Source organism: Scophthalmus maximus, chromosome 13, assembly GCF_022379125.1.
Source record: "Scophthalmus maximus strain ysfricsl-2021 chromosome 13, ASM2237912v1, whole genome shotgun sequence".
NCBI classification, from domain to species: domain Eukaryota; kingdom Metazoa; phylum Chordata; class Actinopteri; order Pleuronectiformes; family Scophthalmidae; genus Scophthalmus; species Scophthalmus maximus.
This window is the reverse complement of record NC_061527.1, coordinates 23,613,952-23,902,309: the sequence shown is the minus strand read 5'-3', so window position 1 is coordinate 23,902,309 and position 288,358 is coordinate 23,613,952. Positions and strand designations below refer to the sequence as shown.

Genomic DNA, 288,358 nt, shown 5'->3' with positions numbered 1-288,358 from the left:
TTATGTCACCATAACAACAGCAGTACAGAAATATTCATGTGACCAAGGAAGTAATAGGTAGAATATCAGTTGAAAGTGAGTAACTAACAGAAACACGTTCCCCATGTTGATTATTTGTAAATGCGTTTCTGTGAGAAGACAATTCTAATGTACAAAGTTTACAGAGAACCACGTGTTAGACTTGATGTTGTCGTGATCAATGACGTCACTTTCAGCAGAGTCCCAGCCTGAATATTCCCCACTGCACTTCTTTCATCTCCCTGCAACGCACCTGAACAGTTTTCCAGAAAGGCAAATTACATACAGACAGGCAGACAGATTCCTAACATTGTAATAGTTGGATGTTTGGTTATCTAAGCCTGGCTTATGCACATGGTGTATTGAAGCCTCAGTGTCGCACCACAGTGTGGTGGGTATATTTCCCTCTGATGACAAAGCAGCATTGATTTTGGAAGTTGTGTCGACAAGTTGGGCAGAGAGTCTTGGGCTCCTCCCCCAGAAAATGTAGGAATTTTTCTATAATAAAGTCAACAAATGAACGATGGCAGAATCAGGTTTAAAACGATGTTCAGATCAGAAGGACGTGTTTGTATAGTTCATACCCGTTCACTGCCTGGTCTGGGATATGTCCCGCTCCTCTTCTGTCTCTCCCATGTCGGTATTAACAACAAAGCTTTGTGGAAATGGATAGAATTCCTTATTTGCTCACTGCTGTAATATGAAAATGAAGGGATGTTCTGATTTGCAGAACAACATTAGATATTAACTCACAAACATGTGCTTGTATACATGTGCTCATTGTCTATCAACTCTGTGTTACCTGAAGTCAGAGACTTTTCTCTACTGATATCAACAGTTACTACTTAACAGCAGCTGTGTCTTCTTTATGTCCCACTGGCATGTCGTGACAACGGTCCTCGTGACGGGTTTTTACAGTGCATCTTTCATAATGTATTTATGTTTATACTGAGGAAATGAGTCACATAATTAGCCATGTACAATATTATGAAAATGCAGTATGATATTATGGCAAAAGAAAGTAGGCCATAGTGCTGATTACAGTTGACACCAGATAAGTGATAATTGAAACATGAAGAGTTTCAGTCCCTGTATGTGCTCCCTGACCTTTCATCTGCTCTGCTCTGCAGGACTTCCCCCTTCAGGTGGAACACTGGTACAAAGGAGCGAATGCTGATCAAGGTGACCGACAGAGAGCCCAGTTTCTTGGCCCACCAGGGAAATGGTTACTCCCCTTGTGACCCCCCAACCCCTGGTGCACCTTCTGGAGGGGGCACCACCTCACGAACCCGGCGCTCCTCTGGAGGAAACCCGCCCACAGAGCCTGACGGCTCCCCCGTTCTCTACGCTGACCGCCGTCAGTCTCCCTTCCTGAAGCGGGCGGAACTCGGCGGAGCTGGCACCCACCGCCGCTCCTCGGCTGACTCCCAGCCTCCCTCGCCGCGCTATGCCTATGAACCCCCACTGTATGAGGAGCCGCCGTCAGAGTACCAGCCCCCTCCCATCTACGAGGAGCCTCCCACTGACATGCAGTTCTCTGACTCCTCTTCCTTCTATGGCACTGGCAAGTCACCAGCTCGCAAGTCTCCCGCCCCTCTCTATCACTCCCCCAAACAGGGCCAGTCGCCCTATGGCCAGCTGGTTCTGACCAGGCAGAAGTGTCCAGAAAAGACCCAAAGTCTGGAGTACAGTCCTGTGGGAAAGGAGTACGTCAAACAGTTGGTGTACGTAGAGCAGTCGTCTTCAAGCCCTCGCTTTAAGACTGCTGACCGCCTGCTGCGTTATGGCACTACGGGGGGCTACGGTGGCTCGTATGGGGGGTCTTATACTCTGCAGCACAGCCAGTCTCTGATCAGGGACCCCCGCCTACTGCTGGACTATAGTGGAGAGGGTGGAGAGGGAGGCCAGAGGTTGCTTTATGAGGACTCAATATCGTGGACGTCCAGCCAGACACACTCCCTCTCCTCTGGTGGTCCTGGCGCTTTCTCTCCTGGAGGAAACCGCAAACGCAAGAGTCGCAAACCATCCCTCCCTCAGGAGCTGGCATACTGTGGGGGCCCGGAGGGGGAGCTGACAGGCACAGCATCCGAAGCAATGCTGGCTCAGGCCAGGCTGGCGTGGGAGGCCCAGCAGGTAATGAAACAGAGAAGCAGTTGGGACTCAGGCCAGGGAGGTGGGGTGGCCCAGAGTGGCAGCTCCAAAGATGGCTACGAGAGCGACGGGGCGTTGCCTCTACCGCTACCAGGGCCAGTGGTGAGGGCGTTCAGCGAGGACGAGGCGCTGGCACAGAGCGACAGCCACCACTGGAAACGCAGCACCTTTGATCGGCTGGGCTTCCCTCAGGCCCTGCTGGAGAAAAGCCTCTCTGTCCAGACCAGCCTGGCCTCTCCTGAGCCTTTCCTCCACCCATCACAGGTACTGCTGCATGACGGGTCTTTTTAAATTCTGTTTGGTCTCATTTTCATCCCTGGTTGTTGTTTATGTGGGTTTACCTCAGCAGTTACTTTGATGAGCACAGTGTTATTATAACTGATAGACTTTAAAAATAGGACCCAAGCAGTTATCATGTTCAATATCCATCACATATGCATCTCTTTTTATGTAAGAAATACACTTTACTATAGCTTATATCATTAACAAAGAATACACTTCAAAAAGAGTATCAATTATGGTAAAGATCAAATCAGAGTCATGTCTGACACTGTGCCGTGTTACAGCCCCACCCTGGTGGAAAGCCATGGCTGCTTCATTTAACGCTGCTGTGCCTCAGATCATCTTATATAACAGTCACTGCAGTCTGGTCCAGTGAGACACTGCACATACAGTGGTCACATTCTCGGGGAACAAACACACGCACACATGCACGCAAGCACACACACGTACAAAGACACACCGATAAGAGAACAAAGGATTCATAATTGTGATTATTGCAACTGCTCAGCTCACTAAAGAGCGGATTAGCAAAATCTACATTTTGCCCTGAATGAATGAATATAGTTCTCTTACATAGAACATCCCAGTGCAGAGTATACACATACACATGTATTCAATACATAAAACATCCAGGGCTGGGAACATTTTAAATTCTTTTGAAGATTGTCCCTCTTAGAGCACTTTCCCACCTACCTTGTTTGGTCCGGACCTTTGGGACTTTTCAGTTGGGTCCGAACCAGAATTGCAGGTGTGACAGTTGCCTAGACCAAAAGAGGTGTGGATCAAACTGTAAAGTAGAGCAGTGTGAAAACAATTTTTTGGGATGGTAAGTTGTAAGTAGTAAAATAATGCTGATTAAGGAGTGAAAGTTGAGTACAAGATCTGTAACTACCAGAGATTCAGCTTGAAGGAGCCGAGCACGGTGAGATGTGCTCCCCACCAGTCATCAGCACAGACACACATATCTAATCAAATCAAATCAATTTTATTTGTGTCAACATACATTATCTCAAGGCTCTTTACATAGTGAGGTCGAGACCTCACAATATTACAGAGAAAACCCAACAGTTCCCACAATGAGCAGCTCTGAGACTGTGGAGAGAAGAAACTCTTTTAACAGGACGAAATCTCAAACAGAACCAGAACATCTGCTGAGGCCGGTTGGTGAGAGGGGAGAAAGAGAACAGTTGTTTAACTGTTGCTTTAATCTCTGTCAGAATAATTCTTATGATTACAATAATGTTACTAATACTTGCACAGATGCAATGATATTGTTATTATTATTATTATTATTATTATTTATAATGCAGCTCTGGGGTCAGAGATACACTAGGAGAGAGAGAAAACACAGAGTTAGTGACATGTGATGTAAATACATGGGGCAGAGAGAGAGAGAGAGAGAGAGAGAGAGAAGGAGAGATGCATGATGGGAGTTCCCCCAGCAGTCTAGGCCTGTAGCAGCATCACCAAGAGATGTTCAGTAAACAACTGAGCAGCTCGAACTATAATCTTTATCAAAGAGGAAGGTTTTAGAGAGGTCGTCTGCCTCCTGGTTCCAGAGGAGAGGAGCCTGGTGGCTGAAGGCTCTGCCTCGCCTTCCGCTCTTACAGCCTCTGGGAACCACAAGTAGTCCTGAGTTTACTGAGACAAGTCATCTGTTGGGATAATATGGAACTATGAGCTCTGTAGGATATGATGGAGCCTGATTATTAAGAGCTCTGTAGGTGAGGAGCAGGATTTTGAATTCTATTCTGAATGTTACAGGAAGCCAATGCAGAGATGCTAACACTGGAGCTATGTGATCTCTTTTTCTAGTTGCTCTCACTGGTTGTAGGTCTGATGGAGAGAGACGGGAGGCATTTTGGTCTGGGTCCGTTGGTAATTTCGCTTGTAAATCGAAAATAATCCCAGGCTATTACACATTTGAGTATAAGTCTGGCTACGACAAGCTAGTCTGACAGAGGTTTTTATTATATTTTCAATTTCTATGCCGTTTGTCAGAATGAGGTCGAGGGTGTGATTAAAACAGTGAGTGGGTTTATTCACATGTTAAATAAAACCTTTGTGTCTATTAGTGAAATAAAAGCAGAACTAGGACTGTTGTAGGCAACATCCACATGAATGTTGAAATCCTCCACTATAATAACTTTATCTGGGCTAGGCACCAACTCAGATAAAAAGTCTGATAATTCAGATACAAATTCAGAGTAGGGTCCTGGTGGTCGATATACAACGACTAGAATAACTGTTTTTTGACATTTCCATCTTGGGTGAAAGAGGCTAAGAGCTACGCTTTCAAATCAGTTAAAACTATGTTTAGGTCGAGGGTTGAGCAATAAGTCTGATTGGAAAATTCTTGCTACTCCTCCTCCTCGGCCTGTGGTCCGAGGAATATGAGTATTATTATAAGAAGGAGGTGTCCATTCATTTAAACTAACATATTCTTAATTTCAATCATGTAGAATAAATCAAAGTGATGATCAGATATCAGATCATTCACTAACAGAGATTAAGATGGGAGTGACCTAATATTTACTAATACACATTTTATTGTTCTATTTTTATAGGCTTCGTGTTGATATGTATGAGGATTGTATGAATCACACCTCTTTTATTTACTTTTTGTTTAGATAGTTGAAGTTGTCGGGGGGCAGGGACAGTTCTATGGGGTATTGTGGGGGCGACTGCTTTAGTAGAAAGGACTGCAACTCTGCTTCCTGGTCCCAACTCTGAAATGTCACGGGTTTGACCTCTAAGTAACTGAATCAGGTTTCTACAAATGAGAACTGCACCCTCCAAAGTTGGATGAATGCCGTCTCTCCGCATAAGACCAGGAATTCTCCAAAAGGTGCGGACACCACAACAACCAGTGGTTTAGTGAGGACGTGCGGCTATACATGTCATCACTGTTGAAGTTGGGCAAGGCCCAGAGACAACTATAGCCAGATATTGGTTTTGCATAAGTACACACCGAATCAATATCCACTTTCGTGTCCTCCCATTAGTGTAATCCGTTTGCCTTACTGCCAAAGTGAATAACAATTTTACCATATGGACGTTATGTTGAGTCAAAGACACTGCCAGGCACAGTTTGTACCCCAACATGTTGTATATGCGTGAAAGGAAATGCTGCTGGCTCATTCACCTTTTGTTTAGTTTCTCTCTGAAAGTGTCTATGAATCCACTTTTAAATCATATAAAAGATTATCACATAAAATATGATATTTTCATTATTTAAAGTTATGTTTCAGAAGTCTAAACAGGAAGTACTATCAGCTAAGAGCATAACTGTTCCTGTGAGATTCTACCATGTTTATATTCCATACTCATCATAAAAGATTCTTATAATTGTTATGGTCATGGCCATCTTTGAATTAACACTTTTTTGTCGTTGATCTTATAACCTTAGCTTGTTGAGACACTGAGGAATAAATGGGCTCTTTGTTGCACTGAAATTACCTTGTGGATATTGACGTATCAACGCGTCAGTATTAATCCTGGTCAGCTGAAGAAACGTTCAGCTCTCTGCTTCCTCTCTCCCTCTCCGTCTTTCTTCCTCCTCCATGTTGGTTCACCTGTCAGTCGGAGGACCTCGGAGCCTGTGCCCAGTTCGAGGCCAGTCGGAATGCCAGGAATATGATGCCGAGCGCCAGCTGTGGCATTTTCCCAGAATTCACCCTGAGGAAGCCCTCCTCGGAGACTGACATCGAGAACTGGGCATCTAAGCACTTCAACAAACACACACAGGTACTGGGGGGGGGTTGTCTATCTGAGATAGCGATAGTGATATTGTATGTTTGCATGACATCATACACATCACTCTGCAGCTGTCTCTTCGTCCATTAGTGATGTCACCCCCATATTTCTGTCCCCACCATGTGCACTTTATCAGCTTCAGCTCATTTGTCCCACACTGTGGCATAGTTTACTTCCACGTGCAATGGCAGGCATAAGAAAAACACGTTGTCCCATTGAAACATGTCACTGTTGCTGTCGTACGTTGGGCAATACTGTTTGTGAGAAACCTGGATCAGATGATCACTAATCAGGTTTACTGGAGCTCCTCAAACAATACATGAGCTCTTTCAAAACAGAAACTCTTCAGATGCCAAGGCTGGCTGATTTTGTTCAGGTTTTAACAACAGTTTTGATCATGCAGGCTGAAAGACAGTGGGGTGAACACTAACGGGTTGGTCATCCACTAACCAGAATGTCGGTGGCTCGATCCCTGTTCCCCCAGTATGCATGCACAAGTGTCCTTGGGCAAGACACTTAACCTCTGACGGCTGTGCAGGCAGTGTATGAATCTGACAGAAAGAGCGTGGTCAATACTGTAGCAGCGCTGTGTGTGAATGGTTGAATGTTACCTGTACTGTAAAAGTGCTTTGAGTGGTCGATAAGACTGGAAAAAGTGCTAAATAAATACAGTCTTTTAGTCCTTTCAAGGAAAAACCTGAATAAATGAGTGGATTTACCTAAATACTACACGTATTGAGATGTCCCTTTAAAAATATACATCAAATGTCTCTTCATTTCAGGCCCTTGATCCAGTTCATCTACAGTGTATCCAAAGCCATCAAGAGATGCATGTGTTTGCGTCTCCTATTGGCTTTGAATATCTAGTTCTGTGCGCTGTCCATTAAAATAACAGGCTGTAGATGAATTTCTTCTTTTGTTTTCCTTTTCACTTTACTATGATTTGCTGACATGGTGTCATGCAATTCTAATCATGCACTGTACGTTCCCTCTGTTGCTCTTCTCTCTTCTTTCTCTATTCCTTGCCTTGTTCCTCAGGGTCTGTTTAGAAGAAAGGTGTCCATTGCCAACATGCTGGCCTGGAGTAGTGAGCCCATCAAGAAGCCGATGATCGTGACCTCGGACCGCACGGTGAAGAAGGAGGCGGTGGACATCTTTAAGCTCATTCAGACCTACATGGGAGACCGTCGCTCCAAGGTGGACCCCCTCTCGGTGGCTCTGGAGGTGCGTGGACTGCCTCAGCGACTCCTCACAGCCTAACCTGGAGGTCTCCCTCCTCAGATCACGGTCACATTAGAACTGCAGGCTAAGAAGTGTTCTGCAGTGGCCGCACATTACAAACAAAAGCACGATGACATGATGGTTCCCGCCTCTCTGCAGTGCTTCTCAAGTGTGTAGTGAGGCTTCAAGCTGTGAAGCCGTGTGTCCTTGTTCACAGCGTGTCTTTGAGAAGAAACTTTGAAACATCAGGGGCCTCATTTATAAAACTGTGCGTAGCATCCACACCAAAAGTTGTGCATGTGCAACCCAAAAAAAACCAAATAGTGATGGGTGTGTCTTTTTATTAATCCCAGTCATCCTGAATATGTTTGCATGTAGATGAGCCTCATGTTCTAGCCCCTGCGCTCCCACAATCAGCCAGAAATTGTCAACATCAAAATCCTTCTTGGCAGCATTGTTAGAGACAAAAGATCTTCAGAGAGGCCGATCTAAATGCAGTCAGTGCAACACCCAGAGTCATTCCTAAAAGCTGATGACTGATGGAGGCACAGCGACACTGATCTCACTGCTTAGTAGTTGTTAACCACTCATATAGACACACACACACACACATGTACAGATGAAGGTTCCACCAGGTTTAGGAGTGCGGTGATGAAGCACACAACTGACGTTTGACAAATGATCAAAGGTCTGATTCAGGATCTATTGGCAGAAATGTAATAAAGTATTTATCATGATGTTTTCATGAGTATATAATTACTTCAATCTAAGAACCATTGTGTTTTTGTTCCCTTAAGATGAGCCTTTATATCTACATCAGAAGCTCCTCCTCCAGAGAAAAATGTGTGTTATGATGACCAAATGTAGAGGAAGTAAAAAGTGTTGACACAAGCTTGCATAGTCAAAGCAGCACACTAGCAGAGCAACAGCAGTTTCAACACACAATCACTGTGTTGAATATTAGAAAAGTTAGAGTCGACAAGTACAGTCATCATTTTTCATTCATGAAGAGACAGTTATGAACAGATGTCTTTCTGAACTGTCTCTGTCAGGTGGTGGTGCGCGGGTGGAGTCACCAGGGCCTGCGCGACGAGCTCTACATCCAGCTCTGTCGTCAAACCACGGAGAACTTCCGCTATGACAGCCTGGAGAGAGGCTGGGAGCTGATGGCCATCTGCCTGGCTTTCTTCCCCCCCACACCGCGTTTCCACAACTACCTGGATGGCTACATCTACCGACACATGGACCCGCTCAACGACACCAAGGGTGAGGGAGCACCACACTGACACGGCAACTGCTAAATTCATGGCAGTGCTACATTTGTCTGTCCATCGGCTTATTTTTCAAATCCTGCTGCTGTGATTGATGTGAACCTTATTTTAGATGTTCATGGTCTCAAGAGGATGATCCCTAACCAAACTTCCCTCTGGTCCTTAAAAGAGGTGTGATTTTGTAGAACCCCTGACCTGAGAATGAAACTTTCCTTTTGTACAACCAACCAAAATGTCGTCAAACCAAGGGCAGTTGTGACATATGTTGAACACATTCACGCTCCCATGGGAATTGATTGACCCCATACACTTTCTTGTAGCGCTACCATCAGGGCAAAGGTTACATTTTTAATGCCACAAGCCATAAAATCATCAGCATGCTCCTCCTTTAAAAGTATGAAAAAAAGTGCTGCCATGTTAACACAACACAGTTAGCCTGCAGGGACCCCAGTCTCATGAGCTTAGGTTTGATTGGTTAAGGTGAGTAAAAGTCAGGTCTGACTCTTTCAAACAGTACCACCATATTCTGTAAACATTTAGCTCATGCAACTGGACCATAAAAATGTTAATGCTGAATCGTCCTCCAAATATAAATGAAATAAACTGCTGTTGAACCTTTTGCTGATACATTCAATATAAAGATTTAAATCTTTAGCCTTAGACTGTCATTAAAAATGTTCTCCTTTTATAAACTCATCAGGAATCAACAGTAAGCAGAACAGTTCAGACAGTAGTCACTTTAAATACGATCCTAACAACAGCTCTTTTACATGATAAAGCATGTATCAATGCCTATTTATTATTATTTTATTCTTCTATCATACTATTTATCACATTTATTGAACTTATTAACTTACTAGCTGTCCTACACTGCCCTCTGTGTGTCTGTTTTTACTGATTGCGTTTGTGTGTTCTTGATGGGGTAAGCTGCAAATGAATTGCCCTTCTTGGGATCAATAATGTTGTCTGAATATGAAAACATTCGCTGTTCTGGATCCTATCACGTTATTCATTAGCAGATGTTGTTCAGTTTGTCCTCCTTTGTTTTCCCTTTTGGGTCTAATTATCTGTAAATAGAAAAAAAAACAATTTCGCATCACATTGACTCAACTTTGAACTCTTACACTGCACGTTCTTCATTAGTAAATTGAGTTTGTTCAGTTTGTCCTCCTTTGTCTTCCCTTTTGGGTCTTATTATCTGTAAATAGAAAAAAAAACAATACCGCATAACATTGACTCAACTTTGAACGGACGGTGTGACATCCGCTGAACTGAGATCAGATCTCAATATGGACACTGGGGATTACACTATCTGGATGCGAAAACACATTTTATTACCCAGTGTAAATGGAGTCATAGATATTATAGGATTTCATATGCAGATGTGTTTCAGTTGGCAGATGATCTCGTGGACAGTCCAGACCTCTGGATATATGATGAAGCTTGGTGCCTGACCACAGATGGTCTTTACATTTAAATATTATTCTTGGTTTCAGTGAAAAGTTTTAGTGTCACGGTCTCAATGCAAGTGACTATGATATTTCAGATCAAAATGACATTTCCTGGGAACAACTGAACAACACAAGTTCACCTATGCAGTTTTGACAGATTATGCATTTTGAAAATTGTTTATAAAGGAAAAGATTTCTATAATGTGAAGAATATTGATCTGCATGCACTCACCATAGTCTTTGGGGAACTCCAGAATGAAACATCAGATAGGAGGGAAACTGATACAGATACACAAGCCAAGAAACATCTCCAGAGCAGTTACCAATCTGATTCTAAATAAATATCAATAACCGGCAAACGTAGATCCTATGTAGAATGTGAGGTGCTGTAGCAAAATGGCATCAGTGATGGCAGTCTTAAAATAAGGCACCTTTCTGTGGTTTCTGTTCTGCCCCCAAATGTCAGGTAAAATAAAGCTGTACTGGTGCTCTGCTTCCCCCTGGAGTAGGACTGCATGAATAACAGGTGGCCCAGTGTTGATGTAGGGGAAAAGGCTTGTTAGTTTGCCCTTGACAGATACTGAGGGAGCCAACCAGTGTAGGCACAGACGCAATCAGAATTCAGACGGATCTGTTTTCCTGTGCTCGGCTGCTTTTAGAATGAAAGTTTAAGAACATCATTTTTGGGGGAATATCTTAATGGTCAAATGCTCTTATGGAAAGGCACTTTGGACAGAAGTTGTTGATAAAACAAATGTATGTAAATCTCCATTCACTCCATTTGCTGATGTAGCTCTGAAAAAAGCTAGTAAACTGACTGTTGAAGGTCAAGGTCATGAATTATTAGCTTTGAGAAATTGAATCAATCCCATTCAAAATGCACAGATAGATTTTGATCCAGAAATGTAATTTATTATTCAAATTTCAACCAAAGATTATCAACAAAAAACAGCAGAGTAAAAGAACTGAACAGTGATGCACCATTTACAGATCACACGGCATTTCACTCCTCTTTGCCATCTGTGGTGACTTTCCCAGTCGAGGAGCTACACCCAAAATGTAAACTATCCAATCAGGACTAGTCCAGAGTCTGACAAATGAGCAATAAAGACAAATACAACCATTCAGGTTTAAAATGGGAGTTGCTGAAACAATAACATGAGTTATAATTATATTATATAATTGAAATACAAATTATAATAAATATATAATAAAATATTATTAAAAACATATTTTCTTTTTCATTAATTTCATAAAAGACAAACCTTCTAAAGGTTTTTTGACGTCGGGGGTAACTTCCCGGTTAACCGGTACTATGTAAGGTGGATAGGTTTAACCTGAGCCATGTTTCCATGGTCATTTGCCCCGGATCTCAAAACAGCGCCAAGCTGTTTAGTTCGTGGTTAACTGTTTACCTGTATAAACCCCGCCCATGTACACAAGAACCCAATCGGTGTCGGCGTAAGGAATGTGAGGGGCTCACTCCACAGGGGAGGGAGTTAGAGACTGTCAGAATCCACCGGGACAAACCGATGATGTTCTTTATGAAACATATATTCATTATCTTTGATAACTTCTTAGTCCGGGTCTCTAATGCTACTCTAATGCTCACACTGTGTCCTGCTTTTTGCTATTTTACCACTGGACACTTTCATGTTTTCCATCTGTGATACTGATCTGATGAATATAGTAAAATAATGTTTCATTGATGTGGTTGTAGTCTGCAGGTCTTTATGTGACATGTAAAGCCTACAGTAGCATCTAGACTAAAAATGTGTACATTCAATGTGGTTCAGCTTCTGTGCTGCATCACTGTTTCGCGGACGTTCTCCTTACTTTCCTTCAGCTTTTTTCATTGATGTTCACATAGAGCAACTCAGAGGTGGAACCTTTTTATAGTTGGATAAAGATTGAAGCTGAATGAAGATTTGATCAAAGCAGCTTCACACAGGTGCATTAGAGATTCAGACTTATACAATTCTTTTCTAACAGCTGTGAAAAGATGTTTCCCGAGACTTTCATTCAAGTATCCTAATTGTTTTCACATATTGTAGTCCGCGTGTCCTTACATCTCATATTAGCTATCAATTAAGTTGAGTCAGAGTAGGTTAAACGCGCTTCAGGCCTCTGTACTTGGGGAGAGAGAAAACACAAAGTGTTTGACATAGGCAGATAGAGAGAAAAATGGTGCAATAACATTACGTAATAAGGATTTTTCTTTCAAATTTCTTTAGTTATTTCACAAACTGTTGGTTCATCTATATTTTTTTAAACAGTTTATTCAAATGATTATTTTTTAGAATATCCTGAAAATCTGTTTTTCTAATGAAATACATCTGGATTACTTTATAATCTGATTTTATGGGGGGATCATCCACTCCACTCTATCGCAATGTGCCTCTGACCCTGTCACTATAAATCCAACCTTCTGAACTGAATGTAATCATATTTAACAAATGATAAGATAGGGATTCTCCCAATAGTGTAAATATGTTTTCTTGTCTCTTTTGCTCCAGGAGTGGCCATCAGCAGCTACGCTAAATACTGTCACAGGAAACTGACTAAAGCTGCACTGACTGGAGCCAAGAAGGTAAGAAACTGTTTTCATGTCTTCAATCAACAAAAGTCTCTAAAAGTCCCACAAAATCTGTCTGCTAACTTTTATGTTTTATTATTGTCAACAGAAGAACAGCTGTGTATCTCTCAGGATTTCCTGACTAAGTGTCTATTTACACAGGAATAGTTTGCTTTAAGATTTTCAATCAGGGTTTAGAAAAAATCATAGTACAGAAACAGCACCGCTGAAGGTTATCAACGACCTTCTCATGGCTTCAGACAGTGGATATGTTTCTATTCTCGTCCTATTAGATCCTAGTGCTGCATTTGACACCATTGATCACAACATTCTATTACAGAGACTAGAACACATAATTGGGATTAAAGGAACAGCACTAGAATGGTTTAGGTCTTCCTTCTCAGATAGATTTCAGTTTCAGTAAACACACACAAAAGTTAGTCATGGAGTTCCACAAGGTCCTGTGTTTGAACTTTTCACCATATATATGCTTCTTTTAGGCAAATCCTCAAAAAGCACCAAATAAATTTGTCGTTTAATGATTTGGTGCTATAAAAAACATAATAATTGAATTGATTATGTCCTGATCTAAGTTTTAATTGTTGATGATGTGACTTTGTGTCCATCCATCCATTATCTATACAGCTTTATCCCTTTAGGGCCGACTTACACAGCACCTAAGCTGAACGGACAGAACGCTGTGCTGGGCGTTCTCTGCCACTAGGGAGATAAAAGGATGACATAATGACCCAATATAAGACAATATTATTTTTCTGAAAGTTAGGTTCAAAAAAGTGCAGGTCTTTCTATACTGCAGGTTGGGACAGTTAAGGTCAGATATTCTTTTTGAATGGAGAGAGTACATGTAACAAGAGTGATGCATTATGGGTGTCTGTAGCCTTAAAGTTAGGGTAGCGAGTGTTTTTTTAAGTCCATCTGTATAATAATAGTAATGATGATGATGATAATGATAATAAAGGCTACTTGTCTTGAAAACTTGTATTGTAACAAAGGGACAAAGTGCCCACAACAGCAATTAGAACAAGTGATAATAAAACAGAGGGTAATAAAACAAAGTTATACGAGAAAATAAAACTCAACGCATATGAAACATTCATAAAGGCTCTCCCATTAAGAATTGACTGTTCTAACAGCCAAGGCCCGACCAGTCCCTAGCTGTGACAGGTATAACCAGCAGTAGAGAGACTTTTACAGTTGATCAGCGTAAAAAGGGTTATAACTGAAAATGACTTAGAAAGAAATAAACCAGTGAGAAAAATCACAGTCAAGATTTTCTCGCAGATGAAAATTGTCCGTCAGAGAAAATACAGCATTATACAGTAAGTCTTGTTTTAGCATCAGAAACCTTGACAACCCTGGACATGAAATCATTATGCAGACTCATTGTGAGTCTTAGGACACTGCAAATAAGGCTGCACATTGAAGAGCCACAACTCTGGGGGTCTGGGTATTTCCTGTACCTGCTCTGTCTCATGACAGTTCCCGAGCAGACCTTCAGCTGGTGTTCCCAGTTTGTTGTGGAAGAGCTGGACTGGCCTGTACAGAGCCCTGACATCCAGCTGACTGTGTGGTTGACCCCACCGATGCTCTCGTGGCTGAATGGGAACAAATGGCTGCAGTCTAGTGCAAAGCCTGGAACTAGAGGAGTGGAGGATGATGGAGCAGCAGATTAATACCCATGGTTCTGGTATAACATGTCACGTGTGTGTGCGTGCGTGCGTGTGTGTGTTGGCAGGCAGGCAGGCAGCAGCTTGGCTCAGAGCCTGCGTACCATGTGGTGCCAGAGTGTCAGCAGGTCACTAACAGGAATCATTTGTCACTTTTAGGACTCCAAGGTTTGATTGGTGTTAATCTGCTTACAGGACATAGACTGACCGTCCTCTTCTCCCACTTCTGTCTCACCCACACCCTCCTGAGTCCTCAAGCTGCCCTTCATCTTCCTGCTGTATTAACTGCTGTGTGTGTGTGTCCTCAGGGCCTGCAAAAACCCTGTCCGGAGGAGATCCACCACGCCAGGAATGCCATCTTCAGCCCCTCCATGTTTGGCTCCTCTCTGGAGGAGGTCATGGTGCTGCAGAAGGAGCGGTATCCGGACAGCCAGCTGCCCTGGGTGCAGACTCGCCTGTCTGAGGAGGTTCTGGGTCTCAACGGAGACCAGACAGAAGGAATCTTCAGGTGAGAGGGAGACGGGAGCAGGGGCCTGAGAATGGAACACACATCATATCTCAAGAGCTGCTTGTGGGAATTTCGTTTTCAGTTCACTTGAACTCTGAGATGAGTTTGGATTTTGGGGGGTCCAAGGTCAAAGATCAAGGTTGCTCCAACCTCACAACATGTGAGTTTTTAGCTGAACCTGGAGAATGAATATGCAAAATACCGTGAGGTGGTAATCTTGGCTCTGTGCTGTCCCTGGCCTGTCTGCTGGTAGCCAACAGAAAGCTGCTGCCTGCTGCAGCTGATATTGATGCTATATGGGTGACACGGTCACACTGTTTTCACATTGTCATTTGATCATTTGTTCTCATAAAAACACCAAATATAGCCTCTAAAAAGATATTGAATATTGGACTCAATACTGGAATAACAGCTTTCCAAAAACTTAAATCTGACCAGTTGTTATCACAGCTGTGAGGAATGTTGGACATAAGGAAATACAGAGAAGATGAAAAGTGTAGAAGTGTAACCATCTTGTGACCTTTGACCTCCAGGGTACCAGGGGACATAGATGAAGTCAATGCCCTTAAGCTGCAAGTAGATCAGTGGAAAATCCCCACAGGACTGGAAGACCCGCACATCCCAGGTATACGCATATGCACACACACACACGGACCAGATGGTGCTCCTGCAGTAACAGCAGACGTTCAGATGACTTAATGTCAATGCTGAAGTCTCACCCTGTCTCTGTGTGTGTGTGTGTGTGTGTGTGTGTGTGTGTGTGTGTGTGTGTGTGTTTGTGTGTGCATGTGTGTGTGTGTGTGTGTGTGTGTGTGTGTGTGTGTGTCCTCCCATGCGTCCGTAGCGTCCCTGCTGAAGCTCTGGTACCGGGAGCTGGAGGAGCCGCTAATCCCTCACGAGTTTTATGACGAGTGTATCAGTCACTATGACAACCCAGAGGCAGCCGTGAACGTGGTGCTGGGTCTGCCACACATCAACAAACTGGTGCTCTGCTACCTCATCCGCTTCCTACAGGTAACACATACACACATACACACACTTAATATATACACATATTCACACATACACACATACACACACTTAATATATACACATATTCATTTATAATTTCTACACATATTCAATTCTGTTACTCAGTGTTGGTGCCTAGTTACTACAGTTTGCTTTCAGAAGCTCCACACAGGTGAGAGAATGAGGCGGTGGTCACAGGCGCTGGGTGCTGCCCCCTGCAGGCTCCCAGATGTCTGACCAACTAGGAAAAATTGGGATTTTAAGGAGGCCTGAGATAATATTGTCTGTTTCGTCCAGGCGCTCAACTGAGCAACTGCAGTTTGGGATAAATAAGGAGTGAATCATGCAAAGCGCAGGATATAAACAGAGAAATATGCATAAGAAATAAAAAGGGTTGGACTTCTGTCAGGCAGACAGATTTGCTCGGTCTGATTTTACTGAAACATTTTCTTGATGTAAACTGCCTCTGAGACATGTTAGCAGAAGTAGAACTATTGAAATGTGTTGAAAACAGCTACTTGTGGCCATCAGAAGAACTACCTGAGTTAGTCGTTATGTTGCCTGTGAAACATGACATTTACAATATCCAACAGGAACTCTACGATCCCCAGAAGCCACAGTGGATCGGTTTCAATAAATCCGAGAAACCCTGTGTAGTTTCAGCTGTGGCCTTACGTCACACCTGCAGCAGGTGTTCTTAAAGAGTATCTACTATCTAGTATTCACATACTGTCAGCAAAACCATATCTTTTTAAAGGCTGGCACATTACCAAAGATCACGACTGAATCCTTCAGTCTGTCCTCAGGCAACCTACTGTGTGTTGTGTTCACAGGTGTTTGCCCAGTCTGCCAATGTGACCATCACCAAGATGGATGTGAACAACCTGGCCATGGTCATGGCTCCCAACTGTCTGCGCTGCCAGTCTGACGACCCCAGGGTCATCTTTGAGAATACCCGAAAGGAGATGTCCTTCATCCGCGTGCTCATCCAGCGGCTGGACACCAGCTTCATGGATGGAATCCTATAGCCCACTCCCACCCCCCTCAACACACACATACACACTTCACCCCAGCCTCTACACTCCCTTTAACCCCCTCCATGACAGGCCTCCACACTCTGCCCCAGCACAGGAACATCATACATACATTGCTGCTGGGTGAATACCTCACATCTCCAACAAGTTTACTTTCCTGGAACTAACTAAACTGATACGACTCTGTCCACTGTACAAACCAGCTGTTTTTCTTTTTCTATTGCTCTAGACGTAAACTTTTAACTGACATTTACAGAAGAGAAACACCAGTATTGGAGTTACAAGGTTTTCATTTAGTACTGTGTGTGCCTTCACATACACTAATCAACTGTACACATAGAGTATGAAGAAATGAGCAGGGATCTCATCCTGTCACTGGAGTCATGTGTTAGTGTCACCGGTTCATTTTACATCCAACATTAGTTTGAAATGAACTGGGGATTTTGTTTGTTTTCCCCTGCTCTCTCTCTCTCTCTCTCTCTCTCTCTCTCTCACTCTCACTCTCACTCTCTCTCACACACACACACACACACACACAACCTTGTACTTCTATCTAAGTGAGGATACTCCATTTCTGATACAACATCAGGACATCTGACGACAGTGACTGCCCTTAACTGGCTATCGCGTCAAATATCTCAACTCGAGCGACTGACGCTAATCGCTCCATTCACATCGCCCATCGTCAGTGACACGATATTCTTGTCTAGTCGCGTCTTTGCATTGACTTTGTATGGAATCTACTCACGTGAATAAATGGTGTCCAGTCTGAACAAACCATTAAGGTATTGTCCCAGAAATGGTCCTCACAAAGAGTTAAGTACAAGTTCACACACACACACACACACACATCTTGCACCAGGATTCCACCCTCTGCCACATAAAACACCATCAGATACAATCATGTGTTGAGGTGTCACACACATCCACAGGGTTCAGCAGCAGATTCTCACAACACGTGAAGCCTAAGTGAACCATCCCGTCACCGTATCACCACATCAGATTGATCAGGCTGAGAACTGACACTGTGTCCAACAGTGTGTGTTCACTGGCAGCAGAGAATTTCAAACTGCCACAAGTTGTTGGAGCTAAAAACTCCTCCACTGTGGCCCTGACGCTGTGACCACAGGACAGACAGGGAGTTGAGAGAGAGTGAAAGCATCGCTTCGTTCTGTTAAATGAGTGTGAGTCTGGCGGAAGGGGCTAATACTGTGAAGGCTTTGTTAGCCTCTTAGCCCACAAGTGAGGAGAACATGGACACCTGAATCACCCGGGTTTGTGTGTTGACTTATCCACAGTGTCTGACAGACACATTATCATAGACTGTGTTGGAGTTGTTTGTACTGTACACTGTACACATGTCTAAGTATGAAGTGAACACAACTTATTGAGCAATGGCTTTTCAGTCACGGTGCTTCCTGGCTCACAAGCCCTACAAGTTACTTAACACAGGCTTTCTGCAGGTATACAAAAGCACGGGACTCAGTTTCCTCACTTTTAGACTAATGACTCAAATTACATCTAAAAACAACGTTTTCTCTGCTGTGGGCACTAATGTCAGGTATAAAATGTTCCTGTATTGTTTTCCTTAGGCTGTTACCTATAAAAACTAAAAGTGGGACTGCACACAGCTAAGAAGCTCATGTTATCACAACTGGCAAACGTAAAGGAACTTGAATAAACTAATCATTTTTAATTATATATTGGGAAATGATAAATAATTCATCATCAGTGATAGAACTTAAGTACGTTATTTAAGAGAAAAACATTACCTTTATGAGTCCTGCTCCGCGCTTGTTCACACTTGTGTATACTGTTTATTGTGTGCATACTAATGCCTTTCACATTCCACCTACATTGCATGTAGCAGAGTCCATAATATTAGCACATGCATGTATCAAATCGAATGTCCAGTGTTAGCAAGTGCATTGCTCCCACTTTATCATATTGTATGTTGTTCAACTACATTACCACTTTAAAGACTAGCACTGGGGCCAACCGCGTTACATGCTATTGCTGTTTTTTCCCATTCAGCCGGTCGGACAATGGCATGCAATGTCACTATGCCAACACTCGAATAGCCACCGCTGACATTCACACAAGAAACACAAGTAGAGAGGAGTCATGAAGTCATCACAGTGATGTGTGGTTATGTAGTTATGTAGCACGCAGCAGGGACATCAGTAGCACACGCTGCAGGTGGTTTTTGGTGTCCATGTTCTAATCACCTAACACAGTGGTGGGCCGTCATGTGACCTGGACATACAGCCAGGCCCCACAGTGTTGAGTTCCTCCTCCAGACCTGCGCCTGGGCCGACAGAGAAACAGCCAGTGACTCTGGCCTCGGCTCCATGATGACAGGTGACTGGGGCAGCACTGCCAGTGAGGATGCTCATACTCCCAGAGGAGGGATTGTGAAGATGTGCCAGTTTACCCCCCCACCCGCCCATCCGCCGGTCAGCCCCATCCCTCCCACTTCACCCGAACCCTGACAGCAGAGAGTCAGTCCACCGTCATCACTGAGCGACAGGCCTTTTGGCTCACCAACGCTCCGTGATTATGTGTCCCTGTGTGCGTGCTCGTCCGTCCTCGGGTCTCATTGTTTTGTGCTCGTCTCACATCCACACTTGTCCGTGTCTATGAGCAGCAGCTGCTGCATGTTGAATTCAATTGAGATTTGTGCTGTATTTAACAGAATTTCTATGTTTTTAACCCATTCTTTTGATATGATTTAATTTATTTGTATTTATTTGAGATTTCCTTAATGCCTTGTCCATATATCTTGTTGTAGGCTCCTCTTTGTGTGTGTGTGAGTGTTTCAACACAAGAGCATTTGTATGTGTATGAATGTGCGGATTTGTGATTGAGTGTGTAGTTTTCTGTATGGTCGGTCACCTGTATATTAATGTATGACTGTGTGAATCTTGCTGTAACATTTGGATTCATTAGGGGTTTTTATTGCAACAAAACTGAAAGGATGACTGTGAATGCCTTACAGACACACACATACAGAGACAGATGCACATACACACAGACCATCCTGAGAGTCTCTCTCTGTGTGTGTGTGTGTGTGTGTGTGTGTGTGTGTGTGTGTGTGTGTGTGTGTGTGTGTGTGCGTGCGTGCGTGCGTGTGTGTTTGTGTGTGTGTGTGTGTGATGTGCAGCTCACTCACTCTGACATACACAATCCAGATGGATAACGTGTATATTAACACTGTACAGACTATGTAAAAATAAGTATATACAGAAACAAAAGAGGTGTGACAGTGGAACTTGCTGTGAAAGTTAATGTAACAAAGTAGGGGTGTGTTGAATTTTTCTTTTTGGTTTTTAAGTCTTGTTAAAGTGTAAACTTCCCTCACACTGATAGAGGTCTGCAGGTCGCAGTTTAACTCTCTCTGAACACTTATCTGTGGACACAGGTCTCCACCCTTTGCACACTTCTCCAGTGTCCGAGTTTATCCATTATTCCTCCAGAAACAAGTCTGAGACTGAGTCCTTCTTGTGTCATAGAGATTATGGTAAATGGACTGTATTTATATTGCGCTTTTCTAGTCTTATCAACCACCCAAAGCGCTTTACAGTACGAGTCAAATTCACCCATTCACAAATACATTCATACAGTGCTTCTATACACAGCGCTTTTTCTATCACATCGTACCTACACAGCCGTCAGAGGCAATTTTAGTGTTAATTGTCTTTCATAAGGACACCTTGGCATGTGGACTGGAGGAGCCAGGGATCGAACCATCAGCTTTCGGGTTTCTGGACGATGCTCTCTAACTCCTGAGCCACAGCCTCCCAATGTGCTGCAGAAATTAGCTCTTTGTATCCAGTAGTTGCATCAGTGTGTTACTGAACCATGCTGCTAACATCCTGAACATCGACCGACTGCCACCTCCTCGGTGGACCACCACCGTTCTCATAATCCACCCAGCTGCTAAATAAAAACTAAGTCCTTACCGGAGTAGGGATGAATGTTTTGGTCAACAACACACAAGAGCTCACACAAGAGTCGACAACAGGACAGTGTGGAAATACAACAGATGTATTCATGTAATCCTCTACCAGGGTGAGCTACACAAGGAGACAAATGTTGGACAGCTGTGAGTAAACCTCAGTGTGAAGAGGGTTCAGGCAGGTGAGAGGTGCTGGATGTCGAGGTCCAAGTGGACTGGAAACAAACATGTTCAAACCATGCATAACGCTGTGTTCACACCGAACGCATCACAAATTTGGTTTGGCCGCAGGATCCTTTGTGATTATTCGCACAAATATTTCCCATTCTTCCACCTCTGAGCAAACAGACATGGGTAAACATGAACTGTTGAATGTAAAAAAGTCAGACAGGAATGTGGATGGGAAAGCCACACAAAGCGGTTGTGCTAACTGGGGCTAGAGCTAGTGTCAAACTTCCTTACTTACTTCCTGCCAAGCCCTCCTTCTTCACCCGGTCATGACACAAAAAGCTTGGGCTGCCCACACACGACGACAACAGTTTTATCCTCCATTTCTGATGCAACTTCAGGACGTCTGACGACGGTGATGCAGGGAGGATCTCAAAGCTTAATGACAACCGCGACAACGCGTCTCACGAATATTTTGCTCGATTTTAAATATTTCAACTCGAACGGGTGAAGCGAATGTTATGAATTTCGTGTCTTTCACGTCTACTCGCGTCTTCGTATTAACTTTGCATGTAATCTACTCAGATGAATGACTTTCGTCATGTTCCAAGTGGCATGAACTTTGATTAAAGCATCCTTTAACAATTTTGTGTTGCGTTTGCTGAGAACGCAGCAGGATGGTTTGAGCAGCAGTTTGTAGGAGCTACTTATTGACAACTAGTGGATGCCAGGTTTGAACGGGGTCAGCCATATGTTCCCACAGCCCAATGGTCCCACAGCCCTATGGTCCCACAGCCCAATGGTCCCACAGCCCTATGTTCCCACAGCCGAATGGTCCCACAACTGGTCCCACAGCCATATGGTCCCACAGCCCTATGGTCCCACAGCCCTATGTTCCCACAGCCCAATGGTCCCACAGCCCTATGTTCCCACAGCCCAATGGTCCCACAGCCCTATGTTCCCACAGCCCAATGGTCCCACAGCCCTATGTTCCCACAGCCCAATGGTCCCACAGCCCAATGGTCCCACAGCCCTATGTTCCCACAGCCCTATGTTCCCACAGCCCAATGGTCCCACAGCCCTATGGTCCCACAGCCCAATGGTCCCACAGCCCAATGTTCCTAAATTTCTAGGACATTTTCAAAATTAGGGTTAGGGTAGGGTTAGGGTTAGGGCTACTGTATAATAGGTTGGGTGTAATTGGCTACCAAATTGGGAGAAAGGGGGATCAAATCTGATACAAATTCATGAAAAAGTAAATTTGGAAACATAGGGCCTAATTTTGGAAAAAAATCTTAGAAATGTGGGAACATAGGGCTGTGGGACCCATTGGCACGCTCCCGTTTGAACACTGCCCCCACCTACTAACCGGCATTCTTACTAACAACACCATGAGTCAACTACACTTTACTAATTCGCCTCCCACCGTCTGAGATGTGGAATATGATTTCCTGTTGCTCCCTGCCATCTACAGCCATTGGATTATCCAATAAGGGTCAGCTCATCTGTTTTGAGTTAATCTTTTCACTATTAAAATCACAAATAAAAGAGCAAACTGGTTTTTTTTATGGGGTATGAATTAAGAAATGTTTCAATTTTAGTTTCAGTCCAACCACTTAGTGATTGTGAAGCCTCGGAGGCAGCCCGGTGTGTTTGTGAGTCTTTGTTTTATGTACAGTGAGTGATGGTTGTAGATGGACCCAGCAAATCAACCAATTAGCATGCAAACATCAGGGCCTTCACTCTCTTCAACTTGAATTTACTCAAACATGATAATATACAAAAACAAACTGAACTTAAACAAGTGTTACATTATTTGGCGTATTTTTTATCCACTTGAAGCTCTTCTTAATCCCTTTTCTCCGATTGTTTTTTTCTACTTGGTTCCTACTAATGATGGATTGGTGGTCAGTGTTGATGCTGTTCGTCTAATGTAAAGTCAAAGACAGTGTGAGATGGCTGCTGTGAAATTGCTCTTCATCTGAACATCCACTGTCACTCACATTCTGTCCGAGAAGAGTCTCTGAAGTGTAATGGACTCTGGTTTAATAAAAGATTCAAATGTCAAACTAACACAACATGCTGTTCTTTTCACTCCATGCACACATTACACACAAACATTCAATAATTATACATCAAAAACAAGGAATATGTCAACCAATTACAAAGGAACAACACTTATGTTCTTACATAACTGTACTAGCTAGACTAGACCTGGGCATTGCACAGCCCCATCAGCTGTCCCTGACCGGCCCACGTGCAGTCAATGGGAAATTAGGAATCAAATGTAAATAAGTGTACACCTGCACGCAATACAACTGCATTGCTTTTATTTTGAAGGCGACAGCTATTTACGTGTTGTCACACTGTTGGGAGTTTAGGAGAGCTGAAAAGTTAGCTGTCAGCCCTCAAACATGTCAGCTCACGTTAAAAAAACAAAGATTGATACAGTATGTAGAGTTTTTAACAAGACATGGACTTCTAAGTGTTTATTGAAGTCAAAGGTAAAGCCGTGTGCCTAGTTTGTGGAGAAAAGATTACTGTGTTAAAGGATTACAATTGGAACCACCATTACGAGAGTAAACATTTGGAGAAGTACTTGACTGATGCCAAGCGGGCACAGACATCTGAAGCTTTGCTAGCTAAAAAGGTCTTCTTACCAAGCTTTGCACATCCAGGGATGGAACACTCAAGACACTCAAGAAAATGTAAGCCAATCTCTGATTTTTTTATTTTGCCTTTATTGTACCAGAAATAATCCCATTGAGAAACAGAATCTCTTTTGCAAGGGAGTCCTTGATCAGTGCATTAAACAAAACACCAACTTAAAACAAACAACATGAAAATTGTACATAAAAGAACCAAGCGGACATACAGCAAACTTAGGACATGTGCAAAATAGGACATCTGCATTCAGTCGTCAGATAGTCCTTGATCTTATTCTTGTAGTCATCCATGCTGATCAGATAGGCCAGTTTAAAGGATCTCTGCAGCTCACACCAAGAAGAAGGTGCAATAATCTAAAAAGTGCTTTCACCAAAGACAGTACGGGACCGAAAGGTTGCAGCTACTGATTGTTTGTCTGTTGTCGATAGAGTGCACAATTAAGGAGGACATTCATGTTATATGGCCTTATACAGAAAAATGTACCAATTTTCCAATCTACGATACGATGACTCTGGTTTTCCAGTGAACTGATTGGCCAGTAGTTCAGCCGTTGACAGGTTTTGATCCGTTACCAAGAACTTAACCTGCTCCGCATCATGTTAGTGGTTCAGCATAAGTTATCATGGTGATTTACCCCAGTAAGAAGAGAACCAGCTTCATTGGACTGAAAACCAGAGTTAACCTAAAGTTACCTTGATTATTGCAAATCCTGCTTTGTAGCAAAGGCCCTGGTCTCTGTTTTAACCTGATAGGATACTTGTGATTCTAAACTTTATATTAAATCTCTTAAATTGAACCTTGGGGATTGAGATGATATAGTGAAAATAAGTAAACATATGGAGTCACTACAAAAACTGCATTCAAATAAGAACTTTTTTCCCCCAAACGAGCAGTCAAGTAAGTGTTTCCACAGAGTATTATTGTGGATGTGTTGAAGGTGTACACAGTCAGAGCCTGTCATCTGCAACATCTTAAGGTTTTATGGATGCAGAAGACTTCAGACATAGTAGAAAACAAGATGGCTTCCTCAAGAGAAGGAGGGGAGGAGCTGCTTTGTTTGTCATATGAGCTGAGCAAGAGACGAATTACAAAGATGTAGACAGCAATGGATCTCTGCACAGCCTTTTGTCACAACAGTGAAAATGACTACCTTTCCATCACGCTGATCCTAAAGTCCATGAAGGCAATATGTACTTTGTACTATTCTCTGCAATATCTAAAACTGTATGTTCTGGACACACAGAGCCATCTCTCTGACCATCGGCACAGACACATGGTGAGCAGCAAAGGAGCCAATCATACGTCCTTTCTTTTTCTCACCTTCCAGCTTGCAGTCTCTCGGTAGATTAAGGATCTCAGGGAGACAATCAGACAGCTTCATGTATTCCAGGTTGAGACTCCTCAGACAGGTATTGGACTCTTCTAGTAGAAAAAATGTAATTACTGACAGCTCTTCATGATACATTTGTGTCGGAGCTACACTGATAAATCATCCAGGCTGCTGTCAGGGCTGGGCATAGTGATGCTACCAGGGACACCAAAGCTTCGAGGTGTGTGCCAAAAAGTAAGATGATTTTCAGTGAAGCTTTGATTCATTCTGTCAAAATCCCATGACCAATGACGTCCAAAGCTTTGTTTCACACGCACACCTACGTTACTGCTTCTGAATCTGATTCAAAGGTTTAAAAATGTATGAAACAAGGTGGCCTTCCTGGGTTTGTTGAAATGGACTACATTGCGCTGATTGTTTGTTGTATTGCAAGAGTTAGGAGAGTTTATTATTGCGAGTGGTGAGAGTTAAGAGAGCTTGTCATGGATAGGGTGTCCCATTTCTATCGAAGATCAAGGGGTAGGGGTTATCTACCCCTTCAAACAGCCCTTCCAACATAGGGTGATCAGATGATGACTTCAGGGGGAGTGGAAGATTGGAGGGGCCGGGCCAAGTGAGGGGAAATTGGACAGACCTAAAGTCTAACATCAGATGACATGTGCCAGCAATTTACAAGTGAAGCATTATATTTGCATTGCCCATGCTCTCAATCTTGTAACTAATAAAGCTATTGATTTCACAGGGCTTGATGATATAAGGGGCAAGGCACTGTATTTTAGCACTGTGGAAAAAAAGAGGCTTGTGACATTCCAAAAGCAGATGGGAAAGCCTGCTCATAAGTTAGTGGTGGACACATTACAAAACATTCATTAAGCAGACGCTTCTGTCCAAAGTGATTTAAATTAAGTGTATTCAACCATGAAGTGGTTGGGGAAAACAGTGTTAAGTGTCAAACAATTTTAGATTTAAAAAAAAAGAAAGGTGAATGAGGTGCAGTCTCAACAGCTACGTTTTCAGTCTGCGATGGAAGCATTTAAGTGTTTCTGCTGTCCTGCCCTGGTGAAACATTAATATACTTTATTGTATTTTAACAATACATCTTACCATGTTAAGGCAAAAGACAAAGACAAAAAGGCATTCCTAAAAAGTACAGGTTCACACAAGAAATTATAAGTCTTCAGCTGAACAGTAACTAAGACAGAACAATAACTTTGAAGTTCACTTACTGTATTAACACATCGCAATAAGAATCAGTGTTCACAAAATTGAAAAATTTCATGTCTTAATGCATATATACTGAAAAACATTAACTGGAAAATGTGTGTACAGATAAAGATGTTGTTGACAGCACTTCAAGTACATACATGTGAAAGCTGGTTTAGCATCAACATCTGAAAAGCTAAAAGTAGCTCCCAGTATTTAGTTTTTAGTCCCCTTCAACATTGTTTGGAAGTGGAATGACATACATTTTATCCTTGGACCTAACCATTACACAATTACGCTGGAGTGATTGAGGATGCACGGCAAATACATTATTGGTGTGAGACACTTCAGTTATAAGTGTGGAGGATATATTTAGCTGAACATCTCTACAAACCTGTCCACCTCTCTTAGCAAGTTCTTTCACTAAAACACAGTAGCTATTTGTGGTGGATGCAGAAGAGACCCCATCCTTAGATCTAAAATTCACCAGGGGCATAATTTCACAGAATGTTCCATCATTTAACTGTACCACTGAATTGTACCACTGATTAGTGTTGTTATATTAATGATAAAGAACACTGCCACAAATTAACTGTTACTCCAGAAGTGCTACCTTTCTTAGGGCAGCCAAAACCTCTGACATTGTTTTGAAAGTCCTTTGACTTAGTCTTTAGGCTTATGCTACGTTGGAGTTTTGCAAACAATTTTTTTTGTGCTGTCATTTGCATTTGTCATCTTAGTCCCTGCTTTTGTTGAAAGATTCCTCCACCTAAGGAATTCCTTTACCATTTGAGTTGGCACGTGTTGTTCCATTGAAATGTGTTAAGCAAAGTCCCATTAAATGATTCAAATGGAAATGTGGATGTTGCCCATCGTGGTCCCCAGTTGCACACACTCGCTGCCAAGTGGATCAACAAATGCACCTTGAAAGAAACAGCAGCAGCACCATAAAGTTTCTCAAAGTTAAGCACAAACTTGCAGAGAGCTTGTTCTGCCTTATCCAAATGACTCCCATTGATGGAATCCAGAAGAAGAGTGTGCATTGCAAAAACAAATAAAAAAGAAGATTCCAGTACTTCTTTTTGAAGATGCCACTCAAAACTGGCAATGAATAAAACAACAAAAATTACCTCCAATCTGATGCTATTTGAATAAAATACTGATGCATTTCCTTCACTGATCTTGGTGCCCTTGTGACCGCCACAGGTGGGTTAATGGCCAGCATTTCCTGGTCTATGTCACTGACCTTGGTGCCCAGGTACCAGTCTTCATTATGATGCTTACTTTCTAGCCACAGAGATGTAATCTGCTTAGTACACCCAGGCAGACACTGTGTTGGTACTCAGGAATGAATCCAGTGATCATGTTGAAGCTCTCAAGTTCCATCAAAGGGGATGGTCCTTTTACACCCCCTACAGGATTAGCAGGTATTGCTAGCATGGCATGCCTGAAATTATCTGCCTCTGTCGTTAACAGTGGTTCTGGGGTTTCCCAGACATATGGGCAACAACCAGTATGGAGGCAGAAGTCAAACCCGTATTTGCCATTGAACTGTATCATATTTCTCAGGAGGAGGCGGGCAAATGACTCTGCAGAGCAGAGAAGTGAATGAGCTTTGGTTGTATGTTCCAATGTAATTCCAATCTCCTTCAATTCTTTCAGCTGTGACACAAATGCGGTTAAATATGTGATCATATTTGGCTTACTGTTGCAAAACCACAAGCATGGTATACATATCTTCCCTTGACGATCTTTTGGTGAAATCTCTATGATTTGACATTGAATTGGCCATATCTGAACTTGTTACTTTTGAAAACTGGAATTCCATCACAATTCCACATTATTGATACGTCATCAGCTCCTAATTCTCCACTCTGCTTCCGGCTTTTCATATTCTGCCCCACACTGTATATCTGAAACAACGCCTGGAATTGATTCTCTGTTATGTAGTTGTATCTCTGGTTTTTATAAAAACGTCCACTAGTTGGTTTGCTAGACTCGGTAAAAGAAAGTAAGACCCAGCCATTAGGTTTTGGTCAATGTCAAATTTAGCTTTACAAGAAGAGCAGTATTTTGGAGCTGTCTGACTGGGTCCTAAGTAGCTCTCGCAGTCAATACAATAAAAATGGGGCACATCATCATGGCAGCTCTGTAATAAAAAAGACATCATCGTTAACATCCACACCTAAAATATAAAATATACACAGAAATATTAATAACAATGTTCTATTAAGACAGATGGCTCACACATAATCTAATCCAATCTAAACCATAATCTCATGGCAATTATAAACTTCATCCGTTGTTCCTCCAGTTTACAGCACCACCTTTTCTGCAAGCTGTTTACTGACCTGTCTGCTGAATATAAATTTTTGCTCATTCACAATGACATTAGATGTCTTAACAAAGGAATCGCTTTGAAATGTTTTTGTGAACTAAGAGAGGAGATTCTGGTGTTTCTCCGGTCTACAAAATTGAAAAAAGGTGGAAAGTTTCTGTCTCTGATGGAAAATTATGAAATTAATGCCGCCGTTTGCTTTTTGAGTGACGTTTTCCATCATTTGAACCAACTCAACATGGAGTTGCAGGGCAGAGATAAAACAGTCGCAGAACTTGTGGAGAAACTTTATGCTTTTCAAAGAAAGCGCTCACTCACTCTGCTGATCTTTGACATGGCAAGATGCTCCACTTCCCCACATTGAGGAAATCTGGCCTGCAAATTACTGAGGTGATATCAGGTTTTATTGACTCACTGAAAAATAACTTTGCCACTAGGTTTGAGGATTTCAGCATCTCCAGTGAAGTGATGAGATTTGTGAAGGATCCTTTCTGTGTGAATGTTGAGGCAGACTTTGCATTGAAAGGAAAGGAGCTGGTATCATCATTGGATGAGGGGTCTTTACAACTGGAACTCAATGACATTCAGTCGTCAGATGACTTGCGACAGTCATTGCAGCAGGCAGGCTTTGAAAATTCTGGACCCATGAAATCAGCCAAGAGGAATTTCCACATTCAAGGGGTCTTGCACTTTTTCTTCTGACAATGTTTGGCTCAACATACACTTGTGAGTCGTCATTCTCACACATGAATGCCATTAAAACTCAAAATCACATATCCCTCACTGACCAGCATCTGCAACACTGCTTGCGCATTGCCCTAACAACATATACACCTGACTTGATGCAATTAACATGTTATTCACCTCATATTATGCACTTAATGTTTTTCTTGATGTGGTATTATTGTTGAATGCAGTTTGAAATGTTTTGCCTTGATAAAGTGCCATGCACTGTTATGTTGTTTTAATTCTATTCTTTACCATATTACACTTTGGTTTATTTTTGTTGGTGGATATACATTTGATGTTGCCTGTCACTCAAATGAGTGTAATCTTAAATATCTGTGATATGGCTGACCTAGATTGATTGTTAAGGTGTCTGATTTATGTTCAAAATGGACAAAAGTGAGTACAGTAGTAGTCCATGTGTGGATTTATGGGGCAGTCTATTTTATTTTTTTTGAAGGAAAAAAAGTGTGAGTTGTATTCAGTTACCAATTAGCTGCATTTCTGTTTTTAGCCAGTGGAGAAGGGGGACAGTTTGATGTTTCTGAGAATTATTCCCCTCTTTACTTGCAACACTGAAATTTATCTCCTCATTGTCAATTGAAGATAACGAGCTGTAAAGTTGTCTTGCTACAGTTATGTGCAATTAAGTGGATGTTTTCTGTTAGTTAATTGCATTTCTCTAATTGTCGGTGTCTCTGATTTTTCCACATTGTATTGCCATTTGAATGTAACAGTGCCTTGGGCCTATGTGTCTTAGTGCATCACAATGTGCATATGTTGTTCTGCATTCACAAAATAGAATATATTGACTACTTCAGTATGTTGTTGTAATTTCTTTATTTGTTACCATAATTACTCATATTCCCCGGCCCCTTATTTTGCCTCAGTTTCACGAACTGGCCCCAATTCCAAATTAATTGAATAGCCCTGGTATAGCACATTCAGGCCCCGAGACTTTGCTCAGCCTTGAAGCAAAAAAGACTTGCTTGGCCACTCGTGGTACTGCAGTGGAAAAATCCAATGCGCCCGCGGTGCGAGCTGGGTAAGCGCGGTCATGTAGCGTCCCTGGAACTAGGATTGTTGCTCGGTTACGGTAAAAGTAGAATGGTGTACAAAAACTAGAGATTAAACTGAATCAATGACACAAATCTTTCACACATCAACATATTTACATGTTGTGGTTTTGCATCGCAGTAATTATTGGTCACTTGTTCGCTTTTTTCTCGATCTTAACCGTTTTTTATCGACATGTTAACCCCCGTAATGACTGGCTTCACTGACGTGACACTGCGACAAACTACAGCAGGTTCTTAAGGGTTTTTTAAGTTTGTAAGTCAATAACTTCTGTGTGTTAGTTTATCAGCAAAGTCTCATCCTTTGGCAATGATAAATGAAGTTCACCATATCAGTTCACACCACATTTATTTGAACTTATTAAACTGTCCCTGTCCTGCAGAATTATACTCTTCACAAAAACTCAATCTAGCTTTACTATGTTCATATCAGTTTGATCAAAGCCGTTGCCAGCTCAAACACCATTCATTTCAAATTTTGATTAACATGTCTAATTAATTAACCTTTTAGAGAATGTAAATTCCAGTTAATTATTGTGTAGCCTTTAACAAACAAACACACATGCACACACACACACACACACACACAAAGGCCTGTCTTAGTTTAAAGTCCACTCAACACTGCAACGTGGCAGGCCAAGAGTGGGAACACAAGACCAAACAAGGACAAGACGAAACCTGACAAAACAACGATTAGACATTTAAAAGGCAAAAACAAAACCCAGTAGAACCTCAACTTTATTATGCTCAAGTGTTCGATAACAAAGCACAACTTTTAATCAGATCACAAATGTATCAATTGAACAACAACCCTTTGGTCTTTAAGCAGTCAATATACCTACAAATGTATTCTGTCAAAATGTCTAATTTATATAACCTTATACATTCATTTTAATCATTTCCTATCAACACTTAGTCTTAAATAAAGTGCATTTTTGGAACACACACTGTTTCATAACAGTACAATTTTTATTTGAATATCGCAGTGAACTCTAACAACATTTTACAATACTACTATAAAATCTTACAAAATATTTTTTTGGCCCTGCCTTAACACATGAGCAGATAGATGCGAATTTATCAAAGGCACTTTATCTGACTTAAAATCAGCATTTAATACCTGAACTTTTGACATCGATATTACAGTATTTCCTAACAACAAACAGGTAGACTATTTTTTAAAACAACAGGCTTTTATTAAAGACTTAACGGAATAGGAAGATTTGCTTTGTGTGTGTGTGTGTGTGTGTGTTTGTAAAATCTATAAAAAGACAAATGTACTTATGTTTAGTTGATAACTTGTGCTCCGTCATGCAAGTTACAAGTTTCACTTTGAACACAGCATTTTTGTATTTTTATAACGGTCAAAGTTGAGTCACATATTAGCCGCTAACAGGTACACTTTGAGTATGGAGGCATGTATTGCGGGATATTGACGTTGCTTTACACCACTGAGTAGACTTGGTTGCTCAAACAAAACACGCACACTCTTAAACACACACACTGCAAACTCAGTATGAAATATATATAGAAAAATAACAGAAAGGAAAGGAAAGAACAGACCAGACGGAGTAGTGTTTATGTTTATAACAGTACATTGCACACACACACACACACACACACACACACACACACACACACACACACACACACACACAGACTGCACAATCAGCATAAAACTTAAATATAAACACAAAAAAACAGACAAGAAAGAGAGAGACCAGACCATAGAGTAGTTTGTGATAAACTCCTTCATCAAACAGTACATTGCACGCGCACGCACACGCAGGCGCACACTGAGCAGTCCAAAATTCATGTTAGTTAGTTAGTTAGTGTACATGGTTGTCTTCAACAGTGGTTGTGCAGCCCAGGGAACAGAGATTTATCAGCGCTGTAGCTTAGCACTTTGTTTGTAACAGCTGATGCCAAGCCTGATCCCTGGGGAAGCTTGCTAGAAGTTGTTTTCAAAATCCTTTGTACACACGGCAATAATCCCTGCCGATGGCTTCTGCAAACCTCCGCGATCCTTCAAGAGAATGAAGGGATGGATGGTTGAGTCAGAGGTTAGTGCATCAGTGCAAGGGATACAGTTGTGTTTCTCCTTGATCTTCTTCACCACAAACCAGCAATGTAACTGATGACAGCCTCTATGTATTCAGAGACATTTTCAACACACGCAAGGTGTTTACTGATGCAGGTGTTGCCCCAATAGACTTTATTTAAACACGGACGTAGCTTCCGTGACGTCACCCATTGGTTTCTGCAGGCCGGTTTTGAAGCCCAAAGTGGGCGGTTCCACAGCAGCTCAGCCGCAGGGATCGACTCCCTTACCTGGCTAATCCAAATATGGACATAGAGGTGGGACGAATGCAGACCGGTCGCTAAAACGTCATCACCTACGTTACCTAAGCTACCCAGTTTGCTGAGGCTAAGGAGCTAAGTTAATAAGCTAGGCTAAGTGCGAGCCGGCTAGCCGCGGCCCCGAGGCTGCACCGGGTCCAATGACTGCGGTAACGTGCGCTCCGGTACCGGTTGTCCCAGCCAATGTTACATGTGGTAAGTAACACTGGAACGTTTGAAATAAATATTTGTTGCTGAAATTATAAGTCTTAAAAATTATGTTTTTTATTATTTGTATTAGTGGTAGTTTGCACCACTATATTTTGATTATAATAAATGAAATCAAATAAACGTTAACTAAACAGAAGTTACATGTGATGGTTAGTGTTCTTGGCATACAGTTAATGTTTTATTGACACTGGCTTGTAGTCTTAGTTATTATTATTTATTTATTTAGTTTGGCCTTAAGGGACATACACATACACCAAACAGAAAAACTATAATTCCCCACTCCACAGTTGTAAACAGTGCACAGATTAAGTTTTCACACTGACATTAGTCCATTGTAGTCCTCCTTACCTGTACTGATGTAGACATTACTGTACCAGATTATCACTTTGAATACGACTGTAAGAAATCACTTTTATATTTGTTACAAGATGTTTATTACTTCCAGCACATTGGTTGTTGTTCAGTTCACCTGTGATGCTTCCTCTTGCTGCACAAAACAAACCAGTACCAGTTGTGGCTGCTTGACTTTACAGTTCTATAGTCTGTCTAAAAATAAAGTATTAGAGACTGTCATCAATATTCTAAGATGTAGCTCTTTAGTTCCATTTTATCCTACAGATGTGACATAGCAGTGATGTCAACATAAAAATGTGAGCTACACTCTTTAGTGGACTTCGCATTTTTCATTATCTGAAGCATTTATCACACTCATTTATTAATTTTAATCCTACAGTCACTATGTGGACGTGGTGATGAGTTTGTCCATCGAGGTGTCCAGAGAGCTGCTTGGCGTGCTGTGTTTGGCTGGTGGACTGGGGTGGAAAAGTCTTCTTCCACTCTGTTTCCACTCAGTGAGGAAGAGCAGCAGCTGACATCCTCATCATCCACTGTGTTGACGACAACCTGAGGGAGATCAGTAGCATCAGGCTGGTCAACATGAAGCCGACCTGCAGCAGACTCACCTCCAATACCTTGTGAAGGGGACCTGTAACTGCTAAAGTTGGCAGTGTCACTCCTGTTCAATTTGGCCTTCAGAACACACTTTGTTAGTCTAAACATGTCCCTGACTTTCTTAGACAATGTTGAGTTTATTTTATGTTCATCAATGTTGATAAAAAATACCAACTATAGCTACAACACGTATTACCTCTGCTCTTCCCCTCCCCCCACCCTAGGGAAGCGGGCTCCGGAAACCGTCCAGCGGCAGGAAGCGGGCCATGTCGCCGAGTGGACGCCACTCGACCCCCCCTTGCCCGGCGCCCCGGGGGTCCTAAAAATAGGCGGCGGGCGCCCACGCGCTCGGGGGGGCCCCGGCCTCGACGCGGGCTGGTCGGTCGACCCCCGGGGCCCCCGGGAAAAAAAAGGAGAAAACAGCCTCCCGCGGCCGCGGCACCGCGCCGGTCCACAGGGAGGCTCCCTCCCGCGCCAGGGTATTGCCATTGGCCCGGGGAGGGCCCAGGCCCGCTGGAGGTCCCGGGGGTCGCTGCCATTGGACGCTTTCCCTTACTGGGGTATTTCAATTGGACACTGGGGCCGCCGGGGGTATTACAAGTGTACGCTTTCCCTTGCCGGGGTATTTCAATTGTACGCTTTCCCCCCCGGGGTATTTCAATCGGACCCTTTCCCTTGCTGGGGTATTTCAATTGTACGCTTTCTCTCGGTGGGGTATTTCAATCGGACCCTTTCCCTTGCTGGGGTATTTCAATTGTACGCTTTCCCCCCCGGGGTATTTCAATCGGACGCTTTCCCTTGCTGGGGTATTTCAATTGTACGCTTTCCCTCGGTGGGGTATTTCAATCGTACGCTTTCCCTTGCCGGGGTATTTCAATTGTACGCTATTCAATCGGAATACCCTGACCTCAGGCATCGTATCTTGGCCAAAAAAGCCACAAATGGAGAGAAATTTCTACGGGCGCACCACACCTCCGCTATAATCCATGATCCCCAGCCCCGTGGCTAGTTCCTCTCAGGGGCACCGTAGCTGCGTAGCACCGATGTCTACCAACGCAGTATCTCGCGGGCATCGCCCTGTGTGACTGAGGAGGCTGAATTCTTCATGGCAATGGAGATATGGCCATAATTTGCCTTAATTGGCAAGAGGGCAGCGGAAGGCAGCAGGGGTGTCCACTTCAAATACCTTTGCATTGCAGCCGAGGTATTTGAATTGGACGATGTCAAGGTATTGCCATTGGACATGTTTCCCCCCCGAGGAGGACTTTGCTGGGTGGGTGGCTCGAGTTGAAGAGACCAACTGGACATTGTCCAATTGGAATACCCTGACCTCAGCTCTAAGGTATTTGAATCGGGACGTACACTTCAAATACCTTAGAGCTGAGGTCAGGGTATTCCAACTGGACAATGGCAAGGTATTGAGGCCCCGAAGTCGGCAAGTGAGTTCTGGGCTAATTGGACTTTTGGCCCCCGGGGGCCCCTGGTACCCCGCCCCAGAGTCGGCAAGCGAGTTTTGGGCAAAAAGGGGCCATTTACCCAGAGTGGACAAAAATTCCTCGAATTGGACATATTTACTGTACCGTACTGTACTACCATGACAAGTTCTGCGGTGTTGACAAATGTACCACGAAGCGGACACCAAAGAAATTACAAAGTGAATGAAGTGGACAAAAAGGTCCATCAGTTGGACAGGTGTACGAGTTAGGGAAGTGGTCGGGGCCCCTGTGTCCAACGGCAATATCCGGGGGGCCCCCCCCAACCCAGAAAGGAGTGATAGCGCCACCGACAGGCGCAGTGGCTCCGGCACACTTTGCGTCCAATTCGTGATCTTAGTCACAGCCATATGACACCCTAACTGGGACGCAAGTCCATTGTGACGACCTTTGCCCAATGGCAGGAAAATGCCCATTCATTCTCAGCCACGAAGTGGAAAATTCCCTTACCACAGTCTCTACCCTGATCATGACCCTAAGTTTGGGCTGATCCAATGGGTTTGGAGATTATGGGGTTAACGGAATTCATGAAGAAACTAATTAGAGTTAAAAGGAGGCGCTCAGCAGAGAGTATAAAGGGAGGAGCCCCAGTTAGGGAGCCCATTTGACAAACGCACATCGAGCTGACAGGATCGCTCACGCTGTACTATTTAATCCCATGAATTTACTCGGAATACTATGATAATGTGTCCCGCTGGCCTGATGAAGACCAAGTCGGTCGAAACGTTGCCAAAGAGCCGGACACCAATTCTTTTTAAAATAATTTTATTTTCGTAAGGCACAGTCTTGCCTACTTTTCGTAAAGTACAGTTATACTTACCTCTATTTGAATGCAATTTGCTCCGTCCTGGGACCGGAGTGATGGGACTGGGTGGGTGGAGAGTGCCGTTCCCTTCTCCTCCGGGAGATGGGCTCAGTCCCCTTCACCTATCCCGGCCAGGTCCTCCACCCAGAACCCCCGTCACTTTGGTCCCCAATCCACAGACCTAACCCTAATTTTGGGATCCTAACCCTAACCACAGTCTCTACCCTGATCATGACCCTAAGTTTGGGCTGATCCAATGGGTTTGGGGATTATGGGGTTAACGGAATTCATGAAGAAACTAATTAGAGTTAAAAGGAGGAGCTCAGCAGAGAGTATAAAGGGAGGAGCCCCAGTTAGGGAGCCCATTTGACAAACGCACATCGAGCTGACAGGATCGCTCACGCTGTACTATTTAATCCCATGAATTTACTCAGAATACTATGATATTAATGTGTCCCGCTGGCCTGATGAAGACCAAGTCGGTCGAAACGTTGCCAAAGAGCCAGACACCAATTCTTTTTAAAATAATTTTATTTTCGTAAGGCACAGTCTTGCCTACTTTTCGTAAAGTACAGTTATACTCACCTCTATTTGAATGCAATTTGCTCCGTCCTGGGACCGGAGTGATGGGACTGGGTGGGTGGAGAGTGCCATTGCCATCTCCTCCGGGAGATGGGCTCAGTCCCCTTCACCTAACCCTAACCCTAACCCTAGCCCTCTACTGGCCCTAACCCTAACCACTCCACCCTGACCTAACCCTAAGATCATGTGAGCAGGCCAAGTCATCCTTCTGACCTCAACCTAAGCCCAAATATTCCACGGGCCTTATTCTTCAACCCTCATTTATCCATCATTATTTTCTTTCTCGCCTAACCCTAACCAGGGAGACGACACAATTCTCCTGCCCCAGGAAATTGTTTTCTTCTTATTTTTATTTTTTCCATTTTATTTATTCATTTATTTATTTTATTTTTTTCTATATATTCTTTATTATTTACTATTCTTTATTATTTTATCAAATTTCTTTTATTTATTTTTTATTTTTGATAGGCATGTGTGTGTGTAGGCTGCACGGTGGTGTAGTGGTTAGCACCTTCGCCTCACAGCAAGAAGGTTCTGGGTTCGAATCCCGGTTCAACCAGGGCCTTTCTGTGTGGAGTTTGCATGTTCTCCCCGTGTATGCGTGGGTTCTCTCCGGGTTCTCCGGCTTCTTCCCACACTCCAAAGACATGCAGAATGGGGTTAGGTTCATTGGAGACTCTAAATTGACCGTAGGTGTGAATGTGAGAGTGAATGATTGTCCGTATCTGTATGTGGCCCTGCGATAGACTGGCGACCTGTCCAGGGTGAACCCCGCCTCTCGCCCAATGTTAGCTGGGATTGGCTCCAGCGACCCCCCGCGACCCTTAAATGGATAAAGCGGTAGACGATGAATGAATGAATGAATGTGTGTGTGTGTATATATGTATATATATATATATATATTTATTTATTTTTTAATTTTTTTGTGTGTATGTGTATATATAGATATAAAGTTTTATTATTGTATATCCAATTTATATATATTTTTTATAATCTAGGACCAGCCATTATCCCCATGCAGCGGAAATGATTGTGGAAACATGGACACAGGACCTTTTTTCTTTTCTTTTATTTATTTCTTTATTATTATTATTATTATTAACATTTTTTCTAAAATTGACATATCAAACCAGACACATCGACATAGGACTGAAGACAAACCGTGACTCAGACCCCCATATGACTAACTGATATTTAGTTTTGAGGTGCAGACACTCTTTCTCCCTCCCCCCCAACTGCCGACACGGGGACTTGTAACCCTACCACTGACCACCAGGAGGGGGAGCTCCCACCAACTCACCGGACCCCCTACCTGTCAAACACCACAGAAGTAGAGATTGAAATCCGCACTTCTCCGCAGATTCAGCTAATTAGTCCGACGCAAACCGACCGACTCCTACAGTACACGTGAGTACCCAAGTCGGACCATTGAACGCCACGATGACCAGACACGACCGGAATGAGGTTTGGACGGTGGTAAATTACCGTCGCGGCCGACAAGTAAAATGCTATGAACAACCGCCACGCCATGACTATTCCAACGACCATGACTCTTCCCGCCGCCACCGGCCATCTTACGCTTCGGTTACCAGAGCCGACCGTAGAGTTTACCGGGATGAATATCCCCGACGCTACAACAGACACAACGGTAATAAACCGCAATTTTTTGACCGTCGGACCCGATATCAGGCCGACTACCACAAACCCCAAACAGGGACTGAGGCCCACGACCGCTTCGCCCCACGCTACCGCGACCGCTTTGCCCCACGCTACCATGACCGCGGCACTGACGGACCGGAGCAGCGGCCGAGACGGCCCCCGCGTGTCCCTGACAGTCAACGGGACAGACCCTTGTCTGATGACCCAGACTTCACCGTCAAAGCAGTATCCTACATAGGATCATTAAGACAGTCCACCACCTAAAGAATGTCTCGGGAGAAGAGCCCCCCACCACGATTGAACGTATGACCAAGACTCTCTCGACGTTCATTAAACCGGCCTCACCTAGCCCCGCCACCACCCAATTAATTGACGGCAACGCCAGACACTGGGCCCACACCACCCTGCTGATCCTCAGAGACCATTACGACCGATCCTTGGACGCAGAGGGGGAAAGACTGGCAGCACTGACCACCCCTGACTTCGAGGAGCCCTTTCAGGTGGCCACGATTTGGGCTAGACACAACTTGGGTCGACGCCTTCTCCCAGAGACCCTCGAGCAGTCTGAGGCTGTCATCATAGCCAAGCTGAGTGACCTAATGGCCACAGAGACGACAGACCATCCACCGGCCACGACAGACCGCTCACCAGCAATGACCGCGGTCACACGGGCCATCAAGTTGACAAGAAGCAGCGGGACCAGACCAGGGACAACGCATGACCACGTGGCACCGCCCAATTCGGCAGCGACCACACAACCCAGGCCCTCCTATACGGCAGCCCAGGTGCACACAATGCCTCAGTCTCTCCCTGATCTGACCTCCCAGCCCCAGATCACTGCCCCACGAACCCTCCAGGGGACGACCACTACCAGTCCGACCACACCAACAGAGCCCAATAGGGACTGGACCCCCCAGCCAAGCAAAGAGCACGAGAACGAAGACCAGGAGATCCCTCCTGTCCCCCCATTGAATCAGAGACTCCCTCGGCCTGTTGAGGCTACACCTTGCATGCCACCACAGAGCAGCAATAAAAAGACTCCCCCCCTCCCCCAGCGCCTCTCCTCCAGCACCAACCCGTGTGTCGCACTGCAGAGGACGGACATCTCGACACTCCCAGACCTGCAGAGCCTGACACAAAGAGAGCCCACGCTTGCGGAAAAGAGCACAACGCCCCGTTCATCACCAGAACGGCAGGAAGAAGATGAAGACGAGGAGGGAGGATCCGAGCCAGCTGACTCCGAGAACGGATCGCCAACCAGAGCGGCAGCCTACTCTCTGAAGCCCGACCATGCCACATCAGAGCCAGACTGCTCCGAGGACACACAACCTGAGTCCCCCACCGCGGCCTCTCAGACACTGCTCCCTTACAACAGACTCACCCGCTTAGGCACCATGAGACTGGACAGAGCGGCACAGACCAGACTCAGCTTGCACACAGCAGAACGATCGTCCTCACCCCAAACTCCTTTATACAAGCCCACAAGACATCCCCAAACAGAACACAAGTCACGTGATTGGAGCCTTCACATTGTCAAGAAATGGGTTGTGTTAGGTGACTCAAACATCTCCAGAATCCCATCGTTTACTAGTCCAGATCTGCAGATGGACAGCTACCCGGGGGCCTCCTTCCCACATGCTGAGGCGATCCTCTCCACTGCCACCAATGCTGTCATGGTGGAAAAGATCGTTCTGTCATTCGGACTCCTCCACAAGGGCCAAAACAATCCTGGGACAGCAGTCAAGGAACTGCAGAAGCTCCTGAGGACGGCCAAAAATAGGTTTCCCCATGCAGAAATCCTGGTCCCTGAGATCAACTTCTCCAAGTCCCTCCCACTCATGGAGCAGAAAAACCTCACACACCTCAACCACTACATATTTGAGCATTGTAACTCCCTTTTACCTCTACCGCAGACGCAGTTTCACACTGACAGAGACAAAGTTCACTGGACTGCCACGACGGCTCTCGCCATCTTTAAACTCTGGTCTGAGTCCTTAAACTGATTTCCCCCATAAGCCTGTGTACACAGGAGGGGACTAGCACAGACAAAACTGTAGTGATCTTAGCTAAGAGTGTCCAACTCTCACGTCCACAGTTCACGCTGCTTAGCAGGGGCCTTAACTTCATCCCCACTAAGGGAAGCAATAAACACATTGTTGACCAGAGCAGATTTGATTTACAGGAGTATCACAGAAAACTCAAACTTGCGGCCTACTTCCAAGATGGCCCAGACTCCAGTCCTCCACCCTTTACTCCGAAGTCCAACTGGACACCACCGGGGGGTAAGATCCCGGCAGCCATTGCTGACCTCATTGAGACAGACACGACACATTTCAACAATTCGTTTGTAGTCACTCCTCTTAAACCAAACCTCCTTCCCAGTGAGACACAAGCGCTTAAACAGCTGTGTCAAAACAAACACATCGTGATCAAACCAGCCGATAAAGGCAGCTCAGTCGTCATTATGGACAGAACACAATACCTGGAGGAAGGTTACAGGCAACTTTTAGACACTAAATACTATACTAAATTAGATAAACCCATATTTCTGGACACGGTCCCCCTGGTGACCAAAATTATAACTTCATTATTAGATAAAAAATTTATTAACTATAAACAAAAACACTATTTATTAGGGAGCTCTACTCCCAGGGCCAGAATTTTTTATATGTTGCCCAAAATCCACAAGGACCCTGATAAGTGGAGTGTACCACACTTGATGGCACCGGGCAGACCGATCGTCTCTGACTGCGACAGTGAAACTTATTATACAGCTGAATACCACGACTTCTTCCTCACTCCTCTCTCGACCAGACACCCCAGCTATGTCAAGGACACGTATGATTTTATCCAAAAGGTCAGACAACTCCACATTCCAGATCAATCCCTTCTCTTTACCATGGACATTGATAGTCTATATACTAATATTGATATTAAAGAAGGCATTCAAGCCGTTAAAGATTATTTCCACAAATACCCAGATAAAAATAGATCAGACAAAGAATTATTACTATTATTACATATCAACCTAACCAGAAATGACTTTGAATTTGATGGGAATTTTTTCCTTCAAATCAAAGGAACTGCCATGGGCAAGAAATTTGCCCCCGCATATGCCAACATATTTATGGCACAATGGGAAACCTCAGCATTGGAATCATGCAGCAAAAAAACTGCCCACTATTTCAGGTATTTGGATGACATTTGGGGTGTCTGGACACATTCGAGGGACGACTTTGAGGTATTTTTGACCACTCTTAACAACCACAACAGCTCCATTAAGTTAAAATCATCAGTGAGCGACACCTCTGTGGATTTCCTGGACACGACGACTTTTAAACACAGCGACTTCCAGGAAACCGACAGACTCGAGATCAAGGTCTTTTTCAAGGAGACAGACACTCATGCTCTTCTTCACAAGACAAGCCACCATCCCAAACACACTTTTGCAGGGTTGGTTAAATCACAGCTGCTCAGGTTTCACAGAATCTGCACTCTGCGCTCTGATTTCACACAAGCCACAAAGGTGCTGTTCTCGGTTTTGACCAGAAGGGGGTACCAGAGGTCTTTTCTCAGAAAATGCCTCAGGTCTTATACTGTGACCAAACCCATTGTTGTAGAGTCTCCTCTGCCGTTCATCACCACGTTTTCTCCTTCCACAAGGAAATTAGTGGGTGTTATTAAACACAATTTTCAGGCCTTTACACAGGCATCTCAGCTCCTACAAGGGCATAGGATCATTGCAGCCTTTAGAAGGAACAAGAATCTGGACGAACACCTTGTGTCAGCCATATTAAAGGCATTACACATCCCCAAGCCCAGGGGTCTTGGGCAATTTTTTCAACACCGAACGTGGATTTATAACTATAATAACCAAAGCGTTTTCAAATCCCTTTACCATGGGGATCCAAAATCCAAGAATTGTATCTACATTATTTGGTGTACACAGTGCAACTTGCAATATGTGGGCGAAACGTCAAACACACTTTTAACCAGGTTCACCCAGCACAGGTACAATGTCCTTAGAAAAAAGAACACCCACACTCATCTGGTTAAGCACTTCCTGCTACACGGTTGGCAATCAGTTCGTGCCACGGTAGCGGAATGCAATTTAAGATGGAATAGGGCCCAGAGACTCAGGGCTGAAAGAGTCTGGATTCACAAATTAAACACCAGACATCCGAGAGGCCTCAATGAGGTGTAGATGCCATTTGGGGATCGTTTTTGATGGACAGTGCATCACTGCTTCGCAGCGACACTGTTTAAACCTTCTCAACCCTTAACCATGATCCCAACCCTATCTGACCCTAAGTATGGGCTGTTTTAATGGATTTGAGGATCATGGGGTTAATGGAAAAAACAAGTAGAGTTGAGAGGAGGAGCTCAATGGAGAGTATAAAAGGAGGACACCATCTTTTGAAAAAGATCTTTTTATTCGCAGAGACGATTTTTCGTAAGGCACAGTCTTGCCTATTTTTCATATGGTACATTTACTTTTATACTTACCTCAATTTCAACGCACTTTGCTCCGTCCTGGGACCAAGGTGATGGGACTGGGTGGGTGGAGAGTGCCATTCCCTTCTCCTCATCATACTTGGATCCCTCAGGAGGTCCCAAGTCTTGAGACTTACCATTACTCATTTTCCTTTAAATGGGCGGAATATTCCTTTTACTCAAAGAGCGTCCTCTTTGAGACCTTTACCTTATATTGTCACCTTTTTGACAATATGTATACGTTCCCTTTGAACGTATTATCCTTTTCTTATACTGTCACCTTTTGACAATATGTATACGTTCCCTTTGAACGTTTTCCTTAATACCCTCCTTTAGGGTATTTTACCTTAGTCTCTTTGACTATGAAACCTCCCGGGGAACCAAGATTCCGAAAGACCAAATTATTATTCTTACCCCCTCAGGTCTATCCACCCGTTCACAGATCCCAGCGCTGATGTCCAGAGACGGACCGGTCAGTCTCCGAAAACCTTGGAGGTATGAGGCTTGAACTTTCTACTTCAGTCCAGGCTGATCAGGCGCTGCTGGTCCCGTCCGGTCAATCAGTCGTGGGATCCTGTTCGTGACGCCAAATTGTGGTGGAAAAAAATAATATTACCAAGAGATTGTGAGGGAGCAAGTTTATTTTACCCTTGCAAGGGAGAACAGCTCAAGTACAAGTACAGAGAAACTGTTCTGCAGTATGGACAGGGCGGTCTATTCTTTTAGGCTGCCTCGGCGATGCTTCGGAATGTTCTAGTAACACATTTACGTGACATTCATATGCCTATACCTTCATACAGAAAATAAGCACGTACTGTTTGGTACGCTCAGGGTACGTTTGCACTTAAAACTGTTACTGATTCACTGACACACCGCGTGAGTGGAACACAAACCCCCGACGTTTATTTCACCCTTTGTGTGTCCTTTATGCAACCTAAACTATAGATTAAAATTTTCCATTACACATAGACATCTTAATTTATAAACCATTTACTGTTACAGAGCTGAATCGATCTCTGAGGAAAACAAAGATGTCAGCACCAGGAAAGGATCAAATTAATTATATCATCTTGGTGAATCAGCAAAAGAAAAAATTCTGGAGTTGTACAACAAAGTGGGAATTAGGTAAGTTACCCCAAAGCTGGAAAGAAGCAGTTATAATACCAAAAATGGAGAAAAATCGCTCAGATCCAAAAAATTACAGACCAATCTCATTAACGTCAAACATTTGTAAAATAATGGAAAAATGGTAAATGAAAGGTTAATATATCACATTGAAAAGGAAGGATATTTGTCTAGGTATCAGAGTGGGTTCAGGCAAGGGAGAAATACTCTGGAACCAGCACTATGCTTATAGAATTAAATAAGGAAAGCTCAGGTTAACAGAGAGAGTGTAGTTGTGCTCTTTGATATAGAAAAAGCATATGATATGATGTGGAGAGAATGATTGCTAATAAAACTTAAGCAATAAGGAATCAAAGGACGAATATTTAGATGGGTTAAAGACTTTTTAAGCAGAAGAATAATTCAAGTAAGAGTAGGAAAGAGAGAATCCGAAAAATTTGAAATAGAAAATGGAACAGCACAAGGGAGCATAGTGAGCCTACTAACATTTTCCATAATGATAAATTATATATTTGTGGGGGTAGAGAATGGAATGTGGGTGTCATTATTTGCAGACGATGGAGCAATTTGGAAAAGGGGTAGAAATGTAGAGTTTGTGGTAAAGAAAATGCGGGAATCAATTAAGAACGTGGAAGAATGGTCACAAATGGGGTTTTCAATTTGCTGTTCAAAAGACTAAAGTAATGTGTTTTACAAATAAAATAATTAATAATGAAATAAATTAAAAGTATACAACCAGGAAATAGAGAGAGTGAAACAGTTTAGGTTTTTGGGGATATGGTATGATGAGAAATTAAGATGGAAGGTGGATATTCAAAAAGTAATAGATAAATGCAAAAAGGTACTGATTGTGATGAGGTGTATGGTTGGACAGGAATGGAGGGCTGACAGAGCAGCGATGAAGGCCATCTACACTGGTTTGATCAGGTCAGTTCTAGATTATTAGTGCATATTATATGGGTCAGCAGCAAAAACAACATTACAAAGGTTAGAAACGATTCAATATCAGACACTAATATTGTGCACAGGAGCATTTAAATCAACACCATCAGCAGTGTTACAAGTAGAGATGGGGGAAATGTCCCTTGAAATGAGGAGAATACAATTAGAAATAAATTAATGGGGACGTTTACAAGGGCACAAATAGGATCATCCAGCACAGGACATTCTTAAACTCTGTTTGGAGAAGGAGAAGAGGAGAATGAGAAGTTTTGGATAGCAAGTTCAAAGGAAATGTGAGAAACTACAAGTACATAAGTTGAATGTCAGTCCAACAGCACCATTGTCGGTAATTCCACCTTGGATACTCCCAGATGCCATAGTGGATTTAACACTTTTAGAAAAAAATAGACAAAAGATTAACTGGATCAGTGTACAGAAATGAATTGATAGTTATTATGGTTATGTACAGATATACACAGACGCATCAAAAAGCTCTGATGGCAAAGTAGCAACAGCAGTATCAGTACCAGAGTTTAATGTCTCAAGCGGGAAACGAATCAGTGATGGGTTATCAATATACACCGGGGAGATGTTGGCAATTCCTTTAGCAGTGCAATGGGTGGAAGAAATAAGACCACGGAAAATAATATGTTCTGACTCACGTTCATCATTACTCAGTATTAGTAGCAGCCACACAGACAGTAGGAAAGACATTTTAATAGAAATACAACAAACACTGTACAAAATCAATATGATGGATCTCACAGTACATTTTCTTTGGGTTCCAGCACATTTGGGTGTAATAGGAAATGAAATTGCAGACAAAATTGCAAAGCAGGCGACCAGGAAAACACAAATTTACATCACAGTGAACATTAGCACAACAGAAATCAGGGGAATGATAAAACAGAAATTGAGAAGCATTTGGCAAAAACAGTGGGAGAAGGAAAGGAAAGGGAGATGGTATTACAGAGTGTAAAAGAAATTGGGAGAGATGAGAAGTACAAGAAGAAGTAGAAAAGAGGAGACAATCATTACAAGACTCAAATTTGGAAATAGAGAACACAAGTCTGACAGCAGTGGTCGAACAAGCGAAGGACAAAGAAACAGCAGCATTAGTAGATAATATTATTCTGTTCGTCACTTACGTTATTAATTGCACGGATCAGGTCAAACACAAAACAGAGAAAATAAAAATTATAGCAAAGGGAGCAGAAAGATTTTTGGGGATCAAGAATTTGACATGGGAGCACATCAACAAGAGACTTGAAGCGGAAGGGAAACCAGGCAGTCAAGCTGAGGGGACATAATGAAAATTTTGCAATGGAACGCACGTAGCCTTTTAGAAATAAGACCACTGAAAATAATATGTTCTGACTCAAGTTCATCATTACTCAGTATTAGTAGCAGCCACACAGACAGTAGGAAAGACATTTTAATAGAAATACAACAAACACTACAAAATCAATGTGATGGGTCTCACAGTACATTTTCTTTGGGTTCCAGCACATTTGGGTGTAGTAGGAAATTAAATTGCAGACAAAATTGCAACGCAGGCGACCAGGAAAACACAAATTGACATCACGGTGAACATTAGCACAACAGAAATTAGGGGAATGATAAAACAGAAATTGAGAAGCATTTGGCAAAAACAGTGGGAGAAGGAAAGGAAAGGGAGATGTTATTACAGAGTGCAAAAGGAAGTGGGAGAGATGAGAAGTACAAGAAGAAGTAGAAAAGAGGAGACAATCATTACAAGACTCAGATTTGGGCATACTGGACTTAATAGTACACTATTCAAGATAGGAAAACATAACTCAGGAAACTGTCAAAATTGCGGACAAGAGGAAACAATAGAACACATCATAGTACACTGTCAAAAATGTGGGACAGAGAGAACACGACTCAGACAGAACCTGAGAAAGCTCAAGATGAGACTGAATAGTTTGGACATTTTACAGCAAGATTCATATAACGAATGTTATAGTCATTTTATACAGTATCTCAGGGAAATAAAGGTGTTAGGGAGAATCTAATCATATTGTACGTTTTGTTTTGTTTTGTTTGGATTTCTTTTTAGTGATTCCGATCCACACTCCTTACCAGTTGGTGGCGGTAATGCACCATTTCCTTGATTGCCAACCGCCATATAACAATAAGAGAAGAAGCAGCAGCAGCGGCGGCGAGCGAGCGAACGGACGGACAGACGACGAACCTGGCTCGGAGCTGTGTTAAACAGCTCCTGTAGTCTCTGAAGGTTTGTGCGCTGCTGCTCTGTACACCGTCGTGTGTTGGTTTATGTGAATTGCGTTGTGTAAATGTGGGGAATGTTTAGCTGGAGTTAGGTGAGGGTTTAAGCGAGGAAGCTAACAGTTAGCTTCAGTCGCGTCGGCGTTTTGTAACTACACAGCTGGTACCGTAACGACACCCTGCTGCTTGAAACGTGGCCGGGAGGCCTGTTATGTGACCGGAGCAGTGTGGGACTAAGGGTGAGGTCAAATTGTCGAATCGGCTCAGTTTCTTAAATCGTTCTGTCACCCCGAAGTATTTGATCAGCAGCCATGATAAGAGCCGCTCGGATTCTCTAAATGCATAGGAACGAAGCTTCAGTGCTTCCTTTAATATCTCCTTTAGCATAGGGTACACTGGACCTTCCTATGCGAAAGAAAAGGACATAAAGACGCCTCACAATTAATTGCGGCAACGATATTTAACGTGATGTGCCATGCACGTGCGTAAACGATTCAATCCGAAGTAGAAGAAGAATGAGTAGCAGAGAATGAATATGACCCACAAGAGACGCACGGCATCATGTAAGGTACCATTACATATGAAAATATTTCATCTGATGCTACACAGTGGTAAAACACTCAAACATGCTTATGGAGCCGCTGCGTTTCTGTAGTGCATCTACGGAAATTTGTAGTTTCACCACGGCAGGCGCACTTTATTTTCTAACGAGTTAACAGCAGGCTATACATTTTAGAGCTTAATGCTGCCCTCCACAGTCTAAAAATGCCTGAACACCTAACAGGGCTGTAGAAAAGAATAAACTTAGCACCGCTGTATAAAAGAACTGGTCTGTATACAGGGCTGTATAAAGGAAGAAAACTTAGGACCGCCAGCAAGTTGACCATTAGTTTCAGATGAGAATATTGCCTTAAAAAAGAACGATGAGAAACCCAGATCTGACAACTCTCTGAATAAGTTGTCTTTTACAACTGTATTTATTACATGCAAATCCATGTGCTGGACTGATTCCAAGTCTCCACATTGACAGACTGTGTGTTGTGTGTGAGAGTCCAACAACTCTCAAATATTTGGCTTGACCAGTGTCCCAGTCTTAGCCTAGTTAGAACTAGGGATAGGACGATACCACTTTTTCATATCCAATCAGATACCGAACCTGCATCCTTGAGTATCTGCTGATACAGATACTAATCTGATACAATCTTTTCCCCACTTGTAAAATAATATATTGAAAATGCATTGTTCAGGATGCACATTGCTTAACACAGCCATCTAAAACATCATACTCAACTGTGAAACAAATCATCAACTCCCCTAAAGTTATATAATACTGCTGTTTATTTCTCGCAACTTTTGGCTTTTATGGTCAGCACCATTCAAACAAGCCAAAAAACAAATTGAACTGTATACTGTTAATTAAATAATAATAAATAAACAAAAAAAAATAACGTGAAAATTATCATTAGAATGAATATAAAATTCAACTATAAGATAAGTACAATGTAAACAAAAATATTTGGTTCAAGTTTTGCACTAACATAAGACACCAATAGCTGTCTGGCTTTAAAATTCTCATTGAATAAACTGCCTCATGTTAATCAAACTGTAACAACTTGAATTGAACTATATCACTGACACTGATGCATTTTTACAGTCCTTATGTGACAGTAACTCTGTTCAATTAAATATGTTCACTCTGCTTCTGTGTTCCTGATCAGCACCTCTCCCATCTTACTCACCTCCACCATCAGTGTGTCCTTGGCATATCTGGCAGTTTCTGCAGTTGTGAAGTATCTGGAACAATATAAATAAATTGATAGACATATTTGTATTTTGTAACATTTAAAATTAGCATAGACTGACTTCAGTGAGTAATCCCATTCTACAGGCTGCTGCTTGATATGAAATACTTTCATTAGATGTACAAAAGTAAAAAAAAATCCACACTAAAGGTGTGGGATTTGTGTTTATAGTAAAACTGTCTCTCTCTCTCCCTCACACACACACACACACACACACACAAAACTACCTCTCTCTCTCACCCTCTCTCACACACACACACACACACACACACCCACACGCATACCTACATGTTTAGTACAACTTGAATGTCCTCAAAGTGTGAGAAAGTGAGTGGCGAGTGCTTAAAGTGTCCAACAACTTTTCTTCCGATAGCCACAGCATCAGATACACTGTGCTGTGACAGCACCCCCTTATTCACGATAAGTTGCAGTGTATGGGCGAGGGCATCCCAAACTGACAACTCCAAGGCGATCCATTTCTTATATAACATTACTAGGATTTCTTCCATTGTTGTAGCTATTGACAATTGAATTTTTATTGACTCAAGGTGCTTTCACCGGTCTTGTCATATTATGCACAACATTACGGCAGCGTTGTAAAACTGTTGTTGAAATATATCAGATTTTACTTCTTATTTCTTCAGATATCCGATCCAGTCATTTTTGGCCAATACCGATATGGAATATCGGATCGGGACAACCCTAGTTTAACCATGTCATCCCTTCTTCTAGAGTTTAACAGCAGTCTCTTTCTCCCAACAGATGGCAGCAGAGAGTAGTAATGCCTGCCCCTTTGCTCTTTTTTTCCCATTCTTTTTGCCACTGAAGTTCTAAACTTTCTATGCAAATGCTAAAGCATTCACCCTTTCCTAATTTGACTTTTAGATCTACATTTTGCTTGAGTGACCCGGTATCCAAACAAATTCAACATGACAGTTCAAGTAAACTGCACAAAATTCCCTTGAGCAGGTAAGGGCGGGCCCCTGATGTCCCCTCTCTCAAAGTTACCAATGGGGTTGACATGCTCAATCCACCACATGGCCCACCTAATTGCCAGTCTGCTCAGAAGAAAAAACTGACAAATTATCAGAAATTCGGATGCTCTGCTGAACCTGGAGATTAGCTACATACATACGAAATCCAGCTTTCCCATAAACTGGATACTTCTTCTTCTTCCATATACTCATCAATCTATCACTATTAACTTCCCCTAAAGCTTCTGTTGTTCTTTCTTACCTACTTGTCCCACTTAGCTCAGGCAAAATCAAATCTTTTCTTCCCATCTCTGGACTCCACAACAAGTGATCTTCTAAATTGACTGAAGACAGGAAAGTGGTCACTACCCATTGGATCTTTTTCCAAAACATTCCATTCCCCAATTCTTGCTAAGACTGGAAACACAATCTTCAAATCCAAACAAGACATTTTACATGTGCTGATTTCAAATCTAGTTGGCCTACTGTCTCGTCTGCCTCTCTGTTTGAGAGGGTTGGGAGGGAGGTGGAGTGTAAGGGTGCTTATTGCTGTCAGGTCATGTTTATGTTGTCTTGTGTGCTTGTGTGAAACGTATCCAAGTAGAAGCATGTTTATATACATGTTTGCTGTCCACATCTGGTTCTAACACAAACAGCTGTCTGCCTTCCTGTGTAGCAGTATGACCAATGTGGACCAGGTGGCAGCAGTGGGACAGGTTCTGGTGGACCCAGGACTCGACCTGACCCGGCGGTTCAGAGCATTATTTACCCTGAGGAACCTGGGAGGTAAATGTCCACAAAACATCTACACATTCATTACAGTTTTTAAATAAGAGATCATATGAACAGCAAATACACTTGAGTACAAGTCACATCAAGCTGAATACCCAATTCGCTAAATCTGTGCTCACTATTGACAAAGGGACCTTCAGGTCTAAGAGTAGCCAGATTCTAAAAATCTTTAGTATTTTAAAATTGTTCTACTCAACCTGACGTTGAGTGTCAGCCTGTCCCTAGAGGAGGAACTTGCATGCTTTTGTTCATTCTTGAAAATATTGAAAAATTGTTTTAAATTTAATAATTTGGCTTCTTGGTTGTTAAGAAATCTCTAAACAAAAGACTGACCTTAAATAAAACAGAATGTTTAATACCAGATTTTATTCAATGTCTATAATCATTTTCTTTTAAATAACTACTTATAAAATTACAATGTGAGAGCACGTAGTTGGTACTCTGCATCCTCTTGTGATATGCTACTTTTCTTTGGCATGTCTTGAGCTCAACTTCTTTTGGGGGCATCTTCACAAATTTGAAAGTTATTTCAGATGCTTTTCTACATTTTGTCAGCATTGTTGTGAAGCTTTGAAGCATTTGGATCAGTCCTATTAAGAAGTGATTTAAAACAAACTAATTCACAGTTCACATGTAGCCAGATGTAACACGTTTGGCACATTCAAAACACTGACACAAAGTTAGACTCTCTTCAGACTTAGTGATCAGGTGTGAACACACCAAGACGCATTGAAGAAAGTGGTCTGAGACGCTTGTGACCACATTCTTATAGCAGTGGGAACACAAATGTGTCCTGGGCCACATTGAAGGACCGCCTACTCAGCTGACATCCTCTGATCTGCTACAGTGTCATAATAAACCAAAGTATAAACTTTTCAATTTTTCACATACATTGACCACCACACATTGACTTGCTTTTTTCTTAAAACAGATCCTGTTTTATTGTCATTTATATAAATATTTTTTCAATCTGGACCAAATAAGTCAACTTCTTGCTGCTCTAGTGTGTGATGTATATATGATATGCCGGGTCAACCTTTAGTAAATCATTTTCTTTATTTGGCCCTGTGACTATCTCCGCTGCAGACATAAAGGTGGAACCAGCGAGGCAGAATATAGGCATGACTCCTGCCTTGAACAGGCTGTGTAAAATGGTCTTTAGACTGTGTTCAACTCAATCAAAAATCTACATTTGCCTCAGAAAAACAAAACAAAATATGAGGCCTACAGCACACTTACAGTATGTTCTCTGTATCTTTCACAGTAACCTCGTATTGCATATTAGGTGTCACTCTCTGGTCCCAACCTGGACACAGGTCTGACACTACTTTACAAAATAATATATGGGTGAAGATGCGTTTACCCACTCTGGTCCAGCTTACATTTCAGTGGTAATTTTGGATATATCCCTCTGTAGTGCCTGTGTTTACAATTTGAGACATTTCAGTTCGGGCACAAAGCAGATATATAGCGAATATGTTGATAACACAGTAATAATGTGTAAGAATGACAACACAGCGTATACGTCTTTCACCAGGCATTTGTGGTTGTGGACCCTTTGAGATGTATTCAGCCATAAAAGCAAACGGACAGAAGCAGCTTTTCTTTTTGCATGTTGCTGTCTCAACGGGAGTTTGCTGGTTTTGAAATTGTCATGATTGAAAATGGTCAAGTTTTAGGATGATACATTTGCTAAGGCTCATAGTGATGACGTAGTAAAATCCACCAAACACATCAGTCTCCAGGATGAACATTTCAAATGTGCACAAAGATTTTTTGTGAACTTATTAAAACTGTATCCTGTGTACCAGGCACTGAAGCTATAAAATGGATCAGTAAGGCTTTCACTGATGAGTCTGCCCTGCTGAAGCATGAGCTGGCCTACTGCCTGGGACAGATGCAGGACAGACAGGCCATACCCACTTTGAGTGCTGTTCTCAAAGATGCACAGCAGGAGCCGATGGTTCGACATGAAGCAGGTAAATATGTACAAACACACATTTTGAGGGGGTTTGTGTAGAAAAATGATGTTTTGTACATTTATGTGTATTAAAAATGAACATGCAGGTATATGACTTCCTGTGTTTTTAGGGGAGGCTCTGGGAGCAATTGGTGATCCTGTGGTTCTGGACCTACTGAAAGAATACAGTCAGGACCGTGTCATTGAGGTTAGAACATAACCAGTAACTACCAATGCAGTGACCGTAGGCCAATAAATACCTCTAACACTGGACCAGATTCTTATTTGAAGTGGATTAGGTAAATATGCAAAGCAAGACTGTTATCTTGGTTGGTGGTTTTGTTTTTCATGTGAAAGGTATTCACCCAAAGATCACCAAAGATCCATGTTTTGTGTGTGTGTGTGTGTGTGTGTGTGTGTGTGTGTGTGTGTGTGTGTGTGTGTGTGTGTGTGTGTGTGTGTGTGTGTGTGTGTGTGTGTGTGTGTGTGTGTGTGTGTGTGTGTGTGTGTGTGTGTGTGTGTGTGTGTGTGTGTGTGTGTGTGTGTGATCGATCTCATCTCATCTCCCTCATCCCGCAGGTTGCAGAAACGTGCCAGTTGGCTGTCCGTCGCTTAGAGTGGCTTTACAGTAGAGAAGACAAACAGTTGGAGGATGGAAATACAGACAACAACCCCTACTTCTCTGTAGACCCGGCGCCTCCAGCAGTGAACAGGACTGTGTCAGAGCTGCGCTCCGTGCTGCTGGATGAGAGTCTGCCACTCTTTGAGCGCTACCGCGCTATGTTTGCCCTGCGTAACCTGAGCAACGAGGAGGCTGTCCTGGCGTTGGGAGATGGTAGGATACAACACTGGCTCACAGTTTTATCTGTGTATCGCTGCGCTCATTACAAAACAACACATTATGTAAATTTGGACCTCATAAGCTTGTTTCATTTTCATGTTTTTACCTCAGTTATAAGCGTAGAACTTTGCACAATCATCAATCTGTGAAGTTGTTTCAGTGGAAAATGGAAATTGTGTTTTTTTCCACACAACAGTGACAATTGCATAATACTAAAAAACTATTACCTAGATCACACAAATTAGGTGATTGTTTTGATACGTGAAACATCAAAATGAAAAGCAGAGGAAATTAAATGTTCACTGTAAAACAAACAAGATATACCAAAGTTCAATATGATTCATTTTGATTTCACGATTCATGATTGGGTTTAGATAATGACCAATAAGTCAGTTAGACTTAACATAATGTCAATATTATCTTAATGCAGATATAGCGTACTGGTTTACAGTGTTTCTCATAGGATTTTGAAATATTTTGGTGGGTGGACGTCAGACACTGTATGGGGGCCTGGGGGGCATTTTAAAGTTAAATCCATCGATCTGGTGATCTTGATACCAATTTAGGAGGCTGGATCTATGAAGATCTGGTCCTGTAAGCAATTGTATGCTGTCTTAAAGAATGAAATCATAAACACATAGGTTGTATAGATATGAATGATGATCACCACCATTAATATCCTTACAACCTATGTGTTATATAGACACTGACTCTCACCCACATACAATTACAAAAAGTTGGGAAAGTAGCTTCTTTTGAAAATGCCATTCTTTTCATAAAAAACTATAACAGCACAGAACAATTAACTGTACAATGAACATAAACGGTTAACTTGATTCCTGCAGGAATTTTTAGTAGAAGTAGGAATTTCTATGAACAGATTGTTTCCTAGGGATATTTCAATGTATCAGATGAGTTTCCCTCATAATTTTTCAGACCATAATTCTGTCTGTATTATGATTTTCATTTATTTTCCGCTATCATATATATGTTTTGTGTTCTTCAAAGAATTTAAGTTAATATTCAGATATATGGACAGTAGAGAGGCTACTCTCCACTGCTAGAGACATCTTCTTACTTATATTGCTAATTATTCAAGAAATCTGTCTGTCAGTCAGTCATATCTCGAGAACAGTCACATCAGTTTGTTAATGTAGTTTGTTCACCAGAGAGCAGCCGACAAGCCAATTAAAAAAAATATATCAAAGGAATTCATTATGTCATCAGATTTTATTGATATCTGTATTGGCTCCAAAACTCCAGTATTGGTCAGTCTGTGATTAGTTTGAGGCTCTGACATGTTACATAGTGAACTCAGGGCCCTGAGGAATCAAGGTTTTGTGACATTCAAAGGGACTGGATGTCAATGTTCCATCAAAAACCAAAGTACTAGGGTGTTTTCGTATTTAAAAGTAGGATTTTTTTTTAGGATTTAAAGTAGTTGTGTTTGATCTTAGCATCCATTTACATGCATACTAGTAGGCTATCCCAGCTATGAGTATATGTGTGATGATGGTAATTCATTCCCCATCAATACTAAACTGACCCTGTGTGTTATATAAAATCTCCTTGGGAGCTGAACTTCGATGGCTTTTGAATAATGATGGCATAGATGTAAGTCGTACCTCCTGCTCTGTGTCTCAGAGAAGTAGCCCTATAATGATAAGACCTGTGTTTATCTTGCTATGTCCTCTGCATAAACAACAACTCTTGTGACATCTTCACACTCAGGCCTGCAGTGCTCTAGTACTCTGTTCCGTCATGAGATCGGTTACGTCCTGGGTCAGATGCAGCACCCAGCGGCAGTCCCGGCCCTGTGTGCAGCCCTTGAGTGTCCCGGTGAGAACCCCATGGTCCGACACGAGGCGGCAGAGGCCCTCGGCTCCATCGGCAAAGAGGACTGTCTGGCTGTGCTTCAGCGTTATCGTGGGGACAGAGAACGCATCGTTAAGGAGAGTTGTGAAGTTGCTCTGGATATGCTGGAATATGAGAACAGTGACCACTTCCAGTATGCAGATGAACTGGTCAGGTTACAGGGTTAAAGTCAGTGTGAAAGGTACTGTGTAGGGGGGACGGGGGAGGAGCAGTCCTTTTCTCCACAAAGATACCGCTGCATTCAATACAGCAAAGTTACTGCAATAGTGGGGATTTTTGCATTGTCTTATTTGCTTTTTTCGTGAAACAGACAATGGCATTAGACAGTAATACATACCATCTATGCACTTGTGTGTAACAACTCGAGGCTAATTACACAACTCATCGCTTTCAATTGTTTGCTTCCAGACAATATACTTCTTCTCTACTCCTCTGTCTTATTCATACTTATACTTATCTGTCTTAGTATGTGATAAAACTGTCTGAAGAACTGTAGATGACAAGCCAAAGACCTTTCTGCTTCTCATTTGTGGATGAACAGTATGTTGGGAAGTACACCGCTGCCATTGCAGGAAGAGTTCATTCCAAACTATTCTGCTACTAAAGTTGTCAGTCTCTCATCCTCAATTGGTTGCTTTGTTACCAGAATGTTGTGGAACAAAGGTTAATTTGTATCTCGTGTCATTTACAGGCAACCAGCACCTTGTAAATTAAAATTATTCTGTCTTTTCGTTGTTGTCTGTTTCATAGTTTCAGCCTTTTAAATCCTTCAGATGCAATGAAGAAAGGTGGGGGTGAAGAAACTTAAAAGGATACGAATGCTTCCTTATGGCTCACTATGGTTTTAGAAATAAGAAAAGGATCTGAATCACATTCTCAATCATCATGGTAACCAGAGTGCAACGGTTGAGAACGCCAGTGGGACATTTCGGAGCCATGGCCACTATCACCAAAAGGCAAACAAGAATATTTTCGAGAAGAACAATGAAGCACTGTATTTCACTAAGTGTGACAGGAACATACTTGTGGGACTAAAATGGATTGGAGAGATGCATTATGCTGCTGGGATTGTAAATCTTTACATGAAGAAAATACAGGAATATGTTTGTTGGAAGCTATCTGAATCAAAACCAACCATGCTTGCTGTTCTCAATTTCATTTAATGTTTATGCAATAGGAAGCTATTGCATAAACATTAATAGCATTAATAGCAACTTGATTTCCAATGCCCAGTTACAGAATTAGACTATGCGGTTGACGGTTGGAATATACATAGAAACGTTTACACTAATGCATATATGAAAGTATGAAGGTATTTACACAAGTGAATAAATACGCAAATAAACAGACATGCAAATAAGTGTCCCCCCATTTGCAAATGCAACGTAGCTGTCAATACTTTCCATGTTGAAGTTTCTCTTTAAATGACTATGATACCGCTGTGGGGGTTTAATCCCATGAACTTGCCAGTGAGTTAACAAAAGGTTTGATGTGACAAAATCATTTAGTGCATATATGCTTATGCTACATCAAATGGCAGACTGCCATTAACATGACATTTAGCATTAGTCTGAAGTCTTTTTTGATGAGTTAATCACACCTTAATTGAGGATTCAGCATTTGGCTAGACAGTACAGCTCAGTAAACTTTATCGATTGGCGGAACATTGATTTTATCTAATTCAATTGATGTGACCCTAGGAGAAACACACACATGGACACTTATTCTTTTTAATGCACTTTGGGTATTAAACATGAGTTTTCAAGCCAATGGCTGTTGTTTCCAGAAGCATTGACAACTGGTTCATGAGGTTTATGAAAGAACTTCTGTGTTCTTTCATAAAAAACACAGAAGTTCTTCAGTTTTGGGGACCATAACAGGTCCCCAAAATGTCCAAAACGTACCAGTTGTAAGAGGCCCTCAAAACTTTTGGCATCCTCGCACCTTAGAGTGGTGGCATATGTCTACAAAGTACCCTGAAGAGTACTGCTGCTATTACATACTTTACTTTCTACAGGGGGCGCAGTTCACTTGCTCACATGCCTAGCAACCATTCTGTTACAGTAACCATAGCAACCGCGGAAGTGTGTCTGTATGCTGCCTCTGTCTTCGTGACAAGAATAAACTTCAGAAACAAGTGAAACAAAAGAAGTAAGTGGACTATGGAGGATAACCAAGACAGGCTGCAATCAGCTGCCTCACTCAAGGCTTACATGTTGAAGAACAGTACGAAGAGCAACCTCAACCTGTAAGTACCGTGTGTGTGTGTGTGTGTGTTTGTGTGTGTGTGTCTGCGCGCGCTAGCTTATGTGAGCCTTATCATAAGCAGGCAACAGCCCATAAGCAATATTCAAAACACAAGCTTAGACAATTTTGCTGCTCAAAGAAAAAAATAGGAACAAATAATGCCAAACATTATTTTCTATTCATTGACTTAACAATTAATCAAGTAACTTAGTTTCACTGCAGTGTCATTGGCTTTTCTCAGCAGCAGGTTTCATGATGAGCCAGGAACCTTGCTGCTATAGTTTTAGCACATTAAAAACAATATGAAGCAACAATCTCACTGATCTGGTGATGGAAACGGCTGACATATCATGAAAGTTGTGGTAACATAGAAAGAGAAGTCACCACTTTAAACAAAATGTCTGTTCTGTACAGTGATACATTTATATTATATTTTGTAGCTTATATGTGTAGCCTCAGGAAATTAAACTGACACAGGAGACAAGAAATGTGTTGGTGTTCTTTATTCTGGGCAGTAATGTGGTGGTTGCTGAATAAAATATGGTATTATAAGCAGTAAAGAAAAGGTGGCCCAGCTTGGGACAGTACTTATGAATCAAGTCCTAATGGCTGAGGACTCTCCTCTCGGGAATGCTATACTCACATTCTACCTGGTCTGTATTATCCAGGCTTTAAACTTAATACAGAGTTAAATCAAGTGCAAAAACTTCTAATGCGAAACACTCAACAAGCCATATTAACAGGTGAGTGCAAAGAAATAACTGCAGTGGCTCTTCCTGATAAACACTGAGCACATAAATTCACAATTAATGATGTTACATTAACATGTAAGCGACACATACATAAAATGCGACAATAAGTGTGAATAAAAAACATTCCAACTGTTAAGTAGTTCCAAACATTTACATCGGTTCTCTAGAGGACTCACTCCGCTGGCTTAGTCCACATAACATCAGACAACTCTGTCGTCTCTATTAACATTCAACAGTAATTTGCATGAACAAAAAACTATAAAATGCATGCGTTCAAAACTCCCAAATGAATACGAATGATCATTTAGTGTAAACGACACACACGTGCATTTACCGTCAGAACAGCGAGTGCGTTGCACGGCAGTAAAACAAAAGGACTTCCGCTCCCCGGGATGCTTGCTACCAGCTGTATCTCAATACAGGGGTATTGCAAAAGAGCAGTGCCATCTAGTGGTGTTATTGAAAACAGTCATCTATTTCCCACCTTGCTACATATGTGTGAATATCGTTGCTGTTTTGTCAATCTTAAAAAAATGACCAACGTATGGTCCAATGCTTGTTCTTTTATGTTCCAGTTATGACCACCTCAGCCGGTTGCTAATAAAGGTGATGGATGAGCAGCCACAGAATGCAGTGGATGTGATCGAGGATATGAGTCATGACATGAAGCAGGGTTTGTTTAAAGACAAGCAAAGCACCCTGCGAGACCTTCCACAGACTACAGCGGCTGAGCTGCTGGCTGAACAGCAACGACTTCTGTTCTCTCAGCCAGAAGATACTGAGCAGGAGGACGAGCTGGTACTGGCTCCACACATCTACATTTTACATTTGTTTTAGTGGTTTGAAGGTGAAAGGACATCTGGTTGAAAATTGATTTATATTTTTTTTTATTTTAGACATTCAATGACACCAGGTTACGTATCATTGTCATTTCAACAGCTTTTAATTATTACTATCATGTGTGATAGGTGGCAGAAACTTCTGACCAAAACACACTTTTCCATCTCTTCCCACTTTATTAACAATGTTTCACTCATGAAACCTTTATCAGCATCATGCAAAATTCCGCCCCACACATTGTTATATACTCTATATTTTGACAATGGTTTTATTAGACTATATACCTCAGCTGACCTGGGGATGCTTTGAGGTCCCCCAATGGGAACTGAAAAACATTTGCTCCTCTACCTTGCTTAAGCTGCGAACCTGACTGGATAAAAAACAGTAAAATGTTGGATGATTGGAAGCTCTTTATAATAACTGAACGTATAAGTAAGCACATTTCTCTTAACATATTATAAAATCTGGTGCAGAAAGGACATTATATTTCATGTTTACAAGTCAGACCAATAATATACAGTAATTGAGAATCACAAGACTATAAGCAGAGCATGAAGAACATTCACCATAAGGTAAAGTACAGAAATATACAACCAAATTTTTATTTTTTTAATAAGAAACAGGATGTTATAATGTTATTTGTTGTAACAAATTGTTACAAGAAATGTTTGTATGCATCAGAAATTATTTGTAGTTAAATATTAGGCACTAACACACCATATTATTGGAAACCTTTGTTACAAGTTATGTTTTCTTAGGACTGAGACAACTCATATAACATGCAGTCATCAACAAATTGACTCTTCAACAGGAACTTTTAGTCACAGTCTTTTCATATAGAGTCTCAGTGTTGCGACTCTTATTGAAAAATATTCCCAGCCCTTGTGACATTCGGAAATCTTAAGGCCATGTAAGTTCAGTTGACCTTTGACCCTTTTCCCAGTGGCTGCTGGAGGATCATATAAAACCTGTCACAGATGGAACAATAACCAGTATAATGTTGCATTACACATACCCACCTTTTTTCACATGAAAATATATGAAATTAACAATTTGTGGGTATAATTCATGTATGAGTGATATATTATATGGCGCTGAATATTCATAATGTTAAAGTGTTAATTGTTCTTCATCAGGTGGAAACACCTCTTCCTAATGTGAGTGAGATTGGCTTCTACCTGGAGCAAGCTGGAGTGGGTCTGGGCAGAGAAGAGATGCAGAGGGTCTTTCTCGCACTCAAGCAGCTTGTTGAGTTACAGGCGATCCTGCGCTGCAGACTGTGGGGCAAGATTCTGGGAACAGAGAGCAGCTATATTGTTGCTGAAGCTGAGTGCAGAGAGTGGGAGGAAGAGGAAGAGCAGATCACTGACGAGGCAGAAGAGGAAGAGGAGAGAGAGGACAAGTGTCGGGAAAGTGAGGACAATGAGGTGAATAAGTGGAAAGTAGCCAATCAATTTACCATTATTACCTTATATTTGCTTTACTTTTCTTTATTTTGAGTTTGTTTGTCTATTAGTTAGTTATCAGAATTACACAAAAACTAGGGATGTCCCGATCGAGGTTTTTTTGCCCCAATCCCGGTCCGAGTTATTTAATATTGAGTATCTGCCAATGATGAGTCCCAACTACAGTACATTAAAGTTTTTTAATCAATCCAATGAATATGCTTGACAATTATATTCACGTGTTTCGGGTCTAGCTTGAAGCTTCACAGCTGCAGTGGTCTGCAGCCAGACCTGCTTGCAGCTGACGTGAAACAAAGGATCGGAACTATGTTCGTGCTCATTGCAGCGGATCCCGATCAGTTAAAATGCATTGATCGCTCCAATACTGATTGTTGAGATTGGATTGGGACATCCCTAAAAAAAACTGTTGAACCAATTTCCATGAAAATTTGAGGATGGGTAGGCCATGACCCAAGAAAGAGTCATTATTGACATGGATCCAGGAATTTATATTCACTTTTGTTTACATAGGGAAGGTATATGCTCTTCAAATGCTCTTCTAGTTAGTGATTGAATCTAAGCGTCACACAGTGTGAGAACTTTGAGTGGTGAGTTTTACACATAGTTTTCTGCTTTGTATTTTTACACAGATTTTCACAAAAACAATTTTCTGTCTATGTGCAACCTTTGCAAACCTCCCCTCTCCACTTCATATATTGGCTGGTTAAGTCTTTTGAAATTAAAAGAAGAAGCTTCTTCCCAAAAGTTCCTTAATCTAAAGGTAAAGAAGGGAAATTAATCTCTCTGGTCTTGTGGTGGCTTTATTTTCAGGTGGATCCACTTCCTCAGTCGACCTATAAAACCCCACCAGTGGTGCCAAAGGAGGCCGCAGGAACAGGTGCTAACAAGTTTTTTTATTATGTGTGTAAGGAGCCTGGTCTTCCGTGGGTAAAGCTCCCTTCAGTCAGTCCTGCGCAGATCACTGTTGCTCGCCAGATCCGTAAATTCTTCACCGGGAGGTTGGACTCACCAGTTCACAGCTTCCCGCCTTTTCCCGGGAATGAAGCCAACTATCTGAGAGCACAGATTGCTCGGATATCTGCTGGCACACAGGTCAGCCCCCAGGGCTTCTTCCAGGCTGGGGAGGAGGAAGGTGATGAGGAAGATGAGGCACCACGAGACAGCTATGAAGTGAATTCTGATTTTGAGGCCATTCCAGTTGCTGAGATGGCTGAGTCTTTGTCCACCTGGGTGCATCATGTTCAGCACATTCTGCCACAGGTACAAGTCTGATCAAAGCAGACAAGGGACCATTTTCTCAGCAGATGTATATGTGGTTATAAAAAGTGTGAACATGGACTGCTTTAGGGCCGTTGTATGTGGGTGAACCTGGCCGTTGAACCAGAAGAAGACCCTAATGAGGACGGAGAGGGTGAAGAGGAGCCAGATGAGCCTGAGCCAGAGGTTGGGCCCCCTCTGCTCACTCCTGTTTCCCAGGATGCAGGTCAGTCTTTGCCTTTGAACATTTCCGTACCAAAGTAGGCAGGGGTTCAGGTTCTTCTTAATATTTAAAAGCCTGAACCCCACACTCTCAGTTTTAATTACTCAACACTGTCCTGCCAAAATCCTGATGAGGGAGGTCAGGATGGGAGAAATTGATGATCCGATCATAAAGATTTTAAAATTGAACAATCTTTCAGGCAGCGTGCAATTATTGCTGCGTCTTCAGCCTATCAACATCAAAGTTGCAACATGCTTCTGCCCAATCAAAAGAAGAGGTTAAGAGCACTCAAATTCTAGCTAAATTAGTTACCATGTGGTTTTCAGGTCAAGTGTTTTAGTCTGGGTTCCTCCTTTTGAAATAAATTCTAGAAGCAAATTAAGTTTTTGTGTCTCTCAGAAATATTCAACACCGCTCCCTGGAGCTCCAAGATGTCATCCACTCTCACCTCTCAGCATGCAGTAGCTTTGCTGCGTTCTAACATCTGGCCAGGGGCATATACATATTCTTGTGGAAAGTAAGTGAAAAGATCAGAATGTTCTTACTTCTTATTTCTCCCAGTTTACTGAAGCAATGTTGCAATTTACGAAGAACTATGTGTTATCTCTTAATTTAGGAAGTTCGAGAACATATATGTTGGATGGGGTCTGAAGTATGCAGGGGAAGGGTACAGCCCATCTGTCCCCCAGCTACCACAGAGAGAATATCCCAGCGAACCAGAAATCACAGAGGCACTGGACCCATCACTGGAGGAGGAGCAGGCACTGAGAGAGGATTTAGAGGAGCAGCAAGCGGCCCAGGAAGAGTTGGAGGACGCAGATGAAGAAGATGAGGAATATGATGACTGAGAAAACAGTTATACTTTTTGAAAATCTAAGTTTGAACTTTCAAGTGTTTATTTGTATGTCAAAAGCCAAATAAAGTATTTTACTTAGCAACAAAGCTTCATATTGTAAATTTAGGTACACACTTTTCAATATTTGAATAGGGCAGTAGAGTAAAGATGATACATGAAATTGTGTATCTAATCTTATCCTTTGAAAGAGTGAATGCATTATTACATTATATGATGGCAACGTTGCAACAGGTTAGGCAGAGCAGACAAATGCCTGTGGCACCAAACTTAGGGGGTCCCCGAAAATTGCAACAACATTTTAGTGAGAACCGCCTTAATTCTATGATTGGCTACGTATAGGAGACTGCAATAAAGTAGAATTCAGAATAGAATTCAAATCCTGCTCCTAACCTACAAAGCCCTTAATAATCAAGCTCCATCATATCTTACAGAGCTCATAGTTCCATATTATCCCAATAGATCATTTCGCTCTGTAAACTCAGGACTACTTTTGTCAGGGAGGCAGACACCCTCTCATCATTTTAAGTTAAACGTAAAACCTTCCTCTTTGATAAAGCTCATAGTTAGAGCTGCTCAGGTGTTTACAAAACCATTTCTTTCTTATGCTGCTATAGGCCTAGACTGCTGGGGGAACTTATATCATGAGCACCCCCCGCCCGCCCCCATCCCTCTCTCTGCCCCATGTATTTACACTAACTCTGTTTTCTCTCTCCTAGTGCATCTCTGACTCCAGAGCTGCAGTATCCAAACCCGTCATTATCATTATTATTATTATTATTGTTATTATTATTATTATTATTATTATTAACATTATTATTATTATTGTTGTTATTATTATTATTATTATTATTATTATTATTATTATTATTATTATTATTATTATTATTATTATTATTATTATTATTATTATTATTAACATCATTGCATTTTTAAGTGTCAGTATTATTTCCGTAATATTAAGTATCAGTCTGGTAGAGATTAAAACTGTGGTTGTACAGCTGTTCTCCTTCTCTCTCTCTCTTCTCTCCTCTCCACTCTTTCTGCCCACCTCTCCCCACCCCAACCGGACAGATGGCCGCCAACAACTGAGTCTGGTTCTGCCAGAGATTTTTTCTTGTCAAAAGGGAGTTTTTTTTCCTTCACAATCGCCAAGTGCTTGCTCATTGTGGGATTTGTTGGGTTTTCCCTGTAATATTGTAATATTGACCTCACTATGTAAAGTGCCTTGAGACAATGTATGTTGTGATATGGCACTATACAAATAAATTGAACCATAACCTTTCATTGTGCCACTCTGATATATAAATATTTTTACAAACAAAGTGGTAAGCAAGTCTGTAAGTGGAATATTAATTAATGATATAAGTGATCACCTGCCAGTCTTTGTGACTCATGAATGTAATTATAGGAGGAACAGGGAGTGTAATGATATTAAACACAGGTATGTACCGATGAATCTTTATCTGCATTTAAAAATTATTTAATAAATTATAATTAGAAGGAAGTAATACGTTTATAAAGCATATGACTCATTAGACATATTTAAACTTAATACAATAAAAACTGTCCACTAAAACAATATAGCAATAAAAGGAAATATAAGGTACTGCAAAATGCCTGTAAAAAAGAACACTATATAGGAATTTTGTAAAATACAGAACGAAAGAAGCAGTTAAAATATAAGAAATATAAAAACAAATTAACTAATATAATGAGGGTATGTTAGAAAGATAATTATAATAAATTACTAGAGAATAACAAAAAGAATGTGAATGGAAAATGGAATTATTAGAAACAAACAAAACAAATTAAATTATCCGGAACATTTCACGGACAATGACATGACACTGACAAATATGAATGACGTGGTTGATAGATTCAACAATTTCTTTGTTAATGTGGGCCCTAAACTGGGCAAAGATATAAAGAGCATGTGGAAGAAATGCTCTGAGATGGACCACTTGGAAAGAAACCCAAACTCAATCTTTCTGGGAACTGTAGAAAATAAGGAATTATAGATATTGTAAGTAAAAATATGAATACAACTTTGAATGATTGTAATGATTTTGATACGTCTCTAATAAAGTAATGATAGATAGGATTGTAGGCGTACTAACATATATATCATTTATCATTTAAAAACGGGAGTATTTCTTGACAAAATGAAAGGAGCTAAAGTCATCCCATCATATCAATCTTGTGACTCACATATTACCAGTATAGATCGGTATCTTTGCTTTCTTAGTTCTCAAAAATATTTGAAAAATTCTCTGTCACAAGGCTGGATTGTTTCCTCGATGAAACCAATTTACTAATGGACAGTATAGGTTCAGATCGGGTAGATCAATGTATATGGCACAAATCAAGTTAGTAGAAAGATTAACCAATTGCATTGATAACAAAAACTATGCAGTGGGGATTTTCATTGATCGTAAAAAGCATTTGATATGATCCTGACATACTGCTACAAAAAAAGGAAAGGTATGGCATCAGAGGTGCTGCTCATGACTGGATAAAAAGCTACGTTGAAAACATGAGTCAGTTTGTCCAAATGGGTCATCACCGGTCAGGGTGCCACAGCATTTCCTTTGGCATCCTACAGGGGTCAGTATTGTTTATCCTCAACCTGAATGATATTTTTGTAAATATAGAAATTTACTAAAATGTATTGTTTTTGCAGATGACACAAACATTTTTTGTTGCGGGGCACATATACGGCACATATACGGCATATATAAGTCACACAATAAACACAGATGTTTAAATAGAAAAAAACGTTTTGGGGTGTCGTTATTGACCACAAGCTGCTCAGATATTTAATGTGGGGCCCCACATTAAATATCTGAGCATTGGAATAATGAGTAAAACTAGATACATCTTTTTCTTGCAATGTTTTCACATTGCAAGAAAAAGCTATCAGGATAATAAATCATGTGGGGTAACATGAGTACATAATCAGCTGTTTTTGAATTCAAAATCGTTGAAATTTATCAACATTGTCAAAATTAAAACTGCACAATTTATGTTTAAAGTAAAACGAAAGGATTTACCAGATAACATACGAAAAATGTTTAAGGCTAGAGAAGGGAGTTACCATCTTGCAAACAAACTACTCTCAAAAGCATGTGTATTTCAGTTTGTGGGGTGACCTTTGGGACTAAACAATGAAATCAAACAAAGCCAGTTAAGCCAGGAAACCTGAATATATTATTTTACAATTAAGTTATTGTGTATTGTTGTACAATATGTTGTTGCATGACCTGCAGTTTTGTATTTATCTGTTTGTGTTTCATCTTTGTGTTTTCATCAGATTTTTTTGTTGTTGATTGTTCGCGATTAATAAAAGTCAAATCAAGTTTTGACAATAAAAGAATGGTTTGAAGATTGGAATTACACACACACACACAACACACACACACACACACACACACACACATACTAGCCTGTTAGTATTTGCTGCTAAATTCTGCGATGTACTGTGAGGCTCCATGATCCGCCCTTTCTAAAGAAATTCCATTGGAGTGACTCGGCTCTGGAAAGGAGGAGGACAAACGAGGACGTAGTGGAAACACAGCTGCAATAAGTTTGATCATTCTACTGGTTCAAATAAAGTACAGTGAATGTCAGTGTTAAAGGTGACATATTAGGCAAAAATCGCTTTTTCAGTGTTTGTGCACATATGTGATTCCTGCCAGCCTACAAACTGTGAAAAAAAAGACAAGCCTGTGTTTTTGTGCGTGAGCTGACTGAACCGTATAGCCTTGGCTCTGAACAACCGGTTCAGATGTCTCTCCCACTGGGGGGGCTAAATAAAATCCAGGCGCTTTAGACAGAAGTTGAAAAGAGTAGCTGCAGAAATTGGCAGTATGAGAACACTGTTGCCTTTTCTGAAAACTAGAGCATGTAAACCTTTTCAAGTGATAACGCAAATTAAAAGTATGAACCTGACTATGATCATAATATGTCATTAAAGGAGTAAGCCCCAAACCAAATCTGAGTCATTTAGTGTTGAGCACAGTGTGTGCTGATACTGTCATTAGGTGCAATTTACTGAGAATTTTCCTACAAAATACAGCTTCCCAGTGCACACTGTGCCTGCTTTACAAAAAGGAATGCCTTTGCCAATCTCAGAAAAGTGTCCTGAACTTGAGGCCATAACATCACTGTTCAAAGGTTTTAGGCACTAAAACGGACGATGTTAATGTGACCCAACACTGTATGCAAGACCGATATGCCTATGGGCCATTAAAGGCCCCAACTTCACATGTACTAACACAATACAAATGAGGTTAAAGGAGAGCGGGAGACGTGCATTCAGTTCCCAATAATATTTATTTAGAATAAGACTAATAACACTGGAGCACCTGAGAGAAAGAAAATGTAATAGTATAAGTTTAAGAAAAAATATTTTATTTCACAATACTTAAACAGCTAAAACAGGTTATTACTAAGATGACCAGAGTATAAAATGAAATAATATGTGATGGCAACACTTGACTTGGCAGGCTACTTACTGCGGGGAGATTCTATCGCCAACCCCAATGGTACAAGCAAGTGAGCGCACTGTAATCACTAACCACTACATATTACACAGCAAATACAATGCAAAGTACACTGCAAAGAGAAGCAAAGCTACAAGTCAATCAAGTGACCACCACCACAAGGCCCACCGCACTGCATGAAAGGGGTGTGTATCCCACATGTATTGCCTGCAGGTCTCCCAACTGCCTGTAAAAAAAGAAGAAGAAAATCAGTTTGTTCAGTTTCACAGGGGTGTAGAATCATTCCTGAATCCAAAATATGCAAGTGTCAGGCATTGCAGCTATATAAAACCACTAAAATATGGATAATTCACAGAATCTATGGTAGATTCCAATTCAGCAGTAGACAGATTAGGGCCAGGCGACTTGCAAGACAACAATATAAAATCATGGATGGTTCACAGAATCTATGGACGAGTCATAGAGAACAGACACATCAAGCCAGACGACATGGATGGTTCTGTGCTGGGTTATATGCTTCCTTTAGGCAATATTATCAGAAAGAACCACATAAATTATTATTGTTATGCAGATGACACCCAGCGTCATTTATCTATAAAGCCAAATAAAAATAATCAGGTAGACAAACTTCAGGATTGTATTAAAGACATAAAGGCCTGGACTACCTACAATTGTTTTACTTCTAAATTCAGTCAAAACTGAGGTCATTGTACTCGCCCATTAACACCTCAGAGAAACTTATCTGACCATATAGTTACTATGGATGGCATTACTTTGGCCTCCAGCTCTACTGTGAGGAAGTTGTAAGGAGTTCTTTTTGACCAGGACATGTCTTTTTTCCTTTGACTCATACATGAAGTCTCTAGGACAGCCTTTTTTCAACTGCAAAATATTAAGAAAGCTGAAAAACTAGTCCATGCAATTGTTTCTTCTACACTTGATTTATGTCATTCAATACTGTAAGGATGACCCAATACGTCTGTAAAAAATACTCCAGTTAATCTGAAATGCTGCAGCACGAGTTCTGACAGGAACTAGAAACAGAGACAATATTGCTCCAGTGTGAGCATCTCTGCATTGGCTCCTTATAAAATTTAGAATAGATTTCAAAACCCTGCTCCTCACAAACACTGTGGTGTGGAGTGTTTGAGCTTGAAGGAGAATCGGTTGGTAAAACATGGAAAAGTATATTTACTCTCCCCTACACATATGTGCTCCCAAACTTAATTAATACATACATATGGTTGCCCCAAGAACTCCATTATTTGAAAATATATTTCTTATGGCTGATTTCCAATTTCTGTGTTTGGACCAAACTGTTTAGACACAGACTTAGGTAGGGGAGAAAAGGAACAGGTTTATTATAATGAATATTGAGTAGAGGAAGGAAGGTGAAATATGGCGTGAAGGCAAGGCTGCACAGGAGACGCTGGACAACATGCTGGCTGCAGAGCGCTGGCATGGAGGTGAGGTGACAGATTAATGGTCTTGATCATAAACCAGCGTTTACTCAGCAAAATACATCAGTTTTGACACAGTATCATTGAATTTCATGTAGTTTGTCAAAAACTAGCGTATTATCATCAAAATACGTCGTTTGACACAGTTACATTGCAAATCACCCTATTTCACGTAGTTAACAAAATGGTGTTTTCTCAGCAAAATATGTCAGTTTTGACACAGTATCATTGAATTTCATGTAGTTTGTCAAAAACTAGCGTATTATCATCAAAATACGTCGTTTGACACAGTTACATTGCAAATCACAAAATAGTTCAGTTTTTATAGTTTCATTGTATTTCACCTGGTTTGTGATAAAACGTTTTTATAGCAAAAACGTTGGTTTTTACAGAGTATCATTGTAATTCACATAGTTTGTCAAAAACTAGCGTTTTCTTAGCTAAATACATCATTTTTGACACAGTATCATTGCAATTCACGCAGTTAGTCACAAAACGTTGTTTTAGAGGACAAAATACGTAAGTTTTGACAGTATCATTGTAAATCACGTATTAAGTTAAAGAACTGTTTTTCACAGTATCATTGTAATTCACCTGGTGTGTGACAAAACTGTGTTTTTTATAGCAAAAACATTAGTTTTTACACAGTATCATTGTAATCCATGTACTTTGTCACAAACTAGCGTATTCTTAGCTAAAAACATGAATTTTGACAGTATCATTGCAATTCACATAGTTAGTCACAAAACGGTGTTTCCTCAGCAAAATACATCATTGTTGACACAGAATCATTGTATATCGAGTAGTTAGTGACAAAACAGTGTTTTCTTATCAAAATACATACGTTTTGGCACAGTATCATTGTATTTCATGTGACTAGTGACAACATGGTGTTTTAGAGGACATATACGTCAATTTTGACATAATTTGAGAGTTTTCAATGTATTGTGTCAAAACCAGTGTTCTCTCAGCAAAATATGCTTGTTTTGACACAAAATTACAGTAATAACCCTCCCGCTTGCCACGCGTGTAATTTTCAGAGGCCCTCTGGGTTTCTCAGAGCCCCGGACACCCCCCGGAGCCTCTGGGCTTCTCTGACCCAACGATTCGGACAAACCGCCCCGGAGCCTCTGGGTCGGGTTGGAGCTTCTCAGACCCCCCCCCCCCCCCCCCCAAAAAAAAGAGAGAGAGAGAGATAGAGAGAGAGAGACACACACAGAGAAAGAAAGAAAGAAACAGCGTCGACAAGGGTGATAGAGGGTGCCCCAACTCCAAAAAAAATTCACAAAAGGGACACAGGCCGGCGCTCTCGCGATCAAGGCCTTCGCCTGATTTAAACCCCCCCCCCCCCCCCCCCCGGTTGACCGAGTATGCAAAAGGCTAGCACAAGGGGTATTGACACAAAACTATGACACTGTGTCAAAACTGTCGTATTTCAATGAGCAAATGATGGTTTTGACACAATAGGCTCAAAACCCTGATACTTTGACAAAACTGTCGTATTTCAACGAGAAGACGCTGGTTTTGACACAATAGGTTCAAAACTGTCGTATTTCAATGAGAAAACGCTGGATTTGACACAGAACTATGATACTGTGTCAAAACTGACGTATTTCAATGGGAAAACAGTTGTTTTCTACCCTAAATTCGTCAAAGCAACTGATACTGTGTCTGAACTAACGTATTTCGCTGAAAGAAACACCGGTGTGACACATCTTAAAACTGTAATTTTGTGTCAAAACAAGCATATTTTGCTGAGAGAACGCTGGTTTTGACACAATACGTTAAAAACTGACGTATTTTGGTGAGAAAACAGCTTTTTACTGCCTAAATGAGTTAAAGCAACTGATACTGTGTCTAAACTAACGTAATTCGCTGAAATAAACGCTGGTTTAGACACATCTTAACCCTTGTGCTACCCTTTTGCATACTCGGTCCCCAAGGCTCCGGGGCGGTTTGTCCGACTCAGGGGTTGGGGTCAGAGAAGCCCCGACCCTGAGGCTCCGGGGCGGTTTGTCCGACAAGGGGGGTGAGAGAAACCCCGACCCCGAGGCTCCGGGGCGGTTTGTCTGACCCGGGGGTAGGGGTCCATAAGCCCAGAGACTCCGGGGGGTGTCCGGGGGACCGAGAGACCCAGAGGGCCTCTGAAAATTACACGCATGGCAAACGGGAGGGGTATCATAGTTTTGTGTCAAAACCAGCGTTTTCTCAATGAAATACGTCAGTTTTAACACAGTATCATGGTTTTGAGCCTATTGTGTCAAAACCAGCGTTTTCTCATTGAAATACGAGTTTTGACACAGTATCATATTCTTGTGTCAAAACCAGCGTTTTCTCATTGATATACGACATTTTTGACAAAATATCATAGTTTTGAACCTTTTGTGTCAAAAACCAGCGTTTTCTCATTGAAATACGACAGTTTTGAGACAGTATCATGGTTTTGAACCTATTGTGTCAAAAACAGCGTTTTCCCATTGAAACATGTCAGTTTTAACACAGTATCATAGGTCTGAGCTCATTGTGTCAAAACTGGCAATTTCTCATTGAAATACGACAGTTTTGACACAGTATCATGGTTTTGAACCTGTTGTGTCAAAAACAGCGTTTTCTCATTGAAATACGACAGTTTTGACACAGTATCATAGTCTTGTGTCAAAACCAGCGTTTTCTCATTGAAATACGACAGTTTTGACACAGTATCGTGGTTTTGAACCTATTGTGTCAAAACAAGCGTTTTCCCATTGAAACATGTCACTTTTCACACATTATCATTGTTTTGAGCTCATTGTGTCAAAACTGGTGTTTTCTCATTGAAATACGACAGTTTTGAGACAGTATCATAGTATTGTGTCAAAACCAGCGTTTTCTCATTGAAATACGTCAGTTTTAACACGGTATTATAGCTTTGAACCTTTTGTGTCAAAACCAGCGTTTTCTCATTGAAATACGACCGTTTTGACACAGTATCATAGTATTTTGTCAAATCCAGCGTTTTCTCATTGAAATACGTCAGTTTTAACACGGTATTATAGCTTTGAACCTTTTGTGTCAAAACCAGCGTTTTCTCATTGAAATACGACATTTTTGACACAGTATCATAGTCTTGTGTCAAAACTGGCGTTTTCTCATTGAAATACGACAGTTTTGACACAGTATCATAGTTTTGAACCTTTTGTGTCAAAACCAGCGTTTTCTCATTGAAATACGACAGTTTTGACACAATATCATGGTTTTGAACCTTGTTTGTCAAAACCAGCGTTTTCTCATTGAAATACGACAGTTTTGACACAGTATCATAGTATGTTGTCAAATCCAGCGTTTTCTCATTGAAATACGACAGTTTTGACACAGTATCATAGTATGTTGTCAAATCCAGCGTTTTCTCATTAAAATACGACAGTTTTGACACAGTATCATAGTTTTGAACCTATTGTGTCAAAACAAGCGTTTTCCAATTGAAACATGTCACTTTTCACACATTATCATTGTTTTGAGCTCATTGTGTCAAAACTGGCATTTTCTCATTGAAATACGACAGTTTTGACACAGTATCATAGTCTTGTGTCAAAACCAGCTTTTTTTAATTGAATTACGACAGTTTTGACACAGTATCATGGTTTTGAACCTATTTTGTCAAAAACAGAGTTTTTCCCATTGAAACATGTCAGTTTTAACACAGTATCATAGATTTGACCTCTTTGTGTCAAAACTGGCATTTTCTCATTGAAATACGACAGTTTTGACACAGTATCATAGTCTTGTGTCAAAACCAGCGTTTTCAAATTGAATTACGACAGTTTTGACACAGGATCATGGTTTTGAACCTATTGTGTCAAAACAAGCGTTTTCCCATTGAAACATGTCACTTTTCACGCAGTATCATAGGTTTGAGCTCATTGTGTCAAAACTGGCATTTTCTCATTGAAATACGACAGTTTTGACACAATATCATGGTTTTGAACCTATTGTGTCCAAAACAGCGTTTTCTCATTGAAATACGACAGTTTTGACACAGTATCATAGTCTTGTGTTCAAAACCAGCGTTTTCTCATTGAAATACGACAGTTTTGACACAGTATCATAGTATGTTGTCAAATCCAGCGTTTTCTCATTAAAATACGACAGTTTTGACACAGTATCATAGTTTTGAACCTATTGTGTCAAAACAAGCGTTTTCCCATTGAAACATGTCACTTTTCACACATTATCATTGTTTTGAGCTCATTGTGTCAAAACTGGCATTTTCTCATTGTAATACGACAGTTTTGACACAGTATCATAGTCTTGTGTCAAAACCAGCGTTTTCTAATTGAATTACGACAGTTTTGACACAGGATCATGGTTTTGAACCTATTGTGTAAAAAACAGCGTTTTCTCATTGATATACGACATTTTTGACAAAGTATCATAGGTTTGAGCTCATTTTGTCAAAACTGGCATTTTCTCATTGTAATACGACAGTTTTGACACAGTATCATAGTTTTGAACCTTTTGTGTCAAAACCAGCGTTTTCTCATTGAAATACGACAGTTTTGACACAGTATCATGATTTTGAACCTATTTTGTCAAAAACAGAGTTTTTCCCATTGAAACATGTCAGTTTTAACACAGTATCATAGATTTGACCTCTTTGTGTCAAAACTGGCATTTTCTCATTGAAATACGACAGTTTTGACACAGTATCATAGTCTTGTGTCAAAACCAGCGTTTTCTCATTGAAATACCACAGTTTTGACACAGTATCATAGTATGTTGTCAAATCCAGCGTTTTCTCATTGAAATACGACAGTTTTGACACAGTATCATAGTTTTGAACCTATTGTGTCAAAACAAGCGTTTTCCCATTGAAACATGTCACTTTTCACACATTATCATTGTTTTGAGCTCATTGTGTCAAAACCAGCGTTTTCTCATTGAAATACGACAGTTTTGACACAGTATCATGATTTTGAACCTATTTTGTCAAAAACAGAGTTTTTCCCATTGAAACATGTCAGTTTTAACACAGTATCATAGATTTGACCTCTTTGTGTCAAAACTGGCATTTTCTCATTGAAATACGACAGTTTTGACACAGTATCATAGTCTTGTGTCAAAACCAGCGTTTTCTCATTGAAATACCACAGTTTTGACACAGTATCATAGTATGTTGTCAAATCCAGCGTTTTCTCATTGAAATACGACAGTTTTGACACAGTATCATAGTTTTGAACCTATTGTGTCAAAACAAGCGTTTTCCCATTGAAACATGTCACTTTTCACACATTATCATTGTTTTGAGCTCATTGTGTCAAAACTGGCGTTTTCTCATTGAAATACGACAGTTTTGAGACAGTATCATAGTCTTGTGTCAAAACCAGCGTTTTCTCATTAAAATAAGACAGTTTTGACACAGTATCATGGTTTTGAACCTATTGTGTAAAAAACAGCGTTTTCTCATTGATATACGACATTTTTGACAAAGTATCATAGGTTTGAGCTCATTTTGTCAAAACTGGCGTTTTCTCATTGAAATACGACAGTTTTGACACAGTATCATAGTTTTGAACCTTTTGTGTCAAAATCAGCGTTTTCTCATTGAAATACGACAGTTTTGACACAATATCATGGTTTTGAACCTTTTGTGTCAAAACCAGCGTTTTCTCATTGAAATACGACAGTTTTGACACAGTAGCATAGTCTTGTGTCAAAACCAGCGTTTTCTCATTGAAATACGACAGTTTTGACACAGTATCATAGTTTTGAACTTATTGTGTCAAAACAAGCGTTTTCCCATTGAAACATGTCACTTTTCACACATTATCATTGTTTTGAGCTCATTGTGTTAAAACTGGCGTTTTCTCATTGAAATTCGACAGTTTTAGACAGTATCATAGTCTTGTGTCAAAACCAGCATTTTCTCATTGAAATACGACAGTTTTGACACAGTATCATGGTTTTGAACCTATTGTGTCCAAAACAGCGTTTTCTCATTGAAATACGACAGTTTTGACACAGTATCATAGTCTTGTGTCAAAACCAGCGTTTTCTCATTGAAATACGACAGTTTTGACACAGTATCATAGTATGTTGTCAAATCCAGCGTTTTCTCATTGAAATACGACAGTTTTGACACAGTATCATAGTTTTGAACCTATTGTGTCAAAACAAGCGTTTTCCCATTGAAACATGTCACTTTTCACACATTATCATTGTTTTGAGCTCATTGTGTCAAAACCAGTGTTTTCTCATTGAAATACGACAGTTTTGACACAGTATCATGGTTTTGAACCTATTTTGTCAAAAACAGAGTTTTTCCCATTGAAACATGTCAGTTTTAACAAGGTATCATAGATTTGACCTCTTTGTGTCAAAACTGGCATTTTCTCATTGAAATACGACAGTTTTGACACAGTATCATAGTCTTGTGTCAAAACCAGCGTTTTCTAATTGAATTACGACAGTTTTGACACAGGATCATGGTTTTGAACCTATTGTGTCAAAACAAGCGTTTTCCCATTGAAACATGTCACTTTTCACGCAGTATCATAGGTTTGAGCTCATTGTGTCAAAACTGGCATTTTCTCATTGAAATACGACAGTTTTGACACAGTATCATAGTTTTGAACCTATTGTGTCAAAACAAGCGTTTTCCCATTGAAACATGTCACTTTTAACACATTATCATTGTTTTGAGCTCATTGTGTCAAAACCAGTGTTTTCTCATTGAAATACGACAGTTTTGACACAGTATCATGGTTTTGAACCTATTTTGTCAAAAACAGAGTTTTTCCCATTGAAACATGTCAGTTTTAACACAGTATCATAGATTTGACCTCTTTGTGTCAAAACTGGCATTTTCTCATTGAAATACGACAGTTTTGACACAGTATCATAGTCTTGTGTCAAAACCAGCGTTTTCTAATTGAATTACGACAGTTTTGACACAGGATCATGGTTTTGAACCTATTGTGTCAAAACAAGCGTTTTCCCATTGAAACATGTCACTTTTCACGCAGTATCATAGGTTTGAGCTCATTGTGTCAAAACTGGCATTTTCTCATTGAAATACGACAATTTTGACACAGTATCATAGTTTTGAACCTTTTGTGTCAAAACCAGCGTTTTCTCATTGAAATACGACAGTTTTGACACAATATCATGGTTTTGAACCATTTGTGTCAAAACCAGCGTTTTCTCATTGAAATACGACAGTTTTGACACAATATCATGGTTTTGAACCATTTGTGTCAAAACCAGCGTTTTCTCATTGAAATACGACAGTTTTGACACAGTATCATAGTCTTGTGTCAAAACCAGCGTTTTCTCATTGAAATACGACAGTTTTGACACAGTGTCATAGTATGTTGTCAAATCCAGCGTTTTGTCATTGAAATACGACAGTTTTGACACAGTATCATAGTTTTGAACCTATTGTGTCAAAACAAGCGTTTTCCCATTGAAACATGTCACTTTTCACACATTATCATTGTTTTGAGCTCATTGTGTCAAAACTGGCGTTTTCTCATTGAAATACGACAGTTTTGAGACAGTATCATAGTCTTGTGTCAAAACCAGCGTTTTCTCATTAAAATAAGACAGTTTTGACACAGTATCATGGTTTTGAACCTATTGTGTAAAAAACAGCGTTTTCTCATTGATATACGACATTTTTGACAAAGTATCATAGGTTTGAGCTCATTTTGTCAAAACTGGCGTTTTCTCATTGAAATACGACAGTTTTGACACAGTATCATAGTTTTGAACCTTTTGTGTCAAAACCAGCGTTTTCTCATTGAAATACGACAGTTTTGACACAATATCATGGTTTTGAACCTTTTGTGTCAAAACCAGCGTTTTCTCATTGAAATACGACAGTTTTGACACAATAGCATAGTCTTGTGTCAAAACCAGCGTTTTCTCATTGAAATACGACAGTTTTGACACAGTATCATAGTTTTGAACCTATTGTGTCAAAACAAGCGTTTTCCCATTGAAACATGTCACTTTTCACACATTATCATTGTTTTGAGCTCATTGTGTTAAAACTGGCGTTTTCTCATTGAAATTCGACAGTTTTAGACAGTATCATAGTCTTGTGTCAAAACCAGCGTTTTCTCATTGAAATACGACAGTTTTGACACAGTATCATGGTTTTGAACCTATTGTGTCCAAAACAGCGTTTTCTCATTGAAATACGACAGTTTTGACACAGTATCATAGTCTTGTGTCAAAACCAGCGTTTTCTCATTGAAATACGACAGTTTTGACACAGTATCATAGTATGTTGTCAAATCCAGCGTTTTCTCATTGAAATACGACAGTTTTGACACAGTATCATGGTTTTGAACCTATTTTGTCAAAAACAGAGTTTTTCCCATTGAAACATGTCAGTTTTAACACAGTATCATAGATTTGACCTCTTTGTGTCAAAACTGGCATTTTCTCATTGAAATACGACAGTTTTGACACAGTATCATAGTCTTGTGTCAAAACCAGCGTTTTCTAATTGAATTACGACAGTTTTGACACAGGATCATGGTTTTGAACCTATTGTGTCAAAACAAGCGTTTTCCCATTGAAACATGTCACTTTTCACGCAGTATCATAGGTTTGAGCTCATTGTGTCAAAACTGGCATTTTCTCATTGAAATACGACAATTTTGACACAGTATCATAGTTTTGAACCTTTTGTGTCAAAACCAGCGTTTTCTCATTGAAATACGACAGTTTTGACACAATATCATGGTTTTGAACCATTTGTGTCAAAACCAGCGTTTTCTCATTGAAATACGACAGTTTTGACACAGTATCATAGTCTTGTGTCAAAACCAGCGTTTTCTCATTGAAATACGACAGTTTTGACACAGTATCATAGTATGTTGTCAAATCCAGCGTTTTCTCATTGAAATACGACAGTTTTGACACAGTATCATAGTTTTGAACCTATTGTGTCAAAACAAGCGTTTTCCCATTGAAACATGTCACTTTTCACACATTATCATTGTTTTGAGCTCATTGTGTTAAAACTGGCGTTTTCTCATTGAAATTCGACAGTTTTAGACAGTATCATAATCTTGTGTCAAAACCAGCGTTTTCTCATTGAAATACGACAGTTTTGACACAGTATCATGGTTTTGAACCTATTGTGTCCAAAACAGCGTTTTCTCATTGAAATACGACAGTTTTGACACAGTATCATAGTCTTGTGTCAAAACCAGCGTTTTCTCATTGAAATACGACATTTTTGACAAAGTATCATAGTTTTGAAACTTTTGTGTAAAAACCAGCGTTTTCTCATTGAAATACGACAGTTTTGACACAGTATCATAGTATTTTGTCAAATCCAGCGTTTTCTCATTAAAATACGTCAGATTTGACACAGTATCATGGTTTTGAACCTATTGTGTCAAAAATAGCGTCTTCTCATTGATATACGAAATTTTTGACAAAGTATCATACTTTTGAACCTTTTCTGTCAAAACCAGCGTTTTCTCATTGAAATACGACAGTTTTGACACAGTATCATAGTATTTTGTCAAATCCAGCGTTTTCTCATTAAAATACGTCAGATTTGACACAGTATCATGGTTTTGAACCTATTGTGTCAAAAATAGCGTCTTCTCATTGATATACGACAGTTTTGACACAGTATCATAGTTTTGAACCTATTGTGTCAAAACAAGCGTTTTCCCATTGAAACATGTCACTTTTCACACATTATCATTGTTTTGAGCTCATTGTGTCAAAACTGGCGTTTTCTCATTGAAATACGACAGTTTTGAGACAGTATCATAGTCTTGTGTCAAAACCAGCGTTTTCTCATTAAAATAAGACAGTTTTGACACAGTATCATGGTTTTGAACCTATTGTGTAAAAAACAGAGTTTTTCCCATTGAAACATGTCAGTTTTAACACAGTATCATAGATTTGACCTCTTTGTGTCAAAACTGGCATTTTCTCATTGAAATACGACAGTTTTGACACAGTATCATAGTATGTTGTCAAATCCAGCGTTTTCTCATTAAAATACGACAGTTTTGACACAGTATCATAGTTTTGAACCTATTGTGTCAAAACAAGCGTTTTCCCATTGAAACATGTCACTTTTCACACATTATCATTGTTTTGAGCTCATTGTGTCAAAACTGGCATTTTCTCATTGAAATACGACAGTTTTGACACAGTATCATAGTCTTGTGTCAAAACCAGCGTTTTCTAATTGAATTACGACAGTTTTGACACAGGATCATGGTTTTGAACCTATTGTGTCAAAACAAGCGTTTTACCATTGAAACATGTCACTTTTCACGCAGTATCATAGGTTTGAGCTCATTGTGTCAAAACTGGCATTTTCTCATTGAAATACGACAGTTTTGACACAGTATCATGGTTTTGAACGTATTGTGTCAAAAACAGCGTTTTCTCATTGAAATACGACAGTTTTGACACAGTATCATAGTCTTCTGTCAAAACCAGCGTTTTCTCATTGAAATACGTCAGTTTTAACACAGTATCATAGGTTTGAGTTCATTGTGTCAAAACTGGCATTTTCTCATTGAAATACGACAGTTTTGACACAGTATCATGGTTTTGAACCTATTGTGTCCAAAACAGCGTTTTCTCATTGAAATACGACAGTTTTGACACAGTATCATAGTCTTCTGTCAAAACCAGCGTTTTCTCATTGAAATACGACAGTTTTGACACAGTATCATAGTTTTTAACCTATTGTGTCAAAACAAGCGTTTTCCCATTGAAACATGTCACTTTTCACACATTATCATTGTTTTGAGCTCATTGTGTCAAAACTGGCGTTTTCTCATTGAAATACGACAGTTTTGAGACAGTATCATAGTCTTGTGTCAAAACCAGCGTTTTCTCATTGAAATACGTCAGATTTGACACATTATCATGGTTTTGAACCTATTGTGTCAAAAATAGCGTTTTCTCATTGAAATACGGCAGTTTTGACACAGTATCATAGTATTTTGTCAAATCCAGCGTTTTCTCATTAAAATACGTCAGATTTGACACAGTATCATGGTTTTGAACCTATTGTGTCAAAAATAGCGTTTTCTAATTGATATACGACATTTTTGATAAAGTATCATAGTTTTGAACCTTTTCTGTCAAAACCAGCGTTTTCTCATTGAAATACGACAGTTTTGACACAGTATCATAGTCTTCTGTCAAAACCAGCGTTTTCTCATTGAAATACGTCAGTTTTAACACAGTATCATAGGTTTGAGTTCATTGTGTCAAAACTGGCATTTTCTCATTGAAATACGACAGTTTTGACACAGTATCATGGTTTTGAACCTATTGTGTCCAAAACAGCGTTTTCTCATTGAAATACGACAGTTTTGACACAGTATCATAGTCTTCTGTCAAAACCAGCGTTTTCTCATTGAAATACGACAGTTTTGACACAGTATCATAGTTTTTAACCTATTGTGTCAAAACAAGCGTTTTCCCATTGAAACATGTCACTTTTCACACATTATCATTGTTTTGAGCTCATTGTGTCAAAACTGGCGTTTTCTCATTGAAATACGACAGTTTTGAGACAGTATCATAGTCTTGTGTCAAAACCAGCGTTTTCTCATTGAAATACGTCAGATTTGACACATTATCATGGTTTTGAACCTATTGTGTCAAAAATAGCGTTTTCTCATTGAAATACGGCAGTTTTGACACAGTATCATAGTATTTTGTCAAATCCAGCGTTTTCTCATTAAAATACGTCAGATTTGACACAGTATCATGGTTTTGAACCTATTGTGTCAAAAATAGCGTTTTCTAATTGATATACGACATTTTTGATAAAGTATCATAGTTTTGAACCTTTTCTGTCAAAACCAGCGTTTTCTCATTGAAATACGGCAGTTTTGACACAGTATCATAGTATTTTGTCAAATCCAGCGTTTTCTCATTAAAATACGTCAGATTTGACACAGTATCATGGTTTTGAACCTATTGTGTCAAAACCAGCATTGCCTCATTGAAATACGACAGTTTTGACACAGTATCATACTTTTGTGTCAAATCCAGCGTTTTCTCATTGAAATACGGCAGTTTTGACACAGTATCATAGTATTTTGTCAAATCCAGCGTTTTCTCATTAAAATACGTCAGATTTGACACAGTATCATGGTTTTGAACCTATTGTGTCAAAAATAGCGTCTTCTCATTGATATACGAAATTTTTGACAAAGTATCATACTTTTGAACCTTTTCTGTCAAAACCAGCGTTTTCTCATTGAAATACGACAGTTTTGACACAGTATCTTGGTTTTGTGTCAAAACCAGCGTTTTCTCAATGAAATACGACAGTTTTGACACAGTATCATAGTTTTGTGTGAAAACCAGCGTTTCGTCATTGAAATACGACCTTTTTGACACAGTATCATAGCTTTGAACCTATTGTGTCAAAAAAAGCGTTTTCCCATTGAAACTTGTCAGTTTTAACACAGTATCATAGCTTTTAACCTATTGTGTGAAAAATGGCGTTTTCTCATTGATATACGACATTTTTGATACAGTATCATAGTTTTGAACCTTTTCTGTCAAAACCCGCGTTTTCTCATTGAAATACGACAGATTTGACACAGTATCATGGTTTTGAACCTATTGTGTCAAAAATAGCGTTTTCTCATTGATATACGACATTTTTGACAAAGTATCATAGTTTTGAACCTTTTCTGTCAAAACCAGCGTTTTCTCATTGAAATACGACAGTTTTGACACAGTATCATAGTTTTGTGTGAAAACCAGCGTTTCGTCATTGAAATACGACCTTTTTGACACAGTATCATAGGTTTGAACCTATTGTGTGAAAAATAGCGTTTTCTCATTGATATACGACATTTTTGACAAAGTATCACAATTTTGAACCTTTTGTGTCAAAACCAGCGTTTTCCAATTGAAACATGTCAGTTTTAACACAGTATCATAGGTTTGAGCTCATTTTGTCAAAACCAGCATTGCCTTATTGAAATACGACCTTTTTGACACAGTATCATAGTATTTTGTCAAATCCAGCGTTTTCTCATTGAAATACGTCCGTTTTAACACAGTATCATAGGTTTGAGCTCATTGTGTCAAAACCAGCATTGCCTCATTGAAATACGACAGTTTTGACACAGTATCATAGTTTTGTGTCAAATCCAGCGTTTTCTCATTGAAATACGTCAGTTTTAACACAGTATCATAGGTTTGAGCTCATTGTGTCAAAACCAGCATTGCCTCATTGATATATAACATTTTTGACAAAGTATCATAGTTTTGAACCTTTTGTGTCAAAAGCGTCTTTTTATACATTTTTTTAGGACAGCAAACTTCAGCCTTCCCCCTTGATCGTCTTTGTATGGTGTTAATCCAATAACAACCCTTGACGTTTAATTCTTCCCTTTTATGGCAACATTAAGACATCTCTGACTCTTCCCCTCTTTCCGGCGTACGTGCCAAATGTGTTTTAGCACTAGCATTAATGCAATGGCTATGGCACAATCTTCTTTGATCTTTATCAATACACATCACCCATTCTCTGTGCTGCTCTCTGTATTACACAATACTTGAAATCCCCTCCTTTATTAACTGAGCACTTCTGCTTTTCTTTTGCGAGTGGTCATATGGAGGTTACATTTTACAGTTTCTAGTACATTTCTTATAAAATCATCTCTATCGTTGATTACATTAATTCATACATTATTTCAGTACTTTGTTTCTAAATCAACTTTTTGTTATAGCGGTTACAGGTTTGTGATTCGTTCTTCTACACAGTTATTTATCATGAGATCTTTATTACTTTGGCTTGCAATGCTTTCATGATTGACTTTCTCATATTTCTCTCTGTGTTACCTCAATTGTGAAGTGGACGGTTTATCTCTGTCCATACCAGGCATGTGCCCGGTATTCGTGTCGAGAGCGAGATCTCAACTTTCTCTTGACACCCCCTTCTTGAGGTCGAGGTCTCCATCTGTCCTGCGGCGGTGTCATCTGTATCATTCTCGTCGGGGACCTCCTCATTATAGGTGTTGGGGATCTTCTTATGATCGATGAGGGGAATCTTCTCCTTCTTTCTGGTGACGGGGATTTTCTTCTAATCAGTGTCGGGGACCAGCGCACCTCCCGTGTCGGGGATGGCAGTTCCTCGAGTAGATCATCCTCTCTTTCTACCGAAAGAATAAGCACGTCTTCTTCTGGCACCCTCTCCGATTCAGGGGGTGTTTCTCCTCCTGGTATCTCCTTGGGTCCTGGAGTTGGTTCACTGATCAGTTCCCATTGATCAAGAATTAGTGGTTCCTCTAGGTATGGTGTTCCCTCTGCAGCCGGGGTGGTGAATTCCTCGGCTCCGACGGCATCTTGGGTGTCCTCCATTGGTATTTCCTTGAGGCTGTTGTCTAAGTCCGTCTCGAGGGTCAGCAATGCCTCTGCGAGGCTGTTCTCTGGCTCCGACTCAGGTTTCAAAAGTCCTTCTTCTTTGCAATGATCCTCGATAGCTTTAAGGGTTGCTTGTACTTCTTCTTCTACCAACAAGGACATGGATGAACCTGAAGATTGCTCGTTCTCCCGACTCTCAGTCGGAGTGCCAGATGGCCATCCCACCTCAATTAGTCCTTCTCCTGTACCCTCGTAGTACCAGCCAACTCCTTCGGTTTGAGTTGCGACTTCTGTGGTAGAACTTGGCGTCTGGCCGCCGGAAAACGGCGCTCCTATTGCCACGAATCTACCATCGCTGAAGTGACTGGAAGAGGCATATTTACCATCTGGGAATACCCACATTTTCATGTAGGTGGGAAGGTAGGACCCGAACTTGGCCCATCGGATTCTTGGAAGTGAGGTGTTAGCGATGTCCAGACGATGGTTGCCGTACTTTCCACTCGGCAGACTTGATCTAGGGCTATCACTGGGATACAAAGGGAATCCTGTTGACATAGCACCCCTCGTGCCAGATGTACGGGAAAGGTTTTCTCATAACAGCTGTTGCACCACAATGCGAGACGCATATCCCAGAGATATTTGGTTTTCTCCAGGGATATCCCACAGTGGCAGCCGGCTTCTTCCTACAAGGTATAACACAGAGTTTTGATTAAACAATTAATATATTCAGCTTTTTACTAAGCGCAGCAAGCTTTGGTTGCAGACCCTTGGTTTACTGAGGGGTCTGGCGAGCGGCACGTCGCTCAGCCATTCTGCTCAGCCATGGTGACTTCAGGACTGGTGGTGGAGTTAGTCCTGGACTCTTTATGGCTGATTTTGGCGGAAAAAGGGCAGCATACGACATGAACCAGACGATTAGGACTATTACATCAAGTAATCCTAGCCAGATTAGGCAGGATAGTAGGCCCCAGCCGAGGCCCCATAGAATAACAGCGCTGAGTTTGACCAGCCAACGCCTTCTTCCTCTTATTTGCAAAGCCATCGTCATCATCACGAGGTGCAGTACCAGGAGTGTGGCAATCAGGGCTTCGTAGACTATAGTCACCATTCTTACGTGATTGAAGAAAATGGTGATTGTGTCGAAGATTAGCAAAAACACTACCAACACTCATTTGCACATCCCTTCGCGGTCACTGTTGATTGTGCAACGGCCCATAATGTAGACCAGGAACATTGAAGCCCCCCAATCCTGTACACCGTAGGCGGCCCATTGGATGATCAGCTTGGTGCATCCTTGCAGGAAGGTTAGGATCTTCAGTGGTTGCTCTCTGGACCAGGTCCCGGTGCAGCAGTAGAGGATCCATATTATTAGTATAAGTGCGTATTCAAGCATACTCACTCCGTGGGTTAGGGCTGGGATCATGGCAGTCGTGCTATTTGTGGTGTTATTCATCTCCTTGGTTCAGTATGTTTTGGTTTATAAGTCGTTCAGGTGCTGCTTCTAGTTCAGTCAAGACCAGGAACAAGAATGACCGTAGCTCCTTGCGGTCCGGTTCTTATATCCTTGAAGTCTCCTCCCTCTTCCGGAGGAGGAGCTTCTCTTCTTCCCCTTTTGCTGGTTTCCGATTGGTCAAGGAGCCAAGGGCGGCCCTGACTCCTCCCTTTACCAACACGTAGCCAGCCACCGCCGCCAAGGCGAGTCCTGTCAGCATCAGTATGTATGGCCAAAGTTTGTAGAGAAACGCCGCTACCCAGCTTCCTATTACGGAGACTCCTTCTCCCAGGACTTCCACTACTCCCTCGATGGTAGTCAATGCTGCTTCTTCTAGTGTAGCGACTGCTGTCTCGTACCAGGTGCAATTATGCTTATGTCTCCCTTGTCCACAGGTGACCCAGTGTTCGTCTGGGGTTTGGCAGGTTCCGTTGTTGTAGATTCTGTTCGGCCCCATCCACTGATATCCTACATACTCCTTGCCTTCACACAGGCTCTTCCTGAACGCGTGACCTTCGGCTATGTACATAATGGGGTTAGCTACATAGGGTATAATCCTTCCATTAACGTCTTTTCTGGTTGCCATGCCATGGCCCAAAATGGCTTTGGCACATCCCACCCGGGGGGGAAATGCTCGTAGCCAGACGTTCTTCATCTTTTTCCATATTACTGTCTGAGAATAGGTTTCGTACTCATTCCCATAGTATTCCTCACATCGACCTTTCCAGATGTCGATTTTACCACAATTCTCCCGGGCAAGAGAGATGGTGCAGGTGGTGTTAGTTTCATCACACATCATTTTCCATGGTCTTGGGCTCATGTACGGTTCTGGTTGGTACCATGTACTCGCCCAGATCTCTCGTTCTTTGGAGTATACGGTTGCCAGATATTGGTATTTCACCCAGTAGTTGCTGGACTGACTTAAGCACGGCACTACCCAGTTTTGTACCTCCTGAGCTTGTAAACCCCACCAAGTGGCTCTCTCATATCGTCGCTTCTTGGCAAATCCCATAGTCACTGCCAGGTTGCTGTGTCTCTCCCATCCCTGGAGTATCGCTTTCACTGTCTGTGCATCGTTGAGTCTTTTGCAGTCGTATTTCATGGTTCCCCATGCTAGGCTAGTTTGCCAAACCGGACAACGGGGTGTCACTCCGTCATTGACCCAATTGGTGTCGTTCAAGTCAGTAAAGATTGCCTGGGCTACACATTTATCAATTTTGTCAAAGTCTCCAGGTGGTGCAACCATCAATTCTTCAGGTTTTGGCAGCTTTTGGACATACATGTCGTTGACGTGGGGTCCTTTGAGGCCTTGTCCTGTTCTTGCATACCCAGTTGAAAAAGCTCCTATGAAATGCTTCAGGGGGGGTAGCCAGATCCAGGGGAGGGTGTCATTTAGCCATGCTTCATGTATTGCTAATCGGCCTCCTCCCATTGTTCCCTTTTGAATGTTGAATCTTGGTTGGCCCACCCTGGCAAGGACAAGATAGTTCTGCGTTCTACACTGTTGCTGGACGTTCCAAAAACAGGGACGTAGATGTTTTAATTTCTGATGCACACAGCGACTAGCGGCTGCTCTGTTGCGAATGATCCGAGAGTCGTTTTGGGGTATATATGCCGGCTCCTCCAGTTGCAGAGTGAACCCAGGGGTCGGTGTCAGTGCTAGGGCCGCTGTACCTGGTGCCGGCGTTGTTCCTGGCGTTGAGGTTGGCCCGTAGCTCTGGTTGCCCCTTTCCCCTGGGGTCTGAGTTACTCTGGTATGCGAGGTTGTGGTAGACTTGCTGGTTGTTCCCCGACTTGTCTTTCCAATTTTGCTCCTTGGGTTTTTTACTGCTCCGCATGAGAGATCGTAGTATCCCCAAAATTCCCATCTTGGAAACAGGGCTCGGCAGGAGTCGTTGTGTGGTGGTGCCTCGTACACTATCTCCTTAACCCAGTATCCTTCTCCTCTTCTTCCCGGCAACGGTTTGCACCCCCAGGTACAATACCATCCTGGGTCATTATCGTCGGGATCCACCCAGTTGCATTTCTCCGACTTCTGTTCTCTTTCTATCAGAAGTTGGGTTTTTACTATAATGCCACTCGTATTATCAACTTGTAAGTCCTCAACGACCCAGGCGGTACCGTTGAGGCTTGCTTCATTCATCTGTTCATGCCATTCTTGCGTAGCATTTAACTTCGTTTTCCATCCCGTCCGATTCTGACCTCGCACTTGGTTCCAGTGATCAGTCTGATTGGTGAGGGTCTGGTTATCATTCCATGCTATAATTATTATGCGGGGTTCTGTGACCCAACATGTCTGTACAAAATTCTTGGTGTTGCGGTGTTGAACCTTTACGTGAGTTAGGGCCCAGGGCTCTGCTCCGTAGTGGTACAGTATAGTCAGGGCTACTCCTAGTCCGACTACTACCGCTAATACTTTCAGGGTAATCCAAAAACAAGAAATCCATTTTCCTTTCCTTGGTCGTTTCCGTGTGGGCAGCAGCTGCTTTTCGTCTCCTTCTATGGGTCCTTCTTCATCAGAGTTGTTGCTTGAATCTAAGTCGGACTGGGTCCAGATGTCTTCTCCCGGGATTCGAGTGAGTCGTATCGGACGGTCCATCCTTTTTCAATGGTGTAGGTCCAAATTCGTTTCGGGGCTGTTCTTCTTTTCTTTGGTGGGTTTGTTGTTGATTTTATATAGGTGTACACTGGGGGAGGACCTCTCCTCTTCCCTTCTCTGTTCACTGTGATCTTTCCCTTGAAGAGTTCTTGGCCTTATGGCCTTATCTAGAGGTCCCTCCAGATTGGGCAAAAGGCTCTGACAGCTTGCCTCATACTTCCGCCCGGCGAAATGCATCTGTGCTATGTTCTCATACAACTTCCCTTATCCTCCCAGCCACATAGCTGTGTGGGACACCAGAAAATCCCTGTCAAAGCCCCCCCCCCCCTTAGGGTCACCATTCTAGGGTCCCCCACAGGCGGAAGGTCTCTCCAGTGTGGTTCTTCTGGGAGAGTTGTTTCAAACCAGATCGGTAGGTGTTGGTTCTCGAGCACGCTCCGGAATGCCCCTAGGTATCCGGCTCTGAGTTTGCCCTTTTCGTAGTCGGTTGTAGTGCCACTCATTAGTCGACTGTTGGTCCAGATCACAAACGGTCCCAGACTTATTTCATAAAACATTTTTAGCACAGGATCCAGGTAGTGGGGTCCCCATCTTAGTTTCACATTGTATCCTCTAATTTTTCCATGAACTACATTGAAGATCCATGGGAAGCAGGTTGGAATGATGAACATTGGTGTGTTTATATATTCCATTTCTTTGGTTTCGGGGTTTAGTCGATACATAAGTTCCCATCCTGATTTTATTCTGGAACTTAGCAACATGCTTCCGGGTATGGAGAGATCTTTATCCCTCACATATTCCAGGTTGGTACAAAAGTAATTCACCGATCTCCAGGCGGTGTATGACAGGGCGTCATAGTCCTCCTCTGGTTTGGTTAGATCAATGTCCACCGCATGCTTTTCTTGGTACCAATTTCGTACCCTTAAAATGGGGGCTCCTGATTTCATCATTGTATTCCATGTAAATGCATCAATCCTCTGTGGTCCATAACATCTCTTTTTCGGCATTCTCGATCGGCAGCTGCTTCTTTTTATTTACCCTTTTTACTTCTTTTTCTTGGACTCCCCTTTCTTGTTGCTCCACCTTTTAGGCAACAAGCAATTCATCCAAGGTCGCTTCCCTACTGCTCGAGGGGGTTCTTCTGGCAAAGGCCCCGGAACGGAGCGGTGGATACAGTGGAGGGGCTGTGGGGGTACCTGGAGCAAACAACGCTCTTGGTGGTATGGGTGGTCTTTTATCCTCCGCTTCTGCTGTCGCAGACATCATCACCACGTTCCCGGTTTCCCATCCCGGTGCAGCGTTTCGTCATTGAAATACGACCTTTTTGACACAGTATCATAGCTTTGAACCTATTGTGTCAAAAACAGCGTTTTCCCATTGAAACTTGTTAGTTTTAACATAGTATCATAGCTTTGAACCTATTGTGTGAAAAATAGCAATTTCTCATTGAAATACGTCAGATTTGACAAAGTATCATAGTTTTGAACCTTTTCTGTCAAAACCAGCGTTTTCTCATTGGAATACGAAAGTTTTGACACAGTATCATAGTTTTGTGTCAATACCAGTGTTTTCTCAATGAAATACGACAGTTTTGACACAGTATCATAGTTTTGTGTCAATAACAGTGTTTTCTCATTGAAATACGAGCTTTTTGACACAGTATCAAAGCTTTGAATCTATTGTGTCAAAAACAGCGTTTTCCCATTGAAACTTGTCAGTTTTAACACAGTATCATAGCCTTGAACCTATTGTGTGAAAAATAGCGATTTCTCATTGAAATACGTCAGATTTGACACAGTATCATGGTTTTGAACCTATTGTGTCAAAAATAGCGTTTTCTCATTGATATACGACATTTTTGACAAAGTATCATAGTTTTGAACCTTTTCTGTCAAAACCAGCGTTTTCTCATTGAAATACGAACGTTTTGACACAGTATCATGGTTTTGTACCTATCCTCCGCTTCTGCTGTCGCAGACATCATCACCACGTTCCCGGTTTCCCATCCCGGTGCAGCGTTTCGTCATTGAAATACGACCTTTTTGACACAGTATCATAGCTTTGAACCTATTGTGTCAAAAACAGCGTTTTCCCATTGAAACTTGTTAGTTTTAACATAGTATCATAGCTTTGAACCTATTGTGTGAAAAATAGCAATTTCTCATTGAAATACGTCAGATTTGACACAGTATCATAGTTTTGAACCTTTTCTGTCAAAACCAGCGTTTTCTCATTGGAATACGAAAGTTTTGACACAGTATCATAGTTTTGTGTCAATACCAGTGTTTTCTCATTGATATACGACATTTTTGACAAAGTATCATAGTTTTGAACCTTTTCTGTCAAAACCAGCGTTTTCTCATCGAAATACGACAGTTTTGACACAGTATCATGGTTTTGTGTCAAAACCATTGTTTTCTCAATGAAATACGACAGTTTTGACACAGTATCATAGTTTTGTGTCAATAACAGTGTTTTCTCATTGAAATACGAGCTTTTTGACACAGTATCAAAGCTTTGAATCTATTGTGTCAAAAACAGCGTTTTCCCATTGAAACTTGTCAGTTTTAACACAGTATCATAGCCTTGAACCTATTGTGTGAAAAATAGCGATTTCTCATTGAAATACGTCAGATTTGACACAGTATCATGGTTTTGAACCTATTGTGTCAAAAATAGCGTTTTCTCATTGATATACGACATTTTTGACAAAGTATCATAGTTTTGAACCTTTTCTGTCAAAACCAGCGTTTTCTCATTGAAATACGAACGTTTTGACACAGTATCATGGTTTTGTACCTATTGTGTCAAAACCAGCGTTTACTCAATGAAATACGACAGTTTTGACACAGTATCATAGTTTTGTGTCAATACCAGTGTTTTCTAATTGAAATACGACCTTTTTGACACAGTATCAAAGCTTTGAACCTATTGTGTCAAAAACAGCGTTTTCCCATTGAAACATGTCAGTTTTAAGACAGTATCATAGCTTTCAACCTATTGTGTGAAAAATGGCGTTTTCTCATTGAAATACGACCTTTTTGACACAGTATCATAGCTTTGAACCTATTGTGTCAAAAATAGCGTTTTCTCATTGATATACGACATTTTTGACAAAGTATCATAGTTTTGAACCTTTTCTGTCAAAACCAGCGTTTTCTCATTGGAATACGAAAGTTTTGACACAGTATCATAGTTTTGTGTCAATACCAGTGTTTTCTCATTGATATACGACATTTTTGACAAAGTATCATAGTTTTGAACCTTTTCTGTCAAAACCAGCGTTTTCTCATTGAAATACGACAGTTTTGACACAGTATCATGGTTTTGTGTCAAAACCATTGTTTTCTCAATGAAATACAACAGTTTTGACACAGTATCATAGTTTTGTGTCAATAACAGTGTTTTCTCATTGAAATACGAGCTTTTTGACACAGTATCAAAGCTTTGAATCTATTGTGTCAAAAACAGCGTTTTCCCATTGAAACTTGTCAGTTTTAACACAGTATCATAGCCTTGAACCTATTGTGTGAAAAATAGCGATTTCTCATTGAAATACGTCAGATTTGACACAGTATCATGGTTTTGAACCTATTGTGTCAAAAATAGCGTTTTCTCATTGATATACGACATTTTTGACAAAGTATCATAGTTTTGAACCTTTTCTGTCAAAACCAGCGTTTTCTCATTGGAATACGAAAGTTTTGACACAGTATCATAGTTTTGTGTCAATACCAGTGTTTTCTCATTGATATACGACATGTTTGACAAAGTATCATAGTTTTGAACCTTTTCTGTCAAAACCAGCGTTTTCTCATTGAAATACGACAGTTTTGACACAGTATCATGGTTTTGTGTCAAAACCATTGTTTTCTCAATGAAATACGACAGTTTTGACACAGTATCATAGTTTTGTGTCAATAACAGTGTTTTCTCATTGAAAAACGAGCTTTTTGACACAGTATCAAAGCTTTGAATCTATTGTGTCAAAAACAGCGTTTTCCCATTGAAACTTGTCAGTTTTAACACAGTATCATAGCCTTGAACCTATTGTGTGAAAAATAGCGATTTCTCATTGAAATACGTCAGATTTGACACAGTATCATGGTTTTGAACCTATTGTGTCAAAAATAGCGTTTTCTCATTGATATACGACATTTTTGACAAAGTATCATAGTTTTGAACCTTTTCTGTCAAAACCAGCGTTTTCTCATTGAAATACGAACGTTTTGACACAGTATCATGGTTTTGTACCTATTGTGTCAAAACCAGCGTTTACTCAATGAAATACGACAGTTTTGACACAGTATCATAGTTTTGTGTCAATACCAGTGTTTTCTAATTGAAATACGACCTTTTTGACACAGTATCAAAGCTTTGAACCTATTGTGTCAAAAACAGCGTTTTCCCATTGAAACATGTCAGTTTTAAGACAGTATCATAGCTTTCAACCTATTGTGTGAAAAATGGCGTTTTCTCATTGATATACGACATTTTTGATAAAGTATCATAGTTTTGAACCTTTTGTGTCAAAACCAGCATTGCCTCATTAAAATACGACCTTTTTGACACAGTATCATAGCTTTGAACCTATTGTGTCAAAAATAGCGTTTTCTCATTGATATACGACATTTTTGACAAAGTATCATAGTTTTGAATCTTTTCTGTCAAAACCAGCGTTTTCTCATTGAAATACGACAGATTTGACACAGTATCATACTTTTGTGTCAAATCCAGCGTTTTCTCATTGAAATACGACAGTTTTGACACAATATCATAGTATTTTGTCAAATCCAGCGTCTTCTCATTAAAATACGTCAGATTTGACACAGTATCATGGTTTTGAACCTATTGTGTCAAAAATAGCGTTTTCTCATTGATATATGACATTTTTGACAAAGTATCTTAGTTTGAACCTTTTCTGTCAAAACCAGCGTTTTCTCATTGAAATACGACAGTTTTGACACAGTATCTTGGTTTTGTGTCAAAACCAGCATTGCCTCATTGAAATACGACAGTTTTGACACAGTATCATAGTTTTGTGTCAAATCCAGCGTTTTCTCATTGAAATACGGCAGTTTTGATACAGTATCATAGTATTTTGTCAAATCCAGCGTTTTCTCATTAAAATACGTCAGATTTGACAAAGTATCATAGTTTTGAACCTTTTGTGTCAAAACCAGCGTTTTCTCATTGAAATACGACAGTTTTGACACAGTATCTTGGTTTTGTGTCAAAACCAGCGTTTTCTCAATGAAATACGACAGTTTTGACACAGTATCATAGTTTTGAACCTATTGTGTGAAAACCAGCGTTTCGTCATTGAAATACAACCTTTTTGACAAAGTATCATAGTTTTGAACCTATTGTGTCAAAACCAGCGTTTTCTCATTGAAATACGACAGTTTTGACACAGTATCTTAGTATTTTGTCAAATCCAGCGTTTTTTCATTGAAATACGTCAGATTTGACACAGTATCATGGTTTTGAACCTACTGTGTGAAAAATAGCGTTTTCTCATTGATATACGACATTTTTGACACAGTATCATAGTTTTGTGTCAAATCCAGCGTTTTCTCATTGAAATACGACAGTTTTGACACAGTATCATAGGTTTGAGCTCATTTTGTCAAAACCAGCATTGCCTCATTGAAATACGACCTTTTTGACACAGTATCATAGTATTTTGTCAAATCCAGCGTTTTCTCATTGAAATACGTCCGTTTTAACACAGTATCATAGGTTTGAGCTCATTGTGTCAAAACCAGCATTGCCTCATTGAAATACGACAGTTTTGACACAGTATCATAGTTTTGTGTCAAATCCAGCGTTTTCTCATTGAAATACGTCAGTTTTAACACAGTATCATAGGTTTGAGCTCATTGTGTCAAAACCAGCATTGCCTCATTGATATATAACATTTTTGACAAAGTATCATAGTTTTGAACCTTTTGTGTCAAAAGCGTCTTTTTATACACTTTCTTAGGACAGCAAACTTCAGCCTTCCCCCTTGATCGTCGTTGTTTGGTGTTAATCCAATAACAACCCTTGACGTTTAATTCTTCCCTTTTATGGCAACATTAAGACATCTCTGACTCTTCCCCTCTTTCCGGCGTACGTGCCAAATGTGTTTTAGCACTAGCATTAATGCAATGGCTATGGCACAATCTTCTTTGATCTTTATCAATACACATCACCCATTCTCTGTGCTGCTCTCTGTATTACACAATACTTGAAATCCCCTCCTTTATTAACTGAGCACTTCTGCTTTTCTCTTGCGAGTGGTCATATGGAGGTTACATTTTACAGTTTCTAGTACATTTCTTATAAAATCATCTCTATCGTTGATTACATTAATTCATACATTATTTCAGTACTTTGTTTCTAAATCAACTTTTTGTTATAGCGGTTACAGGTTTGTGATTCGTTCTTCTACACAGTTATTTATCATGAGATCTTTATTACTTTGGCTTGCAATGCTTTCATGATTGACTTTCTCATATTTCTCTCTGTGTTACCTCAATTGTGAAGTGGACGGTTTATCTCTGTCCATACCAGGCATGTGCCCGGTATTCGTGTCGAGAGCGAGATCTCAACTTTCTCTTGACACCCCCTTCTTGAGGTCGAGGTCTCCATCTGTCCTGCGGCGGTGTCATCTGTATCATTCTCGTCGGGGACCTCCTCATTATAGGTGTTGGGGATCTTCTTATGATCGATGAGGGGAATCTTCTCCTTCTTTCTGGTGACGGGGATTTTCTTCTAATCAGTGTCGGGGACCAGCGCACCTCCCGTGTCGGGGATGGCAGTTCCTCGAGTAGATCATCCTCTCTTTCTACCGAAAGAATAAGCACGTCTTCTTCTGGCACCCTCTCCGATTCAGGGGGTGTTTCTCCTCCTGGTATCTCCTTGGGTCCTGGAGTTGGTTCACTGATCAGTTCCCATTGATCAAGAATTAGTGGTTCCTCTAGGTATGGTGTTCCCTCTGCAGCCGGGGTGGTGAATTCCTCGGCTCCGACGGCATCTTGGGTGTCCTCCATTGGTATTTCCTTGAGGCTGTTGTCTAAGTCCGTCTCGAGGGTCAGCAATGCCTCTGCGAGGCTGTTCTCTGGCTCCGACTCAGGTTTCAAAAGTCCTTCTTCTTTGCAATGATCCTCGATAGCTTTAAGGGTTGCTTGTACTTCTTCTTCTACCAACAAGGACATGGATGAACCTGAAGATTGCTCGTTCTCCCGACTCTCAGTCGGAGTGCCAGATGGCCATCCCACCTCAATTAGTCCTTCTCCTGTACCCTCGTAGTACCAGCCAACTCCTTCGGTTTGAGTTGCGACTTCTGTGGTAGAACTTGGCGTCTGGCCGCCGGAAAACGGCGCTCCTATTGCCACGAATCTACCATCGCTGAAGTGACTGGAAGAGGCATATTTACCATCTGGGAATACCCACATTTTCATGTAGGTGGGAAGGTAGGACCCGAACTTGGCCCATCGGATTCTTGGAAGTGAGGTGTTAGCGATGTCCAGACGATGGTTGCCGTACTTTCCACTCGGCAGACTTGATCTAGGGCTATCACTGGGATACAAAGGGAATCCTGTTGACATAGCACCCCTCGTGCCAGATGTACGGGAAAGGTTTTCTCATAACAGCTGTTGCACCACAATGCGAGACGCATATCCCAGAGATATTTGGTTTTCTCCAGGGATATCCCACAGTGGCAGCCGGCTTCTTCCTACAAGGTATAACACAGAGTTTTGATTAAACAATTAATATATTCAGCTTTTTACTAAGCGCAGCAAGCTTTGGTTGCAGACCCTTGGTTTACTGAGGGGTCTGGCGAGCGGCACGTCGCTCAGCCATTCTGCTCAGCCATGGTGACTTCAGGACTGGTGGTGGAGTTAGTCCTGGACTCTTTATGGCTGATTTTGGCGGAAAAAGGGCAGCATACGACATGAACCAGACGATTAGGACTATTACATCAAGTAATCCTAGCCAGATTAGGCAGGATAGTAGGCCCCAGCCGAGGCCCCATAGAATAACAGCGCTGAGTTTGACCAGCCAACGCCTTCTTCCTCTTATTTGCAAAGCCATCGTCATCATCACGAGGTGCAGTACCAGGAGTGTGGCAATCAGGGCTTCGTAGACTATAGTCACCATTCTTACGTGATTGAAGAAAATGGTGATTGTGTCGAAGATTAGCCAAAACACTACCAACACTCATTTGCACATCCCTTCGCGGTCACTGTTGATTGTGCAACGGCCCATAATGTAGACCAGGAACATTGAAGCCCCCCAATCCTGTACACCGTAGGCGGCCCATTGGATGATCAGATTGGTGCATCCTTGCAGGAAGGTTAGGATCTTCAGTGGTTGCTCTCTGGACCAGGTCCCGGTGCAGCAGTAGAGGATCCATATTATTAGTATAAGTGCGTATTCAAGCATACTCACTCCGTGGGTTAGGGCTGGGATCATGGCAGTCGTGCTATTTGTGGTGTTATTCATCTCCTTGGTTCAGTATGTTTTGGTTTATAAGTCGTTCAGGTGCTGCTTCTAGTTCAGTCAAGACCAGGAACAAGAATGACCGTAGCTCCTTGCGGTCCGGTTCTTATATCCTTGAAGTCTCCTCCCTCTTCCGGAGGAGGAGCTTCTCTTCTTCCCCTTTTGCTGGTTTCCGATTGGTCAAGGAGCCAAGGGCGGCCCTGACTCCTCCCTTTACCAACACGTAGCCAGCCACCGCCGCCAAGGCGAGTCCTGTCAGCATCAGTATGTATGGCCAAAGTTTGTAGAGAAACGCCGCTACCCAGCTTCCTATTACGGAGACTCCTTCTCCCAGGACTTCCACTACTCCCTCGATGGTAGTCAATGCTGCTTCTTCTAGTGTAGCGACTGCTGTCTCGTACCAGGTGCAATTATGCTTATGTCTCCCTTGTCCACAGGTGACCCAGTGTTCGTCTGGGGTTTGGCAGGTTCCGTTGTTGTAGATTCTGTTCGGCCCCATCCACTGATATCCTACATACTCCTTGCCTTCACACAGGCTCTTCCTGAACGCGTGACCTTCGGCTATGTACATAATGGGGTTAGCTACATAGGGTATAATCCTTCCATTAACGTCTTTTCTGGTTGCCATGCCATGGCCCAAAATGGCTTTGGCACATCCCACCCGGGGGGGAAATGCTCGTAGCCAGACGTTCTTCATCTTTTTCCATATTACTGTCTGAGAATAGGTTTCGTACTCATTCCCATAGTATTCCTCACATCGACCTTTCCAGATGTCGATTTTACCACAATTCTCCCGGGCAAGAGAGATGGTGCAGGTGGTGTTAGTTTCATCACACATCATTTTCCATGGTCTTGGGCTCATGTACGGTTCTGGTTGGTACCATGTACTCGCCCAGATCTCTCGTTCTTTGGAGTATACGGTTGCCAGATATTGGTATTTCACCCAGTAGTTGCTGGACTGACTTAAGCACGGCACTACCCAGTTTTGTACCTCCTGAGCTTGTAAACCCCACCAAGTGGCTCTCTCATATCGTCGCTTCTTGGCAAATCCCATAGTCACTGCCAGGTTGCTGTGTCTCTCCCATCCCTGGAGTATCGCTTTCACTGTCTGTGCATCGTTGAGTCTTTTGCAGTCGTATTTCATGGTTCCCCATGCTAGGCTAGTTTGCCAAACCGGACAACGGGGTGTCACTCCGTCATTGACCCAATTGGTGTCGTTCAAGTCAGTAAAGATTGCCTGGGCTACACATTTATCAATTTTGTCAAAGTCTCCAGGTGGTGCAACCATCAATTCTTCAGGTTTTGGCAGCTTTTGGACATACATGTCGTTGACGTGGGGTCCTTTGAGGCCTTGTCCTGTTCTTGCATACCCAGTTGAAAAAGCTCCTATGAAATGCTTCAGGGGGGGTAGCCAGATCCAGGGGAGGGTGTCATTTAGCCATGCTTCATGTATTGCTAATCGGCCTCCTCCCATTGTTCCCTTTTGAATGTTGAATCTTGGTTGGCCCACCCTGGCAAGGACAAGATAGTTCTGCGTTCTACACTGTTGCTGGACGTTCCAAAAACAGGGACGTAGATGTTTTAATTTCTGATGCACACAGCGACTAGCGGCTGCTCTGTTGCGAATGATCCGAGAGTCGTTTTGGGGTATATATGCCGGCTCCTCCAGTTGCAGAGTGAACCCAGGGGTCGGTGTCAGTGCTAGGGCCGCTGTACCTGGTGCCGGCGTTGTTCCTGGCGTTGAGGTTGGCCCGTAGCTCTGGTTGCCCCTTTCCCCTGGGGTCTGAGTTACTCTGGTATGCGAGGTTGTGGTAGACTTGCTGGTTGTTCCCCGACTTGTCTTTCCAATTTTGCTCCTTGGGTTTTTTACTGCTCCGCATGAGAGATCGTAGTATCCCCAAAATTCCCATCTTGGAAACAGGGCTCGGCAGGAGTCGTTGTGTGGTGGTGCCTCGTACACTATCTCCTTAACCCAGTATCCTTCTCCTCTTCTTCCCGGCAACGGTTTGCACCCCCAGGTACAATACCATCCTGGGTCATTATCGTCGGGATCCACCCAGTTGCATTTCTCCGACTTCTGTTCTCTTTCTATCAGAAGTTGGGTTTTTACTATAATGCCACTCGTATTATCAACTTGTAAGTCCTCAACGACCCAGGCGGTACCGTTGAGGCTTGCTTCATTCATCTGTTCATGCCATTCTTGCGTAGCATTTAACTTCGTTTTCCATCCCGTCCGATTCTGACCTCGCACTTGGTTCCAGTGATCAGTCTGATTGGTGAGGGTCTGGTTATCATTCCATGCTATAATTATTATGCGGGGTTCTGTGACCCAACATGTCTGTACAAAATTCTTGGTGTTGCGGTGTTGAACCTTTACGTGAGTTAGGGCCCAGGGCTCTGCTCCGTAGTGGTACAGTATAGTCAGGGCTACTCCTAGTCCGACTACTACCGCTAATACTTTCAGGGTAATCCAAAAACAAGAAATCCATTTTCCTTTCCTTGGTCGTTTCCGTGTGGGCAGCAGCTGCTTTTCGTCTCCTTCTATGGGTCCTTCTTCATCAGAGTTGTTGCTTGAATCTAAGTCGGACTGGGTCCAGATGTCTTCTCCCGGGATTCGAGTGAGTCGTATCGGACGGTCCATCCTTTTTCAATGGTGTAGGTCCAAATTCGTTTCGGGGCTGTTCTTCTTTTCTTTGGTGGGTTTGTTGTTGATTTTATATAGGTGTACACTGGGGGAGGACCTCTCCTCTTCCCTTCTCTGTTCACTGTGATCTTTCCCTTGAAGAGTTCTTGGCCTTATGGCCTTATCTAGAGGTCCCTCCAGATTGGGCAAAAGGCTCTGACAGCTTGCCTCATACTTCCGCCCGGCGAAATGCATCTGTGCTATGTTCTCATACAACTTCCCTTATCCTCCCAGCCACATAGCTGTGTGGGACACCAGAAAATCCCTGTCAAAGCCCCCCCCCCCCTTAGGGTCACCATTCTAGGGTCCCCCACAGGCGGAAGGTCTCTCCAGTGTGGTTCTTCTGGGAGAGTTGTTTCAAACCAGATCGGTAGGTGTTGGTTCTCGAGCACGCTCCGGAATGCCCCTAGGTATCCGGCTCTGAGTTTGCCCTTTTCGTAGTCGGTTGTAGTGCCACTCATTAGTCGACTGTTGGTCCAGATCACAAACGGTCCCAGACTTATTTCATAAAACATTTTTAGCACAGGATCCAGGTAGTGGGGTCCCCATCTTAGTTTCACATTGTATCCTCTAATTTTTCCATGAACTACATTGAAGATCCATGGGAAGCAGGTTGGAATGATGAACATTGGTGTGTTTATATATTCCATTTCTTTGGTTTCGGGGTTTAGTCGATACATAAGTTCCCATCCTGATTTTATTCTGGAACTTAGCAACATGCTTCCGGGTATGGAGAGATCTTTATCCCTCACATATTCCAGGTTGGTACAAAAGTAATTCACCGATCTCCAGGCGGTGTATGACAGGGCGTCATAGTCCTCCTCTGGTTTGGTTAGATCAATGTCCACCGCATGCTTTTCTTGGTACCAATTTCGTACCCTTAAAATGGGGGCTCCTGATTTCATCATTGTATTCCATGTAAATGCATCAATCCTCTGTGGTCCATAACATCTCTTTTTCGGCATTCTCGATCGGCAGCTGCTTCTTTTTATTTACCCTTTTTACTTCTTTTTCTTGGACTCCCCTTTCTTGTTGCTCCACCTTTTAGGCAACAAGCAATTCATCCAAGGTCGCTTCCCTACTGCTCGAGGGGGTTCTTCTGGCAAAGGCCCCGGAACGGAGCGGTGGATACAGTGGAGGGGCTGTGGGGGTACCTGGAGCAAACAACGCTCTTGGTGGTATGGGTGGTCTTTTATCCTCCGCTTCTGCTGTCGCAGACATCATCACCACGTTCCCGGTTTCCCATCCCGGTGCAGCGTTTCGTCATTGAAATACGACCTTTTTGACACAGTATCATAGCTTTGAACCTATTGTGTCAAAAACAGCGTTTTCCCATTGAAACTTGTTAGTTTTAACATAGTATCATAGCTTTGAACCTATTGTGTGAAAAATAGCAATTTCTCATTGAAATACGTCAGATTTGACAAAGTATCATAGTTTTGAACCTTTTCTGTCAAAACCAGCGTTTTCTCATTGGAATACGAAAGTTTTGACACAGTATCATAGTTTTGTGTCAATACCAGTGTTTTCTCAATGAAATACGACAGTTTTGACACAGTATCATAGTTTTGTGTCAATAACAGTGTTTTCTCATTGAAATACGAGCTTTTTGACACAGTATCAAAGCTTTGAATCTATTGTGTCAAAAACAGCGTTTTCCCATTGAAACTTGTCAGTTTTAACACAGTATCATAGCCTTGAACCTATTGTGTGAAAAATAGCGATTTCTCATTGAAATACGTCAGATTTGACACAGTATCATGGTTTTGAACCTATTGTGTCAAAAATAGCGTTTTCTCATTGATATACGACATTTTTGACAAAGTATCATAGTTTTGAACCTTTTCTGTCAAAACCAGCGTTTTCTCATTGAAATACGAACGTTTTGACACAGTATCATGGTTTTGTACCTATCCTCCGCTTCTGCTGTCGCAGACATCATCACCACGTTCCCGGTTTCCCATCCCGGTGCAGCGTTTCGTCATTGAAATACGACCTTTTTGACACAGTATCATAGCTTTGAACCTATTGTGTCAAAAACAGCGTTTTCCCATTGAAACTTGTTAGTTTTAACATAGTATCATAGCTTTGAACCTATTGTGTGAAAAATAGCAATTTCTCATTGAAATACGTCAGATTTGACACAGTATCATAGTTTTGAACCTTTTCTGTCAAAACCAGCGTTTCTCATTGGAATACGAAAGTTTTGACACAGTATCATAGTTTTGTGTCAATACCAGTGTTTTCTCATTGATATACGACATTTTGACAAAGTATCATAGTTTTGAACCTTTTCTGTCAAAACCAGCGTTTTCTCATCGAAATACGACAGTTTTGACACAGTATCATGGTTTTGTGTCAAAACCATTGTTTTCTCAATGAAATACGACAGTTTTGACACAGTATCATAGTTTTGTGTCAATAACAGTGTTTTCTCATTGAAATACGAGCTTTTTGACACAGTATCAAAGCTTTGAATCTATTGTGTCAAAAACAGCGTTTTCCCATTGAAACTTGTCAGTTTTAACACAGTATCATAGCCTTGAACCTATTGTGTGAAAATAGCGATTTCTCATTGAAATACGTCAGATTTGACACAGTATCATGGTTTTGAACCTATTGTGTCAAAAATAGCGTTTTCTCATTGATATACGACATTTTTGACAAAGTATCATAGTTTTGAACCTTTTCTGTCAAAACCAGCGTTTTCTCATTGAAATACGAACGTTTTGACACAGTATCATGGTTTTGTACCTATTGTGTCAAAACCAGCGTTTACTCAATGAAATACGACAGTTTTGACACAGTATCATAGTTTTGTGTCAATACCAGTGTTTTCTAATTGAAATACGACCTTTTTGACACAGTATCAAAGCTTTGAACCTATTGTGTCAAAAACAGCGTTTTCCCATTGAAACATGTCAGTTTTAAGACAGTATCATAGCTTTCAACCTATTGTGTGAAAAATGGCGTTTTCTCATTGAAATACGACCTTTTTGACACAGTATCATAGCTTTGAACCTATTGTGTTAAAAATAGCGTTTTCTCATTGATATACGACATTTTTGACACAGTATCATAGTTTGAACCTTTCTGTCAAACCAGCGTTTTCTCATTGGAATACGAAAGTTTTGACACAGTATCATAGTTTTGTGTCAATACCAGTGTTTTCTCATTGATTATACGACATTTTTGACAAAGGTATCATAGTTTTGAACCTTTTCTGTCAAAACCAGCGTTTTCTCATTGAAATACGACAGTTTTTGACACCAGTATCATGGTTTTGTGTCAAACCATGGTTTTCTCATGAAATACAACAGTTTTGACACAGTATCATAGTTTTGTGTCAATAACAGTGTTTTCTCATTGAAATACGAGCTTTTGACACAGTATCAATGCTTTGAATCTATGTGGTTCAAAAACAGCGTTTTCCCATTGAAACTTGTCAGTTTTAACACAGTATCATAGCCTTGAACCTATTGTGTGAAAAATAGCGATTTCTCATTGAAATACGTCAGATTTGACACAGTATCATGGTTTTGAACCTATTGTGTCAAAAATAGCGTTTTCTCATTGATATACGACATTTTTGACAAAGTATCATAGTTTTGAACCTTTTCTGTCAAAACCAGCGTTTTCTCATTGGAATACGAAAGTTTTGACACAGTATCATAGTTTTGTGTCAATACCAGTGTTTTCTAATTGATATACGACATGTTTGACAAAGTATCATAGTTTTGAACCTTTTCTGTCAAAACCAGCGTTTTCTCATTGAAATACGACAGTTTTGACACAGTATCATGGTTTTGTGTCAAAACCATTGTTTTCTCAATGAAATACGACAGTTTTGACACAGTATCATAGTTTTGTGTCAATAACAGTGTTTTCTCATTGAAATACGAGCTTTTTGACACAGTATCAAAGCTTTGAATCTATTGTGTCAAAAACAGCGTTTTCCCATTGAAACTTGTCAGTTTTAACACAGTATCATAGCCTTGAACCTATTGTGTGAAAAATAGCGATTTCTCATTGAAATACGTCAGATTTGACACAGTATCATGGTTTTGAACCTATTGTGTCAAAAATAGCGTTTTCTCATTGATATACGACATTTTTGACAAAGTATCATAGTTTTGAACCTTTTCTGTCAAAACCAGCGTTTTCTCATTGAAATACGAACGTTTTGACACAGTATCATGGTTTTGTACCTATTGTGTCAAAACCAGCGTTTACTCAATGAAATACGACAGTTTTGACACAGTATCATAGTTTTGTGTCAATACCAGTGTTTTCTAATTGAAATACGACCTTTTTGACACAGTATCAAAGCTTTGAACCTATTGTGTCAAAAACAGCGTTTTCCCATTGAAACATGTCAGTTTTAACACAGTATCATAGCTTTGAACCTATTGTGTGAAAAATGGCGTTTTCTCATTGATATACGACATTTTTGATAAAGTATCATAGTTTTGAACCTATTGTGTCAAAACCAGCATTGCCTCATTAAATACGACCTTTTTGACACAGTATCATAGCTTTGAACCTATTGTGTGAAAAATAGCGTTTTCTCATTGATATACGACATTTTTGACAAAGTATCATAGTTTTGAACCTTTTGTGTCAAAACCAGCGTTTTCTCATTGAAATACGACAGTTTTGACACAGTATCATAGTATTGTGTCAAATCCAGCGTTTTCTCATTGAAATACGACAGTTTTGACACAGTATCATAGTATTTTGTCAAATCCAGCGTTTTCTCATTGAAATACGTCAGATTTGACACAGTATCATGGTTTTGAACCTATTGTGTCAAAAACAGCGTTTTCTCATTGATATATGACATTTTTGACAAAGTATCTTAGTTTGAACCTTTTCTGTCAAAACCAGCGTTTTCTCATTGAAATACGACAGTTTTGACACAGTATCTTGGTTTTGTGTCAAAACCAGCATTGCCTCATTGAAATACGACAGTTTTGACACAGTATCATAGTTTTGTGTCAAATCCAGCGTTTTCTCATTGAAATACGACAGTTTTGACACAGTATCATAGTATTGTGTCAAAACCAGCGTTTTCTCATTGAAATACGTCAGTTTTGACACAGTATCATAGTTTTGAACCTCTTGTGTCAAAACTATCGTTTTCTCATTGAAATACGACAGTTTTGACACAGTATCATAGTATTTGTGTCAAAACCAGCGTTTTCTCATTGAAATACGACAGTTTTGACACAGTATCATAGTTTTGAACCTATTGTGTCAAAACCAGCGTTTCGTCATTGAAATACGACCTTTTTGACACAGTATCATAGCTTTGAACCTATTGTGTCAAAACCAGCGTTTTCTCATTGAAATACGACAGTTTTGACACAGTATCATAGTTTTGAACCTATTGTGTGAAAAATAGCGTTTTCTCATTGATATACGACATTTTTGACACAGTATCATAGTTTTGAACCTTTGTGTCAAAACCAGCGTTTTCTCATTGAAATACGACCGTTGTTGATACCCTTTCATTACCTCAACCTAACCAATCATTTCCATCGTGTCGTTGAAGTCTGTTACAATCAGGCATGATTTATAGACCTCGTGCCCGACGAGGGATAGTCTGTATAACCCTGTCGAATCACGTCTCGGCATTTTCCATCTTTCGACAGCCAATAACTGACGTCTATCTCCATCTTTCCGGAGCGGTCCAATCTCGGCTCGTTATCTCCATTTTTAGACAGCAAATCGCTGAGGTCTATCTCCATCTTTCCGATGCGGTCCAATCTCTCGGCTCGTTATCTCCATTTTTTAGACAGCAAATCGCTGAGTCTATCTCCATCTTTCGCCGCTGTTGAGCTACGTCACATGTTTTCGTCGGCCAATCGGCGTGTCCGCTCTCCATCTTCTGACAGCCAATCACCGTGGCCCCGCTACGGGAGTCACAGAAGCGCTCGAAATTCGAAGTTGTCGATTACCTCTTCGAATCCGGACGACACGACACTCGAATATCATCGAAAGGTAAGATGTCAGCGAAGTTGTTTCATTTTATCGGGTCGCGAGTGACGTAGCTAGCTAGAACGTATGTATTACACACAAAAAACGACTTTAACAGGGGTTTAAAACAAAAGTTTAAATACGTTGTGAATTACGAATTTTTAAATTCACCAATTTATCAATTCATTCATAACTGTAGTGGCCATTACAGTCTTTATCAGCGTCGGTTACAGTTTTGCAGTATTAAGATAAAAGTGACTGTCATTACTTGTTGTCACTGTAATTTTATAGATAAAATCTTGGCGAAAATGGCTCCTATACTGTCTGTGCCCATCCCCCCACCGCCGGAATCGGTTCCCTGTTATTTAAGAGGTTCAGTAAGATAGCTTTCCTCGTACTGCTATAAATCATTTTCTTTTCGTGGTTTTTATCAATTAATGATTGATTATAAAGTTTTCTAAACTTGTATGTTTTGTCATGGCATAATAACATATTATACATGGAGCACAAATGTGTCAAAATTACCCTAATTTACAAAAAAAATATTTTTTTTTATTGTCAGATGGCTTCAAAAGACAAAAAGCACAGGGCTATGGGTGATGAGGAGTGGATGTCACGCCTGCGACGGTTCGCTGCTGTTGGGGTCTGGCCCTCTGATGCAGGAAACAGGCCGGCGCCACGTCAGAAAAAGTGGCATGATCTGTATCTGAAGGTATACTTGAAGAAAGTGATATGTGTACAATAATTAAACTTAAAGCCATGCCATAATCCTGCAGCTCAGCTCACTGTCAAACAATATTACAGATTGAGAAATGCCCGATGCAGCGGAGGGGACAAATGTCTCTGTTTGGAGGGACACAGACATGCAGCTGTGGCTTCCATACAAAGAAGGTATCAGATGACATACAAAACATTATGATGTGTTGGTGTGTGTTGTATTCTGTATAGTAAAATTTCATGGTCATTTCTTGGAACCTGTAGCCCTCCAGCTCGGTACCTGCCTCTCCCTCAGCGACACCACAACCAAGACTCTCAACGCCACCAGTGTCAGGATCCTCCTCTTCAACACCTGGTCTGACAGTGCGTAAGCCCGCTTTGACTTTGGCATCGGTAAGTAATGCGGAAGCACTGATACTGATACTTATATTTGTAATGTATTTGAATATCTTAATTTTAAAAGGATCCACCTCGCGTTATTTTTTCTTCTCATCAGTTTACGAAACCGCGGTTCGGTGGGTCTCACGGGGCCAATTTAACGCCAAACCTCGATTTGGCTAGGAAGCATGTGAACAAGGTAATGTAAGGAGAGTGACAGCTTATGACACAGTGAACAAGGTCTCCTGTGGAGCTCAGCAAAGCAGGAGGCATGACGATCCTGGTTCCATCCCTTAAGGCCTTCCAGAAGGTACAGCTGGAAATTCAGGCCGTTGGCACTCGTTCCTTAAGACAGAAGCAGTATGAGAAATAACTATATGATGTTTTTTGTCACTGTTTACAACATAATAATAATAAATTATATTTGTTTCATACTAACCTGGAATGAACCTGTTGAGATGCAGGTGGAAGGACTCGAGCGATGTGGACCCTCTAGCACACCTGTCATGTGGCAGGACGATGCCCTCCTTGGTGGTGGTGCCAGTCTGAGCATACAGGAGTACACCTGGTTCATCCTGGATGCACTTAACGTGCCTCCTCTGGGTTTGCAAGATGTCCTGCATCCTCTCCTTGTTTTTTGCGTTTTCATTTGTTAAATATATGTTGAAATGATCTTGTTTTAATTACTGTAATAACTATTTTGGTAATAACATTTTTTTATTTATAATGTTGTTAACTGTGCTCTCATTCTCTCAGCCCACAAGTAGCGCTTCGTTGTCCTCGGCCGTGTCCAGCACTGTTTCATGCGCCACAGGGAGGAGGACCCCGTCACCTGGCCACAGTCCCAGGAGATACGTTCAGACTGTTTCCCCTCTGTCTCTTCCTCCTTCTCCTGTGTCTTCGATGGCCTCCACTTCCTCGGTTCCATCAGCCGCTACTAGAGTTGTGAGAAACACTTCAATTAACTTGTTGTCTTCACTCCCACTTTTATTAAACTGGAAACAATGATAATATTTAACCCTTTTTTAATTTTAATTTACAAATCAGGAAGTGTCAGCTACCACCTCCACTGGTTCCTCCTCTGCTCCTCTCCCCCCTGTGACCTCAGCACCTGCCGTTGCTTCTCCATCTATTGCTGGTCCCTCAACCCATCCTGCTCCTGACCCTCTTCCGTTGGCCGGAAATGTGGAGGCTGATGCTGGTTCAGCACCTGGCTGGCTCCCTGCTAAACTCCTGAAGACCATTCCTCTTCAAGATCAGAAATGGATTTCAGCAGCTTTGTGGAAGCACCAGCGGCTGCGCTCTGACCTCAAACTCTGGTATGATCCACCAGAGCCAGCATTGATTTATCACCAGATCCCCACTCCAGAGCGATTTTTCAATCACCGGCTTCTTGTGTGGATGCCATACCACCTTTGGAAGGTCAGGCTTACCTGTCCTGTGTGTGGTAAACATCTCACAGGCTATGGAGCCCACAAGAGAGCCCGCCAGGTTCTGGATATTGACAGGTATTACCTGTTGATAACAGAGACTCTCTGGTGCAGCGCAGTTGGTTGCAAAACCAGCTACATTTCCACCAGCAAAACCATTTTGGACCAGCTGGACTTGGCCCACAGGCTTGAGTTCCGAATAATCCTTACTCAAAGGTGAGCAACTGAGATTATTCATTTTATGTCTCTTTTTTTTTGTCATTGAAACACACTGCAAATGAGCTGATTTTATTGTTTGTCTCTTTCCCTTTGTTTAACGCAGATATGCTTGTGACATGCGTGTCATAAGATTTCTGAGAGAGAGGACCCTTGGTAACAGTTCCTCCCGCTTGGTCAAGCAGCTGAGGGAAAACCACAGCGAGGAGTGGCTTAAGCAACTCTGCCGGTACCTTGGTGCATGCTCGGACTTTGCTGCCCGGCCATGCCTGCTCCCTGTCCAGTTCCAGGAGCCGCCTGAGCCAGTAGCCATACCATCTCACAGGTGGATGCTGGCTGTTTATGGCAGAGACATCCTGAGCAGGCTTGAACACATCAAGGCCAGCATAACATCTACCTTTGGCAGTATCCTGAAAATGGACTCCACGAAAAAAGTACATATTTTTAACTGTGAATGCTGTAGTATTCTACAATGCAGTAGAATACACTGTACATTACAATTATTACATTAGAAGTACATTTGTGAAATATGAATTGAATGCTTTATTTAAAAACAAAGAAACATAGTACTATTATACAAGCATTACACATTTCCGATTTATTTAATCACCAACTGACCTTTATGTGTGATTACAGATCACTAAGAAGCTGTCGGGCCTTGCCAAGGGGACCGCCTTGTGGCTTACATCTGTGAGCAACGAGGTGGGCCAAATCCTCATCAGTGTCCTGACTGCTCAGGAGGGTCCCGCTCTGGACATTATGGTAGCTGACCTCATCCACAGGTACAGCAATGCTGGTGTGACCCCTCCTCAGCTACTTTATGTAGACTGTGACTGTTGTCTGGAGGGCAGAGGGCAGACTAAATTGCAGCAAAGATTTGGTGGATGGCCAGACCTGGTTGTGAAACTGGATATATACCATTTCATGCGGCGACTGGCATCGGGGTGTACAAAGGATGCACATCCTTTGTACCCCATCTTCATGGCAAAGCTGTCATGCTGCATTTTTGAGTGGGACAGTGAAGATGTTGCCTTGGTGCGGCGAGCAAAGAGGGAACAGTTGAAACGCGAAGGTGTCCCTGGCATCACTGAGAAAATGGTAGACCAGCACATTACCAAGGATGAACTGGCCCGGCACTGCAGAAGGCGGACAAGAGGAGAGCAGCAGACCATTGTTCTGATTGAGTGCCTCTTAAATGAGCTGATGGGGGAAAAGGGCAGAGACCTTCTTGGTGTCCCTCTCTTGGACCAGGAGAGAATGCAGCACATCTGGCAAACCCAGAGGAGGCACGTTAAGTGCATCCAGGATGAACCAGGTGTACTCCTGTATGCTCAGACTGGCACCACCACCAAAGAGGGCATCATCCTGCCAAATTACAGGTGTGCTAGAGGGTCCACATCGCTCGAGTCCTTCCACCTGCATCTCAACAGGTTCATTCCAGGTTAGTATGAAACAAATATAATTTATTATTATTATCTTGTAAACAGTGACAAAAAAACATATAGTTATTTCTCATACTGCTTCTGTCTTAAGGAACGAGTGCCAACGGCCTGAATTTCCAGCTGTACCTTCTGGAAGGCCTTAAGAGATGGAACCAGGACCGTCATGCCGCATCTCTGGCAGTCAAGCCTCCTGCTTTGCTGACCTACTCAGGAGACCTTGTTCAATGTGTCAACACACACAGTGTCAAGGTGCTTGGAAGGAAGCTCGTCCCCTCTTTTCAGCCACCGGCCGTTTACACTGGTGAGTTTGAGCTTTTCATAGTGATGAGGTTATTTTTCATATGCATAAAAAAGAATAAACTTTTTAATGCATTGTCTGAAAGCCAATTTTCCTATTTCTATTCTCTTGTCTGTCTCAGGGGAGCTAATAGGTATCGATTACCTGTACCGCCAGACAGGCCAGGCCCTGCAGGATGTACATCCTGACTCGGAGGAGACTGATCAGATGCTGGAGGATGTAGGCACTGAAGAAGAGTTGGAAGTTGAGAGCTTTGAGGATTCTGGTTTGAGCCTCAGCCTGGACCCCACCATTGAGCTGCTGGACTTGTCCTCTGGTCCATCACCCGACTCCACCAGCTCAGCCAGCCTTCCAACTCCCTCCTCTCTCCATCCTACTGCATCTTGTAGCGCTGCAGCAGCGACTGAGCAACATGTGGTAATTATTCTTGTCACATGTTTTTTGTCATATGATGTCAGTGAATTTACATTTAGCTCATGGTAATCTGACCTTAAAGTTTCATTGCAATCTTTATTTTTAATAACATTGCAATAACGAAAAAGTAACATAAATAAAGGGCAATGATTTCACATATATTCAATAAATGAATGAATAAATGCATAATCCAAACAGATAAACTCTGATTTAATGCCATTTTATTTCTAGATTGTTCACGAGCCCTCCGGCCCATCAGCCCTCCCTGCCGGCTCCAGACTTCCTGTAGTGCTCCCAACTACTACCAGATTCCAAGCTACTGTCCCTCCTGCTGCAACTGCTGGTCCTTCGGCATCACCTCCCATCACTCATGCTGCACCTCAACAACAGCTTGTAAGTGCTTTTGTATATAATGTGTCATAATCTCTTTTAATTTGTCGTATATTGTGATTTTTTATTTGTTTTCTAATCCTTTTTGTTTCCCAGCCTTTGGATGTTCCAAAAAGAATCAGGTCTGGCCTATCAGCTGTCACCACTGGCTCAGCTTCTGTTCGTCCTCTTCTCCCAACCACACTCGCAACCACTGTCCCTGCTGCTACAGCTACTGCTATGGCTGGATTACGAGCCATCACCCCAGCAGCACCTGAGCAGCAACAGGTGAGTCTATTATGTGACAATTTATACTATGCCACATGTGTTAGGGTTCTGTTATGTTTTTTTTCTCACTATAATGTACTCTTACTAGGCTGTGGATGAGCGTTGTGTCCCAGGGATGGAGCGTGTGGACTGCCTAGCCGAGTACTTGGTTGGGCTGAGGACTGAAACTGGCCAGACGCTCAACAACCAGCAGGCCAGCACTATCATAGCCCTGTGGCAGAACCTCCTGCCATATGATCAGCAGCGGGTGACATACGCTGCACGCCACCAGGTGCGTCTCACATCAGGTCGCTTCAGGTGTTCCAAAAAGAAACCTGAATTTACGCCTGGTGTAGAGAGTATGACCCGCTGTGTCTTAGGATCAACAGGATCCCCTGCTCAGTGGCCAGATTGTTGTCGTTTGGTAGAGTCCATCTTTGTCAAACTATGTAGCATATATAAGAGCCCCAAAAAACAGGGCAAATGTGCTCTGACTAGATGGACTCTGATTCTCAGGGACTACAGCAAAATCAGGCAGCTGGTCCTGGCTAACGGTGCAGTCATGCAGGGCACTACTCTGCAGTTGTTTGATGTTAATCAAACAACTCTCATTCAGTGGCACAATAAGCGACTGAAGAGGCAGGACAGTAACATTCTGCTGCAAGGGGTCAACTTGCCTCCTGCAATTCCAGTAGCTCGTGCCCCTCTCCCACCCGTACAGATACGCCCCGCTGTTGCACCCCTACAGCCAGGCCCTCAACATCAGTACCACTTGCCACCAAGTACAGCAGGACAGGCAGTGGTCAAGAGGAAGTCTGCTGCTCCAGCCCATCACCTCCATGCCCCGAAGGCTCTCTGCCCGAGATTGCCAGCCCCGAGGCAGTTGTTTCCTCAGCCAGCACCTCCGCCTACCTCTGCCCGCTTCCCTTTTGTCATCGACCCCAGCCCTGCTATTGGCCCAATTGTGTTTTTGGCCCCACAAGTACCTGCAGCCAAATCCATTGCCCCTCATGGCCCCCTTCCCACCCCATCACCTGCACGTAGGCCATACAATCGGACAACAGACAAAAATAAATGCAGTCAGTGCCACCAGCCCCGGAACAAAGACAATGGCCATGGTCAATATTATGGGTACATTTACTGTCCCCAAAATGCTAACATGTCCCTTGACCAGTGGATGGAAGAGATGAGGAGGAAGAGGGCACAAAAAAAATAAATCTGTTTCATTCTTTAAGTGTAAAAAGTTTTTAAATGATTGAAAAAAAGTTAGATTTTTATCATATTCCAAGTGACCTTCTAAAGTATGTAGAGTTTTCTTTTGACAGTTTTATATTTGTATTTATTTATTTTTTTTATTTTATTTATTCTATTTATTCTATTTATTTTATTTAAATATTTGATCTAATTTTGTTTGCTATAGTCACGTGTGAGTAGATATTTAAGTTTGTCTGTATGTAGCCTTTTAAAGTATGCAGAGTTTTATTTATGTTTCTCTTTCTTATTTGTATATTCCTTATATTTATTGTATATAGTGATTTCCTGAGTTTTTGGTTCATAAAAGTTAAATGTTTGTTGCATATGTGTGAGAGAGAATAGAGATTTATATTTCGTAATAAATTTGCACTTTATTTCGCCAGCAGTAGTTTTGACATTTATACAAAAATGATCTGTTCTGTTTTCAATACTTTGAGAAGGAGCTACGGATCCAAAGGTTGCCGGATCAAACCCCAGTGGTTACAAGCTTTTTTAACCCAACTCTTACCAAGGATTATGAACCTTTCAATTATCACTTAATAACTTATACAAGGACCTCAGCTTTTTGAGAATGCCAGAGAGCCACATTTCCCTTCTTTTTCTCTCTTTTTCTTCCTTTTTCTCTTCCCCCTCTCTTCCCCTTCTTTCCCCTTCTTTCCTCTTCTTCCCCCACCCACACAGACTATTGTTCCCCAGCTTTAGCTCAGTCGATAGAGCATCAGACTTTTAATCTGAGGGTCCAGGGTTCAAGTCCCTGTTCAGGTGGTAGGTTCCCCAATGCAATTCACTTTACAGTTTATTGTAAATTGATATCAACATGTTTATGCCCAAATGTTCTTGAGACTGCCTATTCAATCGTGTGACAATCTGAGGGTCCACAGTTCAAGTCCCTCTTCAGGCTGTGCACCCTTCATTGAGGAGATTGCATTGAGAGTTTCTACTGAGTACATACCCTAATATCTGAGGTTTCAGGGATCAAGTCCCTGTTCGCATTAGTAATTTTTACTCAGTAAATACCTTAATATTCAAGCAAAATTTTCTTGACGTTGCATACACGCTGAAATTGTTTTTCAGAACAGTTTAATACCATCGCATGTATCCACGTAGTGTGTCTAGAAGGACTGAAACTACAGGGAATGCACAGCATATAGAAATCCTTTACTTTGGCATTGTTCCACCACTTGCTTCCAACAGTAAAGGTGTTCCTTGTCATAGGTTCCCCAAGACTGGTCAACAATGATGAGGGATGAACATCTACAGTGTTGTTCTTCCACCTCTAGAGTCCAGCAGTATCAGCGTTTCTTGTCATAGATTCCCCAAGATTGGAAAACCATGATGGATTAACAGTTTTGCTATACTGAATACCAAGTTATGGCTACATTTTCAGTGTGGATAAAAGTGTGAGTGTATGTAATGTTGTATTTGGACTACATGAAAAAATATGTCCACCTGACAATCCTCTTGAAGCCTGGGTAGCTCAGTCGGTAGAGCATCAGACTTTTAATCTGAGGGTCCAGGGTTCAAGTCCCTGTTCAGGTGCTGGGTTCCCCGATGTAATTCACTTTAAAGTTTATTGTAAATTGATATCAACATGTTTATACCCAAATGTTCTTGAGACTGCCTATTCAATCGTGTGACAATCTGAGGGTCCACAGTTCAAGTCCCTCTTCAGGCTGTGCACTCTTCATTGAGGAGATTGCATTGAGAGTTTCTACTGAGTACATACCCTAATATCTGAGGTATCAGGGATCAAGTCCCTGTTCGCATTAGTGATTTTTACTCAGTAAATACCTTAATATTTGGGCAAAATGTTCTTGAGGTTGCATACACGCTGAAATTGTTTTTCAGAACAGTTTAATACCATCGCATGTATCCACGTAGTGTGTCTAGAAGGACTGAAACTACAGGGAATGCACAACATTTAGAAATCCTTTACTTTGGCATTGTTCCACCACTTGCTTCCTACAGTAAAGGTGTTCCTTGTCATAGGCTCCCCAAGACTGGTCAACAATGATGAGGGATGAACATCTACACTGTTTTTCTTCCACCTCTAGAGTCCAGCAGTATCATCGTTTCTTGTCATAGATTCCCCAAGATTGGAAAACCATGATGGATTAACAGTTTTGCTCTACTGAATACCAAGTTATGGTTACAGTTTCAGTGTGGATAAAAGTGTGAGTGTATGTAATGTTGTATTTGGACTACATGAAAAAATATGTCCACCTGAAAATCCTCTTGAAGCATGGGTAGCTCAGTCGGTAGAGCATCAGACTTTTAATCTGAGGGTCCAGGGTTCCTTTTCAGATGGTGGATTCACCAATGCCATGTTCACGTTAGACTTTATTGGAAATTTATATCAACATGTTTAAATCCAAATGTTCTTGAGACTGCCTATTCAATCAAGTGACAATCTGAGGGTCCACAGTTCAAGTCCCTCTTCAGGCTGTGCACTCTTCATTGAGGAGATTGCATTGAGAATTTCTACTGAGTACATACCCTAATATCTGAGGTTTCAGGGATCAAGTCCCTGTTCGCATTGGGGATTTTTACTCAGTAAATACCTTAATATTTGAGCAAAATGTTCTTGAGGTTGCATACACGCTGAAATTGTTTTTCAGAACAGTTTAATACCATCGCATGTATCCACGTAGTGTGTCTAGAAGGACTGAAACTACGGGGAATGCACAACATTTAGAAATCCTTTACTTTGGCATTGTTCCACCACTTGCTTCCTACAGTAAAGGTGTTCCTTGTCATAGGCTCCCCAAGACTGGTCAACAGTGATGAGGGATGAACATCTACACTGTTGTTCTTCCACCTCTAGAGTCCAGCAGTATCAGCGTTTCTTGTCATAGATTCCCCAAGATTGGAAAACCATGATGGATTAAAAGTTTTGCTATACTGAATACCAAGTTATGGCTACATTTTCAGTGTGGATAAAAGTGTGAGTCTATGTAATGTTGTATTTGGACTACATGAAAAAAATATGTCCACCTGAAAATCCTCTTGAAGCCTGGGTAGCTCAGTCGGTAGAGCATCAGACTTTTAATCTGAGGGTCCAGGGTTCCTTTTCAGATGGTGGATTCACCAATGCCATGTTCACGTTAGACTTTATTGGAAATTTATATCAACATGTTTAAATCCAAATGTTCTTGAGACTGCCTATTCAATCGTGTGACAATCTGAGGGTCCACAGTTCAAGTCCCTCTTCAGGCTGTGCACTCTTCATTGAGGAGATTGAATTGAGAATTTCTACTGAGTACATACCCTAATATCTGAGGTTTCAGGGATCAAGTCCCTGTTCGCATTGGGGATTTTTACTCAGTAAATACCTTAATATTTGAGCAAAATGTTCTTGAGGTTGCATACACGCTGAAATTGTTTTTCAGAACAGTTTAATACCATCGCATGTATCCACGTAGTGTGTCTAGAAGGACTGAAACTACGGGGAATGCACAACATTTAGAAATCCTTTACTTTGGCATTGTTCCACCACTTGCTTCCTACAGTAAAGGTGTTCCTTGTCATAGGCTCCCCAAGACTGGTCAACAATGATGAGGGATGAACATCTACACTGTTTTTCTTCCACCTCTAGAGTCCAGCAGTATCATCGTTTCTTGTCATAGATTCCCCAAGATTGGAAAACCATGATGGATTAACAGTTTTGCTCTACTGAATACCAAGTTATGGTTACAGTTTCAGTGTGGATAAAAGTGTGAGTGTATGTAATGTTGTATTTGGACTACATGAAAAAATATGTCCACCTGAAAATCCTCTTGAAGCATGGGTAGCTCAGTCGGTAGAGCATCAGACTTTTAATCTGAGGGTCCAGGGTTCCTTTTCAGATGGTGGATTCACCAATGCCATGTTCACGTTAGACTTTATTGGAAATTTATATCAACATGTTTAAATCCAAATGTTCTTGAGACTGCCTATTCAATCAAGTGACAATCTGAGGGTCCACAGTTCAAGTCCCTCTTCAGGCTGTGCACTCTTCATTGAGGAGATTGCATTGAGAATTTCTACTGAGTACATACCCTAATATCTGAGGTTTCAGGGATCAAGTCCCTGTTCGCATTGGGGATTTTTACTCAGTAAATACCTTAATATTTGAGCAAAATGTTCTTGAGGTTGCATACACGCTGAAATTGTTTTTCAGAACAGTTTAATACCATCGCATGTATCCACGTAGTGTGTCTAGAAGGACTGAAACTACGGGGAATGCACAACATTTAGAAATCCTTTACTTTGGCATTGTTCCACCACTTGCTTCCTACAGTAAAGGTGTTCCTTGTCATAGGCTCCCCAAGACTGGTCAACAGTGATGAGGGATGAACATCTACACTGTTGTTCTTCCACCTCTAGAGTCCAGCAGTATCAGCGTTTCTTGTCATAGATTCCCCAAGATTGGAAAACCATGATGGATTAAAAGTTTTGCTATACTGAATACCAAGTTATGGCTACATTTTCAGTGTGGATAAAAGTGTGAGTCTATGTAATGTTGTATTTGGACTACATGAAAAAAATATGTCCACCTGAAAATCCTCTTGAAGCCTGGGTAGCTCAGTCGGTAGAGCATCAGACTTTTAATCTGAGGGTCCAGGGTTCCTTTTCAGATGGTGGATTCACCAATGCCATGTTCACGTTAGACTTTATTGGAAATTTATATCAACATGTTTAAATCCAAATGTTCTTGAGACTGCCTATTCAATCGTGTGACAATCTGAGGGTCCACAGTTCAAGTCCCTCTTCAGGCTGTGCACTCTTCATTGAGGAGATTGAATTGAGAATTTCTACTGAGTACATACCCTAATATCTGAGGTTTCAGGGATCAAGTCCCTGTTCGCATTGGGGATTTTTACTCAGTAAATACCTTAATATTTGAGCAAAATGTTCTTGAGGTTGCATACACGCTGAAATTGTTTTTCAGAACAGTTTAATACCATCGCATGTATCCACGTAGTGTGTCTAGAAGGACTGAAACTACGGGGAATGCACAACATTTAGAAATCCTTTACTTTGGCATTGTTCCACCACTTGCTTCCTACAGTAAAGGTGTTCCTTGTCATAGGCTCCCCAAGACTGGTCAACAGTGATGAGGGATGAACATCTACACTGTTGTTCTTCCACCTCTAGAGTCCAGCAGTATCAGCGTTTCTTGTCATAGATTCCCCAAGATTGGAAAACCATGATGGATTAACAGTTTTGCTCTACTGAATACCAAGTTATGGCTACATTTTCAGTGTGGATAAAAGTGTGAGTCTATGTAATGTTGTATTTGGACTACATGAAAAAAATATGTCCACCTCAAAATCCTCTTGAAGCCTGGGTAGCTCAGTCGGTAGAGCATCAGACTTTTAATCTGAGGGTCCAGGGTTCCTTTTCAGATGGTGGATTCACCAATGCCATGTTCACGTTAGACTTTATTGGAAATTTTATATCAACATGTTTAAATCCAAATGTTCTTGAGACTGCCTATTCAATCGTGTGACAATCTGAGGGTCCACAGTTCAAGTCCCTCTTCAGGCTGTGCACTCTTCATTGAGGAGATTGCATTGAGAGTTTCTACTGAGTACATACCCTAATATCTGAGGTATCAGGGATCAAGTCCATGTTCGCGTTAGTGATTTTTACTCAGTAAATACCTTAATATTTGAGCAAAATGTTCTTGAGGTTGCATACACGCTGAAATTGTTTTTCAGAACAGTTTAATACCATCGCATGTATCCACGTAGTGTGTCTAGAAGGACTGAAACTACAGGGAATGCACAACATTTAGAAATCCTTTACTTTGGCATTGTTCCACCACTTGCTTCCTACAGTAAAGGTGTTCCTTGTCATAGGCTCCCCAAGACTGGTCAACAGTGATGAGGGATGAACGTCTACAGTGTTATTCTTCCACCTCTAGAGTCCAGCAGTATCAGCGTTTCTTGTCATAGATTCCCCAAGATTGGAAAACCATGATGGATTAACAGTTTTGTTATACCGAATACCAAGTTATGGCTACATTTTCAGTGTGGATAAAAGTGTGAGTCTATGTAATGTTGTATTTGGACTACATGAAAAAAATATGTCCACCTGAAAATCCTCTTGAAGCCTGGGTAGCTCAGTCGGTAGAGCATCAGACTTTTAATCTGAGGGTCCAGGGTTCCTTTTCAGATGGTGGATTCACCAATGCCATGTTCACGTTAGACTTTATTGGAAATTTATATCAACATGTTTAAATCCAAATGTTCTTGAGACTGCCTATTCAATCGTGTGACAATCTGAGGGTCCACAGTTCAAGTCCCTCTTCAGGCTGTGCACTCTTCATTGAGGAGATTGCATTGAGAATTTCTACTGAGTACATACCCTAATATCTGAGGTTTCAGGGATCAAGTCCCTGTTCGCATTGGGGATTTTTACTCAGTAAATACCTTAATATTTGAGCAAAATGTTCTTGAGGTTGCATACACGCTGAAATTGTTTTTCAGAACAGTTTAATACCATCGCATGTATCCACGTAGTGTGTCTAGAAGGACTGAAACTACGGGGAATGCACAACATTTAGAAATCCTTTACTTTGGCATTGTTCCACCACTTGCTTCCTACAGTAAAGGTGTTCCTTGTCATAGGCTCCCCAAGACTGGTCAACAGTGATGAGGGATGAACGTCTACAGTGTTATTCTTCCACCTCTAGAGTCCAGCAGTATCAGCGTTTCTTGTCATAGATTCCCCAAGATTGGAAAACCATGATGGATTAACAGTTTTGCTATACTGAATACCAAGTTATGGCTACATTTTCAGTGTGGATAAAAGTGTGAGTCTATGTAATGTTGTATTTGGACTACATGAAAAAAGTATGTCCACCTGAAAATTCTCTTGAAGCCTGGGTAGCTCAGTCGGTAGAGCATCAGACTTTTAATCTGAGGGTCCAGGGTTCAAGTCCCTGTTCAGGTGGTAGGTTCCCCAATGCAATTCACTTTACAGTTTATTGTAAATTGATATCAACATGTTTATACCCAAATGTTCTTGAGACTGCCTATTCAATCGTGTGACAATCTGAGGGTCCACAGTTCAAGTCCCTCTTCAGGCTGTGCACTCTTCATTGAGGAGATTGCATTGAGAGTTTCTACTGAGTACATACCCTAATATCTGAGGTTTCAGGGATCAAGTCCCTGTTCGCATTAGTGATTTTTACTCAGTAAATACCTTAATATTTGAGCAAAATGTTCTTGAGGTTGCATACACGCTGAAATTGTTTTTCAGAACAGTTTAATACCATCGCATGTATCCACGTAGTGTGTCTAGAAGGACTGAAACTACAGGGAATGCACAACATATAGAAATCCTTTACTTTGGCATTGTTCCACCACTTGCTTCCAACAGTAAAGGTGTTCCTTGTCATAGGTTCCCCAAGACTGGTCAACAGTGATGAGGGATGAACGTCTACAGTGTTGTTCTTCCACCTCTAGAGTCCAGCAGTATCAGCGTTTCTTGTCATAGATTCCCCAAGATTGGAAAACCATGATGGATTAACAGTTTTGTTATACCGAATACCAAGTTATGGCTACATTTTCAGTGTGGATAAAAGTGTGAGTCTATGTAATGTTGTATTTGGACTACATGAAAAAAATATGTCCACCTGAAAATCCTCTTGAAGCCTGGGTAGCTCAGTCGGTAGAGCATCAGACTTTTAATCTGAGGGTCCAGGGTTCCTTTTCAGATGGTGGATTCACCAATGCCATGTTCACGTTACACTTTATTGGAAATTTATATCAACATGTTTAAATCCAAATGTTCTTGAGACTGCCTATTCAATCGTGTGACAATCTGAGGGTCCACAGTTCAAGTCCCTCTTCAGGCTGTGCACTCTTCATTGAGGAGATTGCATTGAGAATTTCTACTGAGTACATACCCTAATATCTGAGGTTTCAGGGATCAAGTCCCTGTTCGCATTGGGGATTTTTACTCAGTAAATACCTTAATATTTGAGCAAAATGTTCTTGAGGTTGCATACACGCTGAAATTGTTTTTCAGAACAGTTTAATACCATCGCATGTATCCACGTAGTGTGTCTAGAAGGACTGAAACTACGGGGAATGCACAACATTTAGAAATCCTTTACTTTGGCATTGTTCCACCACTTGCTTCCTACAGTAAAGGTGTTCCTTGTCATAGGTTCCCCAAGACTGGTCAACAATGATGAGGGATGAACATCTACAGTGTTGTTCTTCCACCTCTAGAGTCCAGCAGTATCAGCGTTTCTTGTCATAGATTCCCCAAGATTGGAAAACCATGATGGATTAACAGTTTTGCTATACTTAATACCAAGTTATGGCTACATTTTCAGTGTGGATAAAAGTGTGAGTCTATGTAATGTTGTATTTGTACTACATGAAAAAATATGTCCACCTGAAAATCCTCTTGAAGCCTGGGTAGCTCAGTCGGTAGAGCATCAGACTTTTAATCTGAGGGTCCAGGGTTCAAGTCCCTGTTCAGGTGCTGGGTTCCCCGATGCAATTCACTTTAAAGTTTATTGTAAATTGATATCAACATGTTTATACCCAAATGTTCTTGAGACTGCCTATTCAATCGTGTGACAATCTGAGGGTCCACAGTTCAAGTCCGTCTTCAGGCTGTGCACTCTTCATTGAGGAGATTGCATTGAGAGTTTCTACTGAGTACATACCCTAATATCTGAGGTTTCAGGGATCAAGTCCCTGTTCGCATTAGTGATTTTTACTCAGTAAATACCTTAATATTTGAGCAAAATGTTCTTGAGGTTGCATACACGCTGAAATTGTTTTTCAGAACAGTTTAATACCATCGCATGTATCCACGTAGTGTGTCTAGAAGGACTGAAACTACAGGGAATGCACAACATATAGAAATCCTTTACTTTGGCATTGTTCCACCACTTGCTTCCTACAGTAAAGGTGTTCCTTGTCATAGGCTCCCCAAGACTGGTCAACAGTGATGAGGGATGAACGTCTACACTGTTGTTCTTCCACCTCTAGAGTCCAGCAGTATCAGCGTTTCTTGTCATAGATTCCCCAAGATTGGAAAACCATGATGGATTAACAGTTTTGCTATACTGAATACCAAGTTATGGCTACATTTTCAGTGCGGATAAAAGTGTGAGTCTATGTAATGTTGTATTTGGACTACATGAAAAAAATATGTCCACCTGAAAATCCTCTTGAAGCCTGGGTAGCTCAGTCGGTAGAGCATCAGACTTTTAATCTGAGGGTCCAGGGTTCCTTTTCAGATGGTGGATTCACCAATGCCATGTTCACGTTACACTTTATTGGAAATTTATATCAACATGTTTAAATCTAAATGTTCTTGAGACTGCCTATTCAATCGTGTGACAATCTGAGGGTCCACAGTTCAAGTCCCTCTTCAGGCTGTGCACTCTTCATTGAGGAGATTGCATTGAGAATTTCTACTGAGTACATACCCTAATATCTGAGGTTTCAGAGATCAAGTCCCTGTTTGCATTGGGGATTTTTACTCACTAAATACCTTAATATTTGAGCAAAATTTTCTTGAGGTTGCATACACGCTGAAATTGTTTTTCAGAACAGTTTAATACCATCGCATGTATCCACGTAGTGTGTCTAGAAGGACTGAAACTACAGGGAATGCACAACATATAGAAATCCTTTACTTTGGCATTGTTCCACCACTTGCTTCCAACAGTAAAGGTGTTCCTTGTCATAGGTTCCCCAAGACTGGTCAACAATGATGAGGGATGAACATCTACAGTGTTGTTCTTCCACCTCTAGAGTCCAGCAGTATCAGCGTTTCTTGTCATAGATTCCCCAAGATTGGAAAACCATGATGGATTAACAGTTTTGCTCTACTGAATACCAAGTTATGGTTACAGTTTCAGTGTGGATAAAAGTGTGAGTCTATGTAATGTTGTATTTGGACTACATGAAAAAATATGTCCACCTGAAAATCCTCTTGAAGCCTGGGTAGCTCAGTCGGTAGAGCATCAGACTTTTAATCTGAGGGTCCAGGGTTCAAGTCCCTGTTCCGGTGGTGGGTTCCCCAATGCAATTCACTTTACAGTTTATTGTAAATTGATGTCAACATGTTTATACCCAAATGTTCTTGAGACTGCCTATTCAATCGTGTGACAATCTGAGGGTCCACAGTTCAAGTCCCTCTTCAGGCTGTGCACTCTTCATTGAGGAGATTGCATTGAGAGTTTCTACTGAGTACATACCCTAATATCTGAGGTTTCAGGGATCAAGTCCCTGTTCGCATTAGTGATTTTTACTCAGTAAATACCTTAATATTTGAGCAAAATTTTCTTGAGGTTGCATACACGCTGAAATTGTTTTTCAGAACAGTTTAATACCATCGCATGTATCCACGGAGTGTGTCTAGAAGGACTGAAACTACAGGGAATGCACAACATATAGAAATCCTTTACTTTGGCATTGTTCCACCACTTGCTTCCTACAGTAAAGGTGTTCCTTGTCATAGGCTCCCCAAGACTGGTCAACAGTGATGAGGGATGAACGTCTACACTGTTGTTCTTCCACCTCTAGAGTCCAGCAGTATCAGCGTTTCTTGTCATAGATTCCCCAAGATTGGAAAACCATGATGGATTAACAGTTTTGCTATACTGAATACCAAGTTATGGCTACATTTTCAGTGTGGATAAAAGTGTGAGTCTATGTAATGTTGTATTTGGACTACATGAAAAAAATATGTCCACCTGAAAATCCTCTTGAAGCCTGGGTAGCTCAGTCGGTAGAGCATCAGACTTTTAATCTGAGGGTCCAGGGTTCCTTTTCAGATGGTGGATTCACCAATGCCATGTTCACGTTACACTTTATTGGAAATTTATATCAACATGTTTAAATCTAAATGTTCTTGAGACTGCCTATTCAATCGTGTGACAATCTGAGGGTCCACAGTTCAAGTCCCTCTTCAGGCTGTGCACTCTTCATTGAGGAGATTGCATTGAGAATTTCTACTGAGTACATACCCTAATATCTGAGGTTTCAGGGATCAAGTCCCTGTTTGCATTGGGGATTTTTACTCACTAAATACCTTAATATTTGAGCAAAATTTTCTTGAGGTTGCATACACGCTGAAATTGTTTTTCAGAACAGTTTAATACCATCGCATGTATCCACGTAGTGTGTCTAGAAGGACTGAAACTACAGGGAATGCACAACATATAGAAATCCTTTACTTTGGCATTGTTCCACCACTTGCTTCCAACAGTAAAGGTGTTCCTTGTCATAGGTTCCCCAAGACTGGTCAACAATGATGAGGGATGAACATCTACAGTGTTGTTCTTCCACCTCTAGAGTCCAGCAGTATCAGCGTTTCTTGTCATAGATTCCCCAAGATTGGAAAACCATGATGGATTAACAGTTTTGCTATACTGAATACCAAGTTATGGCTACATTTTCAGTGTGGATAAAAGTGTGAGTCTATGTAATGTTGTATTTGGACTACATGAAAAAAATATGTCCACCTGAAAATCCTCTTGAAGCCTGGGTAGCTCAGTCGGTAGAGCATCAGACTTTTAATCTGAGGGTCCAGGGTTCCTTTTCAGATGGTGGATTCACCAATGCCATGTTCACGTTACACTTTATTGGAAATTTATATCAACATGTTTAAATCTAAATGTTCTTGAGACTGCCTATTCAATCGTGTGACAATCTGAGGGTCCACAGTTCAAGTCCCTCTTCAGGCTGTGCACTCTTCATTGAGGAGATTGCATTGAGAATTTCTACTGAGTACATACCCTAATATCTGAGGTTTCAGGGATCAAGTCCCTGTTTGCATTGGGGATTTTTACTCACTAAATACCTTAATATTTGAGCAAAATTTTCTTGAGGTTGCATACACGCTGAAATTGTTTTTCAGAACAGTTTAATACCATCGCATGTATCCACGTAGTGTGTCTAGAAGGACTGAAACTACAGGGAATGCACAACATATAGAAATCCTTTACTTTGGCATTGTTCCACCACTTGCTTCCAACAGTAAAGGTGTTCCTTGTCATAGGTTCCCCAAGACTGGTCAACAATGATGAGGGATGAACATCTACAGTGTTGTTCTTCCACCTCTAGAGTCCAGCAGTATCAGCGTTTCTTGTCATAGATTCCCCAAGATTGGAAAACCATGATGGATTAACAGTTTTGCTCTACTGAATACCAAGTTATGGTTACAGTTTCAGTGTGGATAAAAGTGTGAGTCTATGTAATGTTGTATTTGGACTACATGAAAAAATATGTCCACCTGAAAATCCTCTTGAAGCCTGGGTAGCTCAGTCGGTAGAGCATCAGACTTTTAATCTGAGGGTCCAGGGTTCAAGTCCCTGTTCCGGTGGTGGGTTCCCCAATGCAATTCACTTTACAGTTTATTGTAAATTGATGTCAACATGTTTATACCCAAATGTTCTTGAGACTGCCTATTCAATCGTGTGACAATCTGAGGGTCCACAGTTCAAGTCCCTCTTCAGGCTGTGCACTCTTCATTGAGGAGATTGCATTGAGAGTTTCTACTGAGTACATACCCTAATATCTGAGGTTTCAGGGATCAAGTCCCTGTTCGCATTAGTGATTTTTACTCAGTAAATACCTTAATATTTGAGCAAAATTTTCTTGAGGTTGCATACACGCTGAAATTGTTTTTCAGAACAGTTTAATACCATCGCATGTATCCACGGAGTGTGTCTAGAAGGACTGAAACTACAGGGAATGCACAACATATAGAAATCCTTTACTTTGGCATTGTTCCACCACTTGCTTCCTACAGTAAAGGTGTTCCTTGTCATAGGCTCCCCAAGACTGGTCAACAGTGATGAGGGATGAACGTCTACACTGTTGTTCTTCCACCTCTAGAGTCCAGCAGTATCAGCGTTTCTTGTCATAGATTCCCCAAGATTGGAAAACCATGATGGATTAACAGTTTTGCTATACTGAATACCAAGTTATGGCTACATTTTCAGTGTGGATAAAAGTGTGAGTCTATGTAATGTTGTATTTGGACTACATGAAAAAAATATGTCCACCTGAAAATCCTCTTGAAGCCTGGGTAGCTCAGTCGGTAGAGCATCAGACTTTTAATCTGAGGGTCCAGGGTTCCTTTTCAGATGGTGGATTCACCAATGCCATGTTCACGTTACACTTTATTGGAAATTTATATCAACATGTTTAAATCTAAATGTTCTTGAGACTGCCTATTCAATCGTGTGACAATCTGAGGGTCCACAGTTCAAGTCCCTCTTCAGGCTGTGCACTCTTCATTGAGGAGATTGCATTGAGAATTTCTACTGAGTACATACCCTAATATCTGAGGTTTCAGGGATCAAGTCCCTGTTTGCATTGGGGATTTTTACTCACTAAATACCTTAATATTTGAGCAAAATTTTCTTGAGGTTGCATACACGCTGAAATTGTTTTTCAGAACAGTTTAATACCATCGCATGTATCCACGTAGTGTGTCTAGAAGGACTGAAACTACAGGGAATGCACAACATATAGAAATCCTTTACTTTGGCATTGTTCCACCACTTGCTTCCAACAGTAAAGGTGTTCCTTGTCATAGGTTCCCCAAGACTGGTCAACAATGATGAGGGATGAACATCTACAGTGTTGTTCTTCCACCTCTAGAGTCCAGCAGTATCAGCGTTTCTTGTCATAGATTCCCCAAGATTGGAAAACCATGATGGATTAACAGTTTTGCTCTACTGAATACCAAGTTATGGTTACAGTTTCAGTGTGGATAAAAGTGTGAGTCTATGTAATGTTGTATTTGGACTACATGAAAAAATATGTCCACCTGAAAATCCTCTTGAAGCCTGGGTAGCTCAGTCGGTAGAGCATCAGACTTTTAATCTGAGGGTCCAGGGTTCAAGTCCCTGTTCCGGTGGTGGGTTCCCCAATGCAATTCACTTTACAGTTTATTGTAAATTGATGTCAACATGTTTATACCCAAATGTTCTTGAGACTGCCTATTCAATCGTGTGACAATCTGAGGGTCCACAGTTCAAGTCCCTCTTCAGGCTGTGCACTCTTCATTGAGGAGATTGCATTGAGAGTTTCTACTGAGTACATACCCTAATATCTGAGGTTTCAGGGATCAAGTCCCTGTTCGCATTAGTGATTTTTACTCAGTAAATACCTTAATATTTGAGCAAAATTTTCTTGAGGTTGCATACACGCTGAAATTGTTTTTCAGAACAGTTTAATACCATCGCATGTATCCACGGAGTGTGTCTAGAAGGACTGAAACTACAGGGAATGCACAACATATAGAAATCCTTTACTTTGGCATTGTTCCACCACTTGCTTCCTACAGTAAAGGTGTTCCTTGTCATAGGCTCCCCAAGACTGGTCAACAGTGATGAGGGATGAACGTCTACACTGTTGTTCTTCCACCTCTAGAGTCCAGCAGTATCAGCGTTTCTTGTCATAGATTCCCCAAGATTGGAAAACCATGATGGATTAACAGTTTTGCTATACTGAATACCAAGTTATGGCTACATTTTCAGTGTGGATAAAAGTGTGAGTCTATGTAATGTTGTATTTGGACTACATGAAAAAAATATGTCCACCTGAAAATCCTCTTGAAGCCTGGGTAGCTCAGTCGGTAGAGCATCAGACTTTTAATCTGAGGGTCCAGGGTTCCTTTTCAGATGGTGGATTCACCAATGCCATGTTCACGTTACACTTTATTGGAAATTTATATCAACATGTTTAAATCTAAATGTTCTTGAGACTGCCTATTCAATCGTGTGACAATCTGAGGGTCCACAGTTCAAGTCCCTCTTCAGGCTGTGCACTCTTCATTGAGGAGATTGCATTGAGAATTTCTACTGAGTACATACCCTAATATCTGAGGTTTCAGGGATCAAGTCCCTGTTTGCATTGGGGATTTTTACTCACTAAATACCTTAATATTTGAGCAAAATTTTCTTGAGGTTGCATACACGCTGAAATTGTTTTTCAGAACAGTTTAATACCATCGCATGTATCCACGTAGTGTGTCTAGAAGGACTGAAACTACAGGGAATGCACAACATATAGAAATCCTTTACTTTGGCATTGTTCCACCACTTGCTTCCAACAGTAAAGGTGTTCCTTGTCATAGGTTCCCCAAGACTGGTCAACAATGATGAGGGATGAACATCTACAGTGTTGTTCTTCCACCTCTAGAGTCCAGCAGTATCAGCGTTTCTTGTCATAGATTCCCCAAGATTGGAAAACCATGATGGATTAACAGTTTTGCTCTACTGAATACCAAGTTATGGTTACAGTTTCAGTGTGGATAAAAGTGTGAGTCTATGTAATGTTGTATTTGGACTACATGAAAAAATATGTCCACCTGAAAATCGTCTTGAAGCCTGGGTAGCTCAGTCGGTAGAGCATCAGACTTTTAATCTGAGGGTCCAGGGTTCAAGTCCCTGTTCCGGTGGTGGGTTCCCCAATGCAATTCACTTTACAGTTTATTGTAAATTGATGTCAACATGTTTATACCCAAATGTTCTTGAGACTGCCTATTCAATCGTGTGACAATCTGAGGGTCCACAGTTCAAGTCCCTCTTCAGGCTGTGCACTCTTCATTGAGGAGATTGCATTGAGAGTTTCTACTGAGTACATACCCTAATATCTGAGGTTTCAGGGATCAAGTCCCTGTTCGCATTAGTGATTTTTACTCAGTAAATACCTTAATATTTGAGCAAAATTTTCTTGAGGTTGCATACACGCTGAAATTGTTTTTCAGAACAGTTTAATACCATCGCATGTATCCACGTAGTGTATCTAGAAGGACTGAAACTACAGGGAATGCACAACATATAGAAATCCTTTACTTTGGCATTGTTCCACCACTTGCTTCCAACAGTAAAGGTGTTCCTTGTCATAGGTTCCCCAAGACTGGTCAACAATGATGAGGGATGAACATCTACAGTGTTGTTCTTCCACCTCTAGAGTCCAGCAGTATCAGCGTTTCTTGTCATAGATTCCCCAAGATTGGAAAACCATGATGGATTAACAGTTTTGCTATACTTAATACCAAGTTATGGCTACATTTTCAGTGTGGATAAAAGTGTGAGTCTATGTAATGTTGTATTTGTACTACATGAAAAAATATGTCCACCTGAAAATCCTCTTGAAGCCTGGGTAGCTCAGTCGGTAGAGCATCAGACTTTTAATCTGAGGGTCCAGGGTTCAAGTCCCTGTTCAGGTGCTGGGTTCCCCGATGCAATTCACTTTAAAGTTTATTGTAAATTGATATCAACATGTTTATACCCAAATGTTCTTGAGACTGCCTATTCAATCGTGTGACAATCTGAGGGTCCACAGTTCAAGTCCCTCTTCAGGCTGTGCACTCTTCATTGAGGAGATTGCATTGAGAGTTTCTACTGAGTACATACCCTAATATCTGAGGTTTCAGGGATCAAGTCCCTGTTCGCATTAGTGATTTTTACTCAGTAAATACCTTAATATTTGAGCAAAATGTTCTTGAGGTTGCATACACGCTGAAATTGTTTTTCAGAACAGTTTAATACCATCGCATGTATCCACGTAGTGTGTCTAGAAGGACTGAAACTACAGGGAATGCACAACATATAGAAATCCTTTACTTTGGCATTGTTCCACCACTTGCTTCCTACAGTAAAGGTGTTCCTTGTCATAGGCTCCCCAAGACTGGTCAACAGTGATGAGGGATGAACGTCTACACTGTTGTTCTTCCACCTCTAGAGTCCAGCAGTATCAGCGTTTCTTGTCATAGATTCCCCAAGATTGGAAAACCATGATGGATTAACAGTTTTGCTCTACTGAATACCAAGTTATGGTTACAGTTTCAGTGTGGATAAAAGTGTGAGTGTATGTAATGTTGTATTTGGACTACATGAAAAAATATGTCCACCTGAAAATCCTCTTGAAGCATGGGTAGCTCAGTCGGTAGAGCATCAGACTTTTAATCTGAGGGTCCAGGGTTCCTTTTCAGATGGTGGATTCACCAATGCCATGTTCACGTTAGACTTTATTGGAAATTTATATCAACATGTTTAAATCCAAATGTTCTTGAGACTGCCTATTCAATCAAGTGACAATCTGAGGGTCCACAGTTCAAGTCCCTCTTCAGGCTGTGCACTCTTCATTGAGGAGATTGCATTGAGAATTTCTACTGAGTACATACCCTAATATCTGAGGTTTCAGGGATCAAGTCCCTGTTCGCATTGGGGATTTTTACTCAGTAAATACCTTAATATTTGAGCAAAATGTTCTTGAGGTTGCATACACGCTGAAATTGTTTTTCAGAACAGTTTAATACCATCGCATGTATCCACGTAGTGTGTCTAGAAGGACTGAAACTACGGGGAATGCACAACATTTAGAAATCCTTTACTTTGGCATTGTTCCACCACTTGCTTCCTACAGTAAAGGTGTTCCTTGTCATAGGCTCCCCAAGACTGGTCAACAGTGATGAGGGATGAACATCTACACTGTTGTTCTTCCACCTCTAGAGTCCAGCAGTATCAGCGTTTCTTGTCATAGATTCCCCAAGATTGGAAAACCATGATGGATTAAAAGTTTTGCTATACTGAATACCAAGTTATGGCTACATTTTCAGTGTGGATAAAAGTGTGAGTCTATGTAATGTTGTATTTGGACTACATGAAAAAAATATGTCCACCTGAAAATCCTCTTGAAGCCTGGGTAGCTCAGTCGGTAGAGCATCAGACTTTTAATCTGAGGGTCCAGGGTTCCTTTTCAGATGGTGGATTCACCAATGCCATGTTCACGTTAGACTTTATTGGAAATTTATATCAACATGTTTAAATCCAAATGTTCTTGAGACTGCCTATTCAATCGTGTGACAATCTGAGGGTCCACAGTTCAAGTCCCTCTTCAGGCTGTGCACTCTTCATTGAGGAGATTGAATTGAGAATTTCTACTGAGTACATACCCTAATATCTGAGGTTTCAGGGATCAAGTCCCTGTTCGCATTGGGGATTTTTACTCAGTAAATACCTTAATATTTGAGCAAAATGTTCTTGAGGTTGCATACACGCTGAAATTGTTTTTCAGAACAGTTTAATACCATCGCATGTATCCACGTAGTGTGTCTAGAAGGACTGAAACTACGGGGAATGCACAACATTTAGAAATCCTTTACTTTGGCATTGTTCCACCACTTGCTTCCTACAGTAAAGGTGTTCCTTGTCATAGGCTCCCCAAGACTGGTCAACAGTGATGAGGGATGAACATCTACACTGTTGTTCTTCCACCTCTAGAGTCCAGCAGTATCAGCGTTTCTTGTCATAGATTCCCCAAGATTGGAAAACCATGATGGATTAACAGTTTTGCTCTACTGAATACCAAGTTATGGCTACATTTTCAGTGTGGATAAAAGTGTGAGTCTATGTAATGTTGTATTTGGACTACATGAAAAAAATATGTCCACCTCAAAATCCTCTTGAAGCCTGGGTAGCTCAGTCGGTAGAGCATCAGACTTTTAATCTGAGGGTCCAGGGTTCCTTTTCAGATGGTGGATTCACCAATGCCATGTTCACGTTAGACTTTATTGGAAATTTATATCAACATGTTTAAATCCAAATGTTCTTGAGACTGCCTATTCAATCGTGTGACAATCTGAGGGTCCACAGTTCAAGTCCCTCTTCAGGCTGTGCACTCTTCATTGAGGAGATTGCATTGAGAGTTTCTACTGAGTACATACCCTAATATCTGAGGTATCAGGGATCAAGTCCATGTTCGCGTTAGTGATTTTTACTCAGTAAATACCTTAATATTTGAGCAAAATGTTCTTGAGGTTGCATACACGCTGAAATTGTTTTTCAGAACAGTTTAATACCATCGCATGTATCCACGTAGTGTGTCTAGAAGGACTGAAACTACAGGGAATGCACAACATTTAGAAATCCTTTACTTTGGCATTGTTCCACCACTTGCTTCCTACAGTAAAGGTGTTCCTTGTCATAGGCTCCCCAAGACTGGTCAACAGTGATGAGGGATGAACGTCTACAGTGTTATTCTTCCACCTCTAGAGTCCAGCAGTATCAGCGTTTCTTGTCATAGATTCCCCAAGATTGGAAAACCATGATGGATTAACAGTTTTGTTATACCGAATACCAAGTTATGGCTACATTTTCAGTGTGGATAAAAGTGTGAGTCTATGTAATGTTGTATTTGGACTACATGAAAAAAATATGTCCACCTGAAAATCCTCTTGAAGCCTGGGTAGCTCAGTCGGTAGAGCATCAGACTTTTAATCTGAGGGTCCAGGGTTCAAGTCCCTGTTCAGGTGCTGGGTTCCCCGATGCAATTCACTTTAAAGTTTATTGTAAATTGATATCAACATGTTTATACCCAAATGTTCTTGAGACTGCCTATTCAATCGTGTGACAATCTGAGGGTCCACAGTTCAAGTCCCTCTTCAGGCTGTGCACTCTTCATTGAGGAGATTGCATTGAGAGTTTCTACTGAGTACATACCCTAATATCTGAGGTTTCAGGGATCAAGTCCCTGTTCGCATTAGTGATTTTTACTCAGTAAATACCTTAATATTTGAGCAAAATGTTCTTGAGGTTGCATACACGCTGAAATTGTTTTTCAGAACAGTTTAATACCATCGCATGTATCCACGTAGTGTGTCTAGAAGGACTGAAACTACAGGGAATGCACAACATATAGAAATCCTTTACTTTGGCATTGTTCCACCACTTGCTTCCTACAGTAAAGGTGTTCCTTGTCATAGGCTCCCCAAGACTGGTCAACAGTGATGAGGGATGAACGTCTACACTGTTGTTCTTCCACCTCTAGAGTCCAGCAGTATCATCGTTTCTTGTCATAGATTCCCCAAGATTGGAAAACCATGATGGATTAACAGTTTTGCTCTACTTAATACCAAGTTATGGCTACATTTTCAGTGTGGATAAAAGTGTGAGTCTATGTAATGTTGTATTTGTACTACATGAAAAAATATGTCCACCTGAAAATCCTCTTGAAGCCTGGGTAGCTCAGTCGGTAGAGCATCAGACTTTTAATCTGAGGGTCCAGGGTTCAAGTCCCTGTTCAGGTGCTGGGTTCCCCGATGCAATTCACTTTAAAGTTTATTGTAAATTGATATCAACATGTTTATACCCAAATGTTCTTGAGACTGCCTATTCAATCGTGTGACAATCTGAGGGTCCACAGTTCAAGTCCCTCTTCAGGCTGTGCACTCTTCATTGAGGAGATTGCATTGAGAGTTTCTACTGAGTACATACCCTAATATCTGAGGTTTCAGGGATCAAGTCCCTGTTCGCATTAGTGATTTTTACTCAGTAAATACCTTAATATTTGAGCAAAATGTTCTTGAGGTTGCATACACGCTGAAATTGTTTTTCAGAACAGTTTAATACCATCGCATGTATCCACGTAGTGTGTCTAGAAGGACTGAAACTACAGGGAATGCACAACATATAGAAATCCTTTACTTTGGCATTGTTCCACCACTTGCTTCCTACAGTAAAGGTGTTCCTTGTCATAGGCTCCCCAAGACTGGTCAACAGTGATGAGGGATGAACGTCTACACTGTTGTTCTTCCACCTCTAGAGTCCAGCAGTATCAGCGTTTCTTGTCATAGATTCCCCAAGATTGGAAAACCATGATGGATTAACAGTTTTGCTCTACTGAATACCAAGTTATGGTTACAGTTTCAGTGTGGATAAAAGTGTGAGTGTATGTAATGTTGTATTTGGACTACATGAAAAAATATGTCCACCTGAAAATCCTCTTGAAGCATGGGTAGCTCAGTCGGTAGAGCATCAGACTTTTAATCTGAGGGTCCAGGGTTCCTTTTCAGATGGTGGATTCACCAATGCCATGTTCACGTTAGACTTTATTGGAAATTTATATCAACATGTTTAAATCCAAATGTTCTTGAGACTGCCTATTCAATCAAGTGACAATCTGAGGGTCCACAGTTCAAGTCCCTCTTCAGGCTGTGCACTCTTCATTGAGGAGATTGCATTGAGAATTTCTACTGAGTACATACCCTAATATCTGAGGTTTCAGGGATCAAGTCCCTGTTCGCATTGGGGATTTTTACTCAGTAAATACCTTAATATTTGAGCAAAATGTTCTTGAGGTTGCATACACGCTGAAATTGTTTTTCAGAACAGTTTAATACCATCGCATGTATCCACGTAGTGTGTCTAGAAGGACTGAAACTACGGGGAATGCACAACATTTAGAAATCCTTTACTTTGGCATTGTTCCACCACTTGCTTCCTACAGTAAAGGTGTTCCTTGTCATAGGCTCCCCAAGACTGGTCAACAGTGATGAGGGATGAACATCTACACTGTTGTTCTTCCACCTCTAGAGTCCAGCAGTATCAGCGTTTCTTGTCATAGATTCCCCAAGATTGGAAAACCATGATGGATTAAAAGTTTTGCTATACTGAATACCAAGTTATGGCTACATTTTCAGTGTGGATAAAAGTGTGAGTCTATGTAATGTTGTATTTGGACTACATGAAAAAATATGTCCACCTGAAAATCCTCTTGAAGCCTGGGTAGCTCAGTCGGTAGAGCATCAGACTTTTAATCTGAGGGTCCAGGGTTCAAGTCCCTGTTCCGGTGGTGGGTTCCCCAATGCAATTCACTTTACAGTTTATTGTAAATTGATGTCAACATGTTTATACCCAAATGTTCTTGAGACTGCCTATTCAATCGTGTGACAATCTGAGGGTCCACAGTTCAAGTCCCTCTTCAGGCTGTGCACTCTTCATTGAGGAGATTGCATTGAGAGTTTCTACTGAGTACATACCCTAATATCTGAGGTTTCAGGGATCAAGTCCCTGTTCGCATTAGTGATTTTTACTCAGTAAATACCTTAATATTTGAGCAAAATTTTCTTGAGGTTGCATACACGCTGAAATTGTTTTTCAGAACAGTTTAATACCATCGCATGTATCCACGTAGTGTGTCTAGAAGGACTGAAACTACAGGGAATGCACAACATATAGAAATCCTTTACTTTGGCATTGTTCCACCACTTGCTTCCAACAGTAAAGGTGTTCCTTGTCATAGGTTCCCCAAGACTGGTCAACAATGATGAGGGATGAACATCTACAGTGTTGTTCTTCCACCTCTAGAGTCCAGCAGTATCAGCGTTTCTTGTCATAGATTCCCCAAGATTGGAAAACCATGATGGATTAACAGTTTTGCTATACTGAATACCAAGTTATGGCTACATTTTCAGTGTGGATAAAAGTGTGAGTCTATGTAATGTTGTATGTGGACTACATGAAAAAAGTATGTCCACCTGAAAATTCTCTTGAAGCCTGGGTAGCTCAGTCGGTAGAGCATCAGACTTTTAATCTGAGGGTCCAGGGTTCAAGTCCCTGTTCAGGTGGTAGGTTCCCCAATATAATTCACTTTACAGTTTATTGTAAATTGATATCAACATGTTTATACCCAAATGTTCTTGAGACTGCCTATTCAATCGTGTGACAATCTGAGGGTCCACAGTTCAAGTCCCTCTTCAGGCTGTGCACTCTTCATTGAGGAGATTGCATTGAGAGTTTCTACTTAGTACATACCCTAATATCTGAGGTTTCAGGGATCAAGTCCCTGTTCGCATTAGTGATTTTTACTCAGTAAATACCTTAATATTTGAGCAAAATGTTCTTGAGGTTGCATACACGCTGAAATTGTTTTTCAGAACAGTTTAATACCATCGCATGTATCCACGTAGTGTGTCTAGAAGGACTGAAACTACAGGGAATGCACAACATATAGAAATCCTTTACTTTGGCATTGTTCCACCACTTGCTTCCAACAGTAAAGGTGTTCCTTGTCATAGGCTCCCCAAGACTGGTCAACAGTGATGAGGGATGAACGTCTACACTGTTGTTCTTCCACCTCTAGAGTCCAGCAGTATCAGCGTTTCTTGTCATAGATTCCCCAAGATTGGAAAACCATGATGGATTAACAGTTTTGCTATACTGAATACCAAGTTATGGCTACATTTTCAGTGTGGATAAAAGTGTGAGTCTATGTAATGTTGTATTTGGACTACATGAAAAAAATATGTCCACCTGAAAATCCTCTTGAAGCCTGGGTAGCTCAGTCGGTAGAGCATCAGACTTTTAATCTGAGGGTCCAGGGTTCCTTTTCAGATGGTGGATTCACCAATGCCATGTTCACGTTACACTTTATTGGAAATTTATATCAACATGTTTAAATCTAAATGTTCTTGAGACTGCCTATTCAATCGTGTGACAATCTGAGGGTCTACAGTTCAAGTCCCTCTTCAGGCTGTGCACTCTTCATTGAGGAGATTGCATTGAGAGTTTCTACTGAGTACATACCCTAATATCTGAGGTATCAGGGATCAAGTCCATGTTCGCATTAGTGATTTTTACTCAGTAAATACCTTAATATTTGAGCAAAATGTTCTTGAGGTTGCATACACGCTGAAATTGTTTTTCAGAACAGTTTAATACCATCGCATGTATCCACGTAGTGTGTCTAGAAGGACTGAAACTACAGGGAATGCACAACATATAGAAATCCTTTACTTTGGCATTCTTCCACCACTTGCTTCCAACAGTAAAGGTGTTCCTTGTCATAGGTTCCCCAAGACTGGTCAACAGTGATGAGGGATGAACATCTACAGTGTTGTTCTTCCACCTCTAGAGTCCAGCAGTATCAGCGTTTCTTGTCATAGATTCCCCAAGATTGGAAAACCATGATGGATTAACAGTTTTGCTCTACTGAATACCAAGTTATGGTTACAGTTTCAGTGTGGATAAAAGTGTGAGTCTATGTAATGTTGTATTTGGACTACATGAAAAAATATGTCCACCTGAAAATCCTCTTGAAGCCTGGGTAGCTCAGTCGGTAGAGCATCAGACTTTTAATCTGAGGGTCCAGGGTTCCTTTTCAGATGGTGGATTCACCAATGCCATGTTCACGTTAGACTTTATTGGAAATTTATATCAACATGTTTAAATCCAAATGTTCTTGAGACTGCCTATTCAATCGTGTGACAATCTGAGGGTCCACAGTTCAAGTCCCTCTTCAGGCTGTGCACTCTTCATTGAGGAGATTGCATTGAGAGTTTCTACTGAGTACATACCCTAATATCTGAGGTTTCAGGGATCAAGTCCCTGTTCGCATTAGTGATTTTTACTCAGTAAATACCTTAATATTTGAGCAAAATGTTCTTGAGGTTGCATACACGCTGAAATTGTTTTTCAGAACAGTTTAATACCATCGCATGTATCCACGTAGTGTGTCTAGAAGGACTGAAACTACAGGGAATGCACAACATATAGAAATCCTTTACTTTGGCATTGTTCCACCACTTGCTTCCTACAGTAAAGGTGTTCCTTGTCATAGGCTCCCCAAGACTGGTCAACAGTGATGAGGGATGAACGTCTACAGTGTTATTCTTCCACCTCTAGAGTCCAGCAGTATCAGCGTTTCTTGTCATTGATTCCCCAAGATTGGAAAACCATGATGGATTAACAGTTTTGCTATACTGAATACCAAGTTATGGCTACATTTTCAGTGTGGATAAAAGTGTGAGTCTATGTAATGTTGTATTTGGACTGCATGAAAAAAATATGTCCACCTGAAAATCCTCTTGAAGCCTGGGTAGCTCAGTCGGTAGAGCATCAGACTTTTAATCTGAGGGTCCAGGGTTCCTTTTCAGATGGTGGATTCACCAATGCCATGTTCACGTTAGACTTTATTGGAAATTTATATCAACATGTTTAAATCCAAATGTTCTTGAGACTGCCTATTCAATCAAGTGACAATCTGAGGGTCCACAGTTCAAGTCCCTCTTCAGGCTGTGCACTCTTCATTGAGGAGATTGCATTGAGAATTTCTACTGAGTACATACCCTAATATCTGAGGTTTCAGGGATCAAGTCCCTGTTCGCATTGGGGATTTTTACTCAGTAAATACCTTAATATTTGAGCAAAATGTTCTTGAGGTTGCATACACGCTGAAATTGTTTTTCAGAACAGTTTAATACCATCGCATGTATCCACGTAGTGTGTCTAGAAGGACTGAAACTACGGGGAATGCACAACATTTAGAAATCCTTTACTTTGGCATTGTTCCACCACTTGCTTCCTACAGTAAAGGTGTTCCTTGTCATAGGCTCCCCAAGACTGGTCAACAGTGATGAGGGATGAACATCTACACTGTTGTTCTTCCACCTCTAGAGTCCAGCAGTATCAGCGTTTCTTGTCATAGATTCCCCAAGATTGGAAAACCATGATGGATTAAAAGTTTTGCTATACTGAATACCAAGTTATGGCTACATTTTCAGTGTGGATAAAAGTGTGAGTCTATGTAATGTTGTATTTGGACTACATGAAAAAATATGTCCACCTGAAAATCCTCTTGAAGCCTGGGTAGCTCAGTCGGTAGAGCATCAGACTTTTAATCTGAGGGTCCAGGGTTCAAGTCCCTGTTCCGGTGGTGGGTTCCCCAATGCAATTCACTTTACAGTTTATTGTAAATTGATGTCAACATGTTTATACCCAAATGTTCTTGAGACTGCCTATTCAATCGTGTGACAATCTGAGGGTCCACAGTTCAAGTCCCTCTTCAGGCTGTGCACTCTTCATTGAGGAGATTGCATTGAGAGTTTCTACTGAGTACATACCCTAATATCTGAGGTTTCAGGGATCAAGTCCCTGTTCGCATTAGTGATTTTTACTCAGTAAATACCTTAATATTTGAGCAAAATTTTCTTGAGGTTGCATACACGCTGAAATTGTTTTTCAGAACAGTTTAATACCATCGCATGTATCCACGTAGTGTGTCTAGAAGGACTGAAACTACAGGGAATGCACAACATATAGAAATCCTTTACTTTGGCATTGTTCCACCACTTGCTTCCAACAGTAAAGGTGTTCCTTGTCATAGGTTCCCCAAGACTGGTCAACAATGATGAGGGATGAACATCTACAGTGTTGTTCTTCCACCTCTAGAGTCCAGCAGTATCAGCGTTTCTTGTCATAGATTCCCCAAGATTGGAAAACCATGATGGATTAACAGTTTTGCTATACTGAATACCAAGTTATGGCTACATTTTCAGTGTGGATAAAAGTGTGAGTCTATGTAATGTTGTATGTGGACTACATGAAAAAAGTATGTCCACCTGAAAATTCTCTTGAAGCCTGGGTAGCTCAGTCGGTAGAGCATCAGACTTTTAATCTGAGGGTCCAGGGTTCAAGTCCCTGTTCAGGTGGTAGGTTCCCCAATATAATTCACTCTACAGTTTATTGTAAATTGATATCAACATGTTTATACCCAAATGTTCTTGAGACTGCCTATTCAATCGTGTGACAATCTGAGGGTCCACAGTTCAAGTCCCTCTTCAGGCTGTGCACTCTTCATTGAGGAGATTGCATTGAGAGTTTCTACTTAGTACATACCCTAATATCTGAGGTTTCAGGGATCAAGTCCCTGTTCGCATTAGTGATTTTTACTCAGTAAATACCTTAATATTTGAGCAAAATGTTCTTGAGGTTGCATACACGCTGAAATTGTTTTTCAGAACAGTTTAATACCATCGCATGTATCCACGTAGTGTGTCTAGAAGGACTGAAACTACAGGGAATGCACAACATATAGAAATCCTTTACTTTGGCATTGTTCCACCACTTGCTTCCAACAGTAAAGGTGTTCCTTGTCATAGGCTCCCCAAGACTGGTCAACAGTGATGAGGGATGAACGTCTACACTGTTGTTCTTCCACCTCTAGAGTCCAGCAGTATCAGCGTTTCTTGTCATAGATTCCCCAAGATTGGAAAACCATGATGGATTAACAGTTTTGCTATACTGAATACCAAGTTATGGCTACATTTTCAGTGTGGATAAAAGTGTGAGTCTATGTAATGTTGTATTTGGACTACATGAAAAAAATATGTCCACCTGAAAATCCTCTTGAAGCCTGGGTAGCTCAGTCGGTAGAGCATCAGACTTTTAATCTGAGGGTCCAGGGTTCCTTTTCAGATGGTGGATTCACCAATGCCATGTTCACGTTACACTTTATTGGAAATTTATATCAACATGTTTAAATCTAAATGTTCTTGAGACTGCCTATTCAATCGTGTGACAATCTGAGGGTCTACAGTTCAAGTCCCTCTTCAGGCTGTGCACTCTTCATTGAGGAGATTGCATTGAGAGTTTCTACTGAGTACATACCCTAATATCTGAGGTATCAGGGATCAAGTCCATGTTCGCATTAGTGATTTTTACTCAGTAAATACCTTAATATTTGAGCAAAATGTTCTTGAGGTTGCATACACGCTGAAATTGTTTTTCAGAACAGTTTAATACCATCGCATGTATCCACGTAGTGTGTCTAGAAGGACTGAAACTACAGGGAATGCACAACATATAGAAATCCTTTACTTTGGCATTCTTCCACCACTTGCTTCCAACAGTAAAGGTGTTCCTTGTCATAGGTTCCCCAAGACTGGTCAACAGTGATGAGGGATGAACATCTACAGTGTTGTTCTTCCACCTCTAGAGTCCAGCAGTATCAGCGTTTCTTGTCATAGATTCCCCAAGATTGGAAAACCATGATGGATTAACAGTTTTGCTCTACTGAATACCAAGTTATGGTTACAGTTTCAGTGTGGATAAAAGTGTGAGTCTATGTAATGTTGTATTTGGACTACATGAAAAAATATGTCCACCTGAAAATCCTCTTGAAGCCTGGGTAGCTCAGTCGGTAGAGCATCAGACTTTTAATCTGAGGGTCCAGGGTTCCTTTTCAGATGGTGGATTCACCAATGCCATGTTCACGTTAGACTTTATTGGAAATTTATATCAACATGTTTAAATCCAAATGTTCTTGAGACTGCCTATTCAATCGTGTGACAATCTGAGGGTCCACAGTTCAAGTCCCTCTTCAGGCTGTGCACTCTTCATTGAGGAGATTGCATTGAGAGTTTCTACTGAGTACATACCCTAATATCTGAGGTTTCAGGGATCAAGTCCCTGTTCGCATTAGTGATTTTTACTCAGTAAATACCTTAATATTTGAGCAAAATGTTCTTGAGGTTGCATACACGCTGAAATTGTTTTTCAGAACAGTTTAATACCATCGCATGTATCCACGTAGTGTGTCTAGAAGGACTGAAACTACAGGGAATGCACAACATATAGAAATCCTTTACTTTGGCATTGTTCCACCACTTGCTTCCTACAGTAAAGGTGTTCCTTGTCATAGGCTCCCCAAGACTGGTCAACAGTGATGAGGGATGAACGTCTACAGTGTTATTCTTCCACCTCTAGAGTCCAGCAGTATCAGCGTTTCTTGTCATTGATTCCCCAAGATTGGAAAACCATGATGGATTAACAGTTTTGCTATACTGAATACCAAGTTATGGCTACATTTTCAGTGTGGATAAAAGTGTGAGTCTATGTAATGTTGTATTTGGACTGCATGAAAAAAATATGTCCACCTGAAAATCCTCTTGAAGCCTGGGTAGCTCAGTCGGTAGAGCATCAGACTTTTAATCTGAGGGTCCAGGGTTCAAGTCCCTGTTCAGGTGGTGGGTTCCCCAATGCAATTCACTTTACAGTTTATTGTAAATTCATATCAACATGTTTATACCCAAATGTTCTTGAGACTGCCTATTCAATCGTGTGACAATCTGAGGGTCCACAGTTCAAGTCCCTCTTCAGGCTGTGCACTCTTCATTGAGGAGATTGCATTGAGAGTTTCTACTGAGTACATACCCTAATATCTGAGGTTTCAGGGATCAAGTCCCCGTTCGCATTAGTGATTTTTACTCAGTAAATACCTTAATATTTGAGCAAAATTTTCTTGAGGTTGCATACACGCTGAAATTGTTTTTCAGAACAGTTTAATACCATCGCATGTATCCACGTAGTGTGTCTAGGAGGACTGAAACTACAGGGAATGCACAACATTTAGAAATCCTTTACTTTGGCATTGTTCCACCACTTGCTTCCTACAGTAAAGGTGTTCCTTGTCATAGGCTCCCCAAGACTGGTCAACAATGATGAGGGATGAACATCTACACTGTTGTTCTTCCACCTCTAGAGTCCAGCAGTATCAGCGTTTCTTGTCATAGATTCCCCAAGATTGGAAAACCATGATGGATTAACAGTTTTGCTCTACTGAATACCAAGTTATGGTTACAGTTTCAGTGTGGATAAAAGTGTGAGTCTATGTAATGTTGTATTTGGACTACATGAAAAAATATGTCCACCTGAAAATCCTCTTGAAGCCTGGGTAGCTCAGTCGGTAGAGCATCAGACTTTTAATCTGAGGGTCCAGGGTTCCCTGTTTGGGTGCTGGGTTCCCCGATGCAATTCACTTTAAAGTTTATTGTAAATTCATATCAACATGTTTATACCCAAATGTTCTTGAGACTGCCTATTCAATCGTGTGACAATCTGAGGGTCCACAGTTCAAGTCCCTCTTCAGGCTGTGCACTCTTCATTGAGGAGATTGCATTGAGAATTTCTACTGAGTACATACCCTAATATCTGAGGTTTCAGGGATCAAGTCCCTGTTCGCATTGGGGGTTTTTTACTCAGTAAATACCTTAATATTTGAGCAAAATGTTCTTGAGGTTGCATACACGCTGAAATTGTTTTTCAGAACAGTTTAATACCATCGCATGTATCCACGTAGTGTGTCTAGAAGGACTGAAACTACGGGGAATGCACAACATTTAGAAATCCTTTACTTTGGCATTGTTCCACCACTTGCTTCCTACAGTAAAGGTGTTCCTTTTCATAGGCTCCCCAAGACTGGTCAACAATGATGAGGGATGAACATCTACACTGTTGTTCTTCCACCTCTAGAGTCCAGCAGTATCAGCGTTTCTTGTCATAGATTCCCCAAGATTGGAAAACCATGATGAATTAACAGTTTTGCTCTACTGAATACCAAGTTATGGTTACAGTTTCACTGTGGATAAAAGTGTGAGTCTATGTAATGTTGTATTTGGACTACATGAAAAAATATGTCCACCTGAAAATCCTCTCGAAGCCTGGGTAGCTCAGTCGGTAGAGCATCAGACTTTTAATCTGAGGGTCCAGGGTTCCTTTTCAGATGGTGGATTTACCAATGCCATGTTCACGTTAACCTTTATTGGATATTTATATCAACATGTTTAAATCCAAATGTTCTTGAGACTGCCTATTCAATCGTGTGACAATCTGAGGGTCCACAGTTCAAGTCCCTCTTCAGGCTGTGCACTCTTCATTGAGGAGATTGCATTGAGAGTTTCTACTGAGTACATACCCTAATATCTGAGGTTTCAGGGATCAAGTCCCTGTTCGCATTAGTGATTTTTACTCAGTAAATACCTTAATATTTGAGCAAAATGTTCTTGAGGTTGCATACACGCTGAAATTGTTTTTCAGAACAGTTTAATACCATCGCATGTATCCACGTAGTGTGTCTAGAAGGACTGAAACTACAGGGAATGCACAACATATAGAAATCCTTTACTTTGGCATTGTTCCACCACTTGCTTCCTACAGTAAAGGTGTTCCTTGTCATAGGCTCCCCAAGACTGGTCAACAGTGATGAGGGATGAACGTCTACACTGTTGTTCTTCCACCTCTAGAGTCCAGCAGTATCAGCGTTTCTTGTCATAGATTCCCCAAGATTGGAAAACCATGATGGATTAACAGTTTTGCTCTACTGAATACCAAGTTATGGTTACAGTTTCAGTGTGGATAAAAGTGTGAGTCTATGTAATGTTGTATTTGGACTACATGAAAAAATATGTCCACCTGAAAATCCTCTTGAAGCCTGGGTAGCTCAGTCGGTAGAGCATCAGACTTTTAATCTGAGGGTCCAGGGTTCAAGTCCCTGTTCCGGTGGTGGGTTCCCCAATGCAATTCACTTTACAGTTTATTGTAAATTGATGTCAACATGTTTATACCCAAATGTTCTTGAGACTGCCTATTCAATCGTGTGACAATCTGAGGGTCCACAGTTCAAGTCCCTCTTCAGGCTGTGCACTCTTCATTGAGGAGATTGCATTGAGAGTTTCTACTGAGTACATACCCTAATATCTGAGGTTTCAGGGATCAAGTCCCTGTTCGCATTAGTGATTTTTACTCAGTAAATACCTTAATATTTGAGCAAAATTTTCTTGAGGTTGCATACACGCTGAAATTGTTTTTCAGAACAGTTTAATACCATCGCATGTATCCACGTAGTGTGTCTAGAAGGACTGAAACTACAGGGAATGCACAACATATAGAAATCCTTTACTTTGGCATTGTTCCACCACTTGCTTCCAACAGTAAAGGTGTTCCTTGTCATAGGTTCCCCAAGACTGGTCAACAATGATGAGGGATGAACATCTACAGTGTTGTTCTTCCACCTCTAGAGTCCAGCAGTATCAGCGTTTCTTGTCATAGATTCCCCAAGATTGGAAAACCATGATGGATTAACAGTTTTGCTATACTGAATACAAAGTTATGGCTACATTTTCAGTGTGGATAAAAGTGTGAGTCTATGTAATGTTGTATGTGGACTACATGAAAAAAGTATGTCCACCTGAAAATTCTCTTGAAGCCTGGGTAGCTCAGTTGGTAGAGCATCAGACTTTTAATCTGAGGGTCCAGGGTTCAAGTCCCTGTTCAGGTGGTAGGTTCCCCAATACAATTCACTTTACAGTTTATTGTAAATTGATATCAACATGTTTATACCCAAATGTTCTTGAGACTGCCTATTCAATCCTGTGACAATCTGAGGGTCCACAGTTCAAGTCCCTCTTCAGGCTGTGCACTCTTCATTGAGGAGATTGCATTGAGAGTTTCTACTTAGTACATACCCTAATATCTGAGGTTTCAGGGATCAAGTCCCTGTTCGCATTAGTGATTTTTACTCAGTAAATACCTTAATATTTGAGCAAAATGTTCTTGAGGTTGCATACACGCTGAAATTGTTTTTCAGAACAGTTTAATACCATCGCATGTATCCACGTAGTGTGTCTAGAAGGACTGAAACTACAGGGAATGCACAACATATAGAAATCCTTTACTTTGGCATTGTTCCACCACTTGCTTCCAACAGTAAAGGTGTTCCTTGTCATAGGCTCCCCAAGACTGGTCAACAGTGATGAGGGATGAACGTCTACACTGTTGTTCTTCCACCTCTAGAGTCCAGCAGTATCAGCGTTTCTTGTCATAGATTCCCCGAGATTGGAAAACCATGATGGATTAACAGTTTTGCTATACTGAATACCAAGTTATGGCTACATTTTCAGTGTGGATAAAAGTGTGAGTCTATGTAATGTTGTATTTGGACTACATGAAAAAAATATGTCCACCTGAAAATCCTCTTGAAGCCTGGGTAGCTCAGTCGGTAGAGCATCAGACTTTTAATCTGAGGGTCCAGGGTTCCTTTTCAGATGGTGGATTCACCAATGCCATGTTCACGTTACACTTTATTGGAAATTTATATCAACATGTTTAAATCTAAATGTTCTTGAGACTGCCTATTCAATCGTGTGACAATCTGAGGGTCTACAGTTCAAGTCCCTCTTCAGGCTGTGCACTCTTCATTGAGGAGATTGCATTGAGAGTTTCTACTGAGTACATACCCTAATATCTGAGGTATCAGGGATCAAGTCCATGTTCGCATTAGTGATTTTTACTCAGTAAATACCTTAATATTTGAGCAAAATGTTCTTGAGGTTGCATACACGCTGAAATTGTTTTTCAGAACAGTTTAATACCATCGCATGTATCCACGTAGTGTGTCTAGAAGGACTGAAACTACAGGGAATGCACAACATATAGAAATCCTTTACTTTGGCATTCTTCCACCACTTGCTTCCAACAGTAAAGGTGTTCCTTGTCATAGGTTCCCCAAGACTGGTCAACAATGATGAGGGATGAACATCTACAGTGTTGTTCTTCCACCTCTAGAGTCCAGCAGTATCAGCGTTTCTTGTCATAGATTCCCCAAGATTGGAAAACCATGATGGATTAACAGTTTTGCTATACTGAATACCAAGTTATGGCTACATTTTCAGTGTGGATAAAAGTGTGAGTCTATGTAATGTTGTATTTGGACTACATGAAAAAAATATGTCCACCTGAAAATCCTCTTGAAGCCTGGGTAGCTCAGTCGGTAGAGCATCAGACTTTTAATCTGAGGGTCCAGGGTTCCTTTTCAGATGGTGGATTCACCAATGCCATGTTCACGTTACACTTTATTGGAAATTTATATCAACATGTTTAAATCTAAATGTTCTTGAGACTGCCTATTCAATCGTGTGACAATCTGAGGGTCCACAGTTCAAGTCCCTCTTCAGGCTGTGCACTCTTCATTGAGGAGATTGCATTGAGAATTTCTACTGAGTACATACCCTAATATCTGAGGTTTCAGGGATCAAGTCCCTGTTCGCATTGGGGATTTTTACTCACTAAATACCTTAATATTTGAGCAAAATTTTCTTGAGGTTGCATACACGCTGAAATTGTTTTTCAGAACAGTTTAATACCATCGCATGTATCCACGTAGTGTGTCTAGAAGGACTGAAACTACAGGGAATGCACAACATATAGAAATCCTTTACTTTGGCATTGTTCCACCACTTGCTTCCAACAGTAAAGGTGTTCCTTGTCATAGGTTCCCCAAGACTGGTCAACAATGATGAGGGATGAACATCTACAGTGTTGTTCTTCCACCTCTAGAGTCCAGCAGTATCAGCGTTTCTTGTCATAGATTCCCCAAGATTGGAAAACCATGATGGATTAACAGTTTTGCTCTACTGAATACCAAGTTATGGTTACAGTTTCAGTGTGGATAAAAGTGTGAGTCTATGTAATGTTGTATTTGTACTACATGAAAAAATATGTCCACCTGAAAATCCTCTTGAAGCCTGGGTAGCTCAGTCGGTAGAGCATCAGACTTTTAATCTGAGGGTCCAAGGTTCAAGTCCCTGTTCCGGTGGTGGGTTCCCCAATGCAATTCACTTTACAGTTTATTGTAAATTGATGTCAACATGTTTATACCCAAATGTTCTTGAGACTGCCTATTCAATCGTGTGACAATCTGAGGGTCCACAGTTCAAGTCCCTCTTCAGGCTGTGCACTCTTCATTGAGGAGATTGCATTGAGAGTTTCTACTGAGTACATACCCTAATATCTGAGGTTTCAGGGATCAAGTCCCTGTTCGCATTAGTGATTTTTACTCAGTAAATACCTTAATATTTGAGCAAAATTTTCTTGAGGTTGCATACACGCTGAAATTGTTTTTCAGAACAGTTTAATACCATCGCATGTATCCACGTAGTGTGTCTAGAAGGACTGAAACTACAGGGAATGCACAACATATAGAAATCCTTTACTTTGGCATTGTTCCACCACTTGCTTCCAACAGTAAAGGTGTTCCTTGTCATAGGTTCCCCAAGACTGGTCAACAATGATGAGGGATGAACATCTACAGTGTTGTTCTTCCACCTCTAGAGTCCAGCAGTATCAGCGTTTCTTGTCATAGATTCCCCAAGATTGGAAAACCATGATGGATTAACAGTTTTGCTATACTTAATACCAAGTTATGGCTACATTTTCAGTGTGGATAAAAGTGTGAGTCTATGTAATGTTGTATTTGTACTACATGAAAAAATATGTCCACCTGAAAATCCTCTTGAAGCCTGGGTAGCTCAGTCGGTAGAGCATCAGACTTTTAATCTGAGGGTCCAGGGTTCAAGTCCCTGTTCAGGTGCTGGGTTCCCCGATGCAATTCACTTTAAAGTTTATTGTAAATTGATATCAACATGTTTATACCCAAATGTTCTTGAGACTGCCTATTCAATCGTGTGACAATCTGAGGGTCCACAGTTCAAGTCCCTCTTCAGGCTGTGCACTCTTCATTGAGGAGATTGCATTGAGAGTTTCTACTGAGTACATACCCTAATATCTGAGGTTTCAGGGATCAAGTCCCTGTTCGCATTAGTGATTTTTACTCAGTAAATACCTTAATATTTGAGCAAAATGTTCTTGAGGTTGCATACACGCTGAAATTGTTTTTCAGAACAGTTTAATACCATCGCATGTATCCACGTAGTGTGTCTAGAAGGACTGAAACTACAGGGAATGCACAACATATAGAAATCCTTTACTTTGGCATTGTTCCACCACTTGCTTCCTACAGTAAAGGTGTTCCTTGTCATAGGCTCCCCAAGACTGGTCAACAGTGATGAGGGATGAACGTCTACACTGTTGTTCTTCCACCTCTAGAGTCCAGCAGTATCAGCGTTTCTTGTCATAGATTCCCCAAGATTGGAAAACCATGATGGATTAACAGTTTTGCTATACTGAATACCAAGTTATGGCTACATTTTCAGTGTGGATAAAAGTGTGAGTCTATGTAATGTTGTATTTGGACTACATGAAAAAAATATGTCCACCTGAAAATCCTCTTGAAGCCTGGGTAGCTCAGTCGGTAGAGCATCAGACTTTTAATCTGAGGGTCCAGGGTTCCTTTTCAGATGGTGGATTCACCAATGCCATGTTCACGTTACACTTTATTGGAAATTTATATCAACATGTTTAAATCTAAATGTTCTTGAGACTGCCTATTCAATCGTGTGACAATCTGAGGGTCCACAGTTCAAGTCCCTCTTCAGGCTGTGCACTCTTCATTGAGGAGATTGCATTGAGAATTTCTACTGAGTACGTACCCTAATATCTGAGGTTTCAGGGATCAAGTCCCTGTTCGCATTGGGGATTTTTACTCACTAAATACCTTAATATTTGAGCAAAATTTTCTTGAGGTTGCATACACGCTGAAATTGTTTTTCAGAACAGTTTAATACCATCGCATGTATCCACGTAGTGTGTCTAGAAGGACTGAAACTACAGGGAATGCACAACATATAGAAATCCTTTACTTTGGCATTGTTCCACCACTTGCTTCCAACAGTAAAGGTGTTCCTTGTCATAGGTTCCCCAAGACTGGTCAACAATGATGAGGGATGAACATCTACAGTGTTGTTCTTCCACCTCTAGAGTCCAGCAGTATCAGCGTTTCTTGTCAGAGATTCCCCAAGATTGGAAAACCATGATGGATTAACAGTTTTGCTCTACTGAATACCAAGTTATGGTTACAGTTTCAGTGTGGATAAAAGTGTGAGTCTATGTAATGTTGTATTTGGACTACATGAAAAAATATGTCCACCTGAAAATCCTCTTGAAGCCTGGGTAGCTCAGTCGGTAGAGCATCAGACTTTTAATCTGAGGGTCCAGGGTTCAAGTCCCTGTTCCGGTGGTGGGTTCCCCAATGCAATTCACTTTACAGTTTATTGTAAATTGATGTCAACATGTTTATACCCAAATGTTCTTGAGACTGCCTATTCAATCGTGTGACAATCTGAGGGTCCACAGTTCAAGTCCCTCTTCAGGCTGTGCACTCTTCATTGAGGAGATTGCATTGAGAGTTTCTACTGAGTACATACCCTAATATCTGAGGTTTCAGGGATCAAGTCCCTGTTCGCATTAGTGATTTTTACTCAGTAAATACCTTAATATTTGAGCAAAATTTTCTTGAGGTTGCATACACGCTGAAATTGTTTTTCAGAACAGTTTAATACCATCGCATGTATCCACGTAGTGTGTCTAGAAGGACTGAAACTACAGGGAATGCACAACATATAGAAATCCTTTACTTTGGCATTGTTCCACCACTTGCTTCCAACAGTAAAGGTGTTCCTTGTCATAGGTTCCCCAAGACTGGTCAACAATGATGAGGGATGAACATCTACAGTGTTGTTCTTCCACCTCTAGAGTCCAGCAGTATCAGCGTTTCTTGTCATAGATTCCCCAAGATTGGAAAACCATGATGGATTAACAGTTTTGCTATACTGAATACCAAGTTATGGCTACATTTTCAGTGTGGATAAAAGTGTGAGTCTATGTAATGTTGTATGTGGACTACATGAAAAAAGTATGTCCACCTGAAAATTCTCTTGAAGCCTGGGTAGCTCAGTCGGTAGAGCATCAGACTTTTAATCTGAGGGTCCAGGGTTCAAGTCCCTGTTCAGGTGGTAGGTTCCCCAATATAATTCACTTTACAGTTTATTGTAAATTGATATCAACATGTTTATACCCAAATGTTCTTGAGACTGCCTATTCAATCGTGTGACAATCTGAGGGTCCACAGTTCAAGTCCCTCTTCAGGCTGTGCACTCTTCATTGAGGAGATTGCATTGAGAGTTTCTACTTAGTACATACCCTAATATCTGAGGTTTCAGGGATCAAGTCCCTGTTCGCATTAGTGATTTTTACTCAGTAAATACCTTAATATTTGAGCAAAATGTTCTTGAGGTTGCATACACGCTGAAATTGTTTTTCAGAACAGTTTAATACCATCGCATGTATCCACGTAGTGTGTCTAGAAGGACTGAAACTACAGGGAATGCACAACATATAGAAATCCTTTACTTTGGCATTGTTCCACCACTTGCTTCCAACAGTAAAGGTGTTCCTTGTCATAGGCTCCCCAAGACTGGTCAACAGTGATGAGGGATGAACGTCTACACTGTTGTTCTTCCACCTCTAGAGTCCAGCAGTATCAGCGTTTCTTGTCATAGATTCCCCAAGATTGGAAAACCATGATGGATTAACAGTTTTGCTATACTGAATACCAAGTTATGGCTACATTTTCAGTGTGGATAAAAGTGTGAGTCTATGTAATGTTGTATTTGGACTGCATGAAAAAAATATGTCCACCTGAAAATCCTCTTGAAGCCTGGGTAGCTCAGTCGGTAGAGCATCAGACTTTTAATCTGAGGGTCCAGGGTTCAAGTCCCTGTTCAGGTGGTGGGTTCCCCAATGCAATTCACTTTACAGTTTATTGTAAATTCATATCAACATGTTTATACCCAAATGTTCTTGAGACTGCCTATTCAATCGTGTGACAATCTGAGGGTCCACAGTTCAAGTCCCTCTTCAGGCTGTGCACTCTTCATTGAGGAGATTGCATTGAGAGTTTCTACTGAGTACATACCCTAATATCTGAGGTTTCAGGGATCAAGTCCCCGTTCGCATTAGTGATTTTTACTCAGTAAATACCTTAATATTTGAGCAAAATTTTCTTGAGGTTGCATACACGCTGAAATTGTTTTTCAGAACAGTTTAATACCATCGCATGTATCCACGTAGTGTGTCTAGAAGGACTGAAACTACAGGGAATGCACAACATTTAGAAATCCTTTACTTTGGCATTGTTCCACCACTTGCTTCCTACAGTAAAGGTGTTCCTTGTCATAGGCTCCCCAAGACTGGTCAACAGTGATGAGGGATGAACGTCTACAGTGTTATTCTTCCACCTCTAGAGTCCAGCAGTATCAGCGTTTCTTGTCATTGATTCCCCAAGATTGGAAAACCATGATGGATTAACAGTTTTGCTATACTGAATACCAAGTTATGGCTACATTTTCAGTGTGGATAAAAGTGTGAGTCTATGTAATGTTGTATTTGGACTGCATGAAAAAAATATGTCCACCTGAAAATCCTCTTGAAGCCTGGGTAGCTCAGTCGGTAGAGCATCAGACTTTTAATCTGAGGGTCCAGGGTTCAAGTCCCTGTTCAGGTGGTGGGTTCCCCAATGCAATTCACTTTACAGTTTATTGTAAATTCATATCAACATGTTTATACCCAAATGTTCTTGAGACTGCCTATTCAATCGTGTGACAATCTGAGGGTCCACAGTTCAAGTCCCTCTTCAGGCTGTGCACTCTTCATTGAGGAGATTGCATTGAGAGTTTCTACTGAGTACATACCCTAATATCTGAGGTTTCAGGGATCAAGTCCCCGTTCGCATTAGTGATTTTTACTCAGTAAATACCTTAATATTTGAGCAAAATTTTCTTGAGGTTGCATACACGCTGAAATTGTTTTTCAGAACAGTTTAATACCATCGCATGTATCCACGTAGTGTGTCTAGAAGGACTGAAACTACAGGGAATGCACAACATATAGAAATCCTTTACTTTGGCATTGTTCCACCACTTGCTTCCAACAGTAAAGGTGTTCCTTGTCATAGGTTCCCCAAGACTGGTCAACAATGATGAGGGATGAACATCTACAGTGTTGTTCTTCCACCTCTAGAGTCCAGCAGTATCAGCGTTTCTTGTCATAGATTCCCCAAGATTGGAAAACCATGATGGATTAACAGTTTTGCTATACTTAATACCAAGTTATGGCTACATTTTCAGTGTGGATAAAAGTGTGAGTCTATGTAATGTTGTATTTGTACTACATGAAAAAATATGTCCACCTGAAAATCCTCTTGAAGCCTGGGTAGCTCAGTCGGTAGAGCATCAGACTTTTAATCTGAGGGTCCAGGGTTCAAGTCCCTGTTCAGGTGGTAGGTTCCCCAATATAATTCACTTTACAGTTTATTGTAAATTGATATCAACATGTTTATACCCAAATGTTCTTGAGACTGCCTATTCAATCGTGTGACAATCTGAGGGTCCACAGTTCAAGTCCCTCTTCAGGCTGTGCACTCTTCATTGAGGAGATTGCATTGAGAGTTTCTACTTAGTACATACCCTAATATCTGAGGTTTCAGGGATCAAGTCCCTGTTCGCATTAGTGATTTTTACTCAGTAAATACCTTAATATTTGAGCAAAATGTTCTTGAGGTTGCATACACGCTGAAATTGTTTTTCAGAACAGTTTAATACCATCGCATGTATCCACGTAGTGTGTCTAGAAGGACTGAAACTACAGGGAATGCACAACATATAGAAATCCTTTACTTTGGCATTGTTCCACCACTTGCTTCCAACAGTAAAGGTGTTCCTTGTCATAGGCTCCCCAAGACTGGTCAACAGTGATGAGGGATGAACGTCTACACTGTTGTTCTTCCACCTCTAGAGTCCAGCAGTATCAGCGTTTCTTGTCATAGATTCCCCAAGATTGGAAAACCATGATGGATTAACAGTTTTGCTATACTGAATACCAAGTTATGGCTACATTTTCAGTGTGGATAAAAGTGTGAGTCTATGTAATGTTGTATTTGGACTACATGAAAAAAATATGTCCACCTGAAAATCCTCTTGAAGCCTGGGTAGCTCAGTCGGTAGAGCATCAGACTTTTAATCTGAGGGTCCAGGGTTCCTTTTCAGATGGTGGATTCACCAATGCCATGTTCACGTTACACTTTATTGGAAATTTATATCAACATGTTTAAATCTAAATGTTCTTGAGACTGCCTATTCAATCGTGTGACAATCTGAGGGTCTACAGTTCAAGTCCCTCTTCAGGCTGTGCACTCTTCATTGAGGAGATTGCATTGAGAGTTTCTACTGAGTACATACCCTAATATCTGAGGTATCAGGGATCAAGTCCATGTTCGCATTAGTGATTTTTACTCAGTAAATACCTTAATATTTGAGCAAAATGTTCTTGAGGTTGCATACACGCTGAAATTGTTTTTCAGAACAGTTTAATACCATCGCATGTATCCACGTAGTGTGTCTAGAAGGACTGAAACTACAGGGAATGCACAACATATAGAAATCCTTTACTTTGGCATTCTTCCACCACTTGCTTCCAACAGTAAAGGTGTTCCTTGTCATAGGTTCCCCAAGACTGGTCAACAGTGATGAGGGATGAACATCTACAGTGTTGTTCTTCCACCTCTAGAGTCCAGCAGTATCAGCGTTTCTTGTCATAGATTCCCCAAGATTGGAAAACCATGATGGATTAACAGTTTTGCTCTACTGAATACCAAGTTATGGTTACAGTTTCAGTGTGGATAAAAGTGTGAGTCTATGTAATGTTGTATTTGGACTACATGAAAAAATATGTCCACCTGAAAATCCTCTTGAAGCCTGGGTAGCTCAGTCGGTAGAGCATCAGACTTTTAATCTGAGGGTCCAGGGTTCCTTTTCAGATGGTGGATTCACCAATGCCATGTTCACGTTAGACTTTATTGGAAATTTATATCAACATGTTTAAATCCAAATGTTCTTGAGACTGCCTATTCAATCGTGTGACAATCTGAGGGTCCACAGTTCAAGTCCCTCTTCAGGCTGTGCACTCTTCATTGAGGAGATTGCATTGAGAGTTTCTACTGAGTACATACCCTAATATCTGAGGTTTCAGGGATCAAGTCCCTGTTCGCATTAGTGATTTTTACTCAGTAAATACCTTAATATTTGAGCAAAATGTTCTTGAGGTTGCATACACGCTGAAATTGTTTTTCAGAACAGTTTAATACCATCGCATGTATCCACGTAGTGTGTCTAGAAGGACTGAAACTACAGGGAATGCACAACATATAGAAATCCTTTACTTTGGCATTGTTCCACCACTTGCTTCCTACAGTAAAGGTGTTCCTTGTCATAGGCTCCCCAAGACTGGTCAACAGTGATGAGGGATGAACGTCTACAGTGTTATTCTTCCACCTCTAGAGTCCAGCAGTATCAGCGTTTCTTGTCATTGATTCCCCAAGATTGGAAAACCATGATGGATTAACAGTTTTGCTATACTGAATACCAAGTTATGGCTACATTTTCAGTGTGGATAAAAGTGTGAGTCTATGTAATGTTGTATTTGGACTGCATGAAAAAAATATGTCCACCTGAAAATCCTCTTGAAGCCTGGGTAGCTCAGTCGGTAGAGCATCAGACTTTTAATCTGAGGGTCCAGGGTTCAAGTCCCTGTTCAGGTGGTGGGTTCCCCAATGCAATTCACTTTACAGTTTATTGTAAATTCATATCAACATGTTTATACCCAAATGTTCTTGAGACTGCCTATTCAATCGTGTGACAATCTGAGGGTCCACAGTTCAAGTCCCTCTTCAGGCTGTGCACTCTTCATTGAGGAGATTGCATTGAGAGTTTCTACTGAGTACATACCCTAATATCTGAGGTTTCAGGGATCAAGTCCCCGTTCGCATTAGTGATTTTTACTCAGTAAATACCTTAATATTTGAGCAAAATTTTCTTGAGGTTGCATACACGCTGAAATTGTTTTTCAGAACAGTTTAATACCATCGCATGTATCCACGTAGTGTGTCTAGGAGGACTGAAACTACAGGGAATGCACAACATTTAGAAATCCTTTACTTTGGCATTGTTCCACCACTTGCTTCCTACAGTAAAGGTGTTCCTTGTCATAGGCTCCCCAAGACTGGTCAACAATGATGAGGGATGAACATCTACACTGTTGTTCTTCCACCTCTAGAGTCCAGCAGTATCAGCGTTTCTTGTCATAGATTCCCCAAGATTGGAAAACCATGATGGATTAACAGTTTTGCTCTACTGAATACCAAGTTATGGTTACAGTTTCAGTGTGGATAAAAGTGTGAGTCTATGTAATGTTGTATTTGGACTACATGAAAAAATATGTCCACCTGAAAATCCTCTTGAAGCCTGGGTAGCTCAGTCGGTAGAGCATCAGACTTTTAATCTGAGGGTCCAGGGTTCCCTGTTTGGGTGCTGGGTTCCCCGATGCAATTCACTTTAAAGTTTATTGTAAATTCATATCAACATGTTTATACCCAAATGTTCTTGAGACTGCCTATTCAATCGTGTGACAATCTGAGGGTCCACAGTTCAAGTCCCTCTTCAGGCTGTGCACTCTTCATTGAGGAGATTGCATTGAGAATTTCTACTGAGTACATACCCTAATATCTGAGGTTTCAGGGATCAAGTCCCTGTTCGCATTGGGGGTTTTTTACTCAGTAAATACCTTAATATTTGAGCAAAATGTTCTTGAGGTTGCATACACGCTGAAATTGTTTTTCAGAACAGTTTAATACCATCGCATGTATCCACGTAGTGTGTCTAGAAGGACTGAAACTACGGGGAATGCACAACATTTAGAAATCCTTTACTTTGGCATTGTTCCACCACTTGCTTCCTACAGTAAAGGTGTTCCTTTTCATAGGCTCCCCAAGACTGGTCAACAATGATGAGGGATGAACATCTACACTGTTGTTCTTCCACCTCTAGAGTCCAGCAGTATCAGCGTTTCTTGTCATAGATTCCCCAAGATTGGAAAACCATGATGAATTAACAGTTTTGCTCTACTGAATACCAAGTTATGGTTACAGTTTCACTGTGGATAAAAGTGTGAGTCTATGTAATGTTGTATTTGGACTACATGAAAAAATATGTCCACCTGAAAATCCTCTCGAAGCCTGGGTAGCTCAGTCGGTAGAGCATCAGACTTTTAATCTGAGGGTCCAGGGTTCCTTTTCAGATGGTGGATTTACCAATGCCATGTTCACGTTAACCTTTATTGGATATTTATATCAACATGTTTAAATCCAAATGTTCTTGAGACTGCCTATTCAATCGTGTGACAATCTGAGGGTCCACAGTTCAAGTCCCTCTTCAGGCTGTGCACTCTTCATTGAGGAGATTGCATTGAGAGTTTCTACTGAGTACATACCCTAATATCTGAGGTTTCAGGGATCAAGTCCCTGTTCGCATTAGTGATTTTTACTCAGTAAATACCTTAATATTTGAGCAAAATGTTCTTGAGGTTGCATACACGCTGAAATTGTTTTTCAGAACAGTTTAATACCATCGCATGTATCCACGTAGTGTGTCTAGAAGGACTGAAACTACAGGGAATGCACAACATATAGAAATCCTTTACTTTGGCATTGTTCCACCACTTGCTTCCTACAGTAAAGGTGTTCCTTGTCATAGGCTCCCCAAGACTGGTCAACAGTGATGAGGGATGAACGTCTACACTGTTGTTCTTCCACCTCTAGAGTCCAGCAGTATCAGCGTTTCTTGTCATAGATTCCCCAAGATTGGAAAACCATGATGGATTAACAGTTTTGCTCTACTGAATACCAAGTTATGGTTACAGTTTCAGTGTGGATAAAAGTGTGAGTCTATGTAATGTTGTATTTGGACTACATGAAAAAATATGTCCACCTGAAAATCCTCTTGAAGCCTGGGTAGCTCAGTCGGTAGAGCATCAGACTTTTAATCTGAGGGTCCAGGGTTCCTTTTCAGATGGTGGATTCACCAATGCCATGTTCACGTTACACTTTATTGGAAATTTATATCAACATGTTTATACCCAAATGTTCTTGAGACTGCCTATTCAATCCTGTGACAATCTGAGGGTCCACAGTTCAAGTCCCTCTTCAGGCTGTGCACTCTTCATTGAGGAGATTGCATTGAGAGTTTCTACTGAGTACATACCCTAATATCTGAGGTTTCAGGGATCAAGTCCATGTTCGCATTAGTGATTTTTACTCAGTAAATACCTTAATATTTGAGCAAAATGTTCTTGAGGTTGCATACACGCTGAAATTGTTTTTCAGAACAGTTTAATACCATCGCATGTATCCACGTAGTGTGTCTAGAAGGACTGAAACTACAGGGAATGCACAACATTTAGAAATCCTTTACTTTGGCATTCTTCCACCACTTGCTTCCTACAGTAAAGGTGTTCCTTGTCATAGGCTCCCCAAGACTGGTCAACAATGATGAGGGATGAACATCTACACTGTTGTTCTTCCACCTCTAGAGTCCAGCAGTATCAGCGTTTCTTGTCATAGATTCCCCAAGATTGGAAAACCATGATGGATTAACAGTTTTGCTCTACTGAATACCAAGTTATGGTTACAGTTTCAGTGTGGATAAAAGTGTGAGTCTATGTAATGTTGTATTTGGACTACATGAAAAAATATGTCCACCTGAAAATCCTCTTGAAGCCTGGGTAGCTCAGTCGGTAGAGCATCAGACTTTTAATCTGAGGGTCCAGGGTTCCTTTTCAGATGGTGGATTCACCAATGCCATGTTCACGTTAGACTTTATTGGAAATTTATATCAACATGTTTAAATCCAAATGTTCTTGAGACTGCCTATTCAATCGTGTGACAAACTGAGGGTCCACAGTTCAAGTCCCTCTTCAGGCTGTGCACTCTTCATTGAGGAGATTGCATTGAGAGTTTCTACTGAGTACATACCCTAATATCTGAGGTTTCAGGGATCAAGTCCCTGTTCGCATTAGTGATTTTTACTCAGTAAATACCTTAATATTTGAGCAAAATGTTCTTGAGGTTGCATACACGCTGAAATTGTTTTTCAGAACAGTTTAATACCATCGCATGTATCCACGTAGTGTGTCTAGAAGGACTGAAACTACAGGGAATGCACAACATTTAGAAATCCTTTACTTTGGCATTGTTCCACCACTTGCTTCCTACAGTAAAGGTGTTCCTTGTCATAGGCTCCCCAAGACTGGTCAACAGTGATGAGGGATGAACGTCTACAGTGTTATTCTTCCACCTCTAGAGTCCAGCAGTATCAGCGTTTCTTGTCATTGATTCCCCAAGATTGGAAAACCATGATGGATTAACAGTTTTGCTATACTGAATACCAAGTTATGGCTACATTTTCAGTGTGGATAAAAGTGTGAGTCTATGTAATGTTGTATTTGGACTGCATGAAAAAAATATGTCCACCTGAAAATCCTCTTGAAGCCTGGGTAGCTCAGTCGGTAGAGCATCAGACTTTTAATCTGAGGGTCCAGGGTTCAAGTCCCTGTTCAGGTGGTGGGTTCCCCAATGCAATTCACTTTACAGTTTATTGTAAATTCATATCAACATGTTTATACCCAAATGTTCTTGAGACTGCCTATTCAATCGTGTGACAATCTGAGGGTCCACAGTTCAAGTCCCTCTTCAGGCTGTGCACTCTTCATTGAGGAGATTGCATTGAGAGTTTCTACTGAGTACATACCCTAATATCTGAGGTTTCAGGGATCAAGTCCCCGTTCGCATTAGTGATTTTTACTCAGTAAATACCTTAATATTTGAGCAAAATTTTCTTGAGGTTGCATACACGCTGAAATTGTTTTTCAGAACAGTTTAATACCATCGCATGTATCCACGTAGTGTGTCTAGAAGGACTGAAACTACAGGGAATGCACAACATATAGAAATCCTTTACTTTGGCATTGTTCCACCACTTGCTTCCAACAGTAAAGGTGTTCCTTGTCATAGGTTCCCCAAGACTGGTCAACAATGATGAGGGATGAACATCTACAGTGTTGTTCTTCCACCTCTAGAGTCCAGCAGTATCAGCGTTTCTTGTCATAGATTCCCCAAGATTGGAAAACCATGATGGATTAACAGTTTTGCTATACTTAATACCAAGTTATGGCTACATTTTCAGTGTGGATAAAAGTGTGAGTCTATGTAATGTTGTATTTGTACTACATGAAAAAATATGTCCACCTGAAAATCCTCTTGAAGCCTGGGTAGCTCAGTCGGTAGAGCATCAGACTTTTAATCTGAGGGTCCAGGGTTCAAGTCCCTGTTCAGGTGCTGGGTTCCCCGATGCAATTCACTTTAAAGTTTATTGTAAATTGATATCAACATGTTTATACCCAAATGTTCTTGAGACTGCCTATTCAATCGTGTGACAATCTGAGGGTCCACAGTTCAAGTCCCTCTTCAGGCTGTGCACTCTTCATTGAGGAGATTGCATTGAGAGTTTCTACTGAGTACATACCCTAATATCTGAGGTTTCAGGGATCAAGTCCCTGTTCGCATTAGTGATTTTTACTCAGTAAATACCTTAATATTTGAGCAAAATGTTCTTGAGGTTGCATACACGCTGAAATTGTTTTTCAGAACAGTTTAATACCATCGCATGTATCCACGTAGTGTGTCTAGAAGGACTGAAACTACACGGAATGCACAACATATAGAAATCCTTTACTTTGGCATTGTTCCACCACTTGCTTCCTACAGTAAAGGTGTTCCTTGTCATAGGCTCCCCAAGACTGGTCAACAGTGATGAGGGATGAACGTCTACACTGTTGTTCTTCCACCTCTAGAGTCCAGCAGTATCAGCGTTTCTTGTCATAGATTCCCCAAGATTGGAAAACCATGATGGATTAACAGTTTTGCTATACTGAATACCAAGTTATGGCTACATTTTCAGTGTGGATAAAAGTGTGAGTCTATGTAATGTTGTATTTGGACTGCATGAAAAAAATATGTCCACCTGAAAATCCTCTTGAAGCCTGGGTAGCTCAGTCGGTAGAGCATCAGACTTTTAATCTGAGGGTCCAGGGTTCCTTTTCAGATGGTGGATTCACCAATGCCATGTTCACGTTACACTTTATTGGAAATTTATATCAACATGTTTAAATCTAAATGTTCTTGAGACTGCCTATTCAATCGTGTGACAATCTGAGGGTCCACAGTTCAAGTCCCTCTTCAGGCTGTGCACTCTTCATTGAGGAGATTGCATTGAGAATTTCTACTGAGTACGTACCCTAATATCTGAGGTTTCAGGGATCAAGTCCCTGTTCGCATTGGGGATTTTTACTCACTAAATACCTTAATATTTGAGCAAAATTTTCTTGAGGTTGCATACACGCTGAAATTGTTTTTCAGAACAGTTTAATACCATCGCATGTATCCACGTAGTGTGTCTAGAAGGACTGAAACTACAGGGAATGCACAACATATAGAAATCCTTTACTTTGGCATTGTTCCACCACTTGCTTCCAACAGTAAAGGTGTTCCTTGTCATAGGTTCCCCAAGACTGGTCAACAATGATGAGGGATGAACATCTACAGTGTTGTTCTTCCACCTCTAGAGTCCAGCAGTATCAGCGTTTCTTGTCAGAGATTCCCCAAGATTGGAAAACCATGATGGATTAACAGTTTTGCTCTACTGAATACCAAGTTATGGTTACAGTTTCAGTGTGGATAAAAGTGTGAGTCTATGTAATGTTGTATTTGGACTACATGAAAAAATATGTCCACCTGAAAATCCTCTTGAAGCCTGGGTAGCTCAGTCGGTAGAGCATCAGACTTTTAATCTGAGGGTCCAGGGTTCAAGTCCCTGTTCCGGTGGTGGGTTCCCCAATGCAATTCACTTTACAGTTTATTGTAAATTGATGTCAACATGTTTATACCCAAATGTTCTTGAGACTGCCTATTCAATCGTGTGACAATCTGAGGGTCCACAGTTCAAGTCCCTCTTCAGGCTGTGCACTCTTCATTGAGGAGATTGCATTGAGAGTTTCTACTGAGTACATACCCTAATATCTGAGGTTTCAGGGATCAAGTCCCTGTTCGCATTAGTGATTTTTACTCAGTAAATACCTTAATATTTGAGCAAAATTTTCTTGAGGTTGCATACACGCTGAAATTGTTTTTCAGAACAGTTTAATACCATCGCATGTATCCACGTAGTGTGTCTAGAAGGACTGAAACTACAGGGAATGCACAACATATAGAAATCCTTTACTTTGGCATTGTTCCACCACTTGCTTCCAACAGTAAAGGTGTTCCTTGTCATAGGTTCCCCAAGACTGGTCAACAATGATGAGGGATGAACATCTACAGTGTTGTTCTTCCACCTCTAGAGTCCAGCAGTATCAGCGTTTCTTGTCATAGATTCCCCAAGATTGGAAAACCATGATGGATTAACAGTTTTGCTATACTGAATACCAAGTTATGGCTACATTTTCAGTGTGGATAAAAGTGTGAGTCTATGTAATGTTGTATGTGGACTACATGAAAAAAGTATGTCCACCTGAAAATTCTCTTGAAGCCTGGGTAGCTCAGTCGGTAGAGCATCAGACTTTTAATCTGAGGGTCCAGGGTTCAAGTCCCTGTTCAGGTGGTAGGTTCCCCAATATAATTCACTTTACAGTTTATTGTAAATTGATATCAACATGTTTATACCCAAATGTTCTTGAGACTGCCTATTCAATCGTGTGACAATCTGAGGGTCCACAGTTCAAGTCCCTCTTCAGGCTGTGCACTCTTCATTGAGGAGATTGCATTGAGAGTTTCTACTTAGTACATACCCTAATATCTGAGGTTTCAGGGATCAAGTCCCTGTTCGCATTAGTGATTTTTACTCAGTAAATACCTTAATATTTGAGCAAAATGTTCTTGAGGTTGCATACACGCTGAAATTGTTTTTCAGAACAGTTTAATACCATCGCATGTATCCACGTAGTGTGTCTAGAAGGACTGAAACTACAGGGAATGCACAACATATAGAAATCCTTTACTTTGGCATTGTTCCACCACTTGCTTCCAACAGTAAAGGTGTTCCTTGTCATAGGCTCCCCAAGACTGGTCAACAGTGATGAGGGATGAACGTCTACACTGTTGTTCTTCCACCTCTAGAGTCCAGCAGTATCAGCGTTTCTTGTCATAGATTCCCCAAGATTGGAAAACCATGATGGATTAACAGTTTTGCTATACTGAATACCAAGTTATGGCTACATTTTCAGTGTGGATAAAAGTGTGAGTCTATGTAATGTTGTATTTGGACTACATGAAAAAAATATGTCCACCTGAAAATCCTCTTGAAGCCTGGGTAGCTCAGTCGGTAGAGCATCAGACTTTTAATCTGAGGGTCCAGGGTTCCTTTTCAGATGGTGGATTCACCAATGCCATGTTCACGTTACACTTTATTGGAAATTTATATCAACATGTTTAAATCTAAATGTTCTTGAGACTGCCTATTCAATCGTGTGACAATCTGAGGGTCTACAGTTCAAGTCCCTCTTCAGGCTGTGCACTCTTCATTGAGGAGATTGCATTGAGAGTTTCTACTGAGTACATACCCTAATATCTGAGGTATCAGGGATCAAGTCCATGTTCGCATTAGTGATTTTTACTCAGTAAATACCTTAATATTTGAGCAAAATGTTCTTGAGGTTGCATACACGCTGAAATTGTTTTTCAGAACAGTTTAATACCATCGCATGTATCCACGTAGTGTGTCTAGAAGGACTGAAACTACAGGGAATGCACAACATATAGAAATCCTTTACTTTGGCATTCTTCCACCACTTGCTTCCAACAGTAAAGGTGTTCCTTGTCATAGGTTCCCCAAGACTGGTCAACAGTGATGAGGGATGAACATCTACAGTGTTGTTCTTCCACCTCTAGAGTCCAGCAGTATCAGCGTTTCTTGTCATAGATTCCCCAAGATTGGAAAACCATGATGGATTAACAGTTTTGCTCTACTGAATACCAAGTTATGGTTACAGTTTCAGTGTGGATAAAAGTGTGAGTCTATGTAATGTTGTATTTGGACTACATGAAAAAATATGTCCACCTGAAAATCCTCTTGAAGCCTGGGTAGCTCAGTCGGTAGAGCATCAGACTTTTAATCTGAGGGTCCAGGGTTCCTTTTCAGATGGTGGATTCACCAATGCCATGTTCACGTTAGACTTTATTGGAAATTTATATCAACATGTTTAAATCCAAATGTTCTTGAGACTGCCTATTCAATCGTGTGACAATCTGAGGGTCCACAGTTCAAGTCCCTCTTCAGGCTGTGCACTCTTCATTGAGGAGATTGCATTGAGAGTTTCTACTGAGTACATACCCTAATATCTGAGGTTTCAGGGATCAAGTCCCTGTTCGCATTAGTGATTTTTACTCAGTAAATACCTTAATATTTGAGCAAAATGTTCTTGAGGTTGCATACACGCTGAAATTGTTTTTCAGAACAGTTTAATACCATCGCATGTATCCACGTAGTGTGTCTAGAAGGACTGAAACTACAGGGAATGCACAACATTTAGAAATCCTTTACTTTGGCATTGTTCCACCACTTGCTTCCTACAGTAAAGGTGTTCCTTGTCATAGGCTCCCCAAGACTGGTCAACAGTGATGAGGGATGAACGTCTACAGTGTTATTCTTCCACCTCTAGAGTCCAGCAGTATCAGCGTTTCTTGTCATTGATTCCCCAAGATTGGAAAACCATGATGGATTAACAGTTTTGCTATACTGAATACCAAGTTATGGCTACATTTTCAGTGTGGATAAAAGTGTGAGTCTATGTAATGTTGTATTTGGACTGCATGAAAAAAATATGTCCACCTGAAAATCCTCTTGAAGCCTGGGTAGCTCAGTCGGTAGAGCATCAGACTTTTAATCTGAGGGTCCAGGGTTCAAGTCCCTGTTCAGGTGGTGGGTTCCCCAATGCAATTCACTTTACAGTTTATTGTAAATTCATATCAACATGTTTATACCCAAATGTTCTTGAGACTGCCTATTCAATCGTGTGACAATCTGAGGGTCCACAGTTCAAGTCCCTCTTCAGGCTGTGCACTCTTCATTGAGGAGATTGCATTGAGAGTTTCTACTGAGTACATACCCTAATATCTGAGGTTTCAGGGATCAAGTCCCCGTTCGCATTAGTGATTTTTACTCAGTAAATACCTTAATATTTGAGCAAAATTTTCTTGAGGTTGCATACACGCTGAAATTGTTTTTCAGAACAGTTTAATACCATCGCATGTATCCACGTAGTGTGTCTAGGAGGACTGAAACTACAGGGAATGCACAACATTTAGAAATCCTTTACTTTGGCATTGTTCCACCACTTGCTTCCTACAGTAAAGGTGTTCCTTGTCATAGGCTCCCCAAGACTGGTCAACAATGATGAGGGATGAACATCTACACTGTTGTTCTTCCACCTCTAGAGTCCAGCAGTATCAGCGTTTCTTGTCATAGATTCCCCAAGATTGGAAAACCATGATGGATTAACAGTTTTGCTCTACTGAATACCAAGTTATGGTTACAGTTTCAGTGTGGATAAAAGTGTGAGTCTATGTAATGTTGTATTTGGACTACATGAAAAAATATGTCCACCTGAAAATCCTCTTGAAGCCTGGGTAGCTCAGTCGGTAGAGCATCAGACTTTTAATCTGAGGGTCCAGGGTTCCCTGTTTGGGTGCTGGGTTCCCCGATGCAATTCACTTTAAAGTTTATTGTAGATTGATATCAACATGTTTATACCCAAATGTTCTTGAGACTGCCTATTCAATCGTGTGACAATCTGAGGGTCCACAGTTCAAGTCCCTCTTCAGGCTGTGCACTCTTCATTGAGGAGATTGCATTGAGAGTTTCTACTGAGTACATACCCTAATATCTGAGGTTTCAGGGATCAAGTCCCTGTTCGCATTAGTGATTTTTACTCAGTAAATACCTTAATATTTGAGCAAAATGTTCTTGAGGTTGCATACACGCTGAAATTGTTTTTCAGAACAGTTTAATACCATCGCATGTATCCACGTAGTGTGTCTAGAAGGACTGAAACTACAGGGAATGCACAACATATAGAAATCCTTTACTTTGGCATTGTTCCACCACTTGCTTCCTACAGTAAAGGTGTTCCTTGTCATAGGCTCCCCAAGACTGGTCAACAGTGATGAGGGATGAACGTCTACACTGTTGTTCTTCCACCTCTAGAGTCCAGCAGTATCAGCGTTTCTTGTCATAGATTCCCCAAGATTGGAAAACCATGATGGATTAACAGTTTTGCTATACTGAATACCAAGTTATGGCTACATTTTCAGTGTGGATAAAAGTGTGAGTCTATGTAATGTTGTATATTTGGACTGCATGAAAAAAATATGTCCACCTGAAAATCCTCTTGAAGCCTGGGTAGCTCAGTCGGTAGAGCATCAGACTTTTAATCTGAGGGTCCAGGGTTCAAGTCCCTGTTCAGGTGGTGGGTTCCCCAATGCAATTCACTTTACAGTTTATTGTAAATTCATATCAACATGTTTATACCCAAATGTTCTTGAGACTGCCTATTCAATCGTGTGACAATCTGAGGGTCCACAGTTCAAGTCCCTCTTCAGGCTGTGCACTCTTCATTGAGGAGATTGCATTGAGAGTTTCTACTGAGTACATACCCTAATATCTGAGGTTTCAGGGATCAAGTCCCCGTTCGCATTAGTGATTTTTACTCAGTAAATACCTTAATATTTGAGCAAAATTTTCTTGAGGTTGCATACACGCTGAAATTGTTTTTCAGAACAGTTTAATACCATCGCATGTATCCACGTAGTGTGTCTAGGAGGACTGAAACTACAGGGAATGCACAACATTTAGAAATCCTTTACTTTGGCATTGTTCCACCACTTGCTTCCTACAGTAAAGGTGTTCCTTGTCATAGGCTCCCCAAGACTGGTCAACAATGATGAGGGATGAACATCTACACTGTTGTTCTTCCACCTCTAGAGTCCAGCAGTATCAGCGTTTCTTGTCATAGATTCCCCAAGATTGGAAAACCATGATGGATTAACAGTTTTGCTCTACTGAATACCAAGTTATGGTTACAGTTTCAGTGTGGATAAAAGTGTGAGTCTATGTAATGTTGTATTTGGACTACATGAAAAAATATGTCCACCTGAAAATCCTCTTGAAGCCTGGGTAGCTCAGTCGGTAGAGCATCAGACTTTTAATCTGAGGGTCCAGGGTTCCTTTTCAGATGGTGGATTCACCAATGCCATGTTCACGTTAGACTTTATTGGAAATTTATATCAACATGTTTAAATCCAAATGTTCTTGAGACTGCCTATTCAATCGTGTGACAATCTGAGGGTCCACAGTTCAAGTCCCTCTTCAGGCTGTGCACTCTTCATTGAGGAGATTGCATTGAGAGTTTCTACTGAGTACATACCCTAATATCTGAGGTTTCAGGGATCAAGTCCCTGTTCGCATTAGTGATTTTTACTCAGTAAATACCTTAATATTTGAGCAAAATGTTCTTGAGGTTGCATACACGCTGAAATTGTTTTTCAGAACAGTTTAATACCATCGCATGTATCCACGTAGTGTGTCTAGAAGGACTGAAACTACAGGGAATGCACAACATTTAGAAATCCTTTACTTTGGCATTGTTCCACCACTTGCTTCCTACAGTAAAGGTGTTCCTTGTCATAGGCTCCCCAAGACTGGTCAACAGTGATGAGGGATGAACGTCTACAGTGTTATTCTTCCACCTCTAGAGTCCAGCAGTATCAGCGTTTCTTGTCATTGATTCCCCAAGATTGGAAAACCATGATGGATTAACAGTTTTGCTATACTGAATACCAAGTTATGGCTACATTTTCAGTGTGGATAAAAGTGTGAGTCTATGTAATGTTGTATTTGGACTGCATGAAAAAAATATGTCCACCTGAAAATCCTCTTGAAGCCTGGGTAGCTCAGTCGGTAGAGCATCAGACTTTTAATCTGAGGGTCCAGGGTTCAAGTCCCTGTTCAGGTGGTGGGTTCCCCAATGCAATTCACTTTACAGTTTATTGTAAATTCATATCAACATGTTTATACCCAAATGTTCTTGAGACTGCCTATTCAATCGTGTGACAATCTGAGGGTCCACAGTTCAAGTCCCTCTTCAGGCTGTGCACTCTTCATTGAGGAGATTGCATTGAGAGTTTCTACTGAGTACATACCCTAATATCTGAGGTTTCAGGGATCAAGTCCCCGTTCGCATTAGTGATTTTTACTCAGTAAATACCTTAATATTTGAGCAAAATTTTCTTGAGGTTGCATACACGCTGAAATTGTTTTTCAGAACAGTTTAATACCATCGCATGTATCCACGTAGTGTGTCTAGGAGGACTGAAACTACAGGGAATGCACAACATTTAGAAATCCTTTACTTTGGCATTGTTCCACCACTTGCTTCCTACAGTAAAGGTGTTCCTTGTCATAGGCTCCCCAAGACTGGTCAACAATGATGAGGGATGAACATCTACACTGTTGTTCTTCCACCTCTAGAGTCCAGCAGTATCAGCGTTTCTTGTCATAGATTCCCCAAGATTGGAAAACCATGATGGATTAACAGTTTTGCTCTACTGAATACCAAGTTATGGTTACAGTTTCAGTGTGGATAAAAGTGTGAGTCTATGTAATGTTGTATTTGGACTACATGAAAAAATATGTCCACCTGAAAATCCTCTTGAAGCCTGGGTAGCTCAGTCGGTAGAGCATCAGACTTTTAATCTGAGGGTCCAGGGTTCCCTGTTTGGGTGCTGGGTTCCCCGATGCAATTCACTTTAAAGTTTATTGTAGATTGATATCAACATGTTTATACCCAAATGTTCTTGAGACTGCCTATTCAATCGTGTGACAATCTGAGGGTCCACAGTTCAAGTCCCTCTTCAGGCTGTGCACTCTTCATTGAGGAGATTGCATTGAGAGTTTCTACTGAGTACATACCCTAATATCTGAGGTTTCAGGGATCAAGTCCCTGTTCGCATTAGTGATTTTTACTCAGTAAATACCTTAATATTTGAGCAAAATGTTCTTGAGGTTGCATACACGCTGAAATTGTTTTTCAGAACAGTTTAATACCATCGCATGTATCCACGTAGTGTGTCTAGAAGGACTGAAACTACAGGGAATGCACAACATATAGAAATCCTTTACTTTGGCATTGTTCCACCACTTGCTTCCTACAGTAAAGGTGTTCCTTGTCATAGGCTCCCCAAGACTGGTCAACAGTGATGAGGGATGAACGTCTACACTGTTGTTCTTCCACCTCTAGAGTCCAGCAGTATCAGCGTTTCTTGTCATAGATTCCCCAAGATTGGAAAACCATGATGGATTAACAGTTTTGCTATACTGAATACCAAGTTATGGCTACATTTTCAGTGTGGATAAAAGTGTGAGTCTATGTAATGTTGTATATTTGGACTGCATGAAAAAAATATGTCCACCTGAAAATCCTCTTGAAGCCTGGGTAGCTCAGTCGGTAGAGCATCAGACTTTTAATCTGAGGGTCCAGGGTTCAAGTCCCTGTTCAGGTGGTGGGTTCCCCAATGCAATTCACTTTACAGTTTATTGTAAATTCATATCAACATGTTTATACCCAAATGTTCTTGAGACTGCCTATTCAATCGTGTGACAATCTGAGGGTCCACAGTTCAAGTCCCTCTTCAGGCTGTGCACTCTTCATTGAGGAGATTGCATTGAGAGTTTCTACTGAGTACATACCCTAATATCTGAGGTTTCAGGGATCAAGTCCCCGTTCGCATTAGTGATTTTTACTCAGTAAATACCTTAATATTTGAGCAAAATTTTCTTGAGGTTGCATACACGCTGAAATTGTTTTTCAGAACAGTTTAATACCATCGCATGTATCCACGTAGTGTGTCTAGGAGGACTGAAACTACAGGGAATGCACAACATTTAGAAATCCTTTACTTTGGCATTGTTCCACCACTTGCTTCCTACAGTAAAGGTGTTCCTTGTCATAGGCTCCCCAAGACTGGTCAACAATGATGAGGGATGAACATCTACACTGTTGTTCTTCCACCTCTAGAGTCCAGCAGTATCAGCGTTTCTTGTCATAGATTCCCCAAGATTGGAAAACCATGATGGATTAACAGTTTTGCTCTACTGAATACCAAGTTATGGTTACAGTTTCAGTGTGGATAAAAGTGTGAGTCTATGTAATGTTGTATTTGGACTACATGAAAAAATATGTCCACCTGAAAATCCTCTTGAAGCCTGGGTAGCTCAGTCGGTAGAGCATCAGACTTTTAATCTGAGGGTCCAGGGTTCCCTGTTTGGGTGCTGGGTTCCCCGATGCAATTCACTTTAAAGTTTATTGTAGATTGATATCAACATGTTTATACCCAAATGTTCTTGAGACTGCCTATTCAATCGTGTGACAATCTGAGGGTCCACAGTTCAAGTCCCTCTTCAGGCTGTGCACTCTTCATTGAGGAGATTGCATTGAGAGTTTCTACTGAGTACATACCCTAATATCTGAGGTTTCAGGGATCAAGTCCCTGTTCGCATTAGTGATTTTTACTCAGTAAATACCTTAATATTTGAGCAAAATGTTCTTGAGGTTGCATACACGCTGAAATTGTTTTTCAGAACAGTTTAATACCATCGCATGTATCCACGTAGTGTGTCTAGAAGGACTGAAACTACAGGGAATGCACAACATATAGAAATCCTTTACTTTGGCATTGTTCCACCACTTGCTTCCTACAATAAAGGTGTTCCTTGTCATAGGCTCCCCAAGACTGGTCAACAGTGATGAGGGATGAACGTCTACACTGTTGTTCTTCCACCTCTAGAGTCCAGCAGTATCAGCGTTTCTTGTCATAGATTCCCCAAGATTGGAAAACCATGATGGATTAACAGTTTTGCTATACTGAATACCAAGTTATGGCTACATTTTCAGTGTGGATAAAAGTGTGAGTCTATGTAATGTTGTATATTTGGACTGCATGAAAAAAATATGTCCACCTGAAAATCCTCTTGAAGCCTGGGTAGCTCAGTCGGTAGAGCATCAGACTTTTAATCTGAGGGTCCAGGGTTCAAGTCCCTGTTCAGGTGGTGGGTTCCCCAATGCAATTCACTTTATAGTTTATTGTAAATTCATATCAACATGTTTATACCCAAATGTTCTTGAGACTGCCTATTCAATCGTGTGACAATCTGAGGGTCCACAGTTCAAGTCCCTCTTCAGGCTGTGCACTCTTCATTGAGGAGATTGCATTGAGAGTTTCTACTGAGTACATACCCTAATATCTGAGGTTTCAGGGATCAAGTCCCCGTTCGCATTAGTGATTTTTACTCAGTAAATACCTTAATATTTGAGCAAAATTTTCTTGAGGTTGCATACACGCTGAAATTGTTTTTCAGAACAGTTTAATACCATCGCATGTATCCACGTAGTGTGTCTAGGAGGACTGAAACTACAGGGAATGCACAACATTTAGAAATCCTTTACTTTGGCATTGTTCCACCACTTGCTTCCTACAGTAAAGGTGTTCCTTGTCATAGGCTCCCCAAGACTGGTCAACAATGATGAGGGATGAACATCTACACTGTTGTTCTTCCACCTCTAGAGTCCAGCAGTATCAGCGTCTCTTGTCATAGATTCCCCAAGATTGGAAAACCATGATGGATTAACAGTTTTGCTCTACTGAATACCAAGTTATGGTTACAGTTTCAGTGTGGATAAAAGTGTGAGTCTATGTAATGTTGTATTTGGACTACATGAAAAAATATGTCCACCTGAAAATCCTCTTGAAGCCTGGGTAGCTCAGTCGGTAGAGCATCAGACTTTTAATCTGAGGGTCCAGGGTTCCCTGTTTGGGTGCTGGGTTCCCCGATGCAATTCACTTTAAAGTTTATTGTAAATTGATATCAACATGTTTATACCCAAATGTTCTTGAGACTGCCTATTCAATCGTGTGACAATCTGAGGGTCCACAGTTCAAGTCCCTCTTCAGGCTGTGCACTCTTCATTGAGGAGATTGCATTGAGAATTTCTACTGAATACATACCCTAATATCTGAGGTTTCAGGGATCAAGTCCCTGTTCGCATTGGGGATTTTTACTCAGTAAATACCTTAATATTTGAGCAAAATGTTCTTGAGGTTGCATACACGCTGAAATTGTTTTTCAGAACAGTTTAATACCATCGCATGTATCCACGTAGTGTGTCTAGAAGGACTGAAACTACGGGGAATGCACAACATTTAGAAATCCTTTACTTTGGCATTGTTCCACCACTTGCTTCCTACAGTAAAGGTGTTCCTTTTCATAGGCTCCCCAAGACTGGTCAACAATGATGAGGGATGAACATCTACACTGTTGTTCTTCCACCTCTAGAGTCCAGCAGTATCAGCGTTTCTTGTCATAGATTCCCCAAGATTGGAAAACCATGATGGATTAACAGTTTTGCTCTACTGAATACCAAGTTATGGTTACAGTTTCAGTGTGGATAAAAGTGTGAGTCTATGTAATGTTGTATTTGGACTACATGAAAAAATATGTCCACCTGAAAATCCTCTTGAAGCCTGGGTAGCTCAGTCGGTAGAGCATCAGACTTTTAATCTGAGGGTCCAGGGTTCCCTGTTTGGGTGCTGGGTTCCCCGATGCAATTCACTTTAAAGTTTATTGTAAATTGATATCAACATGTTTATACCCAAATGTTCTTGAGACTGCCTATTCAATCGTGTGACAATCTGAGGGTCCACAGTTCAAGTCCCTCTTCAGGCTGTGCACTCTTCATTGAGGAGATTGCATTGAGAATTTCTACTGAATACATACCCTAATATCTGAGGTTTCAGGGATCAAGTCCCTGTTCGCATTGGGGATTTTTACTCAGTAAATACCTTAATATTTGAGCAAAATGTTCTTGAGGTTGCATACACGCTGAAATTGTTTTTCAGAACAGTTTAATACCATCGCATGTATCCACGTAGTGTGTCTAGAAGGACTGAAACTACGGGGAATGCACAACATTTAGAAATCCTTTACTTTGGCATTGTTCCACCACTTGCTTCCTACAGTAAAGGTGTTCCTTTTCATAGGCTCCCCAAGACTGGTCAACAATGATGAGGGATGAACATCTACACTGTTGTTCTTCCACCTCTAGAGTCCAGCAGTATCAGCGTTTCTTGTCATAGATTCCCCAAGATTGGAAAACCATGATGGATTAACAGTTTTGCTCTACTGAATACCAAGTTATGGTTACAGTTTCAGTGTGGATAAAAGTGTGAGTCTATGTAATGTTGTATTTGGACTACATGAAAAAATATGTCCACCTGAAAATCCTCTTGAAGCCTGGGTAGCTCAGTCGGTAGAGCATCAGACTTTTAATCTGAGGGTCCAGGGTTCCTTTTCAGATGGTGGATTTACCAATGCCATGTTCACGTTAACCTTTATTGGATATTTATATCAACATGTTTAAATCCAAATGTTCTTGAGACTGCCTATTCAATCGTGTGACAATCTGAGGGTCCACAGTTCAAGTCCCTCTTCAGGCTGTGCACTCTTCATTGAGGAGATTGCATTGAGAATTTCTACTGAGTACATACCCTAATATCTGAGGTTTCAGGGATCAAGTCCCTGTTCGCATTGGGGATTTTTACTCACTAAATACCTTAATATTTGAGCAAAATGTTCTTGAGGTTGCATACACGCTGAAATTGTTTTTCAGAACAGTATAATACCATCGCATGTATCCACGTAGTGTGTCTAGAAGGACTGAAACTACGGGGAATGCACAACATTTAGAAATCCTTTACTTTGGCATTGTTCCACCACTTGCTTCCTACAGTAAAGGTGTTCCTTGTCATAGGCTCCCCAAGACTGGTCAACAGTGATGAGGGATGAACGTCTACAGTGTTATTCTTCCACCTCTAGAGTCCAGCAGTATCAGCGTTTCTTGTCATAGATTCCCCAAGATTGGAAAACCATGATGGATTAACATTTTTTGCTATACTGAATACCAAGTTATGGCTACATTTTCAGTGTGGATAAAAGTGTGAGTCTATGTAATGTTGTATTTGGACTACATGAAAAAAGTATGTCCACCTGAAAATCTTCTTGAAGCCTGGGTAGCGGTGCCCGACGAGGGATAGTCTGTATAACCCTGTCGAATCACGTCTCGGCATTTCCATCTTTTCGACAGCCAATAACTGACGTCTATCTCCATCTTTCCGGAGCGGTCCAATCTCGGCTCGTTATCTCCATTTTTTAGACAGCAAATCGCTGAGGTCTATCTCCATCTTTCCGGAGCGGTCCAATCTCGGCTCGTTATTTCCATTTTTTCGACGGCAAATCGCTGAGGTCTATCTCCATCTTTCGCCGCTGTTGAGCTACGTCACATGTTTTCGTCGGCCAATCGGCGTGTCCGCTCTCCATCTTCTGACAGCCAATCACCGTGGCCCCGCTACGGGAGTCACAGAAGCGCTCGAAATTCGAAGTTGTCGATTACCTCTTCGAATCCGGACGACACGACACTCGAATATCATCGAAAGGTAAGATGTCAGCGAAGTTGTTTCATTTTATCGGGTCGCGAGTGACGTAGCTAGCTAGAACATATGTATTACACACAAAAAACGACTTTAACAGGGGTTTAAAACAAAAGTTTAAATACGTTGTGAATTACGAATTTTTAAATTCACCAATTTATCAATTCATTCATAACTGTAGTGGCCATTACAGTCTTTATCAGCGTCGGTTACAGTTTTGCAGTATTAAGATAAAAGTGACTGTCATTACTTGTTGTCACTGTAATTTGATAGATAAAATCTTGGCGAAAATGGCTCCTATACTGTCTGTGCCCATCCCCCCACCGCCGGAATCGGTTCCCTGTTATTTAAGAGGTTCAGTAAGATAGCTTTCCTCGTACTGCTATAAATCATTTTCTTTTCGTGGTTTTTATCAATTAATGATTGATTATAAAGTTTTCTAAACTTGTATGTTTTGTCATGGCATAATAACATATTATACATGGAGCACAAATGTGTCAAAATTACCCTAATTTACAAAAAAAATATTTTTTTTTATTGTCAGATGGCTTCAAAAGACAAAAAGCACAGGGCTATGGGTGATGAGGAGTGGATGTCACGCCTGCGACGGTTCGCTGCTGTTGGGGTCTGGCCCTCTGATGCAGGAAACAGGCCGGCGCCACGTCAGAAAAAGTGGCATGATCTGTATCTGAAGGTATACTTGAAGAAAGTGATATGTGTACAATAATTAAACTTAAAGCCATGCCATAATCCTGCAGCTCAGCTCACTGTCAAACAATATTACAGATTGAGAAATGCCCGATGCAGCGGAGGGGACAAATGTCTCTGTTTGGAGGGACACAGACATGCAGCTGTGGCTTCCATACAAAGAAGGTATCAGATGACATACAAAACATTATGATGTGTTGGTGTGTGTTGTATTCTGTATAGTAAAATTTCATGGTCATTTCTTGGAACCTGTAGCCCTCCAGCTCGGTACCTGCCTCTCCCTCAGCGACACCACAACCAAGACTCTCAACGCCACCAGTGTCAGGATCCTCCTCTTCAACACCTGGTCTGACAGTGCGTAAGCCCGCTTTGACTTTGGCATCGGTAAGTAATGCGGAAGCACTGATACTGATACTTATATTTGTAATGTATTTGAATATCTTAATTTTAAAAGGATCCACCTCGCGTTATTTTTTCTTCTCATCAGTTTACGAAACCGCGGTTCGGTGGGTCTCACGGGGCCAATTTAACGCCAAACCTCGATTTGGCTAGGAAGCATGTGAACAAGGTAATGTAAGGAGAGTGACAGCTTATGACACAGTGAACAAGGTCTCCTGTGGAGCTCAGCAAAGCAGGAGGCATGACGATCCTGGTTCCATCCCTTAAGGCCTTCCAGAAGGTACAGCTGGAAATTCAGGCCGTTGGCACTCGTTCCTTAAGACAGAAGCAGTATGAGAAATAACTATATGATGTTTTTTGTCACTGTTTACAACATAATAATAATAAATTATATTTGTTTCATACTAACCTGGAATGAACCTGTTGAGATGCAGGTGGAAGGACTCGAGCGATGTGGACCCTCTAGCACACCTGTCATGTGGCAGGACGATGCCCTCCTTGGTGGTGGTGCCAGTCTGAGCATACAGGAGTACACCTGGTTCATCCTGGATGCACTTAACGTGCCTCCTCTGGGTTTGCAAGATGTCCTGCATCCTCTCCTTGTTTTTTGCGTTTTCATTTGTTAAATATATGTTGAAATGATCTTGTTTTAATTACTGTAATAACTATTTTGGTAATAACATTTTTTTATTTATAATGTTGTTAACTGTGCTCTCATTCTCTCAGCCCACAAGTAGCGCTTCGTTGTCCTCGGCCGTGTCCAGCACTGTTTCATGCGCCACAGGGAGGAGGACCCCGTCACCTGGCCACAGTCCCAGGAGATACGTTCAGACTGTTTCCCCTCTGTCTCTTCCTCCTTCTCCTGTGTCTTCGATGGCCTCCACTTCCTCGGTTCCATCAGCCGCTACTAGAGTTGTGAGAAACACTTCAATTAACTTGTTGTCTTCACTCCCACTTTTATTAAACTGGAAACAATGATAATATTTAACCCTTTTTTAATTTTAATTTACAAATCAGGAAGTGTCAGCTACCACCTCCACTGGTTCCTCCTCTGCTCCTCTCCCCCCTGTGACCTCAGCACCTGCCGTTGCTTCTCCATCTATTGCTGGTCCCTCAACCCATCCTGCTCCTGACCCTCTTCCGTTGGCCGGAAATGTGGAGGCTGATGCTGGTTCAGCACCTGGCTGGCTCCCTGCTAAACTCCTGAAGACCATTCCTCTTCAAGATCAGAAATGGATTTCAGCAGCTTTGTGGAAGCACCAGCGGCTGCGCTCTGACCTCAAACTCTGGTATGATCCACCAGAGCCAGCATTGATTTATCACCAGATCCCCACTCCAGAGCGATTTTTCAATCACCGGCTTCTTGTGTGGATGCCATACCACCTTTGGAAGGTCAGGCTTACCTGTCCTGTGTGTGGTAAACATCTCACAGGCTATGGAGCCCACAAGAGAGCCCGCCAGGTTCTGGATATTGACAGGTATTACCTGTTGATAACAGAGACTCTCTGGTGCAGCGCAGTTGGTTGCAAAACCAGCTACATTTCCACCAGCAAAACCATTTTGGACCAGCTGGACTTGGCCCACAGGCTTGAGTTCCGAATAATCCTTACTCAAAGGTGAGTAACTGAGATTATTCATTTTATGTCTCTTTTTTTTTGTCAATGAAACACACTGCAAATGAGCTGATTTTATTGTTTGTCTCTTTCCCTTTGTTTAACGCAGATATGCTTGTGACATGCGTGTCATAAGATTTCTGAGAGAGAGGACCCTTGGTAACAGTTCCTCCCGCTTGGTCAAGCAGCTGAGGGAAAACCACAGCGAGGAGTGGCTTAAGCAACTCTGCCGGTACCTTGGTGCATGCTCGGACTTTGCTGCCCGGCCATGCCTGCTCCCTGTCCAGTTCCAGGAGCCGCCTGAGCCAGTAGCCATACCATCTCACAGGTGGATGCTGGCTGTTTATGGCAGAGACATCCTGAGCAGGCTTGAACACATCAAGGCCAGCATAACATCTACCTTTGGCAGTATCCTGAAAATGGACTCCACGAAAAAAGTACATATTTTTAACTGTGAATGCTGTAGTATTCTACAATGCAGTAGAATACACTGTACATTACAATTATTACATTAGAAGTACATTTGTGAAATATGAATTGAATGCTTTATTTAAAAACAAAGAAACATAGTACTATTATACAAGCATTACACATTTCCGATGTATTTAATCACCAACTGACCTTTATGTGTGATTACAGATCACTAAGAAGCTGTCGGGCCTTGCCAAGGGGACCGCCTTGTGGCTTACATCTGTGAGCAACGAGGTGGGCCAAATCCTCATCAGTGTCCTGACTGCTCAGGAGGGTCCCGCTCTGGACATTATGGTAGCTGACCTCATCCGCAGGTACAGCAATGCTAGTGTGACCCCTCCTCAGCTACTTTATGTAGACTGTGACTGTTGTCTGGAGGGCAGAGGGCAGACTAAATTGCAGCAAAGATTTGGTGGATGGCCAGACCTGGTTGTGAAACTGGATATATACCATTTCATGCGGCGACTGGCATCGGGGTGTACAAAGGATGCACATCCTTTGTACCCCATCTTCATGGCAAAGCTGTCATGCTGCATTTTTGAGTGGGACAGTGAAGATGTTGCCTTGGTGCGGCGAGCAAAGAGGGAACAGTTGAAACGCGAAGGTGTCCCTGGCATCACTGAGAAAATGGTAGACCAGCACATTACCAAGGATGAACTGGCCCGGCACTGCAGAAGGCGGACAAGAGGAGAGCAGCAGACCATTGTTCTGATTGAGTGCCTCTTAAATGAGCTGATGGGGGAAAAGGGCAGAGACCTTCTTGGTGTCCCTCTCTTGGACCAGGAGAGAATGCAGCACATCTGGCAAACCCAGAGGAGGCACGTTAAGTGCATCCAGGATGAACCAGGTGTACTCCTGTATGCTCAGACTGGCACCACCACCAAAGAGGGCATCATCCTGCCAAATTACAGGTGTGCTAGAGGGTCCACATCGCTCGAGTCCTTCCACCTGCATCTCAACAGGTTCATTCCAGGTTAGTATGAAACAAATATAATTTATTATTATTATGTTGTAAACAGTGACAAAAAACATCATATAGTTATTTCTCATACTGCTTCTGTCTTAAGGAACGAGTGCCAACGGCCTGAATTTCCAGCTGTACCTTCTGGAAGGCCTTAAGAGATGGAACCAGGACCGTCATGCCGCATCTCTGGCAGTCAAGCCTCCTGCTTTGCTGACCTACTCAGGAGACCTTGTTCAATGTGTCAACACACACAGTGTCAAGGTGCTTGGAAGGAAGCTCGTCCCCTCTTTTCAGCCACCGGCCGTTTACACTGGTGAGTTTGAGCTTTTCATAGTGATGAGGTTATTTTTCATATGCATAAAAAAGAATAAACTTTTTAATGCATTGTCTGAAAGCCAATTTTCCTATTTCTATTCTCTTGTCTGTCTCAGGGGAGCTAATAGGTATCGATTACCTGTACCGCCAGACAGGCCAGGCCCTGCAGGATGTACATCCTGACTCGGAGGAGACTGATCAGATGCTGGAGGATGTAGGCACTGAAGAAGAGTTGGAAGTTGAGAGCTTTGAGGATTCTGGTTTGAGCCTCAGCCTGGACCCCACCATTGAGCTGCTGGACTTGTCCTCTGGTCCATCACCCGACTCCACCAGCTCAGCCAGCCTTCCAACTCCCTCCTCTCTCCATCCTACTGCATCTTGTAGCGCTGCAGCAGCGACTGAGCAACATGTGGTAATTATTCTTGTCACATGTTTTTTGTCATATGATGTCAGTGAATTTACATTTAGCTCATGGTAATCTGACCTTAAAGTTTCATTGCAATCTTTATTTTTAATAACATTGCAATAACGAAAAAGTAACATAAATAAAGGGCAATGATTTCACATATATTCAATAAATGAATGAATAAATGCATAATCCAAACAGATAAACTCTGATTTAATGCCATTTTATTTCTAGATTGTTCACGAGCCCTCCGGCCCATCAGCCCTCCCTGCCGGCTCCAGACTTCCTGTAGTGCTCCCAACTACTACCAGATTCCAAGCTACTGTCCCTCCTGCTGCAACTGCTGGTCCTTCGGCATCACCTCCCATCACTCATGCTGCACCTCAACAACAGCTTGTAAGTGCTTTTGTATATAATGTGTCATAATCTCTTTTAATTTGTCGTATATTGTGATTTTTTATTTGTTTTCTAATCCTTTTTGTTTCCCAGCCTTTGGATGTTCCAAAAAGAATCAGGTCTGGCCTATCAGCTGTCACCACTGGCTCAGCTTCTGTTCGTCCTCTTCTCCCAACCACACTCGCAACCACTGTCCCTGCTGCTACAGCTACTGCTATGGCTGGATTACGAGCCATCACCCCAGCAGCACCTGAGCAGCAACAGGTGAGTCTATTATGTGACAATTTATACTATGCCACATGTGTTAGGGTTCTGTTATGTTTTTTTTCTCACTATAATGTACTCTTACTAGGCTGTGGATGAGCGTTGTGTCCCAGGGATGGAGCGTGTGGACTGCCTAGCCGAGTACTTGGTTGGGCTGAGGACTGAAACTGGCCAGACGCTCAACAACCAGCAGGCCAGCACTATCATAGCCCTGTGGCAGAACCTCCTGCCATATGATCAGCAGCGGGTGACATACGCTGCACGCCACCAGGTGCGTCTCACATCAGGTCGCTTCAGGTGTTCCAAAAAGAAACCTGAATTTACGCCTGGTGTAGAGAGTATGACCCGCTGTGTCTTAGGATCAACAGGATCCCCTGCTCAGTGGCCAGATTGTTGTCGTTTGGTAGAGTCCATCTTTGTCAAACTATGTAGCATATATAAGAGCCCCAAAAAACAGGGCAAATGTGCTCTGACTAGATGGACTCTGATTCTCAGGGACTACAGCAAAATCAGGCAGCTGGTCCTGGCTAACGGTGCAGTCATGCAGGGCACTACTCTGCAGTTGTTTGATGTTAATCAAACAACTCTCATTCAGTGGCACAATAAGCGACTGAAGAGGCAGGACAGTAACATTCTGCTGCAAGGGGTCAACTTGCCTCCTGCAATTCCAGTAGCTCGTGCCCCTCTCCCACCCGTACAGATACGCCCCGCTGTTGCACCCCTACAGCCAGGCCCTCAACATCAGTACCACTTGCCACCAAGTACAGCAGGACAGGCAGTGGTCAAGAGGAAGTCTGCTGCTCCAGCCCATCACCTCCATGCCCCGAAGGCTCTCTGCCCGAGATTGCCAGCCCCGAGGCAGTTGTTTCCTCAGCCAGCACCTCCGCCTACCTCTGCCCGCTTCCCTTTTGTCATCGACCCCAGCCCTGCTATTGGCCCAATTGTGTTTTTGGCCCCACAAGTACCTGCAGCCAAATCCATTGCCCCTCATGGCCCCCTTCCCACCCCATCACCTGCACGTAGGCCATACAATCGGACAACAGACAAAAATAAATGCAGTCAGTGCCACCAGCCCCGGAACAAAGACAATGGCCATGGTCAATATTATGGGTACATTTACTGTCCCCAAAATGCTAACATGTCCCTTGACCAGTGGATGGAAGAGATGAGGAGGAAGAGGGCACAAAAAAAATAAATCTGTTTCATTCTTTAAGTGTAAAAAGTTTTTAAATGATTGAAAAAAAGTTAGATTTTTATCATATTCCAAGTGACCTTCTAAAGTATGTAGAGTTTTCTTTTGACAGTTTTATATTTGTATTTATTTGTATTTATTTATTTTATTTATTCTATTTATTCTATTTATTTTATTTAAATATTTGATCTAATTTTGTTTGCTATAGTCACGTGTGAGTAGATATTTAAGTTTGTCTGTATGTAGCCTTTTAAAGTATGCAGAGTTTTATTTATGTTTCTCTTTCTTATTTGTATATTCCTTATATTTATTGTATATAGTGATTTCCTGAGTTTTTGGTTCATAAAAGTTAAATGTTTGTTGCATATGTGTGAGAGAGAATAGAGATTTATATTTCGTAATAAATTTGCACTTTATTTCGCCAGCAGTAGTTTTGACATTTATACAAAAATGATCTGTTCTGTTTTCAATACTTTGAGAAGGAGCTACGGATCCAAAGGTTGCCGGATCAAACCCCAGTGGTTACAAGCTTTTTTAACCCAACTCTTACCAAGGATTATGAACCTTTCAATTATCACTTAATAACTTATACAAGGACCTCAGCTTTTTGAGAATGCCAGAGAGCCACATTTCCCTTCTTTTTCTCTCTTTTTCTTCCTTTTTCTCTTCCCCCTCTCTTCCCCTTCTTTCCCCTTCTTTCCTCTTCTTCCCCCACCCAAACAGACTATTGTTCCCCAGCTTTAGCGGAGTCGGTAGAGCATCAGACTTTTAATCTGAGGGTCCAGGGTTCAAGTCCCTGTTCAGGTGGTGGGTTCCCCAATGCAATTCACTTTACAGTTTATTGTAGATTGATATCAACATGTTTATACCCAAATGTTCTTGAGACTGCCTCAAATGTTCTTGAGACTGCCTATTCAATCGTGTGACAATCTGAGGGTCCACAGTTCAAGTCCCTCTTCAGGCTGTGCACTCTTCATTGAGGAGATTGCATTGAGAGTTTCTACTGAGTACATACCCTAATATCTGAGGTTTCAGGGATCAAGTCCCTGTTCGCATTAGTGATTTTTACTCAGTAAATACCTTAATATTTGAGCAAAATGTTCTTGAGGTTGCATACACGCTGAAATTGTTTTTCAGAACAGTTTAATACCATCGCATGTATCCACGTAGTGTGTCTAGAAGGACTGAAACTACAGGGAATGCACAACATATAGAAATCCTTTACTTTGGCATTGTTCCACCACTTGCTTCCTACAGTAAAGGTGTTCCTTGTCATAGGCTCCCCAAGACTGGTCAACAGTGATGAGGGATGAACGTCTACACTGTTGTTCTTCCACCTCTAGAGTCCAGCAGTATCAACGTTTCTTGTCATAGACTCCCCAAGATTGGAAAACCATGATGGATTAACAGTTTTGCTCTACTGAATACCAAGTTATGGTTACAGTTTCAGTGTGGATAAAAGTGTGAGTCTATGTAATGTTGTATTTGGACTACATGAAAAAATATGTCCACCTGAAAATCCTCTTGAAGCCTGGGTAGCTCAGTCGGTAGAGCATCAGACTTTTAATCTGAAGGTCTAGGGTTCAATTCAATTCAACTTTATTTGTATAGCGCCATATCACAACATACATTGTCTCAAGGCACTTTACATAGTGAGGTCAATATTACAATATTACAGGGAAAACCCAACAAATCCCACAATGAGCAAAGCACTTGGCGACGGTGGAGAGAAAAAAATCCCTTTTAACAGGAAGAAATCTCTGACAGAACCAGACTCAGTTGTGGGCGGTCATCTGTCTCGACCGGTTGGGATGAGGAGAGAGAGGAGGAAGAGAGGAGAGGTGGGCAGAAAGAGGGTGGGATACTTATAATTAAAAAATACAATTATGTTGTTGTCATTATTAGTGATGATATTAATATTAATATTAATAACAGCAATAATAATAATGACGGGTTTGGGTCCTGCAGCTCTGGGGTCAGAGATACACTAGGAGAGATAGAAAACACAAACAGGGTTAGTGACATGTACTGTAAACATATCGGGGGATGGGGGGGTAGTATAACAGTTGCTTTAATTTCTACCAGACTGATACTTATAATTAGTGAAAACTGATACTTATAAATACAATGATGTTATTAATAATAATGATAGTAATAATAATAATGACGGGTTTGGATCCTGCAGATCTGGGGTCAGATCTACTAGGGGAGAGAGAAAACAGAGTTAGTGACATGTAATGTAGATACATGGGGGCAGAGAGAGAGAGAGAGAGAGAGAGAGATTGAAAAGGTGGGAGAAGGAGAGAGATATAAAGGGAGAGAGGGAGGGAGAAGGAGAGAACGGGAGAGGGAGAAAGATGCTCATGATATAAGTTCCCCCAGCAGTCTAGGCCTATAACAGCATAATAAAGAAATGGTTTATTAAACACCTGAGCAGTTCTAACTATAAGCTTTATCAAAAAGGAAGGTTTTAAGTTTAACTTTAAATGTAGACAGGGTATCTGCATCCCTGACACAAACTGGGACCTGGTTCCAGAGGAGAGGAGCCTGGTGGCTGAAGGCTCTGCCTCCCATTCTACTTTTACAGACTCTGGGAACCACAAGTAATCCTGCATTTACAGAGCGAAGTGATCTATTGGGATAATATGAAACTAGGAGCTCTGTAAGATATGATGGAGCTTGATTATTAAGGGCTTTGTATGTTAGGAGCAGTATTTTGAATTCTATTCTGAATTTTACAGGAAGCCAATGCAGAGATTCTAACACTGGAGAAATATGATCTCTTTTTCTAGTTCCTGTCAGAACTCGAGCTGCGGCATTTTGGATTAGCTGGAGGCTTTTCACAGACTTATTGGGGCATCCTAGCAGTAATGAATTACAGTAGTCCAGTCTAGAAGTAACAAAAGCATGGACTAGTTTTTCAGCATCCTTTTGAGAGAGGATGTTTCTAATGTTCTTGATATTGCGCAGGTGAAAGAAGGCTGTCCTAGAGACTTGTTTTAGGTGTGAGTCAAAGGACATGTCCTGGTCAAAGGTAACTCCAAGGTTTCTCACAGTAGAGCTGGAGGCCAAGGTAATGCCATCCAAAGTAACTATATGATCAGATAATGTTTCTCTGAGGTGTTTAGGGCAGAGTATAATGACCTCAGTTTTTTCTGAGTTTAGAAGTAAAAAATTATAAGTCATCCAGGCCTTTATGTCTTTAAGACAATCCAGAAGTTTGTCGACCTGATTAGTTTCATCTGGCTTTATAGATAAATACAGCTGGGTATCATCAGCGTAGCAATGGAAATTGATGCGGCGTTTTCTTATAATATTGCCTAAAGGAAGTATATATAGAGTGAAAAGTATCGGTCCCAGTACAGAACCTTGTGGTACTCCATGTCTCACTTTTGTATGCATGGAAGATTTGTTATTAACGTTAACAAACTGAAATCTATCAGATAAGTAGGACTTAAACCATTCTAGTGCTGTTCCTTTAATCCCAATGTGTTCTAGTCTCTGTAACAGAATTTTGTGATCGATGGTATCAAATGCAGCACTAAGATCTAAAAGGACGAGAATAGAAACATATCCACTGTCTGAGGCCATGTGAAGGTCGTTGGTAACCTTCAGTAGTGCTGTTTCTGTACTATGATGTTTTCTAAAACCTGACTGAAAGTCTTCAAGCAGACTATTCCTGTGTAAATAGTCACATAACTGGTTAGCAACAGTTTTTTCAAGGATTTTAGAGATAAAGGGGAGGTTTGATATGGGTCTATAGTTAGCTAAGATATCTGGGTCCAGAGTTGGTTTTTTGAGCAGAGGTTTAACTACTGCCACCTTAAAGGCCTTTGGTACATAGCCTGTCAATATAGATAAATTGATCTGATCTAATATGGAATTATTAATTAAAGGTAATACATCCTTAAATAGCCTTGATGGAATAGGATCTAAAAGACAGGTTGATGACTTGGATGAAGTGACAAGTGAAGTCAGCTCAGCCAGATCTATAGGGGAGAAGCATTCTAAATAAAAATTAGGCGATACTATTAGTTCAGAACCTACAGTACTGGACCATGTGCCATTAGTGGGAAGAAGCTGGTAAATTTTTTCTCTGATGGTAATAATCTTATTAGTAAAGAAACTCATGAAATCATTGCTACTTAGAGTTGGAGGAATAGACTGTTCAGTAGAGCTTTTACTCTCAGTCAGCCTGGCTACAGTGCTGAAGAGGAACCTGGGGTTGTTTTTATTTTCCTCTATTAGTGAAGAAAAATAATTGGTTCTGGCATTTCGGAGGGCTTTCTTATATGTAATTAAACTATTTTTCCAGTCTAGGTGAGAATCATCTAGACTATTGGAACGCCACTTCCTTTCTAACCTACGTGACGTCTGTTTTAAAGCGCGTGTCTGTGCATTAAACCATGGAGCTATCCTCCTCTGTTTGACTGTCTTCTTTTTCAGAGGGGCGACAGTGTCAAGTGTGGAACGTAGTGAGGCTGCTGCACTATCAACAACATCATCAATTTGTATGGGGGTAAAGTTTTGATAACGATCCTGCACTGTATCGACACATGGCAGTAGAGTAAATAACGAAGGAACTGTTTCTTTGAATTTACTAACAGAGTTTTCTGATAGACACCTGCTGTAATAGAACTTTTCTCCAAATTCAGTAAAGTTAATAATGGAGAATTCAAATGTAACTAAGTAGTGATCGGACAGAGGGTTTTGAGGAAATACTATAAGATTGTCAATGTCTATGCCATAGGTCAGAACGAGGTCGAGGGTGTGATTAAAACAGTGAGTGGGTTTGTTTACATGTTGAGTAAAACCAATTGAGTCTATGAGCGAATTAAAGGCAGAACTAAGACTGTCGTTGGCAACATCCACATGAACGTTGAAGTCACCCACTATAATAACTTTATCTGTGCTAAGGACCAACTCAGATAAAAAGTCTGAAAATTCAGATAAAAATTCAGAGTAAGGGCCTGGTGGTCGATAAACAACGACTACAATAACTGGTTTTTGACAATTCCAGCTATGGTGAAGGAGGCTAAGAGTTAGGCTTTCAAATGAGTTAAAACTATGGTTAAGTCGAGCGTTAAGCAATAAGTCTGCTTGGTAGATTGCTGCTACTCCTCCTCCTCGTCCTGTGGTCCGAGGAATATGAGTATTATTATAAGAGGGAGGTGTTGATTCATTTAAACTAACATATTTTTCTGGCTGTAGCCAGGTTTCAGTCATACAGAATAAATCAACGTGCTGATCAGTTATCAGATCATTCACTAACAAAGATTTAGATGGGAGTGACCTAATATTAAATAATCCACATTTTATTGTTCTGTTGTTAGGTTCATTTATAGGCTTTGTGTTGATCTTTATGAGATTTGTGTGAATTACACCTCTTTTATTTCCCTTTGGATTAGATAGTTGAAGTGGTCGTGGGGCAGAAACAGTTTCTATGGGGTTTTGTGGGGGTGACTGCTGTAATAGAAGCGCAGAGAAGCGTGTAAGACTGCAACTCTGCTTCCTGGTCCCAACTCTGAAAAGTCACGGGGTTGACCGTCTAGGTAACCGAGTCAGGTTTCTACAAATGAGAGCTGCACCATCCAAAGTTGGATGAATGCCGTCTCTCCGCATCAGACCAGGAATTCTCCAAAAGGTGCGCCAGTTATCTATGAAGCCCACATTGTTATCTGGACACCACCTCTAGAGTCCAGCAGTATCAGCGTTTCTTGTCATATATTCCCCAAGATTGGAAAACCATGATGGATTAACAGTTTTGCTCTACTGAATACCAAGTTATGGTTACAGTTTCAGTGTGGATAAAAGTGTGAGTCTATGTAATGTTGTATTTGGACTACATGAAAAAATATGTCCACCTGAAAATCCTCTTGAAGCCTGGGTAGCTCAGTCGGTAGAGCATCAGACTTTTAATCTGAGGGTCCAGGGTTCCCTGTTTGGGTGCTGGGTTCCCCGATGCAATTCACTTTAAAGCTTATTGTAAATTGATATCAACATGTTTATACCCAAATGTTCTTGAGACTGCCTATTCAATCGTGTGACAATCTGAGGGTCCACAGTTCAAGTCCCTCTTCAGGCTGTGCACTCTTCATTGAGGAGATTGCATTGAGAGTTTCTACTGAGTACATACCCTAATATCTGAGGTTTCAGGGATCAAGACCCTGTTCGCATTGGTGATTTTTACTCAGTAAATACCTTAATATTTGAGCAAAATGTTCTTGAGGTTGCATACACGCTGAAATTGTTTTTCAGAACAGTTTAATACCATCGCATGTATCCACGTAGTGTGTCTAGAAGGACTGAAACTACGGGGAATGCACAACATTTAGAAATCCTTTACTTTGGCATTGTTCCACCACTTGCTTCCTACAGTAAAGGTGTTCCTTGTCATAGGCTCCCCAAGACTGGTCAACAGTGATGAGGGATGAACGTCTACACTGTTGTTCTTCCACCTCTAGAGTCCAGCAGTATCAGCGTTTCTTGTCATAGATTCCCCAAGATTGGAAAACCATGATGGATTAACAGTTTTGCTATACTGAATACCAAGTTATGGCTACATTTTCAGTGTGGATAAAAGAGTGAGTCTATGTAATGTTGTATTTGGACTACATGGAAAAAATATGTCCACCTGAAAATCTTCTTGAAGCCTGGGTAGCTCAGTCGGTAGAGCATCAGACTTTTAATCTGAGGGTCCAGGGTTCCTTTTCACATGGTGGATTCACCAATGCCATGTTCACGTTATACTTTATTGGAAATTGATATCAACATGTTTAAATCCAAATGTTCTTGAGACTGCCTATTCAATCGTGTGACAATCTGAGGGTCCACAGTTCAAGTCCCTCTTCAGGCTGTGCACTCTTCATTGAGGAGATTGCATTGAGAATTTCTACTGAGTACATACCCTAATATCTGAGGTTTCAGGGATCTAGTCTCTGTTCGCATTGGTGATTTTTACTCAGTAAATACCTTAATATTTGAGCAAAATGTTCTTGAGGTTGCATACACGCTGAAATTGTTTTTCAGAACAGTTTAATACCATCGCATGTATCCACGTAGTGTGTCTAGAAGGACTGAAACTACGGGGAATGCACAACTTTTAGAAATCCTTTACTTTGGCATTGTTCCACCACTTGCTTCCTACAGTAAAGGTGTTCCTTGTCATAGGCTCCCCAAGACTGGTCAACAATGATGAGGGATGAACGTCTACACTGTTGTTCTTCCACCTCTAGAGTCCAGCAGTATCAGCGTTTCTTGTCATAGATTCCCCAAGATTGGAAAACCATGATGGATTAACAGTTTTGCTCTACTGAATACCAAGTTATGGTTACATTTTCAGTGTAGATAAAAGTGTGAGTCTATGTAATGTTGTATTTGGACTACATGAAAAAATATGTCCACCTGAAAATCCTCTTGAAGCCTGGGTAGCTCAGTCGGTAGAGCATCAGACTTTTAATCTGAGGGTCCAGGGTTCCTTTTCAGATGGTGGATTCACCAATGCCATGTTCACGTTACACTTTATTGGAAATTGATATCAACATGTTTAAATCCAAATGTTCTTGAGACTGCCTATTCAATCGTGTGACAATCTGAGGGTCCACAGTTCAAGTCCCTCTTCAGGCTGTGCACTCTTCATTGAGGAGATTGCATTGAGAATTTCTACTGAGTACATACCCTAATATCTGAGGTTTCAGGGATCAAGTCCCTGTTCGCATTGGGGATTTTTACTCAGTAAATACCTTAATATTTGAGCAAAATGTTCTTGAGGTTGCATACACGCTGAAATTGTTTTTCAGAACAGTTTAATACCATCGCATGTATCCACGTAGTGTGTCTAAAAGGACTGAAACTACAGGGAATGCACAACATTTAGAAATCCTTTACTTTGGCATTGTTCCACCACTTGCTTCCAACAGTAAAGGTGTTCCTTGTCATAGGCTCCCCAAGACTGGTCAACAATGATGTAGGGATGAACGTCTACAGTGTTGTTCTTCCACCTCTAGAGTCCAGCAGTATCAGCGTTTCTTGTCATAGATTCCCCAAGATTGGAAAACCATGATGGATTAACAGTTTTGCTATACTGAATACCAAGTTATGGCTGCATTTTCAGTGTGGATAAAAGTGTGAGTCTATGTAATGTTGTATTTGGACTACATGAAAAAATATGTCCACCTGAAAATCCTCTTGAAGCCTGGGTATCTCAGTCGGTAGAGCATCAGACTTTTAATCTCAGGGTCCAGGGTTCAAGTCCCTGTTCAGGTGCTGGATTCCCCGATGCAATTCACTCTACAGTTTATTGTAAATTGATATTAACATGTTTAAACCCAAATGTTCTTGAGACTGCCTATTCAATCGTGTGACAATCTGAGGGTCCACAGTTCAAGGCTATGCACTCTTCATTGAGGAGATTGCATTGAGAATTTCTACTGAGTACATACCCGAATATCTAAGGTTTCAGGGATCAAGTCCCTGTTCGCATTAGTGATTTTTACTCAGTAAATACCTTAATATTTGAGCAAAATGTTCTTGAGGTTGCATACACGCTGAAATTGTTTTTCAGAACAGTTTAATACCATCGCATGTATCCACATAGTGTGTCTAGAAGGACTGAAACTACAGGGAATGCACAACATTTAGAAATCCTTTACTTTGGCATTGTTCCACCACTTGCTTCCAACAGTAAAGGTGTTCCTTGTCATAGGCTCCCCAAGACTGGTCAACAATGATGAGGGATGAACGTCTACAGTGTTGTTCTTCCACCTCTAGAGTCTAGCAGTATCAGCGTTTCTTGTCATAGATTCCCCAAGATTGGAAAACCATGATGGATTAACAGTTTTGCTATACTGAATACCAAGTTATGGCTACATTTTCAGTGTGGATAAAAGTGTGAGTCTATGTAATGTTGTATTTGGACTACATGAAAAAATATGTCGACCTGAAAATCCTCTTGAAGCCTGGGTAGCTCAGTCGGTAGAGCATCAGACTTTTAATCTGAGGGTCCAGGGTCCCTGTTCAGATGGTGGATTCACCAATGCCATGTTCATGGTTACACTTTATTGGAAATTGATATCAACATGTAGAAGGACTGAAGGACTGAAACTACAGGGAATGCACAACATTTGGAAATCCTTTACTTTTCCACCACTTGCTTCCAACAGTAAAACCAACACTCTACCTTTAAAAGTCATCTGTGGGAGTAACCATTTCCATTTAGATGTTTTTCCATTTATTTTCTCTGTGATGGTCTCCCAGTTCTTCTTAGCTATGTCCTCTTTTCCTAAAAACACTCCCACGTACCTAACGCTATCCCTTTTCCACGCTAAATTTTGTGGGAGGCCTGGGAGACCGCCATGCCATTCACTGGCGCTGGTGAATGGGTTCACTTTTGTTCCAGTTCACCCTTGCTGCGGATGCTTTGCTAAAATCATGCTGATAAAATTATGCTTTATTAAAACCAGGTAAAACTAGACCTTGTAGGCTAGAGCGTAGTTTTTTGAGGAGGGGTTCCAGGGAGAGTGTATAGAGCACTTCGGACAGAGCACAGCCCTGTCTTACACCTTTAAACACTCTAAAAGGAGCACACAGACTGCCGTTTACTTCAGCACACTCTCAACCCCACAGTACAGCACCTTAGTCTTAGCTATGAAACCTCTCCATGACTTTCCAATGGAAGTTGTCAAAAGCTTTTTTCTGGTCTAGGGAAATCAAACCAGTATCTATATCCAATGAACTAGAGACATCCAAAACATCCCAAATGAGGTGGACATTGTCCACCCCGAACCAGCCGGGTACACAAAAGGTCTGGTCCTGGTGAATGACCTGCTGCATAACCTTCCCCAGCCTGGAGGCCAATACTTTGGACAGAAGTTTGTAATCCACACAGAGCAATGACACAGGTTGCCAGTTTTTGATGTCCTGCAGGTTCCCCTTCTTTTGCAGAAGTGTGAGGACTGCCCTCCTGCAGGACACTGGCATGGGACCAGAGGCCAGACAGTCATTGAACACCTCCAGGACATCTTTGCCAGAAGGCTTTATACAATTCCACAGTTAGGCCATCAATATCAGGAGCCCACTGTCCCTGCATGCCCTGCAGGTTGGTCTGCACCCCCTGCATCTGGAGGGGGGCCTTGAGCTGTAAAGCTGCAAAAATACAGTAAAAATGTACTTTCAGGTTGCACAACAAGGAACCATACCAGTCCAAAATACATTTTTTTTAAGTCCAAAGAACAGCAAACTTGGATAAAGAAGCTGTAAAAAACATTAAACCTTTGGACAGGTATACCTGCATCTTGTCAACTCAATGAGCAAGTAATTTTTCAGTCCCTGAACCCTTGTGGAGAGCTTTCCCTGATCCAGCTCCAGGAACACTTTTGGAATATATCAAAAATATATTTGAGGTGCTTGGGGTATTTTAGATCTAGGGCATGAGTCAGTCCCAGGAGATAGCAGCAGACTCTACTAACATCTTCAAGACTGTTGAGTACAGGGATGCCCTCAATCACTATCCCTACATCAGACTTGACTGCCCCATGTTGGTTCTGCAGCACATAGATTTTCATTGTCTCCTCTACAAGTTCGTCCCGGACACTTGCAGGTGCATCAAGTGCATCCTGCAGTCATCATAAAGATAACTGGTTAGCAGTCTGACCGGAGATCTGTAAGATATGATGGAGCTTGATTATTAAGGGCTTCCTAGGTTAGGAGCAGGATTTTGAATTCTATTCTGAATTTTACTGGAAGCCAATGCATAGATGCTAACACTGGAGAAATATGTGTGTTTCTAGTTCCTGTCTGAATTGTGCTGCTGCATTTTGGATTAACTTGAGGCTTTTTACAGATTTTTGGGGCATCCTAACTAATAAATTATAGTAGTCCAGTATATAAGTGAGAAATGCATGGACTACTTTTTCAGCATTCTTTTGAGATATGATGTTTCTAATTTTCTTGATATTGCGCAGGTAAAGAAGGCTGTCCTAGAGACTTGTTTGATGTCTGAGTCAAAGGATATATCCTGGTCAAAGATAACTCCAAGGTTCCTCACAATACAGCTGGAGTCCAAGGTTATACCATCCAAGGTAACTTCATGATCAGATAATGTTTCTCTGAGGTGTTAAGGGTCGAGTAAAATAACCTCAATTTTTTCAAGTCATCCAGGCCTTTGTGTCTTTAAGACAGTTCTAAAGTTTGTCTTCCTGATTAGTTTTATCTGGCTTTACAGATATATACAGCTGGGTATCATCAGCGTACCAATGGAAATTAATGTGGTGTTTTCTTATAATATTGGCTAAAGGAAGCATATATAAAGTGAAAAGTATCGGTCCCTGCACAGAACCTTGTGGAACTCCATGACTCACTGTTGTATGAATGGAAGATTTGTTGTTAAAGTTAACAAACTGGTTTATGTCTTACTTATCTGATAGCTTTCATTCTAGTGCTGTTCTTTTGGTCCCAATGTGTTCTAGTCTCTGTAACAGAATCTAGTGATTGATGGTATCAAATGCAGCACAAGATCTAATAGGACGAGAATAGAAACATGTCCACAATCTGAGGCCACGGTCGTTGGTAGCCTTCAGCAATGCTGTTTCTGTACTATGATGTTTTCTAAACCCTGACTGAAAGACATCAAGCAAGGGTTAGGGTTATTCCTGTATAAATAGTCACATACCTGGTTAGAAACAGTTTTCAAGGATGTTGGAAATAAAGGGGAGGTTTGATATGGGTCTATAGTCTAATATGGAACTATTGATTAAAGGTAATACATCCTTAAATAGCCTTGACGGAATAGGATCTAAAAGATAGGTTGATGGCCTGGATGAAGTGATCATTGAAGTCAGCTCAGCCAGATCTATAGGGGAGAAGCAATCTAACTATAAATTAGGCGATACTATTGGTTCAGAGGCTACTGTACTGGACAGTGTGTCTGTGCTGTTAGTGGGAAGAAGCTGATTCATTTTTTCTCTGATGGTAATAATCTTATTAGTAAAGAACCTCATGAAATCATTGATACTTATAGTTGGAGGAATAGACCGTTCAGTAGAGCTTTTACTCTCTGTCAGCCTGGCTACAGTGCTGAAGAGGAACCTGGGGTTGTTTTTATTTTCTTCTATTAGTGATGAAATTTGGCATTTAGGAGGGCTTTTTTTATATGTAATTAAACAATTTTTCCAGTCTTGGTGAGAATCATCTAGATTATTGGAACACCACTCTAACCTACGTGACATCTGTTTTAAAGCACGTGTTTGTGCATTAAACCATGGAGCTATCCTCCTCTGTTTGACTGTCTTCTGTCATCTGTTTGACTGCATTACATTATTGTTGAATGTGAACAGTAGACCCTAACATCCTCTTGTGCATACTGTTGTGCATCGGTTTGGGCTAATATCAGCAATAATGAATGATTATCAAAGATAATAATGAATTATTAAAATCAATACAGCTTATTAATCAATGTTAATAGCAACGGGGCACCACCCGGAAACCGGGACCAATAACCAAATAGTCAATTCGGTCTCAAGAATTAAAGGTGTTCACTCAAAATATTCATATCTTGTAGATATGAGCATTTATGGAGTGAACTGAAGGTGTGAATTCGAGCAATGACTCTGTCAACCAGCCTTTATCAATGTACATGCAAATAACACAAAACAACTTCTCTTTAAAGTATAACAGCATTTATTAACTTTAGCAATATCAATGTACAATCAATACTACTTTTTTATCAACAAATGTCTATTATAACGTAAGCTACCAATCATATGTCAAATGATCATCATATGAAAGGACAACAATAAGCAAGAGTGTGTGTGTGTGGTAATTATCACTTAATGGGGACATCGGTCTGTTTACACAGTCACCATCTGGGGACCTCTGACGGTTTGGGGACCAAAAATGAGGTCCCCAGAAGGATAATCCTTTCAAAGACTGCAGTAGTCATTCTGAAAGTGCCTGTGTGGGTTTTGGCTTTGGCCCATAAGACATGTTTATCAGTCAGTGTGTGTGTGTGTGTGTGTGTGAAGGGTGCTCTCTAGCGACCCCATTAGTATCCTGCTGGTATTACACCCACTCATTCACTCACACACAACTTCCAAATAGGGTTTGGACAGCCCACTTCATGGTCCTCATTAGGAAGGTTTTCAGGAGCAAAGGATTTTTTCAGTGTAAAAGGTGGCAACTGACAAGATGGGCAAAGGAGAAGTTTATTTATGATAAGATAAGATAAGATAAACCTTTATTGATCCCCAGCAGGGACATTCTGTTGTTGCAGCAGCACAAGGACAGATATAAGTACAGATAAGTATGGAAGGTCAAAAAAAATAATAATAAGAGATGTTTCAAACTAAAATAAGAATAGAATACAAAATAGAAATTATACAAGATTAATGCAGTACATATAATAAATCAATTATATATAGAATAATATCATTTTCTGACCAGTTTACAAGTTTATTAACAGTGAACAAATAATTTTCTGATGCTTTTAGAGCTGAAACGATCAGTCGATCAACACAGAATCAATTGGCAATTATACTGATAATCAATAATAATCATAATATCAATCAATAAATGTCAAAGTTCAGTTCCAATTTCTTCAGTGGTTCAGATTTTCTGTTCTCTGTTTTATATCACAGTAAACTGAATATCTTTGGGTTTAAATATTTATTTATAGTTTATATAATTAATGTATAAATCATTATAAAATGAATAAGTAAATTAATAATTAATCATTAATCAATTCATTAGTTTGTGCTCATAAAGTCTTCATGCAGAATGAAAGTGTTAAACAAACAGATCAAATAAAATAAATGTCAATAAACTTGTCAATCAAACTGAATTCTGACAGAAATTTCAGTTTACTGTGAATATTAACATATCAATATTCAAATATAAAAATATAAATATTCACATATGTGAAGCAGCAACTAAAGATTTTGGCTTAAAAAATGATGACTGAGGATCAAAATACAGATATTTGTTCATTAATAGCATTTGGAGACAACATTACAAGGTGAAGTTACATTGGTGCAGTTAAGAAGGTACAGGGTACAAGGTTCGTTTATTTGTCATTATAAAACACAGGGTTGCACAAATGCAAGTTATAGTCCCATTATGCTACATAAGAAGTAACAAAATATTTGTATGGTGGAGTGTGGAGGATGTGATCAGGAGTCTCACTCACATCCTGAGCAAAGAAGCTGCTCTGTAGTCTGGTGGTACGACAGCAGATGCTTCTGTATCTCCTTCCAGATGGCAGCAGGGCGAACAGGCTGTTACTGGGGTGGGTTTGGTCTTTTAATATCCTTTGGGCTCTGCACAGGCACCTCACCTCACCGATATCACTGATGCTCGGTAGAGTACCAATGATATACTGGGCGGTTATAATCACCAGCTGAAGAGCCCTGCTGTCCTGAGCTGTGCACAATCCATGCCAATTTTTTGATGTTTCCAGTCAGAATGCTTTTTATTGCTCCTCTGTACACCAGACTTAAGGCTCAGACATACTTTCCGCATTCCGTGTCCGTGGACAGCTGTGGACTTGTACCGGTCCAGTGGACGCGCACGCGGTTCCATTCATACTACAAATTACAGTGGGTTCAGACATGAGGTGACAAGACTGAGTAAAAATGTGGTTGATTCCAAGACGGATCACGAGCACTATAACACTACCAAACACTGTGGAAAAATGGTACTGTGAGTGTTGTGTGATGTCACAGTCTGTTTTTGCACCTGGGTGGGATGATCCAGTTGTTGAATAAGCTTCCCATCTGCCACAGCTTGTCATGAAGAGGGGGTGAGAGGGGTAAGAGAGGTGAGGGGGGTTATCAAGTATGGTTTGATTTTGTCCCTCATCTTCATCTTTCATGCGCATGTGCCACCTTGAGTGGCAGCAGTTGCAGCAGCTCTTGCTCACCGTTGAGCTTCTTTCACTTTTTACGTTTTTTTAAATTATTTATCTTAGTATTTTTTCAACGTGTTAGTTTGCGGTAGCATTTGTGCACTATGGAGACCAACTTTGCAGTTTTTGCTCTGGTTTTCGATCTGTTTTTCACACTGTCCGTGTCCGGAGATCCCGTGCGCAGCCATGGCACCAGCTATTAGTGCTCCGAAATACAGCGGTGCTGCCCCATGGGAGACCCGATGTTTGCCGCGAGCTGAGGAGGAGACAACGGGGAAGCCGTGCCGGAATCCAACGCCGCAACAGGAGGAAACGTTACAGACCTGTCCTCCCGTCCATCGTTATGAGAAACGTAAGATCTATTTTCCAACAAGATGGACGAGTTAGCGGCGCTGACCCGGCACCAGAGGAAGTACCAGGAGAGCAGCATCATGCTGTTTACAGAGACATGGCTGAACACGCTGACTCCGGACACGCACGTCACTCTGGACGTATTTCATTTGGTGCGGGCGGACAGGACAGTGGACAGCGGGAAGAGAAAAGTAAGAGGGCTGGCTGTGTTTGTGAATGATAGATGGTGTAACTCTGGGGACATCACTGTCAAAGAGCAGCTGTGCTGTAGGGACATCGAACTGTTAGCCATTAGCATGAGGCACTACTATTTACCCAGGGAGTTCTCACATGTTATTGTGATTGCGGGGTATATTCCCCCCTCTGCTAATGGCGACGCAGCTTGTGATGTCCTGCACTCAGTTGTGAGCAAACTCCAGTCTCAGCACCCGCAGGCCCTCTTTCTTATCTCTGGAGATTTTAATCACGATTGCCCATCCTCCACTCTGCCCACATTCAGCCAGTATGTCAACTGCCACACCAGAGACAATAAAACAGTGGACTTGTTCTATGACAACACCAAGGAGGCATATGACCCAACATCCCTCCCTCCCCTCGGGAGATCAGATCACAACCTGGTTCATCTCCTGCCTGTGTACAAACCTCTCGTGTACAGGCAACCAGCTGTGACCCGCACAGTTAGAAGATGGTCTAAGGAGACCGAAGAGGCTCTGAGGGGACTGCTTTGATACAACTGTGTCGGAGGAACTCTGTGATCCTCATGGGGAGGACATCGACAGTCTCACTTACTGCATCACGGACTATATAAACTTTTGTGTAGAGAACACTGTACCCACTAGGACTGTACGGTGTTTCTCCAACAACAAGCCCTGGATCAGTCCTGACATTAAGGCTCTCCTTAAGGAGAAAAAGAGGGCATTTAAGTCAGGAGACAAGGATGAGCTGAAGACTGTGCAGAGGGAGCTTAGGAGGAAGATCAGAGAGGGGAAAAACGTCTACAAGAGGAAGGTGGAGGACCGGCTGCAGCAGAACAACATCAGTGGAGTCTAGAGTGGCCTGAAAACCATCTCAGGTCACAAAAAGCCAGACTCCCAAACTGCGGGGGACCAGAAGTGAGTGAATGACCTGAACTTGTTCTTCAACAGGTTTGATCAGCCACCCACCCGTCCCCCGACCCAGTCACCCCGGGTGCAGCCCCCCTCAACTGCACCCCCAGTACACTGCCCCACCCCCATCTCCACAGCACTCAGGTCACAGACCCCCACTGCTTCGGCTTCTCCTGCCCCATAACTTTCATGTCATCTCTTACCCCCACCCCCCCTCACACCTTCAACCCCCCCTAAAACATCAAACACTCAGCCCCTGTGCTCCAATCTGTCCTTCTCCACAAACCAGGTGAGAAAAGAGCTCAGGAAGATCAAGGCAAGAAAGGCAGCAGGTCCGGACGGCATCAGCTCTCGGCTCCTCAAGTCCTGTGCAGACCAGCTGTGCGGGATTGTGGAGCGGGTCTTCAACCTGAGCCTGAAGCTGGGGAGAGTTCCACAGCTGTGGAAGACATCCTGCGTGGTGCCAGTACCAAAAGTACCGCACCCGAAGGACCTCAACAGCTACAGGCTGGTGGCTCTTACATCGCACCTAATGAAGACTTTGGAGCACCTGGTGCTCATCCATCTCCGCCCCCTGTTGAGACCATCGATGGACCCGCTGCAGTTCGCCTGCCAGCGGGGTAGATGACACCATCATTTTTCTCCTCCAAAGAGCTCTTTCTCACCTGGAAGCACTGTGAGAATCATGTTCTTTGATTTCTCCAGTGCCTTCAACACCATCCAGCCGGTGCTCCTGGGGGACAAGCTGGAGCACTCAGGAGTGGATCACCACCTCACATCGTGGATTATAGACTACCTCACCAACCGCCCTCAGTATGTGGGGACACGGGACTGTGTCTCTGATACAGTAGTCTGCTGCACAGGAGCGCCACAGGGAACAGTCTTGGCTCCCTTCCTGTTCACCCTGTACACTGCAGACTTCATGTACAGCACAGCCACCTGCCATCTGCAGAAGTTCTCTGACGACTCTGCCATCGTCGGGCTCATCACAGATGACAATGACAGGGAGTACAGAGAACTGACTCAGGACTTTGTGGACTGGTGCCAGTGGAACCGCCTCCAGATCAACGCGGGTAAAACCAAGGAGCTGGTGGTGGATTTTCTGCAGGCGCAGTCACCCCCCCCACAACACCGGTGAACATCCAGGGAAAGGTCATAGAGAGAGTGGACTCTTATAAGAACCTGGGTATTCACCTGAACAATAAACTGGACTGGACAGACAACACCATGGCCCTCTACAAGAAGGGCCAGAGCAGACTGTACCTGCTCAGGAGACTCAGGTCCTTTGGAGTGCAGGGGGCGCTCCTCAAGACCTTCTTTGACACTTTGGTGGCATCAGCCATTTTCTATGGAGTGGTCTGCTGGAGCAGCAGCATGTCAACAGCTGACAGGAGAAGTCTAGACAGAATGATCAGGAAGGCCAGCTCTGTCCTAAGATGCCCCTTGGACACAGTGCAGATGGTGGGAGAGAGGAGGATGGTAGCAAAGCTATCATCAGTGATGGACAATGACTCCCACCCCATGCAGGACACCGTCTCTGCACTGAACAGCTCCTTCAGCGACCGGCTCCTTCGCCCTAAGTGTGTGAAGGAGCGGTACCACAGGTCCTTCCTTCCTGCTGCTGTGAGACTGTATAACAAGCACTGCTCTAAATAGAACACACACACACACACACACACGATTCAACCACTCTAATCAACCACTAATTCACGGATACATAAATGATACATTTAAAGTGCAATAACTAACTGTGCAATATTTATATTTTATATTTGTAATATTCCATTTGCAACTATTTGCTACTGCTCTGTAAATAATATTCATATACCTTTGGTTTTTTATTTAATGTTAATATTTTTATTTCTTTTGTAAAATTTTGTACATACCAACCCTTTTTTGTAAATTTCTTATACATTTTTCTGTCCACTTTGCTGCTGTAATGCCCGAATTTCCCCATTGTGGGACGAATAAAGGTATATCTTATCTTATCTTATCTCTCTGCCACTGACTCCAGACTTTCCAGTTCCAGCCCGACCACAGAGCTGGCCTTCCAGCTTGTTAAGTCTGCTGTCCTCATCAGCCTTGATGCCACCATTCAGCTCACCACAGCACAGAACAGCGCTGGCTACTGCAGACTGGTAGAAGATCTTCAGGAGCTTGTTGCACACACTGAAGGATCTTAGTCTCCTAAGGAAGAACAGTGTGCTCTGTCCCTTCCTGAGTAGGGCTTCAGTGTTATGAGACCAGTCCAGTTTTTATTGATTTGGACCACAAGGGTATGAGTCCATCCTCTCCACTTCTTCTCCCTGGATGATAACTGGGACAGGGGACCTGCTGTTCCTCTGGTAGTCCACCACCATCTCTTGGTCTTGCTGATATATTGAGCTTTAGGTAATAGTTGTTGCACCCTTTGACAAAGCTCTCTATCAGTCCTCTGTACTCCTCCTTGTTGAAGCATCCAACAATGGAAGGGTCTTCGGAAAACTTTTCGAGGTGGCAGGAACCAGAGTTGAACCGGAAGTCTGAGGTGTAGAGAGTGAAGAGGAATGGTGCCAGTACAGCTCCTTGATGTGCACTGATGTTGCTAATCACAACCTCAGAGCCGCTGCCATCCACTCAAATTTGCAGATGTCAGCTAAAGAGCTAAGAATTTGCGCAGAAGAGCAAAGTAAACCAAAGCTAAGCACATTTGTATAATAACCGGTAGATAACCAGTGTTCAACTCACTAATTTGGTTAATTAGCTCTAATTAGTTAGCAGAATAGCTAGTTATCTCTAATTAACTACAGAGAAATGTACACCCTTTATTGAAATACGGCTGGTGATGATGCTGTTGGTGTCTCCGGTCAGCAACAGCTGAACAGACAGGCCTGCTACCGCAGCGGGGAGGCAGGTGCAGCTGAGCAGGCCCAGGATGGCCCTGCCACGGGATGGCGGTGATGTCGGCTCCACTGCCTGCGTGGCTGCTGCTGCTGGCTGCTGCTGCTGTCTTCACGATTGTGCGTGTCATCTTTGAGCAAGAGACCATGCTAATCTTCTATGTATCGTTCCCAGTTTAACACGTGTACAGGTTGCCAGGGCGGGGCTGCTGGGGAGGGAGATGGGAGCCCAGCTGCTCTGACGCCTTCAAAAACACAGCAACAAACCATAACTGCTTGCTAGTTTGTCGGTCCGACACGGAGGGTTCCCCTTAGTCAGCAGTAGTGCAGCACAAACGCCAACAGCGGAGCAGCCATTGTCGCCGCCCCATGGAAGGGTCTGGTGACAAAGTCACTTCCACCAGCTGCATTCGCCCTGGACCTGCCTAGCTGCCTCCTCCCCGCCACGAACATGGCCGCAGTGGGGGTGCCTGGCCTGTTCGTGCCGCTGTCTCAGGTTGGAGACAGCATCGCCATCACCAGCCTTATTCTTCCAATAAAAGGCGTTCATTTTACATGGCTTCTAAGAGTGTTTTCCAACACTGCACACTCCGACACACAGGTTGGTACAGATATTAGCACTGCTAGCTATGATGTTTCAAATGTTAATACCATGAGAGGCACCCCACTTGGGCTGGAGGGGAACCCCCTCTCCTCCCCAAGTGAGGCAAATAAGGGGAATATGGTGCTTGAGGCCCGCTCTTCCTCAGCCTCAACCTCACGGGCAGGGCCCCCACTCTCAGCTGCAGCGGCTCATACGTTGTTCATGTCCAACCAGCTAGCTCTGCGCACGTCCAGCCCGTGCTAGCTAGCAGTCACGCTCATACGGCGGCTAACGTAACTGTTAATAATGTAATCATGATGTTATTGGTTGAAATTGGTTGGTTCAAGCTGACGTAAGCACACATCATATTTTGTTGTACAGGGAGAAAAAATTATGGATTTAGATTTAGATTTTTGGCATACATTGTTAATAGGTGCACAATATGACCAGGGACGTGATCTAAAAGGGTTAAAAAGGCATTTTTCATTTCAGCTCGACTTGCTTTCTTATTTATTTATTTTATTGGTTGCTATGATGACTTTAAGATCAATATTTCAAGTGAAGGCAACAAAGGTGAAATTTATAGCGCACATTTTAAAAAACAAAGGTTTTCTGTTTTACAGAGAAAATACAATTTATTAAAATAAAACAAAAATGGTTAAACTGTAAAAGAGTTTCTACAATTACCAGTTCTAATAATTGTCAGCCATTTTCAGATGGAAATAGCTCTGTACCCTGATACAAATTTTACACTGAAATAAGCAAAGCTATACTGTGTGTAATTATGGCTTCCGCTAGCAGGCTTTTATTGTGTAATCGCACAGGAAGTTGACTATGTTCAACTTCAGCTTTACTAATAAATGCCATTCCTTCCTGGAGGTGCACATGGTGGATGGAAATCAGCGGAGATACCAGAGTGAGTCATGTGTTCAGTAAGTACAAGTATTTTCTTGAACAATAACAGATTAAATCCATGTCAGTGAGTTACCAAAAAGTTACCAAAAAGTTAAAGATTAAAGTTTTAGGGCACCAGGACAGATTTAGTTAAATTAAAATAAATAAGTAAAGGTTTGTGAGGTGAGGTTGTGTGAATGTAGCCACAATTGAAATGTAACTAATGTTAAATCCAAAGATTAATGACAGTGGATTTGAGATTCTGAGTGATTTTGTGAGAGAAGAAAGTTAAGCCTAATGTTATATCACAGAAGAAATAAAAAGCAATAAAAGCAGCAAAGTAAAAAAAAAAAAAAAAAGCATGCCTCCCGACTTATATGTGTCCAGATTTATTACACTAGGGACTAAATAAACTCGACTCATTATTTATTGTTATTATTCTATTATTATTTCAGCACTATTTTAGGGCTGGATTAAACCTGAATCATTCAGGATTGGGCATGGCACAGTAGGAAAGGAGTTTGACTATAAACAGACAGGGAAGGACAAAGAATGAGAGAAAGTACATGTTTATCAGGGTGTCCTCTCAGTATTTCTTTCAGATTAAAAAAAAATACAATGACCTTTTTTTAACACCTAACACCACATTATTGCTTGTATTGCAGTAAGCCTTATGCCAAGATGGCAAGGCATCTAGAAAATGAAAAAGATGATAAATCTGATGTGGCTAAAGCTCTTAGCCTACCAAAGAGTTCCATGGAGAGAAAGAAACAGCTGGATTATATTCGGAAAGGAGGCAACTATGCTCACAATATTGCTGTTATGGAGTCAGGGAAGGGGGAACTAGTACCATGTGAACAACCAACTACAGAAGCACAGGGAAAGGATTTCATGCACTGTGCATACTGCCAAGTTCTTTTTACAAGAAAGGTCCTGTGGCGACACATGCAAAGTTGCAAGCTTCAACCTGGATCAGTCCCCCTGAAACCAGGAAAGAACTGCATTCAGTCCATGTGTACATACACGGGGCCTGTGCCTTCACACGTGAGTAAACAAATGTGGGGACTAATTGGTGCCATAATTCCTGATCCAATCACAGATATAATAAAAAATGACCATGTCATTACTGATCTTGGGCAGCACCTGTTAAACAAAGGTGGGATGTCAGCCAAGAATCAACAGTGTGTACGTGAGAAGATGCGAGAAATGGGAAGACTGATTGATAATGCCAGGAGAGTTACCACTTTAAAAACAAAGCAAGACTTCATAAATCCAAAGAGTTACTTGGAGACAATGAAAGCTGTCAAGATGACTTGTGGCTATGATAGTGATAGTGACACCAAAAAATTTTCAATTCCATCACTTGCAAATAAACTTGGGAATGCCTTGGTTAAAGTCAGCAAACTCTTAAAAGCTTAGGGTTTGATATCGAATGCTTGTGAGGAATGCCAGTGAGTTCCAAGAAGTCCACAGTGAAAAGTGGAACGAGATGACATCTGCAACAGCACTAAGGAACATCGCTGAAGCAAAGTGAAACGTGCCTACTCTAATGCCCTTCACTGAGGATGTTCAAAAAATGCATTATTTTCTCAGTCAAATGCAAGATGAGTGCAGCAGTGCACTATCTGAAAGTCCTTCTACAAAGGCCTGGATGGACCTGGCAAAGGTGTGTTTAGCACAGATCATCCTCTTTAACCAATGCAGGGAAGGGGAGGTTGCCAGCATGCCCTTGTCTGCATTTTTGACGAGAGACATGTCTGATCCTACCAGGATTTGGACTGGGCACTCTCCGAAACTTTGCAGACATTTCTCAAGGATTGTCATCAGGGGAAAGCGAGGTAGACCTGTTCCAATTCTTGTGACTCCAAAAATGCTGTGTGCATTAGAACTCCTGGTTTCACTGAGAGAACCTTGCGGGGTTCTTAAAGACAATAGTTATATGTTTGCAAGACCCTTAGCTAAAACATATTTCTGTGCTTCAGACTGCCTCCATGGCTTTTCAAAGGCATGTGGTGCAAAGTGTCCCAAGGCGCTGACATCCACCAAACTACGAAAGCATGCTGCGAACCTTTCAACAGTGCTGAACATGACAGACACAGATATGGACCAGCTGGCCAACTTTCTTGGTCATGACATTAGAATCCGTCGTGAGTTCTATCGACTCCCTGAGAAGACACTGCAACTCGCCAAGGTCAGCAAACTTCTAATGGCACTCGAGCAATGAAGATTAGCTGAGTTCCATGGCAAGAACTTGGATGATATCACGATAGGTCCAGATGGTATGTTGTTTTATTTTTGGTGTTTTCCTTTGTCTACCATAATTTTTCCATTTCTTTTTGTTTTATCATATTTATTAGCTGTACTTGGTATGTCTCCAACAGAAAAACTTCCCGGGAATTATGAGGAAGGCAGCAGCAGTTCATCTACTGGTGATGGTATGTAGTGTCAGTAATTTAATGTCAAAAAGAAATAAAGTTTATTAGATATTATTCACCAAATTTCTTTTTGTTAAAGTCCCTATCTGTAAAAAGGCCTTCAGCTGCCTTACTTCCCCACTGTTGCACCATGGTTGATACTACCTCATGCTTTGAGTGCCATTATAGGGCATGTATCACAGCCAGGTAGTAGCAGGGCAGCCAGGTAGTTCATTAGATTCATTGGGCCTCATGCAAGAACATTTTCATAATCTAAATCTCTCTTACCTTTTACTTTGAGATGTGTTCTTACAAGTGTTGCAAGTCAGATCGACCAAACTCTCTTAACTACACAAACTTGTCATAAATCACTGGTTTCAGCCTGATGAATGCCACCTGTTCGTGAGATGCAGACCACTAAAATGACCATATAAGACCACCTGTTCTGCTCTGTTTGTGAGCATGTTTCATTCACAAAAAAACATTACCAATAAGTAAATAGAAGACTTTCACACCTGAGTCTTGCTTTTCTGAAAGTGTGAGCGGAGGCTTCCCGGCTTTGGTGAACTAGCTTTCCTACCAGGAACAGAAATGTATTAAATTATACTGATGTTTAAACATTATTTAACTGACTTGCTAAAAAAAGACAGAAAAAGAGAAAGAGAGAGAGATATAGAAAGTGCACACGCTTTGTGATCAGACAGTGGAAGTGTGGACAGATAGAGAGGGGAAATTCAACTTTTATCAGGTAATAATCCTATGTAATTCTGTGACAGTGAAGTAGATAAAACTTCAGAAATTCATCAGTTCTATAACGTTCAGATGTACATGTAATGCAATTAAAATTTACACTTTCATAGTTGAATGCACTGAAATGTTTTATTATTAAAAGCGTTTCTGCATTTTTTTTTTTCATAGAACCATCAGCAGAGGAGACTCTTCCTCCTATAGAGGGGAGTGAAATCCCACCAACATGCAAGAGACACAAACCGCCATCAGCAGATGATGAGGTATCTTTTGGAGTCAGTGCTGTGAGACCCCTCTCCAAAGGTGAATTTTTACACATAATCTCTCTTTTTTTATTCTAGTACGTAAGTAGATTGGGTGCCTGAAATTAATCACGAAAATGACTTCCTTATCTTTGGCAGCCCTCAAGCTGGTGGCACATAGGTGAAAGCCTAGCTCACATATGCCTAAATATGACTGAAAATGTAATTTCAGCCATTAGTTGAATGCTCATAATTTGTACTGTATATTTTGGCATATACATATACTGATACAGGATTCAGAATTTATAGGAATTGTAGCTCACACCCTTCCTTCTACTTTTATTTAAAAATTTGTTTTTCTGCTCACTTATAGGTAAAGATACCCAGAAAAGAACACCCTGGCAGCAGACAGAGGTGCAGGCCGTGAGAGGCACATTAAAAACGATTCATCTCTTCTTGTGTTGTACCGGCAAAGAGTGACTGTGAGAAATGTTTAAGGGCTGAACCAGAAGCTCTCAAGAACCGAGACTGGCAAACCCTGAAATTTTATGTTTATAACCGCATGACAGCCTACAAAAGAAAAGTGCAGCGTAATTAGTGCTGCGATTACCAATGAACAGGCTGGTAATGTAGTTTTTTAGTTTTTTTTGCTTTAAAGGTTTATCCATTAAAGTTTAGATCTGCAATTTAAACCTGAATTTGATTTCTTGGAGTTTAACTAATGACATTCATTACTAGGAACTACATGTAACTCATTGTTTTATGATAAACCTGTGAGATAATTACTAGTTTTATTAGGGTGGTGCTAAGTGTTATGCGACTGAGTAGTAGCTACATATACAACCCCATTGAACACCTTTGTCCATGTCCAACAAGCTCATATAGGTGTGACAGTCAGGTGTTCACTGAATTTTGGCCATATACTGTATTGTATAATGTGTTGTGGCATGGATGGTACTTTCAAACGATAGCCACCCCTACTTAAGAATCATTTTATAGCACCCCAAAACACTGGCACAATGGTTCTTATAGATTCAAATTCATAACTGTCTTTAGTGAAAATATTATAATGCTATGCATTCTGTTTGAATCTGGGTGTTGCTACAGTAGATGTCCAAATTGGCATTATCTATTCTGGTTGGAGTCCATGTCTGTATTCGGCTAATTGGTCTCATCCATATGGGTAGCAGCTTGCTGACTATGAAAAAATAATAAGGCAGGTAGCAGTTTACAGTACGTCACAGGAGCTACTGCTTATGCTTTGCCATTTTTATTGTGTTTCAACCTTGTGATAAGAGAGGTAAAATGCATGTTTGACTTGATGTAGATGTAGGCCTATATAATTTGCCATTTTTAATGCAGAAATAATAATAATAGTAATAATGATAATAATAATTCTAGCATGGTCCCCAGTAATCAAATGGGAATCTGTGTGAGTTATGCAAAAGTATACAAATTATATTTGATATAGATGTATATTGCCATTTTAAATGTAGAAATAATAATAATAGTAATAATAATAATGATAATAAAAATTCTAGCATGGTCCCCAGTAATCTAATGGGAATCTGTGTGAGTTATGCAAATTTATTTACGCGTGGCGCCAGAGAACGGTGGGGCATGAGACCTCAAGTTAAACGGTGGCTACCTTAACACATGTGACTCTAACAAAGTAGAGATCAGGGACGAAGTTAACTTCAGACCAGAATCTCTCCAGCACCCACGGGTGTGTGTAAAATGTTTGTTAGTAAGAAAGCACAGGAAAAGCGATCAAAGCAGCAGTAAGTCTCATGCGATGATGACCGAGATCCTGCACCTGGTCTGTGACGCAGCGGCTCAGCTGGTGAGCCGACACGTCTCTGGTCTTTAAACAGACGACAGCATGCTGAGTTCGGACACGATGGCAGAGCAACACACAATAGTCCGATGTGGTCGGACACAAATCACAGTCAAGCAACAATGATAATAACGCGGTTATTATAGCAGCAATAAACGGGACACGGTGGTCCGGTACAAACTTCACAACAATACACAGTAAATTAACTTACTGAAATACCCATAAATAGCCTACGTTCTGCACAGAGCTAAAGCCTCTTACTGTACTCCTTTGCGGGGGAACAAGCGTGTGTGGTCCGTCCTCGGATGCGGCGATGCGTTAGGTGGGAGCTTCCTAGCGTCTGCCGGCGGTGCGCAGTCCTCCGTGTTCGGATCGACCGGCGGTTGACTCCATTGAAAGACTGTGGGTTCAGGTCTTTACTTCTGCAAGGATCAATTGACAGAGTGTTCCGTCTTGATGGCTATTGTCTTGGTACTGGTGCTGTGTGCATTTCCAAACGCTCACAAGGAAAAGGGAAAAAAAGGGCGGATTCCGGTTCATCCAGCGAAGTCGGGAATCCTCGGGCCTAGTTCAGCTGCGTGCACGGCCACTTCTTCTGGTTCCGTTACGTTAGGCTTCTGACCCAGAACACAGAGACAGGCAGGACTCAGAGGTACGGTGTGAGTAGAACAAAAAGTTTATTTAACGGTTCGACCCGAAGCGAACCCCAGAGGAGGAAACCAGGCAGGCGAGCTCGGGCTTTAACCTCGGCGGCTGGTGGGCTGCGGGCAGGTAGCAGGACAGGCTGATGGGGAACTTGGAGCAGGGCAGAGGCAGGGTCTGAGCACGGAAAGAACAGGAGTTAGTGGAAGTGGAACACAAACAAAAATCAGAACACAAGCAACGACTAAACAGAGCCAAGTTTTACCACACTGTCCGGGTTTAAATCTTATAGCGGTAATTCATGGATGGGCAGTAGCTGTGCAAGTAGAGCGACCGAGTGAACAGCCACTCCCCTTGACCTGCTTCAAGAAGGACCCGCACCCAGAACTACAACCAGAAAGACAGCTGCCCCATAACAGTAACCCCCCCCTCAACGGACACCACCCGGCGTCCCACTAGGCTTGTCCGGATGATCACGGTGGAAGTCTTTGATCAACTGTGGATCCAGGATAAAGCGCCTAGGGATCCAGGTCCTCTCCTCCAGCCCATAACCCTCCCAGTCGACTAGATACTGTAGCCCCCTGCCTCGCCTCCGGGCGTCCAGGAGCCTCCGGATCGAGTAGGCAGGCTGGTTGTCAATGAGCCTGGCGGGCGGTGGGGGATCTGCAGCCGGGCACAAGGGACTAGAGGACACCGGCTTAATCTGTGACACGTGGAATGTAGGATGGATCTTCATCACCTGAGGTAGCTTCAACCGGACCGCAGAGGGATTTACTACGCACTCCACCACGAACGGTCCTAAATACCGGGGTGACAATTTACATGAATTGGTCCGCAGAGGAATATTCTTAGAGGAGAGCCAAACCTCCTGACCTGGCTGGAAAAGGGCCACCCTCCTGTTGCGTTCTGTGGTCCAAAGCAGGGCCACACAGGCGCCGCTCCACACCTTGTGACAGCGGCGGAGATTCTCCTGCACCAAAAGGACTGCCAACTCGCTCTCCTGGGAGGGAAACAGTGGGGGTTGGAATCCAGCGGTCACAGAGACAGGCCGGTGGCGGAGGTGGTCAAGGTGTTGTGGGCATACTCAATCCACGGAAGATGTTTAGCCCAGGAGGATGGATTCTGAGCAGCCACACAACGCAGAGTAGCTTCCAGTTCCGGATTTGCCCTCTCTGTCTGGCCGTTAGATTGGGGATGGTACCCTGAGGACAAACTCACAGAAGCACCCGGAGCAGCACAGAATATTTTCCAGACACGAGAAATGAACTGTGGGCCTCTATCAGACAATATGTCCACAGGTATTCCATGGAGACGAAATACATGTTGGACTAAGAGGTCCGCTGTCTCACTGGCAGACGGTAATTTTGGTAATAGAGGGGGGGCTGGTGAGAGGCCTTTCCCCGTGCACAGATAGAACAGGCCCCCACGTAAGCCTGAACACCTGCTTCCACTGATAGCCACCAGAAGTGTCTCTTTTACAAAGTCAGTGTACGGTACATCCCTGGGTGACCGGCGAAGCGGGAGGTGTGAACCCACTGCAGCACCTCAGACGGCACTGACTCTAGAACATAGAGCAGGTTCGGCAGTCCGTCCCCTGGCCCGGGGTCAGTTCCTTGGGCCGTCTTCACCAGTGACTCTATTTCCCAGCGTACCGCAGCCACAACGCAGGAGTAAGGCAGGACTGTCTCAGGCTCGCCGGTCTCTTTGGCGTCAGTGAACTTGCGGGACAGAGCATCAGGCTTTATATTTCGTGAACCAGGACGGAATGTCAAAATAAAGTTAAACCTGTTAAAGAACAGGGCCCATCTGGCTTGACGAGAGTTGAGTCTCTTGGTAGCTGGGATGTACGCCAAATTCTTATGATCGTTCCAGACCAGGTACGGCTGCTCCACCCCATCCAGCCAATGCCGCCACTCCTCCAACGCCAGCTTAACCGCCAGTAGCTCGCGATTTCTCACGTCGTAATTTCTTTCTGCGAGAGATAGTTTCTTGGAGAAAAAGGCACAAGGGTGGAGCTTCTGGTCTGTGGGGGAGCGCTGAGACAGGACGGCTCCCACCCCAGAGTCAGAAGCCTCCACCTCAACAACAAACTCAAGCGATGAGTCAAGTTGAATTAATTCAATTCAATTCAATTCAATTTTATTTGTATAGCGCCATATCACAACATACATTGTCTCAAGACACTTTACATAGTGAGGTCAATATTACAATATTACAGGGGAAAACCCAACAAATCCCACAATGAGCAAAGCACTTGGCGACGGTGGAGAGAAAAAACTCCCTTTTAACAGGAAGAAATCTCTGACAGAACCAGACTCAGTTGTGGGCGGTCATCTGTCTCGACCGGTTGGGGTAAAGAGAGAGAGGAGGAAGAGAGGAGAGGTGGGCAGAAAGAGGGTGGGAGGCGAGACAAGAGGGTGGGAGGCGAGACACAGGGGATTAACACAGGGGATGTGGAAAACAGTTCCTTTAGGACGCAAAACGCCTGCTTGGCCTCGGGGGACCACTGGAAAGGGATCTTGGTTTTACATATAGCTTATTCTCCAACAGCCGTTGAAGGACCTGACGGACGTGCAACGTATGCTCATCGATGGATTTAGAAAAAATGAGAATATCGTTGAGATAAACAAAAACGAAACGGTTCTAAAAGTCCCTAAGCACGTCGTTTACAATGTTTTGAAACACTGCTGGAGCATTGGTGAGCCCCAACGGCATGACTAAATATTCAAAATGCCCAAGCGGGGTGTTAAACGCTGTGTTCCACTCGTCGCCCTCCCGGATCCGAACGAGGTGATAGGCATTCCGCAGGTGTAGCTTAGAAAAAAACGTGGCGCCCTGAAGGGGTTCAAATGTGGAGTCAATGAGTGGCAGGGGATATTTATTCTTGACAGTGATGTTATTCACTGTCAAGGCCGCGAAAATCTATGCAGGGGCGTAATATCTTGTCCTTCTTGTCCACGAAAAAGAACCCCGCACCTACCGGGGACGACGAGGGGCGGATGATGCCGGCAGCCAATGAGTCACCGATGTATTGCTCCATAGCCTCCTGTATAATCGACTCTTCGGAAGAGGAGCTCCCGGTAGCAACTCTATGGCACAGTCTTAAGGTCTATGGGGGGGTAACGACAATGCCTTCACCTTGTTGAAAACCTCCGCTACGTCATGGTATTCCTCAGGGACTAATGAAAAATCTGGAGGTTTAGTTAGTGGTGCGGGAGTGCCCTCTGCCGGAGGAACAGCAGAGCCAAGACACTCAGAGTGACAGCGGGCGCTCCAGCTGTGGATCTTCTGTCTATGCCAATCTAAGTGAGGGTTATGGAGACATAACCATGGGAAGCCGAGGATGAGTGGGGTGGTTGGTGCGGACAAAAGCTTAAACCTAATAAACTTGTGATGACTTGCCATTTACTGGCGAGCCTTGTCTTTTGGTCGTTTGGTGCATCTAGCAACAAAGTGTGAGGCGTCCCCACAGTAGAGGCACTCACCCGCCTGGAAACGTAGAAGCCGCTCTGGTGGGGAAAGACGAGTACGGCCCAGTAGCATCGGCTCCTCATCTACTCTTGCGGTTGAGGCTGGTGTTTCTGGGCGCCGTCCCGGGGCGGGTGAGGTTCGTGGGATCAGAGGCATGGTAACCTGACCTGTGGAGTGGGACCGGCCGCCTCGCTCCCGTCGCCTCTCCCGCAACCAATCTTGAGGTTCATCACGGATGGCTAGTTTATCGTTAATCGAATCATTCAAACCATTCACAAACACTCCTTGTAGCGCCTCCTCATTCCATTTGGAGTCCGCCACCAGAGTCCAAATTCAATCGAGTAGTCCGCCACGCTGTCCAATCCCTGCTTTAAACTTAACAGCCTCCTGGAAGCATTTCCGGCATGGTCCGGATGGTCAAAAACAGATCTCAGCTTAGTAGAAAAAACGTCAAACATAAGTGCCTTCAAATACTGATCTGTGCACACCACTTCTGCCCAAACCAGCGCTCTCCCTCTCAGCAGCCCCAAAGCATAGTGTACCTTGGACGATTCAGTGGAGAATGACTGTGGTTCCTGCTGGAACACCAGTCCACATTGAAGCAGGAATCCTCAGCACTTGTTGAGCTATCCAGCTAAAGGCTCCGGCGAAGTAACTGGGGGTTCCCGGGGAAACAAAGCCGCCGCCATGTCTGGGGAAACAGATTGAGATGCAGGGAGAGGTGGAGAGCTAAGAGCAGGCAGGTTAGCCACTTGGGTGAACAGCTGGGTGACCTGATTCACTAGTTGGTGCCCCCAGAACTACAACCAGAAAGACAGCTGCCCGATAACAGGTTTTCTAGAGTAATCATCGCGGTGGACGAAGTCTAAGTTAGAAATTGTTACCTCCTTTGTAGGACAGAGGAACCCTCCTGATCAAAGTGGGTTTCTTTCCCGGAGAGCGATGAGCATCGCATTGTTTTATAGAGCCTGTGTCACGAGACCCCTAATGGTTCTGTGTGGGTCTCTGCGAATGAGGAATGCGAATTGGGCTGTGTCCAAATCATGCCCCCAGGTGGGAGATGCGGGGTCACCGCAGGTCGCTGCAGGGGTCCAGGGGTCTTGGTTTCCTTTCTTTGTTCTGCTGTTTCTTCAGCAGACCATGTGGCATTCTGGGTTCTCATATACCCACGGTGCTTGTGCACAACAATACTATGTCTCTGTTTGTGCAACAAGACAAGAACAACATCAGTGTAGCTAGACCACGGCCTACCACTGTACTTAAAAGGAGGATTCATCAGATTTTTTCAAAACTTGCAAGGTACTTTTGTCTTTTGCTTTTTCCATATCTCAATACCTTCATCTTTTTTTGAAAAGAGGGTTAGGGTTAGGGTTATGAATATGAAAAATAATAACTACATTCTACTTTGTGCCCTATTGGCTGCCTTTAAAGCACTTCTCGACTTTACTTCATTTTGGTTGTGTAGTAGGCATCATGTTATCTAGCCTTGATAATGCTGTGTTTCCCCTTGGGAGAGGAGATATTCATTAAGCCTAAATTAGGTTATCTCAGTTGATATGAAACAATATTTTCAATTTATCAGCTTTTTTGCTATTGCTTTGACTTGCATGCAAACATCTGGAAGTGATGGTGTAACGTTTTATTTTTCACCATTAGCCTTTTTTATGCTTGATGACTTTAATAATTTAACACTCACACAAATACATTCACTTTTCAGGATGTGTTGGAGGCAACCAAGGAGGGAGCAGTGGCTCTGGTGGCAGTGGTCAATGAAGAGGAGGTGCCTGCAGGAGTTCCCTTTGAAACTCAACACATGTAAATCGTACTCGAGGATCAGGTTGTAATGTCTCACAGATCTTGGCCAGATTCACTGGTGATTTTGTGTGGACTGATCTTTCCTCTGAATCTGAGCTACCCTGAGAAGCTAAGTGGACTCAAAAGTGAATGGACGCAGGGCTACACTCTTACAGACAAGCGCCGGTGTTAAGCTGAGGTCTGCCTGCAGCTGAGAATTGTATGTTTGTAACAGTAACAGTGGAGCAATGAGATGCACACAACTCTAAAATTAAGCGAAGTGAAACAGCGCACTAAGTTGGAGACTTTCAATGTCGTCTATAAAACAAATTGTATGATTATGAAACTGTGGTGGGACAAATCTGGTATATATAGTGTTATGTATGCTTTTCATTAGAATTACATTAGGGCATGACTGTAACCCTGTATCTCTTTTTGGTGACAAATAAAACCCATAACATGTACCAACTGACTTTCTTTCAGAAAACTGCAGTTCAACAGAGTGTTATATTAACTTAGCCGAATCTGTTCACATGCAGGGTGAGTAGGTTTAGTAAAATCTATGTGTATTCAGTGAATGTTAAAAGACCACAAGACCTATCAAACTGAAATGGATTGCGTGACTTAACTAGCTGTGTTGGATTGTCATCAGCATGAACAAATACAAATAATTAAATAAACACACTATACACAAACATGGGAGAGACGGCCAGATCTGTGAGCTTATCATCTTGAGGAAGAGGCCACCCTCTCTCATCCTAATGCCCAGGGTGGTGAGGTAATGCTGTACTGCAGCAGGCACAGACAGACAATCAGTGTTCTGGGGGAGGATGTGGCCACCTCTGGGGTCTGAGGAAAAATGAAAGAGAATGATAAGCACAGGTCAGGATGGTCGGTGTTGGGTCTAAATGTATTTCAGGAGTCAAGCATGTTGACTTGCCGAAGGGAATGCAGTTTTGGTGATTGCACTGCAGCCACAACATTAGCATTCAATGTGAACAGTTAACCTTACAGCTCCCAGTGTGATGCTGCTTTTATTTGTGAGCCAAGTTGGGTCAGGCTTGTTTCTCCTCACTTTATAGCATAGTAATCGTGTCTTTTATTTTGACTCATGTTCAGAATGAAGCTTATCTGCACAGGTTGTAAGGTGATCAAATATTTTTATTTTTAATTGTAAAATGAAAAAAAAATCATGAAAAATGCCCGGCATAATCTCCTAGCTGAAATTGCATATTTTGTACCAACCATCAGTGGAAAAACCTCAAGAAGCAGTATTCACATTTGAGAAGCTGGAAATGTTGTATTCTTTGCTTGATCACTTAAACAATGATTCAATTATTGTTTTGCAGATTACTTTTCTTTTGATTGACAAATCATCTGATTGTTTAAGTCCTAAAATTGTTCTATTCTAACTCTATATGGCATGTATGTGATGACAGACTACTTTTGCCCCAAAATGGTCATAAATAACACATTATTGCTTTATATTACCTGAAAGTTGAGTATCATCACTGGATTTCCCCAATAATGTGTTGACTTCAATTGTAGAAGGTAACTGAGGACACAGTGAAATGTAACAAAAATATATATCTGAATGGATATACTTTGATGATAGTTTTTCCTTCTCTCTCTTTGCCCTGAATATGAGTGCATCAGTTAGTATCAGAGGTCTTGTGATAGTGGAAGTGATAACCAAAAATAAATTTTTTGGAGGTTTGAGATTATGCTTGAATGCGGACTGAGAGATGGAGTACCCTCCAGAGGAATTAGATAACTGGATGTATCCAATCTGTGATAAATGGTACCTCAGGAGAAAGTAAATGTTAAGGTCTGGAGGAAAAGAGAGAAAATATCATCTTGGCCAATAAAAGAAAAGGGTGAAAAGGATTAAAGAAATAGAGATGGATTGGAGATGTGCTGGGACGGACAAAAGGGAGGAGGAGAAGGAAGTCTGGAGTTTATACAGGGGGATTTATGATCTCTGGATGTGAGGCACACACTTCACTTACTATAATTTCATTAAATTCTCAGTGGAGAGTTTCAGATGACCCAAGTAGAGATGCCATTTCCTAGGACTCCGCTCATGCAATCAGGTGCTTAACTAGAGACCCTTGAGACTTTCATTATCACTGGTCTCTTATGGGGTCTTGAAATTAGAAAATAATGATAGTGTATATAGAGACAATCTAGACTCTAAGGAGAGTGCCATGTCCTTGAATTAGTGTGTCCCACTGTAGTGATCTATTATCATGTTTGGTTAAAAAACAAAACCATAATGATTTGTGCCAGCAGCTTGTTACATCGATCCTGCCCTTTAAGCAAGTGCAAGAGAATGACCTGCTTGCAGTTCAAGTGACAAAGCCCTGTAGTGGCTGTAGAAATTGCTACTATGGCCACAAGGAGGAAGTCAGGTGACAATGGTTGGTGTGGTGGGATGGATGGACAAAGGTTTGGTCAAGAGACTGCTGATCATTTCCCATAAAAAAACCAACAGCCAACATGTTTCTTTTAATCATGTACCTGACAACGTTTATTATTGTAACCATGATGATTCAGGTCCCTTAACCATAACAAGGTACTTATTTTCACCCAAACTATGATCTTTTCATAACCCTTATTTAGTTTGTCTGGTGCCTAAAGCAAACAACCAAACCTCCACTATTGCCGCACAAAGCGCATGACTGTGACATCAGAGCCTGGGGTTCACATCCAGACATTTTCTAATTGTGTTAAAAGAGAACATATTCTGGCATTGCATTTCTTTCAAAATGTTTTCGCTGTTGCAAATTTGTTTTATGTAAGCATATTTTCTAGGATACTGGGTTGGCATGCCTGTTTGCATGGAACATCAGTAAATTGGTTGTTTTCGTGCAATTCAAGTGGTTCAATTAGTAAGATATCAGCTGATATGACAAAAGTGTTTGCATCAAGTAGGAGTTTCACGACTACCAATTTTAACTAGTTGACAATTGTGGGCTAGTTGTTATTTAACAAAGACACACAAAGAGGGGTTCTTCTCAACAATGAAAACTGTCAGATGTATTGCAGAGAGTTCAAGCATTCCACTGTTACATGTAAAACTATGCAGGATTACATTTTACAAACTTGAAAAGAAAAAAAAATAGCCCGGCCATGTGGCTCTTATAAACAAAAGAACAACAAAATCAAAGAGATGCTGGTAGCTCGGGTGTCGGCTGGCACCCGGTTTCCATGAGAACTGACGACGTAATCACAAACAATAGCCTACATAATATTACACTAAATGCTATAACACAGCATTTTGCTTTACATTACATCCTATTGTTGCTGATTAAATAGGAAGAGTAACTGGACTCAACAAATTACAGCACAACACTTTACTCTGTGTCACTGTCCTGCTTGCTTATAATGTCCACCATTCCATCTTTTTGTTTTGCATTGAGAAAAACCAAGGCATCAGCGTGGGAGGGAAGGAGGGTTGACTGCTGCCGGATGACAGTGTTCCCCGCCAGGGAAAAAATCTGTTCGCTTGGGATGCTAGTAGATGGAATAGCCAGGTAGCTCATGGCCAGCTTGGCTGAATAGGGGAAGCGGTCCCCGTTATTCGCCCACCACTCCAGTGGGTTTTCTATCGTGGGGATTTGGGGTGTCTGACGGTAATCCCGTAGCTCATCTGCGCCATTGTTGACCCTTTTTTTCTTGCTGCTCTTGTAATTTGGTCCAAATAGCTGTTCAAAGTCAGTGTCCAGTCTCGCTTTTTTGCAACTTTGCATCTCTGGTTCCACTCCAACGTTGTCCTCAGTGGCGATCTCAACTTCACCTATAGTGAAAATTAGCCACATTGATGAGATAATTTTATTTTAACTATTTACCTGGTTAATGTGACTACCTGGTGTACCTGGTTCTATTTACCTGTAGCTCCAGGCTGCTCTCCTCTTCGTATTCACGCACCAGCTGAGTCAGGCGTGCCTGTGTATCCTCTCTAATATCTTCTGGGAGGAACCTGAGATGCTTAAACCGGAAATGTTGAGCTGGAGATCGATGGCATAGCTGTGGAAGTGGAGGCTGTGACGGCGTATGATATTGCAGAGGGGAACCATGTAGAGGATGAATAGGAGAGGACCAAGCACCGAACCCTGGGGGACACCTTGGGACAGATGTGCAGGGGAGGAGGTGCAGTTGTTGATGTTGATGTATTGTTTTCTGTTAGTGAGATACACTCTTAGAAATAAATCCTTAAAATAACAAAAAGTACTGGCAGCTCATTACCCGGACTTTGTCCCGTGATTTAAAAAAGATTTTCTGTTAAATAACGGAAAATGTTATGTTTTCTTTACCATGAACACCAAGTTATTTAACAGAAAATTTCCGTTTTCTAATTACGGAACAGTGTACATACAATAAAAAAATCAGGGTATCTCTCAACAAGTTGTTGTGCAACCTGCTTCAACTTGCTTCTGCCTGGTCTGGTGTCAGTACCCATCACGTCTTCCATGATGAGCCTGATCATGTGCCTTCTGTCTTTTGGTGGTGGTCTCTTCTTCTCCTTCAGTGCATTATCAATGTAATTGGGAATTTCTGCCATGGGATTTGAAATTTTTGCAGATGCGTCACAGTTGGCTTCACATTTGGCGTCCCCACCAGATGCTCGGTTAAATTGGATTTATCGGAATCACAGGACACAACCGAAGTGCTCTGAGATACTAGGGGGAAACAAACAATCAAAAACGTGAATACAAAAGGTGAACAATAGTATGAGGTAGAGACACTACAAGTTTTGAGAAAGAGAGCTGAATGTACTGTCATGCCAAGAAGGTTAATTTAAGTGTGTGTGTGTGTGTGTGTGTGTGTGTGCGTGCGTATGTGTAATCAAGCCCATTACATACCTGAAGAGAATCCATTTATCAGCCTCCTGTACTGTATTAATGACAAAATGCCATCCAAGTCGGCTGCTGTTAAATGTGCTGTCTTCAAGATTTGTTACTCCAACGTCTGTCAACTTTGTGACACAGCTTATATTTGCTCCTCTTCCAGTGAAGGCAGTGTGCTTTTGATCTTCTCCCTTACAGGCTCCATGGTGGACTGTGTTTAAAAGCAACCAGCAGTCTGCCAGCTCTATGGTAGTGTCTAACTGGGATGTAATGAAGAAGCCCATTAAGTCTTTTGCAAATAAAAATACCACCATCACTCTCTACTTCAAAAACACCATGTCCTGGATCAAGACTTGCTCTTTTCTGTCTAATCAAAAGAAGCACAGTCTTTTGTTGTTTCACTACAATGCATGCTATCAGCCTGAGAGTTAACTCTCTACCCTCACAGCTCAAAATAACATACATGTCTCATAATTCATGAGATTATTAAGAGATATTGTTGCTCATAGTGAATGTCACAGACTTTTGGTTTTAAGCATTTTGCGGGGGTGAGATCGAATCCAGCTCCATGCGATCTTGCAAAATTCTATTTTCTTCACTTTTTTTTTACGTAGGTGGCTGAAAATTACTTATAAAATCATGTTTGCCGCAGTATATATGAGATGCGACATGCAATCTACCATTAATATGTTTGTGAATGAGTGATGAATCTGCTGACTGAGGCGGATCACATCTGCAGCTGTTAGGTACGAACCAGTTAAATCTATAAACAGTTGGGCCATAACACCGGCGCTGCCGCTGAGCTAACCGACGCCCCACATTGCTTTATGTGGCAAAGAAGACAGTAGACAGCTGGGAATATGGCTAGCTCACGTTAGCTTCTGTAACACCACACAAACTAGCCTAGACCTCACTCCAAAAGAAATAACTAGCCAACACACCAATGTTAAAATATGCATGCAAGCCTGTTGCATGTTTTGTCAACAAAATATCCCCAGAAATATTCGTTTTTACTTACCGTAAAAACGTAACTAAATCTATTTTTCCTGAACTCATTCAGTCGACTTGACGCGCTATCAAAACACAGTTCTAACGGAAAAGCCTTCAAAATAAAAGCACGAGACTTGGTCACGGAATTACACCAGCTATCTTACTGCGAGTCCCAGCTTCATTTCAAAGGCTACAATGCTAAACCGGAAATGGGGTACTGACAAGTGAATTTGCTTGATAATTCAAATATTCTCTCGGTATAGTTGCAAATATTTTTTCCTGATTTCAGTCGTAAAAAATTAAACATGATTTAAATAATCTCAATGACTACGACTGCATCTGGTCTCGGGAAACAATGATTCATGTTAGAATCAGTATTATATGATCGGACCCCTGGTTCGATGTAACAGCCTCTGCTGGAAGTTTTATATGTGGAGTAGTAGTATGCCCTGGTAGCTTACGCCCCCCTTACAGAGAGCTCTGCTCCCCGGGCATACTGCTACACCGCCGGCCCCTCGCTCCACACGCACCCCTGTAGAGGGCCACGGTACCCAGGGCACACTGCTCCACACTGACTACCCCGGAGCCCAGCATGGAGAGGCCACCATGCTTAACATCTGATTTTAAAAATAGCTGAGCAGCGGAAGTTATTAACCCTTTTTACCTCACTGAAGGGTGATGATTCGTCACTGCAGCTCAGCCCGCTTGGATTAAGTTGCGGCCGGAATGGACTTTTTATATCCAAAATTGGATATGGAAAAAGGAATCAGCACAGCACATATATTTCTTTATTTCAGACCCAAGGGCATCCATATCACAATAAGAACACAGAATTGAAAACAAAATACCAAAAAACAAATACAAAGCCTTCCACAGTGCTCAGTGTCTAACATACAGACATGTTCGCCAATGGTTTCACAGTCTGGAAGAAAATCTGACAGAACTGCGTACAGGGTTAGCCAAAACAGCGATTAAGTCGTTTTCTGACTCAGATACCCTACACATAAGCTCCTACACATATGAGCTCTCAGCAGCAGCCTCATGCTGTCATTGTAAGCCACTATGAGTTTTCTAATGCTGCCTTGCTTATAACGACAACACAGGTAGGCAGTATACAAAGGTGTACAATACACTCTAAAGAGGGAGATCTTCACAGATATAGAGCACATGCTAAACTTACGACACAGCATGTTCGCTAGAGCATACAGCTTCCGACGCTGCCTATATATATCCTTGTCATCAGACAGGTAATTTGCAATAATATGGCCCAAATATGTAAGCTCACTGCACACCCCAAGTGTAGTGCCAGATAGATAGAAGCCAGGGAAGGATGACTGTCTGTCTTCTTTACTTCTGATAATCATAATCTTACTCTTTTTAGCATTGTATTTTATACCAAAATCAGCACCATACTGTGTGCATGTTATCATAAGCTGTTGGAGACCGGCACTATATGGGCTAAAAATGACCAGATCATCTGCGTACATAAGGTGATTGATTAGTGAGTCACCCACCCTACAACCTGTACCACATGCATTTAAAATCAAAGACAAATCATTCATGTACATATTAAAAAGAGGAGGAGACAGAATTCCGCCCTGGCAAACACCATTGATCACTTGGAACGGAACAGATGTTACATTCCCCCATCTCACTCTCATCATCTGATGAGAGTACCAATAGACCAAGATTCTAATTAAAAAACCAGGGACCCCACTTTTAAACAATTTTAAAAATAATTTCTCATGATTAACACGATCGAATGCTTTGGAACCATCAATGAACCACATGAATATTGTGGAATTTTGCCTATTATATTTCTCTATAATTTCCTTTATTGCAAAAATACATAAATCAGTGCCATGTTTTCGTTTAAAACCAAATTGGTTATCAGTAGACAGGACGTACCTCTCAAATCTACACAGAAGAACTGTGTCCAGCACTTTGGACATAACACTGGCCAGTGCTATTGGCCTGTAATTATCTGAGCTGCTCAGCTTCCCCACTTTATCTTTAATAACTGGTACTAGCACAACAGACAACATAGAATCCGATATCTCTCCATGTACAAAAAAAACAGTGTAGCATATAGCCACCAGAGGACACAGTTTTTTACTGGCAAGTTTAATATGTTCAGCTGTAATATTATCCAGGCCACAGGCCTTATTATCTCTTAACTTCAATATTGCTTCATGGACAAACAGATTATTTTTTAAACAGTTCATAATATTGTTTCCACCATAACTGTGAAATTTCATCAGGACCACTCACACCATCTATATTAGAAGGCAGAGATGTTTTGCAATTATTAATAGTTTTTATTTCTTTCCAGAAGTCATTAACATTATTTTTGTGCAGCTTCCATGCCAGTGAATCTGACCTCATAGTGTTTTCATTTCTTTTAATATAGCGAAGTGCATATTTAAATCTAGCATTAGCGCATTTCTTATTTTCAAACAAGGGGCCATGCCTGCTTTTGCCTGACTCAACCCATTTTTTAAAAGCATTTTGGGCCTCTGCATGGAGCTCTACTACATGATCCTTCCAACCTGGCTTAGCATTGCACAATTTTGTCCTATGTTTATACAGATGCCTGCTCGAGATACCGAGAGACTCGACAATAGCTTCTTACAGGGAACATAAATCCTTAGTGTTGTACATTCTTACAGTTCATATCCCGACATAGTAAGGCATCTTTTGGGACCTTAATATTACCCAGCAATGCATCAGAATTATTGACATATTTATTAAGATCTTTTTTAGACAATTTTTACCAATTTATTTTCCCTACATCAATGCCATTATCCACAGGCAACAACACCGGTAAATTGCATGTGTTCAACACCATGAGAAAGGGTATATGGTCCGTAGAAGCGTGCTCATAATCAATCGAGTGATGGGCATCCACTGTACAAAGGCAGTGGTCTAGCCAGGAAGTAGAGTGACAGGCCTTGCATTAAATGATTACTTAATACGGAGTTGGCATCAGTTACATCAGCATTCATGTCACCAACGACATAGATCTAGGTAGAAGAATTGTCCTGAATAAAAGACATGATGAATGCCATCTACTGAGGTACTCATCCTCATTTTGTGTGCACTCATATGGCGTATAGACATTCAAAATTATTATCTTCTTATCATTACAACACAGCTCAAGCCCAATAGCCCAGTCAACTCCCAATCTTATAACATTAACCAACTGGTCATATTTTTTATTCCACATCGTGGCTACCCCCCCTGGAATTCTCCCCCGGACAATTTTAGCACTTAGGTCAGTTAGGTCAAAGTCCGGAATGGACTTTCTATATCCAAAATTGGATATGGAAAAAGGAATCAGCACAGCACGGTTAGACTCGGAGCGGCCAAAAGTGCCAGTGGTGGAAGGGGGGGGTGAGGTTAACGTTAATGTTTCATGTGCCGCCAAAACTCCCGCTCAGATTAAAAATATGGACAATAGTCCTGTAAATTAACAGATACAGACCCATGGGGAAACGGGACATAATGGGTGCATATATGACCTACAGTTTACAAAACATATCTCATACAAAGCTGCTCAGTTCGTAAAGAATCTGTTTTTTAATATCCAAATCCAAAGTGCTGATTAATAACTGTTGATAATGGTGTTGTGAACACACACCAACAATCAAATGTTACCAACCCAGACTATATAACATTTCAAACTATCAATACTGCTAATAAAACAGTCACTATGTTAATATTTTCCATGAATTAATTAGCACTGAAATGCAGCTCAAAATTGTGATGCTTTGTCCATGGAAGGAATATGGGCACCAAAAACTGAGTGAGCAGGGATGAAATTCCCATAATGCATTTCGTGTGTAAATTAACAGAAATATACCTGTGAATCACATACTATGGATGATTTCTGTTAAAATATACAGTCATACAACTGTATGACTCTTAGAGTGAAGATGACTTTAGCCAGGAGAGGGCAGTACCGGTGATGGTGAGGGAGGATTCAAGGCGGGAGAGCAGTGTGTTGTGGTTTATGCTGTTGAAAGCTGCTGTGAGGTCGGGGAGGATGAGAAGGTTGAGGTTACCAGAGTCTGAGGAGAGGAGGAGGTCGTTGGTAACTTTATGTAGGGTTGTTTCTGTGCTGTTCTGTGAGTGGAAACTGGATTGTAAAGGTTCAAACAGGTTCATTGGAGGTGAGGTGGGCTTTGAGCTGGGAGGCGACAGCCCGTTCTAGTATTTTAGACAGAAAGGGAAGATTTGAGATGGGCCGGAAATTATTCATTATGTCGGGGATAGAGTCCAGGTTTTTTGAGAATGGGGGTAACAGCAGCCAGTTTGAGTTTTGGGGGGACTGAGCCAGAGCTAAAGGAGGAGTTAATGATTTCATTGATGAGTGAAGAAATAGATGGGAGACAGTCCGTAAAAAAGGTTGGATGGGATCAGGTCCAGGACACGTTGGGGTTTTCATTCCAACCATGAAGTTGGACAGGTCCTGTGGCAGAGGTGGGGGAGAGAGGTGGGGAGGTGGAGAGGGCAGGGGGTCAGGTTGCCCTAGATGGTGTCAATCTTTGTTTGGAAAAATGAAAGGAAGGAGTTGCACTTGTCGACCGTGAAGAAATTTGAAGTATTGTCACTGGGTTTGAGAAGTTTGTTTATTGTGGAGAACAGAGCCTTGGGATTTAAGGAGCCAGAGTGGATGAGGTTTGAGTAAAAGGTGGACCGGATTGTGCGTCTTTGTACTGTTGAAGGAAGTCTATGTAGGTTTGGAGATGCACTGTTAAACCGGTTTTCTTGGAGAGTCTTTCAAGCTGACGCTTATGGGATTTCAGTTTGTGGAGTTCAGGAGTGTACCAAGGGGCTGAGTGTGTGAATGAGACTGTTTTGGTTTTAATGGGAGCCAGCTGATCAAGACAGGAGGAGAGTGTGTCATTGTAGTAGTTGACAAGATCAGAGAGTGGGGGTGGGGAGGCAGACATTTTGCTGGTGAGAGAGGCTGAGAGAGCAGAGATTTGAGATTTCTCAATGATATCTTGCGTTTGTCTTTTGGAATGGGGATTGGGATGTCAATGTCAATAGTGATTGCCAGGTGGTCGGATATGTTGAGGCTGGAGAGTTGATGTAGTGTAAGACCAGTAGAGTAGACCAAATCCAGGATGTGACCATGGCTGTGGGTGGGGAAGTTGATACTGTATGTTGTATGAAGTTGAAGCACTGTAGTAGATCCAGGAAGTCTATGGCAGATTTACAGTCAGTGTTGTCAGTGTGGATATTGAAATCACCCATGAGGAGAACTGAGGGAGAGATGGCATAGCTGGGTCAAAAAGTCAGAGCGGTCTGAGAGGTAGATAATTGCAGTGACCAAGGGAGTGGGACCGGAGAGTTGGAATGCAAGAAGTTCGAAAGAATGAGCAGCAGGAATGGAAATGGTGGTAGTTTTAATGTTCTTCCTGTAAACAACAGTAACACCACCTCCCCGCTCTCAGGACGAGGTTGGTTGATGTATGTGAATCCTGTGGGTGTGGTCTGGTTTAGTGAGAAATAGTCCAGGGGTTTGTGCCAGGTTTAAGTGAGACAGAGCAAATCTAGATTATTGTCAGTTATAAATTCATTCAAAATTAGGCTTTTATTGTTGAGTGAGCGGGTGTTAAGCAGAGACAGTTTCAGGTGACGCCTTTCTGATAGGTTGTGAGGACTGAGGAAGGGGACGGAGATTGGACAGATTCACTTGTTCTTTGTTGTGATGATGTAATGAGGAAATTAGTGTGCGACAGGACCACAGGGATGGGATGGAGTCTGGGACGTGAGGTTGTAGGTGAACACACGACCAAAGCCTCTGTGTGGAGGGTGGCCTATGCGACGAATCCTGGTTTCTGTGAGAGTGTCGATCCAGTCCGGATGCAGGTGGTTGTTGAGACGGTGAAGATCAGAGATGGAGAACAGGAGCGGCATGGTACGGTTGGAGCGTTAGCTTCTGACCGGGAGCCGGCTGTTCGGGTTAAACGAATCGATGTGCAGCCCAGGAGTATCCACAGGATTATCCACAGCATAACAATGGCGAAGATGCCTGAAAAAGTGTTTTTCTGGATATGATACTGACATGTATCGACAGACCTACAGAACACTATCCCGAGTTGTTTGCCGTGCTGTAGTTGTAGAACGGCGTTGTTAAAACTTTTAAAAACAAATCAAATGCGGAGCAGCTGCCAATGTGGCTGCCAAAGTGCGCCAGCATGTCGCCACATTATGGTCAAGCTTTGCTAGAGGCCTAAGCAACGGGATCAGCTGCTCCATCAGTTCCCACTGGTACCCTCTCATGTCGAGGGATTTTGGGATGTAAACTTTTGTCACTTTCTCATCCGCGATGATGGCCTTCACCGGGAGTCGCTGCTCATACAGTTGCTGGAACATAGTGAACGTTGAATTCCAGCGGGTTGCACAGTCATTTTGGACTTTCTTTACTTTTACTCCCAGCTGTTGTTGACGTTGCTTCAAAGCACAATGGGCTACTGCAGAGTGGCAGAAATTACTTACAACACGCCTCGCAGCATCTGTGGTCTTGGAGATTTCTGGTAAATTCAGTCCTGCTTTCATTGCTTGTTTATGACTGTGTCTGGCGCATCCAAGGTGTTGGGGAAACTGCTCTCAGACCTCCTTTGCCACGATCAACCTCAGCAACTTCAGCGTTGAGCTTACCTATGCTTAAACAACTCTGTCTGCTAGAATTTACATTCATATACAAAATAATTAGCAACAGCAAATCGATTTTGAAGGCAAAGTAATTAAGAGTGGATAATCAGACTCTTCATTATGTTTTTCTATTAACAAAATGAGTAAATGTTTAAGAAATAAAACACTTGGCAAGTTGAAAATATGCAGAAAGTTACCAGTTTTGATGTAGGTGCTGATCAAATGTATGTTGAGGCATCTGGACTGGAGGACCTGGCGATCAAACCATCAACCTTCTGGTTAGTGGATGACCCTCTCTACCTCCTGAGCCACAGCCATTCTGGGGCAGCCCTGTGTGTAGGCAGGTCATTATAGGTTTGTCTCGCCACTCTGTCGCTCTCTTGGCAATGCTACCTGGCAGTTGTAAAGGGCTAACAAAACCAGGCTTCAATTTAAATTGATCGAGAGCCACAAGTGCGGGGAGGTAGAGTCGTTCATCCACCAACCCGAAGGTTGTCGCTTAAAATATATATACATTGTTCAAACATATCACAAACTTCGTTTTTACCTGTAAAGGGGAAAATAGAGAGTATGACATGGACAGGATGCAGCTTCATGGACAGGATGCAGCTTCAGTAATACGCCACACATTCGGCCCTTGTCCTCAATCTGTGCGGCCCGCAAGTCCATTTATAAAAATTATCATTTCATGTCTCAGCCGATAGAGGGCGCTCCCCGACAATGTTTAAAGAAGGCTTTCAATCCGACCGTCCGAAATAATGCACACTTCCCCTCATGTGAACAGATGCGCAAAGATGCTCCCGAATGGGAGGAAAGACTTCATTAGTTCAAAGCAGAAATCGAAAAACTGCAGCAGCAGTTTAAGAGCCGCTTCACAGATTTCTACGCCATGCAGTCACGCATTGCGTTGTTCACTGACCCGCTCTCTGCTGCTGTCGGCGAGCAGCCCCCTGAGCTGCAGCTTGAACTGTGCGAACTACAGGCAGACCCGTTTTTTCAAGTAAACCGCAAGGAGAGGGGAATATCCTTCTGGAGACAATTACCAGATCTATCTGCTGATCAATTACTCAGCTGCAATACAAAAAAACTCTTTGTCATTACCTTCTAACCACACACCAACAGATCATTTGAAAGTCAATCAACCATTTATTAATGACCACACATCCGAAGTCTGTCAGTACAACATGGTGAGTAGCTCAATTCAACAGTGTCAGTAACATCGAACACAACAGACAATATGGATTCATTCAAATCAATAATTACAGACATTACTGATTAACTAAATGAAATTAAAGACAGAGCGTTCATCTGATATGAGAAACACTGTCATTATAGGTAATAAAATAATGATGTGCGGCACCTCTTGACATGAGCATCATAATAAATGATTATTAAATATGCTATGCGGCATCATGGCCGACAATTGTACAAGTATGGTCAGTGATCTATCTATCTATCTATCTTTTTATCCATATTAGTGACATTGCACTGTCTGAAGGCAGGAGGTAGCACTTTTATTTTGAAGAGTACAGCGCAAACATAGCCAATCAGAAGCAAGGGGGCACAGAAGACCCGCCCACCAATGAAAATGAAACATCGGGTGGTATACATGTTCATCAGTAAGAAAAGTGAAACAAGAAATCAAGCTGATTTCTTGTTTTTGTTTTTCTCTGCTAAAAACGAAAAAACGACCCGTTTCTGGTTCCTGACTGTGTCAATTTTACCAAAAACACAAACGGTTCAAACAGCCTCATATCCCGCCCCGTACATGCCCATTTTAACCATAAATAGTCAATGCAAATCACCTCATGAATGCTGATCTGTATATTAATGACCCTGGCATCCAATTGTTCTTTCGTTCCAACAGGTGAGAGAGAAAAAAAACGTCACTTCTAAGACACTGACATAGACACGCCTGCAGGGAGGTGGACGCCCAGAAAACAGCATCGATGTAAATTGAATGCTTCTCCTTTGGATAAATGACCTTCACAATATATGTGAAGTAATGTAGAGAGGATTGATTATCAGAGTAAATCATGATGCTAGGGTACCACACACACAGAGTCTGGACACTCCTACCTACATGTGGTTATATGGTAGTGTATGTAAAAACCACAAGTGTCCAGTGCCGATTGTCACAGACCGGGCCTATTAGGACATCATAGGCCATTGGGTCAAGCTGAAAACATACACACATAATGCATGAATACCTTTATGTATTCTTATCATGTATGCATGGATTTTTTAGTGTCACCTTGTTTAATCCCCTGAATGATCCTTTCCACATTGCAGTCATTTGAAAGGAGTCAACAAGATATAGTTGTTTTCCCAGACTCCTCTTGACTCCTCACAATGGTGGCATGGATGAATGCATTCAAAACCTTAAGTGACAGTTGTGTGGAGTTATATATGTGAAAATATCTTGCATTTATTTCACTCTCGACCTCCCTTCCGGGGGCCAGATTTTGCAGGTCTGCGGCGAATATTTTGTATGGCCCTACTTTGCTCCACAGCACACCTTGCCTTCCACCGGACCAGATGTCAGCTATTACTGAGAATTAGAATACATAGTTGTTTACAGAAGCTTAGTTTGTAATTTAATGCAGCATAAATCTGCAAATGTTCCCCCAAATCCTACTGAGGCATATGAAATACTCCTGTGTGAATGCATATGTCTTACAGTATCTTGTCACTAAAATTAAATTGTATTGACATCTATACTTACATTCCTCCAGGGTGACTGGAATTGAGGGATTACAGCCAATTGTGTTGCACGACTTCAAAGTTGAGGATAAGGGGTCTGATTGGGGACTCAGTGAGAAATTGGGGGATTGGGGAACCCCGGGACACATCGAGGGGCTTGGCTGCTGTGCCAGAGGAGTGGAAGTGGTGGCAATCCATTTAGCTGGAATGCGTGGTTGTGGTTCCACATATTTCTTTAAATGATCAATGTTGATCTTCTCCATAGTGTTTCCTCTTGGTGTTTTCAGGTCAGCACTTTTTCCATCAATATTGATTATTATGAATGGTCCCAATAAATCAGCTTCTAATTTACCCCCCTTTCTTTGTTCCTGCCGAATATCTTTCCGCAACACTTTGTCCCCAACCACAAGGCTGTCATCCTCTCCCTTCGACAACTTCCTCTTCCGCACCCTCTGTTGTCCTTGTGCAATATTGACCTCCACTTTCGCATGCACTTGTTTGAGGTTTGTCATTCGGCTGCATACTTCCTCATTTTTAATTAGGGTGTTGATGTTTTCATCACTTATCTGTAACATTGGTGTAGGTAATTAACATGAGTATATTACAGTAGAGATATAGATATGGTTGCCAGAGCAGCCCCTACTGCAGTAAACTGCAATCATACCTGCCACTTGAAATTTCAGAGGAATAACCATACATCAGGAAATATGGCGAATATTTAGTGGTTATTTGTTTTTTGGTGCGCAGTCCAAACACTGTAGGTTTGATATAATTTTCCCAGTCGCTTGGATGGTCCTGCACCATTATTTTCAAAGCCCTGAAAGTGAATACAAATTAGAATCACATATATACAATCACACACACACACACACACACATTTATATATATATATATATACACACAAAACAAACAAACACACACACATGATATATGTATACGAAATTTAAAACAACCTGGAGAAAAGAGTATTTTCCCCCTTGAATGGTTCCATTAAGCTTTTCCACCAAGCCATTGGTTTGCGGGTGATACTGTGCGCAGAGGCTTCTGGCAATACCAAGCTCTGAACACAAGTCCTGGTTGATCTAGAATATGCATTGGATAATACAATGAACACACGTTGTTCTTTAACACCAAATTGATTTCCCAGAGTTGTTTCCAAAAATACAATAATCATCATGTCTCAGAATTCAGCTTACTTTATTGACGAATTCTTTACCGCGGTCAGTCAGGATTCGTTTAGGTGCACCATACTTATAGGAAAAATCCATTATGCACTCTGTCACTTCCTCAGCCTTTTTACTCTTGAGGGGATAGACCTCGAGCCATTTAGTGAGGTAGTCCACCATGACACAAATGTATATGTTTCCATTGTTGGAGCACTTTAACTTCCCAACAAGGTCCATCCCAACAAGTTCAAATGGCTCAGAAACCTTAAATGCAAACCAAAGCATAACATCAGCTAAGAATTCCATGTTAAATGTGTAAAATTTAATAACATGATTCACCTCTACCGGTTTATACTGAGTTTTCTCCTTTATTGTGGCCCTCTTTTTTTGACAGTCATCACATGGGGAAATCTAATAAAGTCAAACAATTGAGAACAGTCAGGTATGATATATTTATATATTTGCACAAAATCCACATAAATATTTAGAAATAATTTACTTACCCATTTTGCGATGTCTGCTTTCATTCCAGGCCAGTAATAGCGTTTAATAATTGCATGCATTGTCTTTTCCACTCCACAGTGGGCCCCGATCGCACTGGCGTGAAACTCCACAAATAAATTGTTTGCTTCTTCTGGATTACGAACGACTTTTGCAAGGTGATGCTGCTGTTCGTCACGATTTCTGTGGCACTGATAATATAGTTCCCCATCTAGGGATTGCATTGCAATGAACATTAGAAATGATCTTTGAAAATTCATTAACATTATTGACGCAGTCCTGTTGCCTTACTTATTAACTGGTAACCCTCAGCCTTTCTTTTAAGAACATAGCGTTGATTTTTGGTGAATTTTGGAGGATAGATGTTGTTCATCTTAAAATCCACAATCTCCTTCACTTTGATAGGGTCCATAGTAGCTTCCTTTACTTGTATTTAAAAATGTGAAATAATCAAGGAGCAAAGGACCTGAAGCCTGCTCCATTCCCCTTTTATAGTCATGTGCCAGATGTTTTTAATTTGCCTCCTTGATTGCTTGAATAATTTAAAAATGTGGCCATGGCCATTTTTCATTACAAAACATGACAGTAGGCATGTTTGGATATTTTCTAAAATAAGCCCAGTCACCAGTTATTTTAGTAAGCCCAAACTTACTATCCAATACAGTTGCACAAAAGCAAGTAGAGAGACAGTAAAGTCCATGCCTTCAGTCCTTTTCTTTTCCTCTTCCTGTGGCTCAGATGAGCAAGTAACGATGTGTGTTTTGACAGTATATAGTCGGAGTTAGATCGTTACTGTTTACAAGTATTTATTTCTGTCATTGTACGGTCGTTTGCGGCTGTAATGGGGTGGTAAATGTGGCCACAGTGTCGAGAAAACAATCTTGATAAAATCGGGAACTTCCTGAGTGGAGCCAAGGGGTAACCAGTTGATTCAGGTGAATCCAAATCAAACTGTTCCCCGGAGGATGACATCATCTATCAATATGTGATGGACAACAAGTAATACCATGAGCCGCCGTGGTTCACAGAGAGTGTGAACTCCATGCGATCTTTTTAGTTTTTTATTTTCTTCATTGTATTTCTTCATAGTGCTTCCCAATAGGATCATTTTCGCCGAAGGAGAAATGAGATGGGACCCGATGCGACATGGAAATTGGCAGTCATATGTTTGTGAATGAGTGACGAATTTGCTGACTGACGCATCTGCAGCTGCTACGTACGGGAACCAGTTGGGCCATAACACCGGCGCCTGTGTTTTGAAATGAGCTAGCGCCTAGCATGCATGATAACCTCCGACCAACAGAGTGAAACACGCCGTGGTGAACAGTCAAAAGTCTGACGACGACAACGATAAGCAAGGTGCAGTAAATGAGGGTCGTTTATTAGCTGCAAGTCTGGTGGCACGTTGAATCTGGACAAACAGCACAACAGTGATGTGTAGCAATGCACAGTGTTTGATGTCCTGTGGGAGTGCGACTGTGTCATCTGCTCACCAGCACAAACACCTAAAGTAAAGATCTTTAACATGCAGTACTTTACTTCGTTTATCGCAATAATTCTGGCCTAATATATCTTCTGACACAAAGTAGTTATCATGACAGGCCTACACACAACATGACAGAAAAAATCCCTGCATGTAGTTAACTACATTATAAAGGCTGGTGCTTTTTTATGAAAGAGTGAGGGGAAAAAGACGCACGGTGTGTTAAAAGCACAATGTTTTGTCAATATCTCGCCTTCTTATTGTGGTTGATATTGATTAACGTCCGTTTGTGGTTTTGCTGTGTGTAAATGTACGGCCACATTTTTAAATTACTGTAACTTGACATGATGATTTTTCTCCCTACCTAATAAAAGAGCAATTAAAAGGACTACAAGAAAGCGGACAATCATGAATAAACTGGATGATCAGACGGTATCATTTTTAAATGGTACGTCATGTTAAGCTGTTAAAAAAAGCTACATATTAATGAGAATTGTTAGCTAGGTAATTATATAACTGTTCATGCTGACACTTCAAAAAGCAAAATTTATTTCAAATTTTCTTTTACAACAAATGTCTTATTGGAATCTATACATATTTAATCATGGAGAAGAGATACAATGACAAAAAGGTACAAAACTTTAATTTGACCTGTCAAGTTGTATACCAATACATTTATGACTAGAAAAAGGTATACAAGTTATTAATTGTAAGAGATTTCTTAATGATTGCGCTGTCTTTACAGCTGCCGGTATCGATGAAGCCTTGCTCTACACCCTCAGTCGTGATGATTTGAGATACTTTTTTCCTGGGCCTGGTTTGGGCTCTTATTAGCCAGAGGTAATTTGTTACGTTCTTTGCTCTGAAATCACCAATCACAACACTGAATATGTTGTTTTTAATTGTGTCTGTTGTTTAACTCTGGTACATAATTTTTTTAATCTGCTTTTTTAGGATGAAATGCCAGGAGATCAACTGTTTCTTCACATAGAGGAATGCTTCCAATCTCCCCCCAGACATCCACTCCTTCGGTAAAGAAAAGCCCCCAAAAACCCTACAGCTTCCCCCTTCTCCAGAATATGTGGTCTATACAGACAGTGAGTTGGAGCAAGCTCGTAAGCACTACTTTGAGATGGCCCACACCAGCAGAGAGGGAGAATGTGCCATGTCTAAAGAGCTGATATGCAGACTGGTGAGGAACACCGTCACCAGCATGATGTTCCATCTTAAGAGCAAGTCAGCAAGGACAGGAGGTCCGGTCGCGTTCCAAGCATGAAGTCACTGCGATGGCAAGGAGAATGGTGGAGTATTATCCCATGCCACAGGATAAAGACAACACTTTGAAACATGTAAGATATTGCAATTTTGTGGTATATTATTTCTTGCACTTAGATTATGAAGTATGTATTTATGTTTGATTGACATTATTTATCTGTGACAGAAAAAGACTATTCAAAAAAATCTACACAAGAGGCTGCATAATTTGAAGTCTCCAAGAAAGAGGCAGGGGCCACGCCAGAGACGGGTCAGCTTAATAAAAGGCATTGCCTTGAGCTCTCAACAAGTGACAACAGAGAAGATTCTGATGCAGACTCAAGTGGTGCATTAACGATTATTTTGCATCAAACATCTGGGAGCAGTTCTGATTGTGGCAACAGTTCACGTAAGTGGAATCATGTAACTTTGGCAGCAATATTTCGGCATTTGAAGGCAATGTTCTGATAATTTTGGAATATCATGATACAGCAGACATTACAAATCAATTCTGATTTGGTCATGATATATTATGATGATGATTTCTCATTTGTTTTCATCCATTTGGCTCTCTAAAGAGCACAAAGAGCATGCGTTGCTTAATATTACTCATGCAACACTAGCTGACTGACACCCATCGTATCATTCAAATTGACATGTCCGATTCGCAATACTGATTTGTGTTCTCCATTTTAGAGGACACGGATAGCCCAACCATACAGGCCAGACATTACAAAACACTATAGGAGATGTACAAGAAACCGAAACCCAACCAAAATGCGGTCTCCCAAGTCCTTGACCTCGAGTTTCAAGCGCGAAGAGCCTTCATTGACTGTAATGCCCTAAAAGAAGAAAACAGGCCAACCCAGATCCTGGATGCATATCCATGTTTCAAAGATCTTCATCATGTAAACAATTTACTTGTTATTTTGGGTTATAAACAAAGCAAGTGCAGGTTGCATGATAATGGCAACATCCATTTCATCGATGTAGTAAAGAAGAGGTGGGAAGACCTCTGCGCCAAGGTGCAATTTTACAGTGTTTTGAAGAAAGTGATGAAGCCACCCATGACCCTGAATGGAGGCATGTAATTTTGCTGTGTGTCTAATACACTTTGGCTGTTTCCTCATACATGGGTGTGAATAGAATTGTGTATGATGCCAATATCTAACACTGAAACACATATTGATAATACTCTTCATTGTGACAAAATACGATTTTTGAACTAAAAATATATATCTTGTTTTGTTCTAGTGGAATGCGCTATAGCACTGATCAGGGCACTCCCCGCACTATTTCCTTCACCAACTGCACCACCTAAGAAGCTGGGACATGCCAGTGAGGCATTGCTTCATGTCCTTCAGGTGAGAGTTTGTTCACATTGTGTCACATTCAACACTTGTTGGTCTGCTAGTATGTCTGCAAGGGGTTTATCTTTTGTTTGTCATTAATGGTCCATCATCTCTAAAAAAGTGCTACATCATTTCTTAAATTATGCAGTGGCCCACACTATTAAAACAATTACTGAGGAAAGAGCCACTCTTTTCATAATGATTTAATTGGCAGACACATTGCGCTTTTTCTTGTGGTCCAGTCTTGTAAAATAGCTATCTGCTTTCATATAATACATGCATGCCACTGCTTCAATCATGGCTAGATGCTTTTAAATGCTTGATGTCTTAACAGTCTCAGTGGTGGAAACGCTCTGATAGTTTTTGTTCTACCCTAAAGACATTGTTTCTTTCCTATTTTTCTTTAGCCAACAGAAGATCCCACCATCTACCTCTCCGCCCCTGTTTTGGTCTTTGATGGGTCCCGCTGTATTATTGCAATTGGAACCACTCCGATCACCACATTTGGCAAGGAAGACCTCAGTGAAGGTCTGATTTATCTGATGGTCTACTACTACACCCTGCATCTAACCTATCCAAAGTGTGTGGCAACCCTACTCTCTGTCATTCAGACAGAAATATTAAAGGACGATATCCATGAGCGAGACACCACAGCCTTATAAAAAAGAGCCATGGCAGAGTGGAAAGATTTTATTGGGAAGTAGCGTCGTTCACAAGGGATGCATATTTCCCATTTCAGTTACCTGAAATCATGCATCTACAGTAGTTTATGAGGGTGGGAGGGAGTCATGTCTTTGTAGAAGAGGTTGTTAAGAGAAGACAGGAACATTTAAGATTTAAGTTTAAGATCTTCCTTTTTGTTTGGAATAACTTACGAAAGGGCTTTCTCAAATAAAACATTGTTTGTGCCACAAATGTTATGCCTTATGAAGTAAGGGGTTTCATTAGATTTAAATGTTAATTAGAGGTAACTTGATTTTCAAACTTACAAAGATGTTACCAATGGTGGTAGGAACACAAAAGTAATGTGCAACTGTTCGAATACCTTTGTTGTTTGAATAAATAACGGTTGAATATACAAATAATTTGTGCGATTGTATTCATTGTAAATGCTTTGTCTCATTTTAAGACAGAAAAGCTAATAATGCCAACTCTTGAATTAAGTAGAAAATCATCTTATTTAGTAGATCTGGTTTTAAGATCTTTCCACTTAAATAAAGAAAAAAGCAAACTGCGAAAGAAGAATTAAAAAGCTAGTTTTTCGTTTTTTTGACTTGATGTAGTACTTAGAATTAGTTGTTTTTATTAGTTGTTTTTATCACTTTTCTCAATATATGTCTCACTTTAATAATGCCTGGATATATTTTCTTATTTTAACACCTCTGACCAAGTGTAATTATCTTACTCCACTGGCAGATAATTTGACTTGTTTCTAGTCTTAATCTTCTTAAATTGATGATTTTATTTCTTATATCTAGACTGTTGATTTTTGCAGTGTGTGCAATGATGTAGCTTCATGATTTTCCTCGTGTTGTTGATCGCTCAGCAACGGAATGACGGGTGAGCCCTGAGGGTAAGGCTGAAGGCAGTGACTGCGTCGCTATGTCATCACAATTATACGGAGGTCCTGGGGCATCGTAAAAAAAGCAGACAAATACACAACTGCTGAATGCAGGCTGTGTATTTGTCTGTTTATTGACCGTTTTGACACTTTTACAGAGCCCCGATACATTATTTATTACGAAAAAAGCCAGGGAATCTCAATTTTGACCATATGGGCCCTTTAAATTCATGGAATTGACTTAAAAGGCTTTTAAGCCTAAAAAACAAGAATACTGAAAGAAACACCAGCACACTTGTGCTTTTGTGTACATCTTTGGGGTTTGTGCTTGCCTAACTGATGCTTGAATCCTATTCACTGCTTTGACTAAGACAGACACTTCAACAGCTAATTGCTTCATTTCCTTTACAGTTTACATGCAAAAAATTTACATTTTAAGACATTTTTCATCATGAACCAATAATAAAGTACAGGATGAAGCCCTGAATCCTTGTTGTTATGTGTAGTTTTTTGGGCTTGTATTTGCACAGCTGGTGTCTTCATACCTGTGCACATGTAAACCATGTGCGTGAATGTGATTTGAACAAAAACAGAACAGCTGCTTTCAGTGCTTGCTGCACTTCAGCTACTCTTCTAAGTAAACTTCCATTCAACATTGGAAGTTTTAAAGAAACTTTTCATAGACATTTTAACCTGCTAATAATGTGTCGTTGTGGAGGTTTAAACACTTTTCTTTTTTTTTGAATCTGGAGAGTTTTGATTGGGAATTAGAATGACTTATTAAATGTGCCTTAAATGATTTTAAATCATAAAAAATTGAATTTAGAATGCTTCATAAAATATTAATCTCTGCACTACATCATCAACTAGATTTGTATTATTAAACTGATGTCATGAGCCAATATTGATGACGTCCTTAAGGCAATTAACTGCCTTATAAGTGCCAGGCCTTCAAGATGTTTTTCCACTGTCACTGAGAGGTCAGAGTTCAGTGTCAGGTATTGATTTGAAGACATGCTGGCTGATATATGGATGGTCCCCTTTACTATTCCATTTTAAAGGGCCCATATTATGCCCCCTTTTACACAAGTTACATTGGTTTTCAGGTGTGTGAACTACATGTCTTTGCCATTCCATGTCAAAACATGCAATCTGTTTTTCCCCACTTCAAGGGAGGAGGTGCTGCTCAGGTTGGGGGCGTGGTCGCCCCAGTAGCAGGAGTCATGACTTACGTCACTTGACGCCCGGGCTGTGAATGGCTCGTTTACAGACCGTCTGCACGATCAACCCAAACCACGAATCAACGACTCATTGTTTTCTTTTCATTCTCCATGGGCTGGCAGACACCCCAGATAACAAAATATATGTGGAGGCAGGCTGAAAAGGTGCCTGGAGCATAATATGGCACCTTTAAGGTTAAGTCAAGTCTGTGGTCAGGACACAGGCGCACACACACTCATCTTACCTTGTGGGTTCATTATAAACAGGTTAGCTGGCCGTATGTAGCAGCCAAGAGGATGCTAAACAGCCCTGATTGATAGGCTGGTGACCTCACTTGGCATGTCTTTTAACCAATAATCATTCATGCACCAACTCGCCCGCTGAGCATCCATCTGTCTTACTCACCTGCCAATAGAGTTTGTTCTGCATGCTAATATGGCACTCAGTACCACACAGCAGACAATACAGCCACTCAGGACACCGCTGATGACTGAGAGAGAGAGAGAGAGACTAATGTGTCAGGGAAATCTCAATCAAGCTTCAAACTTGTACCAGCAGATAATAATAATGTAGTAGGTTTCAGAAAAGTCAACAACCTGTTTTGGTTTTGTTTTAACACAAAACCTGAAACAGCATTAGTTGCTCCTCTGGTCGTAAAACTACAAGTAAGCCCGTTTATATGTAGATGTATCGTAAGGGCCTATGATGCTCTTGTCAAGAGGTGCCGCACATCATTATTTTACTACCTATAATGACAGTGTTTCTCATATCAGATGAAAGCTCTGTCTTTCATTTAGTTAATCTGTAATGTCTGTAATTATTGATTTGAATGAATCCATATTGTCTGTTGTGTTCGATGTCACTGACACTGTTGAATTGAGCTACTCACCATGTTGTACTGACAGACTTCGGATGTGTGGTCATTAATAAATGGTTGATTGACTTTCAAATGATCTGTTGGGGTGTGGTTAGAAGGTAATGACAAAGAGTTTTTTTGTATTGCAGCAAAAATCCCACCTTTATCCCACTTTGGAAGTGCCTTGGGTCATTATTGACTGCACGGTCAAAGAGTTCAGAATAGTGCAGTGCAAATTCGTTCTCAGCTGCTGCCTGGTGCTCCACTGTTGAAAATGGGTTTCTCCCAAACATTGACACTCGTGTCAGAGTGGACCCCACTTCAAGGTTGTAGCAGTCTGCAGCCTCTGCAGCCTCTGGCAAAAGATCTGCAGGCAGTTTCTTTGGGCATCCACCCAGAGCCAGTTGGTTTGGGATACCCTTGCCTTAATAAAATAAGCACATCAAAACAAATCAGGGGCCATAGTTTGTGTAACAATATATATCATGCATATCAGTGCACTTCAAGAAGCGTGTAATCATGTGCTGCCCTTACTTAAAAGTTTAAGTGTTCCATTAGTACAAAAACTTAAGGTAGCAACGTTGTGTAATTTCGACTTCAGGACATGACAACACATTGCAGTTAACCAGCCGGCGCATCACGCTTTATCAACATTTTATAAACCATTAACACTAGCTTACAATGCTACAATTAATACTTCAGTCCAACTCATCTATGAAAGTAGATAATTTGAGTGATTTATACATATTGAGAGCGGCAGGCTGGCAGCAATTTTGACTTACCGTAGTCATGAAAAAAAGTTTGTTATTTCCTGTGCTGACAGTGGCTGCTGACTGAAAATCTTCAGGCAATCTATTCCTGTGTAAATAGTCACATAACTGGTAAGCAACAGATTTTTCAAGGATTTTAGAGATAAAGGGGAGGTTTGATATGGGTCTATATTTAGCTAAGATATCTTGGTCTAGAGTCGTTTTTTTGAGCAGATGTTTAACTACTGCCACTTACCGCCTTTGCTACATAGCCTGTTAATAGAGATAAATTGATCTGATCTAATATGGAACTATTGATTAAAGGTAATACATCCTTAAATAGTCTTGATGGAATAAGATCTAAAAGACAGGTTGATGGCTTGGATGAAGTGATCAGTGAAGTCTGTTCAGCCAGATATATGTAATTAGGGTTAGGGTTAGGTGATTTTCAGTCTGGCTGATGTCTTCAGTGACCACAAATATTCTGCAAAGTGCATCACATGTATTCCTTTTTGTAGATATGGAGAAGACGTGATTCTTAATGATGTTTCTTAATCAAGAGGTCTGTCAAATATTACAAAACATAAACTATGACAGCATTGGAAATTAATTTGGTATTGTTCTTTAAGCTCCTCTAAACTCTTCTGAGCTTGGGGAGTCCTTGGTCTCACAAACCACTTTGAATGGAACAAAACCTTTTTTATGCTTTTTTGTATATATTTGCTTCTTGATTATTGATTCATGCTTACATTGAGAAAGAAGGCTACAAGGATGGGGGTGTTATGTTAAAGAGAAACAGAGTTAGAAGAGGAAAAGAGGACGGAGGGGAAATAATGGGACAGAAAAATGACTGTTTAAGTGCACTATCTATAGAAAAACTAATACTCAATTAGACTCATATTTATATTTTGCACCCCAAAAATAAATGTGAGATGAAATTGAGCAGTTCTGCTACATCATTCTGTGCAGCTGCACTGTGGTGCCTCTAACTGTGGCTGAACAACTTCAGTGTACTAGTATTTGCCAACTGACCAAATATCGTAACATGGATACTTGGATATTTATTTCATAGCAACACAGCCTGCACAGATGCAGACACCAAAGTTAGCCTAGCTGTCTCAAAGTAAGCGCCTACTACCACCAGCTCACTCCCATCGCTTGACTCATCCTCACCCAACGCGTCTGTACAGTGGAGAATTCAGTTACTACTATTTATCCAGTTGAGTTCTAGCACATTCTAGTTATCAGGGACCACGCTTCGGACCCAAAACACATTCTTTTTCAGTGCTATTGCTGGTGGTATTATATACTATATGTAAACAAACGTAAATTATCATCAAATGATCTACTTCTATTACCTATAATCATGTAAATGTCTGATATTTCTATAAAATACAGGAAATGTTTAATATTTTACAAGACAAACCTTGGCTGTTACCAGGGATAGACATAAGGTTGTGTGTATTGATGCATGTTCTGACTGTTTGATCCAGTTAAAAACAGCTGTAGACGTATATGAATGAGTTTGTTATTGGAGCGGGCGAAACCGTCCTGTAAACTACTTTCTTCCCCCCACTTGACCTCCCTCTCCTATCCCGTCCTTCAGTCTCTTCATATCAGGTCAGACAGTGCTGACAGAGCATGGCCTTTCTGTCCGTCCATCTGTCCAAACCTCTCTGTCAGCACCCTATGCCCACCCCTACAGCCACTATCCCTTCCGCCTCTCTCTCTCATCCTCGATTAGCTTCACTCAGGGGTGAGTTCTGTCAAACGCTGAGATAAGTAGTAAGTGGAATGAAAACACAAATCCAAGCTAGACAAAGACACACACAAGGTATTGGTAGACTCACACTTGACTTAGTACAGCGAGATTACAGTTACTGATAATGCATTGATGAAACTAATATCTGACTAATGGGCTATAACTGAATCAAAACCACAACAATAGAGAAACAGTCAACTTAACTGTTTCAATGTCATTTTTTAAAGGTTGGATATGGCAAAGTTGAGTATGACTTTTAGTTTCTTGTCACTTTATTTGCATTTTATAAATAAGCTTGCACACATACTGTAGCTGTTGGTTGCATTAGCAAGCCCACAAAGCATCGGCCACCATATCTAAGCCAAAAATTCATGAGGAACCCCACAGAGGAACACATAAGAAGCATTTCTGCTTTACTAAGGGGGTTTAAGTCTTGCAGAGATACAAAACTGCAGGGGTAGCTAAGTGGTCATGTGCCCACCTAATTGCTCCCAGTCTCATTTATGTTCCTGTCAACCACCTGACTAATTTCATGCTTGTGTGTTACTATTCTCATTTTTGATCAGACATAGATAATGACGTATCTCTCCAATGCATCTGTACGACTCACTGAAAGACTGAACCAGGGAGAGAGTGATCAGAGTGGCAGTAGAGAGGAGAGCAGTTTTCTCTAGTTAACCTCCGGCACTCATCTCTCACCTCCCTATCCCTTTTCTCGTCTTCTTCCTTCTCCTTCCTGATCTGTATGCACATCCCTTTCTTCCCTTTCTCTCCATTGTCATAATGGGAAAGCCCCCCGTTCCATCACCTCTCTTTCCTCTTCTTCAGGTCTTGCTCGCCTGTCATCTCTCAGCTCTTCTTGTTGTTGCCATATTGCAAGCAAAGCCTTTATTCTTGTTTATGTGTGTTAGTTTGTATGTGTGTGGGGATGCAGTGTGCTGACACAAGGAAAAGGACAATGAATGCAGATTGGCTGGCCACAGTGCCTTCCATTCCCCCTGCCTTTATTTTAGGGGGTGTTTCTGACTGAAAATATCATAAACAACAGGCTCCACTGAACATTTTCTGCCCAGGCTCTACTTATAATACAGGCCATGTAGTTGACACATCCATTTTATCTGCAGTACAGAGTGAAGTCACTCATTCTTCACTCTTGTTTTTCTAAAATAAGGTTCAATAATTTTTTTAAATTTCATTCTTGGTTTTATTTTTATCAACTCTGTAATGATCCTCATGGCACATTTAGATTGTTTATGTTTACATCTTGACCTTAAAGGAATAGTATGACATTTGTATCTGTCCTTGACAAGTGTCAGATGAAAACACTGTTACCTTGTTCATGTTTCTGTGTCAGACATTTAGCTAAGTGTAAAGACTGGCAGCAGGAAACCAAATTCAACCAATCTGACTGTCAACACCTCTGAAGCTGACAGATGAACACCATAGACTGTATATAAACATGGACGTAGCGTCCGTGACGTCTCCTTTACCCGGCTAATCCAAATATGGACAAAGAGGTGGGCTGAATGCAGACCGGTCGCTGAAACATGCCCAACTATGTCGAAGCTTCCCAGTTAGCTGAGGCTAAGGAGCTAAGCGAATAAGCTAGGCTAAGTGCGAGCCGGCTGGTGCCGCGGCCCCGAGACTGCGGGTCACGTGAGCTCCGGTACCAGTCGTCCCAGTCAACGTTACATGTGGTAAGTAACACTGTAACTATAAAACAACATTTGGAATAAATATTTGTTAATAAAATTATAATAGTCTTAAAAATTATGTTTTTTTTAATTTGTACTAGTGTTAGTTTGTACCACTATATTTTGATTCTAATAAATGAAATCAAATAAATGTTAACTAAACAGAAGTGACATGTGATGGTTAGTGTTCTTGGGATACAGTAAATGTTTTATTGACACTGGCTTGTATTGTATTTATTTTGGCCTTAAGGGACATACATATACACCAAACAAGAAAATAGAAAAACTATAATTCCCCACACCACTGTTTGCACAGCTCAAGTTTTCACACTGACAGAAGTCTTTGGTAGTCTACCTTATCTGTACTGCTATAGACATTACTGTATGAGATTATAACTTTGAATATGACTGTAAGAAAGGCACTTTTATATTTGTTACAAGATGTTCATTACTTTCAGCACGGTGGTTGATGTTCAGTTCACCTGTGATGTTTCCACTAGCTGCACAAAACAAACCAGTACCTGTCGTGGCTGGTTGACTTTACAGTTATATAGTCTATCTAAAAATAAAGTATTAGATACTGTCATCTATATTCTGAGATGTAGCTCTTTAGTTCCATTTTATCCTACAGATGTGACATAACAGTGTTGTCAACATAAAAATGTGAGCTACACTCTTTAGTGGACTTCATATTTTTCATTATCTGAAGCATTTATCACACTCATTTATCAATTTTAATCCTACAGTCGCAATATGGACGTGGTGATGAGTTTGTCCGTCGAGGTGTCCAGAGAGCTGCAGACCTTGGCAAGCTGTTGGTATGTGGTGGAAACGCCTTCTTCCACTCTGTTTCCACTCCGTGAGGAAGAGCAGCAGCTGAGGTCCTCATCATCTACTGTGGTGACGACGACCTGAGGGAGATCAGTAGCATCAGGCTGGTCAACATGAAGACGTCCTGCAGCAGACTCACCTCCAGCACCTTGTGACTTCTCTCACCTGAAGGGGACCTGTAACTGCTACAGTTGGCAGTGTCACTGCTATTGAATTTGGCCTTCAGGACACACTTTGTTAAGCATAGACAGATCCCTGACTATCATGGACAATGTTGAGTTAATTTTATGTTTGTCAAGGTTGATCAAAAATACCAACTATAGCTACAACACTTATTACCTCTGCTCTTCCCCTCCCCTACAGTCCCACACTGTATCCCCTTCTCCTCCCACCACATGGACTCTGCAGCTCTGGGCTCATTCTGAGCTCGGCTATTACCGCTTGCACAGGCCCAGTCTGTATATTAAATGTTTTCTATAATCTTAATATTGTCCACCTTTTTGTGTTTTATACCTTCACTTAAAATAAATCTGAGAGTTAATCTATAACTTCTGGTTCTGGCTCATAAATTATGTTTATATTTTAACTATTTTTGTCTTTAATTCTGACTGAATATGTGAGATTTCACATTCAAATCTGACTATTAATTGACAAATAACTCATACACTAAAGATAAAACCTTAAGCAATAACAGGTTTGTATGATTTAAATATATTTTAAAAGCTGTGTAACAGTACGTGTAATGATAAGAATAAGAGTGATTCATTTTTATTCTTTGCTCTTGGAGACAGAACATGGTCAGCACAGTGGAGTCCTTCAGGCAGGTCCTTCCCCAATAACAATGACAAGACACGAATAATAAATAATAAGACAAGTTTATAAATAAAGAGGTCTGTCTGCTTATGTTCTGTAGATATTCAACTGTATTTGAATGTAGTTTTAGATTTAACAGTGTTCTACCAACACATTGAATGTACAGTATTTAATTGTTATCAAAGCTTACGGGCACTTTAGAATCATGTTTTGTTCTAATGTTTCACTTGGGAAAAATGTGACCGCTAAGTTATTCACAAACCATATGTGGAGTACCTGGGGTCAGTGCTGAATTGATGAGTCTGAGTTCGGTTCTGCCTCATGTTAAGCTTCCACTGGTCCAGTCAGTCTGGATCTTCTGGAGGAAAACTACACAGTCTAACCATGTCACATGCGATCACAACAAGTCTGTTTCTGCATCGTAATTATCTATCATGTCGGTTTTAGTAAACAATATGAATCAAACTTCTTGTGTTCTTCTGTTGCATTTTAAGTTACCGTACATGTGCAATAAAAAAGTCCATCACAACCAATAACACACTGCATCCTCTACGTTAACGTTATCTTTTGAAACAATTCTGATATGTGACATTAACACTTGCGTTACAAACACCTTAATGTACCTTGACAGTGAGCATTCATGTCACGTTAACATTGCATTGCTCGTATGGCAAATTTAACGTGGTGGACCATATTTTCTAATCACATGCAGACGCCTGTTTACCGGCTCATGCCGGTGTCCTGTTGTTTTGATCCCGCTAGCCTTGTCAGCAGAGCTGGAACACTCGCTCGAACCCTCGCTCGAGGCTAACCCCTAGGCTAGATGGCTAATAAGGGCTTTAGCGAGCTAAGCTAACAAGCAAGGTACCGAGTGCAAACATCGACACCCGCTAATTACTGCAAACACAGAACAATACTATCATTTTACTTACCGAAAGAACAGGAGCGCAAGCTTCTGGGACTTTTCTGTTGGGACAACTGACCGCAGAGCAGGCGTATTATTCATCCAGTATTTGCTTGAAATGTTCTGCGCAAGGCTCCGACACCACAGTCAAGAAGTCAAGCTTAATGACCAGGGATTAGCTCAGGTGACACCTAGCACTGCCAGTGGCTAGCCACCACAGAGCGACGAGGAAACAGCGCCCTCATCTGCCACTCAAATATCCACGCCCCTAATTATGCAGAATTTCAAACCTTTATATAACATAAATGAGCGATTTATATTTGTACCAGGCTGTAAACATATTTAATTCTGCTGTAAAGTTGGGCATTTTAACATGGGGCTCTATGGGGATTTGCTAATTTCTGGAGCCAGCCTCAAGCGGGCATTTAGCGAACTTCAGTTTATAGCACTTCCGCATAGGCTTCATTTCTCAGCCTCAGAGATGGCCCCTTTGATAAACACAAGGTTGTTGTTTTTTTTCTCTTTCTGACATTTGGCGTGCACCTGGCCTCCTGTTTTCTTCTGCCTGCAGTCTGTATAGTATAATACTACTACTACAAAATGAAGGATTTGACCACATACTTATTTCCAAAGATGAAGGACAGCAATAGAACTCAGACTTCAATGCATCCTCACCTTTTCACACTTATAGGTGTGAAATCTGCTCCAAACTCCAGCTACCATTGGTCACTGTGTCCCAGAAACCAGGGGGTCACCAGGTCAATAAAACCCAAGCTCCCCTACTACAGATCTCTTTCTGACTCTACCGTCAAAGAGACAGCTCTCCTCTCTGGAGAGCTTTTCTTACTACTGGAATCTGGATGTTCATCAGGTTTTACTTTGTCTATGATCCTACCTTTTTCTTAACAATAAAAAATAATATTTGAATATGGCTGTATTTTAAATTACTTTTTTGACTTGATAATGTGTCATGCGTTCCCTTGTTCATTCTGCAATAAAACAGATTATGTGAGGATTTTTTTATCAATAAAACAAACCAAAAAAACAAAACATAGCTCAGAGGCACCATACACAGTGTATGGATAAAATGCATATTGTGTCCCTCAACAATGGGGAGTAAAAGAGGTTTTAATTTATGAAGAATATTTTTTCTTGAAACTCTCATTGAGACCTATGTTAGTACGTTATTACGTACTAACAATGTTATTTTCTCCTCTGTACTGCTTGTAAAACTCCTGCTTGAATTCCTACTGTATCTGTGCAGTGGCTTACACAACAATTTTTACAGCATTTTAAAAATGTTTTGCTCTCCTTACATATCACCAGCAGATGCTGGCATGTTTGCCACTCAGGGGACAGTGACATGTGGCGTTACATTAAAGTACATGCAAATGCACTACATCCAGTACAATGAAGCTGACTGCAGAATGAGGAGCAGCTATGTAAACGGGAGATAGGTTCAAGTTATCTGAGGCAGGTGAGAGATGAAAGGGTCCACAGTGCCACATAAACAAAGCAAAGACCAAATGACTGTGTAATTAAGTAATATATGACTCTCTCTGAAAATTTATTTGACTCTGTGCAGAGTTGTTTTGAATTTGTATTCTTGATCTTGAAAGCAACAGTGTTTCCACCCTTTTCTGTCAGCCGCCATGTTTTTTTCCCCCTCTCTTCAATCCCTCATCACATTTTCTATCCAGACAGCTGTCAGAAGGCCAGCGGGGCTATTATCTTGACATGAGATACACCATGTCAGCCTTGGGCATCTCCCTCCTCTGTATTTCCCTCCTTCTCTCACACACAGCAACCCCCGCCACCCATAATCATCTCCCTCACCTCGTATATCTTGTTCTATAACAGGTGCACTGTTCTCTGAACACCTCTGTTGCCGGGTAACAGAGAACCGCAGTGGATTAAGTGGACAATCTGCATTATTGTTTCACTTGCCCTTCTTATATCCCCCATTCCCTGTGTGTGTGTGTGTGTGTGTGTGTGTGTGTGTGTGTGTGTGTGTGTGTGTTTGTGTGTGTGTGTCATACATGTGTACAGATACATTGTAATAATCACAAGACAGCTTGCACACATCGAAGATTTGACAATTTTTCCATTTCTTCTTAAAAAAAGCAAGTATATTTCTAACTAACCTAGCCACTGATTGATCACGAGGCAATTAAATGTGAGAGCTCTCCATAATGAGAGTCACATGCTTATGTCAGCTTGAAACGTCCCGACCAATTTGGAGAGATACTAAATGAGACTTGTTTGCATCAGCCCTGCAGTCCGCTGGGGACCTCTTTACAATGTTGGCTTAATTCTTCTCCTTGATTATCATGGAAAGGACAAACAGATGACAGCTCTGAGGGCTGAGCGTGTTCCCAGAGTGCAGGGCCTTCAAATAATACATTTTTTAAAATAATTTAAATTTCAGCTTGAACAAAAGCGTGAGTTGCTTCAAACTGATTTTAGTACTTGGCCAAGCAACAGCACGGCCATGACAAGTGCTTCCCTAAGTTACTACTGTGCAGTGAGAAGAAATGTTTTACAGGCCCTTAGTGTGACATATTAAACACTGCAGAACTGCAATGCGTACAGAGCTAGCTCTGACCAAATCTAAGCCCTAAGATTCTGTCATGCTCCCATGACATATTTTTCGGGGGCGGGTTATGAGGTCCACACCCAACATGTGAGATACGTACGCAAGGGGTGAAAATACATGAAGTCACTTCTGAACTTCGACTTAGTGTCTCACCCAGGAATGCAAACACATCATGTTTATGCAAATGTGAGACCCAGTGCACTGCGCTTGTTCTATGTTTAGGGAGGGGGACCCTGAATGCATATCGCCCTGTTAGGTTACAAACATCACTTACGGCAAATTATGAATAGTCCTTGTTAAATTATATACTGCGAATGAACACAATTAAACTGAACATGGGACAGATTGTGGAGGACTTTGTGGTGCATTAAGCTCACAGAATGACAATCAGGCTGAAACAGTTCAGTAATTTTTTCTCTGGTAAATTGTATTGAGGATATACTGAGGAAGGCAGCTATACATTTGTATGATGATTTGTATGATTTGTATGCACAGGCAGCAAAGTGGCTCTCTGCAGAGATGGAAGTTATTGTTGGTGGGGGCTTGGGAATGGGTCTTTGGTGGTTCGATCCCCATCTCCTCCAGACCATATGCATTATGAGTGTCCACATGTCAGTCCAGTGTCAGTCCATGTCCAGACACAGAGCTCCATATTGCCCCTGACGGCTGTACTGTCAGTGTGTGATCAATAAGTGCAGCATATAGGGTTGCTGTATGAAAGGGAGTGTGAATGGATATTAATAATACATTTTATTTGTCTGCGCCTTTCAAGACACCCAAGGACACTTTACAAAACATAAACAAGACATTAATAAAAGCACAGCAAATGTATCAATAGTAAAATCAGGTGACTAGTTTAAAACATGTTAGTCAATAACTTGAGGTGACTATAGTTAAACACATTCAAATCAATAAAATGAAGGTAGACATGGTGGAAGTAATGTTGGGTAAGCTAATCTAAACAGATGTGTTTTGAGTTGTGCTTTGAATTGGTCAAGAGAGTCCAATTGACGGATGTGAGGTGGAAGAGAGTTCCAAAGGCGTGGGGCAGTGCAGCTGAAGGCTGTGGCACCCATGCTGAGTCTGAATGATGGGACAGTTGAAATTGCAGTTGAGGAGGAAAGAAGTTGTCATGATCTTGTGTTCTCATTTCCTGTTTTATTTTGAATTAGTTCATTGTGTTGTTTCACTTCCTGTCCTGTCTTGTTTCTGGTGTCTTGTTTTTTCCTGTCTCCTGCCCCTGTGATTGTCTGCACCTGTTCCTAATGTGTCTCACCTGTGTTCTAATTGCCCTGCCCTCCTTGTGTGTATTTAGTCTCTGTGCTTCCCTTTGTCTGTTGTTGGATCGTCTGTTTTTTCTTATTGTCTGGCCCGGTCTGTTCCTGCTATTTGCCCCGGTCTGTTTCTACATTTTTCCCCCTGGCTCCAGTATTTGGATTACCTGTTTTGCTACATCTCGTGGACACCTTTAGTTGTATGCTGGTTTTTGTTTTATTATTAAATATCCTGTTTCCCTACATCTGCATTTGGGTCCTGCTTCCTGCTCAGTCGTGACAGAACGATCCAACCACACAAAATGGACCCAGCAGGTGATTTCTTTGGTTTAGATCTTCGTGAATTAATTTACACCCTGACTTGTATTCATGGACAATTTAATAGAGACATGGGATGGGAATACAAGGAGGGGTGTCTGCGCATGGCACGCAGGGAAGTTTCCCAGAGGCCCTGGTTGAGGAGTTAGTGGCCTGGCTGGTTCAAGGACTTTTTGAATTCTCCGGACCCCCACCCAGTCTTCCAGTGTGCCTCCCCAGTTGGCTAGCATCAGGCCTGCTAGCATCCAGCCAGCACCCCAATTGGCTAGCATCAGGCCTGCTAGCATCCAGCCAGCCTCCATGTGTGCCATCCAGCCAGCACCCCAGTTGGCTAGCATCAGGCCTGATAGCATCCAGCCAGCACCCCAGTTGGCTAGCGTCAGGCCTGCTAGCATCCAGCCAGCAGCCCAGGTGGCTAGCGTCAGGCCTGCTAGCATCAGGGTTCCGAGGGTACAGCCGGTCTCCACGTCGTCAGTCGGAGGACCAATCGACACGTTCCCCGTCGTTGGTTCGGCCGACGTCTGCTCCTCCTCGGTTCCAGTCGGAGGACCGATCAACACTTTCCCCGTTGGTGGTTCGGCCGACGTCTGCTCCTCCTCGTCCTCAGTTGGTAGGGGAAAGAGTGGCGTTTCAGTTGAGGAGCTTTTTGACATAATACGAGAACTCCAGGTATTTTTGGTCCGGCCGACGCCTGTTCCTCGTCTTCAGTCGGTGGACCGATCGACGCGTTCCTCGTCGGTGGTCCGGTCGACGTCTGCTCCTCCACGTCGCCCGTCGGAGGACCAATCGACACGTCCGTCGTCGGTGGTCCGGCCGACGCCTGTTCATCGTCCGTCGGAGGACCGATTGACACGTCCGTCGTCGGTGGTCCGGCCGACGCCTGTTCAAAAAAAATAAATATATATGATAGGCCAGACGTCGGTTCGACTGCATGCAGGCTCAATTGCTTTTCCTATCCTGGGTAGCCCGGATGTTACTGTGTGAATTTTTCGATCTGAATTTGAGCCATCGAAAAATTGTAACTTGAAATTTGAGATCTGAATTTTTTTGTAAAATAATTTCAAAGAAGTGAATTCCGAACATATAAATTCAGATACATGTTTTTCTAAATGAAATATTTCAATATTAAGTATTCAGTGGCTGTTAAAGTTCAAAGAGTTATGTCTCTTATTTGCTTCCACAGGAAACGCACACAGCGCCGGCAACGAGACAAGAGTTGGGTTTTCCTTTTAATATTGTAATATTGATCTTACTATGTAAAGTGCCTTGAGACAATGTATGTTCTGATTTGGCACTATACAAATAAAATTGAATTTAATTGGATAAATATAGTAATCTATAGATTGGTTTGATTGGAAAACCTAAAAACAGAGTTTCAATTCAATTATCCAGCACTATCCCATGATCCACTGTGTCAAATGTCAAGCTTAAATCTAAAGGAACTGGAACTGAGTTTTTTTTTTTTTTTTAGTGTCACTGTTGATCTTATTGTCACTTTTAAAAAGAAAGTTGTGCTTGTTAATGTGCCAATGAAGCCATACTGGAATTCATCATAGATATTAGCTGTTCAGTTGCTGATACACAACCTTTCCTCAGGAAAGTGAGGTTGGAGATTGGTCTGTAGTAGCCAAGTTAATCTTTATTCAAACATCAGACGAACTATTGCATTAGTTCAAGTGGTCTGGCAGGATCAGCCAATGGCGTGATGTCATGGTGTTCTGGATAGAGTAGTACAATTGGTTGGTGGTGTTATTCATGGTTAAAGTATACCCTTTGAAAAAAAACAAAGTGTTGTAAACCCTATTATGGGGCAAATTCATCACACCTTCAAAGCAATTTTGAACAGATTTGACAGGTATTTATATACATAGTCCTTTTTTTGCTGGTGACCATTTAAACAGTTTCACAGCTTCACTCACTAAGCACTTAATTGCCTTATTTATAAATGCAGTCAACTAGTCAGCCAGACATATGGCAGCAGTTCAAAGTGCACAATTGTATGTTCAGTGTCACAGTGTGAAGTGAGTGTATGTTAATTAAGTTATATGCTGTAATTTCTGTATTGCACATACTATTGCAAGTACATTTAAATCAGGGGACCATAACTAAAACAATAAAAGAAGTTATAAAAAGGAGAGATTTACGTAATGTTTTGATTGTGGGCAGGTTGGTGTCGGTCAGAAATGTATAGTTCCACCTTTTTTTTTTGCAAGGATTGTTGTAATATCGATTTTGGCCTCAGGAGTGTCAGGCCTGGACTATAAAGAGGACTCAGATGCAGTAGACAGTTCAGGCAGGCTTTTATTCAAAAATCTTAAAACCTCAGACAGTGACAAAAATAACAGGCTGTAGAAAATTCCTCTTTATAATGAAACATAAGGCGATTCTACTTCAGAACAAAAAACACTCCAAAACACGGAGGGAAAATAACCTCAAGACTAATCTAATTGACTAAACATAGATCACTCCAATGGAGGCAAAGAAAAACGGCTATGAACTAAAACTGCGCTATGAAAATTACAAACAAAAAATCACTCACAAGGAGGCAAAGAGTACAAACCACAATACGAGAAAAAGCAAGGCGAGGACTGTGACATGGGGCTGGAAAACACTCAGGCACAGGACAAAGGGAGATGCAGACTATAAGACACCTGAGGGTAATGGGGAACAGGTGGACAAGATCAGAAATCAGGGAAGAAGACCAGACCGTTGACACATGAGGAAGGGCAAGTAACCTGAAACGAGAGGAGAGATAGTTTTCAAAATAAAACAGGAAGTCACGAGACAAAAAACCCAGGACGAGACAACCCTCACCGTGGTGTGACAAGGAGGATGAAGTGCACCACTAACCCAATCTAAATAGGACTAAAAGAATTAATGTTTTCTTTCAGCTGATTTTTATTTTCTCCACTCACTCTAAATAAAATGTACAAAGATTGTGTGTTAGCACTTTTGAGTACATTTAATATCCTGTCTTTTTTATGGATAGAAATGTATTTTAATGGGCAAAGGCTTCCTGCCAGAGAGGCTTTAAAGAAGTCAGTTGAAGTAATATAAAGAGTGACAAAGTCCACTCATTAAGCAGGTTGTGGTGGATAAATAGGTCAAACACAGGACCCTTATCCAGGGCCTGGTTGTAACACAGAGGTCTATGTCAGACTTAATAGTTATGGCAGTTGCACCATCTAGGCTTGTGTAAAAATGTAGGCCAGTAAAAGTAGATTAGGTATAGAAGTAGCAGGCAGTAGTACGTGATGAGCAAAATACATAGGTCTCCTGCTTTATTTTTTGTCTCAATTAACTTACTGTTTTCTGTATTATTTTATATCTGGCACGTTTTCTGGCATAAGGCTAGGAAACATTATGACAAAAAAAGTAAAAAGCTGGGGAAAAAAAGCTAACTAAGGGAAGGTAAAAAACCTTCCCTTAGTTATGCTGCTATAGGCCTATACTGCTGGGGAAACTCCCATGTTGCAGTAAGCACATTGACTGGTGCTACTGTTATCAATGGTAACACTATCAGACCTTTTGGTATTCCTGTCATTATTGTCATTAAAAACAACCAGTCTGATTGTGCTTAAATACCGTGGTGGACAGCAACATGTACATTTACTTAAGTACTGTACTTGAGTACAGTTTTTAAATATTTGTACTTTACTTGAGTATTGATTTTGGGGAAACTTTTTACTTTGACTCCACTATATTTGAAAGTCAATATTGTACTTTTGATTCCACTACATGTCTATGATGGCCCTCATTACTCATTACATTTGCGTTGAAGTCAGCGGATGATTTTTTTTGTTCTTCACAAAAGAACTGCGTTCGTGCAGTTCTGTGTGTATCTTGCTTGTTTAAGTTGTGTTGCCATATCTCTACCTCGCGCATGCGCTACTCAGACTGGGCAGCTGGTCAGTAGAGACAGGTAGCTAGAGAGACGACGTCATCAGCAGGTGGTTGTAGGTTAGCTATGGGACCATATAAGTCAAGTAATGGCTACAGCAGCCCTTGAAGACAATGCTTCTCCACCAAATCATCCATGGGCGTACCTTAGTTCTATGTGTGAAAAGTTATATCTACAGCAATTCCATTGTTTAAGGTGACAGTATACAATGCGTTGAGATGAAGAAAAAAAGTTCTTGAATACTTAAGTATTTGTAAGAGCAAGTACTCCTGTACTTTAACTCTAGTAATAATTTGACTCAGCAAGTCTTTTATTGGAGTAACATTGGACAAGTATCTTTACTTTACTCAATTAATGGAGTTGTGCATTTTGTCCCCCACTGCTTAAATACAACCATTCCCAAAACATGGCCACTCAATCTGAGTCTGATTTTGTTCTGATTGTCTGTCTGATGCCGGACACCGCAAGAAATGTTCAGTTTTTCTCTCTGACCTGCGATGACATTACAAGCACCACCCAACTTGACATTTTTATGCATGGGAACACTGCAAAGTTTAATACGAGGGATACTTCTGATGATTTGATGACTTATTTGTTTCAACTACTGCCTTGTGAATCACTTTTTTATATATATTATTATGGTTCCTCACAAAATAACAATTTATACCCTCCAACACAGTGTAAAGATACTTAATATGTTTATTCAGGAAATTCTACTATAAATTTGAACACAACATTCAGTTTTATTTTATTTCCATAGTTTGTGATAAAGCAACAGTTGCATTTACAAGGTAGAGAGAAAAACTGAAAGTTTTCCATTTTGGCAAGACAACAAACTTAGTATTGCTGCACCATGCTAACTTATGACAGAAAGAGCAGGGGCCTGTACAACGAAGCAGGATTTGCAGTTATCGAGGTAGCTTCAGGTTAAACCCTGGGGTAACTTATGCTGAACGGCTGCTCCAGAGCAGGTTAAGTGTGAGATAAGAAATCAGAACCTATCACCAACTACTGACCAATCAGGTCACTGGAAAACCAGAGTAATCATTCTTCAGGATCCTGTCAGGAACAAAAGAGTTTAGAGTAAATTGACAAATACAAGTGCAGCAGATATTTATAGATGAGTGGACTATGTTGAACTCTCCTCAGGCCCCAGGTGCTAAGACAAGGATAACAAGGAGAGGAAAGAATGCAGCTTAACAATGAAAGCATGATGGCATGTTCAGCAACCAGCAGATATCAGACATACACATGAAACCAGGCCAAGCACGCTGCAAAGAAAGGAAACAAGCTCCTTTCAAACACTGTCATCCCTAACAACTACACTTCAAACATGGGGAATTATTTGCTGCCACTGCTAATATCATTCTTTTCACTAGTTCTCCACCTTTCTGCTCTAAAGGGAGAGGGGTAAATGAAAACCAACTGTCCCAGTCTGAGGGGAATGGTAGAAGTGTGGAGGAGTGTAAGAAGTATCTGTCAATGTTAATCGTGCTGAATGAAAAGTGACTGAGATCGCTTCAGTTTGGTTACACATTACAATTTGTGTGTGCCTTAGATAATCACCAACATTTCTCATCTATCAAATATAATATGATCCTATATGGTGAGTAAAACACATAGTCTGTTAACACAGCTCTGTAATACTGTGCATTATAATATCATACACCTCCAATGAAAAGAACAATAACCAGCGATAGCCTCTGGTGTCACAGCTGCTGGAAATACCTCCTGTGTAAGAAGTTGATGGTATAGCAAGAATGACAATGTGGAGCTAATTAAAAATAAATAAGCTGTGTGGGGTGACAGCTGAGCTATGAAAAGCCTTTTAATTCAAAATGCTGCAGCATGAGTTCTGACATGAAAAAGAGACCATATTTCTCCAGTGTTAGCATATCTGCTTTGGCTTCCTATAAATTCAGAATAGAATTCAAAATCCTGTTCCTCACCAACAAGGCCTTTAATAATCAGGCTCCATCATATCTTATACATCGTTACATTTTATCACATAATTCACTTCGCTCTGTAAGCACAGGACTACTTGTGGTTCCCAGAGTCTGTAAGAGTAGAATGGGAGGCAGAGCCTTCAGCCACCAGGCTCCTCTCCTCTGGAACCAGCTCCCAGTTTGTGTTTAGTGGGAAGACACCCTTTCTACATTTAAGGTTAGACCTCAAACCTTCCTCTTTGATACAGCTTATAGTTTGAGCTGCTCAGGTGTTAACTGAACCATCTCTTAGTTATGCTGCTATAAGCCTAGACTGCTGGGGCAACTCCCATCATGAGTATCTCTCTCTCTCTCTCTCTTGCTCTCTCTCTGCCCCAATGTATTAACATTACATGTCACTAACTGTGTTTTCTCTCTCCCCTAGTGTTGGAATCTCTGACTCCAGAGCTGCAGGATGCAGATTATTAAAATTATTATAAGCATTCAATTTATATTATTATTACTTCTACGTTTGTTCTTCAACCTACCAAAATTCTCCCACACTACACCGCTCCTTCGCACCCTGCACTGGTTTTCGTTGGTGGCTCGAATCCGATTCAAGGCACTGGTACTAGCCTACCATGCTGGGTCAGGCCCTTCCTACATCCAGAACATGGTCTAACCTTACACCCCAACCCTTCCTCTCCGTTCTGCTACTGCCAAGCAGCTCTCTACTCCCTCACTGCGAGGGGCGGGTAGCCACTGCCCAACTAAATCCCTTCTGTTTTCTGTCCTGGTTCCTCAATGGTGGAATGAGCTCCCCATTGACATCAGGACAGCAGAAACCCTTCAATGCTTCTGTCACAGACTAAAACCCCACCTGTTCAGACAGCAACTTACTCCTGGAATTTAAATATTTTTTCAAATAAATCTAAAATGAGCACTTCAAACTGTTTTGGCCCGGATTTTTGCTGTTTTTCGATTATATCTTCATGGTTGAATGCAATTATTGTAAGACACTTTGTACAAAAGTGTTAGCTAAATGAATGTAATGTAAAAAACTGAAATTAAGTAAACGAACAGTTTACTAACATTAAAATGAATGCATTTATGTGACTTCCATATCTATTGCTGTCAACCCCCATGCACACGGATGTAAGTCTTTAATCACAGATCATACATATACATATAGTTTCATTTAAAAAACACAATTGAGTAATTTTTTTTTTAAAGATGGCTAAATCATGGCTCTAGACCCTAACCAAAAATAGTCCCTATTGATCGCATTATTACCTTGTGTTTGAACAACTGACAGTGATATGAGTATTTTTTCTTTTCATATTTATAAGGAAATCTAAATGGAAAAATAACATTCTCAAATTTAAAAAGATACTATTAAACAATATTATTTGAATTTAAATACTTCTTTTATGTTTATTCCATCATTTTATATTTTAGAAACTTCGGAGTCGTAGCCGCTGATGCTGCAGGCGGACTCAAACCTCCATACATGTGGCACCGGCGCCTCCCAATGGGCTAATAGAATTAATAATTAATTATTTTAATAATCGTTTATAAACTTTAAATAATTTGAGCATCTAATTACTATCATATTATTAGATTAATAAACTAAACTAAAAAAACTTTTAAAAATTTCTTTTAAAGTGAACTTCAAGCTGAAAACATTTTGCGGCCCACTACATGGGACAAAAGACGTATTTATGAAGGAGCATAATATATTGTATAGCTAAGGGGGTTACATCGCTGACTTTGTTACAGAAGGTCAGGGTTCTATTCCTGGTCAGGACATGGCTAATATACAGTGTGGTCTTTTAGGCAGGCCGTCGATGCTACTTGCCTACCTCTGATATGAGTAAAAAAAATAATAATTGTAAGTCACTTCTGAAAAAAAGTGTCAGTATGTAAATCAAAACTTAAAGAAACTGCAGTTGGATTAATGAAAAGTTGTATTTATAGTTTCTTATGGGCTGCAATAGACAGTCGAAATAGACATAGATCTAAATTTTGGCTCAAGATATTCTGCTCTTTCACAAACATTGACAGTGACAGGTCTCCATGTTATAGAGCAGCTGTTGTCTCTATCAAAAGCGGCCGAATCACATGGACCTGCTATCCGTCAATGGTGGTGATGTCTCAATCACCATTATCTATACCATTATTTTTTATCCTTCAAGGTTTAAAGGGGGCTGGAGCCAATCCCAGCTGACATTGGGTGAGAGGCGGGGTTCACCCTGGACCGGTCGCCAGCGTATCACAGGGCCAACATACAGAGACAAAAAAACATTCACACTCACAGCTACAGTCAATTAAGTGTAGTAACTTAACCCCAATCTGCATGTTTTTGGACTGTGGAGGAAGCCAGAGTACCCGGAGAGAACCGACGCATACAAGGGGAGAACATCCAAACTCCACATGATTTAGTTTGATGAAAACCTTTATTGCCCCTTTTGTGAATTAGCTTTTGCACAGAGAGCATAAACCATTTTTTAAACAACAGAAAAAAAGGAACAGAATCAAAACATCTGCAATTTATACATACATACATATATACATAATATAATGGACCATGTAATCAAAGCTTGTAAATGTAGCTGAATGTTGAATGAAGAATGGTAAATGGACTGCATGTTATACCTCCTCCCCAACCATAAGGGGAAATATTCACAGCACAGAGGGTGCAGTGATACAGAAGCATGTTGCTGCCATGCCAGGAAAACAAAAATTGATCAGTAACGTTAGCTGTTTCCTTTTTTGGTATAACATGAAATTCATATTTAAACTAGAATGTGACACGTCGGAGTGAAAGCAGTGTCAAGCAGCCCTCGCGTATGTTCTGGTTGGGGTGTGTCGCAAGGCGGGATGTGCTGCGGATTTCACTTCACTCGTCCTCGTACATGATGCATTGAGTGCACCATGTAAATGGTGATTTGTCACATAGGTCTTACATCCTTTTGCCAGTAGGTGGTGCTATGACCCTTGTTCAATATTGACATGCAAATGTGATGACTGTTATCAATCCTGAGAAATTTGGTAAATATATGACTGAGTGGAATTATGGCAGTCTGATGTTTCATGGTGGCACATGGAAATTCGCCGCAACGCCAAGGGGGAGGGCGTCATATTAAACATCACAGATTTCTCTAAATAACATCATCAAAATGTTGAAGCTTTTCTAGGCAAGTTTGAGGTGGATCCAGTGAACCTGCAAGGCAGAGGAACGTCCCCTATCATTGAGCAACATCAAACAACTGTATCACTTTGCCAGGAGACCATGACCATGGCTTTTGACATAATAACTATATTTTTGTAACTTTTCATCACAAAGGTCTTTAGATGACCTTTGTGCAAAACAAATATGGAGTTGCTGTGATTAATTATGTAGGTGGAGTACATTTGGCAATTTTGCACACATAATTAAAAATGGCTGACATCCAGGTGGGCAGAGCTAATGGCTCACAGAGGCTTTTTTGTCGGTCCTCACATGATACACGTGCAAACCAAATTCCGTTCATCTACATCAAATTTAAAGGTGGGGCCTTGATTTCGAAATCTTTTAGGGGCGCTGGTGACACATTTTGACACAATTGGACTGAAGAACCATTTCAGACATCAGGATTCACCTCTCTTAACCCCTCTGCCAAGTTTCATGAGATTTTAACACACATTCATATTTGATGGCGAACCATAGGTAGCCATGGCAACACCGTTTAATACATGGTCAAATTTTTCATAATATGACATCATCAACATCTCTTCTTAGCAGATCAAATTTGAGGTGGATCTGGTGAACCTTCAAGGCAGAGCGTGTTAAAGTAAAAAACTTGTAACTTGCTGTTGCCAGTAAGTGGCGCTATAACTGTGGTTCAATATTGACATGCAAATGTGTAGAGGGCGGGACTGTTATCGTGCCTGAGAAATTTGGTAAACATATGACTACATATGGTTGAGTTAGGGCAGTCTGCTGTTTCATGGCAGCACCTCGATGTTCGCCGCCACGCAACGTGGAGCACGTGTGACGAAAACTCAGATTTTTCTACATGACTTGAGCGGATCTTGCCTGGGAAGTTCGGGTCAGATCGGATCATGTACCTTGGATTACAAGCAACTTCCTTTTTCATGGCGAAGGATCAAACTTCGCCACGCCGTCACGGCAATGGCCTCTGAAGAAAAACTCAGGATTTTGGTAACTTTTCATACCAAAGGTGTTTAGATGACACACCAAATTTTAAGTAGTTCATGTGAAATCTGTAGGAGGAGTTTGTTAAAATATGATGTGTGAAAATGTCCCAAAACGCACCGAAAAATCTAAACGGCACGACACGCCCACAGCTCGAAGACTTCACTACGATGGCTTCGGAAGACAATGCACCATAACCAAGAAAAAAAGAAAAAAAAGAAAATGTGAATGTGGCTTAGGAAGACAACATAATTTGAAAAGTAGATTTAGATATAGGTATTTATCAACTGATAACTTGGAATAATTTGATTTGATTTTTAATTAATTAAACAAGTGAAGAAAGAAAACATGAAGCAATTGAAACTGTCCAACACTTGGTTTATATGTTTAAAAAGGGATGAGTTAGCAGTGACTGACTAGCCAGTAGCTTGCTGCAGCGGTGTTTTGGCGTGACGTACGAGCAATGGGCGTGTAGTGCCGTGGGTGTGTCGTGCCGTAGGCATGTACTGCCGTGTGGCTGCAGCTGCAGATAGACCTACTTGGATGTAGTGGCGGTTGTTGACTTTTTTGTAGGTCTTTACATAATACACATGCATACGGAATTTCGTTCATCTACATCAAAGTTAAGACTGGGAGAAATTTAGTAGGGGACGCTGTCAAGCCATTTTGCCACGGCCATGCACAAAATTATTTCACAACGAATGCATACTAAATTAGTGCAAAATGCACTCAATTGGGAAGGAGAATAATAATAACAAATGGAGCATATCCAAGAGGACCTTAACCAGCATCCTGCTGGTTGGTCCTTGGGCCTTAATTATAAAAAATTTGTGAACGGAAGCAACACACCTCGTACAGTGGATCTGCTATGACTAAGTGAACCAAAAATCATGGTGTACTGCTCTGTCATATAGTTAATACTACACACCCTGTTTCACTGCCCTGTCCACTTTCTTTTTCTGCACATGACAGAAGCTGTAGGGCAACCTCAGCTCCAGGCCAGGCATCCGTCACCGCTACTATAGGTTACCAGCACTCAAAAGCTTTCATGGTCATTTCTGGACACTTTAACCACAATAACAATACAATACTACACAATAATAATACGTTTTTATCAAGTCGTCAGCTGCTTCAGTATATAGAACATGAAACTTTGGATTTGCTGTCTCTAGCTCTGCGCAGAACTTAGTCTAATTACGTGTTTTAAGTCTAACTTACTATTGTTTTGAATTTTGTAACAGACCGCCGTGTCCCGTTTATTGCTGCTATAATAACTGAGTTATTATTAGCGTTGCTTGACTGTGATTTGTGTCCAACCACGTCGGAATATTGTGTGTTACTCTGACATCATGTCTGAACTCAGGATGCTGTTGTCGGTTTAAAGACCAGAGACGTGTCCGGCTCATCAGCTGAGCGTCCTTGTGTGAAACAGACCAGTGCTGAATCATCTCATGAGCCTTACTTCTTGCTTTGATTGCTTTCCCTTTGCTTACTACTAACACACACACTTGTGGGTGCGTAAGAGATCCCTTATCTCTCCCTTGTAAGAGTCACATCTTTAAAGGTAGCCGCCATTTGACTTGAGGTCTCACACCCCACCTTTCTCTCGCGTCACTTGAGAAGCCTGGGTAGCTCAGTCGGTAGAACATCAGACTTTTAATCGATGCCAGCTTCCGCCAGTACACATGCCGTTGTGTTCTTGGGCAATGGCACTTAACCCTAACTTGCCTTTCCCGGCTCTTCCGACAGTGTATGAATGTGCGGTAAATAGCAGCGCTGTATGAATGTGTGTGAATGTGACTTTCCTGTAAAAAGTGGTCTATATGACTAGAAAAGCGCTGTATAAATACAGTCCATTTACTTCCCAAGTTATGTCTGCCATCTTGTTCCTCCTCCCCTTTTCATGTACACACACATATGATTTTCATATGATATATGAATGGTAGCTTAGTATATGATCGATATTTGTACCTTGATATTGTTACGTTAATACATGCTGCTATATTTTAAAGATAAGTTGTTTTTTGTCTTATTTGCATGCACATTGTGGTAAGGTGGTTGACAGAGTCTGTGCTCAGATTCACACAGCACCGCGAGGGGTCCCTTGACGTCACAAACTCTATAATAGAACGCGATGCCAACCACTCATCGCACTCCATATACAAGAACAGCTTTGATCAGGTGGGTTCTTCTGTCCTACAAAGGAAGTCTAATTCTAAAATTAGACTTCGTCCACCCAACGGTTACTTTAGGATCCACTAGAAGTGACCGTGCACGCAGCTGAACCAGGCCTCAGGATTTACAACTTCAAGTGTGCAGGCTTCACACTTGAGGTTGACGGAGATGGCAAGAACGTAGGGAGTGGAAATGGAAGCAAGTGGAGGAGACAATAATGGGGAGGATGGGAAACCAGTGCACAGGTAAACATAAGAGGTGAAGCGACTGGAGGAGGAGCAGAAGAGGAAACAAGAAGAGAGGAGAATGGATAGAGGAATAAACTAGAAAAAAAATGGTAAAAGAAGTAAATGAGATAAAAAATGAAGAAGATGTAATAAAAGGGAAGAATATTGGGAAAATTACAAGAGGGAAACATAATGAAAACAGAAACGGAGTTAACTGGAGAGAGAGCAGAGGAGTCTACTCTTGTGTGAACTGCATGCTGCTGCTAATGGAGTGCTTTGTCTGGTGGACAAGGTCAAGAAAAAAATCTAAAAGTAGCCAGCCACAAGAGAGAAACAGAGATTTTTGTTTTGTTTTTGATCAATTAATTTATTTTTCACCTAAACACTCCTTCAAATGTTAGCTCCCCAATACAGCCACTCAGCTGCACTATGACAAGTTCAAGGGCTCCCTAAAGTTGACAGTAGAGTTATTAATTGTTTGACTCTCAAAGTTTAACAGAACATACAGGGGAAGTGACACTTTTCAGCCCGCTCCCAAGTTTCTGTTGTGTACTGTGATAAAGGAAAAATAAAAACTGAATAATTGAAAGGAGAAGCGTTAGAGAAGCAAATATTTCCATATGGGACACAAGGGCTATCTAAAGACAATGTTAATGATGTGAATCACATGCTTTCAATCAATCAATTCAGTAAGATTTGTAAAGTGAAAATCACAACATACATCATCTCAAGGCACTTTACAGAGACCTCACAATATTACAGATAAAACCCAACAGTTCCCACAAAGAGCAGCACTTGGCGACAGTGGAGAGAAAACCTTTTAACAGGAAGAAATCTGGCAGAACTGGACTTAGTGGTGGGGGGAATATCTACTGGGACCTGTTGGTGTGAGAGGAGAAAAATGGGGGAGAAAGGAGAGGTGGGTAGAGAGACAGAGGCAGAGAGAGAGAGCAGTTGACAGTCTGATATTAAGGGGCAATTCTATCTGTTTGATGAAGACATGATTCTTGATTACGTCCTCGAAGGATGTGGCCCCTGAATTGGGATAAAAAAGCGTGTGTATGGAGCTGGGCGGTCATTCTACACACCTGCAGCGCATCAACTCATCAAGCCACACTCATCATCAGCAGATATAACCTTAATACAGATCTCCACTCATCGCCAGATCGTCCGTTTACCCTTTTTGGTATTCTCCTGTGGCTCATTCTTTGATGACTGAACGTTTTGCTATTTGCCTGGCCTTGCCCTAAACCCCTCTCTCTCTCCGTGTTCAGCGCTTCCTGGTTTCACTGAACTCCTCCAGCGACCTCCGGCTCTCTGCCTTACTTACTCCACATGGGAACTAACACCAGACTCCTTTACCTGGACCCGGACCACCTTCAATCCCTGGAATCTTGTGCTCACTGAATCGTAGGACCTGCCAGCAAAGGAACCCCAGAGCAAAGGCTCACACAACAAGGAATATACTTTGCTGAACCTCATGGATGTAAGATTATAATTGACTATTTTTTTTGTCCCAGGTGCCATTTTCTTAGATTTCACTTTGAGAGGAAGATCACGCTACTTAAGCCATACCTCTTGCCCGGGAGTGTAAGTGGGAGCCTGAGAGCGGTGACGGTTGGCCTGCCTCTGCATGTATGATGATGCCCGATACAGGGCTATCCTAGCCTTCCTCCAGACCTTGGAGCAGCGGCGCATGTGAGTCTGAACGGAGGGGAACCGCCAGCTCCCTTTCCTGTGATTCGCCCTCTCAGCTTGACCGTTGGTCTGGGGGTGGTATCCAGAAGATAAGCTGGAAGTGATGCCCAACGCCGAACACAAGGCTTTCCAGACCTGAGAGATAAACTGAGGGCCCCTGTCGGAGACAATGTCAGTGGGCAAACCATGTGAATGGAACACATGTTCGACCAGAATGTCAGCGGTCTCCTTGGCAGTGGGCCAAAAAGTGAGCAAATTTAGAAAAACGATCAATTACCGTAAGGATGACAGACCTTCCAGAGGAGGGGGGAAGTCCAGTGACGAAATCCAGTGCAATATGGGACCAAGGACGGCTGGGTATCGGCAGGGGTCGGAGATGTCCAGCGCTGGGCTGGGTGGAGTTCTTACTCCGTGCACATACCGAACAAGCAGCGAAGAAGGCACGAGTGTCCATCTCCATCTTGTGCCACCAGAACCGCCGGCGCATAAAGTCCAAGGTTCAAGTGACTCCGGGGTGACAGGTAAAAGGAGATGAGGGAGCCCACTGCAGAACCTGAGAGCGAGCAGACTCAGAAATAATTCTAACAATTTCCTCAATGTCACAGGTAATGGCTGCAATACCGCAGGTGGGAGGCAAGATGGGTTGGGGGTTGCTACCAGTCTCTAGAGCTGAGTGTACACGAGACAGGGCATCAGGCTTTATGTGGCTTGACCCAGGACGGTAAGATAGTGAAAATTAAATCTTCCAAAAAGGAGCGCCCACCTGACTTGGCGGGGATTCAGCTGCTTGGCCGACTGGATATAAGCAAGGTTCTTATGATCCGTCCAAATGATGAAAGGTAGTTCCACCCCCTCCAACCGATGCCGCCACTCCTCAAGGGCCAGCTTCACGGCAAGCAGTTACCGATTGCCGACGTCATAATTTCTTTCCACCTGAGATCGAGAAGTGGTACGCGTTTCGCAGATCCAGTTTGGTGAACACAGAAGCACCATGTAGAGGGGGAAAAGCAAAACTGATTAAAGGCAGTGAATACTTGTTCTTAACCGTGATATTGTTGAGACCACAAAAATCAATACAAGGCCTGAGAGTCTTATCTCTTTTCCCCACAAAGAAAAATCCTGCGCCCACTGGTGACGACGAAGGTCGAATAATACCTGCTTACTCTGTAACCCGGTTCAGCCACTCCGCCCTCCCAGTTAAGAAAGTGACATCGCCTTCTTGACTTTTAAGTCCGTGAGCAATGGCCGGTGTTATGGCCCAACTGGTTTTCGATTTAACTGGTTCCCATACCTAACAGCTGCAGATGTTATCTGCCTCAGTCAGCAGATTAGTCACTCCTTCACAAACATATTAGTTGGAATTTGCACGTCGCATCTCATATCCAATATGTTAATCAACCATAACAAACATGAAAATAAACATTGTCCATGAAGGTCAGGGATATGTTTAGGCTACTAACAAAGTGTGCCCTGAAGGCCAAATTCAATAGCAGTGATACTGTCAACTGGAGCCGTTACAGGTCACCTTCAGGTGAGAGAAGTCACGAGGTGCTGGAAGTGAGTGCGCGCAGGTTGCCTTCATGTTTACCAGCCTGATGCTACTCACCCCCTAAGGTTGTCATCACCACAGTGGATGATGAGGACATCAGTTGGTGCTCTTCCTCACAGGGAGTGGGAAAAGAGTGGGAGACGGCTCCACCACAGTCCACCAGCCAAACCAACCAGACAGGAACTGCAGCTCTCTGGAAACCTCAACGAACAAACTCATCACCACGTCCACTTTGTGACTGTAGGATTAAAATTAATAAATGAGTGTAATAAAAACTTCAGATAATGAAAAATCCATTAAGTCCACTATAGAGTGCAGCTCACTTTTTTATGTTGACAACACTGTTATGTCACATCTGTAGGATAAAATGGAACTAAAGAGCTACATCTCAGAATATAGATGACAGTCTAATAATTTTTTTGAAAACAGACTATATAATAACTTTAAATTCAAGCAGCCACAACTGGTAGTGGTTTGTTTTGTGCAGCAAGTGGAAGAATCACAGGTGAACTCAACAACAACCGTCCTGAAAGTAATAAACATCTTGTAACAAATATAAAAGTGCCTTAATTACAGTCAAAGGCAGCAGTTATTCAATGAATGAATGAGTGCTGCCTTACAAGATGCACACAAGGCGTTTGGCAAAGTCTGAAGGAGGGAGTTTCGTATTCCACACGGAATGCATTTTTGTTTTCTAGTGGAGATGAACACGTAGTCGCGAGGAAGGTTAAAGCAGCAGCCACGTGCGTCTCACAGACATATAAAGGTCGCATGAGATGAAGATGGCCTAATAATATTAGTTTCTGTTACGGATGTTATGGATAATGTTAAAGTTACATCACAGTCATTATTTCCTTTAATCACATTCATGAAAAATAATTAATTTCAGCAGATGTTTGATGTTATGTAGCTATAGGCTCAATGAATTAGACAAACAGTTGAAGCATAGTCATTAATAACATAACAGAACAAAAATTAGAACAAACAAAGGCGATGACTGAACTTGAGTCAGGGTTCTGTAAGCCACGCCCCTCAGGATGCCACACTATGACATCATACACTTTCATAACTCTGACCGACTTCCAGCGTCCATGCTTTCAAAGCCCTCTCCTCCACGACAATTATCCTCATTAACCACCTTCCTCTATGATTTCACTGAAGTCCTCACACTAGCCACATCCCTCTCTCTATGTCTGTTGCTACTCTGTGACTTAAATATCCACATGGACTCCCCCACCTGCAAGCTATCATCTGTTTTGTGGGTGTAGATTGTCAATCTTACATGAACATGTGGAATACAATATACTGTATATATATTTCAGTTATGTCAGATGTTATTTGACTAACCACAAAACATTATTTGTAAATATGGCTACTGTAAGTATAAAAACTTACTTGAGGGGAGCAACTGCGTCTGCCAGTGTTTTGTTTTCAGGCAGTTAAAGGAATGCAAAACATCTACTTTGCTCATTCAAATTAACGACTTCATTTTCATCATTATTTTCTAAGTGTATTGTCTATCATTCTTTTCAGACTTGATAATAATTGACAGTAATGAAACTTATTTACTGTATTAAGACTTTTGAAATGAAATCACATCAAGTATCCACAACACTTAATATAATGTATATGTTACTTTCTCTGTTCAGGACTATTGGGATCTCCATTTTGAATGTAGAGAGCTATTACTCTCACTGTTTCATTATTATTACTATTTTACAAAGTGTATAGCATTTTAGTTTTACTTACTTAATTTATCTTCATAGCAGAGCGTTTGTCAGCTTAAACCAATTTATTTCCTTTAAGGCTTCTGTTATTTATTTATTTGTTTGTTTATTTATCTATTTATAAATCAGTAAAACTTTGATTCTGATTTTTTTTCAAATCTATTTTGTGGTTTGCCACAATGTGGTTTTACATTTAAAGAACACAACACTTTATTATTCCTTTCCAGCTTTAGTTGCTAGTTACTTTTGAGATAAAGATGTCACTCAATTGATTATATAAAGATATACATTGTCTATTGAGAAACGGCTTATTCTCCAACATCTTTAAAGGTAATATTCTATATCAATAGTCATATACATTACATTAGTATATTGGTCACAGACCAAATCAATTTATTATGCTTTAACTTTTTAACATCATCTGTTTCTTTTCCAACACTTGTATAAACTTCTTTAATTTAAGTAGAATTCGTCTTTTCTAATGCAGAGCTTCACTTGTATCTGAGTGGTTCTTTTTTGTTTTATTTACTGCATTGGTACTTTTTCTTTACTGTAAAGTTTTTTACTGTAATCATTTTGCCATAAACTTTATCATTCTTTTACTTATTTAAAAAACCCAGATACTTCCACGTTTCTCAGTCTCACGCATACATTTATCACATCATGGATTATAAGGCATGACCACTGTCATCCTGTCATTCTCTGGTTGCGCTTGTTATCTATGTGTGTGTTTCTTTACAGTTTACAATTAATCTCTTCTGTGGACTGATGATTTATCATACTTCCACATTAACTGCATGCACATTTATGACAAACAAATAGGCCTACATCACAAACAACATAAATTTCTCAATAATGCCTCTCAGCAATACTTGGAAACCTAGGTTTAACTCCTGTGGGTGGAGTGCAGGCGCTGCTGGCACATCTGAGGTTATAATAACACAACAGAGCTGTTTCAGCCGGGCGTAGCGCCTCACCAGTGTTATTGGCTTTACTGAGGTGCCATCTTTCAGATACCCTGGGACGTCTCCCCAAGTGAGTACAACCGCACAGAGTGGATCTCGGTCTACGCTGAGCACAGGATAAGCTGAACCGGAAAAACTAAGCCCTCGCAGAGGGGTATACATACATTGCAGCCATCCTCACAAACTCAACCAGAGCACACCACCAACACAATTTAAAAAAACGTTCAACCCAGTATGGTTAAACAACGACCAAATGTTGTACTTCAGCTCAAACTTATTTATTTCCAACTCCTTTAACTAACTTTATTTATTCATCTTATTTTGTTAATTTTGTTACAGGCCAATTCAAACATGCTTTAACTTTAGCCATTTTTTCAATGGTAATTTATGATTCCGTCAAACAGACTAGGCAAAAATTTAAATTTGTACTTACCAGTCTCTGTTGTATTGGAATACTGTTCGTGACACCAGTTGAAATGGAATAATCGATGCTGATTCAGGAAGACGGAAACCGTGGATGTCTTAAGCAGAAGTATTTATTATAAGAGTTCAATATTGAGGAGACTTCTTGTTCGCCACAACAGATCAACAGGTTCACAGTTTGGTGTCCCAAGATAGTCTGCCTATCTCCGGTCTCTGTAGGTTCATTTAGTCGTCATCTCGACGCGACTATGACACACCAAGACAGCCCACCGACTGTTTTGGCTTGCCATAGATAAGATGACCTTACTTGGTGCCTGAGAAAGTTCACCTAAGAGTTTCTCAGGAGGACAGGACAAAATTCCACAACAGTGACACAGCTTCTTCATTTAATCCAAATGATACTGTTCCTGGAAAAAAATGAGAAAAGGTATTGTATCCCTATAATCATCTATAATGATCAACAGAGGTATACACGAAACAACCAATAATTTAAAAAATAACACTTTTAAATAAACTCTGTGCAACATTGCTGAGCTTCATGGCTGTCAGTATACAAAATTACATTCAACTATAATTTTCAGATGAATATCACAACAAGTGTGTGTGTGTGTGTGTGTGTGAATTTAATGGATAGATCAATATTAATATTGGTATCTCAAAGTCAGAACGATTACAACAAGATGCGATATAAACTGACAGATGGTGGAGTAGCCTTTGGCAATGTTTTATCTAATTCTTCTTATTAATAACTCACTATGACAAATATTTAATATTTCAAACATCAGCCATTGAGCCTGTGAGCATCATCAGGTTCAGCAGTTTAAACTGAATTCTTAAAAACATCCTTTGAGTTGAGGGTGATGAGTAAAAAGCAGACAGTTATATATATTTCGTTGCTGGCGATGATTGTGTGTGCGTATGGGTATGTGCCTCTGCGCGCCCGCCCTCGCTGTGTAGGTGCCGTTGTGCGCTGTCGGAGCTTTTTACCTTCTGTGGTGCTGACGATGAAAGTGTGTGTGTGTATGTGGAGCGGAGCTCTGTGTTGGAGCTTGTTGTGCAGCGTGTTAGAGCTGTTCACATCTTAAAGACCCACTCCACGCACGTTTTAAAATATATAAAATAATCTGCAATGACAAATATTTTGTTTAACATTGTTTAGCCCCCAAAAAGTTATCAAAAATCCCTCTGAAATGGGGCTGGAAAACATCCTCTCTCTCTCCCTCATTGAGGAATTCTGAGACTATTAATATTCAGGACAACACAGGCCGCGCGCCCACCAAAGCTGCTGCTGTGCTGTGCCCCTTCCAGTGCGGCTTGACGTCGCAGGCCGGTGTGATCGCAGCCGGCGAGGTGCAACGCTTGGACTGGAAGAGAGGAAAGGGGCGACACTGACACGTCCGGTGTGGACGGAGCCGCTGTGAAAGGGTTAAAAGAGTGCGCCAGCCCTGACGCTGACGACATGTGCAAGATAACACGGAAGGCAAGTCGGGAGACATGACCCGCAGGCGCAGCAGAGGGGGTGGAGACTGGAAATCGTAGTGACTGCGAACTTTGACGTGACGCCCGTTGACTAATCACTCCCAGACTCATGCCCCTCTCACACACATTGTCGTACACTGGCAGACTTGCTCCCTCAGAAGGAAAAAAAAAAAAAGTCTTGCAGTCTGGAATGCTGTTGCATACATTTGCATATTCGATAACGAATGGTTGTAGTATTAGTGACGTACCAAATCTAGCTTGCTCCGGATCCTTTGTATTTGAAATTTCATCATCTTTCATTTCATCTTGGGTCGCTAGAGTCCTACTCAATGCTATGGAACCACAATATAGAAAATAATGCACAATAACTATTCAAGAGAGTATGCAAGCTCCTCTATCAGTGAACTGAAGGTAGACTTTAACCTCTATAACAATAGACACAGCCACTTTTTTTAGTGATAGGTTGCGCTCCTGGGAAGACGCTCATTCCAAAACTTTCTGTCCATGTGCAGGGAAGCAGCATGTGGGCATATTCACAGATTTTGGTGGTTATTTTGGTGGAGTTGCTAGAGGAATTCTGAGCTTTCCCTCGTCAGAGTGCTATCTGGTTGTTGTCCCTCATTTGCAGTCATATACAGAGAATTAGAAAAAGAATATAGAATAAAATAAAATGAAATAAAATTCTGACTATTTACAATAAATATTGGGGTCACAGGTGGCCAAATGTGAGTCTGGTGGATTACGTTAATATAACGTGTAATGTCCATGGGGAAGCAAGGGTGGTGTCAGTGGGGGTCCCGGGCTTTGTTGATGAGGCTGACGGCAGAAGGGAAGAAACTGTCTTTATGACGGGAGGTTTTGGTCTTGACTGACCTCAACCTCTTGCCGGAGGGGAGCATTTTAAAATCACTTATAAATCCATATTGAGCTACAACTCAAGCTGCAGGATTTCCGCTACGCTCATTTTGTGGTGGCGGGCCGCAGGGTAGTGTAGGTATCTGTGAGAAAAAGTTACATTTCACTTCTATTTATCGGTTCCTAAAAGATATCTATATATATATATATATATATATATATATATATATATATATATATATATATATATATATGTCTTGTGTTTTGATAGGAGCTAGCACCTAGCATGCATGATAATGTACCTAGCATGCATGATAATGTCTGAGTGAAACATGGACCGAGATTAATGGCCAAAAGTCTTCCTGTACTTAAATCGACAATAAGGCAAAGTGCCGTAAATGTGGCATGTTTATTAGCTGCAGGTCAGGTCGCACCTTGAATCTGGACATACATTTTAGGCAGGGCGACATTGATTTGAAGCAGTCTAGCTAAAGTGTTGGTTTGTTGTGCTGTGGTCTGTGTGTGACTGTGCGCCTGCTGATCAGCTCCTCCAGTGAAGATCTTGAACATTCAGTTAGATTTCCTGCACTGATGAACTTTAGTATCGTATTTTTCCCATTTTGCTGCTCTGATGGACTTATTTTCCTTCAAGGTGTATTGTAGATAGTATTGAATCTGACTTTTGATCCCAAACTGGGAAATTCTTGTGTTGTAGCAGCAGGTATCTGTCACACAACAAACCTTACAAAGGCTGGCCTGCCCCTGCTGCTGAAAAAACACATTTTGAACTTTAATTATTTTTTGTAATATATATATATTTTTTTGAAACAACAACGCATTTGGTCTTTTGCAAACAGAAATGATGTGTTGATTTACATACAGAACAGGTAAGTGAAATAACATGAGTGGTCACTGAAGACGCATGTGGAGACACATTCCACTGCCATGTGAGAACAGATGTACTGAGAGCTGTCCACTTGTGATCGGATCAGTCAGGACGGATGTTACTGCCAGACGAAAACGAGGACTCCAAGTCTACTGTTGTAGACATACTGTTTAAATTGAATCATCTCTTCTGTCTGAGGGACATGCAATGGACAACTGAGAACCGTTTGGGGAAAACCTCCGTGAGCACTATCTAACAACACAAATTTTAATTTAAGAAGCAGAAACATGAGTTTAAGCTTTCAGTGACAGTGCTGAGTGAGAATAAAAGTCAGGATTTTAACAAGAGAAAATAATAAAATTCCTTTATGATGCCTGCTCCTGTCATCTGTGGTTCCTTTGCCTTTGTCAGGCTTTCACAAAATGGCAGACAAGAACCCAATAGCACAACACAAAAGAAGATGCAGAGCAGTTCAGGTGCAAAAATTGTTTATTCGACAGGCAGAGGTCAAACCAGGTAGTCAATCGGCAATGCAAACAAATCCACTAGGGGCAGGCAAAAAGTAAAGTCCAAAGAGGCAGGTCAAAACAGGTACAGGCAGGATCAGAATAACGAAATGCTAGAGCGCTAAGAGACACACGAGCTAGGAGACACTCTGGCAGAGAACTGAGGGAATGGACTGGTATATATACACTGCAGAGCTGATTAGCTGATGAGGAGCAGGTGAGTATGAGGGTGGGGCAGGCCAGGTGATTGGAATTGGCAGAAGGAGGGAGTGGCAGAGTCTGAAATGACATGAGAGTTAGTGTGACAAAAACAGGAAGCAGACAATGAGAAAACTAAAGGCTGGCTGAAGTTGTGACAGCCTTAGTTTTTTAAGACTTTAAGTTGAATTGTGAACATCAAAATGTCTGATGTCAGCATATGGTGAATTTAAAGTATGTATCATAAGAACTTAACGGTAGCTACTTGCATTTGCTTCTGTTGTTGTTAAGCATCACCAAGGAATTCCCTAGTTTGTACACCACATTTAGCCAAGAACAGTCTAAATGCCTTGAGCGTTGTTGCTCCTTGTGATTTTATAGATAGATAGATGGATGGCTAGATAGATAGATAGATAGACTTTATTGATTCCTTACTTGGAAATTCTGGGAAGCAAGATGGGAAGCAAGAATAACATCACAAACTCAGGATAGTTAGGATAGGAGTTGTTAACAAAGAGTAGCATATTTACACATCCAGTAGACACAAGGGCCTCTCTACCTCCTGTGGCTCAGGAGGTAGAGAGGTCATCCACTAACCAGAATGTAAGTGGTTCGATCCCCACTTGCCCCAGTGCGAATGCTTAAGTGTGCTAAAGTAAGACATTTATCCCTGTATGGGTGTGTGTGTGTGTGTGTGTGTTAATTGGTAAATGTGACTTGCACTGTAAAGGCACTTTGAGTGGTCGATATGACTAGAACAGTGCTATATAAATACATTCCATGACATGGACCATTTAAAAGACATTAGCATTAATTTGGTGTCATGTGTCTGGCCCCTTGACTCATGTAACTTTACGTTTTAGTCTGAATGGACAGAAATTATGACTTAAGGAAACAATGACATACACACCTAATCTGTTTCAGATCCAAAGTGAAAACAGTATAAAGCAGCAGAGAAGGTGTGATATTATTGCACGTAATAATGTAGTATATCATGTATTTGGATCAAAAGGAACCTGTATGAATGGGAGTGGTGATATGGGAGGACACTTAAAAGAGTTGTACGGGAAGTTTAAAGTGTTGTTGGATGCTGCTTGCTTACAATAAAGTGGTAGTTAGTAAACACTTGACTCACGCTTGTAATTATACAGATAACACAACATAAGGGACAACAATTCTCAACAGGGTGTTGGCACGTGTGATATAGTCAGAGCGGGGAATCAGCGCACCTCTACCTTTGTACAGTTCTAGTGCAGTTCCTGTCTGAGCTGCTGAAATTCATAAATTAAAGGGAGCATAATATATATCATAATATGCCTTACCTTCAAGTCACTGTAGCTGAAGCAGAGAGGAGCTTTTCAAAGCTGAAACACAGGAATGCCTTACTGGTCTTCTATTGTAACTATAAACCATGCAGTTATTGGGCAGATTTCATTTGATGATGTGATTAATGACTTTGCATCAAGGAAGGCAAGAAAGGTCAGTATTTAGATGACTGTTATGCAACGGTGTGTTGTTCAATTTGTGTATTTGTGTGATATAGGATTCGTGCGTTTTAGTTATATTTGTGTCTAGCAGCAGTATGTTATAATTTAATTTGTATAGATAGTAATTTCCCTCTTAGGGCCCGAGCACCAGGGGGGCTGCATGCACCGGCGGTGCAAGGCCCTATTGTTTCCGTAAGGATTATTATTAACTCATGAAACTTGGCATACGCACACAAGTCAGAAATTGCTCCCGCTACTCAGGCGTAGAGGCGCTGGGTGTGGCCCTGGGGCTCCATAGCGCCCCCTTATGTAATTTTGTATGTTAGGGTGCATATAGTGAATCGAAGGTGCTTGGTCTGATCTGTATGAAACTTCTCAGGTATGATAAGAGTCCCGCCCTCAACACATCTACATGTTAATATTGACCATAGGTCATAGCGCCACCTACTGGCAACGTAACGTGACAAATCATACTTTTATGTCCCCTGCCTCGCAGGTTCACCTGATCCACCTTAAACTTGCTCAGAACAGTTATACCCACTGGGAGATGTCACAAATAATTCTGTGACGTGTCGTTGGACAGCGTCCGCATGGCTATTCAGAGATTACGAGTTAACGGTTAACAAAATTCTGAACATCATAACTCAACCATATCTTCCCCAGATTCCTCAGGAATGATAACTGTCCCACCATCAACACATTCCCATGTCAATATTGGACATAGGTCATAGCGCCACCTACTGGCAACAGGAAGTTTGAATTGTACTTTTACGTCCTCTACCTTGCATGTTCACCGGATCCACTTCATATTTGAACAGCTTAGTTGTGACACGTGGCTGATGTTATACTAGATGTTATACATGTGTCAAAAGCTGTTGCCATGGTGACACATTGTTCGCCATCGAATACGACTACATGTTTGAGGGACTTGGGATGCTTTGCGTCTCATGAAACTTGGCAGACACGTTGAGAGTGGCAACTCGTGATGTCCGAAATGGCTCTTTTGGCTAATTGTGTCAAAATGGCTCCATAGCGCCCCCTACAACATTTCAAAGTCAAGACCCCACCCTTAAATTTGACGTAGATGAACAGAATTCGGTCGGCGAAAAAGCCTCCGGAGACGTCGGCTCCCATCGGCCGCGCGTCCCCGACCCGTTCATCGCTGCTCGCAGCGTTTAATTTTATTTGTATCTATATCCTACAATTTGTTTCCTGTTCTTTGCACTTTATCATAAGATTATTATGATTGTGTATAATTGTCATTTTAAATTGCCTATAATTGTACATAAATAGTTTTGTAGACACTGTTGCAAAATGTCAATTAAAATGTCAGTTTGTCAGTGGGAGGCAGAAAATTCAGATTAGGTTTATCATATGCACTTGATTTGTGGGCCTGACTGCCTGAGAGGGAGAAAAGAGAAGACACAGTGGGGGAAGGGAGGGAGGCCTGGACAGAGTAGGAAGAGCTTAATGTCGGCAAGTAGCATTTGTATCCCTAAGTTCAAACTGTCCTCCACATAGTCTACTCAGGAAGATCTTGTTGTGAAGAGAGGGAATAAGTTCATGACTGATTTGTTCATCTCTGTCATCTTCAATTTGTCTTTTTCATATTCTTTCTTCACATCCTCTCTTTCCTGGCTGATAACAAAGCGCCACCTTAACCGTCTAAGCTCTCACCCTGTTCTTTCAGTAAGATGAGTGGTGAGTGATCCTCAGCAGGACTTCTCTCTTTGGAACTGCTGTCCTCTTGGTTCATCTCTTTTTCCTCTTGTCCTCTAAGGTTATCGTTCTCATGCGTTGGTCAGTGATGGAGCTAGAAAGATACAAGTTGCATTATGCAACCAAACCCAATGCACGAAATTACACTCATGTACAACTTATTTGAAACAGCAAATATGTTTTCAACGAAATGTAATGCAGCTTTGTTTTACTTTTTGTTGGTGTTGATATTGAACATAAGTTTACCGGCAATTCATTATATTTGTTTTCCAACAAAATATATGATCTTGCAATACATAATAGTTGGCAAGCTTTTTTTGGTTATTGGTTATTATATTTGGGAACTGGTATTCCTTCAGATTAGGGAGATATCAGTTCTTTTGGTTTAATAATGATTGAAACGAGAGACACATTTTACTAAAACAATGATTAAGTGCTTTTATTGCCTAAACCTTAACACACACAAGGCTAGTCTTGCAAACCCTGGTCTGCCAAACTCCAGTGCGGCCCTTCATTCATTCATGTCAAAAATGTTCTGAGTGTAATGCAGGCAGCGATTACGTCTGTCAGCACAGGTCACTTAGAAAAAACAATATGGTGACATAGAAACAGGGAGAGACGGTTACATTATGTCAGCTCAAAGTTGTCAGTCACTCTCAACAATGATGAATTTCCCACATCAGCTGAAAAGGGTGTTGAAACCACACAAACAGTATCTGAGTTACTACTGTATTTTAATATGTGCTGTGACAGGAGCCTCAACCTGGAGCCTCTGTGAGCTAGTGATTTATTTTGGGTGCTGTTTTGTGCTAGGCAGTTTTTGATTTCTCTTAAAAGTTAACAGTTCCAACTTAGTAATAGATTTATCAAATATTACTTATCATTATAATATCAATTACTACAGATCGGAAAATGAAAAAGAAATACCATAGAAATTAAAGGATGCTCATATCCAGCTCATAATTTTAATTTGTCTTATTCCATGAGAATGTTTACATGCTCTAATGTTCAGTAAACAGATCAGTTTATATATTGTCCATTCCTGCAGCTCCTTTTTACAGCCTCTGTCTGAAACGCTTGGTTTAGGCTCCTGTCTCTTTAAGATCCCCCTTTCGATAAAGCCCAGTCTGCTCTGATTGGCCAGCTGGCCCACTCAGTTATGATTGGTCAACCGCTTCAAGCAAATGAAAGAGATGTCGGCCTCTGCTTTTGCTTTACACGGCTTTGTTGGGGGCATCTCAGACTAGCCGCTAGGCATTCCTTATGCAATTCACGTGCATAATTTCCTGTCATGCACAACATCGTGATATCACAATGTTACAGAAGCATCAGGCGGACTACTGACGAGGCATTTCAGGAGCAGTGTTGTCTGTCTGGGAGAGGAGCTCCCTTGACTTTGGGCTTTTTAACTTTGCAGAACTTTTATATACACAAAAAACCTATATACTGTAACACACTAGAAGAAAGGCAAAAACTGAAAAAGCATAATGTTTTCCTTTAAGACATTTACATTTCAAATACTAACCAAGGTCATGGCAGATCTTCTACTTTTTCTGCCTCAGAACAACATGGGCTTTTCCAACACATGATTCATGAGCTTGTAAATGTAAGGGTTAGGTTATAGGGTGACACGGTAGAGAATAAGCACAATCGGCACAATTTCTTAATTTAAATACAAAATGAATGATGCAAAGATGACTGTGACTGAAGAAAGACAAGGCAAAAAAAACAGACTGATAATTTATGCTGGCCGGCTGGGACATGGGAGGGTAATGTGTGTATGATACAGTTTTATGTAATATAACAAGATGATTGTCAGTGCAGTGCAACCCAACTTTAAAAAATAATTAATTCAGTTTATAGATACCTAACACTTTCAGACAGATAATGTTTATTTCAACTATAAAAATCTGTTCTTATTTTGGCTAATGTAGTTCAATACTACTTAGAAAAAAAAGAACCAATGCCTTTCACAACCACCCAGTAGTGTCTTCAGGTGAAGCACCATACAATCCTTAACAATGCATTATTAATATTCTATTTTAAGAGTGGGGAAAGAATTGTATCAGATTAGTATCGGATTGGTATCGGCAGATATTCAAGGTTGCAGGATTGTGGTATCATCCCATCCCTAATACTTACCCTCATCTTCTTCCCATTTTATTTCTTGCCAATTCCCATTGTATATAAGCCACATTGCACAAATGAACATCTTTGTCAGCAGGCAGAGGTTGAAAGTGATATAAACAGCTTGTCTTTACCTAATTGAGCATAGCATTAGTTCAGGCAGGCCACAAAGTCAAGCTCAGCCACTATAAAGCACATCAGCTGACAGTAGAGATTTCTATGCCAGCCCACATTAGCTGGCGGTACCGCTGATCCTCTTCTACGCATTCAATTGGCAAAGCTCATATTGTGTGCTCTATTCAAGGTGCTATAACATGCCTACTCTTCTTCCTTTTACTGCATGCCACTTCACAACCCACCTCCCCAGCACCTCATATTCATACTGTATCTGACTTAATCAATGTGATGAATGAAGATGCTGCTCTCCCTGCCTCGCATTCCATAAAGGCTCATGTAATGGTAGGGCAGGCTTTCCAGGGAGGCATAACAGAGCTACACCGCCAAATATAACTAACTGCTTTTGTTGAAATTAATTCAGTTTGAGTATAGTCACCATGACTAAAATACCTAGAGATTTCACCATGAAAGCCGATAATTTATCCTGAAAATCAGAGTGAACTGCCATTCCCTATGACATTTTTCATTCATCCCCACATTTTTTTCATAAGACTGATCTCTTATCTGTAGAGAGCGATGTTTTCATACTGCCAATGTCATTTTTCACAGTTTTTGGTACTGGCTTTGTTGAGAAGCTGGTAACCTTTTTCATGATGATCAAAGAAACACACTGACTTCGATCTTTCATCTATAACAGCCTGTGCAATTGTGTCTGTCGTCCACACCTGACAGCAATTTTATGTTGCTAGTGTGTCGGAACATCGACTCAGATGTTCCAGTCTTTGAGACATCAGAATTCACAGGAACTATATTTGGATGGAAGCTGCTTGTGATGGAATGGGAGTGTGTGAGTGTGCATGGACTAATGTGTCTGTGTGCGTATGTGTGACTGTGTGAAAGCTGTATTTAGCAACACAAACCGCAGGAAGCCTGGCTGCCTTCATAGCAGTCAGGAACAGAGAGAGGAGGAATAAAGGAGAGTGAGAAAATGAGGAGGTGGGAGGTAGAGAGCCGAGTCAGAGAGGTTGAACTCAGCACAATGGAGAAAGAGAGGAACGAGATAGAGGGAAAAAGAGAGGGCAATGGATAATGGTGTTAGGCGGAAACACTTGTGGCTTTGTCAGAACTTGGCCATTGTTTTCTCTGTTAAATATATATCGTTTTCATATATTCCATTTTCCTGTTGTTTTTAACCGCAGTGTAGGTGGGTTCATTTTCCAGTCCTTCCATTTTCTGACCTTAGATATCATGACAAATTCATTCATCCTGGCTTGTCATTTCTTCCTTGAGGGTTTTTACAGGTGTAGGACTTGGGTTAAGATGAGGTTGACTTAAGTAGCCAAAATAGCTTGCTCTGAATCTGGCAAGCCTCAATCTGTGTAACAAATTGAGATACAAAAACCTATTAGAAAAGTAACACTTTGAGGATGCACATGATGATTTCCTTTTAATTGCAATCCTCTCTTCAATAATAATAATAATAATAATAATTAAATCAGGAAAGACAAGTGAAGAATGAAGAAAATTGTATTAATCACAGGTTTAACAGAATGATATGTGTTACGTGCTGTGTTTTGTTTTGTGTGTTTTCTATTATGTGCCGCTCTCCCAAGGTGCGCGTGGCGTCACTCCCGCAGCTGACGCTGATCAGCGCCCATCAGGGGAGGCATTATATAGCTGTGCAGAGCCAGGGACAGCGGGGGGAGAAATGGAGCTTCAGTGGAAGCCTGTGGGAGTGGGAGACCCAGACACCAGTGCAAGGGTGTGCGGACCTGCGGTAGCCTGACCAGAACCTGGGCCGGTGGCCAGCGGCATTGTTCGTGGCAGGTTTCATCGTCTTCCTTTTGAAGAACGTCTTGTGTTTATTTGAGTAGTTGGGTTAAGAAATACTTTAAGTTAACTTGGAAGTGTTTCTGCCTTGCCTTTTTCCTTCTCCCGGGTCTATTATTAAATTGTTTGCGTCCTACACCCCCTAGACACAATATGGACCTAACATGTGATGACAAAATATTGAGATATTGGGAGATATTGTAGCAGAGGGCAAGGGTCCTGAGCGGCAGCAAAGTATATGTCCCCCATGGAGTCCAGACACTGGTGGTGATGGTGGTTAATGACTTGCTGAGTTGATGGAATGAAGAATCCTATGAGTCTGCACAGACTGGGTTGTGATGGGGAGGTGGAGGGTACACCGAACAGCAGCATGAGAGGACTCAAGCAGAGAGAGAACCCATATTTAAACAGGCAGCAGCATGATGATAGGCTAACGAGGTAGGTGTTGCAATGCTATTGGATAGATGAGACCAGCTGATTAACAGCTGATCACAGGAATGACGAAGCTGATAGGCGCATGCGTGAGTGTATGACAGCCAGGATGAATGAGAATTAAAGTACAACCGAAGATAGCATGAGAGTAGTCTTCCTGACTGAACTTACGATAGATCTACATTTATAATAATACAAATATTAATTAACCTATTTACTCATCCTGCATATTAACCAAGATTTGCAAACAGATGCTGGAAGACAATGTTGGGGGTTTACTTGCCAGTTTCCTTGTGTGTAAGGAGTGAATTTAATAAATTCCAGTTAAGAATAAAATGTGAAGAGAGAGCTGTGAATAACTTTACCTGTTTCTGGCTCTATCCATCACCCATGTTATGGATTATGTGAGTATTAATCAATAGTTTTCTAAGTTTTTTCAGCACAGGGAGGACTGTTCGGGTTTCAGTCGCTTTAGAAAGGGAGGTACACTGAAAGGGATATAGGCAGAGAGAAGAAATTTCCATTGGTGAAGAATGCTGTTATAGTTAAGTAGTGAACTTGAAGTTACAGAGCTGAAGGCCTTATATTTCATTCATCTCTCCATCAGCAGTAATGACAAGCACGGAACCATGTGCAGTCGGCATGTAACTCGTCAGCAGGATGACCGGCACTCAAACTGGCTGTACTCAGGAATCAGCTTTCAGTAAGTTATAGTTTGTCAATTTTAAGGAATCTTTGCTTTTTTTTGTCTCTAAATTTTTCCTTCATGTGTATAGCACATGTTAACAAGGTTAACCGATTCACCTTTGTCTCTGAAAAAAATTAACCGTTCAGCATGACTTGCCCCTCATCTGCAACTTGAAAGAACAATTCATTGTGACCGCCTTTACGATTGGTAACTGGTTAAAACCTAGTGAAAGGTGAAAACCACAATTATGATGTTCAGAAAAACACTTTGCTTTTTAAAAAAACAACATTTTTATTTAGTATAGTGCAAGAAAAACTGTTGCAGTTCAGTCAAAAAGAGTTCAGAACCAACCGAGGCAGAGACAATTTAAATAAAGTTCTACATGATTTATTAAACAAAAGGTTTTCCACAAAAATATAATGTCAATACAAAAGAACTAGAAGTCTGGTGGCGACAGTAGGAAGCAGGCTGGCTCGAAGAAAAAACTGCATTGTATGGCAGCAAACGCACACTGGGAAAAACACAAAAAGGAAAAAAATTTGTGTTGTGCATCGTTAAGTGCAGATTTGGAAATTTGCAAGTTATTAATTATAATCAAATACCATTATTAATAGTCATAAAAATATTACTAGAAAATAGTCATTCGGGGGCCCACCCTGTAAACAGGGACTAATTAACCAAACCTATGAAATCAGTTTGAAAATGGGTGTTCACTTAAAATATCAATATTATGATATTGAAATCATAAGTTGAACAGTGAAGGTGTGAATCCGAGCACTGACCCTCGCAACCAGCAGTTATTACAACACAATATGCACAATATATCACAGACAACTTCTCTTTAAGAGAAGCTAATGTAGTATAAAGTAACACAGCATCCCTGGAATTAATGTTAAACTCGGCCAGCTTTTAATGTTAAGCTTTGAATGTAAACGTGTTCATTTTGTTAACGAAAACTATGACCAAAACTGTTCGTCAATGACCTTTTTTCAATTCAATTGTATTTGTATAACGCCAAATCACAACATACATTGTCTCAAGGCACTTTACATAGTAAGTTCAATATTACAATATCACAGAAAAAAACAACAAACAAATCCCACAATAAGAAGGCCCTTGGGGACTGTGGAGAGAAAAAACTCCATTTGAACAGGAAGAAATCTCTGGCAGAACCGGACTAAGTTGTGGGCGGTCATCTGTCTCGATCGATTGGGTGAGGAGAAAAAAATGGGGGAGAGAGGAAAGGTGGGCAGAAAGAGGAGAGACAGGAGGAGAGAACAGAGAGAGAGAACAGCTGTACAATCGCTGCTTTAATCTGTAAAAGACTGATACTTATAATTACAAAAATAGTACTGACATTTACAGATGCAATTTTGTTAATAATAATAATGACAGATTTGGGTCTTGCAGAGATAGACTAGGAGAGAGAGAAAACACAAGCAGTCAGTGACATGTAATGTAAACATATCGGGGGAGAGAGAAGTTGTATAAGAGTTGCGTTAATCGTTACCAGACTGATACTTGAAATTACAAAAAAAGTACTGTTTAGGGTGAGAGAGGGATGACTTTTCCATGACCAAGACGAGACTTAACAAACAAAAACGCATATTGATTAGAAATGCTATAATATACAAATATATAAATCATATAATATTAGCATTGAAAAGAACTGTTACAATGGCGAATCTCCTCTCCATTCTCAACTGCATCCTGGCTTGTCTTCACAGATCCGGTCCTCAGCCGTCTCCTTCTCTTGGTCAACTGACAGCAAGTATGCTGCTATGCCAATTGCACAATCTCCTGTTAGTTGAGAGTATGTACTCCTGAGTATGTTCTTGGAAAGTATGCAAGTATGAACTTGGTATTGAGAAATGTTCTTGAAGAGCCAGTAATGATGATAAAATTACCAGGTACATCATGGGCAGTGATGAAGTTGTGTGTAACAACTATTAAAATAATGTGTCAAATAAAGGGCATGGTGACACTTGCAGAGGAGAGTCCTTTGTTAACAATACTGACAGCAGCTTTGTTGTAACATCTCATAAGATCTCAGAAGAAACCACAGGCTAACTTCCTCCTGTGGTGTGCCCTCTTGGAATACTGTAACATATAGTACTTAGTATATTCAAAGAAAAAAGCAAGTATGTGAACAATTACACTCACAACAGGTTTGGTTGTCCATGCAAACACGTGGCTTATAGGCAAGACGTCTCTCAGGTCGTCCGCAGTTTTTTTTGTTTTTTTTATTGCTATAAATCCCAACCCTGGTGTAATTTTACTTCAACAAGACATTTTCCCTGTCATATATCTTTTACCCAAAGTTTCTTCTTTGCAACAAAATGACATGGCTGCAATGTGTGTGCAATGTGTCTCAAATAAACCCCACACACGGGTTCCAAATGTGTGAGCCCAGGATATAAGGTGACTTGCCATCCTGATAATTACAGTTTCTCTGGGGAGTCTGCGCTTGGCTATCCATAGCCCTGACATTGTGACATCTGCGCATAGGCTTAGGCCAAAGAATCTCAGTTTCCCTCTCCACAACACATACGCACACACATACACACACTCACTGCTCTGGGTCTCTGAAGTTTGGCTCTAAAACATTTTCTCATCCCTCTTTTTTAATTTTACTTTCTTCTGCAGTCGATTAATCTAGCCAGAAGATACTTATCCCAGGCACTGATTTGCATGCAGATAAATCTTGTGCCATATGGATTGGATTAAGCGTCGGAATAAAGTTAAGTTTACAGTGCTGGTTTATGATGAAAGCCAAGGGGTTGGTGCCTGGGTTTAACTTTCAAGAGGTAATATCAGGATGAAGATGAAAGTCAATCAATTTTGTTCTTAGTGTAATGGGCCTGTAAATTATAATCGCAGTCTCAAATTTTACGGGGCTGATTTTCACACAGTGAAAATGTGACCTAGATTTCAACGCCTAACGCTACAGAAACAGAAACTTATGCCGTTGTGGACATCATTGGTTGATTTAGAGTTAATCATCTTGTCAGTGTAAGCCCCTGTGCTCTGTTATGATCTCTCAGGTCTGCATACAATAGCGAACATCCAAATAATTTGTAAACATGCTCACATGGTCAAAAAATTTCATAGATTCTGGATTCACATGCAAAACATATAGGATCAAGTCATTTGTTAGCTTTGGTCTTTGGGGGCTTTGGCAAGGTCCTTGGTGCTACTTGGCCTACCTCAGCATTTGTCAGCTCACCTTCATGCCCAGTAGATTCCCACGTCACCTCCCCTCTGTCCCGCACGAGCAATCAGCTACACCCACCTCAGCACCTCACCTGGCCCCGCAGCTGCAGCTCATCACCAATCAGGTCCATATATGACCTCCTCTCACTCACCGCCAGATTGTTCTTTGTACTCTATGTCAGACTTTCCAGCGATTACCCATGTAATGTTGGCTCTCCTCTGACAACGGGATCTGCCAGAGGTTGTATCCAGCTTCGTAAAAACTTTCGCCCCAGCCAACTTGGCTAGTGTTTGATCTACTGCTGGGAGGATGTGCTTCTCTCCGCATCCACTTGTTCAGGTGCGTCAGGTCCACACACAGCCGAATCTTTCCAGGCTGAGCCTTTGGTGCCACGACCATGTCAGCGCACCAGGGCGTGGGCTGGGTCACTTTAAAAGTCACCCCCATGTCCTCCATACGTTTCAGCTCGGCCTGCACCTTGTCCCACAGTAGTAGAGGCACCATTTGGGGATGACAGAGCATATGGGACGCCAAAGACCGTAAGTCAGAAGGTTGGGCATGAAGCCACCACAAATGAGCTGCACATCAGTGTTTATATTGAAGTGCTACCAATCCTTAAATAATATGTCATGGTGTTCCAGGTGAGTTGAAAATTGAGTCCTCTGCTTATGGCTGACATTTTTACTCAGGTGAATGCAATATTTCTCATCAGATTTTTTCATCTAATCAAAATGAGAAAAAAAATGTTTTTAGTTCACAAATTATTGGAAATAGAAAATAAATTATAGCGATCCAATGTCTAATAATTACAGACAAGATTTTCTTTTTAGCACAGGGTGTCTTTAGGTACTGAGATATTTCCTTCAATGCTTTTTCAAATTGAGGTGGTTCCAAGTGAATCCTAGTATTTACCTTTCAGGAGTCATGAGTTATAATTGGTATGCATTCCTTGTGTGCATTTTTGTACATTGAACCACAACTTCATGTTATTTTCTTCACAGGGCAGTCAGCCACTTGCAGTCACACTGCATGACAAACAGCTGCAAGTCTTCACCAACTTCCTTGCCTGCTTTGTCAAATCTGAACACCTGACACCTTGACTTTGATGAAAACTGCTACCTGTGAGGGAAATGTATGTGGGCTGGGAGGCTGATAGATTCAGAGTGGCACATCCACAACACCCTGTGAGTACTTTAAATTGTATATACTGTAATTAGAATGATTAATGATTGATTTGGAAGCTCTGCTGGGTTTGTTACATGATTACATGTACTATAGTAATTGTTTGTGTGCTTATTGTTGTTGATCTGTTCCAGCTGCTGAAGCCATCCTTTGAAGAAGTCTCCCAGGCATACAGTACATGTGCCAAATACCTGCAGAAAAAGGTGCCTTTGCAGAGCAAGACCTTGCAGTGTTTGTCTGCCATGGATCCAGTTGTGAGAGGGCACTCTCAGACTGGGTTTGAACTGAAGAAGCTCACACAAATGATTCGCCTGTCTCCATGAGTCACCTTCTGCAGCCTGATGCTGAATCTCACGAGGAGATTCTTCAGTACAGTGTGGACCAGACCCTGCCCACTTTCAAAAAGGGAGATGACGTTGTGAGATGGTGGGCTTCTGTCTTTGAACCGGAAAATATCCAGGCCTGTCCCAAGCTGTAAAAGCTGCCATGACCATCTTCCATGGTCCCTTGGTAGAATCCTCATTTAATCTCATGGGCGACATCATAGACCCCAGAAGCACCAGCATGAACATTTCTACATTCATTTCCATCCAGACAGTAAAATACACTTTGCAGCCCAGGAAGCAGAGTCCCGTAGAGATGTTCAGCCGGGATAATGTAATGGTTGGGGCAGTAGACAGGAGGCTGCGCAGCAACATCAATTCGGCAGGAATAAGAGACAAAGCCCAGTGACAAACTAAGATGCTCAGAGTCGGAGAGAGGAGGAAGGAGTTTGTCTGCCAACCTTCTACAAGTGCTGCAGACAAAAGGTTTGAAGTGGTAGAGGAAGAAAACGTGCAAGAAGGAGGCACATGGCTAAGCAGCGAAAACGAGCCTTTGAAGGACTTGTACAGGCCAAAAGAGTGAAAAAATGTACTTTTTGGCTCACCAGCCACAACTTGTTGGTCAACCCCGCTTGACTCAATTTAAGTTAAGTTTAACTTTAGTGGTGTTACTAAATGTGTATTTTACCTGAAGCAAATCTTGTCCCTTTTTTTCTTCTCAGAGTACACCAGAAAGCTTCATGCAGACCCCCCTACAAGGTTTATTTCGCAAATATGTTACCTTATTAAGCCCTTCTAAGTTTACAGGTCTGGAGATAAGGCTGTCCTCGACAGGATACTATGGGCACTGGATACTGGACTTTACAACTCCAAATTGTCAGTGGAAGTTCACACATAGCATTCGAGTGCCAATTTGCAAGTCCCGATTTCACTCTGGCTATCCTTCTATTTGTTGCAAGCTCCATGATTTGTCGGCAAGCGTACAATCGAGCTTAAAATCGTGTAGTGTGAACTTGACATTAAACAAAATATCATCAGAAAGCACCACATAAATTCCCATTGTTATGCAAAAGACACCCAGCTGTATTTATCTATAAAGCCAGATTGAACTAATGACATAGACAAACTTGAGGATTGTCTTAAAGACATAAATGCATGGATGACCTTTAATTTCTTACTTCTAAATTCAGATAAAACTGAGGTTATTGTACTCTTCCCTTAACAACTTTAGACAAACATTATCTGAGCATATAGTTAGTTACCTTGGATGGCATAACTTTGGCCTCAAGTTCTACTGTGAGGAACTGTTATTTTTGACCAGGACGTGACTTTTGACTCACACATGAATTGAATTTAATGAATGTGTATCTGACAAGTCTACATAAATGCTGTGACAAAGTCATGTAAACATGGAACAAAATCTCAGAGTAAAGTTTTCATTAACCATTCTTCCATGCCATGGAACAAACAAAGGGAGGCCCTAGTATTACCATTGAATTCTGAACAAAATAATCTAAACGATATCATAATGAAGATTTTGAGCCAAGGATAAATCTCGTGGTGCAGTGTAAAAGATACCTCATATTATTTACAGAACTCTATGAGAATGTCATTGATTTCTCCACTTGTTCTGCTCCGAGTTGCGAGCCGCTTTAAGTATCTCATCAAGGAGGAGAAGAGCTAGAGCCTTTTCAACAGTGTTATGCAAGCTGCCATGCTACATTAAATGAAGCTTCACTGAAGGAGAAATGTGGCAACCTAAGCTTACACCATTATGGTTAGAAAATGTATTCTTAACTTGAACAAAATTCATGCCATGTCAGTGCTGCCTCAGTGAATAATATAACTATCAGTCAAATAGATATGAAAGTAAGAAATTCAAATGACATGTTTGTTGAACAATAATCCGAAACCAGTTTGGCAAAAAACAAAAACGAACAAAAACATTATAAAAAAAAAAGGTGTCAAGAGTGTGTTTATTTATTTTTTGATTATCATATGTCTATTTAAGAGCCTGGAAAATCTCATTAAGTCTAAGGCAAAAAGTAGTAAAAGTAAAGAAGGAAGTTTAAGGTCTAAGGATACAACCAATTTGACTTTTCAACCCATTGGTTTTACATGCATGCATTGTATTACATAGCATCAATTGGCTTGTGATATAAAATCGTCATTTCCTTCAAGACTTTACTGAGTTGTTGCTCAGGCTCCAGTCAGAGGAAAATGCAAGGCCCACTAGAGTGCTTTTACTGTTGAAGCTGAGACGGCCCCAGGAGTGTTCCCTCCCTTTTGGCTTGTGTTGATTGTGAGCTCTTTGTTGCAGGAAATTGATGGGTGGAGCCGAAACCTGGTTAGATGCAGCACACCTGAGCAGGATCAGATCAGGAGGCTTATATAGCAGACCTGCAAGAGCTTCTTGCTCTCTCCCCACTGGCCAGCTGACAGACATATTTTGTTTGCTGCCTGCACATGCGGCTGACACACATAGCAGACATACAATGCAGACATGCTGATTTATGCATGTATTTTGTGTCGATATAATTTACTTAATTAAAACATTGTAAGATATTGTTTACAATTGTTTATTCCTCCCACAACAGAGACATTTGGGTGTTACAGCAGCAACGTGGATAGCAGAATAAAAAAGAGCAAGCAATAGGTATGTACAAAATATAAATACTTTATACAGAGCGGTAACAATAGTTGTACATGGAGAATAAATATTGCACAGTTGGTAATAAAAAAGACGCTTTCTGTCAGCTGTGCAAATGTAACAATTTATTTATAAGTAAAGACAATATAATTAACAAACAGAAACCAAGCTTGTCAATCATGACCCACACAGTCCACAATGAGATGCTCAACGGTTCACTTACACCCCAGAAAGGCTGCAGCAGAGCAGGCTTAATGCACTGGTTTGGCTTTCCCATTAATTGGCACACATGACAGGTTTTTATGTAGGATGAGACATCTCTCTTCACCCGCTGCCCCAAAAAAAGTTTTTCTGACACAAATGTGTCCGCCTTCATCATGGGCCACTTTCAGTACCAGTGGACCGAATTTTGCTGGCACCACCAACTGGAAAACTACATCTTCCACAAAGTCATTACATATACACTGTGTGCACAATTATTAGTCAAGTTGTATTTTTGAGGATTCATTTTATTATTGAACAACTACAATGCTTGCGGTCAATCAAAAATGTTAATGAACATCAAACCTAAATATTTAAGAAAGGCTTTCTTAGGAGAATATCTTTGTTTGCACAATTATTGGGCAACTATTAGTGTGCAGAATTATTATGCAAAGGAAAAACGAAAAGTTTCTCATCTGAATTAATTATTTTCATATGTTAAAGTGTGAATAACAAACAAACAAACATTTCTTACATTTTCTGAGGAAAAAAATCAGTGACCAATATAGCCACCCTTCTTTTCAATAACAGTCATAAGCCTTCCATTCATGGAGTCTGTCAGTTTGTTGATCTGTTGACAATCAACTTTTTGTGCAGCAGCAACCACAGCCTCCCAGACACTGTTCTGAGAGGTGTACTGTTTTCCTTCAACATAAATCAACCGTTTAAGAAGGGACCACAAGTTCTCAACAAGGTTTAGGTCAGGTGAGGAAGGGGGCCATGTCATTACTATTTCATCTTTAAGGCCTTTCCTTGTTAGCCACGCAGCGGAGAGTTTGATGCATGTGATGGAGCATTGTTCTGCATAAAAATCATGGTATTCTTGAAAGATCCAGACTTTCTCCTGTACCACTGCTTGAAGAAAGTGTCTTCTAAAAACTTGCAGTAGGTTTGGGAGTTGAGTTTGAGTCCATCTTCAACTCGAAAAGGTCCAACTAGCTCATCTTTAATAATACCAGCCCATACCAGTACCCCACCTCCATCTTGCTGGAGCTCTGTGCCCATTACTGATCCAGCCACAGGCCTATCTATCTGGTCCGTCAAGAGTCACTCTCATCTCATCAGTCCACAAAATCTTTCAAAAATCTGTCTTCAGATATCTCTTGGCCCAATCTTGTCATTTCAACTTATGTGTCTTGTTCAGTGGTGGTCGGGTTTCAGCCTTACCTTACCTTGGCTATGTCACTGAATAACTTGTACTTTTGGTCGCTCCAGGTAGGTTGCAGTTCTGGAATATGACAGCACTGGAGGATAATGGGTTCCAGGTAGCTTCACGTTTGATTCTTCTCAAATCTTTGCAGTTTATGGGCTTTTTTTCTTCAACACGTTTCTTGCGACCCTGTAGACTATTTGCAACAAAACTTTGATGGTTCTGTGATCACGCCCCAATGTCTTAGCAATTTCAAGAGTGCTGCATCCCTCTGAAAGACTTTTTAATTTTGACTTTTCAGAGTCAGTTAAATCTCTTTTTTGGCCCATTTTTCCTGAGGAAAAGAAGCTGCCTAATAATTATGCACATCTTGATATAGGGTGTTGATCTCCTTAGGCCACACCTTCCCTCATTACACAAATACACGTCACCTGATATGCTTGAATACAATAAGCATTCAGGTTTATACAGCTTGGAGTTGGAAAATATGAATATAAATTATGATATGGTCAAAATACTCACTTGCCAAATAATTGTGCATACAGTGTAGAAACTGATTTTCTGAACAACAAGCCATTCTCCAAAAAGTCGCCACTGTGCTTTTTATTTCAAGTGTAGACAACACATGATAAAAAATGTCTTTTAAGGAAGGATCACGCTGCTGCTGCTGCTGCTGCTGCTGCAGCAACAGCTCAGTATGAGACATAGACAGCGGAAAAACGGACAGCGATGGAACCTCCACATCAATGTCCCCACACCTGCCATCATGTAATACCTCAGACCTACCCACCGCGCGTCACAGCACAAATTGACAACACCTCAGGTAATGCACTAGAGCTATCGTCAGTAACAGCATCAACCGAACGGAGAGTAACCACCGGTGATGGAGGAGTGTCCGACCAAACCTGGCCACCAGCCAAGCCATTGCCCAAAATAAAGTGAACCCCTTCAATGGGCAATGCGGGACACACCCCAACAGCTACTTACTCCCTGCACCAGCTCGCAGCTCAAGATCATCTTGTTTAAAGAAATGGGCAAAACTGTTTACCCTGTCCCACGACTGAGAATGACTTGACCGATGTCAGTTTCCTCGGATAAAGGCAGCACAGAGTCAACTATGTACGAGTCATAGGCACCTGTGTCCCTCAGCATTTTTGTAGCAACTTTATCATTGCATTGTTTGTGATACAAACATCTCTCTGATGAAAGGAGCATACGCAGCAAGGTTCACAAAAAATAAAGGTAGGCACATCAGAGCCACAACCAGTACTAACTGGCACAGCAGCCGCAGCAGGATTAATGTTATCTGTTCCTTATTTATTTTTAATCTGCAACACAGAACAGTCAAACTTCCAATGGCCTGCCTCGTGGCAGTAGTTACAGGTTCCAGCACCATCATGTCTCCCGTTGATGCAGGCTTACCTGAAGAACCAGAATAAAATCTACCACCACAGGAGTTACCAAAGTGATCATTCATAGTAAAGTTACCTCCTGATTTAGGATCAGACTTAAACAAGTTCTCCACGTGGGCATGTGGTCACCTGAAACAACGCAACAATTTATTGAACCTCTCCAGCCAGATCCATCACGCACAGCAGTGCGCTCTCTAAAACTCCATTTATGGTGCAGCACATACCAGGAAGCACATTCTCAAACTGCTGGAGCTGCAACAGTCAAACGATTACTAAATTAATATCCAACTATTTTGATAATTGATTAATCGGTTTGTGTAGTTTTTATGGAAAAAACATCAAAATTCTCTGATTTCAGCTTCTTAAATGTGAATATTTTCTGGTTTCTTTGCTTGTCTATGACAGTAAACTAAATATCTTTGGTGTGTGGACAACAAAACATCATCTTGGGTTTTGGGAAACACAACTGTCATTTTCCCCCATTTTATGTACCTAACAACTAATCGATTAATCAAGGAAATAATTGACAGATTAATCAATCATGAAAGTAATCGTTAGTTGCAGCCGTATAAACTGCTCAAGGATAACCAAAATCATACGAATCATCAAATGTGTTAAATCCTTGAAAATGCTTGAATTTTAATGTTGTGCTTTCATGGTTTGAAAAGTGCTTAAATTTCGGATAAAGTGATTGAAAATGCACATAAAAGGTAAGTTGTAATAGGGAATTTTGTTGTGTTTTCCTTTAATTCCTTATTCTTCTGGTATTACGAAAGACAATTGGTTGTTTAAA

At 41.4% G+C, this 288,358-nt stretch overlaps 7 protein-coding genes, 2 long non-coding RNA genes, 35 other non-coding genes and 1 pseudogene across 49 annotated transcripts in view; 41 read left to right on the top strand and 4 right to left on the bottom strand.

Annotated features, from left to right (window-relative positions):
* The window catches only part of arhgap39 (Rho GTPase activating protein 39), an 81,529-nt gene extending 59,792 nt beyond the window's left edge, over positions 1-21,737 (top strand). For all 3 annotated transcript variants that reach the window (XM_035648475.2, XM_035648473.2, XM_047336970.1), the window contains 9 exons: positions 1,149-2,433; positions 6,034-6,198; positions 7,246-7,431; positions 8,481-8,694; positions 12,667-12,740; positions 14,722-14,921; positions 15,455-15,546; positions 15,766-15,935; positions 16,766-21,737. In XM_035648475.2, the coding sequence (XP_035504368.1) occupies positions 1,149-2,433; positions 6,034-6,198; positions 7,246-7,431; positions 8,481-8,694; positions 12,667-12,740; positions 14,722-14,921; positions 15,455-15,546; positions 15,766-15,935; positions 16,766-16,960 (2,581 nt within the window). In that variant the 3' untranslated portion in view covers positions 16,961-21,737. The remainder of the gene's footprint in view (positions 1-1,148; positions 2,434-6,033; positions 6,199-7,245; positions 7,432-8,480; positions 8,695-12,666; positions 12,741-14,721; positions 14,922-15,454; positions 15,547-15,765; positions 15,936-16,765) is intronic.
* Positions 21,738-47,161: 25,424 nt separating this feature from the next.
* dohh (deoxyhypusine hydroxylase/monooxygenase) lies at positions 47,162-56,278 on the top strand. Of its 2 annotated transcripts, none has more exons than XM_035648117.2 (6): positions 47,162-47,311; positions 50,757-50,866; positions 52,684-52,851; positions 52,964-53,040; positions 53,412-53,667; positions 55,405-56,278. In XM_035648117.2, the coding sequence occupies exons 2-6, from the start codon at positions 50,761-50,763 to the stop codon at positions 55,713-55,715; spliced, it is 918 nt and encodes a 305-aa protein (XP_035504010.1). In that variant the 5' UTR covers positions 47,162-47,311; positions 50,757-50,760; the 3' UTR covers positions 55,716-56,278. The 2 variants fall into 2 exon arrangements, with proteins under 2 accessions (XP_035504010.1, XP_035504011.1); XM_035648118.2 differs by having other exon boundaries at positions 47,182-47,311; positions 50,760-50,866.
* A 1,339-nt stretch (positions 56,279-57,617) lies between these two features.
* Positions 57,618-63,275, top strand: LOC118318728 (radial spoke head protein 4 homolog A). 2 transcript variants are annotated; one of them, XM_035648652.1, is made up of 7 exons: positions 57,618-57,796; positions 59,123-59,345; positions 60,524-60,814; positions 61,763-62,113; positions 62,201-62,336; positions 62,733-62,850; positions 62,950-63,275. In XM_035648652.1, the coding sequence occupies exons 1-7, from the start codon at positions 57,711-57,713 to the stop codon at positions 63,179-63,181; spliced, it is 1,437 nt and encodes a 478-aa protein (XP_035504545.1). In that variant the 5' UTR covers positions 57,618-57,710; the 3' UTR covers positions 63,182-63,275. The 2 variants fall into 2 exon arrangements, with proteins under 2 accessions (XP_035504545.1, XP_035504544.1); XM_035648651.1 differs by having other exon boundaries at positions 61,664-62,113.
* Positions 63,276-82,918: 19,643 nt separating this feature from the next.
* On the bottom strand, positions 82,919-99,067 carry LOC118318160. Its single transcript, XM_047336987.1, has 2 exons — positions 94,128-99,067; positions 82,919-84,201 (listed from the first exon to the last, which is right to left on the bottom strand). Exon 1 carries the CDS (start codon positions 98,738-98,740, stop codon positions 96,206-96,208), a length of 2,535 nt encoding a protein of 844 aa, XP_047192943.1. The 5' UTR covers positions 98,741-99,067; the 3' UTR covers positions 82,919-84,201; positions 94,128-96,205.
* Positions 99,068-106,444: 7,377 nt separating this feature from the next.
* On the top strand, positions 106,445-111,928 carry LOC118318121. Its single transcript, XM_047336805.1, has 9 exons — positions 106,445-106,801; positions 106,904-107,502; positions 107,609-107,936; positions 108,139-108,943; positions 109,036-109,245; positions 109,364-109,659; positions 109,888-110,049; positions 110,143-110,313; positions 110,402-111,928. Exons 1-9 carry the CDS (start codon positions 106,583-106,585, stop codon positions 111,506-111,508), a joined length of 3,897 nt encoding a protein of 1,298 aa, XP_047192761.1. The 5' UTR covers positions 106,445-106,582; the 3' UTR covers positions 111,509-111,928.
* Positions 111,929-113,012: 1,084 nt separating this feature from the next.
* On the top strand, positions 113,013-113,085 carry trnak-uuu. The gene has a single exon. It is a non-coding gene; the product is annotated as a tRNA-Lys (tRNA).
* Positions 113,086-118,412: 5,327 nt separating this feature from the next.
* Positions 118,413-118,485, top strand: trnak-uuu. The gene has a single exon. It is a non-coding gene; the product is annotated as a tRNA-Lys (tRNA).
* A 1,472-nt stretch (positions 118,486-119,957) lies between these two features.
* Positions 119,958-120,030, top strand: trnak-uuu. The gene has a single exon. It is a non-coding gene; the product is annotated as a tRNA-Lys (tRNA).
* A 1,472-nt stretch (positions 120,031-121,502) lies between these two features.
* Positions 121,503-121,575, top strand: trnak-uuu. The gene has a single exon. It is a non-coding gene; the product is annotated as a tRNA-Lys (tRNA).
* A 2,243-nt stretch (positions 121,576-123,818) lies between these two features.
* Positions 123,819-123,891, top strand: trnak-uuu. The gene has a single exon. It is a non-coding gene; the product is annotated as a tRNA-Lys (tRNA).
* Positions 123,892-125,363: 1,472 nt separating this feature from the next.
* Positions 125,364-125,436, top strand: trnak-uuu. Its single transcript has one exon. It is a non-coding gene; the product is annotated as a tRNA-Lys (tRNA).
* A 1,472-nt stretch (positions 125,437-126,908) lies between these two features.
* Positions 126,909-126,981, top strand: trnak-uuu. The gene has a single exon. It is a non-coding gene; the product is annotated as a tRNA-Lys (tRNA).
* Positions 126,982-127,682: 701 nt separating this feature from the next.
* Positions 127,683-127,755, top strand: trnak-uuu. Its single transcript has one exon. It is a non-coding gene; the product is annotated as a tRNA-Lys (tRNA).
* A 3,014-nt stretch (positions 127,756-130,769) lies between these two features.
* On the top strand, positions 130,770-130,842 carry trnak-uuu. Its single transcript has one exon. It is a non-coding gene; the product is annotated as a tRNA-Lys (tRNA).
* A 701-nt stretch (positions 130,843-131,543) lies between these two features.
* trnak-uuu lies at positions 131,544-131,616 on the top strand. The gene has a single exon. It is a non-coding gene; the product is annotated as a tRNA-Lys (tRNA).
* A 1,471-nt stretch (positions 131,617-133,087) lies between these two features.
* trnak-uuu lies at positions 133,088-133,160 on the top strand. The gene has a single exon. It is a non-coding gene; the product is annotated as a tRNA-Lys (tRNA).
* A 702-nt stretch (positions 133,161-133,862) lies between these two features.
* Positions 133,863-133,935, top strand: trnak-uuu. The gene has a single exon. It is a non-coding gene; the product is annotated as a tRNA-Lys (tRNA).
* Positions 133,936-136,948: 3,013 nt separating this feature from the next.
* Positions 136,949-137,021, top strand: trnak-uuu. The gene has a single exon. It is a non-coding gene; the product is annotated as a tRNA-Lys (tRNA).
* A 702-nt stretch (positions 137,022-137,723) lies between these two features.
* Positions 137,724-137,796, top strand: trnak-uuu. Its single transcript has one exon. It is a non-coding gene; the product is annotated as a tRNA-Lys (tRNA).
* Positions 137,797-140,039: 2,243 nt separating this feature from the next.
* On the top strand, positions 140,040-140,112 carry trnak-uuu. Its single transcript has one exon. It is a non-coding gene; the product is annotated as a tRNA-Lys (tRNA).
* A 2,241-nt stretch (positions 140,113-142,353) lies between these two features.
* trnak-uuu lies at positions 142,354-142,426 on the top strand. The gene has a single exon. It is a non-coding gene; the product is annotated as a tRNA-Lys (tRNA).
* A 702-nt stretch (positions 142,427-143,128) lies between these two features.
* Positions 143,129-143,201, top strand: trnak-uuu. The gene has a single exon. It is a non-coding gene; the product is annotated as a tRNA-Lys (tRNA).
* Positions 143,202-145,444: 2,243 nt separating this feature from the next.
* On the top strand, positions 145,445-145,517 carry trnak-uuu. Its single transcript has one exon. It is a non-coding gene; the product is annotated as a tRNA-Lys (tRNA).
* A 701-nt stretch (positions 145,518-146,218) lies between these two features.
* On the top strand, positions 146,219-146,291 carry trnak-uuu. The gene has a single exon. It is a non-coding gene; the product is annotated as a tRNA-Lys (tRNA).
* Positions 146,292-147,763: 1,472 nt separating this feature from the next.
* On the top strand, positions 147,764-147,836 carry trnak-uuu. Its single transcript has one exon. It is a non-coding gene; the product is annotated as a tRNA-Lys (tRNA).
* Positions 147,837-148,538: 702 nt separating this feature from the next.
* trnak-uuu lies at positions 148,539-148,611 on the top strand. The gene has a single exon. It is a non-coding gene; the product is annotated as a tRNA-Lys (tRNA).
* A 702-nt stretch (positions 148,612-149,313) lies between these two features.
* trnak-uuu lies at positions 149,314-149,386 on the top strand. The gene has a single exon. It is a non-coding gene; the product is annotated as a tRNA-Lys (tRNA).
* Positions 149,387-150,088: 702 nt separating this feature from the next.
* Positions 150,089-150,161, top strand: trnak-uuu. The gene has a single exon. It is a non-coding gene; the product is annotated as a tRNA-Lys (tRNA).
* Positions 150,162-150,862: 701 nt separating this feature from the next.
* Positions 150,863-150,935, top strand: trnak-uuu. Its single transcript has one exon. It is a non-coding gene; the product is annotated as a tRNA-Lys (tRNA).
* A 2,243-nt stretch (positions 150,936-153,178) lies between these two features.
* On the top strand, positions 153,179-153,251 carry trnak-uuu. The gene has a single exon. It is a non-coding gene; the product is annotated as a tRNA-Lys (tRNA).
* A 3,782-nt stretch (positions 153,252-157,033) lies between these two features.
* Positions 157,034-157,106, top strand: trnak-uuu. Its single transcript has one exon. It is a non-coding gene; the product is annotated as a tRNA-Lys (tRNA).
* A 701-nt stretch (positions 157,107-157,807) lies between these two features.
* Positions 157,808-157,880, top strand: trnak-uuu. Its single transcript has one exon. It is a non-coding gene; the product is annotated as a tRNA-Lys (tRNA).
* Positions 157,881-159,352: 1,472 nt separating this feature from the next.
* trnak-uuu lies at positions 159,353-159,425 on the top strand. The gene has a single exon. It is a non-coding gene; the product is annotated as a tRNA-Lys (tRNA).
* Positions 159,426-160,127: 702 nt separating this feature from the next.
* Positions 160,128-160,200, top strand: trnak-uuu. The gene has a single exon. It is a non-coding gene; the product is annotated as a tRNA-Lys (tRNA).
* Positions 160,201-162,443: 2,243 nt separating this feature from the next.
* trnak-uuu lies at positions 162,444-162,516 on the top strand. Its single transcript has one exon. It is a non-coding gene; the product is annotated as a tRNA-Lys (tRNA).
* Positions 162,517-163,989: 1,473 nt separating this feature from the next.
* Positions 163,990-164,062, top strand: trnak-uuu. The gene has a single exon. It is a non-coding gene; the product is annotated as a tRNA-Lys (tRNA).
* Positions 164,063-165,534: 1,472 nt separating this feature from the next.
* Positions 165,535-165,607, top strand: trnak-uuu. Its single transcript has one exon. It is a non-coding gene; the product is annotated as a tRNA-Lys (tRNA).
* Positions 165,608-167,080: 1,473 nt separating this feature from the next.
* trnak-uuu lies at positions 167,081-167,153 on the top strand. Its single transcript has one exon. It is a non-coding gene; the product is annotated as a tRNA-Lys (tRNA).
* A 1,473-nt stretch (positions 167,154-168,626) lies between these two features.
* Positions 168,627-168,699, top strand: trnak-uuu. The gene has a single exon. It is a non-coding gene; the product is annotated as a tRNA-Lys (tRNA).
* Positions 168,700-171,691: 2,992 nt separating this feature from the next.
* On the top strand, positions 171,692-173,708 carry LOC124850933. Of its 2 annotated transcripts, none has more exons than XM_047336808.1 (5): positions 171,692-172,139; positions 172,678-172,827; positions 172,920-173,006; positions 173,105-173,225; positions 173,329-173,495. In XM_047336808.1, exons 1-4 carry the CDS (start codon positions 171,987-171,989, stop codon positions 173,201-173,203), a joined length of 489 nt encoding a protein of 162 aa, XP_047192764.1. In that variant the 5' UTR covers positions 171,692-171,986; the 3' UTR covers positions 173,204-173,225; positions 173,329-173,495. The 2 variants fall into 2 exon arrangements, with proteins under 2 accessions (XP_047192764.1, XP_047192763.1); XM_047336807.1 differs by having other exon boundaries at positions 171,693-172,139; positions 173,097-173,225; positions 173,329-173,708.
* Positions 173,709-173,882: 174 nt separating this feature from the next.
* On the top strand, positions 173,883-179,285 carry LOC118318122. Its single transcript, XM_047336806.1, has 9 exons — positions 173,883-174,155; positions 174,258-174,856; positions 174,963-175,290; positions 175,493-176,297; positions 176,392-176,601; positions 176,720-177,015; positions 177,244-177,405; positions 177,499-177,669; positions 177,758-179,285. The coding sequence occupies exons 1-9, from the start codon at positions 173,937-173,939 to the stop codon at positions 178,862-178,864; spliced, it is 3,897 nt and encodes a 1,298-aa protein (XP_047192762.1). The 5' UTR covers positions 173,883-173,936; the 3' UTR covers positions 178,865-179,285.
* Positions 179,286-187,053: 7,768 nt separating this feature from the next.
* On the top strand, positions 187,054-187,126 carry trnak-uuu. Its single transcript has one exon. It is a non-coding gene; the product is annotated as a tRNA-Lys (tRNA).
* Positions 187,127-198,189: 11,063 nt separating this feature from the next.
* Positions 198,190-198,289, bottom strand: LOC118318880 (annotated as a pseudogene).
* A 26,896-nt stretch (positions 198,290-225,185) lies between these two features.
* LOC124850942 lies at positions 225,186-225,606 on the bottom strand. The gene is made up of 3 exons (XR_007032048.1): positions 225,478-225,606; positions 225,337-225,402; positions 225,186-225,207 (listed from the first exon to the last, which is right to left on the bottom strand). It is a non-coding gene; the product is annotated as an uncharacterized LOC124850942 (long non-coding RNA).
* A 14,624-nt stretch (positions 225,607-240,230) lies between these two features.
* Positions 240,231-242,231, bottom strand: LOC118318512. Its single transcript, XR_004795743.1, has 3 exons — positions 242,102-242,231; positions 241,446-241,538; positions 240,231-240,436 (listed from the first exon to the last, which is right to left on the bottom strand). It is a non-coding gene; the product is annotated as an uncharacterized LOC118318512 (long non-coding RNA).
* Positions 242,232-288,358: the final 46,127 nt, after the last annotated feature.

Bases quoted from the DNA above. Each gene is read 5' to 3' on its own strand.
- LOC118318121 (XM_047336805.1), top strand. From the start codon at position 106,583: ATGTTGTTAACTGTGCTCTCATTCTCTCAGCCCACAAGTAGCGCTTCG. The intron at 107,503-107,608 runs GTGAGCAACTGA...TGTTTAACGCAG, and splicing joins CGAATAATCCTTACTCAAAG to ATATGCTTGTGACATGCGTG. The intron at 108,944-109,035 runs GTTAGTATGAAA...TTCTGTCTTAAG, and splicing joins TCTCAACAGGTTCATTCCAG to GAACGAGTGCCAACGGCCTG.
- LOC118318728 (XM_035648651.1), top strand. From the start codon at position 57,711: ATGGAGGATAACCAAGACAGGCTGCAATCAGCTGCCTCACTCAAGGCT. The intron at 57,797-59,122 runs GTAAGTACCGTG...TTTATGTTCCAG, and splicing joins ACGAAGAGCAACCTCAACCT to TTATGACCACCTCAGCCGGT. The intron at 62,337-62,732 runs GTCAGTCTTTGC...TGTGTCTCTCAG, and splicing joins TCCTGTTTCCCAGGATGCAG to AAATATTCAACACCGCTCCC.
- LOC118318160 (XM_047336987.1), bottom strand. From the start codon at position 98,740: ATGGACCGTCCGATACGACTCACTCGAATCCCGGGAGAAGACATCTGG.
- LOC124850933 (XM_047336807.1), top strand. From the start codon at position 171,987: ATGTTTTCGTCGGCCAATCGGCGTGTCCGCTCTCCATCTTCTGACAGC. The intron at 173,007-173,096 runs GTATCAGATGAC...TGGAACCTGTAG, and splicing joins GTGGCTTCCATACAAAGAAG to CCCTCCAGCTCGGTACCTGC. The intron at 173,226-173,328 runs GTAAGTAATGCG...TCTTCTCATCAG, and splicing joins CCGCTTTGACTTTGGCATCG to TTTACGAAACCGCGGTTCGG.
- dohh (XM_035648117.2), top strand. From the start codon at position 50,761: ATGACCAATGTGGACCAGGTGGCAGCAGTGGGACAGGTTCTGGTGGAC. The intron at 52,852-52,963 runs GTAAATATGTAC...CTGTGTTTTTAG, and splicing joins GATGGTTCGACATGAAGCAG to GGGAGGCTCTGGGAGCAATT. The intron at 53,668-55,404 runs GTAGGATACAAC...CTTCACACTCAG, and splicing joins TGTCCTGGCGTTGGGAGATG to GCCTGCAGTGCTCTAGTACT.
- LOC118318122 (XM_047336806.1), top strand. From the start codon at position 173,937: ATGTTGTTAACTGTGCTCTCATTCTCTCAGCCCACAAGTAGCGCTTCG. The intron at 177,016-177,243 runs GTAATTATTCTT...TTTTATTTCTAG, and splicing joins CAGCGACTGAGCAACATGTG to ATTGTTCACGAGCCCTCCGG. The intron at 177,670-177,757 runs GTGAGTCTATTA...TACTCTTACTAG, and splicing joins CAGCACCTGAGCAGCAACAG to GCTGTGGATGAGCGTTGTGT.